The sequence below is a fragment of the Diuraphis noxia genome, unplaced genomic scaffold (genome assembly GCF_037042655.1).
Source record: "Diuraphis noxia isolate RWA-SAM2 unplaced genomic scaffold, SU_Dnox_SAM2 contig0004, whole genome shotgun sequence".
Classification (NCBI taxonomy): domain Eukaryota; kingdom Metazoa; phylum Arthropoda; class Insecta; order Hemiptera; family Aphididae; genus Diuraphis; species Diuraphis noxia.
Window position 1 is genome coordinate 28,222,110 of NW_028301714.1, and position 225,475 is coordinate 28,447,584.

The following is a 225,475-nucleotide window of genomic DNA, read 5'->3' on the forward strand; positions in this document are numbered from 1 at the left end:
TATTTTAGTTGAAAAATATAATGTCTTACTTCCATAATATATAGCTTAACGTTTCGGAAAACGTTCATGTTCTCGTGAATTACCTACGGGGCTATATGTTATAATAATATTACGTCTCCTTAGTGCTTATAAGTTATAACCTATATACAGCATTTCTTCTATACTTTTCATTTTTAAACGCACTGGTAGAAGGATATGAAAAAAATATCAAATTGTATTATTATATTATAGCTATTTAATGATAATCTGCAGTTTGATATTAATGTTAACAAAAAATACTATTAAATAATATTATAGTGCTATACAAATGATAATATTATTATTTAAAATATTTCATAAAATGTATAAACCATACACATTTTTCAATTTCTAAATTGAAGTAATAAATTGTAAACAACTGTAAATATTCCATTCTTTTTTTCTCAACCGTTCTTTTGCTGACTGCTGTAGTGCTATGTTACACACTTACAACTGTAGGTTAATAACCAAAGATGTTGAAGCCTTTATTCAAAATAATATATGTTGTTTTTATTGAATAAAGATTTTATTCAGAATTTTTGAGACTGGATGCCCGGTTTATCATTCTACCACCCCATTTTATACAGGTCGATCTTCAATAGAAAAAATTAATTTTTAAATAATCATTTTTTAAATTAAATATATTAGATAAACACAATGGAGAACAATTAACTAATTTTATTTTCAATAAAGATCACAGCTTCGAGGGATGATTGGCTTATTACTTTATAATAAATAAAAAAAATTATCCAACAAGATTATAAAATATTTATTACGAAAAATTATAAACACAAATATGATATATTACTTTACACGCTGTTAACCGATGACTAGAAAAATGATTTGTTAGTGAATTGCTAATTTTACATCATTTTAACGTGGAGGATACTGTCGGGATTTTCGTCGTTGGTATCATCGTTACAATTCTATAACCATCAAGTTTACATTAATGTAATTATATATTAATAAAATATTATATACATGTATTAATTTTTTGAACTTTAATAATATAAGTAAAACCTAGGTTCAAAAAAGTACATTAATAAACCTATAATTAATTGTCAATTAAATAAATATTCAAAAGGGTTAATATACGATGTAGTAAAAATACATTTCTAACTGAAATAAATTTAAATCATAACACGGGAACAATAATAATTATATTACATTGATGTAAAGATGTTTATAATTGATAAAGTTATTATCAAAGATATATGTGCATGTAACAAAGTTACCACTTCGCCCGCCTGTAATTCTCGAAATGTTTCTGATTATTTGATTGAATGGATAAAATATTAAACCTATACATGTACCTATATTAAATATTTTCGAGTTGAACATTTCAACCACATTTCTATTTTTTTCTCGTTGAGATTTTATAATGGCTTTATTACTTATAAATTATAATTCAATCTTAGATCAATTACTTACGTAAAAATTTACTGAATTTGAATAATATATTATATGATCATGCGCGTATAGGTACTTATCTATTGTATCAACTTATAAAATGTACAACATCAGAACACACAAAGTAGGTACCTATAAAACAAAAGTTAATAGTTTTTATTCTTATTAATCATAATACTTTAATTTTTGCAATTACCAATCCAAGCATAATTATTTTAATATATTATCATATTTTACTTATTCGTCATAAAGTTCACATACTGATATAGTGATATAATACCAATTTGGTGTTTCAGACATAACAATTTACGTTCCGAATAATCAAAACTGTCTATAACATTAGACTAAATTGATTAATAATTATCAAATTTAAATATTATCTATGTTTTGACGTCTGGTTTTTAATATGTATTTTAATTTAAAGCGTGATATACACATACGTATAATATATTATGTTTTAAATAATAAATGATACGTGTATATTACACGTTATTAGACTATATATATATATATATTATATACACGTCTCAGTTTAAAATTAAAATATACAAATACCAGACTGATATAGATTAAAACCTATCATCTTTAAATTTGACGACAAATCAATTATTAACTATAATATTATATAATATACTATTCTCGAATCTATGGTTTTAATAATAGTTCACTTTTACTGTTACGTACAAAATTATTGAGATCTACTTCTTGGTCGACATTTCATCATATTATTATAACACAAGTTTCAGTAAGTCCGCTTTTTATTCATAATTATTAGTATTGTATTTTAGAAATTAGACTAACATTTATTTTATTGTTTTCAATAATAAACCTAACCTAGAATATATTATTTTGCTACACAAAACAACTAAAAATAATTAAATATTACTAATAATCGAAGATGACCCATCATTCACCTGCACTATATATATCATTTAAAACATTTAATTACATAGGTATTAGGTATAGTGTAAATATACAGAATGACTGTTCTCATATAAACTTCAGTTACGCTATATCCTAGCGACCTAACTGCTAGAAAAAAATTATGCTATAATATATTATCTGCAGGTCGAATGGATCTAAAGCGATGATTTAGGAAGGGAATTATTCATTTGAGCGTGTACCACATAAATGACCATCGTGTACGTTTTTAAATAATGTATAAATATCAAATTTATAACTAGGTAGCGCTTATTAATAAATTATAATTTATAGGTATGGTTTATAGCTTATAGGTATATATTATAATAAAATAAATAAATAAACTATCACCATAATTATTATAAATTTATCTTATTCTTATACTGTTATATTTTATTAAAAATTGTCAAAATATTAGTATTTTATTAAATCTCAAAATATAAAAGCTGATGAATAGTAATTACATTATTTTCAAAGCATCAAGTTATTATGACGATTTCTCCATGACCATTCAATGAACTTATAACCATAATGAAGCTAGCCGAACTTCTTGTATCCTGAAACAATAGTTTCTTATTTACAACAATTCCCAACCATGTATGTCTGTATCAGTATAATATTAATGATATTATAGGCATACTGCCCTTTACATTTTTATGCATCAATTCTATCTACAAAAAATTGAATAAATATATAGATTTTATATAATTCTACCTAATTGATAAAATATATTTTGTTCTTATATAAACTAAAAACTTTTCTATACAGTTCCAATGTATTAATCAGTTATTATTATGATTCGTTGATATGTTTATGTACTTTTAGTTTGATCTACGATATATGGTCAAACCTCCTTATAAGTATTTTCATTTTCCTGAACGCCATATTATATATTTTAATATTGCTATAAATACGAAATCGATAACGCAATATTTATAATATACGTGAGTGGTCCGAGTGTGAGATAAAAAATGAGCGTACCTACCTAGGTATGTAAAATACATAATATAGGTTAGGTAAAATATATACGGTTAATGTTTATGATATGAGATTTTTCGAGTATATTACTATGTAATCATTGTAATCTATTGATGTCAGGGGTATATTGTAATATAATATCATATCTTGGTTGAAGAGCGAATTTTTTTCGTCAACGCCGCAAATCATACACAGGCTGCTCTGCAGTTCTAATGTATGCCATACATTGCGTGACGATCAACGATCAGTGGTATAGTTTTTTTGGTGTAGCTGTATTGGTACATCGTAGTTCAGTATTAAATGATATTGATAGGTGTAAAAATATATACAATTTAGGTGATGATGATAATAAACGTTTACATAAAAAAGAATGTTAACATTTATTCTCATAGACGGGAGAAAAAAAAGTAAGAAGCTTAGTATCACACTATCATCGACTGCTACCAGCAACGTGAGAGCAGGCGGAACATCAGATTAGACGGGTGTTGGGATCGTAAATTAATTAAAAGATTCTTTCAAGTCTGGTCTCGGCGAGGTAGGTTTATAATACGCATCAAGTGTAATAATAAAAAAAAAAATAGTAATAATATAATAACAAAATAAACAAACAAAAAGACAATATCATTTATATATAAACTAAGTGCAAAAAATGGCTGTCGCCACCATTGTGTGTATAGTTGTACCTTTATATGTATAAACTATATAGGTACCATACAACATATTATATACCCAACTCCATAAGTTCGTGGCTCCGGCGACTGTAATATATATATAATACATAAGAATGATGCCCTTAACCTTGGCTCGCGAATCACACGATAATAGTAATAATAATCGCTGCGTCGTCGTGCAAGTATAGGTAGGTACCTCTATAATACATCTTCTAATAATATATAACGCGCGTATCGTGTCCGTATCCTGACAGAGTGCGTGCGCCGGCGACCGAGTGGGTACGATACGACACGACGGACCGAAGACGCCCCCGCCCGCCCCCCGCCAACCAAGTGTTGGGTGTATCTGCTGCGGGCCGGGCCGGCGCTCAACCCGCTGACGACGCCGCCGCCGACGCCGCTGCGGAATACGACGACCAACTACCACGACCAGTGACTGCTACTCCGACCGCGGTCTGTCTCTCTCCGTCTAACCATAACGGCGGTCCGTGTTCACCGCGCAGCGTTCCCGTTTAACACACGGTAGTGAGTAAGTTGTTATCGCCGTTCGCCGGTCCGCCGCCGCCGCCACCGCCGCCGACGTCAGTTTCAACCCCACGTGATTTTGGCGCGCGACTATCGAACTCGGCCCGATACGCCGCGAATAAAATATAACTGCATCACTACCTATGTAACATTATTGTTTTAATTGTTGTCGTTAAGGCGCCGCAACAACAATAATAAAAAATATTTTCGTTATTAACAAGAGTTATCTTTCTCGACTCGCCCGCGTAACTTTGTCGACCCAGCGTATCGTCCGTCGCGCGTTCGCGTCGTTTCGCGCGTCCGTGTCCAACCGCGTTTGCCGTGCGCTAGACGAGTCGGTTGTTTAATGTATCCGTGGTATCCGAGAGATACGGCCGAAGTGCAGGTGTGCGCCACAGGACCGCAGTCGTCCGGCAGCCCGACGTCCGCCACGTCGCCGGCCATCAAGAGCGAAAGCGGTTCGGCGTACGGCGACTGCATGGATTATGCATTACATGCAAAGGTAAGCGACGTCCGTTTTTGTTTGGTATTTACCTATGTTTATGCACTTGTCGGGTAACCGGTGAGCAATATCATAGGTGATGTACGATCGTTTATATTCATGTACAAAACCACCACAGTATATTTATATATATATCGCCACCAAACATAAACCCATATACTTTGGGACCACACGTTTATGGGCGCAGAGATTGCCCGGAGTGTACGTCGAGTGACAAAAAAAAAAACGATATTTTTGTTTAAATTAAAGTTCTATTTAAAATGTTCGACGACATTTAGTCCAACAGAGGAATTCATATACTCTTGAAAAGCGTTTTTTTTTTTTTTTAATGTAAATTATCTCATAATCAAGTTATTTTAGAAAACGGCGATCAACACTATCGTACAAATGTGAAGAAAGAATTCTTATTAGATTGGTGAGCGAATAGTGGGAGACTCAATCCAAACAATTTAAAAATATTTGTTAGACTCAATTCAATATATCTGGGTGTAAATTTTCAATACAAATACGAGTACGACTATATTTTAGAGAGTTTACCATTGCGCTTTAAAAGACCTTTTAATAGATAAATTTTACTCTCAAGACATTTAAGGTCTATTGGTTAGCTGCAATCGGTCATGTTTGGTGATATACACCAATAATTGCCCTCAGTCGCTTTTATGGGTGATAGAAATATAGAATAATTGCAATAAATAATAACAATTGGTCATTTTAATTAAAAATATATAAAAATACAATTTATTATATTCGTTAAAATTTAGGTTACTGTTTTAATTTTTCTGAAATAAAATAAAAAACATACAATACTATAGACTTATTAAAAATATAAACTATAAATAAAATAAGAAAAAAATTGTATTGTATCATACAATATTATCTCTAACAGTATCGTCACAATGTAATGAACCGATTATACTGATAAATATATTTATAGCTGGCTATAATGAAAATTTAATTCTGTTTGTTCAGGTATACCTATTAGTTTATAATGAAGTTTCATCAAAGTCCATATACTGAAAATTTGTTAATAATATATTTTAAATATAATCACATTAACAACGTTGTTTTTTTGAAAAAAAAAACCAGCCACTCAGTAATCAATTAATCAGTAATTATCAATAAAATATAAGTTTTCAATTTTAAATTATTTTAATATACATAGTTTACACCTATATATAATTTATATGACAATTCAATATTTGATGGATTCACATCAGAAAAAAAAATTTTTTCTATATGCCTGCGAGTAAAATTAAAAAGTAAGCGCAATATTGGTTTACTGACCGTTCAATATAACTAATATAAGGAGTATGATTGGTATAATACAAACAATAATATAATATAAAAAGCGAGATTGATACACTCTTGTCCTAAAATACAAATGTTGTATTAGGTAACACTGGCCCATACCCATTATATATATGCTAGCCCCAGTGGCTCCAAATTTTTAATGACAAATTTTAAATATTATAACTTATGAACCGTTACCTTCTGCACCATACATCACTGTGGAACGAAATTTGCACGTTTGTTAAGATTATTGGTGATTTGAATACATTCTAATCAATCTCATTTCGCAAAGAGGCCAATGTTCATACCTATACTGACTTATATACCTATACCTCCTAATTTTAAAATAAATAACATAATTTTATGCCTATGCAGTATGAACCTAAGATCATCGGTTGATATAACCTGTTCTTAAAGCCAACCCCATACAACTATAATTGATGTTGCACGGGAATTCTAATTTCGAACCCTCCACATCTATTTAGGCATATATTTAATATTATAATATTAAAACAACAACCATGTATTTTAAACGGAAACCTTGTATGCAATTTTTAATGCAGAATCACATTTAGGGGATGCAATGGCTCTTGGCCTATAGCGACAATCCTTAATCACTTCATACTATATCATTCTTACATAATAAAAAAATAATAAAATAAACTTTTTATTATTAATAGAAAGTTAGATATTTATTTATTTTATTAGACAGATTTGTAAATCTATATTTTTATTTAGCATAATAAAGTAAGAATATTGGCCAAAATATAAATATGAGTTTACGTATCTGATGTCACGGCCGATATTCATCCTGACAACAATAATATCGAATATATTTCGCGTGCAGTACAATAATACAAGTAATTTCATCACCTTAATTTATAAGTACCCCGTAGGATGAGTTGTTAATTATTATGTCACACTTGTATTAAATAGTTTTACCCTACTAATGGCTGTAATATTAATTATTATTATATATTATGTAGTACTTGAACTCGATGCAAGAGGTGCGGCAGTCTCTATGTTGGATATTACACGACTATAATACTATATTATCTATTATCATATATTATTGCATACACTCCGTGGTTGTTTTTACACACTTGTTTAAATATGATATTAATGAATACACCATAATTTATAATAGGGGTCTGAATTAAATTGTTTTTTTTTATGCGGTGTATGATGCAGGTGTATTGTATAAATTATAGTATAGGTAGTATAATGTAGAATACATACTGGTGTGGTTTCCTCATATGTTACCTATTACTTATACGACAAAAGTTAAATTATCGTAGGTTATTTTATACAAAAGCCACAGAAACTTTAACGGCTAACGATGAGGGGATTAGAATACTGAATTATGAAAATATACAATGTATATAACAACACACACATAATAGGTATATATAAACAATTATTACTATTATTCAAACACATATAGATAATTATCTTCATCATACAATCTTATATTGTAGTATATTGTATATCTATATATTAAAGGTTTTTATATAACATTTTGTAAGGATTTATAATTATTAGTTCAAATAAGGTGTTTAATTTTAAGGGTAAATGTAAGTTCTTATATAGTTTAATATAGCACTTAAAAACAAGGAATATGTAATTATGTTTGTTACTTCTTTCTAAAATGATTATTTTGAAAATAATATTTGTAATAATATTATGTGAGTTCAACAATTTGTTGAAATTGAAGTTATGTTAGTATTCCTCATTGAGGTGGAAAAATTAGATACGTATTTTATATTCTATTCAGTGGTTAAAAGCTTAAATGTTGTACAGGTAGTAAAAATACATCATTCATATAGTTTTAGGACTAGCGACATAATATTATGTGTAGTTGTGATGTAGTTAAATCTTCTGTTTTTTTTTTTTTTTATCTAACAAATACGCCTCAACTACCGGAGTTATTGGCGTTTCAAAATACTTATTATAGTTTACTTAATTTTTACAAAATAATAAATAATAAATAGGTGAAAAATTGATACAATATATTTTAAGAGAAATATGTTTACATTTTGTGTGATATTCTAAATTTTGCTAATGCCTAATGCTATTATATTTTATGCAGAAGGTTGATCTCTTTGAGAAATTCTAAAAGTGATGATGTCCTCTCTTCGTTTGGTGCAAGTATTTCACACAGATTTTTGGGGAGCATCAGTTTGTGTCTGGCATCTTTTGTGAGGAGGCATTCAGTTAAAAGATGTTTTACTGTGATCGCGGTGTTACATGAGGTGCATATTCGTTGTTCTTTTCTGTTCATTAAATGCTCATTAGTGTATAATGTGTAGCCAATTCGTAGTCTGTCGATGATTATTTGATGTCTGCGTGGGAGTGACATATCGTGCATCCAAGGGAGGTTGGATGATTTAATTTCTCTTAATTTATTATTTTGTATTAATTTCCATTCTAGAAGACATAAATTTTCTGTTTGTTTTTGTAAAAAGTAATAGATTTTAATTTACAAAATTTCGTAATATAGAAATCTTTAAATTAAAAATATATTTATCTATAAATAATAAATATACTTGTATGTTTTCAAAATTTTGATACTCAAAATATAACTATAAGTAGGTAGATAATAGGTAAAAAATATACGAAAAATTTATGATTTGAAAACAATTTACAAATAATTGTTGAGGTTTATTTTTAAGGCTATAAATGTACTATTTTATAAAGTAGCTGATACCAATTTATTTTATTTTTTTTGATTTATCATCAGACATATTTTTCTCTTTTATACAATTTTGTTTTTCTTCCAATATTTGATGTAAGAAATAATTTGACGTTCTTATGTAGTTTTTAAATATTCGCAATTAACCCGTATTGTGTAGTGATTAATATATTTTACTTAGGTAAACATATAAAAACTTAAACTGTATATAAAATGTATGTATACATCTTAAATTCTTAATTTGTCTGATTTGTGTAGGAACTAAATGTCTCAATTCTAATAGTGAGCAACAAATAATGTTATTGTCTTCTGAAATGCAACACAATTTAATAATGTGTTTATAAACATCTTAAGAATCTAATCTTATAAAATTATTTATTTTCAACGTAATTCAGAATATTATCATAGTTCAATTTCAATACACAAAATATATTGATTTTAATTAACTCAAAAACGAGTGATTAAATTAATATGGCATATAATATAAAAGTAGGCATTCAAATTCAATACCATGATATTTAGTAAATATTTATAATGAGCTACATACAAATTATATACAAATAATAACTGTTGTTATTTTTTTCTCTAAAGCATAGTTTTATACTGTTGTAGTAGGTATACTTATTAATGAGATTCGATTAAATCTTAAATAACCTCCATCGAACTTAATTACGTTAGAAATAATGCACACTTATTATAATTTTTTTTTAATAAATAAAGTAATATGTTAGGTATGTTACATAATGAAAATAATTTTAAAACAATACATTATTTTAACAAAACATTAGGGTATATTGTGTAAAAATTTATCATCTATCACGTTATTTTAAAATCAGTTTTGTTTATGTACCTCGAGGTATCGATTATAATATTTTAAAAATTAATTAAGAATTTAATTGATGATAACTATAAGTTATTAAATAAAACATAATATTATGTTCTATTTATGTAATTAACCATAATATTTTAGTATAAGAAAATTGAAAATGTAACTACTAGGTATAATGGTAATTTTCAATTTTATTATTGTTTATATTGTATTCGTAATAAGAAAAAATGGAAACACTCGAACTTTTTCTCATCAGACTTTTAAAGTGCAAAAGTGTCTCACGTGAAAATTTTTTTTTAAAAGATTATTCTAATTGCCTCTCTTGTAATGAAACTCCCAACGGACGAAGACAAAACTCGGTATAGGTAAATAATTTTAGTGTGTACAATAATACAATTTTTCTCGCTACGCTCATAACATTTATATTAAACGTTTTAAAATAAATATTCTAAAATACTGAGTATCTTTATAGACCCTAAATAGACTACTGACTTTTGAAGGCTTTTTCTTAAACCTAGTATATATATATATATAGGTAATTCAGTTATATACTCGAGTAAAATTATATATATAAGTTAAAAATTTTATGTTAGACATATATTTTTGAGATTTTAATAGTTGTTATAAGATAGTATTTTTATTTTTACTAATACATTTAAGTTTAAAATAAAATGCAGTTATGATGTATAATATGGCCATTGTTCACCATTATTGTTAACTTAAATTTAGTAACCGTCAATTATATCAATTAATACAGTTAAGTAACATATGCGTATAATCACTGTTGACACTGGTGACATATTATCTCATCTAAGCACAGTAATAATAATTTATTATCATAACAAATATTATATAGAGATAACAAAAATGATTATTAGCCCGGGTTGACCTACCGGATTAACACAAATATAATAAGGTCTGTCTATAGACTGATTACAGCCGACAATAGTATTGTATATTTATCGATGTTATCGGTAAAATGTTTTTTTAGACCTTCTCTATATTATGCTGAATGTTGATCGCCACACCACTTTGTATGTTATTGAGCTTTGGGCGTTTGAAAATAAAGAACGTTTACAGGAATGGACGGTTAACAAAAACCAGTTAATTACAAAATGAGGAAAACGTATTATTATTTTTTTAATTCCAATTTGATCTCATCTAAATGCCTTTTAGGCTTATTGGTGTCGACTAAATGCTGTATTTTTTTTTTTTTATCGGTGTTGGATTGAGATTTTATAAATAAGCTTAAAAACCCATCGATTCAGCCACCCTTATTATAACATTTTAACTTGACAACTTTAAACTAAAAGTAGGACCACAAATCTGCGACACCTTATTTAGGTATAATAACGTTAAGTGGTGACAAACAAATGAAATTACCAATATACTAGAATTAAATTATAGCTTATCGATAATTTTATTGGAAATCACTATAATGAACGTAAAACTATTCAAACATGGTAACACTAAATAAAAATAACATCAACACGCCACTTATTCCAATTGGGTATTGATTTTTAAATGATTATAGATTGTATCATAAAAAGATTTATATGGACTAAAATACACCAGATTTTATTCAAACGGATTATACATGCACCATCATTAATTAATATCACTATTTGTTTGTTGCTATAAGACTATAATTATGTAATTATAAACACAATAAATTATAAAAACACAAGTATTAATGGCTGACAAAGAAGATGAATATATAAACGAATACCTATATAGTTGTATATATAAACTACACTTGTGCCATGTGTGCCTCGTGGTTGAACACGTGAATTATTATAGGTACCTACTACCTATATGCAACTTAAAATTTAAATTACGTAAATTATTATAATTTTGTATTCTAAAATGTGTGAGTGCTTAAAAATTATTAAATTAGGTAGTGTTGTTTATATATTATTAACGTATGTAAATGTATCGTTAGGTATTAATATACTTCTAAAATTGTAAACATGATGCGTACTTATAATGAATCACATTTTTTTTTTAAGTATTGTTACTTTAATCAACTAGTAACTACATAGATTATTAGGTAAAGATAACAAAAAAATAAATATTAGCTACATATAAATAAATACAATGGTGTTTTTAAATTAAGTTTTATAAATGTTATATTATACATGCCTATGGTACATTTTTGAGTGATCTATATGTAGTGTATTAATAATTACTTCATCTTTGTGATTGAATGCATGGGGTTTAGGATAGTATGTTGTTTTTTTTTGTTGATTTTTATGAGTTTGTTATTTGTTTTACGCCTCATTTCTATAAATTGGTAAAATAGGTGGTAAAAATTCTTATGGGTGTCAGTGAGTACTAAGTAGGTGCGTATTTCTATCCTATAGGGTTATTAATTATGTAATATTATTATTAATATAAATAATACAATAAATAAATGAGTTTAAATACAATTTAAAAAAAAGAAGATTTATCCTATTCATTGTGCTTTACTCAGTATATTACAATTTACAGATTTACGATTTACAAATAACACATTATAATTTAATTAATAAATCATTTAAATATTATGATTAAGTCGATTGAGATATTATACTTATTTAAGTTTTAAATGTTTCTATAATAACCAGGGTATGAGTATTTTTGCTTTCAGAAATCTGTAACTTTTTTTATTTAAGACGTTGTTGTATTATATTATTCTGGCTTAACATGTATATAAATTGTTTGGGTTTTAAATTAGTTTAAACAGTCTTAAATAGTATTTCAAACAAAATTTATTTTAGATACTGACTGGATGTTCGAATTACATTGTTTTTTTTTTACAATGATGAGTGGTTACCTATTTTGTGTATTGGAAGTCATCTTTAGGAGGATTAGTAAACAAAGTTCAATTTTTAACTGTAAAGGTGGTTTTAAGAAGTCAAAAGTAAAAAATTTCAAGTCATTAAGTTTAAAAATTTGGTATGTTGTACTTTTTTTTATAGATCAATAGTATGATAAAATATATTTATAATAATCAGTAAATAGTATATAAGCACAGATTTATAGTATTTTAATTTATAATATTATGATATAATTATTATTGTTATTTAATATTGACTTCAGTAAGACTACTAGAAAAATGTGTATGTAATATAATAAATCTCATTTTATGAAAGATAAAATCGTATTTTAATTTTTAATTTAGAAATAGGTTCGTATTTATTTTTTATTGAAAAAATGTATTGAGTATATGTTTAATTGAATTAATAATATAGATTAAGAATAGAACATACAAATTTAAAACAAATATAGTAAATAATAACTAATAAATATGCTATACTTTTCATCACATATTAAAATTGAAATTTTATATTTCAATAAACATACACATTTTAATCGTAGATAAAAAAACAATCAATTATTATTAATTTGGCTGTAATTTATATGATTTTTTTTTACATATCTATCATATATATTTGGTTTAAGTCAATTTTTTTTCAGTAAAATTATCTGTGAATTTTTTTCTAATGAATATTCATAGCTTAAGATCATTATTTCCAATATTATTAATATTATCGGTCATTGACGTATGCGTCTAACCTTAAAGACTGTGACATTTGGAAAATTAATACATAGTATCACTACATCAGTAGGTACATGGTAGTGAGTGCTCAAGTGTCTCTGCAAAGCAACATAAATTATTGTATTCCAATATACGTTGATATAGACTTTGATAACCTTTTTGTTGGCAAGTTTATATGCGCATCACGCAGAACGGCAGGTTTTAAATGAAAATCGCGATTACGTCTAAATAACCTTTTAAACCTTTATGTAGTTCGTGTAAATCATGTAATATACAGTCAATGTCGTTTATATTTTGATAACGTAGCAAGTCTTTTTTTAATCTATATTACTCTCCTACTCCTTGACAATTTTTCTGTTATTACATGCGACTGCAAAATATGAATGAAAAAATTGTCATCTGTTTTTCATTTTACTGGATAGTATAGCGTGTGCTCTCATATGTGTTTTTTTGTAATTTTGAAAATCATTCTACTTTTCTGGCATGGATACTTTTTTTGATGACTGGACTAACGTGAGTAATATATTATTATTGTATAATTTACTATAAGAAAATCATATTTGATAATTTATTATGAATGATGAATAAATGGCTGAATAGAAAAAATAATTCTACAAAATAATTGAAATAAAATAAATTACCTACTGAATAATTTTTATTAGTTTTCTCTACGCAATGTAGATGTAGGCAAATTATTTCTTAGATGTATTTTGCGAAGAAGATAATAATAATATGTTTTTCTCTAATGTTTTACGTTGTATATGCTACCAAAACTTGTATGTTTATTTATTAATTTTCTCTTGTAAGTTGTAATGAAATCTGATGTTGTTTTAAAAGAAGCAGGCATAGTTTCTCAGTTATTGAGTATAATGTTTAAGTACAGGTGGACAGGAAATCGCAATAATTCTATGCATGGTTAGAGACACAAAGAATCGAGTTTATATTAATTTATATATAATTTATTGATAATCGTAAAATTTGTATAATACACATGTAGTTTTAAATTCTTTTCAAATTTTTTTACCAAAAACAAGCTCTATTTTTTGTAAAATTATTTCAATATTTTATAAATATTATTGGTTTACAACTCCACTATAACTTCGATTAGGTTTTTACTTTTATCATGATAACATAACACGGAAATCTAAATCTAATTTACAAATACCTTATAAAATTTAAATTTAAAAACGAAAAAATACCATAATGTAGTAAATACATCCTAGTAGTATAGGTTTAACGTTTAATACTATTTAAGCACATTTTTATCGTATTTATATTTACATAAAAAACTTATTTGGAAATTAAAAATAGAAAAATTCTGTAATACTATAGGTAGGTACCTACTGCAAAGTTATAAAAACAATCTGATAAAATATGTTAATATTATTGTAAGATCATTGATTTAATAAATACTTGATAGAGAAAAATGAGTTTTATAAATTTACATAGGTAGGCGATTTAATTTATCATCAACAGTTATTATTACCGAGTAACCGTGTACTTACTGTGAAATAATAAGTAAATAATATAGTGGAATAACTAATAAGGAAGTATTACATACAAGATACAAAATACATACTAAAATGATTATTATTTATTATATTGTAACGTTATTGTATAGCCTTAATTTATTAATAAGTAATAAGTATATTATAATATACACACAGAAAATCATTTATTTATTTTCATTAGAACATTAAAAAATGTTTACGATTTATGCAATTCATAGTATATTTGATTCCTGCAGTAGGTATAAAGGTTAATATGTTTTTTTTAAATTTAAATTTGAGTGAAAAAAATTCTCAGTGTATATTTTTAATTAAAAAACCAGTTTTAATATAATATACCTACGCATGATGCGTATAGTCTTTGAGCTTTACTAGTCTGCGTGTCACACAAATGATGGAAATTCGAAAAATTGTTGCAAAAATATTTATTTGATTAAATAAAAGTATTTAATTTGTAAATCAATTTTCTAGTTTAATTATTTTAGTTAAATTCATTGAGACATATCTAACTAATTATAAACAACTTGAATACAAAAACATTGGATACAAATATATATTGTTACGTTTTATTTTTCATTTATATTTTAATTGATTTGATGCAAATGATAAACCATAATTTTTCAATACTAAGTGAATAAGTTAAAATATAAATCTCTATACCTAAATGTAAAAATAGAATTAAATATCGAGAAATATCGTGATAATTAACTTACAATGTTATTTAAATCATAATCTCTGGTTCATAGTTCGAAAATATAATATAGTAAAATCTGTCTTTAAATCTATTCCATCGATCGTCAATTACCCATACCTAACACTGTAAAGTGTTCAAATTAATTGTTTTAATATAACGTTTTATTTATTACTTGTAATGTTTGTAACATTATATATATAATAGGTACGTTAATTTACTTGTTTTTTTTCTTGTCGTGTAAATCATCGACCTTAATGTGAACACGACTTGTAGTTATATATATTATATTATATTATAACGATATCACTGCTGTCATATTGTATCATCATAGATATAGTTTACAACATTTTGTAATTATGACTGTATACTCTGCTGCTCATAATATTTTTACGGAACAAACAAAGACCATATTTCATTTTTTTTTCTTTTAGTGATGCTTGTAGTTAAAAAGTAAAAAAAAAAATTGCGGGTAAGTGGGAATCGCTCTGCTGTACATTGGGGTTGGGGTGGACCTCTGATTAGGGTAGGTTAAATTTGAATGCAATGATAGTTATCATTTTATACGAAAAACGATTCTGAACGGAGACGGTTTATCTGTCTAGGATATATTATAGATTATTAAAAATTTTCAAATCTTAGATTTAAAAAGAAATTTTTTTATGAATTTCTAGCTTAAAATAATTTGCGAATTTTCGTGATTTTTACATATGTTGTCAAAATTTAAATTTAAATGCTTGTAAAAAAAAAATGTGACTATGTATTTCTTTTATTTTTCAACTGCTATTGTAAAAATATTTTAGGAACCTTGTATTAAATTTTCAAATCTGAGATATAAAAGGAAAATGTTTCATGAATTTCTAGGATAAAATAATTTACGAATTTTCGTGATTTTTACGTTTGTTGTCAAAATAAAAATTTGAATGCATGTAAAATAAAATTGTGGCTATTTATTTCTTTTATTTTTCAACAGCTATTGTAAAAATATATTTTGAGCCTTGTATTCAATTCTCAAATCTTAGAATTAAAAAGAAAAACTTTTATGAATTTCTATCTAGGATAATTTTAACATTGCCGTAATTTTTATGTATTTAGTCAAAATTTGAACTGTAAATGCTTATAAAAAAAATTTGTGAATATATATTTCTTTTGTTTTTCAACTGCTATTGTAAAAATATGTTAGGAGCCTTGTATTAAATTTTCAAATCTTAGATATAAAAGGAAAATGTTTTATGAATTTCTATCTAAGATAATTTGAAAATTGTCGTAATTTTTACGTATTTTGTCAAAATTCAAACTTTGAATGCTTTTAAAAAAAACTTATGCATAAATATTTCTTTTATTTTTCAACTGCTATTGTAAAAATATGATAAGAACCTTGTATTAAATTTTCAAGTTTTTTTGATCGTCCGACATTTTTTTACCGGTACTTCAAAAAAAAAATTCTTAAAAAAATTGAAAATTTAAGTGGTCTATAAATAACTCAAAAAAAGTAAAAAATTTGTGAAAATTAAACTGTATTTAGATAACACTAACATTTGGTGAAAATTTCAAGTATTTACAGTGATTAGTTTTTGAATTACAACCATATAAAAACATCGATTTGGTCGAAAACTGGTTTTGCGTAAAAATTCCCGTTTTTCTATCATTTTTTTTTTTGTTTTTCTCGATTTTTTTGTAAACTATTGGAAAATGTTTACTCTTGACCTGTATAATGCTCCAAGGATATTCACTTTTACATCGGAAACCACCCCCAAAGTTTGAAATTGAAGCATTATTTCGACTAGTTATGCTGTACACAGACACAAAAAAAAAAAAAAAAAAAAAAAAACACACACACATCGTTGTAAAATCAATACATTCATCACTTCGTTCAGAATCTAATATATACAAAATATTCGTGCATATTTTATTTTCATCAATCGATTTATAATTTACTTACTATTAGGTCACATAAAAAAGAAGTTTAATTTCAGTGAACAAGCCACCAATAGAATTAAATCTATTCGTACAAATTCATAAGTTTTTAATATCAATACTATACGATAACTAATATTCCGATATCATCGGTTATTAAGCACAGAATATTTTCATTCTTTATTCGCGTAACGGTCCATGCGATGAAAATATTAATATAGGTTTTCTCAATGGGCTATACAATATTACTCCATATGGATTAAATTTTTTGATGAAAGCCATAGTTTTGTCTGATGATACTATACAATTTTAGTTGCCACTTTGTTTAGGTATTTGAATTAAATTTATTGAGATGCTCAAATCAGCCAATAATAACGTCCATCACATTTCATCCTTGAGGGAGTCAAATTCAAATTTTCCCTGCAAGGTTTGAAATACAAGACGTATTCAAATGGTAAAGTCCGTTTATATATATAAATCAAAATCTGTACTTTTCTACTTATATCAATAATATTTCTTCCGCTTATACAATAAAAATGAATGAATCACATTACTTGCGTATGTGCTGCTTGATATTTTGAAAATTTTAGCCAAATGCTCCTTCTAATGGTATTGTCAGATACAGACATTTTCGATTCTATTCTTTTTCAAAATTTAATTGGAAGCAAGTAAAATCAATCATTCTCCTAATCCGCTAATGTGTGTGGTTTTGTTCATAGTAGTAAATAAAGAGTTATTCACTACATAGACGATAATTGTGGAGGAGAAGGAGGGAGAAATTTGTCGTGGATAAAATCATGCATTTTAAGATGCGCGTATTAGCGCTCATTGTATCTATTAATATTATTAAAACTATAGGGCTTTTTAAATATATATTAACAAGTGTTAAATATTTTTCTAATAATTTGTGAATAAAATAATCTAAGATTAATATTTGAAATGTTTACGTAATAATAATAATATTTTCGTAATTATTATAGAGATTTTATGATATTATCTGTAGTAAATATTAAAAATAACGGTTGGTTCTTATGTAAAGAAATTGATATAAACATTGATGTTTAATTACAAGTGATTTTTTCGTAGAGATTGGATAGATCGTTAAATGGTGTGTATCGTGTATTTTATTTGATAAACTAAGGATGGTTAATGTAGCTATCAGCTCATTACAATTAATATGATTATGATTTAAGGTATTTGATATAATAATTTAAGATATTTTTTATTTTTTCATTAATTTTATATTTCCTGCTAAAATAATATTTTTGCATTTTTCGAGTGTATAAAGATAAATTAAGTATACTTTATTACATATTTTGGGGTTTTTAATGCACAATACGTGTATATATAAATAATATAAATGTCAACTTTAATTATAAATTATAAGTTATCTCAAACCTTAAGGTGAAAAAAATAATAATTGTCAGAAAAATCACTAGTACATCCTCGCCATTGAAGTCAAGGCAATGTGCATAAAGTAACAAAAACACTTATTTTTCTCTGTTGATTGGGTTAATGACCCCCTGACGGTGACATCACACAAATAACACCCGCGATGCCGTGTATATAGCGGCTCACCCGCGCGGCGGCGGTTCCGGATTAAATCATAAGCACGGTAGGTATACTGGGCGTGGGTGCCCGACCGCGGACGACGGATATAAAGTCAAAAAATACGGAACCCGTGTACTCGTGTATAATATATATGTATAATAAAACAGATAAATTGGAGGTACAAAAAAAGAAATCAAAGCGTGCGAGTTATGGGTGATGAATAAAACGAGTGACCGTGCAGGATAGGAACCGTTGTCTTCGTCGTCGTCGTTAAAGTCGCCCTGCATCGGTGTGTGTGTGTGTGTGTGTGTGTGTGTGATCAATGGCCCGCGGCGAGCCGGAACTCGCAACAATAACAAGAGAGAATAGAAATGGAAAAACAACGAATGAATTAAATTATGGCAAAAAACGGAAAAAATATGTATTGTAATACCTAAATGGCTAAATATATTAAATAGATATTATTGGCTGGTGGAATGTGGGTGATGAAGGACAGTCGTCCAGGCCTCCCTCCAACCAAGTCAATTTCCAGTATAGTTAATAGTATAGCACAATAATTATTGAATCAAATTTTTAATCAATTTAATTTACGAATATTTTTATCAGTTCTATCAATGTACAAGGTAGATATTGCTTGGCACGTGATTATAATGATACACCAGTAAACAGGAGTGTAAACCTACCCTCGAAGATGAAGTATCGGAGTGTTTGTTCAACACTATCCTATATACACAACTGAATTAATAATAATGTTTACGCTTCATCATCAGCACTAATGACGTTGAAATCAAACGTTACACTTCAACGAGTCTGCTACAATCGCTGCATTTAAATCGCGATATAATTTGTTAATTACTATATTATTTACTATTATCTATTGAGTTTTCAAGACAAAACATTAAAAGTTATGCGAGTATATGGTGTATTAAATTAAAATATATTATTTAATTATTTTAAACGCTGGCGGCATCGAATATTAGGTGATTAATATTATAATTTAATAGTTTTAATGCATATGTTACTATAGTATACAAATGAGAAAAAATTGTATCTAAAAAGCGTAGCAAATGAATATATTGTTTACAACGATGAGTGTGTGTATTTGCTGTCTATCATCAAAATTTGTGAGTCTATTCAGGCCATCACAATCAAATCGAGTATTCCTTACTGTTTTTGATATGACGGTTAAAAAAAATGTGAAACGTCGTTTCTAGGGGCTTACACGGGAAGTAAAGGCTGACCATACAGAAAATGTCCGCTTTTTCTCCAATAAATCCATTACTGATTAGGTAGGCACATACACGTAGGGTGTTAGTTATTCGTGTAAGATCCCACGATATTATAATATAAATGTCTAATATTTTCACGTGTTTACAACACCAATTCCAACGTTGCAATACCGTACAAAATATACTTACGATACGCATTCATTGACCATCTCACGATGTTGTTTTCGAAAATTGCGCTGCGTACGATACTCGGTCTACTGGATCGTGACGGTGGCGGTAAAACGCGTGTATAATTATTTTTTTATATGAGTACTTACGCCTCCGCCGCCACCGCCACCATCATCGTCGCGCGCGCATGGGCATCATCGATATACAATATTTATAATGGTGCTTTAGTGTAGGTAGTTATATGGTCAATGGTCATAACAATAATAATAACAACTATAATAACTGTCGGTGGGACGACGACGGTGTGTAGACGACACGATGACCAAAAACCAAACAACAATATACTATAATGCATATATAATAATAACAATATTATATATAGTGAGATAATTGACTAAAACATACAAACACGGATAGGACTTGGTCATCCGTGACTTATTGCCGGTGTCCGGTCGCCGCCGCAGGATAATCGGAAGGAAACGAAAAAAAATAATAACACTTATAGATAGGTATATCGAGTAAAATAAACAATCGGACGAATAACCATAATCGTGTTTGTCATACACGTAGGTAAATATAATGAGTAGCGCATTTATTACGCATTATATAACTCTCATCGTATAATCCTCTATCATATATAGTATATACCATACGGCGTAACCTGTCTGTAGCAACATGGTTGTTCGGTATTTTTACGCATATATTAATAATTATTCCATTTTATTTGATTAATTTATCACATAATTTATATGAATGATGATGTCATAGTATATTTTGAAATTGCATAATTTGAACCATTTTTGCAAATAAAAAATTGTTGTAAAATAATTGTTTTTTTATTTTATTTGGCCTTAAGAAAATTAAAACATAATAAGACTTGCATAGTTCAGTATAATCAATTCGGATTCAATAGATCTGCACACCATATGGGTCGAAAACATAGGCATACTTAACGCTTATATCTACTATACAATAGAACGCAATTGGAACACAGAAAAATCGTTTACCTGTGTCTAGGGTGTAATCGATAGTCTCCGAATTCATATTTTTGAATTTTTCATCTAATTACTATAACGAAAAAAAAATGATAACCTCATCATTTTGATTCGTCCTTCGATTAAGTAACAACAGACAGCCAAAATTGATTATGATATCAAATAATATAATAAGAACGGTCAACGATATGATTTGATAGTATTTGGTGAAAATTCATATTATACTATAAACATTATAAACATTCGAACACTTTTGTATATCTATATTTTGTGTTGAGAATGAGTAACACAAATAGTATATTGTTTGATATTGCCAAGAAAATCGGAAACGTCCTTGCCTATAGCAAAAGTTTTTGGCTCCGGCCAGACGACCTCGGTGTCAACCACGACGGTATAGTGTTATGACGGGCGCGAAAACATTTATTTTTTATTTAACTATATTATTTTTTGCCTCCGTGTAATATTATTTCATTATTATTATTTGACACAATTAAATCATTCTCCTTGTTCGACGTTCATGCTACACATTCGGCAAGGTTTACACAGTTGTTTCTCGAAACATTAGTCTCGGCCGCCGGCATTGCGATTGAGACGTATACGTGTTCATATTATGGTCTTAACAATCCCGTAACATAATAACATAATATTATATTATTTAAAAAAATATTATAACGAATGCAGAAAAAAAATTATAAATGTTTACTACGGAATATGTGATATGCATGAGTTGTGAAATTCACTTATTGTCGCTATATCGTCACCTATATGACCATATCACGTAACCTTGGCCCAAAATATTTGAATCGAAACTGCATCCATTTTGTTCGTCTATACATATTGTATGTTATAGAAATTTTCAGAATAATTTTTAATAGAATTTCAGTAGTTATTTTAATATTATATACCTGCTGTATAATATTATAAGATATAGCTAGTAGATAGATTGATAAAAAAACAGTATAAGGTGTACTCTGTATAGATTATTATTTATTATCATTATAAGACATAGGTATTTACATTATATACAGACTATAATATATCATATTTCTATTTTCATAAAAATCTAAAAGACATGTCATACGAGATACATATTTGTAGGTATGTAAGTCTTGAATTAAGTTAAAAAACAGCACGTCATAACATTTCACCCTTCAGCCTTCGATCATATGTATGTATTAAACTGATATAAGCTTAAGTTAGCCATTGCCCATTGGTTGCCAGTCGTGGTATAGTTTTAGTAACGCCTACTCTTTTATGCACATTTCATATAATAGAAGTCTATTGACTGCGATGTCGCGGCGAGCACTCACACATACACACTTGTACCCACGGTCACTGGTTAGCCAGCCAGGTGTGATGACAGCTTGGTCAGGACGTGACCGGCCATACCTGTGCAGTGTGCATGTATTCGCATTCATTTTTTTCCTCACTTTTTGCAATTTTCATCTGCACCTGAAAAGTGTTGTGAGGAAAAAAAATGGTTATTCGGAGAAAAACGATATCAGTAGACGATTCGACGACTACAATGTGGAGAGATTTTCAGAGAAAAAAAAGGAAGGAAAAACATAAGTGGTTTCATAATTTTATATTGCCATTTATGAGACAACTCTTATACATTTATGATGATAATATATTATTAAATATTCTTTGTGGTTTTTATTATTTTATTCTATTCTATGCCACGCATTGCATTGCATGTGTTTTAAGGAGATGTTCTATCCTTGTTTAACAAAACAGAATATAATTTCAAGAACCAGATGTTAATGATCATATATTTAAAATAAACCTTATAAAAGCACATTTGTAATAACCGTGTTTTACTCGTTTTTAATTTGCATTAAATATATTATACCTATACAAATACACGTTAGTCTTCATCAATTTATAAGCATATATTCACCAATAACACTTCACACACTTCACTACACAAGTAAAAAACATTAGTATTTTTAATATTTTTAGTTTGTATTTGATATATCTTCATATTGTATGAAATTAAAATTTTTATTTTATACGGTATTAATATGTTTTCATATTATTGTAAAATTATTTAAATAAGTAAATTAAAATTAAAATTTATTGACATCCTTTTTAAAAACAAAATTTATAATATGTTGTATTGTATGATATAATATTTAATTTGATAATAGCTTTAATATATTACATAAACTGAAATCGTTAAGAAATCATATTACATATGAGAGTGAAATGTATTTTATTTATTTTCATTTTAGTTTTTATACTAATCGTGTGTGTGTTTTTTTTTCAGGTGAGTTTATTGTTTATATATTATTTGTGCTTTAATACAAATTTCTTATGGTAAGTTTATTAAAAAAATTAATGGATATAACAATAATGCTTATAGTGTTATACTTTAGTATATGTGTAACTGTTTTTGCAATATTAAAATTATTTACGATTTACCTTTATCTTTATATTTAAGCATGTACCTAAGATGAGTTCAACTTTAATTTATAAAATCTCTTTTTTTAAATGAAAATGTATTTTTCTTTAAATTTTTCGAACTATTCTTCTTGGCACGAATTTTTCAGAGCTATAAAATGATTAAAGTAGGTGCATATTTTATTTTAAGATATTAAGTACCTACCTATAATAGATATATATCAATAAATAAGTAACAATTAAACATTTATATCTAAACCTATATGTATTACTTTTATGTACAATACATTAGTAATTTTGATGTATTTTATACTCCATCAAAATATATTATTTTATTATCATTCAGTTAATTTTATATATTTGTCGGTGTTCATCAAAGTTTCAGCCGATTAATAAGTCAGCGTGAAAATGTAGTGTGAAATTAAACATATTTTACCCTTCCACCGTGTTACGTGTGTGTCCCTCACTAACTACTAAGTGTGTAATAAATATATAGTAATCATAATAAAAATATAAGCTATATATTCGAGTAGCTACCGATACGATCTGTCAATCTACATTAGATCTGGTCATGACGTTTCTGCAAATCTGAAGACATATTATATAGAGTGTATATTAACTACTAATATTTTAGTTATTTTATTTTTGGAACAAATTGGGTATAACCTTCATTGTATGATATGAACTCAAAGATATTTATTTTTTAGTTGAAACTAAATCTACATAGTATTATAAAATTTGGATGTATATTGATGCAGACCAATTGTTCAAATATAATACGAATTATATAAGTAATAAGTATATATATTATATAGGTAGTTCTATTAATTATTTAATCTAAGAACCCTTTTAACTTTATACTTAATATGTATCATATTATTATATTAGTTTTGAAATATTCTGAAATAATGTGATTGGTTTTTGTAAAAAAAATATAGGTAGGTAGAAACAAACAAATTCATCTTGTTTATAAAATATATAATCTAACCTATAAAGCAGCATAATTAGGTTGATACTGTCATTTTCCACTGGGGTACACAATTTTAAACATATTTCAATTAAAAATATTACTTATTATAATTGTTGTAAATAGTACCTATAAATACTATAAATACTCATAGGTAATTCACAATATATTTATAATACATTTTAAATACTTACTCTTAAATTTGAAATAATACACTTAAGAAAGGATTTTCTCCCGTATTTTTAACTTCACCTAAGTCTATAGAGTATAGACTATACACCTGTATTAAATTGATGAAGTTGACTTATAATTGGGGTTGTTTTTAATTTTCTTTGGATTTAATATTTAATTATATATACGTATTTTTTCCATACACGTCATATCCATACAAAACGTATAACATGTCAATTAGAAAAATTATAATTATAGTTTATTATATATACATAATAATGCTGCGAAGACACTTTTATTATTTGATATTTTGATATAATACCTAGGTGTAGGTACCATGAATAGTATATAATTCCATAAGAAACTTGGTATAAAAAGTAAATATGTTTATATTTTTATCATGACGTTTGAAAAATATAATTTTAACTTGAATGGTTGTAGGTTAGCATAAATAGCTGATGATGTAAGTGTATAACATCTATAGGTACTATTATAATAACTGTACTGCATGGTTAATAATGATAATTGTTTCCAAATATTAATATAATAGTTTTGAATTTAATATTTTGTATTTATTATGTAGGCACGTGTAAATTTGGAATCCAGCGTATCCCCATTTTCAAAGATTTCGAAAATATTGTAGTATACCTGTTTTACGCTCACGTTGTGATTTCTAATTATTTTCTAGATCGATTGATCGCGGTACTACTGATTGTCTAAATGAATCCAAAAATTAACGAAACTTTCTATATTATATACTTACTTGAATATATATATAATATTAGGTACGCGTTTTTCCATAATATATTATAATAACTACTACCTTATACCCTATACACTAGTGCAGCACAATCGTTAAGTATATTCGAACCGTATAGCATAGACGTACGTGCTCTTATAGGTGTTAGAATATAATGTGCACACAACGGACAACATACATTGTATGACCAAGGCCACGTGCACGTGGATCCATGCGCGAATCGATTTTTACACGCCGCGGAAGACGTCCCCGACCGACCAGCCTCCATCTTCATTGCACTTCGACACGGCGTGTACACGCCATACATCGTGTACCTATTATCTATGACCATCCGTGTGGTCATAATATATCCAAGATATATATATATATATATATATATATATATGTATAATGTTATATGCATTTACGACAATGAAATATTATTATATGTAAAGTCATCGAGGTTGATGGATATAAGTGGTTTTGTACGCCACCGTTTCGGTAATCATAGTAATTTGACGGCTGATGCTGCGCGGGACCGGTCAAAGACGGGGCGGCGGCGGAAGTGGTGACCAAGACGAACGGACATTCCATTCATAAAAATCTGCGGCATGATAGTGGTGACGAAGTGTGCGTGTTATATATTATATTATATATATATATATATATATATATATATATATAGCCATATAAACGCACTATTGGGTGCTACAGTGAAATATGTAAAGTGGAAGAGGTATATCGTCGTTCACTTTACATTGTATTCTTAGCCGTCAGCTGATTCTTGTGTGACTCCCTAACAGTTTTTTCCTACAAACGATAAAACTAAAAACTAAAAAAAGATTAATTTGTACACCTTATTATTATATATGTCGTAACCACTTTGTGAAATCCATCTTTTCATGTAAAGATGACCATTTCGTGAAATGGAAACACGTTTTTTACACTTTGTGAAATTCAAAAATATTTCACGAAATGGTCACTCAAACAACATTTAACAACTTATTCTACCCTAATAAATTTAACTTAAAAAATTACGTATAGTGTATAATAATAAAGTTTATTTGTATCATATTAATTTATTAACCGTATTGTAAACATTTTTTATTTATTAGAGCAGGAAAATGAATTGCAACTACGTCTGTTACATTTTACATTTAAAACAAACACATCTTTTGGTTTGACAAGCATTTTTACACGAACAACTTAACGGAAACGTCAAGTTTGATTACATCAATATTAACCTCGTGTCCATGTCAAATAATACAATTAATACTTAAATAATATCTAAATTATTCTATACGACTATTATACTGCAATTACCAGACTATATGAAATGTGTAGATGATATTTATTGGTTTTGATAAAAGTCATAATCATAATGATTATCATAAAGAATTAACCTTGCGTAAAACTGTCCAAATTGTATCTGGAGGTCAGGGATTTTTAAGTTGTTCGTGTAAAAGTGCTAGTTAAACCAAAAGATGTGTTTATTTTAAAGATAGTCTAAAATGTAACAGTCGTTATCGCAATTCATTTTCCTGCTCTAATAAATAAAATATGTTCACAATATGGTTATTAATAAATAATATGATATAAATAAACTTTTTATTACTATACATAATTATTTAAGTTAAATCTTTAAGGGTAGAATAAGTTGTTAATTGTTGTATTTCAGGACACAAAGTGAAAGACCACTTTATGAAAAAAATTACACGATGTTAAATTTGAGTGACCATTTCATGAAAAAGTGACAATTTCGTCAAAAAGTGACAATTTCGTGAAATATTTTTAAATTTCACAAAGTGTAAAAAATGTGGTTCCAATTTATGAAAAGATCGAGTTAACGAAGTAGCTACGACATAATATATATTATAAAAATTACGTCTCTCGGGATTGATTTTAAGGGTTTTGTATAGGCAATTTTAGTGATATTTAGTTGAAAATGTTTATTAATAGATAATAACACATATTCATTACCTACCCAGTAGGTTCAGTGAAAAGTAATTCACTGCAGGTGGTCCCATATTATACCCGGTTACGCAATAAATATATCACATTGAAAATTTAATAGTTGACGCAGATTTATAATATGATAGATATATTAGGTATACATTTTTTGTATTTGACAAACTTCCCAAGTCCCAAGTTGTAATGACATGTAACATAGATGTCATAGATTTGTAAGATGACTGTCAATGAATAATTATAAATATTATACGTCATTGTTTTTTTGGATTTACTATTATAAAAGTATACAATATATTGGCTCTATAGGTACAATAGTTTTGTAATGCTTCTTATAGCTTCGTTGTTTAAATAATTAATCGAACCAGTCTAGTTAGGACACGTAAAGTAGATATTTATATAACATATATAGATATGTACTTGATCTCAAATGGTTTGTAGATTATTGGGGTTATTCTGAATATCGAATTAGGTAGTCTATATTGTAAGTAGCAAATCTGAGAAAGCATTGTTTATTAAAATTTAAATATTATTATTTTACTATTCTAAAACAATATACGATAAGTACATTAAACCGCGGTTTGAGTACAATAATTATTTAATGTTTAAAATTCAAATTACTGCATTGGAAATATAAGCATTATAATTATTGTTACATAAATAACTTTTTGAAATTCATAAAACGTTCAAAGTATAGTTTTGAAATTTATTATATTTTCGATACAAAGTGAATCAAGTGAAATGGTTTACACGCTATTTCTAAGGGAAAAACTGTATATGTGTAGGCTTACTGTAAACAGAGTATTAACTCCCTAAGGACAGGTCTCGTTTCCGAGGCAGCAATGATGATGATGATGAGACTCGCACTTGACCTCCTCCCCACGACTATATCTAACGTTCGCTCTATCTTTCCCTCCTTTTCTCTTGTATCGTCCTCGGCTCCGAATGATTAATCGTCTTGCACCACCATTGTTTCAGGGCTAATCACTCGGACTTTTAACTTTGGCAGTAGATACGATTAGCCGGTTTTTGTGCTTGTGTTTTACCCCGATGAAGATGTATGAACTTGTCAAACCATTGTCCATTCACCATCCGTCCTATATTCGTAACTTCTGCAAGTCGACACTTTAACAGTATTATATTCCACGTTTCCAATCGGCCTTGACAATTTTATATAATAGTCCGCTTTTTTTGTTAATAGCATTAGGTAGATTATTAGAAACCTACATTTTATTGCTAAATTTAGGGATAGAAAATGTTGAATATTGTGTTTAAACTTGAATTTATTTTAATAATGACAAAGCAGTACTCTTTAGGTAAGTACTTTAATGTGCATTAAAAATAATAATTCGAGTAGGTACTCTACTTACCATTTAACTGGTTATAGATATACGTATTCGGATACCTATATAGCCATTAGTCATTTTATATTGAACTGAGGAATATTGAATTTCAAGATCGAGTTTTTACTTTTTAATCATAATCAAAATAAACTTGCGAAGTTAACATATTTTTAGTAGGTACCTATTATAATTTATTAAAATATTGATATCATTATTGATACCTAACTGTTTAGTACCTAATTTTGAGCAATTACATATATTTTATTTTATTATAATTATGATGTGAAGTCTTGCAATTTATCTTATATACAAATAAATTGATATCCTAAGTTCGTTATAAAAATTAAAATCATTAGTAGGTCGTAGATACGAGTATAGTAACTTAGACAAGTACACTATAGGTACTTAGGTACATATTATATAATAAATAATAATATAATATTGAAATAATTGAAATATAAAAAATTATCACTTATTATCATCATAACGTTGAAGTAACACGAGAATATCATAATTCGTATCCATTTTTGACACTCTAATTGTCAATCCATTAAATTATAGGTATAAGATATAGATAATGTAAAAATAGTTGATGATAAATATGTTAAAACAATATTATTATCTACTACATTTTTAAAAATAACGTGAAATATGTTTATTCTTAAACATTATGTTTTATTTCCAAATGGAAAAATATACATTGTAATAAAATAAATTATTTTTGTTTTACTAAATATTATTGATGAGTATTTATTATTTTGCATTTCTCGCTGCAATATTATTAATTATTATTGTACTATAATATAATACACATATTTTGACCTCTAACGTAGAATAATCCAAATTCTAGTATATAATTCTGCCACGAGATGACGCTATGCATCCATTGAAACATCTCTGTTGGTTATTAGATATTAACTATCGGGTACTTAGAACTGTAAAAGATTATTTCATAATATTTATTTAATCTCAATATTAAAATTATTATTTTAATTCTAAGATTATTCTATAGTATTAGGCATTAAGTTAAAATAAGGATTATTAAAATAGAATAGTGATTAAAACATTGATAGTTTTCTTGTAAGTAGGTACCTACTTATATAAATATAATGTTAAATAAATAGTTATATTTTTGTAACATAAGAAATATTTTTAAGATTAGTGATCAAAAAGAATCATTGAAAACGCAACATAAAAAAAATTAAAAATTAAAAATGCTATTTAAGCATAAAACATGACTATAATATGAATTGATTAAATACAATAATATATTATCCATAATAATAATATAATAATACAATAGTTATAATAATAGTGTCGCATAGGTATTTCACATTGTTTGGCGTTTAAGGTATTTTATTTATGTTATTGCAATTGTTATCTCAAATATTTAATAATCTAAGTGTCTTTCATTTTAGTGTAATCTGTTTAATTATTAAGAGGATGCTACACAGAAATTCGTTGTCTAGGTACGTCTTACAAGTGCGTATATAACATGGCAAATTTACGGTCAAAATATCGCATTTAACTACGTTAGTTTAAAAGTTAGAGTGAATCAACTTATAATGAAACTATTAATGGTAAGAATATAATTTGTGTGTCTAAATGGATTTTTTACGATACTTCCGTTGTGAAGTGAGTTATGAGCATTTTTAAGTTACGCTATATTATACACGAAAAACTCGCTAAAATACGAGTATTTAACTAACGTAAAAAACCCAGATTCAAATACAGATAATGTTCATACCAACAAGTTTCATAATAGGTAGATTCACTTTAATTTTCAAATTAACGGGATTAAACACTGAACATGATCTAATGAACGTAAATTTGTTGTTATGTAGTAAGACGGATAAGACGGAGACAATAAATGCCGTCTAGCGTCCTCTTAAGATAATATATTATTGTAATGTAAAAAAGTTTTTATTTCAGTAGTTATATAACTATTAACTATAGACATAACTTTTTTTTTAGATTCTGTGCATAGTGATAAATTTATTGTATTTACAATTATTTACAATCACATTGTATTGTATTTGTGCGTTTTTTTCTGTCATAAACATTTGAGATTGGGATAAGTAGTTAATGTCTCCGATTTCCAATGTTTCTGTGAGAAAATTAAAATTAGTTATTATATTAGGGAGGTAAAAATTAGTTTGTATGTTAGTTTTAGTAAATAGTAAATACAATTAAGAGATTTAGCATCATTGTTGAATGTAATGCAATAATAACGACAACTTTCTACGTGGACCATCTACCACGCTTTTGTTTATCAAGAAATCAATCTAGGTTTTCCTTTTATTCATATTTGTGTATTTTTTTTATTTATAACTAAGCTTTTTGATAACACATCATATTTTCTATATAACTGCAAATAATATATACAAGCAAACGTTGTTATTCTAAAATATAAATTTGTTTTTTTGTAACATAATGTAACATAATGTAAACCTCAAAAAATTGTAAAAATTGTAATTAGTATTTAAGAGATTAACTAATGGCTCTTGCTGCTAAGTTATATATAAAGATCAATAAAAAAAAATTGTTTTTATAATATAACAATATCAAAGTTTAACATTGAAATACAATTTCTGTAAAGAAGCATAATATAGGGTTTAAACATATAAATTATTTATAACGTTTTGAAAAAATATAATTTGTTAAAAAATATTTGCAGCGATGTATAAAAAAATGTATTAAGTTCATAAAAGTTGACACATTAAACAATAATTTAATTTACTTGTAACACTTTGGGACACTTTTGACTTGTAATTTTTTCTTTAGAAAAAATACTGATGAGGTACATTTAAAAATTAAAAATTCTCTCTAAAATCTTGATAATAGTTTTAAAAGGTAATTTTTATGATTTTCTCAGCTGTTTTTTCTAACGTAAGGAAAGCTACCAACGCAGATACGTAACATTTTTAAACTTATTTCAACAAGAATTGTCTCATCGATTGCATAACTAAAAATTATTTTTCGAATCCGAGACTATTTATTTGTTTTTAAATATCACAAACTATGTTTGTATATCTTATACGGATTTTTAAACATTTATTCTGAGTTTAAATTAGTTTGTTAAACATTATTATTTTTTCTTTAAAATTGTGTAGTGCTAGTTTGAAATGTTATTCAAATTGTGAATTTCGTGTACACATTTTACAACAGTCACAAATCAAAACTAATAATAATCTAATAATAATATTATTTATTTATTTATTTAACTATTATATTAAATGCATATTAGTATTATTTTTTCCATATTATATTTGTTTCTTATTACTTATAAGTTATAAGTTAACATTACACATACTATTTCTTGTGTAAGGTTTATATATTATTCTTATTATTTTTTATTTGAATTAATTAAATTCTGTTCATTTATTTTTTTTAAATATCGTGTGAAAATACTAAAATAGGTACAAGGTATATTATAAATTAAATAAATAATAATAATACATTTTCTTAATTTCTAACCAACTTGAGTTCCATATAATTAATTTAATTAATTAATTTTTTTTCATTACATATTATGTAGGTACCATTAGGAAACTGGTTACACCAAATTGGTTGAATTATAGATATACTTAATAAGCAAATAACTTTCTACATATACTTTTCCCACGGGTTTGAATATTTAAATAGATATTATTGAACAAACATATGTAATTTATTAATTAATAATTTACTTATAATATGATTGTAAATCTATGTTTTTTAATTTAATTACATAATAAATATGTCTAATTATAATAAAATACTTAGTTGGTTAGAAGATGTTGCTGTTATAGATACCTAAACTATACCTACCATAATAATGATAATGAATGACCTCATAAAAATATAAGATGAATGCCACTCTGAGAAAGGAAAGACATCTGTATGATAGTAAATATATTTGTATATCTATAATATCTATACATATCATGCACCTTCTCTATATCCCTTCTAGTAGATTGTATAACCGTTCACTTTATAATATATATTTAAACTCGATAAGACAAATATTAATATATTAGTGCATTATTCACATTTTAAAATTTTTAGTTTTTATTTTAAAGTTTTTTTATCCTGCATATAAACAAATCAATATACCACTTGTAAGTTGTTTATACTATTATAACGTCATACTTATAATATACACCATATAGTTATATACTATTATAAGTTTTTGTATTTTTTAACTGTTTAAGTAATTTGCGTCTTGTGATTAGTATACAATTTGTTGCATATTGTTTGAGGTAATCATAAGGCCATCACATTATGATGTTGGGGATAAGTGCAATGCCATTATAATGATGGATAATATAATATATAGACGTTGTAGAATAAATATGTAATTATCAAGTATGGGCAGGTAAAAAAATCAAATCAAATTGACATTAAACTATACATACTTATTGTAATATAATATTTGATATAAATGTATATAAATACACGGTAACACTATCCTCATACTACAGATCGTGGTGCTCCATATGTTATGGTTAGTATAGTAACGACTGATGTTCAGACACCTATCGGCATCCTGTGCAGCAGTAGTACCATGAATACCTACGTAGGAAGATTCAGGACGCTGTGATGATGATACTGCTGCAGGACCGTCACCGTGCTGCATTAGTGGTGGTAATAATGCATGGTAGGGGGTAAGGTGAGGGGCAGGTTGCATTTTAACCACTGCTGCTGTCCGTGCCCCGTGGCAACCAACAGTGCCCTTGGAGAAGCGGGCAGGGGTGTTTCGAATTAACTGGTACCCACCCGGTGCACTCCCCCCATACAATCCACCGCCGTGACGATATACCCATCTATGCGCGCCGTATGTATATATATACACGCGTCCGGCCCTCCCCTAGTTCTGTCGGGCTTTCTGCCACCGCCACCATCGCTCGTCGTCCTCCCCAGTTGGATTTGGCGAAAAAAAACGCGCAGGAATTTTTTTATCGATTCCACCGGGAAGCTTATTTTTCACTTTTTTTTTACCCCCTCCTTCGGCCGCCAACGCAGTCCCACAGCATTCCACGACCCTCCGACCTGGCGCCGGACGGGTTTTCTGCTCTACCCCTAACCTCTCTTCATCCACCACATCGTGTCCAGACACCACGATTTTTTTCCACACAGGACAGTTGATCGTGGAGGGGCGGGGCCAGGGTAAAAAGCTCGCGAGTAGAGCGCGCCCCGACGGCCAGTCGGCCAATCACCTATCAAAACAAGACCGGCTTTTTTACTCGGAGTTTATTTTTATTTTGTTTTATTTTTTTTTTTTTGTATTGCCCCAAGTCAGTGAGCTTTTTTTTATTAGTATTTTGACGGCCACATTTTTCGTCTGTTTGCCGTTCGCAACGCGCTTGTAAGCGTCAAGCATTTTTTAAATATAATTTTAATTAATTTGTATATTTTACGTTTCATTAAATCATGTGGGCTACTTTTCACTGATATTCTTGTATCGTTAATAAACTATATACGTCATGATTGAAATAAAAATTTATTTTAATATTTCAAAAGTGATAACAGTCGATGGTGTTTTTTTGAATTTTGTCGAGTACGTTTTTAATATTTAAAAGAACCAGTAACAAAATTCGTAATTACGAATCATTCATTGAGAACTATTGTAATTTGTAAGTATTTATTACAAAAATGTAAAACAAATTCAACTGGTACCTATACAATTCTATGAACTTTCAAAATCTAGGTACATAAACACGTGTATGTAATATATTTATTTAACACAAAGTAAAAATTAGGCAAAGAAACTTATACAATAGGTAACTATATTATATTTGGAATATGGTGTGTTGAATAATTTTAAAATATTATGGTTGATGTTGGAATATGTTGGAGTTTAAAATATAGTTCTTATTTTTTTTTCAATTTTAAACATGTATAAAATCGTTTTATAAAAATATTATTTAACAAATAATAAAATGAAATTAATCAGCTAGTGGTTTGTATATTGTCTTGAAGTATAGGTTTAGTATGCTTATAAATATAAATCATATTTGATTTTAATTTTATTAATTTTAGTTTTTACCAATAATGTAATATATTATACGGTATACAATTTGTATGTTAATAAAATATCTAAATAGATGCTCGTTGGATAGCTTGTTTCTATATTTTACCAACAGAAACGTAAACATTTAATAAAACAGTAAAAAAGAGTCGGTATTTTTGTGATCTTGTAAAGAAGGAAGGTTAATTGAAATCCTATCTAGCCGTGATTTAATACATACCGATCAGGACTGGTTAAGCTTTTTGTTAAGCAGCCAATCAATATCGTAAAACAATAAACGAAAGTTAAGAACTTAGAAACGTGAAAAAACCTCCAATTGCTTGGAAATGAATTCTGTTCTATATTGATCATACAAAATTATTTGTCTCTATACAATTTTCACTTGAAATTCACAAGGATTTATTGTATCCATTCTTGTAAAATATAGACAGTTGCATTTAATCGTTCAGTAAATAATATATATTTAGTTATAATATTAATTGATAGTTTACTAACTAAAAAGGTTTAAAAAAAAATCCTCTCATCATTGTTTAACAACTCAACACAATTTATCATCGACCATCTCTTAAATATTATATATTTAATTTAATAATTAGTATATTAATTATGCCAGCTGTGAGATGTTTATTTATAATTTAAGGACACTAAATAGGAAACCAAGACGAAGTTGGCTGGCGATAGAATGAGTGCTCAGCCATCAATAAAATCATGATGTCTCTAACTTCAATTTATTGTTATTATATATTTAAGTGTTTAACTAGGTTGATTTTAACGTGTGTTTATTAGCGTATGAGCTAATCTGTAAATAAATATTTATTATTTAATCAATCAATAGTATTGAAATAGTTAATATAAATTTTATGTTCAAATTCAATTTAAGATCAATATTAATTTTACTTATCTTCATATACGTTATAGACTCTTTGATAAATTATTGTTTACAAGTTTACAGAAGAAAAAAAATAAATAAATAAAAAAATATATTATATTCAACAGAGTTTAAAACTGCAATACTCGCTTTATAATTCATACTATGATGTTTACTGACATGTTACCTAATTGGCAATTTATGTCTGTACATTTAAATATAGGTAGTCATCGAGAGAACTGAATTTTAAAAACAACGTAATTGTTTACATTAAATCAAATACATATTTTCAAGAACAATAATGAGTAATTATACACAATTGAAAACATTTATATAAACAAATTCAAGTCTTATAAATACCTATATATCGTTATTATTAACTATATTATCACTTAAAATTTCATTTTTATGATTTTTTTCATAAAATACAACTTACGATTTTTTACTGTAATGTTTATTACTAACAAAAAATATCCCCAATCATAACTACATGCCATATACGATTTGGTTGGTTGTTATTACGTATATTAAATAGATCTATATTACAAGTTACAAATATACACGGATAAAAAAGTATAGATTTTATACACTAGTACTCTACAGTACTTTATTCTACACTCTAGTTCTCTACACTCATTAACAGCTGGCGTACAAAGTCTTAATTTTTTTTTCTAATTATTTGATTAAAATGCAAAACATTTTATTATTTTTTTGGAGTATGTTATTTCTTTCAATTTTCATCGTTATCATTTTTCCAGTTGTCAATATTTTAAAGAAAACGTACAATTTTAATTTCATATCCCACAACAAAATGGTTTTTCCAAATATTTTGCTTCACAAAAAACGAATTTTAAACGAGGACAGAATAAGTTTTGATTTGTAATTATCAAGTAAAGTATTTATTTAATAAAGTTAGTTGAACGGAGTGGAGGAACACAGCCACACTAGGGGTTTCCTATACAATAATGTCCTATAAAATCTTCGCTTATAAAAAAACTTGATGAAAATTAGATGTTATACGTCTATAACTAATTCAGTAGCCGTCGGATTTTAAGATTTTTAAGTATTTTGGTTAAAAATATTAAATTTAAAGTGAATAATGCCATTCAAAAACGAAAAAACTTAAGAAAAAATATTTTGATTATAATCAGTATGAAATATATATATATATGTATTATTTTTTAGATGACGTTTTCTAAAGACATCAAATTAAGTTAAAATAATATTTTCTTAAAAGCCAAAACTTACCATATATATACAGGGTGATTCTTTTATCAAACAACCTCATCATATGGTGTTTGTGTCTAAAATTCTAAATACCACCTAACATACACCTATAACACCCAAACACCACACAAAACCACCCAACTTTGGGAGGCTATATCTTGTAAAAGGATTAACGAAAAATGAACATTTAAACGGGAAAATTCATTGAAAAATATGCTTTTTAGTTTATGAAATTTTAAGTATAGGTAGGTAGTCATTTGAAAATCAAAAGTTGATAATGGTTTACCTCATAAATATAAGGGTGAAAATATTAAATAAATATATAGTTATAGAACAAGATGGGTCTAAAATTTTGAAAAAGTCAATAGTTTTTGAAATAATTAGTGTTGTTTGATAAAAGAATCACACTGTATATAAATACCTACTGAGTATAGATACTTAAATGGATCGCATTTTATAATCATAAATCGAATTAATATTGTACATAACAAAATTGCTTTATGGATAAAGTTGTTTACGAATGCGTAAAAAGTTTTATAAACATATTTATTATGACTAAATGTCATAACTAAGATAGATAAACTTGAATAGCTTTTGTCTTGAAAATTTTATAATTGCAAGAATTTATTTTGAGTTAAGTTTATAAATTATAATAAGTTATAAACAAATAAAACAATTCCAACACAATTCCATTCTACAAATCTATTTTTACTTCCGACAGGTTTAATGTATTTTAGAACACATTTAAATCTAAAGAAATATTAATTTATATTATACATTATTATTAAACAACAAAATCTGAATAAAGTTATAAATAATATTATCTATGAGCCATTTTTCCTACAGATTAAAATCTTTACTGGCCACAAATCACAATCAATACTGAATAACCAATTTAATTTTTCTGTGATTAACAATTATTTTTATTTCAATATTTTAGTTTGGTTATTATTTTTAAAAGTATACATTTGCTCTGAATATACTTTTGTACACATTATTATATCATACCATGCATATGTTTAAATTTGTCCTATATAATACAATATACATTTAATATTTCATAAGAAAATTCGACCGAATCCGCTGCACAATTCGAATGATGTTATGTGTATAAAGAATAAACAGCATTGAAAAAACTCTGTATATATATACATATATACATGTCATAAATGTGTGTGTAATATACATTTATAAAAATACAGCAATTTCTTGTTCAATCCGATTTCTATGCAATAAAAGTAAACAGAGAGGAAACTGAACTGGCGCCTTTCGGGTGCATTCGAGACACCGTCGGATGTCCTCTAGAAATGCATGTGAAAAATAGGGTGGTGGTCGTTAAAACACGCCCTTGCAACCGGACGCTGCAAGTGACCCAGATCTCATTGAAACCAAGTGTATCAATATAGTAGTTTAATGGATTTGGAAAATTGAAATAACTTAATGATAATTAGTTTTTGAATGGAACTTTTTACTCGTTCATCGAAACACATTAATCCACCTATAAATAATAAGGCTATTAAACTCTATATACATACCTACTATTGATCTTAGTAGATATCATAGATATCATTTTTATTCAAATAAAATATGAACATTATTGATAATTATACTGCTAAATTGTTAAATCATATTTTATAAAACCATTAATTTTTATTTTTTTATTTAACCATTTATTTATAAATTGCAATATTTATTTGTAGCTTATTTCTAGAATAGATTATTCATAATATAAGCAGATTCAAATTAAAAATTTGTCATAGGTACACTTTAAAGTTGCACACATTTAAAAATTTACCATGATGTAAACATATAAAGTGCGCAAATATCATATACAAATTACGATAATAATATTATTTGTATACAATTTTATTTTTATTTATCAAAACAAATGTTTTCTTAGTATTATGACTAAACTAATTATCATAGTTATTAGTCAACAACTATACAGTTATTAGAACGTGTACTATTACTTATTATTCACTTGGACTGTTTTAATTGCCTGCTAAAATTTGTACAGTATAGCATCGATATGACTTTTGTATGACGAACAATCATGGAAAACCAATTTGATATAATTAGTTCTTTGAGTTAGAAATGTCCAATAAATTAACAGATTATTGGCAATATAAAATTCACACTATGTTAACAAGATTAAACTTGCTGCAACTGTGTAAATCTTCGAGAATATTTTAAAGGCGACGTAGTGGGGTCAGGACCAGAAACTTTCTTGTATACGTCCCAATTATCGTTTGAGTCCTTACTACATAGTATTAGACCAATTTTCTTCGATTTTGACCGTTTATATCATACAAATATTTTCTAGATTTCGTCTTTTATATAATATATCTATTAAACTATTGTAAAGCTAAAAAACTGTACAAGATAAAACTTAATAGACAATTTCGCCGTAAACACCTGCTGCTTTGTAACATTATTGTATTTCCTTTTTAAGTACTTTAAAACTGAATGTCAGAAGGGGTGGGTACACGTAGTTTCAATTTTTCTTCTTTCATGTCACCAACATAACACATATGCTATGTTGTTCTTAAATTTCGTATAGTTCACCATTTGTAATATGCCACCGCATGGCTTTTGTTTTGTTTTTGTGCTTGGTGCTAGGAAATACTGGTGGCATTACCGTTTGGAGTAAAATGAAAACAATTTCTACTACCACTACCGACGAGTGTTTTGTTTTCCTCGACAGCTTCCAATCGTGTTTCAAAGTATTCACAATATGACAAAATAAAATGATAAAACAATATTTTTTCGAATACAAAATAATAATATCCTGATAAAAAAAAATAAAGAAAGTAGAACGAACTTCACTTTATTCAGGAAAAAAACACCACCCACAGTGAGCAATTTGTGTACGAAAACAACATTTCCATACATGAACGAGATTTTTTTTTATTTAATAAAATATCAAGTTTACTCCTATTTAAAATTACGCAATCCATTTAAATAATTTATTTTTACTCCATTTACTCATATTAATTCTAGTAAATAGTAAAAGTAAATATAAACGGGTTTATCACATATTTATTACTGTTCAGTGTTCAGTTTTTATTTAGACAATGCTTTTGAAAAATTGAATATTACAATTACACCTGTCAATAACAATCTTATATTCTGAGTGGTATGAGGGATGTATTGGCTTATAGTGATTGTTCTTTACGGTTTATTCGTTTGTATACCTTCACGGACAATAAAACGTTCAATAAATTGCACGAAACGTCATTGGAAATTGTAGGGATCTAATTAGTTATTTTTTGAATTTCATTGTGATCAAAAGGACTACATACTTCAAATTGATTTGTAATTGTAAACATTTTTTTTTGAAAAATCTCTAGCTTTTGAATCTAGTTCAATTAAAATTTGTTTTTTTCGAATATAATGATTTATTAATACTCTTATATACATATATATAATATATAAAACAAAATCACAATATCCCACCCAACGAGAGAATCTTGAATTATATTGTGTTTGTAAATACTATTATTAAATGTTTTTGTAGACATGAAAAATGCAAAATTTAACTTATATTATTTTATTTTTAATATTACAATCTATATGTCATCGCAAAATCACAACGTATTAATGAATTAGTGATTAACTTTTAAGATGGTACAATAATTGAATGCATTTAATTGTGGTATCTGGTCAATTCATCGAAAGGCATTTCGACGAATCATATCGGTGAATTTGTGTGTCGTATTATCTGCTGAAATGCTATATGCTTATGTAAAATTATTACTAAATTGTAAAAATCAAATATTGATACTAATAAATAAAATTTAATTTTTGCTTTCAACATTTTCTTAACTATATACAGGTTAAAAGCATTCAATAAGTCATTAATAGATAATTAAAATTAAACATTAAGTAGATATACTCGTATTTTATTATTTGTTCATCTAAATAATTATAACAGTATTTTATAAAATATGTAAATATGTTATTAATCTTACATCTTAATATTTTAACAATTAACAAGTTAAATGAATACGAAACTGCTATTCTTTGTACAGGTATTACATATTTTAAGATTATGTTAATGCTTATTAAATTTATCACATAGCATTAATTGATAATGTTTACTTACTTTAAACATTAATTTTATAAACTTAATAAAATTTTACTTAAATATTTAAAATAATAAAAAAAAAAGATTCTCTTTATACAGGGATTGTTCAAAGAAAAATTACTTTCTGTTTGTATTTTTCTAATGGGACCCTACATAAAAAGTGAAATGACGTACTTATGTTTTTTTTTTTTTAACTTCCTGCTATGACCCGTTTTCATACCTTCTTTTTAAATGAATTCCACGACAGGAATCTACCGCGACACCTTTGCGTGTGATTTGGGCGGAATAAATTGGCACCTCGGGCCTCAAATTAGCATACCTCGCCTTCAATGTTTGTTTGTGTTATTGGAAACCCCCGGTATTTTTCGTACAAACAAGCCGTTTATATTTATGATTAGGCGTATGTTTTTTGTTTGTAATTTAAAATCATTTATTATTATTATGATAATCCCAAAAAGGGGTAACGAAAAAAAAAACTGTCTGTAAAAAAAAGTCTCTCGAACAGACTTAATGTGTTTAGGAAAATGAAATAAAATTGAGAGGGGATTTGTGAGCGACGGATAGAGTGGGAAAAAAACTGAAGAGTTTTTCTTACACACCCTCAGAAAAAAAAAGATGAAATAACAAGGCGGATGTGTTGGTCCCAAAGGGTGAATATTATACGAGTCAAACGATATTAAAATTTAAAGCTCTTTTTTTACCGTCACAAATCTAAAAAATACATGATCATACTTATAAATATGAGCTCTTGTTTTTTTATTATTACTTTATATATCACGGGCTCTTGTGGTAGGTTCATACCACCTACTTAAACTTGTTAACAATAGCTGTTGAATACATTTAATACATTTTCGACAATCTAAAAGCTCGTAAATCAATGAATGATGATACTTGGTCGACATTTAGAGCGTGAGTATTCTATTCAGGAATTCTCAATGGTTAATATACGAACATTTCGTTGAATATTCTACTTATTTTGATTATCTTGATTTCAACTGAAAAGCCACGTATAGTTAATTTCATCAAAAGGTTTTTTTTATTTTTTCAAAGTTAATGGATACTTACTACTTCAGAGTAATTGTTTATTTTATTTTTATCTAAACATTCGTCTACATGATTGTATAAATTAGTTATTAATTAAATACAAAAAAAAAATATATATATATATATATGTATATATACGAATAATAGGTATTATTGAAAAACATTTTAAATAATAACTACCTTTTTTTTTTTTTTTTTTTTTTTTTTCTCTGTTTTAACCGACGACGCCGCGGGAATAAAAATAATAACTACCTATGTGCAACTGAATGCATAGTCAAACATTAGTGAACTTATATTATTAATACAAATTGTAGTTTTTTACTACATAATATGACATACTTAATTCGAATTCGATATGAATTATTCTTAGAATTGACTAGATCATTTTAATTAGTAAAACTATACATACCTTAAAAGATATGTAAAATGCAGGTTGTTGGATTTTAATTGGTTTTCAGATATGATCTATTAATTATAAGCTTATACAACACATTTTCACGGCTTGGCACTTTGTCCACTATCAGGCCATCATAAAGCATTTAATGATAAATATGTTCTTTTAAAAATATTGTTAGGTACACCTGTGTTTTTTGTTTTTATATGTTTATTTCGATAATTTTATGATTTTACATAGTTTTTTAGTCATTTAAATACAGGCAATAAATAATTTAATATATAATACATGAAACATGAAACAAACATTGTCCATTAAAAATGAAAATCATATTATGTATTTATGAGAATACAATAAAAAATGTAACGATTTTATATAATGAAATTTTGCATTAGATATCAACACATTATTTGTTTACTCTCACTCTGATCCATGCGGGATATACCAAATTTGTATTCAGCAGAACCAATCTTAGGTATACCTATATGTTATTGGCTTTAATATTATTATTAGAACAATAATGAGCAGAATTTAAAGCTAATAACACTATCTGTGTTTGTTAATTGATTTTTTTTACGAAATTTCAATTTTTATGAAATTTATGAACATTTTTTAAGTATTTTTAAATATCTTACATACCTATACACATAACTTGCTTTGTAAAAAATTCAAGGTTGGATAGGATTACACTAAAATAACGAACTAAACTTAAGTTTGATAGATAAATCAATTCAGTCTAACATTATAGCTAATAATAATCAGATAGAGAAAACAAACAATGTACCGAGTGATCAACTCATTTCCATTTCTGTATCAAAATATTTATTATTATTTCTTTGGAATCAATCAGTATAAAATAATATATAAGCTTATAAACTATAGCCTCGAATTTTTAAAAACGTTAAATATTACTGCAATGTGAAAACAATAGAAAATACATAAATTATGTTTCTATTATATCTACTCTCTTTTATTTTAACAATATATGTCCTCTTACTATAAATTATTTTCGTTGGAATGTTGGGCTTGGAGTTAGTTACTTTCATAATTGTTTGTATACAGTTTAGGTACACAATATTATACAAGTTAGTAATAATCTAAAAGTGATTTTCAGCCGTTGTGGCTATATTTTCAAAGGGCGTTATAAAGTATTGTTGTATAATTATAGTGATTTAATATGCATTTAACTTTAAGTTGTTGGATTTAAAATTTCGTGATTCGAGAAGTAATAAAACAGTTTTTTTTTTAAATCTTATGACCACTTCAATTAAGAACGTGCTCGTTACCACCTCTTCCACCTCTATCACAATATCCTGCTTACCACCCGTCATCGTCAACGACTGAAGCGGCAAAACAGTTTGGCATCGGTTCATTGCGTGCTCGACTTTGTGCGCTCTTTTGAATCTACCCTGACCCTCAGTTGTGTTTCTTCTTTTCATATTTGTATATGTCGTTTAATATTCATAGTCAAATTATTATTGCATATACACACATAAAGTTCACACATACATGGTATACACACACGCACACATCCGTGCAGAGCTAGTAGGATGCACAACCCGAAAAAGAGGAAAATACACCCCTGACAAAAAAAAAAAAAAAATACAAAAAATAGGATAAAAAAATAAAAATAAAATATAAAGGAAACGAGAAAAAAGAACAGAAAGAACGCGTCCTCGGAAAAAAGGGAAAATACAATAAGTGTACAAGGGCGAAAAAAATATATATAATAAAAAGTTGTGGGGGGATGATGGGGTGTGCGTGCGAGGGTGGGTTGATGGCGGGTAGACGTTATGTACCCCTTCCACTACGTCCTAAACTCGTACGATGTTTCCATTTTCCTTTGCCTTCCCCTCTCCGCGACCCACCTTTATTCAATACTCCCTCACTCCATCACTCACACCCTCTCTCTCTCATTCCGTCTCGCTCTCTCTGTTTCCCTCTTATTCACTAACTCTGCCGTCTCGCGCTCGCTCTCATATTGCACCTCCCCGACGTCGTCGCGACGATGCCCACCCTGTTCCTTTTCTTCGTCCCGAGGTTTTTTTTCTTTTTGTCTTGCATGTATCTCATGTGTGTGTGTGTGTGTGCGCTCGCCGCGGACGATTTTTTTTCCCCTTCTCAGTTTTCCGGCATCGTTCGTTCTGTACGGTTTTCCCGAGCGCGAGACATTTTCCACACACATAAAAAACTCAACACTTACAAAAACGCTGACAATTTCACATAACATACGAACAAACGCGGTGAACGGTCATTTACCGCTCGTCCACTTGCCAATACGTCTTTAAAGCGCGTGAGCCACCGCCATCGCATCAGTACATATCATTAATATCGTTTCTGCTGTCACCACGCCACCAGCCACTGCTATGACGACACGGCAGCGAAATGAGCAGCAGCGGCCAGACGACGACGACGACGACGACGACGGAGGCGGCGACGGTGACGAAGACGATGCGGTTTCGCGGTCGCCGCCGCCACCGCCGCCACCACCACCGCTATCACCAGAACCACCACCGCCGCCGCTGCCTCCACCGTTGCTAACGCTGCCATCGCCGCCGCCGCCGCCGGCACCACGATCTCCGCCGTCACCGGCTCCACTGTCTCCGCCACCGACCGTCCGACCGCCACTTGAAGACGTGGTGGCTGGTGGATCTACCGCGTCCGCAGCCGTGGCCGCTGCGGCTGCCAAATTGCGGCCGGCCGAGTCGCTGATGCTGAGCCCTTCGCTGTACTACAAACGTCTATTGGCCGCAAACGTGGCCGCCACTTTCGGCAAAGCCGTCAAAGCGCACCACCAACAGCAGCAGCAACACCAACAGTTGCAGCAGCAACAGTTACAACTGCATCCCCATATACATCAAGGCGTCGGTGGCCATCACCACGTCACCGCGCTGCATAACGCACACAGCTTGCACTTGCAGGCAGCCGGCCACCATCACCAGCATCAAATCGTGAGCCTTCACCAGCAGCAGCAGCAGCAGCAGCCGTCCTCCGCTGCCGGTGACAGAACCGCCGGCGCCTGTACGTCCGGCGACGACGATGAAGACGAAGACGACGGTGACGACGACGACGATGACGACGACGATTGCGACGATGAAGATGACGATAGTGGTGGACACCATCACAAAATCGGCGGCGTGGAGGTGACGAGCGCGCGCGATGTGTTTCCCGACAGAACATGTGGGTGGGTGGGTGGGTGGTCGGTCGTAATTACTGCGCCGCAAGAGGAGGGCGGTGTGCGGTGGTGGCCGTTTTTGGCGCGATTCTTAAACCACCGACGACGCCACAGACAGCGCGCACGTGCTATTTAACTTTTCATTACCAACGGCGCCGCCACCGCCACCATCACCGGCGACAGTTAGGGCGAAACGCTGTACCACCGTGGCAGCCGCGCGCGCAATCATTACTCAGTAATCTTGATCATCCCCTATTATGTCTCACCACCGCACCATCTCCCGTCACTAATACGTACTTAATAAAAACAACGTTGAATTACATAACGTAATCGCCGTTCGTATAAGCCGGAAGTAAATCCCCTCGCCCTTCCTCTCTCCCACACCTTCCGCCCCTCTGCAGCTTTTTTTTTCTTGTTATTATTATATACCATAAAGTTGAGTACTGAGTGTTGTCTAATATATCGTCGAATTCCACATGTATCAGCACATTTATGGACATCGTCTGACTTACACTCAGCTACGATAACTTACAGGTGTCGTATTCTGTTAACGATATTTATAAATGTATAAGGTATCGTTTTTTCTTCTTCTAATTGTCATTATTATTGTTCAAGTCGAGAGCAAAATAAATTTAATTTCTAAACGTTGACAGAGGACGCGTGTTGCTTCTGTCGTAAAAAATACGATATCTTTTCTTGGAGTTATTTTTAAGCCACGGATTACACGTTTTTTCGACTACTCTCGATATGTCACCTTTCTAAACCGCAAAACTCACTCTCGATCGATACCTGCATCATATATTGGCATGCATACCAGTGGTTCCCAACCTTTTTAGCCGGCGGTGCCCTTTTGTTTGTACAAATTTTGTTAGGTGCCCTTCTGTGAATATCACGAGGAACTTGATAAAAATAAACACTAGATTTTCATTCATAACTGAATTATATAATTTTATTGAACATATTATTAACAAATTATGATTTTATAGTTGAAAGTAAAAGAAGATGTTCTGCTTTAATATTGAAAAACTAATAATTAATGAGATAAGAAAGTTTGGCAATATTTTTATCTGATTTTATCTATTATTGAATTATTTTTCATCAAGTCAATCATGTCATTAAACGTAAATCCTCAAACATGCTTATTGTAAAATGTATTTATAGATTGTATGTATTAAAAATAAAAGTTAAAAAAAAAAAAAAATTATTGAATTATTCGACACATATTTGAAACACTATATTTAATATGAGATATAAAAATAGTATGCTAAGTAATTTTCTACGTAAAACAATTTTTTGTTTTTCCCACTAAAATACATTTTTAAATAATAATTAAATAATTTTTTACATTCTCGGATGAGCCATGGTGCCCCTTAAATGAGCTTGTGGTGCCCTTGCGGCATCGCGGTCCACAGGTTGGGAACCGTAGATCTAAACTATTCGTACGCACTACGCAGTCTGCATGGTTAGGTTTTCGTTTATTTTCAACGCGAGTGGGATGATATTTTTTGTATAAAAATATTCTCAATATTCACTGAACATTACGTGACAATAAACCAGGAGATTCTATTAGATCGATCAAGCATAAAATAACATAATATCAAATATTATTTAAATTTGTTAGGTACCTACACTTTTGAATTTAAAATTATGGCTAATGGGTACCGCTCTGTAAACAAGTGTCGCGTGGATCACCTGTAATGAACGTGTTCAATTTGAATGATTAAAAGATTATATTATATTATATCACTGAACACGAAAAATGATTCCGATAAAACTCTACCGGTCTAAATATTATTATGCTAAATATATCAGGTATAGGTATATCATATATCTAAATTAAATTAATTCTACGTTAAATGTTTTAAGTACTACGAATATAATATTGTTGAATAATAATAATAATAAAAAAAAAAACTGAAATCGTTATTCTTTGTTAAATATCGAATTTCGTTCAAATTTTAACTTTGAATGTCTATAAAAAATCTGTATTTTTATATTTTAAAAATTGTTTGTTATCAGTATGGACTACTTATGAGAAAACGTATTTTAAATTCTCAATCCTTATAGCTAAAAAAATTTCACAAGATTTTATAATTAGTAAATTATCTTGATTTTAAGGAATTTTGGTTAAGTTAAAATTTCAAACGCTTATTAAAAACCCGTGTCTATGTAATAACTTGAAATTGCTATACTAAAAACTTAGTAGCAACCTTGTATGAAATTTTTTTCACCAACATTTGCAGAAAAGTATTGATAAATGAAAATTCTACGAATAACTAAAAAAGAGACAAAATATTTCGAAAATTATATTAATCATGGAAAATGATAAAATAAATATTAGCTGAATTTTCAAATATACATATATGTATAATTATTCGTTTTTAAATTACAACAAAAAATCAAAAATTGTTTGATGAGAAATATTTAATTTACTGGTGAATATCTAATGTCAAAAAAATCTAAGCTTCAAACTCACTTAGAAAATTATAATGAGTTCCAGATAATCCTATATGTTCTAAGCAGAATGACGATTGTATTTATTTTACAATAATGATGTGTGTTTTGTTTATTTTTTATATTTTAAGTCTTTGTACAGTGTGTATAGTATATAAGATAGGTATTTAACATAATGCTTAAATTTTCAACTTCAGTATCCCTTCCGATGAAAAAATGAATCTATTTGGTCCAAATTACAATTCCAAGTCGTCTTCAAAAACGTCGGGAAAAATTCGAGTTTTTTTAGTTTTTTTAAATTTAAAATTAGTGTCGAAATATTTTTCGGCCTGTTAAAAAAGTTGAGTGTACCTAAATTCATAATAATTTTTTATAGATATTGGAAATTCAAATTTTGACTAAAATCATCTAAATATCAAACATTTTAAAATTGTTTTGCGGTTGAAAATTTTGTAAAATATTCATTTTTTATAGCCAAGGATTGAAAATTTTTCATTTGTTTCATACTGTATCAAAAAGTCAAAAAATAAATTTAACACAATGTTTTTATATATATATATATATATAATTTAACAAATAATCATGATTTTATTATTTTGTAGTAACTTAAAAATATTATGTGTGAGTACTTGAAACTTTTAAAGTATATTATTTTGTTATGTTATTTTCTCACAGAATGTTGATTTAAAACGCAATTAACTCAACCTACAAAGTGTTACTTAAGTATAATAGATAAAATTAGTTACATTAACAGCAATAATATCATAAGATATATTTTTAATAACGTAAGCAATGTAAGCTGACAAGTCGTCTTCACTCAGAATCGTTTTTCGTATATAATGATTGAATTTAAATTTAAGACAATCTTTACAGCACCCCTCTAGATAATAGATGGCAAAGTGGTGCCCACTTGTTTTGTTGTTTATATAATTGGTAGAAAAACTTACAAGGAACCTTGTTTTACATTTTTAAGGTTTTTGATTTTGGGAAAATTTTTTTAATGACATTTAAAGAAGAAAAACTATAAAAAAAATGTTGAAAATGTATATAAATATCTCAAAAGGTGTCTTTTTTTTCTAAAATTGTATTGTGTATGGGAAATGCTAATGTAAAAGTTGGGTGAAAATTTCAGATACATACGATTATTAGTTTTTGATTAAAAAATCTAAAAAAAATATTCACACACATATTGTAACATCAAAACATTCATTGCTCCATTTAGAATCGAAAATAACTTAAATCTATTATTGTTTATGCATTTTCATATAAAAATGTAATTAACATTTTCAGTACGAGATTATGGGTGTTAATATATTTGGATTTATATGGTAACAATAAATGCAACCTTTAAACACATGAAGACAAAATAATCGTGACATTATTTATATAACTGTAGTTATCGTATAGTATTCCGAAATTATAGAAGCTTAAAAAATACATATTTGTGCCACTATGCACTAAACAAATATAATTTTGAAAATGTAATCACTAAAAATAATTAATAATAAAAACATAAAACATATTGTATTGCTATAGCTATACTATTTTTGTATTCAAGTACACAAATATTATATATTTTCCATTTAAAATCATTTAGATATTATTTTAAACTGTTAATTTATTTTTTACTGGTATAATAATAATAATTATTGAATGTAAAAAAATACAAATAAAACGAATGTTTATTTGATTTTAGTGTCATTTTTTCTTCGAATTTCATTTCATTACAAACTAAAAAAAAATTGATTCATTGGCTTTGTTTTTTAATAAAATAAAACTTAGAAATATCGGTCTCTATTGCGGTATGATAATAATTAATAATTAATGAAAATCTCCATAAAAATATATTTTGCTAATTTACTTTAACGCTGTGGTTTTTTAGAACGTTAATCAAAATATTTATTCTATTTTTATCACTTCATTCACCATCATAATCTATTAAAAACCTTTGTTAAAATTATTATCAAACAAAAATCATCGAATAAAATATTAAAATAATACATTAAATGTATTCGATTCGTTGGGTATACACTTTTAAACACCTTCAATGTCTCTTACTGTCTTACGCAATTACGAATAATAATAATATATATAATATAATTCATATAAAAAAATGTGTGAAACATTTTTAGGTATATTATTTTATTTTTATGTAGATTGTATACCGTATTACTAGGTATATTATCTAACTTAATATTTACTGTTTATCTTTTAAACTCCAATAATTTTATCATAATGTCTGAAAGATATACTACGTTTATTACTGTGGCACTACAAGCAACCTATTAAAAAGTCGGTTTTTTATTTTTTATTTTTATAAAAGCTTCCCTCTTTCTGTCCCATTTATAAATGATTAAGCTAAAATTACTGATTTAAACCTTACCGATGCATATTTATTTTTTATGATTGATACAAAAAAAAATGTATATGGTGTTAATAACGAAACATTCGAAACTTTTGTATAATCTTTGGAATGATTATATCAGGTTCTACTCGAATATTATATATACTTGTTTACTACAGATTTAATTAACACTTCTAATTAAGAAAAAACTCTTAAAAATGTTTTTAAAATACAACGATTTGACATTGCATCGCAGATCAAAAGATTCTCCACCCAAACTGGACACTAAATTCTTCTATCATAGTTAATAATCTTGAGTTTAGTTTGAATACTCGAAATTATAATATGTTAGTTGTTGATATTTTATTTTCATAAATTTTTCAATGAAACGACACGTGAGAATTATATTAATATTCTACTCCACACGTGTAAGTCAATTTTTTCAGCCCTTCCCCCCTCTAATTTGGTCAGACAATGTTTCGTTTGGCAAACCTCGTTTTTTTTTCAACGAGTTCTGTTTGTTCTCGTTCGGCAATCAATAATAATTACTAATTAGTCCGTATACGGTTTATTCGATACTACTAATAATAATAATAATAATGATCATGTGAGGTTCCGTAAGATTGAATCTAATTTTAATGCCAACAGTATGTATACAATGTGTTTCTGGTACAATATCGTTTATTGATTTCTGAAGTCGGTTAAAAAAAAATTGTTTTAAATGAAAATCTACCGTGAAACTCTGGTTGATATATGTGCTCCACGTGCAGCAGTCTGTTATACGCGTATATCAAATATTTGTGCGCACTGTGCACGACGGATAGTTTTAATTTTCAAGGCCGATAATAATATATTAGTCGTGAAAAAAAATGATAAGAAATGCACACGAGCGTCTGTACTCGTGTGGATTGCCGCTTGTTTGAGGAATCGCGTGTGGCTCTTTTTCGACGGGATCATCGTATGATATATTATAAATTTATAACATATAATTGTGTATTAAATAACACTTTTAAGACAGTCGGCTCTTTATTTACATATTTCACTCCCAGAAAGTCATCGACCCGCGTCTATACAAAACCGTATTCAAAATAATATTATGTCTTTCGTGTGTAATTTTGTCGCGTATGAAAATTCTTTCATTGTGTGACATCTATTCAGAAATAATTCATTAGACCGACATTTTTTGATTAAAATATCCCGTCAAAAATGTAATCGAATTTAGAAACATAACAAATATAATAATAATAATAATATAACAGTACATAATATTATATTATACACGCGCATTACTGTCATATATTGTGTTGATTTTAATTTACCATTATTCATTAATATAAGTTTCAAGTAACAATGATATGCATTTTAACAATCGTGGGCTATTTATAAAACAATCACAAGATAATATTATTTATTTACGTAATAGATTATATACGATTTATACGTAATGAAGAACTCGACAACTTGGCTACAGTTTCGATTGTATTTGTTTTCATTGTATTTGATATTGACAGATTGTGATAAACAAAATTAAAAAAAAGAAACATAGATAGGTATACCATTCATATAGTGTTTTATTATAATATATAGTTTTCATACTTTGACGAGTTATCATTCGGATATTAAAATATTAAATTACCTTCATAAAATCTGTAACATGTCAACATTATTTTAGGGCCTAGCCACACTATGCGTTTTGGCGGGTCCGGGTAAAACGCATCCGGTAGACCGGAACAACAAACCATATAGTTTCTAATTATAGGTGCCACATTAGAACGTTTTGTCGGGACCGGTCGATTCCTGCTGCTGACCGACCGCAACATGTTGCGGTCGGGCGGGAAACAAATCGGCAGGACGTATCATCAAAACATATTGTTTTATATCGTGTATGCCACACTGTGCGTTTTGGCCGCTGCGTTTTTTTGATTATTTTAATTTTGTATATTTTTAAAATATTTAAATAAATATTTTAAAAAAAATGGTTTTTGATACCGATAAATTCATTTCGTGCATTCAAAGTAACCCATCTATTTGGGAAATGGGTACTAAAGAATACATGGATAAGTTCATTAAACAAAAAAGTTGGCTCAGTATTGGTGAAATCATGTATCCAGATTGGACAGAAAAAACAGAACCCGAAAAAGAAAATAAAGGTAAGCAGAATATTATGTTATATATTTTTAAATTTTTACCATAGGTAATTTGCAATATAGTATTACAAGATTATTAGTAATTATTTTTAATTTCCATTGGGTATAAAACTTTTTCAACCAAATAAAAAAAAAAAAACTAAATCTATTACAATTTTAATTTATTATTACTAATTTACAAATAATAAAATAATAAGGATCTTTTTAAATAAGCAGTTTATAATACTTTATACTGAAAATCTACGGCACCAGGGCCCATAAAATAGTCAGCAAAGTAATCCCTCACTTCAATGCCTTCTGAACGAGTTCCTGTTCCACGAGCTTCTATGTCATCCAGGCTATGGGTTTCAGCATCTTCAAAATTGATTCCGTCTCTCTTACGAACAAAATTATGTAATATACAACACGCTTTGATGATAATGTCAGTGAATTCAGGTTCCACTTGTATGGGAGTATGCAACACACGCCATTTATTTGCAAGAACTCCGAAAGCACACTCAACTGTCCGCCTTGCTCTACTCAATCGATAATTAAATACACGTCGAGTATCAGTTAGGTTACGTCCTGGATATGGTCTTAATAAATTTGAATGTAGAGCGAAAGCTTCGTCCCCAATAAAAACATATGGCTGTGGATTGTTGTTTGTGTTTGGTAAAGGATTTGGTTCAGGAAGATTAAGTTTTTTAGCATATAACATTTTGCCGAATGGGCATTCCTTAAATATATTGGAGTCCCCTTCTCGACCATAAGACCCAACATCGATTGTGATGAATTGTAAATTTGCATCGGCTACAGCCATGAGTACCACAGAAAAAAACTTTTTATAATTGAAAAACAATGATCCAGAATTACTAGGATTTTTACATCGGATATGTTTGCCGTCAATAGCGCCTAAGCAATTTGGAAAGTTTGTTTTAACATTAAATACACTTGAAATCTCCAACCAGTCATTCGTGGTAGGCACAGGCATCTCTGTTGGCTGTAAAACTGTCCACAATACTTGACACGTTTCTTTAACTATTATTCCGATCGTACTCCTTCCAACTCGGAAATCAAATTTTAAAGCAGCAAAATAGGTGCCAGTTGATAAATATCTTTAATGAAAAAAAAAATTACATATCGTTTAGTTTTATAGAATAGGTAGGTGCCTACCAAAATTTAAAATAAAATACTGATATAAATAATAGATTCTGAGCGGAGCGAATAATGTATTCGATTTTCAATGATCTATATGTATTTTATTTGAGTCTGTATATACGATAAGTAGTCAAAAAATGCTTTGAGTAGGTACATTATGCAATATTTTCATCAAATGTCTAATATTAAGCATTTTATATTATACATAATAATATTTTAAAAATATTTTGACACTATTTAAGTTATTTAATACGCATAAGAGACTATCGATTTTGATTAGTTGTTCTAAAATTATTGTTGTTAAAATTTATTACATAGCCACATAGGCGTAGGTATATAACAAGATCATAAATTGTTATTGGTGTAATTAAAAATATAAGTTGAGTATAATTTTACAATAATTTTTTATAAGTGTCTAAAATTTGAATTTTGCCAAATTCGTGAACAATTGCAAATTATTTAGAAATATGTATATTACTTTTCATGTATACAGACTAACTAAAAAATAAAAGTCTTTGTAAAATCATCGTTCCGATCAAAATAAAAAAATTAATAACAAATCAACAATTTAAAATATGTTAGATAAATAATAAAACAATTGACATATACATATAGGTATTCACTATTCAACACAACTTAAAATTCTTTTATTAGGTATTTATTAAATTTAAATTATTTTATTAGTTTTCATTAAGTAATTATTTTTATTTTAATAAATTATAGTTAAAGAAATGAAAACCAAATGGCGGCATATTCGTGATCATTACTCAAAGTTCTTAAACCAGGCGAAAAGTGGCGATAGCGCTAAAAAAAGAAAATATGTGTATGCAGAATCCCTCTCATTTTTGCAGCATACAATTGAAAAAAGAAGGTAACAATATATTGTTTAAATTTGATAGGTAGTTATACTTTTTTTAAAGAATTACAATAATTGTTAAAAGTTATAATTATTAAATAATATTAGATACAATAACAATACTTAATCATGTTTTGTTTCAATATTTTCGAAAACCAAAATTCTTCAATTTTAATATTAAAATTAAAATAAATATATTCATCATTCCATTATAGTGCTTATATTTTCTTCAATAGTACCTAATCTGATTGGAAAGTGAATGTAGTTGGTACTCTGAGGGGTCAAAAGTAAAAAAATTTCAGTAGTTTTCAAAAGTACCGTGAAAAACAAATGGAAAATTAAGGGAAAACGGGAATTTTTACGCAACATTGATTTTCGACAAAATTTTGTTTCGATTTTTCAGTTTCTACACACCATACCGTTTTCAAAATATTTTGACTTATTTTAACTGTTTACGAATATTTTCAGTTTCCAATTTTAGATTCTGAACGAAGTGATGAATGTATTGATTTTACAATGATGTGTGTGTTTTTTTTTTTTTTTTTTTTTGTCTGTGTACAGCATAACTAGTCGAAATAATACAATAAAATATCGAAATAAAATTTCAAACTTTAACTTTGGGGGTGGTTTCCGATGTAAAAGTGAAGATCCTTGGTGCATTATAGAGGTAAAAAGTTAACATTTTCCAACAGTTTTCAAAAAAATCGAGAAAAACAAAAAAAAAATTACATAAAAACTGGAATTTTTAAGCAAAATCAGTTTTCGACCAAATCGATATATGGTTGTAATTCAAAAACTAATCACTGTAAATACTTGAAATTTTCACCAATTGTTTATGTTAATTATATCTATATACAGTTTAAAATTCAAAAGTTTTCAACTTTTTTTGAGTTATTTATAGACCACTAAAATTTTCAATTTTTTTGAGAATTTTTTTTTGAAGTGCCGGTAAAAAAAATTTGGACGACCAAAAATACTTGAAAATTTAATACAAAGTTCCTCATAAGTTATTCTTATAGTAATTAAAAATTTTTAAAAATACATTGGCACAATTTTTTTTTATTAGCATTTGAAATTCAAATATTGACTTAATACGTAAAAATTACGATAATGTTCAAATTATCTTAGATAGAAATTCATAAAAGTTTTTCTTTTTAATTCTAAGATTTGAGAATTCAATACAAGGCTCATAATATATTTTTACAATAGCAGTTGAAAAATAGAAGAAATGTATAGTCACATTTTTTTTACAAGCATTTAAATTTTAACTTTGACAACATACGTAAAAATCACGAAAATTCGCAAATTATTTTAAGCTAGAAATTCATACAAAATTTTCTTTTTAAATCTAAGATTTGAAAATTTTTAATAATCCATAATATATCCTAGACTGACAAATCATCTCCGTTCAGAATCGTTTTTCGTATATAATGATACCTATCATTGCATTCAAATTTAATCCCATCCATACAGTAACCTACTGTACAGCAAAGCGACATCCACGACTTACCCGCTTTTTATAGTTGTCAATTAAATTTGTTTTGTGGGCCAATAACTCTGAAATTTGTATACAAGGTTCCTGGTATATTGATAGAATAGCAGTTGAAAAATATTGAAAATACATAAGCACGATTTTTTTTTTAGAAACATTAAAGTTCAAATCTTGACAAAAATTATCAAAATCTCGAAAATTATAAATCATTGTAATAAAAAAAATTTAAAATGTTTTTATAACTAAAGATTGAACATTTTAAAGATTTTCATAAATAATTCATACTGTAACCAAAAAATCTAAAAAATATATAAACACATTTCTTTTTTATAGACATTTTAATTTCAAATTTGGACAAAATTACATATTTAAACCAAGAATCACGATTTTAGTTATTTTGTTATAATTTAAAAATATTATTTATTGTTACATTATGAAACTTTTAGAGTATATTGTTATATTTTATATACATGCAATGGCATTTTAAAATATAATGACTGACCGTCTTCGCTCAGAATCGTCTTTCTTATACAATAATATTATATCATTGGATTCAAATTTAACACAATCCATTACAGTGACTCACTTGTAACCTACTGTACAACAGAGCGACATCCACCTACCCGCTCTTTTTGTTTTTAAATTTTTTTGTAACAAAAAAAAATTTACTTTATATAGAACGACGGGTAATTTTACGGAAGATCCAGAAGAAAACGAAGAAGGGGATCTCAATGTTGAATCAGATGAATTTGAAGGGGATGAGGTGATTATGTCGACTTCAAATTACCCAAAACATAATTATTCTAAAACCTCAACGAAGTCAAAAACAAAAAACCAAATGACGCCATTTCAGAGAGCCCTTTTAAATTCGTTATCCACTTCCGCTTCTGAAGAAGACAATGTTAGTTCTGATCCAGATAAAGCTTTTTTATTCTCTTTGTTACCGGATTATAAGAAATTAAATTGTGACCAAAAAATGGATTTCCGATTGCTAACATTACAGTTTTTTAAAAATATTTCGACACAAACCAAAGAAACTCAACCTACAGTTTTCCAATGCAATCAAACTCCGTCAAATTTACATCAAAGCACTCCATCCACATCATATCCATTTCAAAATCAATCATTTTCATATTCACCATATAATCTTGGTTTCCCCGATAATCAACCTCTTGTCCCTCCAATTTCTTTATCACAGTACGAAACTAATTTCAATCCACATCCACCGCATTCCCTAATTAATAATCCGTATACATCTTCTTCTTATCCAACGACTTCTGAACAATCCGAACGCATTCAAAATAAAGAACAAATATAATATAAATAATATGATGTTTTTATATTTTTAACATTCGCATTTAAAAAAAAAAATTTTAAAAATAATAATAAAAATTTTTTTTTTTAATTTCCTATTATATATCTAAGTCAGATATTTAAAAAGATACTTCTTTAATACAATTAAATTTGTATTTTATTTATTTATTATTATTTTTTGTTTTGTTTTATATCTAAGTTAGATATTGAAAAGGACACTCCTTAAAATTATATTTGTAACATTTAATTATTTATTGTTATTTTATATCTAAGTCAGATATTTAAAAGGATACTCCTTTAATATAATTAAATTTGTATTGTTTATTATTATTTTTATTTGTTTATATAATATAAGTAATTTTTTATAACCATATATAAATAAAAATTATATTCACAACAATTATTAGTATTTTCTTTCATAATTTATGCAACTAAATTTATTATTGATGTTTAAAATTTAACTCACCTCAATGTAATTGTGAGGCGTTCTTCGGCACATATAGGATTACGAAATGTTGTGGTAGTTTTCGTTATGTGAGGCCGTACATTTTCCAATAACTCATCAAAACTCGAGACTGACATTCGATAGTATTCAAAAAATTTTTCCGGGTAACGCCTTATATTCTCAAAAAATTTTTTAAATTGTTCACTATTTTCTCGATCATTATTCATTGGATGCACCCAGTACCTCCGTTCTACAGGTTCGTCTAACAAACCGAATGCCTCAGCTACAGCAACAACTTTAACCCTTTGCCGATTCATTCTTAAATATAACTTTTAAGCTATATTACATATGATTAAATATAAATTAATGTATTTTAAAAGTGTAAAGCTTACGAAATTAAAATATAATATAATATAAATTACTTACTTGTAAAATAATATCAAATTGTTTTGATTTAAAATTAAGCAGTGTCTGAATAATATCAATATTTCTCTAAGTATTCAATAATTATAGTTAAATCTTAAATGAGATGTTAAGTATCAAATGAATCATACGTCAGTCCTATACAAGCATTTGAACTGTTGTGGTTCATGAAAAAATGAAAAAAAATGGTGGGAGAAGGCTGTTTTGGCAGGAACAAAACCGCATAGTGTGGCATAGTGAATACCGTCCGGTCAAAACGCATCCGATTTACCCGGACCCGCCAAAACGCATAGTGTGGCTAGGCCCTTAATCCTACCATAATAACAAACGTAATTTTTACATTATGGTACCATATTATAGTGCCGACACAGTCAAATTTAACGTAGGCATCACTGATATTATGACTAAATTACGCATGCATAGAATATGTATAGTTGTATCAATTATTTGGATGTTTAATCAAGAAATAGATAATAATATTAAAAAAAAAAAAAAAAAAAAAATGTATCGTGATGATTTTTCAGAAAATTTTCTTCTTTTTCTTATTACTAATGTAGGTACTTATATGAATTAAATGTATACGTACAATTGAAACTGTTTGACTATAACATGATGTCTTATGATTATAAAATGTTTGAGAGTGTATCGCAACTGAACTGCATATACGTCGATTCACGTAAAATAACTACTTACTCGTACATTAAACATATACATATTTATAAAATTATGGAAAATTATATACAATTCAAAGATATATCATATAATAAATTGTATATTATCTGTTATGTGAGCTCACTAAATTACTATCTCCGTTCAAAAGAATCGGTGCAGTGTTATTAGATGATAAGATGAAAACGTTTGTCCTACACTTAAGAAGTTTCGTGTCGACTGGTTATACGGAAACGACCGAAAGTCATAACTTCCAAACTAGGTCAAAGTCCTTAACGTTAAACCCGTTTTATTTGAAACTTTTGTACGAAATGACCATGTGTCGCTTTTTATTAAGAAAAATAACAAAGTCATAGATTTCGTCAATATGTTCGTATTAAATTTTAAAATTGTATTAGATATTTAAGTTTTTGTAATGTACCTAATAATTGAATAGCGTAATTTAATGATATAAATATGAATTATAAAAATTCTTACGATTCAAAGGAACGATCAAAACTTTTTAAGAAAATGATTGCTATACAGACTGCAGATTATAGGTTATATTATTATATATTGTTATATTACAGATTATACAAATGAATAGGCGTTTCAATACAATTTACCGGTTATTTTTTTGTTTTAATTTGTTTATCTTTAATATTCACACTGTTTAATACTATAATAAATGCGGGTCCCGTATATTTGATAACGATGTTAAATAATTTTTTATATAATCAACTTTTATAGCTTTCTTCCATTGACATTATATTGTAATAAATTGTTACAGCTTTAGAAATTAAAATTCCACAAAATGCAGTTAATTTTAAATGAGTTACAATATAACATTATCTATGTTATTATATTTAGTATTTATTATTCTATTCAAAGTCAAGACAGATAACATATTACTTAGGTATACACAAGAATATAAATTTGCTTTGAAAGTAAAATTATTTCATAAACGATGCTAACTCGACGTTTCAGCATCTACACGTGTTGAACAACACATATATAAGCTGTTTTTTTCCAAACATAAGCTTATATTATATTTTAACGAGACGTCCGCGCGTGTCCATTTGACATGAGAAATAAATATTCAATAATAATCTTGTCAAGTAATCGACGAATTCCTTAAATGAAAATGAATACAGTTTTAAGAACATTAGAGTCTAATTGTTCCGATTGTTGAAACATGAAACCATAATAAATGCATATTATATATAATATATATTATAATAAGTAAATATAAGATAAAAGCATTTATATTATGAAGTATTCAACACATACGTTTTAACCCTTCGTTAAAAAGATTCATTTTTAGATGTATAACATTAATATTGCACAGTGTTATTTAAAAAATCTCATAATACCTATAAAGTTTTTAAATAGTAAATCACTGCGATGTTGTTTGAAAAGGCGCACCCTTCGCTTTAAAAAAAAATATAATTACGAAGTTGTAAACTTGTAAAGCGTTTATTTTACTAACGTATTTATTGGCATCATTATTTTATAAATTATTATGATTAGTATCTATACACATTTAAAATTAAGCAGAACTCCGTATTTAAATACTATTAAGTCTTAAGGAACATTCGTGATGAATAAAACTGCACATTTAGAACTTCACTATTTACTTAGGTTACACAGTCATTGAATATAGTTAATTTAATTGGTTATGTTTATGAGAGCGTGACTTTATTAAAATATTTATTTTTATTTTTTATTTATTGTTTAAATTTTATTTTTAGTATCAGTTGAAATTATTAGGCGCTTATGAAATATACTATTGCATGAAAATATATTTTGTGAATTTTTTATTTTATTTTACATATATCTTCCTACCTACCACGATTGATGATAAATATAATAATTTCATTTTTACTTTGATAAAAAATTATTTTAGCGAAGAATAAAATAGAAATATAATACCTACATGATTTCGGTTCATACAAATTATGAATTAACTGGTATTCTGTAACAATAATCTACCTAACCTATTATTATTGTCATGATTAGATTTAAACTTGCACTTATTGGATTTAACTAATAATAGTATTCCGTATTTCATAACTTTCCGTGCAACTTTACTACTGCATCGACGGTGAATTTAATCGATGATACCCGTGGGTAAACTATATAATATAGGTGCTATATAGCATAATATCACCATAGATTGTTATTAACTATTATTATAAATTGTTAATTTAAAAAGGTATACAAATTATGAAAGAGGAATAAATAGGTCGAGAGCGTTACAGCACCTATTAAATCCGTTATAATACGGTTAGTGGCTCGTATGTGATAAATGGGTAGGTAAAGTTGTATTTGAAATAATATTATAAGGTCCTAGATACCTAAAACGAAAAATACGAAAAACGTTAACGTTGTAATGTGCGATTTATATTGTAGTAAAATAGGGAGGAATTGTATACGTTCCACAACAAACATATAACTCGTCTGCAGCGTTATTACACATATTTTTTTTTGTAAATTTTTCCACAACGTTTACTACAAACGATATCGTAAGAAAAATATTACCTTACGATATTAGAAATTTAATAGCAGCACGTTTGTATGCGATTTAAAGTACTTACCTGCGCACTTGCCTACAAGCACACACACGCGCACATAATATGTAAAGAATTCGCACGTGTTTCGGAAATGAAAGTTTTTCCTTCAATAGGAGGAAAATATTTTATTCGTTTTGACTTTTTTAAAATTTATATTCACTTAGTCGTGATTTCATGTTTTATACGCACGATCCCTGACAACAATCCTAAACATGTAATATTATTATTATTATTATTGCTCTTATATTATTGAATTATATCTGTTCTTGATGGATTTTTTTTTTCGTTTTCTGTTTTATTTCCGACAGAAGGCGGCTTTCCTGTGGCCGTCGCCGGAGCAACAGGCACAACAGCAGCAGCAACAGCAGCAGCAGCAGCAGCAACAGCAACAGCAACAACAGCAACAACAACACCAACAACAGCAGCAACAGCAACAACAGCAGCAGAATAACCTGGGCGCGACCGGTGGTCAGACTTTAGGCCCCGGCGCCGGTAACCTGAACAACAACAACAATAACAGTAGCAGTAACAACAACAATAACAACAACAGCCACCTAAACGGTAACAAGTGTGGCGTCGGCAGTGCCGGGTCGGCCGTCCACCCGCAACACCTACAACAGCAAGGTGGCGCGGCCACCGGGGCGGGCGGCACCGGACTGGTGCACTGGATGTCCATGATGGCCGAGCACATGAACAACGCCGCGGCTACACATCACCATCACCATCATCCGCACCATCATCATCACCCAGCCGATCCGGCCAACGCCATGCACTACATGTGGAACACGCCTGCCGTCGACGTGGTGAGTAATAACATAATATTTTTAGCATGACGATAGCATATCATTATTACCTATACGTATTATTAGGACCTAATTCTAACCTACTTATAAAAAGAACTAGATTGGCATCAAACATAGTAAATAAGTCAATTTTTCATAATTTTCAACCAAACTGGAATAATTTTGTAGGTATTAAGTAATATATCGAGTCACTTCAAGTTTTGATATCATAATATCAATATCAAAATTCTAGTTTCAATAAACTGTTCAATTGGTGATGGTATTGATTTCGGGTTGGTGAAGAGCATTTGAATGTTTAAAAGATTATTTGATTTAATAAATTGTAAGGTTATACGATCACCACGTGGTAGTTTTAAAAATATATATATATTACATTTTCGTGCTTTTGATATTTTTCTCCGTGCAAATTTATAGTTTTAGTGTTAAAAATATGTATTATAATATTTATTTTATATAAAACGTAATCGGTGTGATATTTATTATGCAAACTTGAAACTATACTTAAATCGGCAAACATTATGTTATTATTAATATTAATCGCTTTATAAAAATCCCACGTGGATTGTGTGGGGGCTGATAAGCGTATAATAATATCATGTATATTTTACCAACATTGTTACCCCCAATGGTGTATAAGTCAGCTCACCCAATCTTCTCTCAATATATGATAATGATAACAGTTATCATATACTACATTATTAATATTATTCATATTTATAGTTATTGATAGTAATAATATTATTGTTAATAGTCTTTTGGTCGCTCATTCGTAGACGGAAAAAAAAACAAACGAACATTTACGAGTTTAAATCGAAAACTTATGCTTATTCAACCACCTTCCAGCGGGGTTTTATAATGTTTAGAAATCGTATCGGCTGGCCCATAAGCCCGTACGAAAATTAAATCGTAAGCCCTTCTGACTATCAAAGCTATGCCTGTGTACAGCCAATTTATTCGTGCAGTAGTCTTGAGAACCGTGAGAACCGTATTATGACCGCCGCGACTATCTTACCAAAATTAAGAAACCACTGACGCCAATATAATAATACGAATCAAAAACTATAATATAATATTATGATACTTAAATATACACACCATCGTAATAGTGGCGACTCATTGTATTAAAATATGGTGAGTCGGTAACTATTGCGTTGTTTATACGATTCGTATACGCATTATCGTATCGTTATTTATTATTATTTTTTGTTTTCAAAGATTATTAAACCGTGAACAGAAATATAATCATACATAACTAATTTTTGACTGAAATTAATCGAATCGGTATATATATATATATATATATATATATTATATATATATATTTTTATACGCCATAGCTGTAATACGCCTATACCTATAATATACAATATTATATTGTATTATTATTTATAGGCATTTATTATAATAGTGAACTGATTTAAAACATCTGTGGTAAAACAAATTATTATCGTTATACTAATAGTAATAATTATAAACCGTTGTTATAAAATGAAATCAATACATTATTATTATTATTTTATTTACTAACTAAACATTAATTTTAATATTTTATACAAGTCAAAAAATCGATTTTAAATGCACCCGAATGCTTGAATAATGCGTTATCCGTTAAGATGTTATATTTTGTTACATGCATTTCGTATGTACCGATTCTTTGAAGTTATGTCAAAAAATTAAAATAAATACTTTTCGCAACTATAACTATACATATATTTTATAAATTATAACAAGGACTTAAACTTTGTTCTCGACGTGAAACGATGATAAGTATGTGGTTTTTTTTTAATGGTATTTCAATGACAGCAAAGACGCTTATACAGTTTTTGCATAAAAACCATTTAGTATTGCTTATTAAAATAAATTTGCCATTAAAATTAAAGCTCACTGAAGCTTAAAATAAAATAAGTTGTGAATAAGTTTTTAATAAAAATAACTTCCAAATTAATGTTCTTAATATAATATGTTTAATATATTATAATATAAAATGTTTGCTATCTGAGGATTATAAATTTTAATAAAAAATTGCATTAATAAGATAATATTGTGTAGGTACCTATATCTGGCCCACTTCGATTAAAAAATTAAGTATAATTCATTATCAACAAAGTATATTTACAAAGTTAATGAGTTACAATTATTTTTGAATTCATTAAAAGTGTTTCTATAATAATATGAAATAACTATTAATATTGGTAGTTTAATTTTAGTTTTATTGGCAGTAGTTATTGGAGTAAATATAAAAATTGATGGCAATAATATTTCAGTAAGGGCAAAACTGGAAAATGTACAATATTTTTTAAATAAATTGCTTAAACCTGGAGAAAAGATTATAAAATATATCACCTATATTTAGTAAAATTTCGATTTTTGTAAAAACAAATGTTGTTTAATTAGGTAATATAAATTACACTAATTAAATAGTGTTTAAACCAGTCAGGTTATTATTTAATATACGCACCTTCTAAACCAGTTGTTTCATTTCAGCAGTTCATTAAATTAATGAACAATTTTGAAAAATTAATGCATCAAATATGGTGTCATTGTGTATTTTTGTTGCCAGAATATAATGTATTTGGCAGTTAAATAGTTATTTTTATATTTTTTTATCTTAGTTTTTTTTTTAAGCAACTTTTAGTGTCAATAACAAATATTGATTTTAAGATAATTATCGTACTTACAATGTATGCAATAACAATTGTTGTAATTTAAATATAATATTTTATAATAAATATATTTATTTTAAACTATAATTAATCAAAACATAAATGCCTTTTTAAAAATATTCATATGGCATAGATTGTTATTGATTATAAAATATTATCTTCGATTTTATATTCATTGTAGGTATATGGCTATTTTCGTGACTAATTTAAAGTCTTTTTAATTCGTTTTCGAAATATTTTGAGTACAGTTACTTTTCATTCGACCTTCGAAATACTGGACAAACAAGTTGTATAATTCTTTATAAGTAAAATAATAAAATTACATAAAAGGCTCTAAGTTGTGATTTAAAGAATTTCAAATATAATTCTGAATTGATTGAATAAAATTGTTTATATACACCACAGTAGATGGGTTATGTGCGGACTGCGGAGTTTATCTATATAACTATATTATGTTCTCGTTTTCTGTTGTCATTTTTTTTACCAAATCCGTAGTTCGTGATCGAAATGCAAAAAAAAAAATAATCGTCCCCGATATATACCCTTTCGTTTAACCGACTTCCGGATAACGGACGACAAAAAAAAGTTTGGAGAAAAAAAAACGTTGTGCATAATAATGATAATAATAATAATAATAATATAAGAAGAATTCCACTTCATTCCACGTCCGCGTGTATAATATATATGTATAATATGTACATCATGACAATAATATTATAATCCGCGGAAATGCCGTTGGTTGCTCGACGTACACAACACGTATGTAATAAGTATTTATAATAATATAATGTACACAGCCAGTCTAAGTACTATACAAGTATAGCTATAAATATATATATATATATATATATATGTGATGTACGAGCCGCACAGCAGAAGCCGTTAAGACAAAAAACGACGAAAAAAAAACGAGCCTCGGGCACCTCCGCGGTGGTTGGTGTGTGCTCCAGTGGCACATCATCTTAATAATAATAATTCGAGTCCGTGAGATTTTAGTATAACGGACTCGTGATGAATAAAAACAAAAAAAAAAAAATACATATAAATAAATATAAAAAAAAAACTATCCGGCTCATCCCCGCTTGTGTCGTGCGCACGTAATAATTACAAACCCCCGTGGAGACGCGCGGCCGTGAAAGAGAAACGCGTATTTAATATGCAAGAGATGTGACTATAGGTATTAGCCGGTATATATGGGTACATGTAGATGATGTGCCCAATGCCGGAGGGTAAGGTGGCTTTTTTTTAAACTTTTTTTTTTATTATTTCCCATTCCGTCGTCTTATCCCCCCCCTCCCTCCGACCACGACCCCGTTCGCCTTTTTTCACCCCGCGCGGCGCACATTACAATACACGTAATAATAATATACAGTACGTAACATGCACATTGCGAACGCGCATAGAACAATAATCATCGTCGTCGTCATCGTCGTAATGCGAGTGTGGTACCACCGCACCCTCCTCAGAGGAAGATTTTTTTTTTTTTTGCCAGATAGTTATGCTAGCATATAGGATCTACTGCAGGTCGTAAAAAATGGGATTTTTCGGTCCACTCGCGCGGCGTATATACCTAACAGTATACTATACAGTCACGTACGAGCACCGCTGGTGTGTGTGTGTGTGTGTGTGTACATGTATGTATGTAGATATAGGTACGCGTATGTATAATATGCGTGTGCCCGCGTATTACCGGGTGCAAAAAATAATAATAAAAAATATATTATAATAAACACACACACACACACACCGGGCATTTGAATAATGTGTAAAAAACAATCGCAACCGGTTGGCCGCGCCCGGAGGCTTATGCAAATGCCGCCACACACAAGTGCCGAGCGATGGGAACACGCCGAGCCCGCGACTCGAGAGGGTTAACTATGCAAATTACTCTGTATATTCGGCCCCCGTCGCCTAAACAAAAGGATGCCTTTGCGTGCGTGTATGTTTTTTTTACTAATGGTCATGGGCCATGGGAGTATTTTTTTTATTTATATACATATTTTATTTTTTTTTTTGTCTTTACTTTCTATTATAATATTTGTACACACCTTGTGGCTCTTTCTTTTTTTTTAATTTTTTTATTCCGCAGACCCTTCCGAGGGGGGATGGGTATTACACAACACGTTTGTTTTTTTTTTTTTTTTTTTGTCTTAGCTAGGATGAATCCGACGCATAAATTTAAGGGAATTTTTTCAACTCGTTTTTTTCTGGACGAAAAAAATTACCAAGACCGTTAGACGTAACTGATTTTTTATTTCGGTTATTTTTTGTTTTTGATTTCATTTCAACCCCGTCATCATACATATAGTTATACCATTACACACATGTTGACTTTGAACAGCTGAACTTGAGCGTGTTTGAAAAAAAAACGGATTTTTACCGTATCTAAATTCATATTTAATTCGGTTCACCTCGGTGTACTGTCATGTCGATTTCGAATTAAAAAACACAGCCTAATCAATCTTATAATTTTTTTTTTCAAATAATTTTAACTAAAATATTATATATTATACAACATATTTGCCACTATTACTTGTTAAGTTTGTCGAATATTACACATTTTTTCAAAATTTAATAATTAATATGATTCATACAATAATATATAATACAATTATGAAGGTTTTTTTTACTAACTTTTTACTATGTTATTGAATTTGGATTTCGTTCTTTTACATTTATTTTCTCGGAATACTTAATCGGTAAATCATGCATTTTTACAAAAACTGTCAATCTGGCGAAACTTAGAACGAATGAAAAAATTTATATTTGACTACTTAGCAAAATTATCAGTTTCCTTAAATTATTATTATGCCGGTGAGCTCGTGTGTTTTGAAATCTGATCCTCTTTTAAATTTCAACCTGATCCACAGTCAGCGATTTTGTCATTTCACAGTGCTGTGTATTTAAATTTTTATTGCAATATTTGGTATAAAAATTACCCATGATCAACTGTATAGTGAATCGTTATTTTTATATAGATGAATTATGTAATGATTAATGGAGTAAAATAAAAAAATCCTACGTCATATTTTCAATTGATTGTTATTTTGAATGTATGTACTTATATCATTGTATTTTTGGCGGTGATATTTTTATTTTTATTTTATCGACTTAATACATCTTAAATGACGAATTTATTTCTCCTTGATTTACCATTCCGAGTTCTTACAGCAGTTTTTTTCCACCTTACAACATCTATTCTTTTTTTTATTTCTACTACATCGCAAGTATTCAACACGTACAAAATAAATATTTTATAGTATTTTTTTTGTCGATATTTTAAGGATTTGAAACTATACAAAAGAAGACCTCACACTTATGGGTCAATTTTATATTTCAGTAGTCGTTCCGTACACGGAACCATACAATTTGTTTTTTTATTATTTATTTATTTGTGTTGTTCAATTCACACTAACCACGAGCCCATTGAACATTATTTAATCGAAATCATGAATGAACCAATTGTATAGAGAGTCGTGAACCCTCGATCAATTTGTAGGCCAATATCGATATACGTGTATTCAGTAAATATTTTTATACACTACAGGTTTTGTGTACACCCCGTGACGACGGCGTTTACAACATGATTACAGAGGCGATTTTTATATGTATTTTTTTTTTTGCATTCAATTCGCTTTTCTTTTCTTCCAATATAAAACCCAAAAGACCACCCCAATATATAAACGTAATGTGTATTACCTCGTTAAATGCCGTCCTGTAGAGTGGTTTATCGTTTCCGATACGCAATTTTTGACCCGAAGAAACAATGCGCACAACCAACATTGAATTGAACAAAGCGAGTATGATCCCTTTTTAGGAGCCAACATTTTTTTACTCGGTCCTTTCCGGCACTGCCGTGCCCGCTGCGAACTTGTCGACGGACAGACACGGACTAGCTGTGTCGTCGAGATATTTCGGTCGGGTTTGAAAAGGGTCTCTTTAGGTGTCTAATGTGCATACATATTTGTACGTGTTTTTTTATGTATACGTTTGAGCAAAATACATACGAAACAAAAAAATTCCTAAAAGTGAAAAAAAAGCTTATTGTACAACATCTGTAACAATTTATTTTTACTTCCAAAAAAAAACACGTTTCCGATTGTCGAACCCCGTTGTTGCTGTGTGTGGTGAGCAGAGTTTTTATAGATCTGTTACAACAGAGGATGATGTAAAAAAAAAAAAAAAAAACACAAGTTAAATCAACACATTATTTTGTATAGCATGTTATGATTTACCCTACCATCAAATAAGATTAAAATTTTTTTTTATCAATATTCGCTAATTTAAAATTAATAAGCGTTTTTATTATCATTTAAACAGTCATAAAAAATATTTTCACCATAAAAAGTATGTTTCCTAGACACTAATTCGTTTTAAACTACCTCAATAATCGTTGGTAAAACGTGTACCTATAATATTTAACCTAGCTATTTTTTTGTTTTATGAAACCCCGATTATAATCAGTTAAGTCATTATAATAAATTTAATTTATTAATTTTACATTGTTTTATTCATTACATAAAAACTTCTAGTTTTTTATAACTCAATAAAAAGATATTTAATTTTATAAATAATTTTAACGAATATCCATAAAAAATAACTTAAATAAAATGAGTAGGATATTCGTGAAGTAGAACTTATTATAATTACATAAAGTAACATAAAATTAAACCTTATTTCGAAGAATATTTGTTATTCAACTACAGTTAAACAATTAATATTTAATAATCGGATAGAATTATAACCAATTCGTGCAGAAGAAAATAAGCTCGTTACGCTCTCGAAGTAACCCTAAAGTAGTGCATTATTTCTATCGAATAGAATTATTGTGGCAGTTAACTACGATATTTGTCATTTTTTAGGCTTTATGTGAACCGTATTTTTCTTGTTATTATTATCTATTATATTTTATATTATCATAATGTCATAATCGTACGTAATTATGATCTCGGCGTATTTTCGTTACTTGACAAATGTTGTCATCGATATCCGTCACATTAGCAGTGTTCGGTTACAATAAAATAAATAAAAAAAAGATATCGAAAATAATTCATATGAAAGGGTTTCTGGGGCGCTCAACCCCTTCGGGCGTGCGTTGTGCCTGTTAATCGATTGATTAGAATATCAAAACATAACCGCAGGGTGCGAAAATTTCGTATAAACACAAAGCCCGTGCATATATTTAAGCACCGGCCGCCGCGGCTTGTACTCGGCATGCAAATATTGATGGTAAATATTGAGTGCTATTAATATTGTCAAAGAGAGACTACTCGGGTTCCCACAATGTGTATGTTTGGCTATATTAGAGAGAGGAGAGACGGCACGACGAGTGTAATGCGCCGCGGATCGTTTTGCATAAAAATGGCCTAAGAAAACAACGGGCCGGATTATTAATTCCGGGTCGTATGACAATGGTGGGATGATTTAATTTCTTTTGATTCTAGTCAGTAAAGATATATTATCATGTGGGGATGCCCGGATGGGAGCAGGAATGCAAAGAGCGAGAGCAAAAGGATTCGTCAATGACCAAAAGTGCTTCCCCGCAGGGCATACATATATTATTTCTGTCGTAAGAACAATGTAAAATTAACAACTCGAGTATAGCAAACAGCCGAGTCCTTACTTGTGTAGTTCCTTTTATTTTTACACACGGGGTGTGTAGCCGTGTAGGTATTAGACCCTTTTGATTCTTTACTAATGCTGCACGGTATCAATCTGTGAAAAATCGTTAGATACAATTCATAATTATTCATGACGTATAAAAATGAAATAAGATACTTAGATGTATTATATTATTCCATTCTGTACATTTTAAACGATATATTTTGTTGAAAAGAAAATTATTTTCTAATTATGTTGTTTCTGAAACTGTGATCTTTAATATTTGTTAACATTATCATAGATAGTATTATAATATACTAAATGTAATTTTATTAATTATCTTAGTTTTGTATTTGTATGATATAGTAAAAAGTAATTTTAAAAAAAAACTCTATGTTATGAATAAAATATGACAAATAATTAAACAAATATTGTTCAATCATTTTCAAGATGTATTCTTATTTGCATTGATTTTAAACAATAATTTGTGGAATCAAATATTATAAAATAATTTTGATTGAATATTAATTTCAAGATTCAACAAACATTAACAAAAGGTTTCTTACGTATATTTATTCATTTCATATATTTTAAGTCATTCAGTTAACGACTGCATACAAAATAAAAATACTAAATTTCGTTCTTATTTGAGACTAAACTAAAAAAATCTTCAAACAATCCTATAAGTTACAACCTGTTTTCGGTTCTTACTTCCATCTCATATTCTTATTTTTCAATCACTTTTTTTAATAATTTTAAGTCTTTTTTATAAATTTGACGTCTATAAAAATATTTTATATACTATTACATTCAAATAATTATTGTGACTAGAATGGGTTATTACAAAAAAGTAGATGAGCTTTTTAGATAACAATATTTTTTCAATTTTTTTTTTTGAAAACTATACAGTTGATAAGCAAAAGTATAAGCTAAAAAGTATTATATAACTATCTATATTCGATGCCTATATATTTATATAATGCAATAATGCAATTAATATATTAATATATATATGTGTGCATACTACCTCTACATCCGTTTTAAAATATGTTTATTTCTTTTTTTACACTTATTTATTCAAAACAATTACATTCAACGATTATTATTTAAAAACAATTATTAAATTTAAAACTATATTTATCATTATTTTATAGTATGTTCTACCTACTCATAAATCAATAATATTTTAAAAGTATTTTTCGTTAAGTATAAATTCACTTGTTTTAAATAAAAATAATTATACATCTAGTTATTTTCGAATAGTCTAGAAACACGTTCAAAATTTTTAATAATTATTAAACAGTTACAGTATAATAATTAATATTACATATTTATTATTTGTTATTTAAAAGTTGACTCAACAAATTAACATAATCGAGTAAAACAGATCGAGTGGCAATTTTATCACACAAACATATAATATTTTCGAAGTTCCATATATTATTTAGTTTGTACATAATATTACAATTTACTATAATACGCTATATTATTAACTAAACTTTGATCTCTCAAATGCATAGTTTTATAATTTTTTACGACTTTTTTTATCATGTTTTTCTAACTTTCATCGTTATGCGCATTATTAGTCCCATGCAAATTTCTTTAAGTAATTTCAGTATGATGGTACCAATATAAATTGCATATTGATTAATATATTTTTTTATTTAATTCATAAAGTTTATTATTGGCTTAATATTTGTATGATGTCCCTACCTATACGTATATTATATAGGTGACTGGTAAAAATATTAATAAAACCAACCCTAATAAGATACGAGTAGTATATTTTGAAAAGAATGTTTTTTTGAAATAAATATTTTATATTGTTTTTAATATCCCACTTAGGTATCATATTTATATTTTTCAGATTCAAAATAAGAATAACTCATTAAATTAATATTTTGACAAGATAAAATATCTAATAGGAAAATAAATACTTATATAATAAGTTATACTATATATAGATATTAATACTGATATAATTTTATGATAAACTACTCTTCATTATACATAAAACATTATCACAAGCCAATACAGAATTTGTATACTTAACGATACCCATCTTAACATAATACAATTATTTTGGAACAATCATCTGATGTCCTTACTTTCATAATCAACTGGTAATTTTGGGTACCTATCAATGTTTGTACTTGACCCAATTTATAACAAAATACTCATTGACAAATAATAAAATCGATTCTTCTATTAAAATACGATTAAAATTTAAAGACATAATATTATACATTTAGACTATTCATTATAAAAACGATTGCCTTTTTTACTATGTCTCTCTTATAAGATAGCTTTTAAATATATTATTATTGGTCGAGACAAATAAGATAATAATCATTGATCTATACACACTTCAAGTGCATACGTTTATAAATTACCTATTCCGTATCAATATTTTTAAATTTAATGTGCCTCAATAATATTTTTAAAATTTTTTTTTTCAGCATAGATAGCTAGGTACCTAGTTACTTATTATATAAGTGCAGTGAAAATAATTAACGTCATTTAGTATATAATAGTATTATGAGATAAATTTTTATTTATTATTTTCCTTGCTAAACAAAATTATATATGTAAATATTCGTCATGTTTCTATTGCATAAGATAGGAGTATAAATATAGATAGTGATTAAAAGGTAGGCAACTATTTAATTTTGCGATTTAGGTTAATTATAATTCTTTATTAATAATTACACTATGTTTCTGGACCAGAATCGCTTTTGGATATCTAAAATCAAAAATGATTTCCTTGTACCTATCTAAGATATATATATATATCCCTTAAAGTATTATATACTTAAAAAAATTGACACAAACACATAATGTTGGAAATTATATGACCGACCACCATTGATTTCAGTTTCAATTAAATTTGATAATAATATTGTCTTTTATCAAACCATTATAAGCCAAAAGATAAATTTTACTTAGGATTGTGGTTTTACTGATAAATTTGTAAATATAGTTAACAGTTCTAACTCTAGAACAATGTGATTAAACAAATTAAATATATAAATTACATTGTTCGGAATATAGAAATATACTGCTGAGACATTGTTTTCGTCCTACAAATACAATACATATAGTCACATAGGACAATTGTCAAGATTAAAATCCATTCTATAATACTCGGAAAATTAATAGCATTGTTTTTATGAAACCTAAAAGCTAAATTACGAACATTAATAATGTTTTTCTACAGTGGAAGTTTATGTGTATTATAGAAACAGACACTGTTCTGGTAAAATATACGATAATATGCTATAATAGTCACAAATTATTGTTGGTATTGCATTTGAGTCGACTAGTAATTGTAGTTGTAGTTTTTTGTATTTTATTCCTAAAATTTCTATACTCAAACCATTTTATGTTAAGTTTCCGACATCGATATATCCTTTTCCCCTGATGTTTAAGAATTGTAAGTTGTGACGAATAGAACTTTGTCTGGCGAATTAATAAGTATGTCACATGCGCACCATCGTCATAGACATTTATAATGCGGTTATAGAGCTGAAGCTCCTAAATTAAATTGGTATAGCCCCCCCCCCAAAAAAAAAAAATAAAAAAAAAAAAATATAGCAAACGTATGAAAATAATTATTGCCTTAACAAGAGTATTAAAACTATTGGTTTCTACCTTAAAATTATAAGTTAATTCATCGATATACTATTTTAGTCGGCCTTTTGCATCAATTTAAGTATTCATTGTTTGTCTGAACTCCTCATCTCAAAAATGGCGGGAAAATACTTTTTTGTCTAATTGGCCAATTGCAGGCTATTGGATACAAATTAAAAAGTAATTATAATATTATTTTTTATTTTTCGCCGTTATAGAGAAATATAATTTTTTTGAATAATATTAACTGATATTATATTGTATGTATGCAGACTGTTTTGCGATAGTTAGTCAATAATAAGTTAAAATACTGTATACATACGCATTAAACTCATGGGCGTGAATTATTGGTTTGTATATAGGTTAATAGGTTTCGCCTATAATAGGTATTCTGATATTTTCGTATAAAGAGATCATAAATATTTAAAACGTTTATGTATACATTATAATATGTTAATATGGTGTATCACTGTATCATGTTATTATGTAGATGGAGGTGTGATTAAAACCTGCGAATTTGTAAAAGCTTCTCCGGCTAAAATTCTACTTGATTTTTGCTTACGATCGACGTTTGAGATTGGCAACAATATTGTTGAAAGTTTGTGGTTCGGAGAGGTAAGCACATCACGGTAACAATATTATTCATATATCTCCCAGCGCGGTGCGGGCGGCGTAGGTTCGAAGTCGCGTTCCTCGTACTTTATTTGTTTTGTTTTTTTTATTTTTTGTCACACGGTTGGAATTTATCGTATGTATAATATTATAGTATTGTGCGTTCGTATATTATATTATATTATTATTATTGTATAATATAAGTCTACGACTTAGACGACGTATACGTCCCGTATGCTCGAGCGCACCCACCGTTGTTTACTGCAGCAGCTCCATTGTCGGTAGAGAATGAAGGAATATAAAATAATACAAGCGAAAGGGTAGCGCCCGGACAATATTACCACATCTACTCGTGTAGTGTATATATGATAATATATGGGTAGGTACCTTACGCGTGTGTACATCACTGTTATATAATATCGTGTATAGGTAAGTTATTGTGTATATTATATATACGTGTGCTGCGTCGCGCATTTTTGATCGTATGCAAAAATACGAGTTGTGTTTTCGTTTGATCGGCTAATGGGTCGCATAGATTACGACGACGGAGGGTTAGCAATACATATATAGTCTACCCGCCGCGACGTTCCCCGCGTATACCCACACGTATTTATATTATATACGGTTTAAGTATTTCGTTGTTTAAAAGACTTGGAAAAAAAAATCGCCGCAGGACGTCTCCACGCACAGATACGCACACAGGATAAACGGATGCTGCATATTATAATATTATTATGAAGTAGGACGACAAGGAGGGAAAGAAAGGACATGGGTAGGTACGTGATTGGAAACGCTGAATGATCGATCGATTGATCGGCGACGATGGTGATGGTGGCGGCGGTGTTGGCCGTGTGAAAATCAAGACATCCCTTTTATGAATATCGTACGCGAATTTAAATGCTGGCAACGTAATAATAACTGTCATCGAACGCAACTGTTTTCGCACTACCGAACGACAGTAATAATGTTGTTAGCAACGCTGTTCTTATGTAATATTATCAATACATTTTTGTATTATAATTATTATTATTATTTCTTAACGTGGCCGTATATTGGTGTGACTTTTGTGTGATGCTTGAACTTTGTGCTTACAGAACAAATAATTATTAACGGATCGACGCATTTCCTTTAATCACATATTCTATACTTTTAGTGTCGTCTGGTCGAACTCGACCACTGTTGTTCACACAACGGTTGTAGATATCCGCGTGTTACCAGCTACATCAAACATCGCATCAGTATTTACATATTTATTTATTGAATGGTATTTTTTTTTTTTTAAATAAATTAGCCATCGGTTTTTAGTACTTTTAAATAATATATATAGTATATACTTAATATGTACTGGAAACTGGAAATTAGGATGGTCAATCATGTGCTCTATTCTATATGTATACTCAGATTTAAAAGTAATTTATGAATATTAAATATTAGGAAGCCAATAAAACGTATAATATGCACTTTATGCCTATAAAGCAGTATTTACCTAATAATATAAATACAAACTAATACAATTTATAACGATTTTAATTAAAATAAATGGCTGGTACCTGCATAAAAAAAACCCAACTAAACAAACCAAATAACTATTATTCGTTTACTTTTGTGATATAATTAAATTTATAAATTTATTTTATTTACACAAATTAATTGAATAAGTGTAATTCAAGTAAATATTTATTTTATTTTATTTTGAATTGTTAATGATTTAATATATATTAACGATTATATGTTCATATAATATTATATTTTTAATTCTTGATATCGTTAATATTTATTTTGTTAAAATGTTTTAATTTTACAACATGTAAATAATAAACTAATATCTAATTATGTTGGTATAAATTCTTATTGTTTACCAATTAAAAGCCTTAAACCTGAGTTTTTATTAGAATTAAATTAATGGATAATAAATATGAATAACAGACGAGCACTAATTTCATCATAAATCCATTAAAAATTTATATTCGTTCTTAACATGAAAAATCCTAAATTTTTGAAAAAATGTATGTTAAAACGAACCTTCTATACATTTCTAAGAAGCTTGAAATATATAAAACATATTCATAGATACGTGTATTATGATGGCTATGAATAGGTTTACAAATAAATTGATCATTCAAACTGTTTAGTATATTAAGATGTGTTTTATCGAAAAAATAAATTATTGTTATGAATTCTATTTAAAAAATAAATGGACTTTAAAATAAGTCTAAATTACTAATTGTATAACTGTAACCACAATACGGAAGTTATTTATATAATTACATTGACAAGTCAGGAAGGAACTGTTTTTTTAAGTAATACATTTTAGGGGTGAAAACTGCTTCATTTAGGGATACGCAATGAGTCTACGTTTTGAATGATTTTTATTTTTGTGCTGATGTTTATATTGGTCGGAGCTCCCGCGTTCTTTGGCGTAAATTGTACGTGTCTCCTTGTACTGGGTACATTGAGTGACGACCGAAGCTGAAAAGAAGAAGACGAGGAAAGAAATAAAAAACAAGATGACGTATATATAATATAATATATGTGTTTGTGTGTGTGTGTAAAATATTGGAGGAAAAAGGCGAAAATCGAACAAAGTAAGCCGAAAATTTCATACACATACGACACACTCTTCGGGGGCCCCATTGTGTTCCGCCACGACCGGAACCAAACGGATCACACGAGAGACGGCAGCTATTCCGACGTCAAGGATTTCCATGTTAATAGAATATAAATAATATATCGATGGACAAAAAGAATAAAAGAAGCCGACAAACAAGTCAACCGAGACCAGCTCTGATGCATTGTCTGTGGACCGCAATGGACCGCCACTTGGAGCGGGAAAACACTGGGAAATCTTAAAGACACGTATGGGAAAATACACGCCAGCAGCAGCGACAGTTTTCAAAAATATGGAATCACATTTTTATCGTTTTCAGAGTTCATCATCTACGTATATATTGTTCATTATATAAGTACCTATACTATATGTACCTATATATCTACGATAGGTTCATACAAAATAATTATATATCTATAGTGGTCTTCATCATCAAATTGTATGAGTTAGAACAAGATTCCATATATTCCAAAAAATTTGAAAAAATTCTGGTAATTCATTCGTTACTTGGTATGATCTATTTAAATATAGAGTGTGGTACATATAGTACAGAAAAATTGAAATAAATTAGGTGAATCTGTATTTCCATCACTATATAAATTCAGAATATACAGTAGAAAATGATCTTATTTGGCCCTTTGTGTAGTCTGCAGTGTAGAACATTTGACATATGCACATAATTTTTTTTTGTCAACTTAAAATAAAATAATACTACGTTCGTGTCGTTTCTCACTGTATTTGAATTTTAAAAATTTGCTGAACAATATCATTTGAAAATAAAGATAAAAAATAATGATTACAACTCAATAATAAAATATATTATTGTAAATTAATATTCTCATAATGTTTTCACAATAAATCTAAATTAATTTAAAATATCTACTTTTTTCGGGTAGTCTAAACAGACGTTTTGCCCTTCGAATATATGATTTTGTTTTTAAATCATTCACGGTAACTGATAATCTTCAAGGTGATATAGTGTATGACAAAATTAAGTGCTTAAGCCTTTAATAAATATTAATACTATGCCGATAAGTTCGCACGCTTAGATATTTTAGTTTATTGATATAATATTATACGGAATTCCGGTTATTTTGACAAAGTTGTCTGAACTCAATGAGGAAACTGTAAGCACTATAGCTTAAACAATTTGGTGATTACAGGATTGCCGATCCGACAATCTCGAGCATAAGCTCCTAAAACGTAAATTGTACGATGTAAATAATTACTAGGTAATATTATATTCATTGAAGTGTACAAGATCCATTTATTAGTTGCACGACACTAAGTCGAGCGATTTTTGCCAAATCTTTGCTATTATAACTTTATATTTGTTGAAAATATCTTGATCGCAATTAATTTATATTTAGGAAAAATAACCAATTAATTACAGTATAATTTAATATTTGATTATTTTTCAACAGTTTGTATTCCTTCGCTGTTCATGAATTTTTAATTAATTTAGTAAATCTAATAGGTTTAATTGAACAGTTATATAAACGGGCTGCATAGTACATAATATAGTGCAAACTTAGATGGAATACATTTACGGTAGACGTATAACAATTGTTTATGTTTTTATTATATTTCAAAAAGGTCAGATTTAATCATATGACGTGGGTTGAAACCAAGCTGAAATAATCAGATGCTGCCATGCTGGAAATGAATTACTTTGGAAATATTCATTATTTTTTAAATTTTTATAATATAATAATTATATTCCGAGGAACAACGGTGGCTGACATTGTGATACGCACTTGAATGAGTAAATGGCTGGTACTGCTCGTAAAAGCGTTGATTTAAAAAAAAAAAAAACCAATATACTGCAGCACAGGAATTCCTATTATTTTACTATGGGTCGGTAATAAATACAATTACATTGAATTTGACGGTAGGAATCTGTAAATATTCAAGGCGAACTGAATACAATTTTTATAATTTTTAAGTAGATTGACATTTTTAATTTTATTAGAAGGGCATAATTTTACACACATGCAGTAGGTATTAGTACCTAGAAATGATTTTTTTATTTCATGTCTAAACACATGATTAACCTATATTGTTATTATTCGATTCGCGAAATATATTATACATATCATAATAATGTAATGTTGGTACAATAGTGTTGCAATTAAGGCTAAAATACTGCTAAAGCCCCCCCATCCTTATAAAAATATTTAAAAAAATAAAAACAAATATTTATTTATTCAAGTAACATTTTTTTAAATAATAATATGCTGTCTGTAATCTGTTCAATGCGTATATAGTGAAGTTATACAATACAATAATGTGCCATTGTGCCGAGATAAATCGTTATCTTAAAAACAAATACAGTCATACTGCAGCTAATGATATTTACCAAATATAGGCATATAAAAAAATAATTATAAACTTTCAGTAATTAAATGTTTTGTTCCGGAAAAAAGAATAAGAACTACAGTTATTCAGAGTTTTAAAAGGTTTGTTAATGTTTAAGAAAACAATTGAATAATTAAGTGTTTTTTTGGGGGGGAGGGGGGGAGTGTTAAGTCTTTCTGCCTTCTCCCTAGTTGCGTTTATGAGGTACAATTGCTGTACAACATAAATTATCATCGTGCACATGCGATGCCGAACGATAAATTTTCCTAAGTCCAATCTCTTACACACAGCTCTGGTATATATTATGTTCTACTACGTAGTTTCGGATCGCGGGGGTCGATGCACCCCGACCACGGTGTCGACGATGAACGGGTTGATGGGGGAGGTGAGGAGGGTTTCTGTTCTCGTCCGTTTGTTCGTTGTTTGTGTCTTCATCCAAACACAGACGACAAGTAGGTTATACATATTTATGTATAGATAAACGAACGAAACGCGTAACGATACCGTAAACAGGACGTTTGTTGATGGGAACCCGTTATCCACTATCGCATCGATCAAGCGTCCTTCTCGTGGAAACTAGGCCAAAGGGCTGGCCGTATGCACTATACGTGGGAGTCAAGCACACAGAAATCACCAAAACCCGTCGCGGGGTCGTCGTCGCCGGTAGCCAGGTGCGTGAATAATTTGGGTCAGATGGTACGTGTATGTGCTGCTGTTACTGCTGCGTATATAGATATGTGTGCTGCTGTGTCCTAGATATATATGAGATTTTTTCTACCCTGCCGCGGCCGTGGGAGCTTGTACAATATATATAATATAGTTTTTTTTTTTTTTTTTTATTTGGTCAGCCATATATGTTTATATACCGAGGCCCGTCGTAATGGGTAATAATAATATATACGCATATAATAATAACGATCGCTGGAGGAAAAAAGTAAATTAATAACAAAATCAATATTTATATTAATGGAAAAAAACGTGAATAACAAACACGGTGGCATTATGTAAACCGAATAGGTTTTTTAACATCGACAAAAAATTCCAAACCTGGAACAAATACATTTTTGATGAACGAAACAAAACGAAAAAAAACGGGCATTATTACGAGGGTGGGTTTTATGATATGCATGTGTGTTTACGAAGACATCGCGATGAACACCTGAACCTGCAGCAATGTGTGGGAAATATCAATTAATTCCTCTTGATTAATTTGTGTCACCCCCACCCCTCTGTGCTCTAATCGCGATTATCGCTCGACTCATCCGCGCCACCGGGACGTTTGAACTGAATAGGATCGTCGCGGAACTGACGAACTATCGGGCGCATAATATTCTAACCTGCCTTTGTGCCGTCCTATTGAAAATTATCTGAAATCAACAAGACCGATAATCTCTCTCAGAATCGGGGGTTTTATGGCTGCAGCAACAAGAGCGCAGCGTGACTCCTCGTGGTCCGTCACACACATACACACGCACACCCGTACAGCACATAAACGTCCGATGCAAAGGGTTGCCAGGTTATTTGAAACGATCACGTCATCCGTGAGTTTTTAGATGGGTTCGTGCTATAACGCGATTACGCCTTAATAACGTGCGCTTCTTTTTCTTCTATCATTATTCATATTATAAGGAATAAAATAGAAAGAAAAATTGCCAGACAGCTGCTGTAAGAGTTTTTTAGTTTTAATATTAAAAAAAAAAAATCCCATCCCCCAATAAGCATAGATTATGTTGTCGATTATGGTACATGGAATATTATTATGCTATTTATTATACTATATAAAAAATGTATTAAGTAGGTACAGCCGAGGAACATATTATAACATGTTTGTATAAAATCGCGTAACTAGAAATATCAAATTAGCCGGAGAGCGTTGTAAATAATATAAAATAATAAAACAAACATAAAATTTAATTTTCTATAATTTTCATTAATATACAGGTATAATCTACTATGAATTTGTCAAAAATTAAAAATACAATAATTTATGTTATTATATTCAAAAAATAAAAATAAATAAATACTAATATAACAAGGAACGCTCATTTATTGCTGCAAGATAGTAATGTATTATAAAAAATTTCAAAGAAATTGTGAATTATCGTCACGCCATCTTATCGACCGATTCGTAGCCTAGATAATAAGTATTATTCTGCGCAAGTATATCTTCACGAGATTTAGTAAGTGTTAAATCTTATGTTTTGTAATACTACATCCAATATGCATATTGTGCACTAAACCACATATGTTTTTAGGGATTTTATAAAAGTATAATAATATTAGCAGTACCTATTATATCGTTATTTTTTAAATATTTTCGAGCATAAAATGTAGTTTTAGGACTGCCAGCTTATAAAGTAAAGACCAACTCATAAAAGAACCACTTAGCGACTTGGAAGTACCTATGTCCTATAGCATAGGTATCAAATATATATATATATATATATATATATATATCGGTCACACAACTTAACTGGGAAAGTTATAGCTATAATATAAACATATAATATGGTATTGTCTTCGTCGTAATTCTCGTGCACACATACACATGACATAATGACGTGTATCGGGTGTACACTGCAACGGAATAGAATAATATAATATGATAAGACTATATGAGGGCACATAATTATAATATTGAACGTTAGGTACTTGCCATATATATATATATAGGTATACGCATAATATTATATATTATTTTATATTTTTCATACTGTGTCGAGTGCGATTGAATAAACCGCCGCGCTTTACATATAGGTAAGGCATATATGGGGATCACATGTTAATGTTATAATATGAATGAATGGCTTGCTATGCATAATATTATAATACCCGCGAGGTATAGATAATGCGACATAACGTGCGCGTACGTGCGAGAAGGAAAGAAACTGTGTTAAATTAATGATTCTTTGGTGGGGTGGGGGAGGGGGCGACCGCGTCCTTTTCGGGATGTTTGCTATACCTATTTGCATGATCATGGGAATAAAAGTGTAAAAAAAAAAAATCTGTAATAGGTATAACCGCCATTGTTTCTGCCCGACTTATATTATATTATAGGTATATTATACATACTGAGAGAGAAACATTTTTTATTTTTTATTTTTTATTTTTTTTCCCGATACACTGCTTGTCCCGCGGTAATCAGTTACACTTATAATGTATTTATTATATATATTTTTTTCATCCGTTCATCATTATATTTTAGCGGACGCGCCTTTGCCGTGTACCCGTGCTGCAGTTGTGCCTATATAGGTACGTCGCGTATACATACTACGTAATATGTTATAGGTAGGGAGGTCGTGTTTGAATAAATTCGCTAATGAACGGGACGATAATAATAACAGTATTATTATTATATAGGTAGGTAGGTGTTAATTCCGTCGATTAGCCTTCGCATGCGAACAAACCCGGCCGATATACGTGCGTGACGCTATTATAAAACGACTGTTATGCGGCGGCGATATAATATTAATATATTGTATTAAATCTGCTCAATAGCAGTGTACATGTATAATTATTAAATACATCTATATAGGTATATAGTTTATTATATTATCATACGGTTGCTCTCTCCGGTGTGCCAACGATGATTATGTCATATTATTCGCGGTTGACATCGCGCAGTTGTACCTACCCCTAACAGTCTCTGCTGCGTGAATTTTCAGATTCCTCACCTTCCCTCGGACCGTTTCGTCATTTAGATAGGGGAAAAGATAAGTAAACAACGAATTCATTTCGCTTTTTTTTATTTTGGATCAATCGACTCATTTGGTATATAACTACGTAGACATGTCTATTTCGTGATATCGTACAATCTGATTATTTCAAAATCAAAGGATGGTATACAATATACATATTATTATTTATGTTATTATTATTGTGGTAGGTACGCGCTAAGTCAAAATAATAATAATTTTAGAACTCCAGTATTTCCAATATCTATATTACATATTACGAAATGTATATAGGTTATGAAACACTAGTGTTATTTAATTAAATATAATATTATTAATATTATCCGGTATGATAATTTATTATATTATATTACTTTTACGGGCTATAAAAAAACAATTTGTAGATTAAAAGATTTTTTATATCTTCCAAATCTTAAATTATAAATTCAAAATAATAATTTTATAGCATATATCAATTAGTATCCATAAATTGTATGTATTTATTATTATATATGTCCCGAAATCAATGATGTACCTACCTAAAAATAGTAATTTTTGGGTGATTAAAATATATTGATGAAAGTCGTAAAAATGTATACCTATCTGTATTATATAATTTATCATTTATTTCTTGCACGTTGAAGTTTTTTTTCAAACGATAATTTTATCTTTATATGGATTACATAATACATTTAAAATAACAGGATTAAAACTCCAAATTATGCCATAAAATCAATTAACATATTATGCTACGATTAAACTTTAATTTATACTTCAGTCTGCAATCCTATACGAATTTAAGCATTTTCACTTTTTAAGATTGCAGTTGTTTTGTGAATATTTTTATTCACTTTCTAACGCCACTTAATGTGTTAACAGTATCGACATCTTTAATCAGAGATTCTACGTTGAAATAGCTATATTTTTATTATGAGTTTCGAGACGTGATAGTATTGCATATTATATCATATTTTTGCATACCTAGAGTGTTGTAAAGAATATCATCAGCTAAACCTCGGGTTGATGGTTTTATGTCGACTTATAAATCTTAAACAATCCTGTAACGTTTTAACTCGAGAAATCAGTGACATTTAAGATCATTCCACTGCTAGTCGTAAAGAAATTCTATAAAAATAAAATAATAAATAACAATTGTAAAAATATCATTATAGCACGTTGCCCCATTTCACCATCACTTCGACCACGACAGATTTTTAAAAACTAACGAATAATATATAATGTTATGTTTATAATAATTGTTGGTTTCAAGTGCAAAAATACAGCAACTACTATGAATAATAATTCATGGATATAGTAGAAAATTTTCGATGTTAAAAATCATAATCAAAACGTAACGACGAATAATTTATTATTTACAGCCTACACAGAAGTAAAATTATAAAAGTAATATAGGTAACGAATAATAATACACAACTGATAGATACCACCCACGTTCTGAACTTCTTAATTATTTGTAAAGAAAATATTGTTCATCCGGCAAAACGATGACGACGACTGTGGTGCGTTTAAACGGCGGAAAGATGACATTTTTTTTTTGTTCAATGACGGTTATCAGACCAAAACGATCGTAATCGAAAAATTGGATTGAAATGTATGGTGTGTGCACAACTGCCATAATATTATTAATTACTGTCTTGGCTCGTTCGTTTTGCTGGAAATGTTTGTGCACAACGATTGAGATGTATTCAAACTATAAGTATTTACATCAACATAATATGCAGAATGTTTAATAATCGAGTACACGCCGATAGTGTGATACAAAAATAATTATTGAATTTTGAACGATTGAACATTTTTTTTATCTAATCAACATCCACTGCAATAACAATTTCACGTGGTTATTAATTTATGTGTAAATAGATATAATTTGTATTAAATAAAAATGTATATGTATACAGTCCGATTCGTTTGACATTTTTTCTAATCCATTTTTAAGTTTGTTTTTTCATATAATTTGAAGTATCTATCCAAAATAATAAAATAACATTTTTATTTTTATTTTATTTTTGTTAAGCATTATAATATATTTTGTTCATATCTCCCATTTTGTTATACGATGCATATTATAATATTAAATCATAATTAACAAAAATAGTATACCTTGAAATTTTCTCTTTAAATATCAAAAATGTATATTATTAAATCCTGCCTCTTATTTCTATTTGGATAGTTCATTAATGAAGTTTACCTACTTATATCTATATGTATTAGTATTACATTATATTAATAATATTTTTATATTGTTTTTAAAGTTATAAATAACTAACTGTAATTAATTTATTATGTATTTATGATTTTATGAGTAAAATAATTTTTTTTTAATTATACATAAAAAATAGTTGATTACATATACATTATACATATATAATAATACAAGTATTTATATAAATTAAAATAATAATTAGGAGTTGAACACATATATATAATAAAAAAATTTTAGAACGAGTTAACGAGCGTGTAGTATTTTACAAGAATCACTCCATATACGCCGTAGTAAATATAGATAAGACTAACAGACAGACAGACTGCAGATAATATGTAGATCGGCAACTTGTTTATATTATATTAAAATTATATATTATTGTATTTAACGCATCTTTCTAATAAATTTAATTAACTAAATAAATAGTTAAAAAATACTCGTTGTGTTATACATATATTATTATAATAAACAAGGTCCAATTAGACTGAAAAAAATTCGTTAGATGTTTAATGTGATTTAAAAATGTCACGCTGCAAATTGTCACCAAATAAGTAGGTATAACATTTTATTTTAATAAAGTAAAAACTTTTGAATATTATCCATGTCTATATATGTATATAATTTGGGTAGAAGATATTCACTTCACAAACTTTGATAAATTAAATACAGATTAAAAGTAATTTGGTGCATAAAAAAATAACACTCAATATTGTATACTTACATTGCTAATCGCCATTAATTAAATTTCCTCCAAACCATCTGTGTTATAGTTTAAAATATGCCGGAACACTGATTATTATTGATGAATAATAATTATTAAAAATTATTAAAAATTATTTCATAGGTATATCCTATACCACAGGTATACTCGGACTTCGCGGTGTATACTGCAGGCCCAAAGTCAATTGAAATCGAATTTAATTTATTCACATGAGCGGCAAGAACGCGTATCTTGTTCGTTTGAATTTTAATTTTTCCATTACTTCCTGCTGCGGAACATATTAAATTTATATAAATCACAGTTCGACTTCAGACACGACCGTGTCGTTATATAATATTATAATATAGCGTTTTGATTAGGCTTAGAATCCGGTGAAATAGGTAATTTAATATAGTCATATAATAAGTGTACGCGTATTATAAAGATAATACTAAAACTAATAGTGCACAACCCAAAACGATATGCCAACACAATTAGAATACATCGTACTATGATAATATATAATATTATTATCATTATGACAATATATTATTTAGTATTATATTTTACTTATTACTTTTTACTATAAATTATGTCACGGCTATACGCGCGAACATGACCGCAGCCGTGATTATAAACCGTTTAAGAAACTATATCATAGGGGGTTTTTTTTTTTTTATCGTTCCTCGTAGATTTTCGTTTGCCCTCCGAAAAGGGTAATTTGACTATTTATTATCATCGTCGTCGTCGTCGTCGTGTGTCCGTTTGTCTGTGTTTATGGTGCGCGATAGAATTATTATCACATTATATTATATAATCCATTCAAGCCTCCTGGAGGGGGGATATCTGTGCTCTGCAGTTTGATGGCAGCTATATAATATATTATCATAATATGTGTGCGTCGCGGTTTCGATGAGTCGTAAATCGCACAGACAATGAAACCGCCTTCCCGCGGTGAAAATATTTGAAAAAAAAAAAATTAAATTAAAAAAAAAAAAAAACTGCCCAGGAGTTCGAATAATACGCGAATATATTAATAATAATTTCTACACGCAGAGCCGTAGTGTGTGTGTGTGTTGATGCGCGTGTATATGATTTGTAAAACAAGACCGCGGCTCGCACGCGAGTACCGTATATAATACATAATGATATTATTGTATTATATTTATGTAGATTCGTGTGTCCAGCTAGTGCGGATCGCCGGGTACGCCTATTATGTACGAACGGCCAACTGAAAACAATACATCGGAAGCCGATTAGAATTTTCCACCCGACACCTTTCTTCCCTCGATTTTCCGACCAGTGTACTAGTTCGAGTGTGTTCGATGCGTTTTGTATATTACTGGGTAGTAACTTTAACAACGGATCCTCAAGCGTGGTTTCCACATATTGCACAGTAGATATTTTGATAATAATAATACTATGCATATAAGTTGTATATTATAAGTTAACCTATATTATGTACACTATATACGTGAAGGTTTACACACGAGTAAAACTAGTCACGGGGCATAACCCCCTCTTCCAAAAAAAAGCGAACTATGAAATTGTGTTTTATATTTTTGCTACCTATACACAAATACTATCTCATATTACCGCGGTAAATAGGTACATTTATATTAGTAATTAATGTTAAAAATAAAAAAAACCGGTAAGAAATTATATGAGTGGTGGATGTATGTACCATTATAATTTCGAGTAGACTTTGGCTTACGAAATTATAAGTCTTATATGCGTGAAAAAAACCACTCTAAGAACTATAAATTCATCGCTTTGGTCAAAATCTAAAATGTCTAATAGTATTAGTGGGGTATTCACTAAATAATAATTGTTTTTTTTTTCGTTTTTATTTTTAAGGGTGTAATTACACAGATTATAAGCCTATAAACACAACAATATTACTGTTGTAAATTAAAATTATACCAATTCATTGTTGATCGACGTAATATCATTTAATGTATTGATAGGCGAACCGAGCAATATGCATACTGGCACTGTAACCACATATAGATATAAATAGGTATATACATAATACACGTTTACCTACATATTATTTTGTTTAACTCTAACGATTTGTTTCAATGAGTGTATCCTATGTATAAAAATATATATGTATAATTTTTTTTTTATTTATCTAAACAAGACATCGGCGACAACGGCCATTAGTCGTAGTCATTACGTTAATTACAATTTTTTTTTATGTATATCTAAAATATATTATTTTAAATTAAACTATTTTGCTATAATTATTTTATAATAGGTAAAAAGCAAATTAAAAAAAAAATTAATTAATTAAACTAAACAGTTCAGATTTTCTTAAAAAGTCAAAATTTGGTAGGTGGTGGCTGCGTCTAAGGTGTTGGAGATGTTGAACTGATCGAGCCCCATCTGTGTATTGATGGCATTCTGTGAGGACATGGTTGACGGTAAGTTCGGCACCACAGGTTGTGCACATACATAGGTTTTTCGTCCTTTGCCATTTGCCATCAGGTATCCATGGGTTAATCGAGTATGCCCGATGTGAAGTCTGTTTATTATTACTCTTTCTTTTCTATTCGCGAGGGAGTTAGGCCAACTGAACATGGAGTTTTTAATTTTTCTCAACTTGGTGTTTTGTTTGAGCCAGTGTGTTACCTATTTGATTTTAATCAGTTCTTTAATTTGGTTTTTTATGTCTGCGAAAGTAGTAATATCTAATGTGGGGATATCTGTACTCTCCACTGCTTTCTTAGCTTCTTGGTCTACCTTTTCGTTTCCCTCAATGTCACACATGTATAATTTATTATTATACTTGTCCTACATAAATTGTCCGTATAGATTACGATTAAAATAACGTAATAGTATGCATTTTCAGAATGCGATGATCGGTAAATCCGTGAAAAATGATTATCTTAACAACTTGTTGAAATAAGGTTGTTTAGTTTAAATATACATATATGATGTTATAAATGTTGACCTAAAATGTTGTGTCATTGCCCTGCCGTGAGAGAAAACTGACCGAAAGGTCAAATGTCATAACCCGGCGCAGTTTGACACACGATACGACATTTGAAATTTTGAATTTTCTTACAACGAAAATCAACGAAAAATACACAATAATAACATTTTATATTATAGTACATCTATAGGTACCGAATAAAAACGTCTTGGTCTTAACAATCATTTGGTAAATTTTAATATAGTTGTCATAAATACACGTATTCTTTGATATTATAATGCACCATAATATTACATTATTATCTATAGAAAATAATATATATATTTAAAACTGATAATAGCTTAATTTTGAAATATTAAAATAAAAGTTTGGACGGATTTTGATCTATGGTAGATTACTTAAGAAATAATTCTTTGTATGCGCGATGATGATGATGATTATAATGAATGATGGACGATATCGATTTAAATATAATATTATTATTATAATAATGAAATTAATATAACGATAGACGAGTTTAGTATTATAGTACCTAACTGTTTATTATTTTGATTTTTTCTAGTCAAAAACCTGAGGTTTTACTTTTTATTCTTATTAGTATTTTACATAATGGCAAAACACAATTCAAAACTTTTATTTAACTTTACACGCTTCAATAATAATGCATGTTACTCACTTTAAGCACAATATTTTTAAACGTCTTACAAAATTAAAATTTATATCTATACCACAATTCATTTGTGAAAAAATAATAATATTTATCTGTTTGATTTTTTTTTTTTAATTTATTTATATTATTACCCCGTTAAAACATTTTATTTTTTATTTCAGTTAAATATCCCTATTTACGCCTGATTGAAATTCTAACTGTTTTAACAAACGATGATCATTAAATTGCAGCATATGTCTTATTAGTGCGGATAAAAAATAGGTACGTTTAGATAGAAGAAAACGTATTGTGTAGCTATATGGCTGTTAGCCACGTCGATATAAATGAATGGCTTTGAAAAAAAAAATAGTAACAAAAGTCCCTACATGTGACAGTTTGAAAATAATTTCGGAACACGATCGCATTTTGATAAAACTTCACTTCCAATACTAACATTTGTTTAGTGGTGTAGATTTTCGATAAAAAAAAAAAATTAATTAGTTAGTTATAAGAGCTGTAGATCAGGTAGGACATAAAAAAACCCAAATATACTTACGATTTAGATGCCACTATCCTAGTTCATGAAACATAAAAACATTAAACACCACATTACGTTTATTATAATATTATGTAAGGCCATATTCTCTCGACAATTAACAGTTAACACTCATTATCAGTATACCTAGTGGACTAATATTTAGCGGAATACACACTTATTTCATTCCACTGTCACTCGTCTAAAGTTATTATAGTTATAAGCTAACTGACTATAGGTAGGAGATAAGTTGTTTAAATTCGATTTCTATATAAATGGAAATCCTGTGAAAAATATTCTGCTTATGATTACAAAAATTTAAAATGTACAATGTACATATTATCGCATTCAAAGAATAAAATCTCAAATAAGATAAGAACGATTCATAAATAGTATAAAACAAAGTAATTAACTTAATATATATATTTTAATTATGTTTTGGTTGTAATCTTTAATAAATTATGCAAGAACATTTTTTTTTTCAAACTTGTTAGGTAATAATTTTTGAGATAATAATAAGTGTTTAACGTCCAAAGCATCACCCTATATATTAAATAAAAAATAAAAATAATTATAATAATAATCACATTCATGAACACAGTATAGGTAATATCGTTAAGTAATAGCAGTAATCGATCATATGTATATCAATAAAATTAGTCTTAGTGGCGGTAGCCGTTCGAGTTTCACCTGGGACGTATTTTGAAACGCGCGTAATCTCGAGGGATAATTGATCCCAAATTCTATAGTTATATTTATTATATATATATATATATATATATATAGAGAGAGAGATATTATAATTCATTACATAGCCTTTAGTCGGATTATTCAACATAAATAAACTTCCGCTGTCGATTACGATGCATTCTTATCAGTATTAAGTGAGTAAAAACGACCGTCCTACAATGTGCATGTACACCTAAATATTAAAATATAAATCATTAATTAATTTTTTTATATGATATGTTACAAAAATTTGATTTATACATTACATATATTATTTATAATAATTCATATGATTACCTTTACCTACCAATAACTATTTAATATCAAGGAGTAAAGATAAAATTCACAAACGAAAACTTTCTATACTCTATGATATTTTATACTTTTATCAAAGCTATTGCAGGTTACAATTTAATTTATACGTCATTAAACTCTAAGATTGCTTTTAGATTATTGAATTTACTTTATTTTAGTAATTAACACCTGTAGTAAGTACCTAACCTTTTCACTGAAATCACAAATAAATTAAACTATATTGTTTGATATTTAATTTAAAAAGTAAATTAATTATTAAGAATTTAAAACATTAAAATAATTTTTTATTTAAAAAATTTAAATTAAATTAACTGATATTGATAGGATTTTATTTAATTTGGCGTATACTATTATAAATAGTATGTACTATAGTACATAAAAGTACATACTATTATAGTATTATATACGCAATAAGTACAGTAGACAAATAAATAAAATTTGACTAAGTGACTTATAATAAGACATATATTTTATATCATATTATAAAATTTAAATAATATGTTATTCTCATTAGGTATGTGAATATATTTTCACATGATTTTAGGATATATTTTACAAATGATTAAAATTAGGATATTACGAGTATATTCTTTCGGTTTAGTTCTAGACTAAATAAATTGCAAGTCAATATAATATAATTTAGCGTCAAGTATATTTTTAATAATATTCTGTCGGTTATTTAATCATATAGGTAAGTGTATAAAGATGGGCTGTGATCATTACAAAACTTAACCCAAATTATTATTATTATTATTATTATTTTAACTTCAATTATGAGAATGTTCGTACAAATATGAGGAATATTGTGCTTCATGTTCTAAAAATCATGTTGTCAGATTATAAATCCATCGATTGTTTAGTGCGTAAATAAATGGTATTGTTTTCATCATACATTTAAATATTATGATGTTTTTTACGATTGGGTAATGATGACAAATTTCTATCTCAATTCATATTGACATTAATTATAGACATCAGCTCTTTCTAGAAATTCTGTTTTTCATATTTTATAACTATACAAATATCTCTTTTGAAACACGCGCGTTGAACCTTTACTTCGCGAAGTGAAGCGTCTTCTTGATGCGTTAAAAAGTTTGACCTTTAGTAGTCGCTCTTAAGCTCGTATACTTTACGTGATATTTTTCACACACACACACACATACACTCGATTAAGTGTTGCTTTTTTCTCTACATTTTCACATCACGAAACTTTTTTAACAAGGGTTATACAGGCGGTGGGTGAAAAAAAAGTTCACCAGCTTTTTACCCTCCGTTTGCGTTGATGAGCATGCGCTTTCCACCTCCACCACCAACCCCCCCGTCCATCATCCCCGGGGAAAAAAACCCTGGTTTTTTTTACAGCACTTATTGATTTTTTTATAACGTTTTACGCCCACTACTTCCCCTCTCCAGTATGTATATATATAGATATAGATATATATATATTTATGTGTGTGTGTATACACGCGACCCCTTTTTTTCTGGTCCGGGACTTTTTTCAACCCTCCCCACCTCTGCTCTCCGCCGGTTGTCTTCCGCCCGCCAAGTCTCGGCGCTATCCCCGCCACCCGCGACTAACCCCTCTGAGCTTCATTAGCGCACAATGCGTCCTAAAGTCTTCTTTAATTCGCCCACGACGGCAGAATTGTGTCCTCTAAATTCCGTCACATGTCGGTGCTTTTTTCTTTTTTTTTCTACTCTACTCGACAGTACATACAACAACAACAATGGTTTAATAGTGTTTTAGGTTATCATCCTCTTTTTGCGCCATCGAAATCCTTCTATCTATCGTAGCACTGATCACCGATTAATACCGTTTATTAGTCTTAAAATTTATTGAACACAAATATATTTCTATACAGTTATTGGTTTATTACAAATAAATACACGTTCGATATAAACATAGACATGTAATAATATATTATGCCTATTGCAGCATGTCATATGCTTATTGTGTAGTTTTTCTTTTCAAACTATTTCCCCAATTGAATTATGCGAACCACTGAGCACTGTAAAAACCTCTAACCAAATTATCAGTACACACTATTCAGTTTAAAATGAACAAAAAATTAAAATGATGATGAATTCTAGAGCTACATAAATATAGCATCATATAAACGAATCTTAAATTTATGAAAAGCATACAACAATGTTATGTTGTATAAATTGTAGACATTTGTAATTTATATTGTTATACGTACATTTATGCAATATGAACTTTATTACAAAATCATTTCGTATTAATCATCAAACAAAAAAATGTATAACACCATCTTGAAAGTTAAAATTCAATCCAGTAAATTATCGATTATCATATTTTAATAGTATACCTATATCTACAGTCAAATAGCAGCTGATCAAATATGTCAATCTTTTTGTGTGCATACTAATATAACGTACCTAAACGTCATGAATTGTCTAAACCTACAACACATCTGTCTAGAATGGGGTAACATTTTTTAGTATAATTTATACAGGTTCTTGCTATTAACAAAAAGTTTTTTTATACTCATTTTATGAGACTAGATAGTTCTTACTATATACTTTCTTCATGTATAATAACATAGTCGGCATCTAGGGGTAACATGAGGGTGCAGTTGCACCCACGACAATTTTGCTGGGGGGGGGGGGGGGCAAAAGTATAATTTTGCACCCACACACAGACAATCACAGCAGTAAAAAATATTTTAATTATTTTATTGTTAACAATTATACTGATATAATGTAATTTTGATAATAAAAAATCACTATGGATCATTTCAATATTTTATATCTGATTACTCAATTAATTGTACGGACTAAAATCTTAGTCCGTGATTAAATGTTAAAATAATAATAACAATAATATAATAATATATTTACAAAATAAAAAGTTGTTTTTTAATAAAATATATTTTTACATATTCATGTACATATTTGAAATACAGAGACCCAATTAATAGTTGTTAATAAAGAAATTTTTTTAACTACATTTGTTGTAGCAATAGTTATATATTAGGGAGTACTGGGGGGCAACTTCCCTATGGATTTGCGAATGTTATTCCATAAACGTTTGCACCCACATAAGTTTCTACCAAGTGCCGCCTATGTATAATAATGTCACAGTAATTTATTTAATTATTTAACGTATAAACATGTATTACAGCTTACTAAAAAAATTCTCTGTTATTATAACTCTTTTAACACCGGTAACGCAATAAAATTATAACAAAATTGTCTTTTACACCAATAAAATCTTTAAAAGAAAATTGTCAATCGAGTTTATTGCTGAAGTTAATAATAATAATAAATTGACTATTAACGTTTATTTTTTGGGTGATTTGTATGCATATATACAATGTTCATCGGTACAAATTTACATAGCAAGATGTAATAATATATTTAAGTACAATTTACGTATTTCCACTATAGTTCAACAAAGAATACTGTGGTTTAGGTCGAATTTTTTATTCAAATATTTAAATATAGGTGGCATACTTGAAAAACAATAATTTGTTTTACTAAGTGGTGTGATAAGTATATGATAATGTTTTATCAGTTAAATTGTCCTAATGGCGTTTAGCGTTAAGTGTGGTTGGTAAAACGTCATATAACATTATAATATTATAATGTCTGTGCTGCAGTGTGTACGTACCTCTGTACCTAATGCATCGCATTAGCTGCTTACGCGCGTCTCACCCTTTTCACTATAGATCTGGTTTTGATTTTTGTTCCCAAGACCTATTTAACATTCTGACGCGATCCGGAACAACGCGGATTTGTCAAGGTATACGCTTTATACAGGTACCTATTTCTGTATATATATTCGAGATTGAACACCTTGTGGCTCCTATCATTTATCATATTTTCCATTTTACGACTGACGAAAAACATTAATCTTCGCCGTGATTCGTACACGCCTCGGTGGGATTTTTATTCAAATCACGTAGTTACGGTTCATTACGCGTTTTATTTTATTAATACAACAATTTTCGGCAGCGGCAAGCAAGGGGTAAGCCGAGAACAGCCCCCGAAAGTAAACAGGCTGTTTACCTATATGTACTAGAACTATATTTAGTATATAAATATATCAGAAAATGAAGCCTTACGAAACGTTTTTATACCACGTTTGCCGTCTACCCTAGGCCTATTTTACCGCACGTCGACGATAACAATGTCGAACTTCCGAGCACAAGTCGCGAGTGGACGTTTTCTCGCTATCAGCGACAGCGTAACAATAATATCTAAACGTTGTTAGTTTTGAGTGACATTACAAAATGTCTCCGGTAGTAAGAGGTGTAGGCACAAGATTAAAATTCAAGGTACTTATAGGCAATATATGATTACTTAAGCTATCTAAATATACGTATAACTCAATCATGCAATGACTGCAGTTTGTTAGTGCAATTTGAGCTACAAAATATTGATATTTAATAGGGTAAACCAGAGGTCGTGATATGCGAACCAATTACAATAGTGCATGCATGATGGAGATTTTTTTAGGTAAGATTTTTTTTATAGAAAAATAGTAGTGTACTTTTTTTATCAAAACTTACGGCAAACTCATTATGAAGAAGTGCAAAAGCGAAAACACAATTAGTTTTAAACTAAACGGCATCTTTAGACTATTATTTGTATAGTATAATAATAGCTTTAAATATTTTATTTTTGAATAAATCATATTTTTATACTATAATATGATATTATTGTTACTAACTATTTAAGTAGTTTATAAAGTGTTACTGTACATGTAATGTTTTTCAAATGTTTATGTTTTCAAATTGAATTGATAAATAAATTGTATTATCTACTAACTGGCGTGGTAACTGTTACAAAATGTTTGATATTATGAAAATATGCGACTGACGTGATACGCAATTAAATGGTCGCTAGAAACTTATGAAGTTATCACCTGTAAGCTTTTACGTCAACACGTCGTTTGTGTATTAGGAACTCTGCAGGGTTATACAGTCACGCGATCGGGTTATCGGTCTCCCAAACGTCGACAAATTGAAAATACATTCCTCGCTCCGCTCAAAATCTAAGTAAAAGTCTACGTTACTGAGCTGCAGCAGAGCATAAAATATTATTCACTTGGACCTATACAATTACAGTCGACGGGCGTTGAGTGTAATCATACGATAGGCACAATAGATGTACCTAAAGAGTTTATATATTGTATATATATACATATATAGTCACCTAATTGCGTACAAAAAAAAAACCCCAAACTCGGAGTCTCTTTTTTGATAATTTGTGACGATATCATATCTTAACATTCATCTAACGGGGTAGGTAGACAGGTCTTATAACCATAGATATGTAGGTACTAAGGTACACCTGCAAAGAGACGAACAATTTACGTAAACAATTTAAAATAATATGCGTACACATAATAAAATTAAAGGGTATCCACGTACCTGTAATACTTTGTGGATTCTATATACGTTTAGGTTTCACGGGCCGGTGTATAGCGACAAGATCAGTTTTATTTGACGTGTAAAATGCACAAAGCATTGTACTTGAGCCTCTATAGTCTCTGCGTTAGTAGTTTCAGAGCACTCAATGGCCATAAATGTGCATATATAGATAATGAAATATCGATGACGTTTTGAAGTTATTTGATGTAACATAATATACGATTGAAATGTTGTCTGAAATAAAGGTAAATTCAAGGAACACCAAAAAATACGATAATTATTTATATTATGGTAAAGGTATAATTCACTCTAATTCGGTACCTATGTAAACTGTAGTTTATCTGCACCGCAAAAATATATCTGGCGAAGTACAACACATAATCATCATTTTTAGTTTTGAAATCAACAAAAAACGCAGTGACTATAAACGAGTAAAAATTACGATACCCTCCGTGTGTAGTACTACCTATATACGTATATGTCATTGATTATTCTCAAAATTTCACCACAATGCTATGCATTCGCGAGGCGGTTTATTCGAATTCGATTGTTTCTCAAACCGTCTGGGTAGATGACCGTTATATCGAGTTGTATATTATATACCTACTCGGTGTATAATAATAATAGTGGTTTCAAACGAGGACCGGATAATAAATCGACTGAGAATTCGGGTACCCGAGACAGTCGTCCGCCGCTGTGTCGGTGGCCTACAGGGCGGGATCGGAGGGGTGGAGAATTGCGTCTGTAAAGTTTTGCCAAACAATAAAAACGCCGAAAAGGAAAACATAATAAAACATGTTTACATCCAGATGAATTGAAGATTGTGAAACAAATAATAACGGTGCTTTTTTAAAGTTAATCGAACGTATTATTATTATCATCGTCGTCGTATAAATTGTTTATTTTATAAGACATTTAAAAAAATGGACAACGATAACCCAATTTCTTCCGTTATACGATAAGTACAGATGTAAACGAAAAACGCATAAATATCTACCTTCGTGTAGTTATAATAAATAGGCTATATTAAGTACGTATTATATGCGCTATTTAGATGAATATATATCAATAAAAACGTCATCCATATACCGCTTATGTCATCAGGAAAACGCATAAAGCTATAAGAACTAATGCCATTGCTGTACGATAGCCAATCGTTCCTACATAGGTAGAAGGGCCTAATAAACGATCGTTCTATAATTAAACGGATTTCAAGTAAACTGTAAGAATAGTAAAATATATGATAAGTCCATAAAATATGCAGCTGACGAAACAGATCTAAAAACAATACGTTTTGGACCTATTCATCGAATTCTATTTTAAAATGTACACATTTCAATTATTATTATTGTGATATTCAGTAGATTATGTAGGTGTATGATCCAGTACTCGTCAGACTTATTAATAATACAGAAATGGTCCAACGCATATGTATAGGAGTTCCCCTGCTATCGCCGTAGTCGCATCGATCGAATTCACATTAAATATTTATCATCATTAAAAAGGAAAAAGATAAACTAATGAAAACTAATTTATCAATAATCGTATGATAAATTTGTAGTTGCAGAGATCATAGTATAATATTTAAGTACCCACTTACCTATATTGCAGCGTATGTATAAATGCAATCGTACTTTATTCATCGCACTTAAGATTCAGTATAAATAATGTTTATTAATTTATATTATCAATAGTATAATGTAAATTTATCTTAATAAAAATAATAATAATATAATAATATTATAATAATATATTATAATTAATTATAATTGAGTTTATTATTATGCACTTTCGACTTACATAAGCTGTGCACTCCGGCAGGTCCGGATTTACACATATTATTTTGTATTATTCTGATTGGTCGGTTTTGTTTGTGTGTTTACAGCAATGCGGAGGACATGGAAAAGAAGTGGACTATAGTTGGACTAGACAGACAGCCATGAAACAAGGCTATGAGGTAAAATTCTAAAAAAAATTTTCCAAACGTGGTTGCCAATATAACTCACTGCAACCACTATACTACTACCACTACTGTATTTCTATACTACTACCACTTACCACGCTGTTAGCATTACCACTACCACTTTTATTACCTATAGTATAGTACTACCAAATATTAGTACTACTATTACTATAGGTCCTTATGATTTCTACACGTATTTACTTTAGATAGCTATTATAAACACTATATTATGTTGCTTATATCAGTATGTATAATATGGATATAATATATTAATATATTATAGGTATATCCAGTTTTAGGCGTCCGTATTAAACTGGTTTATTATGTCTAAGTCTTATATCTTATTGATGACTCGATTCTTTTTGGGCGCCGGAGCAGAGTATCAAAATATTATTGTATAGATACTATATTAACAACCTATGTATAGTAATGATGATTTGGACATGGTATCTTGAATTTATAATATACCTACGAACGATACACATGAAATAATAACGAAAAGGGTACATTTTTAAGACCATTTTAAATCTGATATAGATGGTTATAATTATAAGACTTCTATGCATTGTTTACCTCTGCAGTGTTTTCTATAATGGTTCTTTGTATTTTATATAAATAAAAATGTGTACCTATATTAGTTATATGGTTACCAAATGCGTGTTTATTTTCCCAAAACTACTTAAGTTCATTACTCACAAGTCTTTTATGTATTTATTATAGTCTAATGACAAAAATCAAAAAGCAACCTTTGAATATATTATACATTTATACAAAATACAAACTAATATATTTATATATATTTTTTTTATGTTTTAGGTGAAAATGAATAACAACGATCATATTCAACAACTTTCAAAAGGTAAGAATCACAATATGTATTCATTGGAAAATAGTTGCAATCACTGATTTTATATTCAATATATAGTTTATATTACCACGTATCGGCAATTAGGAAGAATATATTTGCACAATATTTGATAATATATTATACCTACGTTATATATTATAATATATGCATTTACGTAGACCAGGTATGATTATAGTAGTGATGCTGTAGTGCTCGTTGATAAATGTACAATGTTATTGAATGGCATTCGCGTAATGTAATGCTTTTATCAAAACCTCCCCTGCGATGACATAGGTATACTCTTATTTAACAAATGTGGCAAACTGACCGTCAAGCAGAACCATTATCGAACGGAATGATTTGTTTGTTCCTTCGTGAGTCCTGCAGATAGCTTTTGGGCATAGAATACGCAGCAATTTATTCCAATACGCATAATAATTAACGTTTTTCCCCTCTCCAAAGATATCGATATTTGTTGCCATGGATACGACACGCAGGGTCGTAATCATAGTTGACAGTCCATAACGATGGTCGCAGAGTACGTGTCCGAGTTGACAAGGCGAGGCTGTCTATAATATACGTCATGTGCATATTACATACATATATACATACATACATACTATATATAGGTACTGATGCTCACCTTGAATACCTTTCCAAGTAGTCTGACATAGCTAGTACATAGCTACACGATTCATTACACCCTCCACTGCAGTGACCATTCCTCAGATAAGTACCCGGAACGTCGTCTGTCAAGTCTTCGGACCAGCTGCTGTCTCTGTTACAGTTATAATACATACAATTATAATATACTCTACCGATATCATAATGTGTCCCTACACATATATGTTAAATATGAAGTTAACGTGAATCCGCTCGAGACCCGGGTAGGAAAGTTAGAGATTAGTGAGTCAGGGTCGTTTTCCGCGTTTCTGCAACCTATAAAGTGGAGTGGCTGTTGGTTAAAGACTTACGCTACCAAAATATGTAATTACTTTTTTATAATAATAAATAATTGTAGGTACCTGAAACGTATGATGGGTCACATACGTGTGTAAGCCAAGAGTATCATTGCCTTTATGGGTTTGGTCGAATTGCACTTAGGTACTTTTGTAGAATTGCTTTGGGGACAGAAAAAAGTAATATTCGAATTACACTCGTTCTAATCAGTATACATAAGACATGACATAATAACCTAATGAATATCAACTGATGGTCGGAGAATAATAAGTACATTTTTATTTAGTTATAACTTAAAAATAATAATGATATTAAAATATTTATTTACGTTTAGATATTTTTATATAAGTTATGTTGTGTTATAATAATATATTGTAATAGATACATGCATACTAAATAGATTGGCACATATAGGCACATATAATATTTTAAGCTAAAATTAATTTGTACAAGTTCTATGAAATGATCTAATCGTGTTAAATTCGAACTACAATTACTGCTTGTTTTTAACCCGAGTACAAGCCAAAAATGTTGGTCCATATACGTATAGAGTGCAGTTTGACACGTCATCGTAAATTCGTTATGCGCGTTTCTAATAAGTAGAAAACACAATATATTTGATCATGCTTTTAAATTGCTTCCGTTATATTTAATTTTTAAAATATAAAAATGTTAATTTCTTAACAATCATTTTGCAATAATTGCAGATGATATTAAAATTTACATGAGATGAGATTTAAAAAAAAAATTAAATTAAATTCGGTAGTTTAAATCAAATTTTCTGGTTTTAATGATTTAGGGGAGAGAGGGGTTGATTTGGGGTGTTGAGGTTGGATGAAGGATCCGAAATATAAATAATATGAAAATCTTTACACACAATATGCAGGTGTTTACATAATAAAGAAGGTACTTACGCATATATGTATATAATATGTATAACTGTATATTTTTTCACGAAAGGACATCGAGGTGTGAAAGTTTACGTACCCCAACATCTTATGGCCAATATATGCTAACAAACTCTTGAGATACTTTCATATATATATATTCATAATATACTATAGCAAACTCGATCGGATTTACATGGGGAAAAAACGTGTTTATCGAGACCTTTTGCAATATTATTTATTTAGTTTAACGAAACCAGTTTAAAAACACTTAATTTGATTGTCTATTTCATATATTATTATACCTATATTATTAGGTATATTATTATTATTATTTTGCGAATATTAATTAAATATATGCATATCATATTCCTTCAATTCAATAACTTTAAAATAGTAGCGATTGCAAAATACTTTTAAATTATTTTCGACCAAAAAAATGCGATGTTGTTTTAAGGATACAGCTCTTGAGAATGTAATACATGTGTTTAATTTTCTGTATAATCAAAAAGAGTTTACTTTGAGAATACAATAATATTATTAAGTAGCTATTATGTAACGATAACATTAATATACCAAAATTAATATTGTTTTATGGTTACGACAAATTCAGAACAGGTTTTAAATCGATACCAACGTATTATATTATACTTGTTTTCCAAGAATAATGACACCGCTAAAGCCCTTTGAGACGCCGAATTTTCCTTACATTTTGACCCATAGGGATGATACATTGATACCTACACATAAAATCTGTTATAATTTATCAAAATTATACAGAAAAATGTTAATTTTAGTTGAAAATATAAAAATTCTTTACATAACTTACGATTTTTTTTCACAAAACAATTCGTTTACCATAAATTATTCAATAAATTGTATAAGCTCATGCAACTGATATGTAATATTTATTATTCCATACCTAATATATACCATAATATATTTCTATTGTTCAAAATACTTGAGTAGGTAGGTATCATCTAGATTTGTATACGAATGTATTCAACTATTTGAAGTCTTTAAATACCTACCAACAATACTACACGCAGTAATACAAACGACGTAGAATTTCCTTTCGGTGTTTCACTAATTCAAAATATATAAATCAAAAAATTTGATCAAAACCTGTTTTGAATTGAAATAATCATTTATTTTCATAAAAAAAAGAGTTGATTAGTGTGTTTGCAACCCATTTGATTTTCATGATATACCTATTTAGTAATTAAATGAATTACTTTTAATTTTGCGAATATTCCCATATAAACTTGGATAATTTTAAATATTTTTTTATCTATCTTCATTATGATGTATTAAAAATTCGTAAAGATTAGTTTGAACTATGTTCAAAAATATCTACCAGGCTAATTGCCCTACCAATCGAATAAGGTCAAGCAAAGTATACCAATGCCGATTTGACTGCCAACACCAAAACCGATATAATACACTTTTTTTCTCATGTTTAATCGACAGCAGAAAAGGCTCTGAACAATACTACTCTTCTTCTGCAACCATTAATTTATGAATAAAATTTTTATATCATACATCTGTAAAGTTTCGTACTTAGTACCTACTTTATATTTGTTTCCGGATAAAATCAGGTTTTAGAGCTTTTGTGGCTATAGCTAGGCACTAGCAAAATGGCTCTTGCCAAACGCACAATATTACCAAAGATGCAATTTTGGGAACATTTAAAAGTAGTATAAGATCTTAGGAATAAAATAAAATAAATATTTTCAAGAATATATATATATAAAAGTACCTACCTACCTGAATGAGTATACAAAATTTAAAAAAGTCGCACAATATATAACTATCATATTTATGTATTTAAAATAATAAATCAATAACTTAATGTCCTATCTATAAACGATAACTCAGTTTGGTTAAATTATATTTGCGGTTTGAAAATATGTTAGAAATCACATAAAATGTTTGTTTTTTATCAGAGAAATCTATAAAATGTTTGCTATCGTATGGCTTAAAACGCTGAGTCAGTGTATTGGACTCAATTATTAGCTCAAATATGGTATAGCGACAAAGACAGAGTAGAATTATTTTTGTCAATTTAAAAAAAAAATTGAATTTCAAGCTTGATCATTCTTTTGTCTGCAACACAAATAGACGGAGGAAATACAACATTCTAGGGAATTAATTTTAATTGCCAAGGATACTATTAGTTTTCACCACGACCGTGACAGTTTTATAATATTATAATATTATATTTATATCATTATTACATGCATATCATGTCATAATATTATAATGTTGAAATAGTTTGGCAATAAATATGTTTGAAATTCACGATGGTCATCGAAATTCGATTTGCAGGTGGTATGGAAGATGGTTCCGGTATGTACCAGCAGCACGGGGGTGGTACGCCGAGGTCGCATAGTACGGCAAGTACGGCTAGCAGCATTTCACCCACTGGTAACTCAGCAACGCCCATGTTAATCGTACCACATCCGATAAATGCAGCTAAAATCACGGATGCACATCACGTGGTCACACATCAAAATGGTGGCGGCCGAAAATATACTTGCAAAATGTGCCCATCGGTAAGTTATTGTTGTGTATACTATCTATTAATAGTACAGCGCTCGAGAACGAATATATAATACCTATAAGGATTGTTTTAGCCTAGATAGTATCGTTTATAATATTTATGCAAAATAATCGAAATTTATGGTTTTAATAATTTCATCGGAACTTTAGAATTGATGAATACCTTAGTGATGTGAAATTATATTAAAATGTGCAGTTATTAATCAATAATGTATATCATCTAATGATTGATTGCGTTTGAATATTACCTACTATTTAACCGCATGGGCTCAAAAACTATTCAATCATAGTTCATTTATTCATTAATACATATATTATGTATAGATGCTCTTATTCGGTAGTTTTATCATTTTCAGTACTGTTCAATTATTCCCCTGTAGATATTTAATTATGCATATAGTATAATTGCGTATACTTACATACTTACATATAACAAAGATTAACAGACTTAAAATGTTAATTCCTACAAAAAGTTTAGAATATTGCAATTATGATAAACTAGATAAAATTAGCTAATCGTACTACTAATTTAATTCCAAATTTACATTTTTAATATAATTTGAAATGGCATTTATGTGTTTTTGTGAATGCAGTTAAAACTTAAAACAAATATAACCCGTTTTGATCATATAAGTAACTAATTATTATTTTTGTCCTGTATTGGCGTTGACCTTACTCGTATTTATACAAAGTCATATATTTATGTAAAAACTGATCAGTAAGATATGAAAATATTGGTCACTGTATAGTGTATACTAAAATAGAATTAAGTGTTGCTAATTAGTTTAAAAACTTCTAAACGAAATATACCGTAAAAATGTAATCAGAACATTTAATTTATTTCATAATTTTAATTGACTTGAACTGTATTAGGACATAATAAATAGTTACGTCCTACATTTGGAATAGCGATGAACTGTCTCCCAAATCTATAAGTATCTAGGTGACCATTTTATTAATTTAATTTCTCTCATATCATATACCAAATACATTGATGTATTTATTTTATCATATTATCATTTATTTTACTTTATTGACTTTCGTATTTTTTGTAATAGGTAAGGACGTAAGAAAATTGTAACTTTTTTTTTATTTTCTTAGCCCAGCATAATCAATTACATTTGAACATTCGTTGCGTTATCAACAATAATAATGTTGTACAATTATAAAATAAATATTACTATCAAAAGAAAGGAAATAATTTTGACTTGGAACGAGTTTAAGTTTGGTTTTCAAAATAGTATAACAAAAATGATTAACAATTTAATTAATTGAAATATATTTAAGTAACAATTTTTCTACGCTTATGAAATTATTGCTTGTGAATTAATATTCTAGCTACAAATTTATTATATTTATCTGAGGCAACTTGTGTACTTAAAGGTCAACTACTTAATGTGGGAAGCATTTTGAGTAAATTATAGTTTTGATATTATGTAGTCACATTTTGAAGACCAAAAATCGCAGAAGGCAATTCAAGGATCAGAACGGAGGTAATTGCCTTCGATTATGTCCTATATGTTACCAGTTTTCAAAAAAGTAGGTATAATATTATGTTAATCATTCATTACTCCGTTGTTGAATAATCACATAATAGTCAAAAATCATTTAAAAAACAACTTACAAATAATACAAACATTGTAAAAAAGTAAACCCGTTTACATTAGTTCATAATAGCTTTTTATAAATCATGTGTGATACTTATTTTCAAAATTTGTATTTACATTTAAAAAAATATTTTCAATTACGATATTAAGAATAACGAATTACTTTCACATTGAATACCTAATATAGATGCGACTGACACACATCGTTATCAGAAGGTAGGTACCTAACCCTTTTTTATGTTATAATAAATAGTAAAGTCATCCCCTGTGAACTGATTTGAAACCTTTTGCTACCATCCAATTTCGCGGTTCAATCACTCAAATTTGAAATATTTACATGAATTACCTATGAAAGCAAATTATTTTGATTATGTAACAATATTATGTATGATCATTTATTTACTTCCCGATTTGTAAATACCCATATTTATAAATATATTTTCATAAACAAATTACAATCTTCGGAAAAATCTATAATAACACGCAAAAACTAACTAATTATTATATTTGTGTACAGAAATTAAAATAAGTACCTAGATCAAGTTAGGCATAATGATATGCTTGATGTATTAATATCAATGTAACTGAGAAAATTCACTGTGAACGATATGTTGTATTGCGTTAAAATACATTATCGATATTTTTTCCGGCTAAAAATGTTATTTATTTCGCAGTTTTTTCAATTCTCAACTTTGAAATATTTAAATATATTGCGCAACAATTTATTTAGATTGTAACGGAAGATGTATTATTATATATTTACTTCTTGATTTTCAAAATTAGTGAATAAGAACCTAAATATATTATTATCATCGCGTTATTTGGAGAAAAATCAATAATATTGAACTAATTACAATATTTGTGCACAGAAAAGAAAATAGGTACCTATGAATAACTACTTTAGTAGGTATCTATAATTATGTGCTTAGTGTATAAAATAAATATCAATGTAACTGAGAAGAAGTGAGAACTGCATACCGTTGTATACTGCGTTGAGTACGTTATTGATGTTTTTCCTGTCTGAAAAAATGTTTGTATTTTATTATCGTTAACTGAACACCGACGTCATAGCTAGTATGCCTTGGTACAATTTAAAAAAAAAAAAACATATTTTCCCGCACTTGGGCGTCTCCCACGACCTGTTGTTATCATTTGGATTAGCGTGATCAACCTGACTGTACTCAGCTCGGCTATAATATAAAATATAATATAATAATGTATATTACCCACTAATATACGTTCAGGCTCATTTGACGGCATAAGCTTATATGTTTTCATTTACTATACTTAGTTTTTATTTTTTTTTTTTATTTTTTTTTTTTACGGCCTCTCAATGATCTCGAATTAAATGAGACGAAACCGCAATGCAAGGGGAGAAATAACACTTTGATTGATTTTTGATTTTCGTTCGTCCTGTCCCGCAAGTTTTTCTCTGGGAAGGACAAACTGGGAATGGGGAGGAATATCCGACCCCAAGTTTTTTTTCCCGGCACATTTCGTGTTTATATTTTACACCGTGCGTTGGAAGTATAGATAGCACGGAATTCAAAAAAAGAGCGCATGCAAAAAAAAATATTACTTCAATTATTCCATCCCCATTAGACATTTATGTTTAGTATTTTCTTTCTCGGAATGTTAGCTTTTAAAAAATCGTTATAACAACCCTATATTAATATTATACGGTTCGAGAACGTTATTTTAAACTGTAGGCTTCAGTGTGCTTAAAAGTTTTAAGTACTTTACATTAACTGATACATTATATTATTTATTTATTTGTGAACGGGCTTGCGATCTACAAATAAAACTTACCAAAAAATTTCTAAATTTTTAAACTCTTCTAACAATTAGTAGATATAATATTAGGTACCTACATTACATAATGCAAAATGTCAAAAACTTGTAAAAAATATAAAATATTTCTGCTATTCTAAATAAACACATTTTAGACTTTTCAATTAATAAATTACACTAAATTTCCTGTAAATAATATAAAAACGCAGTTTTGATTTTTTTTTTTTTATAAAAACTTAACAAAAAGTAGGTTGTTGTTAACCATGATTGGCTTCCCAATAATCCATCTCTATATTGTACTCAGACTTATAATATTGCGACGTTTTTCTACTCGGAGGAAGGCTGTCCGTATTATTATAGGTATATGTTAGTTCTTACTTCATATACGCAGTATACAAGTAGCTACAGGTATATACATTTATGCGCGCTGGAATACGAGGGTCCTGCACCAGTCTAGACCAAGAACAACCTCTCCTTGCCGTGATAGTAACGGATATTCGTGTAATTTGCGGCCCGGCCGGGTAGTATGCGTAGAGATATAATCACATATATTATTTATATTCGTATAGGGTATACCTATATGTCTTACCTATAGATATAGCTACAGTGGGCGACTCGATTGGTTCGCAAGAGTGGGGTGGAAGGGTGTAGTTGCAGGTGGTCTGCGGCGGACGATGGAGTTGTCTGTATGCAGTGTGTGTACCTGGAATGCAGGTGGGCCAAGTTGGGCGACGATCGTCCTAATAAACCACCGACAATCAACCAAAGCATTGGTCTTGTAAAATGCACCCATCGCTGTAATAACAACGACGATGTTATAACAGATATTGTTATTTGTTATCATTATTTTCTTTAAATTTGACGTGAACAATAATGTGTATTCTATAATTCTATATGACAATGATCGTTATTAGGTGGGACAAGTCGTATTATACGTATGTTCACCAGCCGTTGATCAGAAATAAGTTCATTTTTTATTCGGGGTAGGCGTTTATGTATATATTATGTTATTTGGATGAATTCAATAACAAGTATTTTTTTTAATTTCAAAAAACAACATTTTATCTGAAACAGACTTGTCTTCAAGAACGGTTCCATACACAATATATTATAATAATATGTTCAGTATATTGTATGCTATACTATATTATTTACATGTTTATTGTGTATACTATGTTACATTCTAATGAACCATTTGTTATCATAGCTATAAGACTTAAAATACAATATTTGTATATAAACTTATTATAGTGTTACTGTAACAATTTATATCGTTTAAACATTCCTACTATCATTATAAAATGATCTTTTTACGTGTTCCTATTATATTGTACTGCAGACTACAATAATTTATAAAAACTATAGTTGAAAAGATTTTTAAACATAGACAGTTAGCATTCTGATCGTTAATGAGTTAGCTGAAGTAGATGATCGATTATCATCGTCGTTTCGGTAGTTGATGCACAGTCTTGTAAACAAAACCAAGTTTACGTACGTTTTCCGCTCTATGATTGACTTTCATGTGTATAATGTGTTTCGGTAAGCACAACTGCTTCAATACTTCGATGTTTAATGGCAGTTTAGACTAAATTTTGACACCTACGTGAGTGGCCTGTACTGTGGTTTGCGTCGATAGCGTTAATATAGGAGCAAAACGGAGAGAAAAAAAATTGGTTAACACATTATAGTTACATAATATGGCAAAAACAGGACGAAGGACGAAATAAAACAATTCTATTGATTTTTTTTTTAAACCCGAAGGGACGGTGGCGTTTGCACACCTACCAGTTAGTATCAACAACGTTGGTTTATTTTTATTTTTTTATTGTTCGTCAGACGACGGACTATATGGATAAGAGGAAAAAACAATACATAGGTATAGTCTTGATATCTGTATACACTCAACGCTCGAACACAACTACAGCTATTGTGAACATCATTAAAAAAAATCGTATTTCCTTATCCTCAATATCATTATTGATTTGCATATTATAATGCATTTTTGTTAATTTCATTTAATATTCTATGATACAATCTGTTTTTTTTTTCGTTAACTTAAAACTACATTATGACGTAATGTACATTAATATTTTAAGTTTGTGATAAGGTCTGATAACATTATACTTAAACGATATAATATAAAAATAATAATACTATAATAACAATTGTTAATTATTGTTTATCATCAACCGGTAGTTTAAACTTGAAGGTAATTTTTACTAATCGAATATGCGTTTCTCTGAATATATTTTACTAACGACTAGCTACATATGTATATCAATAAACAATTTCACTCTATTAATAAATTCTGATGGTGACGAACTAACTTTACATTCATTCAGCGCTTTCTTTCATCTGCGTATAACTTTCAAAAACTTTTCGATTTGTATATCGATATACAACTAGTAAGCCGAGATGAAGTTTCAAAATATATTCTTTAGGTAGAAATATAAATAAGCGGTAACACTGTTATTAAATGTTATTGATAAAAAGAAAGCTTAAATAAACTTATCTATTTAATAACCTGCAAATTAATTCATACAGGTAGTTTATTATCATTGATCATTTTTTCGCCTCAGCACATTATGTCTGGTTTTTTGCAATGTCGCATATCGTGTAGGTACATAACACATTGTACATACTACACACTTTTTATGCAAGTGTCACACAAAATTCATTCTTCTGTGACACGTGTTAGTCGAGTACATTCGTGTGAATTTTTATGATAAACATTCAGTGAATTGTTCATCCATAATAATTATTGATAACTGTTATTATTATTTTAAGATTCATTATCTTGAAATAATTGTATTACAGTTGATTATAATTTATTGTAATCCACGTGTGTTTTATGATGCCAAAATGTTAACTTGTAACCAATATAAATACCAATAGTCGAGTGCGTACATATTAATAGAGAAATAACTACGGGCTAATATATGTATAGTATAGTAAAACAGGTTAAAAATAATAATAATTTATTAACGCTCGAGTAAATAACGAATTAAATATTTATACCTATTTTAATACCGCAAAGATTCTTGATGATCTTAAATGTACCTAATATTGAACCGAATAATTTTTTTTTAATTGAATTATATCATGTTTTTATTGTACGATAATAATAATAACACGTTATATGCGCAGTATTTAGAAAACCATATTTTACTCTTTTAAAAATATGCTTACTTGAATGTTTGTAAACTTTTATTTATACTTATACTTTGACGATAGATGGGTCAGCTCAATCACCGAATGTTGAATGTCAGTGTTTATCTAAGGCTATTTTGAATCTATATTCGTTTTGCACGACCACAGTATAAACAACTAAAATAACAGAATTCATTATTCGTCAGTATTCGACAGTAAGAATCGTTTCATTGTAATTCCATTAAATCATATATACATTATGTGTATGTTGCAGGACAACTATAATTATTTTTATTACCAATCGAATAGTCTATAAAATAAATTTGAAAATAAACATTTATCTTGGTTATGATGTACATCAAAATATTATTGATGTTTAAAATATAAATCCTTAACGCGGGTCATCGTTCCCAAACTTTATCAGAATCGCGTAAGACCACAATTTTATTATTACATTACCATCCAAATACCTACGTTACGCGATTATGATTTACAACTGTTATTGCAAACATATAATGTTGTAATGTGTTTATAAATCACGAGTACCTACTTAGTACGCACTGAAACTCTACTGAAGAAAACATAATAAACATATTATGCTTCGGTGTTGAGAAAACGCATACGGACGGCTTCAGTCGATTGCGATGATTTCAATAATGCTCGTGCGTCCGACCAAAGTGTTAGGTTTACGATTTCGAAATTCCAGAGATCTGCACATCTAGGTGGAAAAAAAAACGAAACTATTTAAGGGATAGGCCAGTGCACCCACTGTATGCACATACAAAGGAGAGAGACTCGGCGGCAGCATATTGTGTGTTATGTGTACATAGATATAATATAATAGGGATAAGAGTGTAGGTATTATAGACGTACATATTATTATGTGCCGACAAAGGGACACGTCGTTTTGTAGAGGCCATTCGTGACAAATTCGGTGTAATAGAAACGACGTCGTGTGTGTATAACAAAAAGGGACAAAAAAAAAAAATAAACATTTTAAAATTTACGATCAACCCTTTCTCTAGTCTATACATACACATACGCATATTATTGTATATTTACGCATGTTATTTTGACTGCGATTCGGAAACACGAGAAACCCTCTCGCAGTGTCGGCGGCGGCGGCGGCGGCAGAACCCTTTCTTCCCAGCCCGCAAAAGAGTGAAAAGAAAAAATAACAACACGCGGCGGCGGCACACTCGTGACATGCCGCCGACAAGACCCAATAACATCATCCCCTGAGTATTGGAACCCCCCCAACCCCCCGTGCGCGCGTGATCGCTCGAGTTTATTACCCGTAGAGAGATCTGCCGTGTGTATACATAATATAATTTATATATATGCGACCCGGAATCGATACAAACGGAAAAGGATATATTATACGCGGGAGAAGAATGAGGCGAAAAAAAAACGAAAGGGAACGACAAAAAATGTATACCTATAAAGAATAACATGTACACACACATACTGTGTTTAATGCGACCGATACTCATGTTCGCGCGCGTGTGTGTGTGTATGTCTGTCGCCTCTTTTACATAATATTATAATACACAATAAATGGGGACGACTATACGATGGTTTGCCGATACGTATCGGACGTCGCAGTCGATCCCCGATAAAGGGTTGGTCCTTTCACCGATAAGTAAACACGCCGAATTGACTCTCCCCACGACGGCTTATATAATAAATAATAATAATGTAATAATTGTCATTTCGCAATGAAAACACTGAAGGAATAGCCTAGGGTTATGTATACATATACCTATACTTATATGCGTATACCTGAATGGTTTTACATGCTGTGGCAGCATCAGCCTTTTTAAATGAACCTTTTCCTATTCACTCGTTGAACGCATAAGTATATTATCATGAATATATACGTACAATAAATTCTTATGCCGTTTCTTTTTAATATTTTATAAACTAACGAATGTGTTTTTAATATTTCAACCGATCTTGGCTGATCGCCTGAATGGGGTCTTTTGCTTATGAAACTCCGTACACTTTTGTCTCATACGATTCAGATTGACGAAATGCAATGTTCGTAACTATTTATTTACAATGATTCAATATATCAATTTATAACCATATGTCCGGATTGGGGAGAGCGTGCGTATCGCTAGCACGAAGAGCCGTCTTTCTTAAAATCTATCTTATCATTAATTTATAGTGGCGTAGCGGGAAGGGGGAAAGCCTGTTAAAATATTTAAACACAATTGTCTAAAATGTCCCACTCTGGGTCCTGAATATAACACTATAGTTTATAGGCATAGCAATGTTTAAACCTTAAATTAAAAAAAAAAAACTATTTAATATTAGGTATATAATTATTATACGTTCTATATTTTAATTACATCTGCAACACCTATACTATATATATATATATATATATATGACTGTGAGTTTATGTATAGTAGTAATTATAATTATTTATATACATAATAACATAATAAAACATCATTAGTAAATTTTTTTGATAGCATATAACCATTATTTTTAATAGCCAGTGGTCGGCTACAATTATACAATAAAGTTCAAAGTATTGTAGGCACAATTACTATGGTAAAATTATAGTGACTGCGTTAATGCAATTTCAATACATTATTGTATAATATAACCTTTTACGTCTGAGGATATCTAGAACTATTGTTTATTTCGTTTGATTTCAAATAAAAACTATGACCCGCAATTAAATTGTGCAATAACGACGGTTAATTATTTATTGAGCACAACCGTTTATGTGTCGAGAGTATTGTCGGAAATGAACAGTGATTTATGTATTTCTTAAATACGTATTATAAATCTCATATAGTTCATGTTGTCCGTTAAGTAACGAGTTAAAACATTTTTGTGTTATTATAGTCATAAGATGTAATGAATAATCAAAAAAACTGTCACATGGAATAAAAATTACAAAATATCGTTAATGTATCAATTTTTAATTAAACACTGCCTACACATAGGTAAAATACTATAATATCATTACACAGATTTTAATACATTTTACATACCATAGATTTTCACCTATATATTATAATGATGCATGATAATATTATTAAACTGTTAGAAACATTATCGTAAATAATAAATTAAATTAGAATAGAATCAATAATTATTTAAATCTATTATATATATTATTATGTTATGCATTTTCGTCGGTTCATTTTATTTTATACTCCTCTAAAGCGCATTTGAAAATAATTTCGATTAAGTTACCATATGGACATTTAAGTATTAACTGTGAAAATTATAGTGAACAGTGAATTACTTGAGTTATCCATTCTCGCTCTTTAAAAATAAATTGTACTTGAACAATGATCATCGGATTGTTAAATTAAAGCGTCAAATATTATATTATGGCCGTGCGATAATTGGTAAATAATAATATGTATACATAATATATTATTGTTTATATCAATTATAAACATTTTAATACACCTTTAGGAATTTAGATTTTTCAATGTACACGCATGATAGAATAAAACAGCTACAAAATGTTTTTTTGTGTTTCGTCCAGTGACGTCAACGTTAAAGGTATTACACCTGCACGTGTAATATTATATACATCACGGAAACTGTTTGAAAAATTATTATTGTAAATTTCATTATAATTTTTTTTTATTGTTAAATATTTTATAAAACTTTTTTTTAACTGTTGGCACGTCACACGTGTAAGTATTCAGATTTTAAAATACTTTTGCAACTGCAAAAATACGCATAGGTACATATAAGTATGCACACATCGTTATAATGGAACAATATTAACGATTGATTTACAACGTTTTCGCACATCGATGTGTTGAACTATACGCAGCATTGAACTGTTTTGCACAAGCTTTTTGTCATCAACTTGTTTACTGTGCAACTTAATTTCGTCTTTCGAAATAAACATTTTTTTATTTTATTTTGTTACCATAGCTATTCGATTACACTAATTGTTTTTCGATAGAAAAAAAATGTTGAATGTTTAAATTCTGATATCATGCTATCAAAATAAATTCGAAAACTATTATTTAAACTATGTTTAAGGGCTTGGCTTAGCCTAAACCTAATTTCCCAACACGGTCACACATTTTAAATATTATTATTTACTCTCAATTTTTTTTCCATTGATTTATGTACATGCAGGTTTAGTATGGATTGTCATTGCTTTGTGGCTATATACATGTCATACATATCATATATGGCTCTTTAAAGCTTAAATTTTTTGCTCTCGTAGAATTGAACTAAATTATATTCGACATTTCAGAAATAAGTGGCAAAAAATGGTAAAGATACTTTGGAAAACGAAAGGGACCGTGAAATTGTCTTGTCCGTCTTTTTTTTTCTCACTCTAACCATCAAAAAAAAATTACTCGCGTGTACGCATACACAATGCTCAATAAAACTTAAAGGGTTTTAAAAAGGGTTGTAAACACTCTATTGATAAGTCATAAATTACGGTCAAAAGATTCGAGGGGGTGGTTTATTGAGAGCAAAAAAAAGTGAATATTTCCTGGTTCGACGCACTCGGGACATTTACATACACGTATAAGCGGTCGGCCACGCCGCACCAGCCCTTTTTTTTCTTTTCACGTGTCCCCGTTGTTTGTTTGTTTTTTTCTCCTTCTTATGGTCAATTGTGTAAACACACATTGAATTCGAAACGCTATTTTTTTTCTCTTTCCTTATTACGCCCAACAACACGTACCTATATATTATTATATGCACGCTGTTTAAAGGACATAATATCTCTATCGTTTTTCTTCTTATATTTATGGCTCCCTCCTTAGGAAAACAACACTACGTCTTGTATACTCATGAAGTATAGTCTTCCTGGTTCTCACACACCCGCCGAGCTTATTCCTGGGGTCACTGCAATGTATAGGTATTTTTATATAGGATAGGGCTATAAATTTGATTTTGAAAACACCCATGCAAGAATATTATATAGAATCATTTCCAATGTTACTCGTCTTCACTCTGTATTATTATATAATAATATGGTTTATAACAATTGTTGTTGCAACTGACGTTATGTCAACGAAGGAACAATGATATGATGTGCCTACATCTATTCCAGATGATTATATATAGTTCGAAATGATACGTTTACACTTTATAGTTATAGGTTTAAACTTTTTTTTGATTATAAAATAGAATAAACTATATTATAAAATATTTTAAAAAATTCTTCTATCATAATATTATCTATAACGCGTTTTATTTTCACTCTATAGATCATCCATCAATAATTATATATATTATAGAACATTTTTTATCGTGGTGATTGCGAAGTGTTTTACGTTTTCGTTTGATTGCTTATATATCTACACATATATATATAGGCATATAGCTGAAGTAATTTCACATTTGTTATTTACATTCAAAACGATCGGTGAGTGGCAAGTTTAGAACTCTTTAAGTCCGGAAACGAACATTAGGTCATATCTATCTCCCCTGTCCAAATACATAAAAATAACACAATATCAGTCACACAGTTGCCAAGTACATTATATAATATACGAGCGCTGTTCGCGTTAACCGTTCATCGACCCAAAATCTACGGTGACGGTCCGTCAACTCAGCTGTCGAAGGGACCTGCAGTATTATAATAATGGCATTGTGCGTTTATATGTCAGCATATAGTATTGTAAACACTGTCAACGGGTTTAATTACTAGTATTCGTATACATATTGACAGCAATAGGGTGTTGAAATCGACTATAGGATGGTTCTGTGGAGGCCATTTTACATTTAAATACTATAATAAAACGGAAACATGATATGTATATGTGTAATGTATTAATGTATTGTATATTAATTACTATGCTTAAAAATAGTTTAATGTCTTAACATTATTCGTGGCCTAAATTTTATCGGTATACGACGCGTTGTGGTCCTTGACATTAACTTTATTCCACGGGCGTATTTGTTTTTCGTTTAAAATTAAAATATTTCCACAACCCTAGACGCGCAGAACTTGTTGAACGGATGAGCAAACATTAGAAAAAGGGTGTCGATTTGTTTTCTCTAGAATAACACTTGAAATTATAATTTTCCACGCAGTTTATTCTTTGATAACTTCCTCTTGAAACACACTTGGATCAACAATGCCATTATTCGTGGAAAGCTTATAGTAAGCTCTTATAAATTATTATTATTTTAACAATGCAGCTAGTAGTCGGATACTTTTCATGTTGATAACATGCCAGATTTTAAATAATATCATTTTGTATTTATCTAAACCACACGCACGTCTAAAATCAACATTATTATACGGTGTTGTACAATGTACTTAAGTATGATAGTTTTTGAGTGGAACCACCCACACCGACGAAGTTCTTTTTAATTATATTTTTGGTAAATTCGTTCAAAATTTAAATTCAAGACATTTAAACGACCTATTACCGAGAATCTTGTTCCCACGGTCGTTTAATTAGCGAAACACGATTAAGAGACTGGTCCGTCGAATGGAGATCAGCAGCTATAGTCGATTATTATCAATTCTGGTTAACACGACTTCCTTGGACCAGTAATTAAAATAAATAAATATATGATAAAATAAACAAATAAAACAAGTCACAATCTCACGACCAAAACTCGTTTAATACCTGCATGGCTGCATGAAGATACTATATACTATACGTTTGACAGAAAGTTTTTTTTTCAAACAGTTTTTAATATCATTTGAAAGTAGTGAAAAGCGTATGAAACAAGTACCTATAACAATTTACGGTAATGTTTAGTAAAAAAACTATTTACAGTGTTTAAAAGTTGTTTTTCATTTACAAACTATATAGAGGTACTTAATATTCTTTATTAAAACAAAAAATTAAACCGTTAGAAATGACATAATAATTATACACCTGTTGTTGGAATTCAAATAAATGTTATTAATCAACGTAAATCTTTGAATATATATTTTTCTCAAATTTACTTAGGTATTTAAACCTCGCATTGATTTTTCCACCCGCAAAAACCAGTACAAAAAATATCCAAAATACGTTATTTTTCAATTTTATATGAGTAAAATATACATAATCTTAACGAAAAACGTTTGGGCACAAGTTACTTTATCCTATACGCGTTGTTGTATACGAAATATCGTGTACGAATCGGTATACTGCGTGGACGTAATAGTTTTCACCAAAAAAAAAATTCGTTCGGGTCATTCTAGTGTTTTTAATTTTTATGCTCTGCGCCACGCAGTCGGATAATGCTTATATTGGTGGATGGACGACAGCGGTGTAATTGGACCATTGCTGCCGAAAGAGGAAGGAACGAAAATAAACCATTATTGACTCGTGTTTGGGTAAGCACGTCGGGAAAACTGACGTACCGTTTCCGATTCGAAACCCATAAAAAAAAAATTAGACAAATAAATAGTGTATGGCGTGTAAAACTACCGAGGAAACGATCGCTCGCGTAGGTATTACCTGTAAGTATTTATATAAGTGATGTATACATAGACTATATATAGATACCAACCTTACCTAATACTGCATATGTATACTGACAACAGGACTCTGGCGATTTGACATTATCATATCATTATAATTATAAACTTTTGTCTCGGTCATTTTAATATTCCAACGAAAACTACCGGTTTGAGCTGCTCCGCGGTCTCGAACATTCTGTACACATAAAATATTGTATATATTTCGTGTCCGTCTCTTCTCCGCGCCGGTAACGTCTAGCAACGTCCACGTAGCCCGTAAGTATCCAACCGACACCTTGCCATTATATATAATATTATAGGACCAATATTATTATCACTATAATCGCGTATTTTAACATTATTATGTGGCCGTCGCCTAGCCGCGATTTGCAGTCGTGGCGAATTATAACTGCATGCCCTGCAGGTGTATTGTTCCGCGCGTGTTTTGGAAAACCTGCTGGTCGGATTAATATATTATAATATGACCGCAAATCAAAACGCGCGATTCCATCTAAGTGTACCTACCGAATCCGACGCGAATCGATGTCGACTCTAAATCGACGTATTATATTATACCATAAATTATAGTAATTTATTTTAAGCGTACGGACGGGCTGCTAAAACATTATGTTATAGGTACCTGTGATGTAGAAGTTGCGCTCGTCTGCAGTTCATCTATATTTGGTCACACTCCGGCTGCTTAAGGATTTGACTCTAAATTATATAGAGCACTCAGGGAGTTTATACATTTGTATTTAGGTAGGTGCTATTAGCATTGTTATTTGGCTCGGATTTTACCACCCACGCCGCACTGGACGGCTTTTACGTCTTGTGCAGATGCAAATTGCCATTATTATACTCACTTAACTTATACCTATCTAAAGTGAACGCGAGCATTGTGCGAATATTTATCAGATAATTAAATATGTTCAAATGTGACTAACCAGAATTTTGGACTTTTCAGACATTCAGCTGAGTCGGAGTACTATACACACTGTATCATTATACGTAATTTTAAACACATTTCGTACCGATGCTAAATAATATCATTTAATTATTGTGTATTAATAATTATGCCTGGATGAATCTGCAATATGGATTTATACGCATAAATTGAATAAAATAAATTCGGTAGGGTATCATGTTATGACAAAAATCACACAATTTTATCAAAATTTTAATAAAATTTCACAGTAATATGTGGGTTGACGAGGCCATATAAATCTGCAATAGGTTTGACTAATGTTACTTCGTTTTCGAATTCTTTACAATCGAGCAAAGATAAAATATGAATGCAATATAAAAAATAAAGTTATCGTACTTATATGACTTATATGAATCAAAAGTTATACTGATGATTTTTGACAGTCCAGTTTTAAAATCGCGTTGCTTCGATATTAAATTATTTTTCAATGAGCTTTAAAAATGCGAAACACAAAATGAAAACTCAATAAGTGAATTTAAGTATTCGGAAGAGGTGCAGATAGTAAAAATTCGTGGCGTAAGTTAGGTGCAGTATAGGTTTTGAATACCTAATAACTATAGGTAAACAAAAATAAAATAAACATTTTGTTTGGAGCTTAAAATTAATAAGCTATATAATATCTATATTATATAACTTTCAAGTGAATTTAACTCAGGTTAACTATAGGTAGTTCCGATTGTATCGATATTATTACGTGTATACTTCCTGAGCGGGGAACTGCAGGATCAATAATGTGCTTTTTCTCATGAAAACATATTTCAGTTGCAATCAATATATGTCTTGGGTGTTTCGCATGAAGTATAAATATTACTTTATCAATGAACCTTTAATTTCAATTTAAAACCAAATGTCACAAATACTTGATTTGATTACGTAAAATTTGAAATTATAATAACTCGAATTTTACAACCAAATGTAACTTACATTTTGTAACCCAATGGCCTATATCGCCGAGGGTATATTTCGTGTTAATAATAATAAAATAATAATAATAACTTGAATGCATTTCTCGGGACATTTTCTAAATACTATGAAGAAAGTACTTAGGTATACTTGAGAAAAATACTTAACAGAGTTCAACATGAAATCGTTTTTTTTTTTTCCAATTATTAAATTGTTTAAATTTGCAGACACAATATTAATGTGCTATACTTTAAAGTGCAGAATATACAATGACGTGTGGGGGAAGCAAGCGGGAATCGCTGACCCGTGGACCACTTTTATATATAATTACTTTGACGCCCATACAGAAAGCTGCAAGAGTAGCAGAAAACGCTTTTAACAAGTCTTTCTTCAAAGGTGCCTACCTAATTCGTAATTTGTTTTAAATAAACCCCCAAATGATCATTAAAACGTTGAATTGAAATAAAAAAATAAACCCCGTTTATAAGATCGTTAAATGTTTATGCATTACAAGCATATATACCAACCATAAATATAATAACTTTTACGAAATATTCGTTCGTAGCATTAGGTTTAAACAATTTATTTTAAAATTTCCTCGTAGCAAACTCCCCCCCCCCATCCAAGTAAATTAATATAGCTGATATATTATTATAACGTACAGACGGTACAATCAATACCTGCTATATTGTATTTTGTATAAGTACGTGTATAACGAAACATATACCATATAGAAGGTGGGTACTACTGTAGGTACACGTACTTACGACAATTATAAATACAAACGAAATATGTTGTCCGTCTCATCGGGACTGTGGGGTAGGTACTTAGATTCCAAATATATATATATATTTATTTAGATATTGTTATTATATACATTATGTAATATTATTATAATACCGTCGCGTTCCACCGGAATCCATAGTGCACTTCGGATCCTCTGCAGCAGCGTAGTACTGTGATTTTCCACCTCATTACCGATCGGGGAGGGGGAGGATATCAAATAAATAGAGATTTTTTTTTTTTTAACAGGTGACCCGTCCGCCCCCGTATAGGTACACGAAATATTTAATTATTTTTTCCGGAATAATAGCCTGGGCGGCGGCGGCAGCGGCTGTGGGGTGGTGTATATGTGGTGGTGGTGGTGGAGGTGGTGTATAGGAATACGCAATAATATGACTGTACACATGACCCTAAGTTCCCACGGACATCGCGGCGGTTTCTTCTCTCCCCCGCGCACGTTGTTATTATTATTATTATTATATATTGTGCGCGTTTTTCAACCACACGGACCGTCTGGCCACTACTCGTCTACTGTCTGCCTCACCGCCGTCGCAGCCGATCGAAACAGGTGGTTCCTTCAGACACACGATTGCGGGGAATAAGAGACGACGGTCTTTCTTTATTTTATATTATTATTTTATTTTTTTTTTATTCTCATTTTATCCCGCAACAGGGGAGAGATTGCGCAAAAATATATATTATGCCAGACAAGTGTATACACCTAGTGCATATATGTATATACATTATACCTATACTGTACGTATTTATATAATGCTATATACCTGCCTATACATATACGATGACGGGCGTGTGTATGGCTACGTCGTCGTCGTCGTCATCGGGCGGCACTCGGACAAAACAGATGCCCCCCGACCTATCGCGCGTGGTGTGTGTGTGTGTGTGTGTGTGTAATAAGACCTGTGAGAACAGAGCGGCGTGGTATACTCCGATAACTAGACTGCTTTTTTATGCTCCCGTGCGATTATTATTTAAAAAAATATATTGGCTGTCGAGATAAAATCCGCGAGAATCAAAATCGAAACACATTTTCGTTTTCAGCTACGAAATCGTGTACAAAAGAGTCTCCGAGCAGTTTTAGTAGCGGGCCATCTATATTATTAGTTTGAAAATCAAACGACTTACATGCAATGTGTACGTTATATTGATAACATGAAATCACAAAAGTTGAAAGAAAATACATTGGTACCTAACCTAATTAAGCCATTATTATTATTTTAATTTATTTATTTGAATATTTACAATCGGTGCTTCGTGTGACAATAATTAAAATTAACATATTATTATATAGTAGATACCAGTACAATTTGAATTTTTAGTTTATTTAAATGGTGATGGAGATCATCCTGCACTCTGTAGTGATAGATCCAACAATTAAAGGCCATATAGAATTTATAAAATTCATTCAAAACATTTATAGAATAAAAAGTAGATTAGGTAAAGAACACCTAAAAAGCCTCTTTTCAAATAAATTTACATTTAGGTACTTATTTCCCTTTTATGAATCCATATGTCTTTATATTTTTGTACAATGATAAGATATTAATATTAATATCATTTATGATTTATCCTGCATAATATAAATATTAAATACTGCATCCTAATGCGAAAGAGCGAATAAAAATACATATTATTATGTGAATCATTTCTGAATTCTGATACAATGTTATTTGGGAACCTTTTTTTATCATATGTAATTCTGTAAACAAAAAAACTGTTACTTTAATTAACATTATTCAACTGCACAAGCGTCCACAAGTATAAATTAGATATAAATAATATAGGTAGGTAGGTACCTACAAATTTTAAATGTCTCTTGTGAATTATATATTTTGAAAAGTGAAAACAAACATTTTGTTCGTCATTAAACACATATAAATTTTAATATGCGTTTAAAACAATCTAATATTGATTTATATAAGCTGGTAAGTTGTTATTAAAAGCAATTATGAATATTGATTATGAAGTTTTCTGTACAATTCTTGAACAATTTTTAAGCAAACAAAAATTTGCATTAATAAAGTAGCCATATTCATTTAACTAAATAAACGCTGCTGCTCTTATATGCATTGCTTTTTTTAAACGAAAAAACTTTAAAATAAAACTTTGTACTTCCGGAGCATTTTAATTTTTTTTTTTTTTTGAGCATAATAATGAATAAATTATACTGAAAGACGAAAATAATACAAATGATGCTTTATTATTAATTATTAGCTATAAAAAAAATATTGTCAGTATAATATAAACTGTCTAACTCATTAATTATTTGAAATTTCCGTGAAAGATGATTTTTTTTGTTATTCAACAGACCTAAAAGATATAATTATTTTATTATTCTAATTTTTCATTTAAACAAATATTCAACATAAATTGTAAAAAATTACGAATTGCATTAGTATACATAACTTCATGAGTATCTAATAACACAAATTTATTGCATTGAAAAAATTTAAATGTTGATTTGATTAACAAATAGATAATCATTTCGATAAAAAATATTGATTATAGCTTTAAGTAATATAAATTCTATAATAGTTGATATTATACTGTAGACACACGCATATGATAAATCTACCAAGCGAATTTCCATAAAATTGTACTATCCCGGGCTTTGTGTTTTGACTTTCATATTTTTCTTAAAATTTTTATATGAAACAATAATACATTTTTTTTAATTGTACAAATACGAATATAAGGAATAATAATCAAAATAATCAAATATAATACTGTAAAAGAAAATCAAGCATATATTTAAGATTTAAAACTTAATGAACTGAATAATATTTTGAACTTTAGGACCCACGTTTACCACAGAGTATTTTGCAGTTAGAGCCATGGTACTATATATGTAGATACCTGTGCATTATATATTGTCTCTTTCGCAACTATTTCGCATATCGCTTGAGTGTAATCTACTATAATAGGAGCAGCTGCGCAGTTTGGTGGTAAAAGAAAAATCGGTATTCATATTGTTTACAATAACAACTATTACAAAGTTTGGACGTGAGTGAATTTTGCAGTTGCGCGTTACCGTTATAAAGGCACGTGTTTTTCTACACACAAATAACACGATACAATAATATTATGTAAGTAAATAAATATCTATACTATAATTTATTATGGAAGATATTTAATAAAATGATATAGGTACGTATAAGTAAATGATGTAAAAACGCAAATTTTCTTTCAACTACATTTTGGCAGGTATGTCTACGAAACGAAGAATATCTCAATATTTTACAATACATGGACTATAATCGAGATATAGTTTTGTGCTGAAACGAAGGGACTTGCAAGTGCGTGGCTAAAACCGAATGCGTAAATAGCTAGTGTTGAATAACAATAATAACATTGGTTAACTATATAGTTTGTACCTATCGGACGCGCTGCAGCATAATGCGTATAGGTTATATTATAATAAGTTTATATTACGGTTTTACGGTTTTTCTCATATTATTATTATTATTATTATGCACGCGGTGCATAAAATTGTATGGTGTTTTTTTTTTCCTTTCCATCAATATCATTTGCCAAAAATACGCATCATTCTTGCCGGTCATACATTTTTCATTGGCCGGAAGACCGCTGCCGCGCGGCTTACTACACAGCTAGATTGTACAGGCGGCGTCGGTCATCTGGCAATTGGACACGGCTGGACGGACGTGTACACAGCGCGATCGTGTTAAACCGTGGCCGAGCGATTTAGTGTCCAAGGTCCATCGCTTGATAGGTGGAAGAAGACGACGGCGACGGACAACGTGGACGAAGAAAAAAAATAAAATATAATTTCCAGATTCCTCTCGTACAGCGGTTGAGCGGTATACGTGTCCGGCCGTTTGTCTATTATTATATTTATATCACCATTATTATACACGTGTGTACCGGTCGCCGGTCCTGGTTGTATACCTATAAAAGAATATTAAAAATAAAAAATAAAATCGATAACCGGAAGCGTAACCGCCCCCCGTCGAGAGCCGATCGGAAGTGACAATACAGCGAATTTCGACCCTACTCTACTGTGTGCACGCCGTATATCGTACCCATATACCAGTATAGTGTACACGGTCAAAAATGCGACTGCGTCATAAACGATTTATAATGTACCTACCTGTGAATTTTTTTTTTTGTTCTTCAATCGACGTCCCGTCGACCGACTACCGTCCGCTCACTCCGATAAAAATATAATATTGTATGTAGGTTAGGTTTAACCTAACATGGTTGAGCGCGTGACATCGAACGAAAATAACAAATAAAATATTATAATCTCGTTGAATCCGGTGTAAGTACCAACCTATCAGTTGGAAGAATTATTTTTATGTCGCGCGTTGTCGTGTAACCGACCGAATTCAAAATTTCAAATGTGTAGTTTTTTCTTAGAAATATTATCGCGGACTACTAAGGTACACAACTGTATGAACGCAATCATAATACATTATACCTCACTGATGTCTCAGTGCTCTTTCGAACAAGTCGATATGGTTATATTATGATAACGTCACCAATCACCATCTCACGTATTATTATTATTGATATTATGTGAAATAATATCTAATAAAACATAATATAAACCTATTATATATTTATGCAGTTTATATACACTATGATGTTAATAATTATTATTGCAGTTATATATACCTACTGTGTTCAGACCGTGGCCATGCCGGTTATTGTAATGACGTATATGTATACCTTACACGGCTATATATATATATGAATAATAAATATACACTAAGAAACCCGATACTTGTCTTGAATGAGCGTATCGCGTTTTTAAAAAAATGTTCAGTAGGCCACACATACGTGAAATTCAATAGCTTTGCGTTTTTCGGGTTCTCTCGTATATCTGCTTATAGAAGACTGCACAAACTGCGGCGGCGGGTCTCTCGTCGTCTCTACACGCGTCACGTCATAACACATTCTTCCACAGTTCCACCCGTTCCCTGAAAACCCGTCACGTGGGACTCTGTTATTATATTATTATTATTATTATTATGTATATAAGTAGTATGTGCAGTGCATACACGCGCCAGCGCAAAAACCCCATTAAAACCCGTACAGATTTCTTAGGGGTAATGACTGCGACGGCCGACGAGGTAGTCTTCATCGCCACCACAACATCTGTTGTTGATCAACCGACGGATAACTCTCGTCTGTCAATGACTGGCAGTAGGGAAACCGTATTTTTCTCTTAACGAACCGACGAAACTTTTTTAACACCCGCGCGATGCTCTTCCGCCGTCCGGGGATAATACCTATATATAGGTACGACGAAATCATTGTTTACCCGATAGTTATTGTGCGTGGGTCCGATGACCCTATATCCACGATGGAGTAAAAATAACAATGTGTAAACGGTTTTGACCGGTTATATATTATGTTTTCATGCATCAAGTCAAACGGCTACAGTGCTACACGCACGTCAGTAGTAAAAATCAAAATGGTTTTGAGGCTTATGTAATCGATTTCAAAAGCTTACAAAGATGGTGCCTAATAGTGATACGAAATATTGCATTCGTCGGTATAATATAGTAATGTGTAGTACCTCTGTATCAAACTCAAAGCATCCGCCTTACAACTATTAAGAGATACCGACAACTCGTAGGTAGTATAGTCTATAATAATATTATACTCGTTTCGTGAATGCATTCGAAAAATAATTATATTACGGTCTGCTCAATGTTCAACACGAATCAATGTACAAACTTCTTGACAGTGTACGTTATACAGGCGACATGCGTACTTTTTATAAAATATGTAACATTATAACACACATATTATATTATTTATTATAATAAAACATAATAGGTACAACGCATTTGCATTGTGTTCGCACAGCGTAATCCCCTTATTCGCTACAGCGTGCAGCTATGATGGAGACACGATCAAACCGGACCGACAAGGCTTGCTGCAATCGAAGACACGATGACACGCGTTTATTCAAATTCAAATTTCCGATTTTTGTAATCGTCACGCAGTCTGGTTATATTATTATTTTTCCCGTTCGAGAAACTGCGATTATAAATATTGTATTGCCAATTTCAATATAATATGTAATAATTCTATACTGTATTGATGTAGAATCATATTTTGACTAAAGTGGTTACCTTTTTGATGAAGTGCTTTCTTCGAGTTCGATGTGTTATCAATTTATCATATTTTATCAAATGCGCACCACTAATGTTCAATTATTATACTTATTTTATTATTACTCAAAATATATCAATAACTATAATAATACATAAGTGTCGATTGTCGAGATGAGCCAAATTTTATACTTTTATAGTTTTAAGTTTCACAAATCTTTCGATGCGCTTATTGTTGAAATATTGCCCAACATTCATTTTTACGGATGAAAAAATATGTTTTATGAACATGATACCTACTTCTAATTCAATGAACTATTTATTTAAATTCTGACGTTATAAATCAATAGTATTAACAATTCTTTATAATAATAATAAAAAATCGTTTAATTTCGGTTGTAAAAAACTCATTAAGTTCTGCTACTATTTTAAAGAATGCACAGATTATTTAATATCTTTATAAAAAAAATAAAAATGCGTCTGCTACTTAACTTTCTACGACCATATTATCAAATAATACCATATATTATGATACAATAGCTTAATAATAAATGAATATATACACGACAAAATGTATGACAAATGATACAATAACGATTTTATAAACACTCCAGCGGAGTTATCGACCATCGCTAAAATCGAACGCGATAATTTATAGGACCAATAGCTATTTATTTTTATTTTCCAGGGTGGTAAGAAATTTTTAAATATGATAATGTGTACATAAAAATGTATGATGTCTTTAGTCGGATATATAGAATATTTAGTTACATACTGTATGGTACATTATATACTTATATACCTATATACAGATCTGAATTCCGAATCGTTTATGTTTGGTCGATAAACACGCACACACGCGCAATAATTTTATAATAATATATTATCGAAATTAAAACTCGTTTCATATATACATATAATAATATAATATATGTTATAATAGTCCGACGTGTTTCTTTTTCTCCTCTCGGCTGCAGCGCGCGTCGTCGTCGTTAATAACTATCATAATGCCGTGTACATAATAATATTATATATATATATATATATATATATACGGTATGCCTATGTATATATAACCAATACGTGTAATATAATATATTACATAGTTAACCGATTCTGGTATAATAGTAATAATAATAGAATAACATATATCGACGCACGGTGTTTGCAAGTAGGTACAATTTTTTCTCTCCTCAACGTATATACGCATAATATAATCGGCTGTGAATGTATTATTATGATAATATATATATATATACTGCGTGTATATAGGTAGGTAACCTACACGAAGCACACGCGGATGAAGACACAAATCAAACCGTGAAACACGTTCGCATCCGCCCCGGCCCTCGGGCGACAAAACGGTCATATTTTAACGCGACGACGGCGACGTCACGATCGACGGCCCACCGCCAATATCTAACGAAGCTCTACCACTTGCTCTGCGACAAATAAATCAATTTTGCGCACGCACATGTGCGTGTGTGTGTGTGTGTGTGTGTGTAGTAATAATAATGGCGTAGTTTTATAATGTACTTTTATCTGCTTTAATTGGCAAATAATAGTCGCTGTCGTCGGAACGGCGGTGATATGATGTTGTTGGTCGTCAGTGCAGTTTTAGTTTTATGAAGTCGACCCGCGTGAGATTTTATACTAACCTCCGCATTTTTTTTTCCCATTGGATGAATATATTTTTGAACACCGCAACCCGAGAGATCCACAGTTAGTTTCCTGGATTTTAAATGGTGTAGCTAAATTAATGTTGTTTTCTAGATTATTTCCGTCTTTACAATGGGTACCATTTTAATATATATATATATTATATATATCATATCAATATTACATTAAAAAAATTGTGTATATTATTATATTAGTTGCATGTGGCATGGATTAAATTGGTCCAATTTACTCGCTGTTTGTCGGTAAGGCGCGAGTGAGCGTGTAGCAACAAGTTCACAATTTCCACTAAAAAGACTAAGTAAAGATTTTACTACGTTTTTCTAAGGTTTTAATCAATTCTTAGTATTCCGCAGGTCACCAATTAGATGTAATACGTTGATAATATATAAACTGCAAGTTATATTTATGTCTAAAGTGTTTTGTAAGCCATAAAGTACCTATATATTTAGGAGGAAGGTATGGGAGTTAAGCCGGCCCTGCGGATTACTTTTGGTTGTCATAAATCTACACCTCCTCCACAAATTGACGCAAATTGCGACCATGCCAATATGGCTGCATGCCTAAGTGTATGATTATTATAATAAACTATAAAGTGGTATTTAGTTAGTTATAAGTAAGTACCAACATATGTATCATATTAAACATAAAATATAATATAGGATTATAGGCGAAATAATATAATACAGAGTGCTCAAATATTTCATAGACTGTGATATAATAGTATTCGTATAACACTACTGCAGCTACTCAACAAATATAGACTATACGAATTGGTTATCATCAGCAAGGAAAACATTATTGAGCTATCGAATAGGGTGGATAAATATCGAGGGTATAAACACAGGGTTTTAAACATTAAATTTAAACAGCTGGCAATATAAGGTGTGATAAAATGATCGCGAGTAGTATCGAATTCAAATTACAGATCGATCCAATTTATGCAAACAATACGATATATATATATATATATATATATATATATCGATAATATTAATATTCTTCTTGGTATATTTTGCCTGACGTCAGAGATCACACTGATCAATTGTCAATTTTGAAAACTATTAAGTATTGAAGCAAAAAACGTTATATACATGATATGTACCTACAAATAAATTTAAAAAATAGACTGCAGGAGTGCCGCAATTAAGCACTAAGATCTTTCGTCACTGTTTTCGAGTAAGCTGCAGGTGGTAGCCCCGTAGGCCGCAGTGCATAAATATATACGATTAAATTTTTAGCTGGTTAATTTCAATATTATAATCTTCTTCGACTCTTCTTGAGCCAATATCTTGCAACAACATTGCCCATAGGTACTAAAAATAAACGCATTTAAAGTAAATAATGATAATTATGTCTGAAATTTCGAGGGGGCCAGAGGCTCGTCGAACTGTCTAAGTATACATTTTTTTTTTTTTAAAGCACGGTTCTAGATCACTCTTTGTATTATGTTATAGAATATATTATTATTTATCATATATTATGGCTCGGCTAGGTACCCAAAAAAAATTATAATATGATGTCTCTAAGTGTAACCACGGAATACTCAAACGTAATTTTTTTATTTTGAACAATATTTATCATTACCAACCAATATTACAATAATCGGTTCAAATTTATTGCATTTTGAAAATCGTATGTCAATTATTTAGTAAACATATGGTTACAAAAATCAAAATACATATTTACATACAAAATTTTCCTACTGATCTCAATATTTTAAATATAAATTTACCTTAAAATAGCGTATAGATTTTATGTGCTGCAAAGAGGATTACACTTGTGATACAATTGTATGAAATCGGGTTTAATAGAATAAGTTGGGTTGGTTTATATGATAACTCAACTCTATGTAAATATAATATCATGTAGATCGAGAACGCATAGGAGTATACACGTTACCTATAATATATAATGGGCCTAATGTTCTAGTACTATTATGGTGCAACACATGTGATTTCTATAAATGTTTTAGTATTTGTATATTGTATGAATAAACGATGCGGTTACGCGTTTCGATAGTCATTTTTGGGTTTTCATAGTTTTTTAAGCACGCAAGAAAAAATTAATACATAGTATAGGAATATCACAATAATATAACTTATAAGTGTCAACTATCTGTTGCAAGTGTCCAAGTGTCTAACACATTAATGCATTGTAAATTACACGACAATAACTTTTTATTTTCAATTATGATTCCATTTTAAAATAATAATATCTAATGATTGATATAATAATATTATATATTAGTATATATATATATATATATATATATATATATATATATATATATAATATTAGTATGGTAGGTACTAAAAATATTATATTATTATATGGTTTGGTGATAATAATAAGAACAATGAACAAAAAATGTTTCCACATAATATGAATATCAATAAATATCAAACAGAGTATTACGATTTCAATATATGACACTATAAGATGTGCGTCATTATCGGTATACAGTTCGAATCTAATATACCTACTATATAAAATTATTATAGAAGTATATATTCCAAACGTGTGTTCGACACGAAAATATGTGTTGTATCACAAATTTTGCTGAGCGTCGGTTTTTTATACTTTTTATATTATAATAATGCTGACTAATATAATTTATAACACCAGCCGAGTATACGGTGGTTTACAACAATATTATGGCCTATTTACAAAAACCACCGTTGGATTTTCGCTAATAAACCGTAGAAAATAAAGATCATTTTTTTTTTGCCTACATCATTTAAAATAATATATATTCGCGTTTAATTGACCTGCACGTCTCGAATAAAATTGTCGTGGCTAAAACCAACACCGGCACTATTGATTATGTGTAAAACTTAAAACTATATGATGTATCTATATAGGCAATATTCTAATACGACGTTTCGACAGTTTCGATCGTCGTCGTTGTTCGTTCGTTCCCAATACATCATAATATTTTAATATATTTCGTGGTTTCTACATAGTAAAATAGCATGTATAGTATATACGTATTATTCAGCGTACTTATAGCCAGACGCGCCACAGTGATATATGTATATTGTATAGTATTATACATTTCACGAAGTAGCACAATGGAAAAAAAATTTAAATAAATAACGTACGAACATATTATATTATATATATTGAAATAAATGCTTAACGCATTAAAAAAAAATAAAAACGAAAATACGCATAATAGAATAATGCTCGGCAAAAAGAATGAATCGGACAAAAACAATGTAAGCGCATGTGAAACAGAATCATTTATTGTTTGATCGTGATTTTTGATAATATAATATAAAATATATACCCATAATGTGTATAAAAAATGTAACTAAAATCATTGAACGTTCCGATCTTCTTTCTTTTTGACTGAATATTCTATATTGAACAATTTTCTTCGTATACGCGTGCACGCTGCATAATATATTAATAATAAGAATAATAATTTTCAGTCTAAAAACCTTCACATCGACATATAACTATCCGACCAGGTTGTCAAAAAAAACCCCCCGAGGACTTCAACGGTCCTCGGTTAATCCACAATAAGCCTCGAGGCGAGGAATCCGATGGAAATATAGAATAAGCTTTTTAAATATGATAAGCCTGTTAGCACAGAAAACGAGTGCAAAATTGCGTCCGATTTTACACTCGATTTAGTAACTAGCAAGTCGACAGAGAGACTCATTCCTTTCCTCTGTTTGATTTTTATTCGTCACATTACTATACATATTATATTATGTTATATTATATAGTACTATTATTGCTCCGATGCCCTTAAGGCGATTTTCGGTCTTAAAAACTGAACACAATGGTCGCATAATGCACACGACTAAACGATATACGATCGGATGTGGATAGCCGGGCATTATTCGCGGCTAACGAGCGGGAAATAATAAATAAATCGCGAGCAAACAACATGATAATAACATATTATACAATTTTATATCGTTTGCCGCTGCAGCGAACCAAATATATAATAATACACTGCGCGACACATTATTATATTGTACACTGACCACCGGTATGTATTATATAGGTATAATAGTTGATAGTCATACACACTGCACGTGCAGTACATAATTCGTTACCTACATAAATAAATATACAAAGTGAAATAAAGTATAATAATATTATCCACCTACCTGGTGTCGATTTTACGTGCGCTGTCATTCGACCATTGTCGCCGTTCCGAATGTGTAAATGGTATTGCGGACGTACATAACAAAACAAAACGCAAAAAAAGTCTTTGAAACACCCTATGGACACGACCAAATGGTACAAGGCAGTATAATATATATACTTATCCCTATTCACGCTATCACCACACCACCTTAAAATATAAATATTAGTCGTCCATATGTAGGTAACCGACACGAGAAAGATTCGGTTTAATATTGTTCAAAACTTACATAATATAATAATCAGTGGCGTGGCGAACTCGAATATTTTCAGATGAGGCAAGTATATTTTGCGATAACCACCCACCCATCAACCATAATTTTGTCTCTCAATTGGAAATAGAGTTTGGAGGGGGGGGGGGGGGGGTGATTGCTTTTCACAGACAATTGTACTTATTAGGTAGGTATTATTACCAACTAGTGGTTAGTAACCACTGCCTACTGGATACTATAGCTTTCGTTTATATCTATATTAGACAATATTAAAATATAATTTTATGTGTTATTTTCCTAAATTCGTTATTATGAATTTAAATTATTTCCCATCCACCCAGTGTCACCCATCACCCACCAAAAAAAAACTGAGAGGCAGCCGCCTCTCGATTACCCCCATCGCCACGCCACTGATAATAATAATAACAATAATGTGACGATGATAATGCTACATTCGGTAAACTATTAAAATATTATTTTCTGCTATTATAAAGTTATGTGCTGCAGTGTAAAGTCGCAGCGTACAGCGGTGGCAGTGGTTGAACGTTTGACCTTTAAGTGCGGCTAAACTGTGGCCAAATGTTTCTGAAGAATAAGTATCTTCCTTAAATTCTTATAACTTAAGCCACCGTCTATAACATATCATTTGCAATATTGTACAATTATTACAAGATGCTAATGGACATAATTGCTGAATGCTGATGTTTAAGATCAATAAATAAATAAATAATTACAAATCTCATTAATCGCCTAATTAAAAATTTTTTTTTTTTATATTGAACATTATAACATAATTGATTTGATATTAAATTATTTTACAACACTTATTTCATATAGCTGCTAAAATATCAGAGGTGATTAATATTATCTCCCACCCTTAGAAACGCAATCGATTCGCTTCCTATGTAGATATATTATATAGGTACCTGTGCAATAGCTTTCGCTGCTAGTTCCCAAAGAATGCTAATCGGCAAATAAAATTTACAAACAATATTTGTATGTATAATACAAGTAATTACATGGATACATAGGCACTTCTATATAACGATTGGTATATAGGTACATTATAATCTCGATACGAATTAAAACTATATACATATCATTATACTTTAATGCGGATTACATATTTATAATTCTGCCGACAACGAGTCAACTTTTATACCGTATTTGAATTTTAAACATATAGGGGTTTTTGTTCTTTTAAACATGTATGCACACTGCACAGTTTTTATATAATATTCATTTTTTATATTAATTCATTTTAGTATTCCGAAAAAAGGGTTTACAGCAGATTTGGATGCAAATAATATAAAAATATAATGTCCTACAACGTTTAATCATGAGATAGAATTGTATTTTTATTTGATTCACTTCCATGCGTTAAATATATCTCAATATTTACATAATATAAATCATGTTGAAATTCAATATAATTCCCAATACTCACTTTGATTTGCTTTAAGAGTAATTTTTACAATGGTCGTATTATTTTCTTGTAAATTGAGTATGAAAAGGAAACATCGATTTTTTATTCAGATACCGTCGAACATCCCGTCAAACAAAATGTTTAATTTTTTATTTAATTAATATTCGTCAAAAACAAGAGGGATATATTTTTCTTATCAAAGTCAGAATTTTTTTCTGAATTCAACCAATGTAAGTTTCAAAGAAACCCACGGCAAAACAAAATTAACTTGCCAGACCTATTTTTTTTTTTTTTTATTCTAACCCCCGTACATAAAGGTTCGTAAAAAAAGGCACGAGCCTCATCCGAGCACGAGTCAAAAATAATAAACGTAACAAAAAAAAAATTGTATGTAATCTAGCGAATAGGGGCTGCTGCTGAATTGCAACACGCGTCAATTTTATTCGTTTTTTCACTATTAAAAAAAAAAAACGGTTTTCTCTTCTTTCCCAAAAAATATTTTTTTTCCCTTCTTTTTACACAATATGAATCGAACAATATCCATTATAATGGATTTTTTCCACGCGCACTACTGCTGTAACCGGTTTCGCACACGCATATCGCATCCCATGGGAACGTGTTTTTTCCCCAATTTTTATCCATCCTACCCCCGTCACCCCGCAAAAAGCGTCCCCTCAAACCGGACACGTTTCCGTTGATTTTATACGTACCTATACACCTATACAATATATATATTATATATATTGTGTGTGTTATGTGTATTCAAATTTTTACGCACCCGATTTGCATTGTGTACATGTGTGTGTTTTTTTTCTATTCGTCGCAACAGGTATTGGACGTGGCAGGCAAACAACGGACGTAATTTCTATAAAAAGACGACACCCTAATATGCGAGCGAGAAAAAACACGGAACGTCGTCGTATGCTTTTTGGGGACAAAAACCGTTTTTTTTCTTTTACCCCAAAAAGCATAAAAATCCCCCAAGACAAATCTTCGTTTCCGGGTTGACTCTTAACGGTTTTTTTCCTAGTCATCGGATAACGGTTCCTCATCGTGACACATTTTGTCTATATAGGTAAACACTGTTTTTTCTTTTCTTTTTTAGTGCTATTTCTTACGAATATTTTCAGTATTTTTTTTTTTCACATATTATACCGTTTTTTAGGTGCCTATATGTTAAATAATAATCCTTTAATTGGGATTGACATTTACTATATGTAACGATGTAGTAGCGTTACACAATAAAGTGTTGGTATAAATTTTTCTGCTATTCACGATGTCTACTTTTTATTCATACCAATAAATCTGTTGAGCTGGGTCCACGATCCAATATAATAGACATTTCAATGCGTTTCTTTCGTGCGAAATTCAATTGAATCAACAGGTTTCTTCCGTTCAATAATAATTAAAACATTTAAATAAGATACACGTGCTTCCATATATTTTAGAGGAATATTAATAATGCATATTCAAACAAAAATGTAAACAAGTAAATGTGTATATTAATTATGTAAATTTTAATTTAATTTAAGTACGTGGCCTTATACCGTGACTTCCGTCAGAGGAAATCTAAGGTGAGCTGTATTTTATAATATAATGTTTGTATAAATTCTCTGACTGCATTGATTATACTGTAGTTTGTTATTTATTTTTTCTGTACATAGGTACAGTGGTCTATAATGACACGCGTTTATGGTACATAAAACTAAAAACAAAATAACTATTCATGTTTGAATAATAATACATCGTTTCTATCAAGTGTATCGTATCTGAACGCGAGTTTCCAGAGTCTAATTTACTCGAGGGTGTTCGTTATTTTTATTTTTTTTTTATGAACATTAATTTTCACGCGGTAGCCATTTGTTTCCCGAGTGTTTCGTGCACTGCGGGGCCATTGCCGGAGTCTTATTTTTAGCGAAAAAAAGAGAAAGAAATGGGGGAATGCAAATGAACGGCTTGTGTATATATATATTATATATATTTCTTTTTTCTCAACCCCCGCAACTTCTTTTTTACCATCTCCGTGTAGTAGTTCTCGTCTTCGAGAGGGTGCAGCCTCCGCCGGTCTTTTGCCTCGCGACCAACCATCTGGTTTCCACCCTTCGTTGTCGTCGTTCGCGAGGGCTAAAAATTCGTCAGTAAGTATATATACAAAAATGCAAGCGACTCGTTCTTTTTTTACGCCAAAATACAGACGGAAAAAACTACCTCGTCGTTTTACGAGTATATAAATATATAAATGTGTGAAACACGTTCCGGTCGCCGCGTCGCTACGCGTATTGCCACTGCAGCCGCTGAGGTGTTTTTAAAAAAAAAAAGAAGAGTATAATAATAATATAATACCTACACCAATATAATGAACTATAATACCTACCCTTCGTATAAACACATATATGTACGTATATTATATATTATGTTCGTGAACATAAATACCTGTAGCAGTTACTATTATGCTCGGCGGGGCTATTCTTAAGAATTCGATGGTCAAAGCACGCAATACCTATACATCTTATATACCCACTGTACCCCCGAGGTTTTCATGACAGTCATTGTTAATATTGGACACACTCGTCGGTTTAATAGAAATATAATATTTGTATCTTTTCATTTGTTCTATATATAACAAAAAATGACGTCAAAAATTGTCTTCAAAACTGTTTGTATAGGTGCTAACTCGTGGGTACCTACTACCTATATAATATAAGGTGTGTATATTATGTAGGTATGCGGAATACTTTTTCAATGAATATTTTTATACTGTACAATATTTATCCCAAGAGGGCTTCTTACTCGCATGTGTTGTATCCGTCTTACTAACGCGCATAACTTACCAACATTGTCTTTCAACTGTTCCAATTTTGTGTGGTTATAGCTTGAAATTATTAAAGCGATTTAATGACTAGTTATTTTCAAACTTAAAATTAAGAACATATTATCGATGTTTTCTACGATATTTAAGTACATTTGTATACATAACGTTAATAATATAAAGTATATAATATACCAATATTTAAAAGTGCTCATTCGTCAACTCACCTTAGAGAACAGAGACGATTTTCTTACATATAATTTTGCAATTAACGAATACTTTTTCTTTCTAATATTAAATACTAACCACACAAAATGTGAACTGCTGAACGTACATTTTTACAAATTCAATATGTGTTGGCAAGACGGAGACAACACATCATATTAATATCAGACGTTGTTGATATGCAAATCACCTAATTTTTAAAAACGGCAACATTTTAAGCACCCATGCATTAGGAATATAACATCAGGCATATAATATATCTGTGAAAAATTAAATCCGCATCCAATCATAGTTTTCTTATCACTGTGAATACATATTGTATATGTACATTTTAGATTTCTACCGTGAACGATACTCATTGATAGATTTTTATTCTCTTGACACTTTGACATTCCCCTGCAATATAGGTACTTTACGTTTAACTAAAATGCAAAAAAAAAAAATGAATCTATAAAGGTATAGGTACAATGTATATAAATATCCCACCTTGAATAGTAATAATTGTCGGTTCGGCAGCCATTGTAAACGATTTCATTCAATACTGAAATAAATAAAAAAATCACGACAACAATAATCGACGAGTGTGTACGTGTATAATGTATATATATATATATATATATATATACAAACAATCATTAAAAAATATAGATCATCGATCCGGCCACGCGACCCCTTTAGCCATTGATTCCGATAGAATAATAATGTATAATATATACTAAACCACTGCGTACATATATATAGTAATAACAATAACGTAATATATCAATCGGTAAATGTATTGCCCTACTCGCGAGCACGCGAATTAAACTCAATGGGTATACGATATAATTTTTTTTTTACCAACAACGACGGTGGCGTCGAAGGTGGGGCAGAGAAGACAACATCACGACGAATGAACGGGTAACAAAAAAAAGGAAAGACAAAAAATAATAAAAGGAATAAAAACAACACTGGTCGCTGTATACGCGCGCGCCACAACAACACGAGCGACGGAAAAAATGTGTCATTCATTAAATTACCCCTCGAACGGTGTGTGCAGGAGTAACAGAGGTACTTTGGGAACATTTTTTTTTCGTCGTTGGTGAAAAAAATATGTATTTTTTCCTTCTGTGTTTTATATATATATATATATATATTTACGGAGGAACAAACTATTAAATCGTTTACTCGACTTTTTTATTTCATTTTTTTTTTTTATATAACAGACACGCGACTTACACCCCACTTTGCGGACGCTCGCGATTTGACGCCCACTAAACAATATACACATCATATTTAAGCTGTAGGTAAAAAATTTGTAAAAAAAATCGGCTTTTTTTCTACATTGTATACACAAATACACATTACATTATAACATCATAATATTATACTGGTTTGTGATATTCCATATTAACGTAATTACACTGACCGACCGTTCGACCGCGTGCGCCCATTGCAGCGCAACGCGATTTACGACCTATACAAACAAATAATATTATTACATTAATCGTTTTCGTGTGTGTGTGTGTTGAGGTTTTTTCATGTACGCACTTGCAGTGTGCACGTAGGTACATCAATTGAAATGATATAGAAATTAATTTTTAATACATTTTTTTTTTGCTTTTAAACGTAAAATGTATATACTGTTTGTATGAATATATGATATAATGTGTATGAATATGTCATTACATTATTACTTTTATACTAATATATCGTCAACATAATTAATACAATAAAATATTATAATACTTCAGTGTATATTATGATATTTATATATAATAACTTTATCATACTATTATAATATAAAATATCATATTACAACACTAAAACATTTCGCTTTGCAGTTTTCAGGGTAAACGGTTTGTTTTTTATTTAGGCATAAATACATAAAATATTATTACCTATAGGTATGTATCATTTTGTCTACAATCTACAGTATTTATTATTCGATATATTATAAAAAGGTATAATATTATATAATATAATGGATCTGTAACTCTAACCTAACCCAATATATTGTACGCTATTATGTAAAAGCAAAAACTGGTACTTGAATTATAATAATAACGTGAAAAAATATATTTTTGTAAATAATTTTTTTTTTTTTTTAACATGGTTCTATATGAAAGATAAACTAAATAATAATATTATATACATAATTTTGTTTTAATGTGTCTCGTCTGTACTTGCGTTGTCAATATTTGAAACTCGTGTAATGATAAATAGGTATTGGATATTATTATATTATGTTATTATAGCCTTAGAAGTCTTCATTTGAGTTTTTACTGGGAAATATAGGTACTAATAGAAATGTACCTTGACCGTTCATTCGTTTGCTAGGTAATTCAATAGAAAGTAACGGTAAGATGATTATCGGAAACTGTCGATTATAATATTTTAGGGATGATATTACCTTCTCAGAACGCTTGACGAAAGATGTTTTGATTATTCTGTATTATTCGCAAGTATATAACAAATACATATTGTAATGTTCTCGTGATCCATCACAATATATATATATATATATAGTATATTATATGATGCACGTAAAATTCGAATATGAAAATACAAGAAAACAGCAATATAAAAATGAAATCGATATTCTATAGTCGAATTATTTTTTTTTTGAAAATTTACAACAACCGTTTGCAGAGTTACCTACTATAAGGTATAATAATAAAATCGTCTTCTAAAACTCGAGAAAATATATCTGACACGTATATTCCGTCACGAGTTGAGTTTTGTCATTAATATTCTGTCTTTTTTTAAGTTTGTTAATTATATATACCTACTGTTGACTGAGTGCAAGTCTTTACGATCGTTTTTTTTCCGAAGTTGTTACGTATACACATTTCTCCGCTGCAGTTTATATTTGTTTTCTGACGAAAAGACGTTTGCAACTGCTCACCTACATATACAATTATATATACATACAGAATTGAGTGAAAAAACGAAAAAAACAACATCGTAATGCTCCATCTCGGCGGCGGCTGTGGTGACGTCGATAAATTATAATGATGTTAAAAAAAGACCAACGGTGGCGTTGCAGTCCGCTGCCTAAGCCGTGTACCGGTCGTGTCACTCGCGAATTTCGAATTCGATCAACATTCAACTATCAATACAAATCCAATACTAATAATAATATATTTTATTCATAACACAATCGCGGTTACTGCAACCGTGGTAATATTATATTATTCGGGTTTGGTTTTTTTTCAGGAGAAACTATACAAGTCCATTGAGCACTGCTTCTGTTATGTGTGTGTGTGTGTGATGTAACCATACATTGCACGTGTATATATGTACCTACGACTAAACATGCAAAATCGCTTACAGTGCTTTGCAAAAAAACGCGATTTGAGCGTAAATTATTTTTACTGTAAGGCACTCGTAGGTGGGCAGTAATGTTTTTTAATTTGTAGTGTTATTATTTATTTATTTTTTAATGCTTGCTGAGCGTTCCAGATTTAATTTGGCACTACTGTGTTAGCCGCTCTGTTGTGCGCATATTATGCAAATCATTCGATTCTTTTGCTCCCCACGGCGACAGAAAAAAACGCTTTTCACAAGAGGGGTGACCGGGCAAGCATGCGGGCAATTATAATATACAGACATACTGCTGCAGTTATATGTAGGTATAGTTATAATAAAAGTCCGAGCTGACAGCAATATGACGACAACGACTGTTGTTCGTTATAACTCGCGAGGTATTGATCTTTTACTATATTAAAATAATATAATGTAATGATCTGCAGAAGTATATTAATCATATATTATTATAACACGTTCATGAAAAGAATATTTCTTCTCGTGGTTAGGTATAAATTGAGATTAAAATTATTTGTTTATTATTATTATTATTTCTTTAAATAATATTGATAAGTAATTTTTTTTTTTGATTTTTTTGTTTCCGTGAGTTTGTGTCATAAAACAATCGAACCCTATATATTTTTGTGTATATATAAATATATCACCCTTAAAATCTTATGGAGGTGATATAGAAATAATAGCCAACTTCACATAATAATGTTTATATTTATATACGCGATATACCTATATAACGACCCTCGTATTTTTTATTAAACGATCAACAAAGTGTGTTTACTTGTCGTAATTCGCTTACCATTTTTTTTCCGAATCGCTCCCTTATTATTATACACTTCTCCTTGTATGTTACAATTTGAACTGTATTTTTTTCCCTCACACATTTAATATAATCAAATAATGAACCCCCGCTGGCTTAACGTTTTCGTTTTCCTAGACTAAGCGACTAATAATCCAAAACATCCCTTAAATTTTAATTTAAAAAAAAAAAATAATAATTCGTTTTATACTTTAGAATGTTACATAATCGTTAATTTATAATAAATAATATAAAAACATGTAGTGTAGTATGAACCCACACACGCCGCGTATATAAAAGAATAAAGACCATGACCAATACGCGATCTATAGAGAAATATCTAGTGATTTTTTTTCGGTTTTGTTACCATTATAGAGTTCATACATAATAGACATAATATACATTATTTATTATATTATTGTATATTTTATGGAATCCTGAAGCGGAAATGTCCTTGAGCATATCAAGGCTAATAATATATACACAATATATAAATATTATACATAACTTAGTTCTGGTGTTTCAGATTTCAGGGCGACTCCTAACGCTTTCTTATTTGACATATAAGTTTTCTGCCCAAATGTAAAAAAATAAGTGCGGTAATGATAAACCATTGATAATCGTCCTGTAGAGTTTATACCAGTTACATTTTATTTTGCAGTAGGTTGTAGACTTTAAGGGAACACCCGTTGATCTTGGAAAATCGAAAAAAATGTTATTAAACAGTTAGTCGTCAGATCTATCACATATAATAATAATAATAATAATAATAATAAATAAAATACAGCAGAACTTATACATAGTAAATTTCTAACAGTAATCAAGTAGAGAAAAGGTCAAGGATTCAATGATTCCATTTGAATATATAGGTGGATACCTAACCTAACCTATTTGAAATCACTGTAATGCAGTTGAATAAATAATAATAATAATATATTTAATAAGTGGGTATTCGAGATTGTTTACTTAAACACGTTTTTTGTTCATTATAGCGTATCGTAAACGAGTATAATGACTATATATGTTATTATAATTATTTAAAAGTGTTTGATTAATTATACATAAACGGTGCAGTGTTTCAGTGTATAATATTACATCGCAGTGCAGCTTATATACTGCACTTATATAGCCACATAATAAAAGACACGGTGCAAAGAATATTCATAAAATATACTAGTATATTTATTATTAATGATAGAAAATTTGCATTAATAATGTATTACCTAATACAATACATATCTTGGCAAGAAAGCTATACGCGCATGTGGTGTATGATTCTAATATTTTAATTCGAATATAAACTTACCGGTCATAACTTCAACTTACGTATAATATACACATCGATATTGAATATTAACTTTTATGATGCCAAAATGGTATAAGCAGCAGTTTAGGAACCGCATGACGGCGATGCATGTTTACATTATCGTCATATTATGTTTTATGTAAATTAAATGAACCTCTTTTGATTTACTTATCAATTATCATCGAACCATAATACCTACCTGTCCTAAAATAATTCACGATTTCCATCCTGTGCTCATTTATATATATGAGATACCTACCTACTTAATTTAATATGTAGTATGATGGCATTCAATTGACATTTCGATTGCGTACGAATTAATTCATTTAACTATAACTGTTTTATTATGTACGTTTATTATAATTATTATATACTCGTTTTAGATTAGGTATTTTATTTTATTTTTTGTGATTGGATTGAAGTGGTCTACATATTTATTTAAATTTTATGAATACGGCGATCGAGTGCCTCTTCGTAATTCTATATCGATTTAATCATCGAATCGAAATTATATAGCTACTATAGGTAGTCTACAGGTATAGCGTTACTTAGAGCAACGACAAAGTCTAACGGAGTGATAATTTTAATTAAATTTATTGGAGAAGATGTTAAGTTTCCATTATAAATAAGAAACTATACACATGCACATAATAGTATGCCATTGAAGAGTTATATACTATTGACTAAAGGTACTAATATTAAAGTTAAGTATTATAGGTGCATACTATAATTACTTTTTAATTAACAAATCCCACTTATCCACCAAGACCAAACCTTTCAATAGGTTTAAATAGATAATTAGCTACTTAATATTTTTAATTATAAACAAACACACATTACAGTTCATATATGCCGATTTCCTCCACGACTGTCCTCGTACCAATGGAAATTATTATGTCGTACTGTGGTACGTCGTTGCTGCGGTTATAGTTGTCCGGCGCGAAAGAGCTGGTATAGTAAAAACAATATTAAAATTGTCGATTAATTCAAATTTAATCAGAATTGGCTAACGGCGACAATACGAACGTAAAATATAATTATTTTAATATATTTGGCGCGCAGATATTGTATTGTACGTTTCGTAGAACTCATCCATTGCGCGTTCTTCGTTCATTTCCGTATGTAAGTCTTATAAATAAATTAAAATATTATAAAATACTTATATATGAGAAACAAGTGTATTGTTCTAGGTCTCGTGCAGCGCCATGACCACGTTATCGACACACGTCCGTTATGTGGACGATATTTTCGAAAACTTCTCTCGAGTATACAAAGCGGCACGTTATTTATTCCAAATAGATAGAAATTATTCAAATAATAATGCTCGAAAGTTTTTCCACGATAAATAACCGACCACGGCGCGATAACAACAATATTATATCCGTGCTGTTTCGACAGTATTTTTATGACATTATAGCAATATAAATATACTATAATTTTTTATTTCCAGTAAACGAATTATTGCAGTGTTGTATTATAACATAATTTTATTATTATTTATACACGTAAAAATGGCTTCAAGTCGAAGACGACGATGACGAATTTACGAGTTTATCGTTTACCTAACCTCCCGCGGATGACCGAAAACTCGGAGCATTCCGCTTTTGATGCGATTGCTCGGTGCACAACATAAAACATTATTTTATGATATATTAAACATAATAATATTATTATGCATTTCAAAAACGCCGTACAATAATAATAACGTTGTGCGTAAACGAAAAACAACGATAACGTATTATTGGAGAGTTATACGACGACGATAAATTGTGTCGCGTCCGCGGTCGGGTGTCATCGCGCGTACGACCTGTTCACGGTAGATTGTTATAATAACAATAACAATAATATTACGTCGGAAGAAACGCCGCGGACAAGTAGGCGGGGGGAAAAAAGCCAACAGCGAAAAAAAAAGACTTGGCGATCGCGCGTATACACACGACGATCTAAGCGAGTCGTAGTGTAATATAATAGTAATGTATCTGTAAAAAAAAAAAAGTTATGAATGAATTTATGTTGGCAAATAAACACGCGCACACACACGCATACTTACATGGGCGCGCGCGTATAATAATAATAATAATATAATGTGAGTGTGAGTTGTGGTGTGCGTGTATATTTTTTTCCTTCTTTTACCGATCGTTTCAGCTGCCGCCGCCGCCTGAGTTGCCGGTGCACACACACGCACACGTACGTACACGGCTGGCTGGCCGGCCGGCCGGCAGTTCTATTTTTTAACAACGCGCGCGGACGAAAAAATAAAAAGCCCACCGGCCCTCCTCCGCCCGTTCCACCACCTCATTCTCCACCTCCACCACCACCATCGTCACCACGAGGCCCTCCGCCGCCGACACCGCCACCACCACTCGCCGCTCGCCGATCGTCGTTACCCCCACCACCTCTTGTATGGGATTTTTTTAATGGATCCCAAACTACGGGCGGCGGCGTCGCGTCGGACGACGAGGTGGCGGCGGCGGGGGGTCCGGCTCGCTGCTCATTGTGACACCCTACCATCATCGCCGCCGGTTTTTTTATTCTTTTTTTTTTCATATATATTTTTTACCCGAGCTCGTGTAGACACGGCGGGACGGTCGGGCGGGCGGCGGGGGGACCCTCCGCCGCGTGCGCCGTTCGACTGTCGCGGCGGCGTGGTGGCGGGGCGAGTTTGGTCGTCGGCGGCGGTGGGGGACCGACGAAGAGTTCTCGTCGTCGTCGGCCGCCCAAACCGCACACTCGCCGAAACGAACCGCTCACGTACGGACCGGTGTCAGCGTGCGCGCTCCACACATAATATATACAAACACACACACACACACCGCAGAGTAATAATTGTCGTGTCGTCGTCTCCGCGAACCGTGTGTGTTAATATAAATATTATAATTTGTTTATTGGTTTTTTTTTTTCATATATATAATAATAATTATTACTTAAATTTTTTTATTCACTCTGACCGTGGTTGTATAGTTATTGCCTCCGTACGGAACCCGTGTTGTGTGCGTGTGCATCCGTCCCGCGTTAATTTTTTTATACTCTCCGCCGGCTTAAATATTTTCGACATTAAATTGATACAGAATTCATTACAACCCGTCACTCGGGGTCCGGTAATTACATGCGTTTGGGCTGTGCGTTTTTTCGTCGAAAAATTATTGTAAATCTAAAAACCGCACCCGCATACGACCACGATCATCCCTCGCGCGCCGCTGGTCATTTGAAATTTATGTGAACACGACCGTGTGCGCGTTACGACGGCGTCGCCGAGCATAGCAATCTGTGCCGTAATCCGTACGCCGTCGGCATGAAGTACGATTTCGCAATGGAGAACTGTTTAGGGACCGACTATCCGAACCTGCACGAACTCAACAAGAACTGTTATGGGTTCTCGCCGGCCAGCGTGCAGAACGGACCACAGGCCGCTGCGGCCGCGGCCGCCGCCGATGATCAAACAATGTACAAGGTAACGATCACATGATGATGAATAACTAATTATAATATTTGAAAAATATCGCCGGATGGTACGAAACCCACGAAAGTCGGTTATCCGCAACTGTATCGGGTGGTTAGGATAGCCAGCAAACCAATTTAACTTGCATCAGACACTACCCCCTCGACTGTTTTTCCGATTTTTTTAAAACAATTTTCCCACCGTTTTCATCGTTCGTCAATTAACCACCAAGTATATGCAATTGTGACTTAGATTTTAAGCGATTATAATATTATCGCCACGGCTCCCTGATCGCCGCCACTTTCTATTACTTTCGTCCGCGGCTGAATAGCCTATTGAGTTTTGTACATTAAAAAAAACTAACCAATATGCATATGTATATGCGTACGGCGTACCTGAATAATCCGAAGATCACGGCACGGTAACTAATGCGTACAGAACATGTCAGATAATCAATTATACTTGCTTTTTTCTATCTTATTTTTATTATTATTATTTTTTTTTTGTACATTTCGTTGGTCGAATCGTCCTCTTGTTGTCTGCCGGTTTACGAAAAATCCTATACACATCACGACGACAGCGACCGTTATCATTGTGTAAAGAGTATTATTATGTCGTGTGCGGGTGTTTATATGAAAGCCCTATTATTTTTATTTTCTATAAAATATTTAAGATCTTCTGCAGGTAGTTGTCCCGTTCCCCGGAATTGGTCATCCGATGACCATAACTCTCAACTTCACGACACCTTTCATTGGAGAAACTCACAAATATAATACAATCCCTAATAATGACTGCATGGTGATGCACCTTTGACTCTTTCTAGTATGCTCTAGTGTGTTCAACGATTTTGAGCCCGAAATTCTGGCAATCGGTTAACCATTAGGACAATGGTGCACAGAGCACACTCCATTTGTGTTATATTGCAGGGCTATTAAAAGAAAGCCATCTTCCACACGAGTAGACTGCAGTCTGAATGGCCACGACGAATATTATAAACTATAGCATTTATTTTGTGCGACGACTGCAAAAAACTTTTTTCTTTTTTGTAACTTCCAAACGACCTACATTGCACTTGACTATAACACTCGCGCGCATATGAAATTTCATTGCATACCTATTGGGTAAAACTTAATTCAGTAGAAGCCACTTATCACTGCTGCACACCGAAGCTGTTTTCACTATTATGTTCAAAAAATACGATAAACCGCACGTTCGAATACCCTTCCACTAACTATGTATGCATGATAATATGTGCCAACTAAATAACGCCGTACTCATCCTTCTTTTGTATACTAGGTAACGTTTTAACAACTGTCACACGCGCTCACGAAAAAAAAAAATCAATATTGACGTTTTACGAAACGTGTTTGATATGCGGTAAAAAAAAATATAAAGCACCCGCAGGATAATGTGTTCGTTTCTGTGTGTGTGTGTGTGGTGTGTCGGAACACTGAGTGTAAGTAAGTATATAAATCGCGGCGGCGGCAACGTTGCCAAGTCGAATCGTCGTCGTCGGCGTGTTGCGGGGTGTCCGCCACGGACAGATAATAATAACGTCATCGCAGCCGTCGTTATCACCAGCGGCCGGACCGGTGAAATAATAACACTATAAGTAGTATAGTAATAATTAATATTATATTAATGTATTACAATAATTAGTATCGATCAGTTATAATTATTGTAACATTTACGCGCGGTATTATAATAATGCTGTACTCTGAGCGCGCGCAGTGTACCTCCAAACGCGTAACGCCTCAAAATCATCTTGTAAAATATATTATAATCTCTTCTATATTATAGGTATACGTGCACTTGAGATAGTACCCACAATATATTATGACAAAATATTATCTCAATTTAAAAAAAAAAAAATCCGTTTCATGCTTTACATATCGTCGCCCTCGAGTGTGTGTGTTTCCTCACGAACAAAAACGACAGCAGCGCGTATAATATTATAATGTGTAACTATAGCGTGTATGCACACGCGCGACAATACACACACACACACACACACTAATGAAGAGTTCATTAGCCTTGAAACGTGTGCTGCCTAAGTGTGTGTAGGATCGGAATCGTCAGAAACACGAAATGGCACTACAAAATTTTGGGATTAACGATACGACAAGTGTCACGCTGAAATTCGAGCTCTGTGCGGTACACACTTTCGTTTGTCCGCTGCATAAAAAACGCGAGACCGTTCGTTGTAGTAGACATCGTTATCATCGGCGACGTGCGGAAAGAGATAAAATTCGTATGAAATCCACCGTCGGCTGCGGTCTTATCACGCGCTATGCTCGCGCGCACAGTTATTAATTTTCTATCATAATAATATTATAGCATTATAATTTGTTCCTTAAGTCTAGAAGTCACCGCCGGCTTTCATGCCAGCCTTAGCGATATCATATTATAAAAAATGAATTTTTACGACAATGTCTGTTGTTGTTATTACTATTACCATTGTTAAAATATATATTATTATCGTTATGAAAATATAGCAATTAAAAATATTATATTATAATCTATTCCATACCTCGTCCGTCCGTGGTGGTTACGACTCGGACTACTTTTGCAAACGATATTACAATAAAGACAGTGTGATTGTGTATGCGCAATAGGATATAGGAGGAGAAGGAGGAGAAGGCAAGATAAATATTTCATCTCTTAGTCGATTCTTTTTTTCGTCGTCGTCGTTGTAGTCTCGTTAGCCGATTTCGAATTTAATAGGTTTCAGGAAATGGAGTATTGTCATTCGTCGTAACCTTGTAAAGCGACCACGTGCGGCCGTGCGGGTGTTAAACTATTGCATTCCCGCCGCCACATCTTAATCTTCGCTTTTTACGTCACAGCGTCCTTAAAAATAATAAATCTTCGGAAAATTTTCATTTTTACTTATTATAATAATTTTATTATCCTCATTTCTAAAACCGTGGTTTAGGCACTATATACAAACCCACTGTATAACATTGCCGGTACCTGTGGCTCGGCGTTGTGTAGACACGACGCTGTAGTAATCATATCCAGTAGTCTAGAAAAGAGTAAAAAATATACTTAAACATTATTACGGTCCTTGTTTTATCATTTGGCGCCACTGCCGCTGCTGCCGGTGTGCGGTAATAAATTCACGACGACCGAAGACAAAAAGGATGGTCGAAACGAGTGGCGGCGGCGATATTGGGAGAGGGAAAACGATAATTATACGTGTTCGTAATATACGACCATAAAAAACAGACTCCTCTCACGCACAAAATATAAAAAAAAATATATATAATATACCAACCATATGGGCTAACAATGACAGTGCACACGGTCTCGTGGCCGCGCATAAATGTTTTGAAACATGTTAAAACTGTTGCACGCAATACAAGAGGCCCGCTACGTTATATGTATATATGTAAAATGTATAATATATAATATGTATGTGTGTGTGTGCGGGTGTGTGCTTATTTGTGTTTATGTGTGTGTTAGTAGTAGTAGTAAGTATATGTATGTATACGTATATGCAAATTAGGCTATAGTCGCCCACCTAAAAGTTATTAGAGACTAACGCACGCACGCTCGCGCCAAATGAATGGTAACTGGGAAGTATATATTATTATATACATCTGCCGGGCGACACCTCAATATATACCTCGTAGGATAATATACATAAAGCGACGACAGTCGGTCGTCCATATAATATTATTATTATAACAGCCGCCGCCTTTGTCGGCAGAAACTTTTTAGTAATGCCTAGCGTAATAATAACAAATTATTATAATATACCTTGTTAAAAGGTGAGTGGTAATACACGTACGTGCAGTGAGCAAAATGATATAATAGCTGAATTTTGTTGTAAGACGTTCATCAAAACTTTATGCGAATATTTTAGTTACCTAGTGCAGATATATCTAATATCGTAAAACCTATTCGAGGACTATATAGTTCATAATTATTTGACTGTATATCACACTATATATTATATAGGTACTCATCATACAATATATTGGTTAGCTACTTACCTAATTACGATTTAATATAATTATGGAATATTTTTCATCAAAGTTTGGACCTCTCATTACCAAACTGTCCAATGAGTTAAAATAATTATTAAAACAACGAATCATCCACTGATATAGTACCTATTTATATTATATCATATGTAGGTAGGACTCTTCATTAAGCACAGTGTCACACGTGTATACTTATCGGCTTATCGACGAGTTATTATTTTATTATTATTGTCTGTCTATAAAACCGGTGCATATCTGCCATAATAACTGTTGGTAGAAATTAACAGAATATATAATATAAATATATATATATACGTATATAGGTATAGTGTATAAAAAACTCGTTTATATAGGTCTTCAATATCAATATGCACACACACTCGTTATGTGTTCGATTATGCGTATAATATTGTATTCGTGTATACTTACTTATTTTTCGGAAGGCTTGCGCGAACCGGTTTTCTTTTTACGTCAAATGGACGCGCGTTCACTTCGCTCGCACGGGGCGACGATGATCGATGCGTATCCGATCGTGGGCGGCGTGGACTTCCCTCAAAGCGGCACGGCGTATTTACCATATTAAAAAAAAAACCACTCAGACCTCAAAAGGTGGATGAATATTGTAACAATGTACATTGGAATATTTCATTATTGTTATACGGCTTAAGCTCCGACCGATGCGTCTTATATATGTATCCGCCGACGCGGCTTCCACGTGAGAAAGAGAACGCCTTAGCGAGGGGGCGAAATCGTCGGATGTCGAGTATATTACCCCCATCAACCAGCGCTCATAAACCCGGGATTTATTACGCCGCGTGGCTGCAGCAGGATCTATATCGTTTGTCGCCGTCGTACGATGAGAGTCGGAAATTCGCCGTCATCCCGCGCTTACACGGGAAACACGGTAGCAAATTTTCAAAATTAGTTCCGTCGACTGATCGCGGGGGAAATGCGAGCACACACACACAAACAGACAGACCATATGTGACTTCTGCTGCGGTGTATACCTATTTATTAATATTATAATATTATGTGTCATATGTAATATAACCGACGGGGTTCAACGGGTCACACCGTAAATCCTGCACAGTGAAATGCTCCTATACTGCCGCCGCCGATTTAGCATGTAAAATGTGCATTCTTCGAGTTTGTTAAATTGTACACGCACGTCGTCGCTGCCAAGACGAATCAGTCACGGCTGCCTCCTCCTCGTCGTCCTCACATCACTATATGAGCTTCGTCAGTTTCTCCGCTCGGTATAATAAAAATATTATAATTATCAAACACATGATGCGCACATAATATTATATTATAATATATACGTGTGACGTGACATCCTCCTCCGACGTGTTTCCCCCTAAAACAAATAGTCTACAAAATACGTCGATAATTTTCCTGTCCGTTACCTATACCTGAATAATATACGCATGATATGCCTACCTATATGCCTGCACGTGCATGTGCGCGACCACCTGACAAGTGTCGCTGTCGTCCACGCGCTCGCGTTTTTAATACATTGTTTGTCCACTGTAAATATTTGTTTTATCGTCATCGTAAGGGGGTCCCACGTTCATCAACGATCGCCGTCGCGTCGCCATCATGTCTCTGTAACATAATAAACACCTATAATATACTGGCTGAATTTAAGCGCACCGTATTGCTATTTTCACGTAGACACTCGTCAAAAGTGTATGCTATAGGTGTGAGAAACCAATCTTATCTCTTCGGTCGAATTCTATCGAAAGTATATAATACCAATAATATAATAATTTAACGACTTGAATAAATATTATACTTATATAGTTGCATACGATTCTCTTTTTTTTTTATTTCTTCGCAGCGGTCGAAATGTACCTATATAACCGAGAATCAACTAATTATATAATAAGCGCTCTGTTGCATAATTTGTGGTTATTTTCCCCCTCGAATTACGTATATATATTATAGTAATGTCAAGGGAATTTTTGACATTGGCGATTTCATCTTGGCTCGTCAATGGTTCGTCTTTTTGCTGCGTGATTGCAATCTATGATCGTTAACAAACGACAAAATGTGTACAAAAAGAGCTATTGTATATTATTAAAAATAACCTAAAAATTCGTTGTTTATAGGCTTACAAATAGCTGCAGTAGTTTTCCATTTACCCCCTCGCTCGTTAAACACGTTGCAATATGACGATGAGGAGTGACCAAACACCTCGGTCGTCTCGCGGTCGACGTCCTCTTCTCGGGGATCCCTCTCTCCAGGGGCGATTTTTCTAACGGACAAAAAAGGGTGACGGCCACAACAGTATATAGTCCTCCGGGCTATTTTTTCCACCCTTTTTTTTCGGTGGCGAGCGTCTCGCGCGCGCGCTTTGGCTCGATCGCCAGAGAGGGCGGCGGCGGGTTAATGAAACACAAAAAACCCGATTGTATGTGTGAGCTGTGTATACCCCCTTTGGTTAGGTTCCATTTTTACTTGCATTATATTGTGTGTGTGTATGTTGCACGCAACCGCCGCCGATTGTGCAATAATCCGAAAAGAGGGTCTCGCGCCTCGATGGGAGTAATGAACGTGCAGGGAATACACACATACACACGCACTTACACACTGCAACATACGCAGATACCTACCTATAAACTCGCTTATATATCGACAAATTGGTGGGACTTAATTGAACGGTGGATATTGGGGAGAGGTTGGTCATTAAAAAATAAACGACGTATTTTTGTTGTTGTATAGGTTTATAATATATTTATATTTTTGGGGATACGTGCACAGCCACGTTGCGGAGCGTTGCGGATGCCAAAATATTAGCATCCGTCGGCCAAAAAAAACCGTATAAATAGACGAAGAATTAATATTCCCTAAAACGTCGTCGTCGTATTCGTCGGTGTTGTCGTGTATATACGTTATACTTATATTATATTATATATTCTGCTCGATCGTTTTATAAAGAAAAAAAACAAAATATGAACACCAAGTGCGCGTGAATTCGATTACTTCTCGAGCACGCGTGTGTAGGTCAAGTTTTTTTTGTTTGTGTAGGCACTGTATATTATTAAAAAAAGGGGTGACTCGTATTTTGATTCTTTCTTCTCGGGGGTTTTTTCATCCTAAGAAATAAAAACAAGTGTTTCCGCTCGACCGGTGTAGGTTGGTGTTGTGGTGGTGGAGGCAAAACAACAGTTATCGGTAATAAAATTCAATCACGAGACGCGATGCTTATGAATTATATATAAGCGGACGGAAAGAAAAATCATACACAATTTGTTTTGCTAATGTTTGCCATGTATGGAAATCGATATACTAAAGCGGGGCGTTTCAAACAAGTATATATTTATTTATAAATATTTGTATAATAACCAATTAGGTTACTATAGTTTACACACTGACGGCAACTTGGATCTTCCAGAAATGCATGTTAGTTGGGAAATTGTTTTTCAATAACTTGGGCTCTTCGTTGTCAGATCTCGGATATCGTGATTTTTATTACCTACTTGCGCTAATTGGTTTCTGTTTTATATATATAGATACACTGGGTGACTGATTAGAAATTCGTGTTACAAAACTGTTGTGGAATTTATAAGAGTTGGGTTTTACCCCTTCCATTTTTGTAACACCAACTACTGATCACTCCGTGTATATATATATATAGATGAATGTTATGCTCATGGCACGTATTGTTGTTACAGGGTCGCGGTAGGAAGCGGGGCGTGAACAAAGGTAGAGACGGTCTCGGATGGTCGAGTGTGGACCACGGAAACCCAGAGGTAAGTTTCGATTGTTTATTAGTAATACTTGAATATGGCCTATTAAGGCGTCATATATAATAATATATGAATTATCGTTGTTGTTTCGTCTTCCGATTTAAAAGTCATAATCTGAAAATTATATCGTAGTGCAGTGTGTTTCTTTAAATAATATCGATCGTATCCGCCCCCGACGCCAATTTTAAGAATCGCCGGAAAAAATAACCATAGTGTATACGATTGTGAATATAATTTACTACCATAGTATCATGTAGACTACATGATGCAGTAGGTATACCAAACCATTATACGTATAATATATAAACGAGTTTTGTTTGGGTGCACTGAAACGTTTCAGTATAATATATATTATAATATAGCTTATACATTATATTTATTATTATAATACATGGGTACATAACATTATTGTATACGATAATATACATCTCTCGTAATTAGTAATTACTTCCTAACGTGTATTATGTGGCGATAAAACACGATTAGACCGGTTTTACTATAATATTATATTATGTATTTCAGTTCACGAATGGTTACGAAAATTCTACCTACTATAATATTATAATATTAGATGCTTCCACGTTATTGAACGTCCAAAGTCGCTGATCGGTTCAGAGCCGAAAATAGTTTTAGTTGGATTATATTATTACGATATTCGCTTACTGTTGATTTTTTCCTTTTAAACGGCTGTAATTTTTTAAGTATATAGTTTTTAATAAACACACGAGTGGTGATAACCCCCATCGCGTTAAAAACAAAATCTGAGAAATAAGTCTATTAAGAATCTCAACAAATTATACACCTGCGACTGTGTGATAACACTTATAATAATTATTATTATCGTCGGAAAATAATATATATAACTCTTGCAAGTCATTAGTGCGGCGCGCAAATGCTAACTGGCGTGTGTGCATATCATTGTAGAATTACACCTATTAAAATATATACCCATGTGCGTGTATTAATATATATATATATATCATATAATATTTTATGCTGCACGCGTACGACTCCGTTGTTGCGTTTTATCGGTAAATTAAATTAATTACTAATAGATAGTGCGTGTGAGAGTGCAACTGGCATAGGAATATGTTTTCTTTTAACAGGCAGACGAATTATATTACAAATAGTACGTGAACCTGCAATTGTTTTTTTTCTTACATTTCGAATAAAAATCAATTTCCCCTAGCGTCTACATACCGAGCAATACTATACCTATACTTACATCTTACATTGTACACTGTGCCTTATAGTAGTTGTAATATCCGTCGACGAAATTCGTATAATGATAATTTAAATTTACAATTACTATTTTTACACAGTCGTTGCGTGAAAATGAGTTTCACGTTGTTTCGGATATTTTCGTTTCATCCGCAGTGTAAGTATATGTGTGAAATAAAATGCACATTTAATTTTGAAAATAAGAGCATACAAATTAAATAAGCGACGGACGTTCGAGATAATCGTCAAAACGAGAAATCCGTTTTTACGCGATTCGCTGCCGAAAAGTGTCTTTTTACCTGTCACCAGACACCTATATCGTTTGCAACACGTTTCAATTAGCCGACGCTGGTTATTTTCGAAAAATGCACCCGGGAGAAAAAGAGATAAGAGTACGAGAATTAATGTTTTAATTTCAATCGAAAAAAAAAATGTGAACGTCTCGTGTTCGCCACGCCTCACCTATATTTAAAATATGTGTCCATTTATATTATATCAAGCCTAAACGGATTTATATACATTATTATAATATAGTCACGTCATTATATGGAGTGATGTTTTGCAACGGTGCACTCGCTGATAGAAATAATACATATTATATTGATGTCGAGAATAAAAATAATGATAATAATAAAACAATATAATATACAAAATAATAATCGGATATTGCGGTCGGCACCTACGACGTGTCTTGTAAATATGTAGTTCTATCCGGTTTAGTTCGGTTTTTTTTTTAATTTTTAACGATGGGCAACCAAAATATATATAAACTATGAATCGTGGTTTCGTGTTACATAATTGGTGATGGTCGCTAATGGTATGGGGACGAAAAATTATTATTATATTATTATTTTTTTAGCGCAGCCGGACAAACCGGTGTGTGTGTGTGTGTGTGTGTGTGTGTGTGTGTGTGTGTGTGTGTGTGTGTGTGAGAGTATGTGAATTGGTTTGCCCGCGCACGATTGTCATCGTGCATTATTTACGAACCGTTGATTTTTTTTCGCTTTTTGTAACCCCTCAAAACGAGAACGGGTCGAATTTAATTGAATTAGAAATATTAAAAAAAAACCTGAAGCCTTTTCGTTTTGCCGCGCATGTATATACCTAACCGTATATTTATGTTTATTATATATATACTAAATACACATATATTGTATTTACCACGCGTATACATATTTAGGTATATAGAAGTATAGAACCCCCTTTTTTTTATCTACCTGCTTCCTATGCTACCCCATGCACGTGTACACACGTGACTGCCAAATTGGAGGAATTATCGGTCTGTCGTATTTTTTTTCATAATTTAATTATAAAAGAATGGTCAGTGGGATATACGCACGTGCATTTCAATATTCCAATGCTATAATTTGCATAATATTATATTTAAAATTCAATACGTCGGTTACCTATCATCCATTGACTATCGAAAGTCCCCGAAATAAAAAAATATTCAATAATCCCGTTTCTTGGGCGGGCGACGTAAAGTTAAATTGTTTCATGTTGGAACACGGCGACATTAATAATTATTATTGGCATGGCCGTGCGAGGGTTATTATTTTTATTTTTTAATGTATCACCTATGAGTTCGTTTCGGCACGAGGAATTTTGCGGTCGAATAGGTCGCCGCACCCGGTCATTATAGCAGTCATCAAAGCACCTATTCCTATGTTCTATTGGCTAATAACATCAACTTTCGTGTGTATAATATGATAATAATATATAATATAATATATATATATGGGTAACGCACATAATAAATTACATGATAGGCGTTCGGCGGCATTGTTATTGTTACGACGTGTAATAAAAATAATTCTTATATATAGTAGTATCTCGTTCATATCGGTATTGCACACAATATACATATTACATAAACAATAACTATATAAGTACCTATATAAATATAATCGTATAATAATATAATCGCCGAATACAATATATATATATATATATATGTAGCATAATTGACTAAATCAACAGTAAATAGCAAATCCGATATTCCGGCTGAAGCGCAAAATTCAACGTATGCCTACCAAGAAGATATTAAAATAACAATAATAATAAAAAAAATGTAAACAAAATCGTTATCTGACATAAGCCGTCGTTGCTCGAGGTTTAGACCACCACGACTGGTGCAGCGGTAGCCAGCAGGCCGGACACCGAGCCAGCGTTTTTTTTGTTTTGTTTTTTAAACAACGATTTCAAACACGCGCACACGCAGGTAGCATGTCGCCGCTTAAAACCGTGTGTGAGTGAGTGAGTTTGTGTTGTGTGTGTGTGTGTGTGCCCGCGGCAATCAACTCGCGTCTGCTGCGTACACATAATATACAGTGTGTTCGTAGCCGCTCGAATGTCGGAATTCGTTTCGTACAGCCGTCCCCTACCTCCCGTGTTCTCGTCGTCGCAGTCGAACCTGCAGAGTGGAGGGCTTATGCGTTTATGTTTTTTTAAACGTACTGCGTCCGTACAGCGCGATTGCCATACGATTTGTTTTCCTTTTATCTGGCAGTAAAGTTTGGCACGTTTTGACCACGGGACTTTCGCGTGTTTTGTATAGAGTCCGTACAACGATTTACCATTTCGTCAACTGTTCAAATGTCGCACAGCAGCTGCAGACTTCGGGCGTCACTATCTACGTTGTCCGATATTTTCGTAGGTTTTATTGGAAAAAATAATTGTTTACTCAACAGTTCCGGATCATTTGATTTTATATCGTTTGTAATCGACCATCGTACGGTTTGTTAAACCACGATTGGAGTAGACCACTATATATCATAAATTACTATACAGGTATAGTTGTATAACTACACATGAACACGAAATGAGCTTGTTGTAGCTTTGGCAATGTCTTATAACTACGATGTTATAATAACGTTAGATCGTGCGTGTACCAATATTAATTATAATATTATTACTTATTAGTTATTATACTCATTAAGTTCATTACCATGTCATATTATACTATTCCACGGCGGCGGTTAGGCGTTCGGTGACGACGACGAGCGTGTCGGCGGCGTATCTATTTTATACGGCGCGCGACCGACCTTGGACATGACATCACTGCGCGCGCCGCCGTCGCCGCCTAATAAACGTATTTGTATTGAAAACGTGGTACAGACGCGCTAGACAGTCGTCGTACGCTCGCCACAGTCCGCGCTACTTCAACCCCTCTGTATACTTCCGACGGGGATGACTATAATATTACACAACTAGAGTGAACGGACGTGCGACTCTTTATGAATTTCCGTGGAAATTCGCTATACTAAACTGGTGTGAAAAACCGCACCGGGATGTTTTTTAGACCACACCATATACATGTGCGGGATAATTATGGTATAATCTTAAATCGGTTTAGCCTGGCGAATTTCTAGCCCGTCTTAACGGATTCGCGAGACTGAGCAGATAATCCGACGGCGGCGGTGAACTATTATTATTTATACGCGTGTGTAAAATACAATAATAATTACTACCTATCATAATAATATTTTGTATGTCGTTTTTCCGCACCGCAGACGATCGTCATTTCAATATTAATTCATTGAATCCTTTTTCCCGTCGAATCGCGCTCGATTTGTGTATTATAATACGTATGCGCCGATTATATCAATATTCTGCGATGGAATATTAAGCGCCCCGTCGTCTGATCGGCCGCAGCGTAATCAAGTCGTACAATATTTTTTATATTGTACATTAAGCGCCGCGTCTGGCCGTTCACTTGTGTTCTCGACGGTTTCCATTGCAACACGACGGCCACGACGACCGCGTGACTCGTAATAGAGTCGGCGAATACTGTGTTCGAAAACGGTTTTTTGCGAAAACGGCTATTTTTGTTTTAAATGTATAAAGTATGTTATGATATTACGTTTGCTAGCAGCGTTCACGATATTTTGTACACAATCAACATATATGTATATAACCGTAGACATTATTGGTGTTATAGGTGTTTATAAATTTAAAATATGCGATTTTGATCTAGAATTTTGAAAAAATTACATAATTTTGTTTGAAATGCGATTTTTTTTTCTTTGTTCCTCGAATGGCAAAATGCGCAAATATCATAAACACATTACGTTACGAATAAACGATATGTATAACATTATGCGAAAAGCGGTCTGCAAGTATACGAGTAGGGTATATATATAAATAATGGAGACGACGGCAATGGCGACCTCTTTGTCGGATGGCTTAAAATATTTTTTTTCTTAAACGAGTTTTCCCTTTCGAATTCACACAAAATTCAAGTGACCAAACTAATATTATAATATTATAATATCATTCATCACGTCGCAGGGCAATAGCTGTAGCAATGTGTGGGACGTTGATTGGCGACTTCATGGCGGTACATTTGATTCGTTTCGATAGAAAGTCACGATGATTCGTCTCTTATATTTCCTGCGGCGACTGATTTACGAAAAAAAGCAAACACCGAACCCGTTACAAAATTCAACGACACTTTTTTATTTTTTATTACGATTTCGTTTTTTAATTCTTTCGTATTGAATAACAACTGGTTAGCTATACACTGTGTTGTAGCCATCACTGTATCACACAATGCGTTTTACATAATTTTAAATACTTTAATACAAAAATGTTTGTATGCACATATGATTTGTGCGCTGGTTTTCCAAATTTGCTTGAAACTATTGTGGTTGGTTACTATATTGTTTAACCGTACTTATATTTTAGACTGATATTTCCTAACCATTCGAACTTGCATGCAGGCTTAAGACTGAAAATAATTTAAGTTACAAAATATTTTTGTCAAAAATAAAAGTTTTTGTTGTTCGTTTCAAAGCATTCCTTAAACTTAACGATGATTTATTGACTATGCGTACAAAAATACTAATAATATGTATGTTATTCATGAGATTAATCGATTAATGGTTTTTGTAGTGTTATAATTATTACCTACATAGGAACTGAAAACAAAAATCTAAATTGTATCTATCGAGAATCGTTAAATCGACAACTAGTACCGACGTTTTCAAACCTGTTTTTAATCCAAGTGCTTTCGTCTATTTATCGTATATGTAATAATAATAATTGCAATATTCGACTATCCCTGCGCTGTGCCATGCATATTATTATCATAATATAAAGGTCATTTTATCAAAATGGTATAATGTGTATTTATCGTATAAATGCATAATGTAGCGTATAGTTCTAGGGTATAATAATCACCAAATAATATATTTGAAAGAAACTAGTGCAACACGATCATGAGTTATTTCTGCAGAAGTCTGATCGTCTTAAATGAAAACGTTTTCTTGTATAAGATCCCACTGATTTCAGAACCAAAGTTGTCGAGGCCCCATGCCAGTATGTCATGTATTATGTAATAGGTACGATCGCCACGGTCACCGTCTTGTTTTTGCCCGTGTAAATTAATTGCTAATTAACGGACGCGTGCGCCGGAGAACGCGCACGTGGACTTAATGAGAGTGATTCCGGAACGGAACAATATTATAATATTATTAATTTTTCGTCGACCGCAACGGACGTGTGCTGTGACTTTAGTTCGAGTTATGTTTGAAAAGTACAAACACGCTGTATGGGTATATCGTAACATAATAATGTAGCTAGGCCGAACAATATATATTACTTTTATCGCACTGCGATGGATAATAATATTAAAAATAATAATATACTGTTTATAATGTTATCTATCTCAGTGTAATATTGTCATTATCATAAAAGACGATCGGTTTTTCGAAAAATAAACTCTTTTTACCTACGTATTATTATAATGTACACTGCACTTGGCCATCGATGTTTATCGCGTCCACCAAGATCGATGGCTGCAACAGCAGCGGCAGTAACAGCAGCTGAAAACCCGGTTTTTTAGTCGCACGCACCAGTCTCTCTTTTAACCCTAACGCGTCGTCGGGCGCACGTTTTTTTTTTAAAAAAATGCACGTGTGTGTGCATTGTCGCTCTCGCACTCACAGACGCATAGCCACACAGACACACTCACACACTAATCGGCCGAGCAGGACCCTCTTCCATATAGTTATACGATATTACGTATAGAGGTATATATAATATAATATTATTATGGTGTACGCGTCTCGCGTGTGTACTGCGCCGAAACCGGTCCACACTCGACCCGTCGACGATTGTGTTTATGGTGTGTGTGTGTGCGCCTCTCTCGGACCCCCCGAAAAAAAAAAACGAAAAAAAGAAAACGGACAGACAAGCGAATAAATCCGACGGACGGCCGCGGCGGCGGGTGCGGAGATAATCATCGGCGGTGGCGGCTGAGCTACCCGCGTGTGTGTGTTTTACACCGCCATGTTAGACACGGTCGTCGGCGATCCGTTTCTTTGTTGAGATTTCGATTTTTTCTCGTCATTATAATTATATTCAAAACGTATAATATGGGTACTATACTCGCGCATACATACAAACGTTTTACGTTACCTATTTTGAAAGATTTTTCACTATTTCACATGCACACAGATTCGGACGACCTTGAATTGTACGTTCCGGCCAAGGTCGTGCCGGTTCCCGTGATAACGCGTTTCACTGTCGCCGTCGTCGTCGTCGGATGATAACAGCAGTACATACGCGGTCTTATGTATTATTATTATATTTTCATCGACGTCGAGCGATCGGCCTTGGTCTCGAACGACGTAGGTGCTCATATGTTACACACCAGTGGGTCACGATATGACCCGGAATCGTTTTCGTTTTGTCGGTATTAATATCAATACGTATTAATGTAATTTATCACGCTCCTACTGATACATAAAGGTAATGGGAATAATATAAATAAAACAGCAATAACTTCGCGTAGAACACCACGGTTATAGGTATATATCGGTATCCTCGGCAGTAGTGAGTAATAATCATTGTCATAGACGTCGTAAATTATAATGTAGTAAAATAGTTGGATTTTATTTTAATATCACACGATATATATTTTTATTAAATCAATAACGCCGCCAGTGGTTTTACATTATGATTATTACGTGACTGTCCTCGAGCCAACATGACATATAATATGCAAATTATTATTTAAAAAATAGGTACCTATTTTATCGGTTCGAGATGGCGTTATTTAGTCAAAACTGGAAATCAGTTATAAAGTTTGATAAGCAAAAACATATCGTTTTTTTAGTAAAATGGTGCATGACAATTTTTAAACTTTGTAGGTGACACGCGCGGATAGAAAAAGGTTGAACACCGGCTGGTATATTGTGTGATGGGATTTCATAGATTTTGATAGTCCTTTTTTGATGTTATCCGAATACGATAGTAATGATTTATAGCTTAAACCTTACGACCGTTGTTTTCGTCAGATGTCTATTGACAAGAAAATATACTGGACGTCGTTTCGAAGCTATAATAGTAGGTAACATGCGGATGCGATTATTTATGACCTATGTAGTGTATGTGTGTGTGTGTGTAAACACTTGTATCATACAACCCCCTGTTAGGAACGTCTCTACGGGACCTAGTCCTAACACAACGAATAATATAAACGGGTTGTGATTGTTGTGGAATTTTTATCGCCCTACGTGTAGTGTACGTGTGACATTTTTGGACGCGATGACGTATGTGCTAGTCCCTTTTACGCGCTTTGGACCCAATCCAATAGACCTCTAACCGAAAATCTTTCGAGGCCCGTGTAGTCTATATTCGGACGCCTTGACCTTAGTTGTGTATATTCTATCCCATTGAATACACGTATATATAAATTTATTTATTTTCGATGCGAGCACCGCGACGACGACGGCTTTTTTTTGGACACTTGCCCGACATAACCCGTCGCGTATTGTGTCTGGTCCGGAGAGGGGTGGAAACACAAACCAGTATAATAATATAATATTAGGTAGGTATACGAATAAACGCCCACGGCTACAGGTAGTATTAAAAAGTTGTGTTGGTGTGGTGGCTAACCTGTGCATTTGCGGTAACCGGTATAACGCACTGACACTGGTAATTTATATAATAATTTTAATTTTATACATAATATTTATAATAATTAGGATCGGAATACGAAACAATATCATACTATATATCATAAGGTGTATCATAACGCACACGCTGGGCTAATGAATAAAGAAGAGTAAACAAGACAACAAACTGTCTTCGGATTTAAATACAAATATCTCCAACATTATTTCTGAATTTACTAAAAAAATAATATTTGTTTTTACTATTATGTAATAATATTATGTTGTACAACTATTCGATTTTAATTCATTTTTGTTATTCTTTATCGACTAAATAATTTCTATATTTAATCATGTATACAATTATAAGTATACAACAAGACCACTATTTAAATAAATGGGTAATTATAATTTTAAAAGAGAAGGAATGGGTTCTGTAAATTTAAATGTTAATTATGTACTTGATTGGCCTCAATCAGTTTAACATTGCTACTATAGTTACAACTTGTCCCGGACTTGATAATATTATAATATAAATACTAAAGACCTATTATATTATTACAGAATAACATATACTTATATATATATATTTTAATTTTTCTCATTGAAAAGTACTTATCATAAAATTTAAACAAATTACAATAAACATGATTTACCGCCTTTAGGCTATACTTGTGTTGGTGGTAACAAAATAATACATTCATCACTGTTATTAATGGACATTTTTTTCTTTTATTTCTTCAGCAGATATTTGCGTCCAAGTCGGAATTGCAATTGCACTCCCAGCTACACGTCAAAGACGTGAAACCGTACAAATGTCATCAGTGCAACAAAACATTCGCCAACAGTTCGTACCTGAGTCAGCACACGCGCATCCATCTGGGCATCAAACCGTACCGATGTGACATCTGCCAGCGGAGGTTCACGCAGCTCAGCCACCTGCAGCAGCACATACGCACACATACCGGCGACAAGCCGTACAAGTGCAGGCACCCGGGATGCACCAAGGCATTTTCGCAGCTCAGCAACCTGCAGTCGCACTCCCGGTGCCACCAGACGGACAAGCCGTTCAAGTGTAACTCGTGCTATAAGTGCTTCCAGGACGAGCAGTCACTGCTCGAGCACATACCCAAGCACAAGGAGTCCAAACACCTCAAAACGCACATATGCCAGTACTGTGGCAAGTCGTACACGCAAGAAACGTACCTGTCCAAGCACATGCAGAAGCACGCCGAGCGGATGGACAAGCGGCCGCCGATCATCGGCATACCGCGAGTGGCCCTGGAGAACGGCGCGTACTGGGGAAAGATGTCGCCAGATACGGCCAACAACTTGGTGGAAGCCATCAACCAGCAACAGCAGCAGCAAGAATGCATGCAAGGAGGAGGCGGTAGCGGTGGTTCCAACGGCGGCGGCGGTGTCGCAACCGCCGGCGACTTGAACGCCGGTGGACCGTCTAGCACCGCAGCGTCTGTGTCCGCCGACGATCAGCCGTCCAACAGGCACGGCGCCCACCTACCCCCCGCTCCGCCAGAGTACCTGTCGGACACTTCGTCCGTGCCCAAGACGAGTACGTCCGCGTTCACGCCCATCCAGTCGTTCGGACTGCCGACGCACCCACCGCCGCCACCATCGCACCATCCGCACCACCCGCACCATCAGCAGCACCACCAGCAGACCATGTACATGCCGTACAACCACTTGTCGTTCTCGGGCGCCAAGCAGCTGGGCGCGCACGGCCACCAACTGTCGCCGATGGCCGGGCCCATGGACATGAAGCCGCCGTCCGTCGGGTCCGTGCCCAACGGGTTCCCCAACCAGCTGATCTCGCTGCACCACATACGCAACTACTCACACCAGCCGAGTCCGTCGTCCATCATGTCCGAACATCTGTTGCATGGCATGAAGGATAAGGTGCAGTAGTAGTGGGTGATAAGCGGCTGGCATCGTCGTACCCACTACGTTTATATTATCATAATAATTGTACCCACATTGGCACGTTGCCGCGATTCCCGGGGACGTACCATATGTCGTAATATCTGTATTTTTGTATAGTTCAATATTATGCATAATGTCATAATAATACTATTATTATATGTGTATCGGTACGCGGAAAACCGTATTGATAATAATATTTATGAAACGCCCGCACGGTATTCCTTGTAATATTATATATTAATATCATCGTCGTTGTCGCCTGTGTCGAATGTGATTAGATTAAATATATATTGAAATACGCATACATTTATATCAGGTTAGGACGTTAGGTGTACTGGCTGTAGATATTATGTATGTATATATTAAATTATGTATAATATCTACCTTGCGACACGAGCCAACTGTGATGACGCACGCAACAGCGAACTGTCGACGACCGCCACAATTTTCTCGCCGATATACGCCGTTTATTATTATTATTATTATTATTTGTATTATTATAATTATTATTATCAATATTATTATTATTATTATTATCATTATTATTATTATAATTATTATTATTATTATTATTATTATTATTATAAATGTGTTTTTATACGTTTTTTTGTCCAATGTCAACGTGTATGTGTCTCAATCGTCGTCTCGATCCAATCCTTTGATTAGTTTTTTTTTTAAATTTGTACCTCCCTTATATTTTATTTAATTAAGTTTTGGTGTTAAGTTATGGACCGAGTGTATACGTGCGATTTTATTGCCCATATCCGTGTAACGCGTGTAAATATTTTTGAGTGAGTAACGGAGATAAGGAGAACAGCTATTGTTAATTTATATTCTATTTTTTTTTTTCATCATCTTTTCGTCAAAGTGAATTGTCTGTACCCAAGACTGATGTGTACATAATTAATAATAATTATCGTAAAATACATAAACAACTAACGGATATTGGGCAGTAAAATAATATCGAAAAAATATTAAATAATAATGCAGTTATAAATGTTAGAGGTATTTAATATTTTGTCTCTTTATTTTCATTATCATTATTATTTATGTTTATATTTCATGGAGAGAGTTAGGGACACAGAGGTCAGCCGTATGGATCTCAGTAAATTGTAGACAACGTATATTGTTTTTTGAAAACCTTACTGAAGCATTGTTTTACATTTCTTTTGTGATTGTTACCATTTGTAATAGTATAGTCAACGAGTCACGAAGGTAATTAACAAATTCCTAACCTAAAACTTAATTTTATAGGATACGTAAATTTTATTTTAAATAAGTTTGTAATTTTTTTTTTGTAACTAATTAATTTTAAAACGTTAATTTTTTTAATTATTATTATATAATTTTTATTTCGTTTAATGCTCAATTTGTATTAAATTTCGTTGTTCCGCTTTTAAACAAATTATGTAATTTTTTTTATCGTTGTGATGGTTCGGTACTTAAGGCTAACAAATATTTTTTTTGTTTTTGTTGAACTATTTTAATTTACGAACTGTATAAAAACAAACATGGAAAAAATTTAAAAATAAATAAAAATAAGCCTTTAAATTATTAGTTAAAATGTTATAATATAATATAATAAATGTATATATTATAACGTGACTATTAAGTTTGTTGTACAACACATTTTCCGACGGTCTTATATATTATGTGTATAAAAATTTATATACATAAATTGTAAAATAATTTTTTTTTGAGGTTGACAAAAATATTCCAATAAAAAAATGTATTAAAAATATGGCTACTTTATTATTATTTTCCTTATCTCTAAAAAAAACTATTTTATATTGACAGTAAAGTATTTGTTCATAAGAATCTAAAAGTTAAGTTAAAACAAAATTAAAAGGTAAGCTTTATTAATAATGTGTTTTGATATAAATAATAAAAGTATAATATTTGTTTTAAACTTTGCAATAATAACGTATTTTTAAAATGAATTTTTAATTTAAAATAATGTTTTGTTAGTATGCTGTAATCCCTTTGTTTCTGGAAGTAAAAAAAGCTCAACAATTTTTACACACCCCTTTATAATATCAAGAAAAATTGTTTATATTTAAATTAGATTATGTTACTACTTTTTGAATACACATCGGTAGGCGATTTTAACGAAAAAGTATAAACTACGTAGGTAGTTATGTTATTGATGAAAAAATGTCCAAGCAAATATTGTATTGCCCAAACCATTATTATTAGTCGAGATACAGACACATTTTTAAATTAAGCATGGTATAATATGCCATTATGGTGATTTATTGATCTTAAATACTAAAAACAATTCAAAGGTTTATCACTATATTATGTTTATAATAATAATAAAAAAAAAAACAATAGATTGAAGAAACAAAATATATAAAATATGTTAGAATTAGTTTTTAAACGACGGGCACAAAGATAACACTGATTTTATTCCATGAAGATAAATTACGATAATCAATCATTTAACGCTTCAGCGTTGAATCAGTATTTTCCAGGTGAGATGTGATTTTTTGAAATGTACGATCATATTTCGGAGTGTGGTATCTCAGGTATCTGAGACGCAGGGCTGGACTGGAAGGGTTTCGGCCCACTTTTCTAAATTTAACGGCCCAACTTAAACTAACAAAATATTACATTTTGTTCGAAAATATTTTTAAATTCACCCAAATGTTATAAAGATAGAATTTATGATTTTTTTCTATGTTGATTACAAAGAAAATATAAAATATATTAATACATATAGGTATAAACCAGTAACACTAAATAGCAGTATGAGTGTATGACAAATCAAATTTTATAATTGATACTAAAAAAATATTAAAAATCAGGAACTCGATGAAAATAAAATGTTGAAACGTCAGTAGGTATTTCAGAAAAACGAACTCTATAAAATCGCTACCTTCATTTTTATTTTCTTGGGCATCATTGAATAAAAAAATATGTTTTTAACTTTTTTTACCAAAACACCAAAATACATTAAAAATGAAATAATTGTTGTACCTACTTGTATCTGTGATTTATAAATTTTTTTTACATAACCATAGTTTGCGGCCCACTGTGCTGTAGAATAGTAACACAGTAGCCCAGTCCGGCCCTTAGAGACATACCAAGACAAGTGTGAGTTTTTTTAAGGAGAAAAGTGCCCTTGACCCAAAAATATTTTTTCAAATGTCGCAGTTTTCACAATGACGATGACAGTAGCTAACGAAGATGACAAGGACCTTGAGTTCGACCAACACGGAAACCGCAGGTAACCGTCGTCGCCGTGAACCGTCGTAATCGTGGGTATAGGCCGTATACATATAGGACCCGATTGGATCAATTAAAAATAAATATTCAATAGAAGTGTTGATCAATTTTGAGAATAGGTTTCCAGGAATCACTTCTATTCAGCGGCATTGAGTGCATTCATAACACTGAACACGTGAGCTCAAAATTATAATATTTTAAACTACCCGTGAGTACCTACAGCATCTCATTGCTTAAGCATAAACACAATTATATTATTTTGTAATTTTTACTAAAAACCATAAGCTGTGAAACTCATAGTCATAATATTATGATCCCAAGTATTTAATAGGATTTTGGATTTAATATGAGTATATGATAATTAATAATTTATTATAAATGTAATATAAAATATGTATGTATTTGCTGTGCACCTATTTATGAGTGTCACAGACACTCGCCAACAATAATCTATAACGCATCGTTTGATGTTCGTCAGAACACCGACAATGTTCGATCGGTTGATCTTCATACCAAATGGTACAGTAATAACAGACACACTTGCGCAGTAGTATTAAACCAAAGTGGAGTTTATGTTGCCGGCTTATAAACGAACCGAAGATAATAATGCACGATGTCTAATATTTTGTATATTATTTTATACCATTCTATAGGCGTTAAACATTTGATTGTAAAACTATTACAGTTTTACTAAAAACCGTCGTACAACGCGTTGTTATACATAATTAATTTATCAAAGATTTCTTGGAATTCTCAAACTTTATCATATATAGTTTATATGTGTATATATTATATCGAATTATTACGGATCGTTAGATATTTTAACACAATTATCACATATTTATAAATAAAATTTTTTGAAATGTATTATAGATAAATAAATAATGTTATATAGTTAACATTGATGAGTATCTTACCTTGATGGTTGGCCAGAGTGGCTAGTATTGAGATGTCTGAACATTACACAGGGTTATAATCACAGTGGCATACTGCTAGATAACACGATTTTGGTGATTTTTAAGTACTGAACCGTGTTACTGAATTATAGCACCTAATGAATGTGTTATGCTAATCATAATTTTAACACATCTGGAGTGTAATATTCGAGAAACGTTGAAGCCCGAATTTGTTGTTAAGTACGTGCTTCGACGGGCTGGAAGAGATTTTTGCCCGTTTGGTTCTGAACGCATTCATGGACACGAAAAACGAAAATAAAAAACGCTTGAAAATAGTGCGCGGCCTCAAATCTGACAGCGGTGAGGCGGACAAAGAGAACATGATATGTCGACCGTTTTATAATAGGCTACAGAAAATAGAAAATCATCGCAACTACCAGCTCGTCTGGAGCACGAGTATACCGTAAACAATAATATGGTAGATTGTCTGCACCTAGGTTGCGGTATTTATACCATGGTCGAATCGCATTGGTAACCTATCACTGATAAACGGTTCTTTGAAGATCCTTTCCACGAATGCGTTCGTGTCCAGGAACTAGATACTACGGCCCATATCAGATTGTTTTGGCATACTCGTGGTGATTGGATAACAGTGAGATTTCCCATTGGCCATAAGTGGCCATCGACCATTCTTATTCCTTACGACAACTGTCGTTGTCAACAGTATTTCGAATCAACGTTATTATACCTGCAGCAACACTTTTCTCGTCTCCGTATTCAACTCCGATAAAAGATTTAGAATCCGTATACTTACTATGAAGTATTATGGAACCCGACAAAGTTCTAACGAAATTGTACTATTGTAGTCTCTGGGCCAACAAAACGCATTGCCCGAAACTGATTCCCGAAGATTATCAAGGCAGGAATGTAAGTGGCACATTAATAATAGACACATCAATATTACTTATTGTTTCACGTTTACCTGTAGAAATATAAATAATTTTAAAAAAAAACTACTACAGCGTGTGGGTATAATTCGATTTAATTGTGTTTATAATATAGATTTATACTATCTATATAAGTATTATAATATACAGTGTGTGCACCCATGTGGTAGGTATAATAATAGGTATACTAGGTATATAATGTATTATATTTTGAAGAATCAAACTAACCCAAGTATAACTTTGTAAAAATAGTTGCGTGACATATACCTAATATCAATATTCAAGTATTATAAATTATTGTGCTTGTACAGTACCTTTGATTTGTCTTATAACAGAATAATATTATATATACCTAATAACTTTAATTTATATATTTTAGTCGATACCCAATAGTATGCGTATACGATAATATGCAGTGTTATTATATTATTGTGGCCGATAGCGATGTAATTATGGTGTGATTTTGACGTGATGAAGGACCAAAACACCATGCATATAGGACGTTTTAATTTTTAGATAGCGGTGCATCGGTACATGATGTATACCACCTAATAAGTACAAATGTGTAATGCCATAGGTAATATTTAATACTAGTATAATATTATTACACTTTAACGGAGAAACATCATTCAAACAAAAAAGGCAATAATAGAGCATAACACTACTTATTTATTAATCGTAATAAAACAATGGGTAAAATAATTCTGTGTTCTATCACACTTACTACTGCGTAACATACTATCTGTAAAAAAAAAAATTACATAAAAAAAAATAACTCTTATAAGAGTTATTAATTCGTAATAACTTATAACGAATGATTAAAGATTATATAAATTTACAATTTCATACAAACAATCATTCCTGTATTAATGGTCCATTGGATTACAATTTTTCGATACGATTATTTTTAACTGGTTTAAACATGGCTTTGCATCGTAAACACTAAATATCCCTTGGCGGTTGCAATTATATAGCATGTCTAGTCTATTGATAGGTTCTTAATTTAATTTTTATTCATATATATAATATATTCAGTTGTGTTGTTTATAGACTGATTGGAAGGTAGCGGCAGCGTATCAAACAACGGTATTGTATTATATTACAATTTACAAGGTTCTAAATATTAAAAAAAAAAAATAACATCTAAACCGTTGTGATTACGCGACAATAATCGTATAAAACTATACACGCGATAGTCACGTCCTATAATTTTTACGATCATCACCACCACACCGCACACATGACATAATAATGATACAGGTCAGGTATATACCTGTATACCACGCGATAAATCTAGCATATCAACACGTAAAAACATTTTCTTAATAACTGGCTTCGGATTTCGGTTTCAAACAAAAATCAAACTGGAAAAATGCTCACTTTATACCTATTGTATACATTATACATACTATTTAAATGCAACCGGCTGTTTGAGGTGTGTTCTTGCGGATTTCGCTATGCCTATTATATGGATATATATAATATAATTTACGACCGTTGACCACTGTGAACAACGAAGGCCACGAGAAAATTTGTTTCTTCCAGCAGAACATAGCTAATTTTACGATGTTGGCATCAGATATTTTGATCACTATAAGTCTATAAATTCGGGATGCCAATCGCTGCCGATATTTAGGTTCTAAGGCACGTTAAATCATGTTTTCACTTTTGGAATATTATTATTATTATTAAGTTGATAATTCATTGTAATGTATTGAAATCAAACAAAATATTATCAGGATTATTCTATTTATCTAATTTAATTTAATTTTCTTATAAATAAATGATAAAACTCAGTGAGAAAAACCCGGTGTTATGATTATTTAAATAATTAATTTTAATTTCTATATACTAATTTACTTCGTAATTTCATATTACAGTTTCAATAGTTTTATAAGGATTTAAAGTATATCATATCATGTAGGATTATTAAAAATAGTTGCTTCCCCCAATCAAGACCAATGTATTTGAAAATTATATAATTAATATGCAAAATTGGTTTTCAGAGTTCTCAAATTATTTTTCTATTTAAAATAAAAAAATCAATATTTTATGATAAGTGGAGCTTGTTCAGAGTACGTACAATGATCTTATTTTTCTTATATTGAACTAGAAAGTGATTTACAAATATGCACTGAAAATCAATTTGCAGACTGTTGGTACAATTTTAAAGTTGGCACCCTTACCACTATAATAATCATATACATATATATGTAAAGGTACAACAGAAAGTTCTGAAAAAAAAATTATGCTATAATTAAACTTATGAGAAAATATGATATATCTATATGACATATGATAAATAAATAATTTAAGAAATATACTCATGTCAGTAAATTCTCAAAAATCGTATTTTTTAAAAAGACGTTACGTTCCAAATTAATTTAACCAAAAAAATATTAAATTTTAAAATAATTCTAAAAATAAACTACTTGACTTAGATAAATCTTTTTACCATCAAAATTGTTCTTATAATTAGGTTCACAAATAGGCTATTTTTTACTTATCCAAAACATTTTTAATTAAATTTAAATTATTTATTTTTAGAACTAAAATATAAACATTAAAAAAATAACTATACTTATTGCGCTAGGTTCTCTTAAATATTAATTTAAACAAAAGTTATTCCAAAAGTCAGTTCTATGTCTGTTACACCTTATATATAATATATATAAATGTTATCAGATTTGGAAATGATTTTAAAATTTTGAAAACCAATTTTTAAATATTTTAAAATTAGTTTGTAATAAATGTTTAAATAACAATTAATATAATTTCAAAACAAGTTGTTGTGGTATTGGGCCAACTTCACGCTGCACGAGCATATATACTATATAGTATAGGCATACCTATATAATAGTGACATGTTATAGGTTTGACTTGCACGTTGAATTGATAATTCAAGTAAACTGATATCAATTATACTGTTGTATTCGATGATTCTATAATATATAATATTATGTTTGGTTCATTGAAAATGTGACGAGAACACAATATATAGGATCGCTCTTATTATTTAACTTTCCATTATTGTGGATTATGAACAACGGTTGGTGATTTTTCGAGATTAGATGACGGTGTGAATGGTGTGATTCTTTTATCATAAACCAAGCAATTTTTATTTTTAGAACATTTTTAGGATTATTGTGACGGAAAGGTGTAATAGGTGTAGGTTAGGAAAATCATCTACTGTTACTAATTTATTAGAATATTGTAGGTACCCATAGTAAAGGTATAGACAATAGAGATAAATATATGATAATACTATACCTATGAGATATGGTCTATATCATATGGATTAAGATAAGTTATAATTTTTATTGTGAATTATTTTCGTTTTAATAAACTGTAGGTACCTACTTAAATGAAAAATATATAAGTTAAAAGTCAAGACATATTAATTTTTTTCTTGATTTTGATTAATGTGGTGAGTGGAGGAGTGGGAAAGCATTTATTTTATTGTTTAATGCTTTATACATATATTATGTATAATGTATATATATGGTATACCAATAATTGTCTATACGGTGTAGTTTTTAACGCGCGTTCAAAGTTCATGTATTCACTGCGAAAGGGTATATAAAGCGCGTCCGACCGTATGCAACGATCTCAAACGCCAAAGCACACGTTCGGCATCCAAGAAAACAACTTGAAAGTCGACTTTGTGTTGAGTATGTTCTGTGTAATACTGCTGAGAATACTACGACGTCATTATTAATGAGTGTACCTATGTCCTATATAGAGAGACGCCTTTGTGTTGGAAAACAAAAATAACGTTTAACCCGTTTTATCTATAATATGCACACGAGTATTGCGTATAATACTAGATATAATACATACTTAATGTACTTTCATTGATTATAAAATACTAGTATATTAATAATAAAAAGTAGGTACAATATACATAATTGATAATAAAACGTATATAATATAATATATTGTTGGATGTTTGTAGTATATTTAATATTATATAAATAGAACATATGCAATGTATTCACGGTGAGTAGGTTCGAATTGACTGCACATTAAATGATAAATTATTTCGATAATATGGTATAGCGGGTGCGGGATAGCGTTTGGAAAATAAAAATAACTACATATTTTCCAAGTCGTGATAGGACCGTAACCAAAATTGCTAGCAACGTACCACGATAGTTAGTAGATTTGATGTTAGGATGAGAATATCCTTACTCCTTAGTATAATATCATTTAACGATTAATATGATCCTATAATACACTACAGTCTACAGTTATATTAGAAACGATGTAAGAGACACGTTTAGAGGGAATTTTACAGCACGCAAACTAACACATAGGAGATATAGTAGATCCTATATATATATATACTAGAGTAGTAGACTATGTATTAATTCTCTAAGATTTAGAGTCCAAGTTATTTGAAGTATAACATACTTTTACTGTACAAATAAAACAGACAAATTAATCAAATAAGAAGTAAAAATGTACCTATTCACTATAATTTTTAGAAAAATGTGCTGGGAATGATCTAGGGCTTTGTTGGAAAATGTAAGTATCGGAAATTATACTTTTATGAGGCACATTTATTCAATTGTTTATAATATGGTCCCATAATGAATTATTATTATAAATATACTGTACTTATTAGTTATTGACCTACTGACAATATCATAAAATAGTTATTGAAAAACAGACATCTTAAAGAAAATAATTTAAAAACAGTTTTTTTGTTATCTTTTTATCTTGCTCATTATTATATACATATGCATATATTACCTAATACATTATAATTTATTTATAAATATATTATGAAAAAATGCTACTATAGCTGTTGTAGATTAATAGTTAGATTTATAATATATTATAGTACCTACACTTCCGAAAGAGACGTAGTTAGATTTTTGTAGCTTATAAGTTGCCAGTTGCTACATTTTTACAATATGTAGTTTAATTTTAATTGATAAGATTATTAATGAAATATATAAAGACTAATGTACGATATAAAATGTTCGATGCAAAATATGTTTTGATGTAGGTAGTACCTACTACCTATATATTATGTGTTATACAAATATGAGTAATTTTTCAGTTGTTACTTTATGCTATTGATTTCAAACCACATTTATATTAGTAAATTAAAATAAAATATTTTAATAAACTTGCAATCATTTTGAAAATATAACATTAAATATGAATTATTTTTATTTGGTAAAAAGCTTCAACTACAGAGGTTTATAACTTATATACTTATATATAAATTCATATGTAAGCGTCTATTTTCTTTATTACCATTCACCAATATATTTGTATGAAATATTTTTTTTATGACAAAGAAAAAATTAATTTTATTACAAGTGTTGTATAATTTAATTATTGTCATATATTTAAATTATTTTATATTTTATATTATTGTGAACACTTGTCATAGTTTTTAAAAATGCATTTTACACTATTTTAGTAGGTACTAGAAATTATATACCTATTTTCTGTCCCTACCATATAGGTATATACATATTACTTGATGTAACTTTATTTAAATGTTAATTATTTTCTATGTTTTAAAGGCAGAAGTCTATTGCTATGCATTAGCATTTTACTTGTACCTACTTTAAAAAATACATGTTGTACAATTTAAAGAAAAATATAATTTTGTTTCTGTAGGAAATGGTCAGTTACATCCAAACATTCATTATTACCACGCATATTATAATATGGGTGGACGACTTCAGCCGATATAACGTGATAAATGTAATATTGCAATGACACCATGTCGATTATCAGTGTTTTTTCACATATTTGTAGTTTTTAATCTATGTGACAATATCACGTTATTTAAATTTTCAATAGAACATGATAATATATATCTACAAGTTGTAATGTCCATCTTTAGCCTCAATTCTCAATGCCAATAAGTCTATAGGTAATTATAGTATATAGGTAGTCATTTTATATAGTCTCTATACTCATGCCTGTAGATATATTTTGCCATTTTTAAGATAGTTCACGTAAAAATCTAATTATGCAAACACACATATTGTACGTCATATTTTCTTTAATATGATTTTATTTTTGTAATGCATGAATGCGGTAATTTTTAATCTCAAACATTGTTAGTGGGTAAAATAGTAATGTTTAGAGGGGCATTTCAGATTTAACATAATCTGCATTACATTTAGTTACATTGATAATAACTTAGTGATGAAGTACTTTGATACCTGCCACTATAGAACAGAACTTAACCTAATTTCTCCTTTTTTCTGTTTTGATTTAACAGCAGACAGCAACTCATCTTCTAAAAATAATTGTAAATTAAAATAAAGCGTTTAACATAATTCTAAAGTTATTTTGTTTATGAATTGACACTTTTACTCAACTTTTGATCTTACAATTTAATTTAATTAAATAAAATCTGTTTTATATTTTACTATACTATATAAGTCATTGTTTGCTCGTATAAAATATATAGATAAATATTAGTTATATTTAAAATTACACAGGACTTAAATGTTTTTATAATTATACAAGTTACATTACAAATTTTAAGAATGGATGGAGGGAATATTGCATAATATTATTATTATCTATGTGTATGACGAAGAAATATTATATTTTGTAATAAGAAACACCATATAATATATAATAATTGTATACAACTTCAATGATATTGTTCTTTTATCAGTATTCAGTATTATCAAAATATACATTTGCACCAGAAAATAGCGGTAAACAAATGGTTCTTCAGTTTTTTAAACTGAATTCAAATATTGTAAATTAGTTAATTTTAGAATTTGGAAACTCACGTCTATTGGATCATTTTTTTCTCGATCACCTAGATACTGCATAAAACATAATAACATTATTTTGTATACATTTTCTGTGATTTGAAAATTGTACGTTAAATAAATCATTTTGTAAGTACAATGTATATATTATTATAGGTTCAACAATTTGAATTTGAATTTTTACATAATAGTTGTCTAAATTGCTTAGGTATTTCTAAAGTCAAAACTATACTGTAGTTGTTCATAGTTGACAGTTATTGACGATGCCATTGTTATTATATTATTAATTTTGGATTAGTTGAAGTTGTTGAAGATGACTATTGATAATAAATTGAAGTATTATACTATTACAGACTACAGTCAGAATAAAATCGAATTCAGTAAAATTTGTAAAAGTAAATCTAAAATTAGATTTAATTTGCAATAATTATATGTTCAGATATATTATATATTTGTGATAAAATTAAACGAGAATAAAATATAGTTCTCGATACACGTTCGTGATTTCTTATATAATACGAGAGCCGTCAGTCGAGTGATCGTGTCGAACCAATAAACTTCGCGTGACCATACGGTATTCGGTATTGGAATTTATGTACGTTTGGCCTGTGTATGGTGCAGTTACTTACTACCTATAGCCTTGCATTATTATAATTTGAGAATTCAACTAATAATATAATATACTAGCAGATCTACTTATTTGATAACATTTAAAAATACGAGTTTTTAAAAGTAAAAACAATTTTAACGTTGGGCTGTGCATAGTTATTATGGTTATAATAGACTGGCAGTTCTATAGTCAAAAATACTTATACAATTTCACTTATTTCAAATCTAAATTAACTTTAATAAACATTTTATTAATAAAATAACTTTGTATTATTTATGAAGGAACGCCATTGTGATTTTACAATGGAAACATACATTTATGTTTTTATTGTACAATGTACAATATTAATGTCACAAAAAGTTAAAAAGTTTGGGTATAGCAGTCTTTAAATACTACGTCTAAATACTCAAGACGTAGAAACACAAATTAACCTATTTTGTACCTAATATTTAATTAATGTCTACCAAAAAAAAAATAAAATAAATTTATAGGTTAGCGATAGAGTTTAAAACCAGTATCAGTCGTAACATTTTTTATTGTTTAATAGTTTCCTAGCAAGTCAAAGCACATGTTCCTTATTTTTAGGCGATCCCTGTGGAAACTAAGTAAGGAATGGGTATCAGTGGATTTTGCTGTGATTTTAGAAACGTGCAGCTTTTTCTCTAACAGTTTTCATTGACAAGTCATCATGTAAAGTGTAATTTCATACATAGGGTGGGATGTTCGTTATCTTCCTCAGAGTGATTTCTGGAATCGCTGGATTAGTATTAGAAATTATCTAACCTCATAGTTGATGATCATAGATCCAGAGCAGTTTAAGTAATGATTTATACATATAAAGCTTTAACTTCTAATCTGGTGTATTTATTATTTAAAAGTAATGTTGTAACCTAGCTGCGTGGAGATGTACATTTAAGGTAAGTCTTTTGATACGAATATGGCTATTCCAAGCGAGACGTCTATTTAAGTTAAGTCCTAGGTAAATACCTAACTTTGTTAGATATTTAGAATATTAGAATAGATTTAAATAGAGTCGTAACATTAATATAAAGTACTATATAATTATTGATTATATTTATACCTACTTACGAGTACCTATTTGTACCACTTTACTGTAGATGTATTGTTAATACTGTTTATGTATTCCTGGGCCTCACACAAGTTTTATTAGTGCCAACACAACCCCCCCCCCCCCAAAAAAAAAAAAAAATAATAATAATAATAATAATAATTAATTAATCAAGGTTATTCACTAATTATGTTTACCCTTAAAATAATTTAATAATAAATTAATGTACAATAAACCTCGATAAGACGGAATCGCTTAGGAGTTAGGACCGTCCAATTTTTCCGTTTTAAGAGGATATAGGTACTACATCACAACCATATGTTGTTTCCGTCTTACAAGTGCGTAACATAGTGCATAACATAACGAATTTACGCTCAGCGGATCACGTTTAACTCTGTTAGTTTAAACATTAGAATGAATCGATTTATTATGAAACTTAATGTAGGGTTTTTTACGATAGTTCAATTTTGTAGCATTATAAAATACGCGTATACTTATAAAAAAGCGTAAATTAAAAATGCTCATAACTCATTTAAAAACCAAGTTATCGTAAAAATTATTAGACAAAAATTCATTGGCCAAGTTAGAAATCAATATGTGTGGTTAGCTGTTTTGGTGTGTAAATTGTTTTAATAGTTTTTAGCTGTTTTGTCTTTATGTAGTGAGAGGTTTGAGACGTACCGTGGCGCAGAGGTTATTAGGCGAAGGGAAATAGATTGAAAGGCTTGAATAGTCCGTATATTTGGGAAGGTTTGGCACATCCCCATATTTGTACGCCGTAGGCCCAGATAGGTTTTAACATTGATTTGTATATTAGTAATTTATTATCAATAGAGAGTTTGGACTTGAGGATAGGCCGTAATAAGAGATGAAGTCTGGTGTTAAGAGTCTTTCTTTTAGTTTTGAGGTGTGGGCTCCTGGTTAGACTTTTGTCTAAGATAATTAGACCTAAATATTTGGTTTGAGTTGTGATTGGATTAGATTGTTTTGAAAATAGATTGAAAGAAGGGTTTCCATCTTACTGAAGTTTTACTGTATTAATAAATTTAGTCTAAAGACTAATAAGTATAATATTAACCCTAAAATTCGGGATTTTAATATTTTTATTATTATATGAAAAATAGGTGTAGTGTAACTATGCTTTTATCAATCACTCTGTATGTTACATATTAATATATATATATTAATTGATCAGTCTTGTGCTAAGAAGTTAGATTTTCTTCTTGATATATTAACGATAGTGTAAAGGTACACTCAGTACGCCCAGGTTGGTTATAAAGCATGCTTATGCAGGTGTCACAGGGGAGTTTATAAATGTATAGCATAAAATAAAGTCTATTATAATTTATTTCCTTGAATTACTGTGATTAATAAGTGAAAATATTTTTGTAAATAAAAAATTGGGTGAGTGGGTTTTTTAACTGTGTGTGCTCTTAAAATACCTCTGTGCACCACTGGGTACAGGCTATTTGTATTTGAAAAATGTTTGTAATAGTGGTAAAAAAAATATTAATGGCATAACATAGGAATATCTAAGTTGATTGGTCTAGATTTTAAAATATTGCCATTGAAAACTAAAGTACGAAAACTAAAAGTGTTTATGTTTTTTTTCGGGCACGAGCATTATTATATATATGCTAATATGTTTACATTATATATATATATTACATATATATATACAGCCACACAGGTATATCGTACGTGCAGCGTGGAATGTTTCAAAACGCATTTGATGTAATATATAATATATATATATATACTATTATATGCTATAGTATATAATAGCCTGAAACAACTGTGCCACCTGGTTAGCATCAGTTCACGTCAACCTATTGAATATGATTTTAGATTTTAGATTAAAAATAATGTTTTAGCTCGAAATAACGCGTTTGTATGATACTAACAAGCTGTAACCAAAACAATTCTTATACTACTGAACACACACGAACGCATATAAAATACCTACTCAAAAATCTGTATACTGGATTGTTAGGAACTTAATTATTCTACGAACCGTACCAATATTCCGACAATCCAATTGTTGGTGTCAAGTAGATCATTTTAATGGATGCGTTAAATTAAAATTCAATAGTATTTAAATATATCATATTGTATATGAACATAATATTAATGTTTTTTTTTTATTACTTAATTTTTATTTCCACAATCTATTACATAAATTTTGAACAATAAGTGAAATTGATGAATTTAATAATTATTATGGCGTGAAGGACGGATTAAAGATACCTTCCAGTGAAGAAATAGTAATGCAAATTAATAATAGCTTAGTTATGATTCCATTTAACTTACCTACGATTATTCAATTTTCAGTTACAACATAAAACAAAATCATTTCCACCCCCTCTCCCACCAATTATTAAGAATTGTTTTTATTTCAACCTCTTAAAAGTACCAACTATAGTTTCTATTTTTCTACCAGAAACCACCCTCGAAATTGAAGTATTTTTTCTATTTTTTACAGGTGAATGAAAAAACACACATCATTGTAAAACTAATACATTTATCGCTTCGCTCGAGATCTAAAAAAGCAATATGCATATGATTAAAATTTGTACGTCCATACATTACATTATTATGCAGCTCTTTATAGCTTTATAGGTATTATATACAATATTACATAATGCATTTTTCGGGTCATTGTCGTGCACGCGTGGCGTGCCGAGGATATAATATTATTACAATTAATAGCAATAAATAATAATAATAATATCATAATGTTTGTATTAATTGTTATTTATTAAGTACCTAGACCTATTATATAGCATTGATGTGTGTGTAACTGGCGACGAATATTAAATTAAAAATAGATGCTTGATAGGATTTTTACGATTTTATTACCTTGTCCTATCAGGTAGATAATAGATATATAGTAATGAGGTATACCTACTCCTTTTGGATTAATTAGCACTTACAAGCTCGCTGCTTTTTTGCATAAGTGATTGATGGCACGATAGCTCACGGTTGTGCGCTTAACCTAATTTTGTCACTACTACCGAGCAAGATGTGCCTTACCTATTACTATTGTGATGTTATAATAACGTTTTGAAAAAAATAATATTATCGTCGTCCCCACCGGCTGTGAAGTGAAGTGCTTTGACGTTTCGTGTAGCTAAAAACAATTGTTAACAAAAAAAAAGCGCACAACAAACATTCATGAAAACTTAGATGTATAAATATATTTATATTACGATGATGTACTATTATAGTAGACTTCGGGGAGACACGTTTACCAGACCTTGGAAGTTGATTAAAAATATGATCGATTTGGTATACCAATTAAAATCTTGTTTCTTGGTACAGTTTATTTTCTGATAGGTATACTGCATACACAGAGGATAAGTATTATTGTATTTTGGTAGACAATGTGGTAAGATAATTATATGATCGTAATATGAAACCTATAATAGCATGTAATATTTTACCCCATATACCTCTTAAGTGTGTTAAATAGCTACTCAGTTTGCTTAATATATATTTATATATAATTTTATTTGGATATTATGTTGATAAGTTATCAAAATGTATATTTTATTGTAAAAATTGATAAATATCGTTTTGATACAAAAATTATTAAAATTATTATATTATATTATTTATATTTATTATTAAAATTAAAATTATTTCACTAAATAAAATTATATATTAAAAAATACTACTTTTAGTGAAATTTATCTTTTGTCGAATTTCTTGTTTTCATGACAACGAAAAAAAGATTATGAACTTTGATAAACGAGAAGCTAATGGAAACTGTATGTGTAACTTTCAACAAGAAAAATGCAAATATATGTGAAAAAAGTGCAAACATGAATAAAATGCACCAAAAATACTAAAAAAAATAAAGTAAATCATAAAATTCTATAAAAATTCAAAAAAATAAAAATATTATTTTTAGTAATGTATACCCACCCCCCTCGAGAGCTCATGCAGTTTCGATTGTTTCGGATACTTATTTACTTGTCTAGGGACCATTGATTTTTGAGCTTTGGTGTTTTCCTGTCAGTTGTGAAATATTTTGCCTTAAATTTATCACTAATCTGATTAATCGTCAGTCGCATTACAATTAAAATAATATATACGTTATATGCCATATCCACATGATAATTGATTTGCCCGATTACCACAACATAAGAGTTGTAGACAATATTACTATACACTTTGTAGTCACATTAAGTATATTCAAATTAAGTATTTGTGACTTGTGTAAACACAACTTGTGAATGCGTTGTGATGGATTAAGTACACTTCGAAAATCAAGTGACAGTAATTTCAAATACTAAACAAATTACAAAATATTACAAAATTATTATGTACTTACAATATGCAATGTCTTATGAAGAATGCGACTATACAACTTAAGTATTATAATCCGATATTTTAATATTTTATTATTATTGCGTATTTAATATTATTATTATTTATAATCGAAAACAGGTCATTTGTCATTATTAAAGACTATAAGAACAACCAGCAACACACTTACAGTCATATTCGGTGTATATTTTATATAAGTATACAATTTAAATAATAATATTGATGTTATTATTATTACTTATTTATATTGTGTGTTGGAATTGTTTAATATTTCAATTATTACGATGGTCATGCGTATTTTTTTTTACTGATTCCGTGTAAAAGAATTAATAAATAGTATGTATTTATACTATTCGGTTATACCACGTTTTACTTTTTTTCATAATTTATTATTATTTTTGTATCATAAATAATCATTCGAAGACAAACAGTAATTCAATACTCGTTCAGTCGATGTTTGAATAGATTTATAATTACTCTGTTATACAGAAATACATAACAAAATGCGAACATTAAAAAAAAAAATCCTAAACCGAACAAATGAGATAATCTTGTTTTGTTTTTACGTCTAGTAAATCTATGCATGTACGTATAAATTAAATAATATATCACTGTGGCTATGTATAAGAAAACTACTTCATGCATTATGCGTACCACAACGAAAAAAACATTGAAACATTGAATGTGCAATATATATTTTATATTGGACATTAAAAAAAAAAATCTATGGAAACCAAAAAATAAAATAAAACTATTAATTAGATCGTTTACTGTGCCTTGTAGTTGAAGATCCTCTAAATGTGCTGCAGTTTCTACAGCCGGTACACCTTGTGCGCATTTACTATTTATTATTTTCGTCAAAGACAATGGTGGTCTCCCGCGTTGAAAATTGTATTATTATTATTATTGTTGTTGTTGTTGTATAGAGTATAGACATACGTGTACACACTGTATTCAACAATGACGGTAAAATTAATTCTGTTTTTATCTCGTCTTATCAAACAGAGCATATATTATATTACATTATATTATAATAATATACGATCCGGTTTAAAGACGAAACAGCAAACACTAAAATGATGACACCAGCCGTCATAATAACTTAATTATAGGTAACTGCCATTGTATCTTGGTGAGTTGCTCGATTTTTTTGTTTCGAGAAATAGGTTCTTACTTTTTAATATGTAATATTACTATTATTTAAAAATGTAATATTTTACGTGATTTTTATAAAATTACCATACTACTATATGATTTATTTATAAATACCGTATGATATCAGCAAAACAGTGTACCCGAAAAAAGTTGTTGCATATATATGCGTAAAATACAAGAGTTACTGCACAATTGAAAGTTATTCTATTATCTAACAGATTAGTTTCATGTCCACAAAAATCAAAAATATGCATAAGCTAATGGGTAAGGGCGGGATACATTTCGATAAAAAAAACCTTCTTTTTTTAGGCCAGTTCACTCTTCCGCCAGTTCACTTATCGGTCATTCTGGAACGTCCGTTTTCGACTAATACGGCAATACACAATTTTGGTTACCAATTAAAAATATTCTTCTCGTTTTTTTTCTGTTGCACACATATCCTCTATATATTAAGAGTCAATAACAGCTAAGAGGTCCAAAGGACGAGGATTCCCAAAAGCTACGAACTGCTACATATTACAGTATAGATACATTAATGTAAAACTATTATTGAAACGAGTGACGAGTCACAAACGTACAAGATTGATCTCTACATTATTACTACTACATCCCTGTAGTATTATGTTTTAAAAATGTATAATTATTATAAATGGACAAAAAATATATAAAACCACCAATTTTTTATCCGCTTATAAATATTTGTTTTTGATATAAAAAAAACTTCTTTGAGTAGATCAATATTGTACTTATCATTATTATAGATATATATATATATATTATTATGGTTTGATTGTTTTTATTTTCAGTTAGGTAAATTCAAATTCGATTATCTTTTATTTTATTGCTATAATGTAAAAAAAATTGACTCAACACTGAAATAGGAAACTATAAGAACCAATAATAAACAATACGTAAGTACTTACTTTGCGTACAAATGAAAAATAAATCGTAGGGATTTGATGAATATAAATTACATTTATAATACATATCTTTAACATGTAAATTTAGTTGTTGAATTTAAATTCATAAAATATATTAAGTACCTACTACAATAATTTGATATTTCAGGTCAAGTTATTTTTAATTTATTCTAAAATATGTTAGTGTGTCCAACAATTGTGTATTAAATTTAAAAAAAAAACACTTTCTATACATGATAGTATACAGATGGTCTATATGACTATTATTTTTTTTTAGTTTATTAATATAATTGTTTCAATACACAAAGTATTTTTACAATGCTTTTACAATGTTTTTAAAATGTTATAAAGTTAATTAATTGAGGTTTACAAATAAGTTTAAGGATACATTTTAGCTTGATTATGGGTCTGGATAGTCTTCCTATTGAGCTTCAACTGCTTCCAGTAAAACATCTTGTGGTAGGCGTTATTGCTTTAATCTGCAGTTTTTGATACTTTTCTCAATTTTTAAGTAAAGGGCACCTTCGATTATTTTTAATTTTGAAAGAAATTTTTTAAATTGTTCATTGATCCATGTGGTTAAGTACCTATGGTATTCCAGTTTCGTTGTGGAGTTGTGTGTTTCGCATATACCATAGGAGTTTAAGAGATATTCTTGTAATTTTGTAATTTTTGTTTGAGATGCGGCTGCCCATATTGGGCATGCATATGTAATTAAGTCTTATTATTGATGTGTATATTAGAATTTAGAAGTGAGCATTTAATCTAAAGTGCTGATCTGTATTTAACTAGGGAGTATAAGATTTTCAAACGTATATGCATTTCCCATGTTAATTAATTCCCATGTTGATATTTAATTAATTGATCTTTATTATTCCATAATATAGGCTGATTTTTGATTTTTAATTGAGTTGGGTTTGTATATCTTTTTTGGGTAAATATTTTCACTTCGCTCTTAATTAGGTTAAGAGCGAGTTTCCATTTTGTAAACCAGTCTGAAATTTGGTCTAAAGAAATTTGTTGATATGTTATTAAGTTTTCAAGATTCTTATGTTGTGTTATAATATGATAAATGAATAATAAATAAAATTCGTGGAAATTTCACTTTTTTTGTAACTTGCGAAAAGTAATAATAAGTAGAATCTAAATTCGTGAAATAATTGCACATCACTGACGTCTGCCATAGATCGTTGCAATGAGAATCCAAACGGTCCTTTTTTGTTAGCTAGATCAGTTTAAAAATAATATATTGAATTGTCCATTTAATGTTTCACAATATTGTACGTCTGTCCTAAAATTTTAGATCGCTTAGACGGTCGCGTTTTTTTTTCAAACGAGTTAAACTGGTTTTGCATCGGGTTTTGGGTGACACACTGACATTTCTGCGTAAATGAAATTATAATATCGGTAACACACACTAATAAATTATTATAGCTAGTTTAATATTTTAGTATATGGTTATTTTGTCCACAATATAGGTAGAATGTAGTAAATCCACGAAGACGATTGAACGTTTTAATACATATTTTATAATGCACATAACAAAGCATGAGCAATGAGCATGTAATAAGCTTCCAAGTTTCATTTTGTTATTTATGAATCTAAAATTAAATTTAACCCCGAAAAATAGAATTGGGGAACTCGCATTGGCATATATAAGTAGGTGTTAAGTATATCTTATCATTGAGTAATGAGTAGGTCACTCAGTCACATGTATTGGACATGTTAAATACATACACAAAACGATCCTGAGCGTTAAATTCTTCAAGAGTTTAAATGTATATGGATATTTTATTAGAAATTTACATTGCTATCAGTTGTTCATCTATTCAGATGATATAATAGGTTAAACTAATTTTAGGTAAAAAAAAAATTGCATATTAAAATTATAATTACAATTTATTTCGTTTAATATTGCAAGCTGTTACTAACTATAATAAGTCGATTTATTAGTAGGTATCTATGCCGTAGAAAAGCGTGAACAGGTTTACAGCATACCTAAATAGCTTAAAATAAATCTAATTACTTTGAAATTTCGCAGTACCTATATTATATGAAATTATATTTTCAGTATTATTAGAGTGATTTAACTTTCAAGTAGGTATCTATAAATAATATTCAGCATATAATAACAAAATAATAAAAACGAGGTAGAATAAATCGTTATTATACGTTTGAATATCCAATATCGTCCATATTTTAACTTCACTTTCTTATACAATGTTTTTATAGTTTATGTTCATTAAAAATTAGAGGAACCTTATTGTACCTATTATATTAACAAATCTCAGGGGTTGAAATATAAAAGATTTATGAATTATTAGAACAAATGTTTTATAATTTGGACATTTTCATGATAATGATTAATTTTGTAACAATTTTTACTTTAAACACTTACAAATACAAACTGTGAATATGTATTTTTAAATTTCTTTAAGAGAAATTTATGAGGAACTTTACGTTACATTTTTAAACATTTTAACTAATGAACAAAATTTCTTCCATAAATCGAAAATAAACTTTAAAAGTTGACTATTTTAAACGTTTATAATTCTATAAATAGCACAACAAAACAAAACTCTGTTCATGTATATCAAATGCTTAAAATATTTAGCGACTATCTGTACAAGTCTTTAATGTTATACCTATTCATTTTGAATGAAAACAATTAATAAACAATTACGATTTAATCAAAAGCTGGTTCATTATAAAAATGTCCATCTTCCCTAATTTGGTATTTTTTTTTTTTTGTTCTTATCGATTATTTTGAAAAGAAATGAGAATTTTCACTTTTAAACTCCAAGAAGTAGGTATCAACTAGATCCAAGCGTATAAATCATAGCATGCGACTATAATATTGCGATAAACTAACAATTGGTATTTGGTATGCGATCATCGTAAAAACACTAATAATAGTAGTTTATAAAGTTGTTCGTACTTTAAAAGATTATAGCATGTTATATAATATGTAGTTGCTCATAAAATATAGATAGTGATGAATGAAATAATAATATATTTGTTTTGTGTATGTAAATTAATATTATTTTGTCCTCAGTTCTCACTAAATACCCGTATATGGTATTATAATGGCATTGCCATATAAATATTATAATATACACAACAAAATACTTGTTTGTTATACATTTTTTTTTTCAACAGAAAAGTGAAAGAGGTATTATAAGTTTTTAAACGATATATTATTATCATTGTGTAACATTGACTTTTAAGAAAGAATCAAAATTAGATAGGTATTATTATAATATATAGTAGAAAAAATACATAAGAAACAAATTTAAGCAAACTTTTAATTAGATTAAATATATTGTGCATTTTATTATTTGTTTCGTATAACTTTTTCTTTTAAAATAAAACATTTATTTCATATTACTATTATAATTAGGTAAATAAGACATTTTAAAAATATATGTTACTTCTACTCTAAGTGTGAAGCATTACTTTATTATAGTAAATAATATAACACATACTACGTGTATATATAATATGTATTTTTCCTCAGGTCGATTGGAATCGTGATAGATTTAAATTTATATATGCATACAAAATGTAAGAGAAAATAAATTTAGAAATATATGTATATAGGTACTTATTACATCATATTATTGTAACTGTACTAAGTAGCTGTTTGCGTGTTTTGCACACATCGGTCGTGCTGAATTGCTACCGCTCAAATTCACAAATCTAAAACATTAGGACTTAGTAGACGATTCGATTTATACTGTGAAACGCCACGTGTTTAGACTATAAAATATATAATAGGCATATTATAAGTAAGTATATACATTCACTGTAGATTTGATAATACGGTGTGTCGGTGTTATCAATATCATTGTTGTTATATTTTGATCAATGACATGTAACATAGGGTCCAAATGTTTCTCAAGCAACATCTAAAATATGGATGGGTGGGTATTGATGAAAGAAAACTAGGACATTTTAAAAAGACGGTATAACAGTGTATTGAGGGAGGTGGATCGCCTAAAATAATTTAAGTAACACCAATTGTTTTAATGATACACGTCGCTGTATTTAATCAATTTATATTATTATCATTCATAGATGGGTTTGATGGGTATGGATTTGGAGATGTGGGCCGTATAAGACTGTAATATAGGAGTCCAGTGGCGGGCTGGCCAGGTGGAAGGTCGGTGAGACGATGATCGCTGACTGGACCCGCCAGAGGGGCCTTTTTTTATTCAGTCGACCAAGTAATCTGTTCCCAGGATGGCACTGTAGGAGTCCTCATAATTTTCTACTAACCATCTCACATAATATTTTATTACTTTATATATCAGATTAATAAATACGCGTTTATTCAGTAGGTATATAAAATATCATTATTATTATTATTATTATTATTATAACCATAATCGTTAATCACCCTTAAATAGTATGTATATTATGTTTAAAATTATTTTTAAGCTAATATAATAATATGTACTTAGTACATACTCTATATAGGTACTCAAAGTAATAAAGTAACTTTAATCAAAATATTATAACATTATAAACATTCGTTCAATATTCTAAACATTTCGAGAGTAAAAAATAGCCAATAAACCGACGATGAAGTATTGTTGCATTATTATTAAAATGTGCATCATTATTATTTACCTCAATTGCAGCTCTAGCAATATTGTGAATAAGCCCATACAGATCTAGGAATTTTAATCATCTGACGAAACACGCCCTATAATAGTCGCATTGGGAAACGATTGATTTCCATATCCGGTTTTAAGTATTCATTTATAGTTGTTATATATTTTAAAAACTCTTGTGTTTCCATTTTTTATGTATGTTCGTTTTGACTCTTTTATAGTTTTATACCACGTAGATATTATGTTTTTTCCTTTTGACCCTTCAATCAAATCAGATTTTTTCTGATTAATGGGTGCGCACTACGTATCATTCGTAGGTAATGTTGCATTTGCTGATGCTAATTTTATTAGCAAATTCTAAAAATTATGTTGTGAATACGAACTGGTTCTAACGAAACTCGTGCGTGACAAAAACTGACACGCTGTAGAATCATATAATGGTGAAATACATATATTACAGATGCCAGCCCGCAAATAATATTATTATTATATATTTAAATGTGTACTGCACCAGTTAGAAATCGAAATAAATACGAGTTAACATAATGATAATATTGATAACAGTTATTATGTTGTTAATGATCACACAATTTAATATTATAATTTATAAGCTTCAAACATAATAGATAAAAATTATAGGTGCTTATTATATACCTACGTAATAATTATCATTTTTAGTGTGTGGACTGCGGTTATATACTTATATCCTACAACAATAATTTAAATTTTTGAAATTGTACATACAACTATTAAAGCTGCAAGGAATGGTGATAATATTGAAATATTTGTTATTATAGTGTAAATCTGGATGTCAAATCGTGCAATACAGTAACCAACCACGTACCTACTTTTCAGTCTAATACTAAAAATTTGGTTATATTATTTATGATTTACAAAACAAAAAGGATGTGCAGTGTACACTGCGCATTTACACAATTTCCTTAGCGTTATAACACACAAAATTGTATATAAAATTATATTTACATTATATACATATACATTACATTTACACTGGGAACTGTTTAGCACAATACTGCCACTCGACCCAATATTATTATATTTATACAAATACATAAATCTCGTTCAGTTGTCATCATAATAATATTATGTAGCCATGTAGGATAAAAAGAGAAACTAAATACATGCATACGTGTATATGTTATTGTCTGCCACCGTTGATGCCGGCAAAGATTTATACAAATTACAAAAACTGAAATCAACTGCAACAAATTACACAACACAAGCATCGAACTATCACTGTTTGTGGTATGTGAATAATATTTGTGGGTGCCATCCTGAGTTAAGCTTAAGATATGCGGAATTGTATACAGACAGTTTAAAAATCGCAATTGATCAAATAATACATTCAATTTTTTTTTCCAAAATGTTTTTTGTTATAAAGGCCGGTGGTCGATTTATATTGAAAACTAAAAAATATTTTGGCATGAAGTTTTTCCAAACCTAGTCAATTCAAGTCGAAAACGTCTCAATTATTGTGTTATCATGTTCACATTTTTAATAATATTATATTATACATTTTTACCTAATATAACTTTTATCGACATAATATTATATCAACTGCACGTTGATATGTTGCAATGTGATTTTTGAAAATTTTGGAAAATGTTACATACCTATAATAGATTACCTTGAACGGCATATTTTTCTACTACACTATTTTTTCGTAATATATGTATGTAATGCTAGCATGTAGCATGTAACACTAGTTTTAACAGATATTGGATTTTAGTGTTGACGTAGTATTATATATGAATATGATGATCATATTATTTATTATTACTTATACCTAATCGTGTTATCTTCAAATTAAGTTAAATATTTCTAATTTCTATACACATATGCATGTAAAATCATTTGAGTTATTTTAATTTAAAAATCTGTAAGTACCTAGATATGCTGACTTTTCTTAAACATTTGTATCCAATTATTTTGACGAGTTGTTGTGTGATTTATTTTATTTCTGGATCAATTATGTTCATCGATCAAAAATCAAAATGTTTCAATACATTGTTGTTATATAAATTTGTATTTTTCGATCAATTGACTGGATACCATAAAATTATGAATAAGTAATAAATTTACCTTTTATTTGAATTAATAAATAATATAAGTATCATCATTAAATTTAAGTCATTCGATTGGTTATTTGTGTCTAATTTAATTAAAAATTAAATTCGTTAAAATATTGATAAAACTGTTATCATCACAAAATTAGATATTCACTTTAGCCCTCTATTAATATTTAGATGCTAATTGTAATGATAGGTTTAGAAGAGCTATAATTGGTTAAATTAATTTTTTTATAGTGGTTAGATTATAATTTGTAACCTATAACACCTATAAAAAAAAAAAAAATGTTTGAAGTAATTTTTTTAGTATACTAAAACAATAATAAACCTAAGTATAATATATAATTTATTTTAAAATTACGTTGAATTAAATTTAAAAAAAAAATGTGGAAGTTGTTCTGCCGTATATAGCAGATGCCATTTGAAATATATTATTCTATTAGGAATACAATTGGTTAAACTTATTTTTGTCAAAAACAAATCGCATAGACATTATTATACCAATGCCATAGTTATTATTATACCAATGCCATAGTTATTATAATATTACAAGTTGTTATTAACTATTATTAGACGATATTTCAACGTATTTAGATATACCTATCATATATGTTAAATACAAATTAGTAATTTTAAGTTCTTAAACTTTGGGTTTGAAAACAAGGCATTTGGGTACTCGGTAAAGTATTTTGCATTCATCACTAAAAAGTTTTCCTACTTAATACGAATATTTATTTCCTCTATCAATTTATTTATCCCTATGACCCTATAAATACTAATTAATCATAGTAACTTATTAAACTATTTCTATACTAATAAAACATTTAAATTAAATTTAAATTATTGAGTTTATTGACACAGTTTAAAAGTTTTTGTAAGTTAGACATTTGTCTTCTATTTTGTTCCTTCGATCGTGTGATCACATTGTTTGACAAAATAATAGTTACTGTTGATAATCGTCAGACAAAAGATAATTGAGTTGTAGAACATTTTTGCATGATTTTTATTTCTTTTTAACATTTATTATCGGTTAACAATCTTGTGTTTAAAGCGTTAAATGTTTTGTGTTTGTTTTAAACATACTTATCTGCGTGTTTAAATCGTCTGACGCATGTGAATGAAACGATCCTTTAAATTTTTTTTTTTTTTTGTAAATAATACCTAAACTATTTAAATATTAAAAATATTATTTTTAATGTTTTAGAATAAGAGACTTGAGTAGGAAAAATACGGTGATATTTTGTCAATAACATCCAATAAACATTCATGTATTAGTAAACGTTATGGTGTTTTATGTATTTTCCGTTAAAATTTCTTTAGAAGAACCTATCACTAATACAATATAAACTGTTTAACTTCTGAATAGCTCTAAAAATTGTAGTTTTATTTTCGAGTGATGACATGATATTAGTTTTAATACCATAATTGTTATAACTAATACCAAATATCAATACATATATACATTAAGTGATACTTTTACGTATAACAGATAATGCACTACTAAGTAGCAATACCTAAACCTATATACATTATACATATATTAATATTAATTTAACTGTATTTTGATTTTGCATTATTTTAACAGAAATATTTTTATTTTTTTTCGTTAATTTTAGTGAATTGTGAATATTAAAATAATAGGTATGATTATTCAGTTTAAAAATGTTGAATATCACAGACGTCTAAAGTATTACGTGACACATTTTTTCAGGGTTATTGGTTTGTCACTATATTTTATATACATGTTAGATATATCATTAATTTTTAATATTTAATATTTAATGAACATGGTTATATTGTTACAACTGTTACGACTTACGATGTGTATGTGTATTGTATTAACAATTAATTATCTGATTTTAATACATATTATGTTTATATTCGATCTGGACAGTCATACTTGCTGATGAATGGATAATTATTTATCCAGTATATTAAATCTAATATTGGTCAGAAGGTTCAAGGTATTAAATATTTTTGTTTATGTTAATTAGAATATTAAAAATACTATGTTATTTGTTTTCAAATTATTTTTGTATTCTATGAAATCTGTCGTGCAATTAGTAATTATTACAATACCGTGTATTAGGGTATAATGACGAGTTATTCATTTGATATGACATATGAGCATATAATATATTATAGCAGGTAATATATTACTTGATAACCATAAACATCTCATCAACAGTAATAATAAAAATAAATTATAAGTAATAATATAATAAAAACTGTTCAAGAGTTGAGGCTTATTATTCAAAATATATAAATAAATAAAAGTAAATAATGGTACATAAAACCAGTTTTTTTAATATAATTATCATGAAATTATAGTTTTTTTATTTAATAAAATACAGTTCCAAAAACATGAATAGATTCGTAATCATTTATTAAATCAATAAAACTATTTATAAAATATTAACATACATGCTATATTTATATTACTATACAGGGTGTCCCACAGAGATCTGAAATTCTGAAAAATGAAATAACTTTTGTTCTAATCAATATTTTAAAAAAATTTCTTTTAAATATAATTCATATACACTTGCGCTATATTTTTAGAATACATTTTTTTATTTTTTATTTTTTAATACTGGAAATAAAAAACTTAAAAATTGATAACATTTTTTTCTCGAAATATTTCAATATAGCCATTTGTAAATCTGATTTTTAGAAAAATTTATATGGTAAAAACACTTATTTAAGCCAAATGGCTGATTTTTTACAATTTTTTTGATTATCAATATTTTCGTTAAGTAAATTACGATCTATAATTTATGTTAGAAACCTTGTAATTTCAAATAATAATAAAGTTTTTTAAAAATATTTTATTTTAAATAAGTGCATGTTAAAATCGAATTATTATTTTTATTGTATTTATTTTAATAATATGCGATGTGTAAACTATAAATTACTATAATTTACCTAGGTAACGAAAATATTGATATTTAAAAAAATTGTAAAAATCTGCCTTTTGACTTAAATAAGTGTTTTTACCATATACATTTTTCTGAAAATCAAATTAACAAATTGGTTATAGTTATTGAATATTTCGAAAAAAAAATTTATCAATTTTTAAGTTTTTTATTTTCAGTATTAAAAAATAAAAAATAAAAAATGTATTCTAAAAATGTAGCGCAAGTGTCTATGGAATATGGATTATATTTATAAGAAATTTTTAAAAATATTGATTAGAACAAAAGTTATTTCATTTGTCAGAATGTCAGATCTCTGTGGGACACCCTGTATATTGTATAATATTCACGTATGAGTGAAATAAATAATATTTTTTTAACGATTTACATACAGGGAATATTTACTATTGGGAATTAAATAAATATTACAATTTTCATATCTTATTTATGAAAATAAAACATTACATTTTGACAAACTTAATAATAAATGTCAAGTACAATAACTATTAATATATAACTATATATAAATGTGCAAATTGAACACTATAACTTTACTTATGTAATTACCTGATGATTTTTATTAATAGTTGAGGCTCAAATTGTTTGAATATACAATCGAATTTGTTAGAAATTATAAGCATATTATATTATTTCTAATTGTGAAGTAATTTAATCTTCAGTGTAATAACCAATAATTAAATAATGTTTTAATTATGTTATTTAATGTTATACTTCATGTTGACTGTTTTTACGCAAATAATAAATTAACAAGTTATGTAAGATGCGGTGTCTTAACACAAACAGGTTTCAGGTGTACTAAATTATGGCGATGTACCAAATTTCAAGGGTTCAGAATTTTTAATTTTTGATTAAAAGAACTGAAAGAATTATATTATTTAACTATTTGAATCCACGTATATCCCAACAATATTGACCATTAAATAGTAAATAATTATAGCTTACAAATTACGACAAACTATGAATAGTCTGAATGTCAATGTCTGATATAGACAATTCCTATAACCGGACAGTATAATATAACACATAGATTAGTGTACATAGGTTTCGGGCGTTTCGGCTCAGAAAAGTGTGTACTGTAGGTGTGTATAATTATTTTAGATTTAAACCAATACGATATTTAATGATTGCATTCGAGAAAAAATGATTTTATGTGAGCTTGATTCCGTATATTTTTTATCAATTTTAATAGTTTAATGATCTTTTCGATGTTTAAATCGTAAAAATTATAGTCAGCTTGTCAAATAAATCATAATCTGAATACAGTGTACCTATATGATTAGCGTATGATTAAGCAAACAAATATTCTGTTCCGTTGTGTTCTTACAGATTTACAAAGGAATAGAATTTCCACAATAAACTATAATTTATTTATTTACACGATTACACGAAATTCCAAAGGACACTATTAAAGTAGTTGTTGGATTATTCAAACCAAATTATTAAAATATAGAAGCAAAAATCCATGTTATGTGTTTCACGTACATTTACGAAATATGATATTCGCATTTAGACCGTATTCAATTTGTTGTAGGAATTAGACATTTACGTCAAATGAAAAAAAATGCATATGGGATTATTAAAAAAAGGATTAATTCAAAAGAGATTTTATCAAACAATTAATGGAATTTTATTGACAATAGAATACAACATTTGTGCATATCAATTTCAATGAATTTGATTTTTAATTCAATGGAGTGGTGGTTTGTAGACGTATGAACCAGTCATTTTTTTTTTTTTTTTTTTTGACATGGAACATGTCCTTTACAAAGAACCATAGTAGGTACGTATGTAGATGTCTCCGTTTGAAAATCGACACGTTACTAACATTTTCGACCTCATATCTATTATATAAATATGAAAATGAAAACCTTTGAGGCCTACTCGTGTGTTCTCGGAAACTACTGAACCGATCGTTATGCTTTATTTTTAAATTGAAGAGTTCATTGCGGTAAAGTTTTTTTTAATTTTTCAAAGTTCATCTATAATTTTAATACATTAATCCACAAATTTTAAAATATGTTTATTGATACTGGCCGATAAACGACATAAAATATCAAAAGGGGAAGTAATACTTCAGAACATTGGATGTCTATGGTTTGTTTAAGTGTATAACTTGCGAATTTTAAAACTAGCTATTTTAATTTTTAATAATGTAAGTATAATTATACTAATATATTTGGAATGATCATTGTGCTTTTACTTTAAAAAGTAAATATCTAAAAGTAGATATAGTTCACCTCAATAATTGCTGTTATAATAAATTACTATATAATGTGTAATTTACTTAATTTTCATACATTTACTTTACAAATCGTACCTATAAATTAACTTTATGTTAAATCTAAACTTTCAAATATAAGTAGATATATAGTAAAATAAAATAAATTTCTTATATTTTCTCAACTAATAAATTGAGTAAAAAAAAATGCAGTTTAAGATTTCCATTTGAAAATAAATTCATTAGCATTTTTTTTAGCATACAGGTCTTCTTAATGCATTTATTTAGTTTTTTATCTAGCCCATAATAATTTTTTTGATAAACGTTGATTTAATGTCTCGGGACTTCTGAAATTTTCATCATTCTTTTTTCCTCGTCGTTATTCTTTGAAATGTATTTATAACGATTGTATATTATTTCTTGTCCGATTTTATTTTATAGTATGTCTTAACTATTCTGTTACGAAATTATTTTAAACGAAAATTTATAAGCAGACTAGAAAACAATAACAGTAAAAAAAGTGTTTCATATTATTCGCTAATACTTGTTAGACCAAAATGTCTGGCATATATCCAGCACCCCTTTGTACGAAATAGGAATAACTATCGTCGTTTAGTTGAGTAGTGAGTACAAATGAAAATTTTTTCACACATATAAGCACTTACGATTTATCTGAAGCTTAAACTCGAAAAATGAACTAGAGAAGCTACCTAATTTGTTAAACAACAAAACGTATGAGTTTTTTACAATTGTGAAAATAAAACACAAAATGCAATTTATTTATTATGTGGTAGCTATACTCGCACCATATTTTATGAATAATGTCACGGTGAAAAGATTACTTTATGATATTTTTAAATTTTTTCCATATACAGGATCATCGAAAAAAAAAAGGTATTGCAATGAAGGTTGTAAACTATAATAATATTATATTTTTACGTATGCATATGTAGAATTTTTTCTCGACAAATGATACAATTATATTATGTTATCTACCGAGCCGACTATAGGTTTGATAAAAATCAAGGTATACAGGTGCACATCACTCGCCGTTATAAAAATTTTTTAAAACCGTCTAATAACAGAATTAGAGCACGTAATTTAAAGCTGCTAGTAACACGGCGAGCTTAAGTCTTTTTAGAGTTTAGAACACTGTAAGTCACTGCGATGCTGCACGTCACTTAATAGTATGTACTTGCAGGTAAAGGAACCTATTAAGAATTTACGTTTTCTGATTTCGATTGGGATAAAGAACGCGAGTAAATAATATTGTTATAGGTTTACTTGCAATATTTTCAGGCATGTAAATTTATTATTATTATCATGGTCGTCGGAATATTATATTATTGTTGCACGTGGTGTTCGAACAAATCGATATTGGAAAGATACGATCGGTAATGGTCGGAAAAGTGTGAGTGTATATAATGAAACATATTATGCAGTAATGTGTACCTAAAGAGACAATGAATCGCTAGCGAAAAATTCCACGTGCCTATACTTGATATCGCGGACGAGTCGAAGGCTTCTAGTTCGTAATCAGCCATAATCATAATATGTCACCTTCGTGCGATCGGATCTTTTCAGCGAGTCGCGCACTGTGCGACCAATAACACGCAGCGGGCGTCCGCCGGGAGGACGGCACGGCGGCGCACACGAAATCTCGCGCATTGGCTTCAAGGTCGCTATTAAAATCACGTCCAACCGAGAAGTGAAAAATCAAACGAATTCGCCCACTAACCTACAAAAAATACATCGGCGATGAACATCGACAATATCTGTAATATAATATCATCGAGGTATATTATTATTGTATATAAGTGTGTTGATAATAATAATAAGTTATTATTAATAGTATTTATTATTAATAACTAGATAATAGAAAAACAGAATTTTTAGGCTAAAAATTACCTGTCGGTAAGTAGTGTACATAAATGCAGCAGTCACATTTTAAGGCCTTTTAAAAATATATTGTAATTAATACACACTTTAATATTTCAAATAAACGTTTGACTTATTTACGAGTACCTATTTAGTATAGATAAAAAAAAACAAATATCATCCTTATATAGGTAACAAGTAACAACCAATAAGGTATATACTAAATAATATAATACTAAACTTTATAATATTTATTACATAATTTTTTATATTTGTAGTTTAGTTTTACTTTCTATTACAATTACAAGTATTTATTTTATATCTTGTGTTTAAATTTTTGGCACAACGATGGTAATATATTATGTTATACCGTGAAAATTTAATTAATATAACTATAGTAGTGAAGTAAATGTAATATGGATAATATAGTGAAAACAAATATAATTTTTTCTAACCTTTTGGGAAAATGAATTAGCTTATAAAATAAATAAAAAATGTTTCATTATGTAACATGATGATATTATTAAGATAAGATTTCTCTCTTTTTTTTTTAATTCCTCATAATAAACATTAATTTTTTTAAAAATGCTTGTTAAATTTTCTGTAGGTCGATATTGTTGAGTGTTGAGTATTTAATGTTTTTTACAGTCAATGATGAGTAAAAAATTATAATTTATTTATAGAACTAAAAGACAAAGCATAGGTATAATGTTGCAGCCGATTGATTATTACTGTGCAGCGCCATATGAATGACAAAATATTACGGGAAAATATTGTTCTCAAAAATGAAATTTGGTCAATATTTCTTAAATAGGTCTAATAATATGCTGTTAAATTACAATATGACTATAATTTATTTTACATATATTTAAAATATTATTAAGAATAAAATTACGTGTCTGACTTAATTGTACGACAATTCGCAGCAAAAACGAAATTTACGGTTTAATATTTACATATAGCACGTTCCAGTCTCTTTGTAATCACCGAATAAGGGTCGTTTATAGGATTTCTTTTCCGGGTAGGTAACGATTTTTTTTCAACAAGTCTTTCTGGTGCCACCATCTAATTTGTTCTCAAAGCTATACAGTTTTTTTGCATTATGTTGTACTCGTATATAATATTAAAGTGAAACGTCGTCGTGTCTCGTGTACGATTTGAACAGAATATTCGAATAATAATGATTATAATTTACATACCTACGTGTACAACATGATTTGTTAAATTTCTTCAGAAATATACTCTAAAAATGAGATCGTACAGTTATCATAATATAACCAGTCAACTCGTATTATGTACGATGACCACAGTATTTTCGTATAATATATAATGGCTGTTCACTGCAAATATCATACACCATTTGGCAACTTATTAAATGCGCATATCGTTGCATCGGTTAGTCATTGTGTCGATTAGTGTTTCAAAATCCTACATCTTTGGAAGGTTTATGTGAATACAAATTAAACTGATAAAATTCAAAACTGTAAAAAAACCTAACCTAACCTAACCTACAAATCATAGAAAAGAGGGAACTAACGAATTCAAATCATCAGTATCCAAAGTTAAATTTGGACTATACCTACCAGAAATATGTTTATCTTTCACCAGCTTATATAGGTCTAAATGCATGAAAAATCAAATCGTTTAGAGCCGCCTTAATCAAAATACAGAAATAATAAGGGTTTATCTAAACTAACATCATACGTATTAGGTATAAGTGACAATTTTTTAATATACTAATTAATCATGGTTTTTAAGCGTAGTTGAAAATTGATTTATTCGAGTAAATCGATAATTAAAAAATGTCGTATTTTTTTCATATCTGCAGAATAATTAAGGCGTTGCAGCGAGCACAGCGACTTGCGACAATATTTAATGAAAAATACCCTCATTACAATATCACTGCAGGATATAGGCGAATGTAGATAGAGCCGTAATGTAATAATATGTTCTCACGCTAGAACATAAATATCGAGTGAAACAGTTTTCTGTGACATCAAAGCGCAGTAGAATATATAGTCAGAAATTGATTTACATAGAAAAAAACTTATTTCCGTTGCAAGAATCGTAGCTTTTGCATAACGATTTTCTGAGTCACCTACACACAGTATTCAACTGACAGAAAATATTTTTTTCATTTGTATGTACTTTTATTGTATGGGTATATCACAGGTATATATTTTATCATCGGCAAACACAGAATAACGAAGTCATAATAATATATCTGCAATAAAACTTAATTGCGTAACGTCTTTCATGATGAGAATAAAAAACATCATAATTTTTCCAGTGAAAAATACATTTTTTCGTTTTAGAAGTCGTTATAAAAACAACATATTATTCTTTATTGTACTTAACATGATTATTACCAATGATTTGAAGGTAATTTCAAAAGCTATAACCTACTGCCGCAGTATTTATATATATATATATATATAATGTACACTTACTTGTTGCGGCCAGTCATGGATTGAATACTTTTAAAATTTAAGAGTACCTATCTGGAATAAATACTCGTAAAAGTACTCATAAAAAAATATTTCGAAAGCTCTGTGAAAATAATATTCGAAATATATTATGTCGATATCAATCCCACCCTTTTGAATACTTTTAGATATATTTACTGTTTCTGTATATTCTTGCATAAAATTTAACTATTTTATGTTATAAATTATTTTTTTTACTTTAGTTATTAAAGCTATTATTTTAGTTTCAAATATTTATACATTTATACTAATTGTACACTAAAATACCAAAAATACAACTATTTATATAGCTACCTATTGAATAATTAAATGAATTTGGAGGTTTAAATTACACTATTCACTTAATAATTATTATAGTTGTATATACTATATGTAAATAATTATCAATAACTATTACCTATGCAATAAAAAAAACACTTTAAATCAGAGATTTCCAAAATATGGGTCACAAAATTTTCATGCTTGTATGCCTAAGTTTTTTTTAGATTTCTGAATGTTCCAACATTTTTTTGTGAAACATTCGACAACTTAAAGTTGTGTTGTTGAATACATGGTTACCCGAAAGTAAGAAAAGTTATCCTGATGAAAATAAAATCCAAAAAGTTACCAACAAATTTGTTAAATTGATGTTTAATGATGTTTAATATGTATTTGTTATGGCTGTTTTGCCAACTATATGAGAGTTTAATAATGAACAATAGTAACATGTTATGCACTAAATGTAACTGTAACATGTACCTATAATATACATCTAAAACGCTATAAATATATTGTATCGTTTGTGTAAGTAATAAGCTTCGCAAATGAATAAAATTAGAAATTAATTACATTTATGACAAATTAACACGAATAGCAAGATATATATTTTTTAACGTAATAATATTTTACGGTCAAAACTCTTGGATACTACTAAGTGCCAGAGAAAAAGAATTAATATTTTACATTAATAGCATATAGATAATATGTACTATAGCCTATAGGCTATAGGTACCTAAGCATTTAATGTGTTAAGAGGACGCTACACCCGCGTGTGTTGTCTCCGTCTTACAAGTGCGTAACATTGCAAAAACTGTTTCGCGCGGGAAAGATCCGAGAAAGCTACAGTTATAACTAAGAAACGAAATTTCCACCACATAAAAAGGAGAATTTTGTCTGTGCAATATCATTTTTATTTTTTCGATATCAGAACTACAAAAACATTTTTTCATGCTTAAAAAACACAAAATTAATATATTATAAAACAATACGAATTATTTTTGTATAAGTGATATCGAAAAAATAAAAACGATATTGCACAGACAAAATTCTCCTTTTTATGTGGTGAAAATTTTGTTTCTTAGTTATAACTGTATCTTTCTCTGTTCTTTCCCGCGCGAAACAGGTTTTGCAATGTTATACGCAGTTGTAAGACGGAGACAACACATGCGGGTGTAGCGTCCTCTCTTAATTTAAATAATAAGCATAATCAAAAAAATATAAGTTTAAATATAGGTAGTAATTATACTATTGTGTTCATGGACAGTGCAACTAGATCTAAAATCTTAAGAGGTTGCCATAATCATATGTGTTGTCTCCGTCTAACAAGTGCGTAACATAGCAAATGCCAAATTTACAACTGCAAATCACGTTTAGCACCGTAGTTGAGTTTTTACGATAGTTCAGATTTTAAGTATGCCATGAGAATTTTTAATTTACGCTATGTTATATACGTAAAACTTGCTAAAAAATTGAAGTATCGTAAAAACCCAACATACGAGCACAGATAATGTTCTTACCTATACATTTTATAATAAGTCAATTCCTTTAATTTTTAAACTAACGGAGCTAAACGTGATCTGCTGAGCGTAAATATGGTATATGTTACACACTTATAAAACGGAGACAACCCATGCAGGTATGGCTTCCTCTTAATACCCAGAACCCAAACGGATCTCGAAATGATTTAAATCCACAACATAGGGAAAAATAATTTAATAATATATGTATTACAATTTACTATTACATATGAATTAAAGTGCAAAATACTTCTAGCTCTTTAAATCTGAATTTGCAACACTTTATATTTTACATTACAAAAATTATAAATCAACAAAATAAGCAGAAAGTTTTTTATTTCATTAACATAATTTATAAATCTAAGTATAAGAATAAGACATTACAAGTAATTTATTTATATGGGGTTTAAAAAAAATTTAAGTGAAGTAATGTATATGGTAATATAAAATAGTAGTGGGACGGCATCTCCCCGCAGCCCTAAAGTATACTGCAAACGCTGATTACATAAAATCAATGACACCCATTAACCAGTTAAACGTTAAACGATTAACAACTTACCATCCATATATACCATACAATAATAAATATATGTGAATAGGGAATAGTGTGAGTATACAAATCGGTTTATCTGAATTGGTAATATTTTACTTCTAACTGTTTAGCTTTTTATTTATGACCCATTTAATTATTTTTTTTTAACGATTTAACATGGAAAAACTAAAACATTTTCTTTGGTTACATGAAATAAATTAAATTAGTTTTATAAGTTAAATTATTTGAGTAATGGAAAAATAATATTTTCCAATATGTTACATATACAGGAACAAATTGAAGGCGGCAATGGCTGCAGATCTATTATTACTCTTGGGGGTACACTTTTTAAAACCACCTACGTAAATTTGTACTGTATCATAAGCTACAATTACCTAATTTTTAAGTATGTCTATTATAATAAATCATTGGAATGAGCCAAAATATTTTTTTTTTTTATTAATTAAAGGCTTCAAATTCAAAGGTTTATTAGCCTACAATGGTTTACATGTTTAATTTAGCCAAAATATTTGTTTTGTACTAACATCATAATATATTTTATTTGCACCAATACCGTGTATATATGACAATCAATAATCGTTTGTAATATTATACACATTCAGCAATAATATTCTTTTAACATTTATTTTTTTTGTCTATTTTTATTGAATATGACTAATTTAATTATTTTAAAGTTAAATAAAGTTAATTTTATAGTTATATGTTAGTAGAGACTACAAAGTTGGAATTAAATGTCAGTGGAAACATTGAGTCTGGAGTTACAGACATACAGTCGTCAGTCAAATCTTTCGGGACGGAAACGAACGCGAAGCTGTATAATATATAGGGACCGTAGGATGTAATTAAGACATACATAATTATACATTCGTATAATATGTGTATCGAAGTCGAAATTATGAAGGACTGATATTTATTATTTTGTAAAACGTCGACCAAAATCAACTATTACTTATTGTCAATAAAAACTGGCGGCATATTTGGGAAGTACGATACGCATAATATAATACGCATAATACGTTTATACAATACGAGCAAGTAAATAATTCAAAATATTTTATTAATCCCATAGGCGTAGGTATTTACAATGAAAACTCTAGTAGTACCTATTTATCTATAAACACAACAATACACGTATCATTTAAAATACAAGTTGTTTATCGGAATTGTATTTTAGTTTACAAATTTAAAATAAAAAAAAAACTGTTCCATACAGGCATTTTATACGTAGGTACAGTTGTACTTTTGTTTTACGATTATAATTCAAAATACAACTTTTTTTAAATATTCTATATTTTTTTTTAACAATACACATTACAGAAGTGCAACGGACATTTTCCATGTAATGCATACACTATATTATAATATAGGTATCATAATATTATATTATTCAGAATTATACCAGAATTATATTAAAATACAGAATACCTCGAATAAAGGTAATTACATTATTGCTAAATGCTAATTACATTTTATACAGGAATATTTTTAAAAACTGTTTATGTGCACAAGTAGATGATACTGTCTCAACTAACGGTTCGATATTATTACACATATAATATATACACGCTACTTGCAAACAAATATGATTATTCAAGTTCAGAATTAACTCTTATTCTTATCATATGTTAATTTATAGTTTTGGAACCTATGTGATTTTTTTTTAAAAATATTGTACTATAGTTTCAATTTATTTTCAGTTAGTCATACCAACAAATAAGAAAATTTTGTTTAAGACAAAATTACTCCAAACAAGACAAAATTAATGTATAAAATATAAATGCTTATATTTTATTATATTCTAATAGCTACCTATACTATGCATATTTTAAATTATTTTGCTGTAATATATTATATCAGCAGTTCACTGGACTCTGATTATGAATAAAATGGTAAACATTTTAATTTGTTAAAATAGTTGTTGAAATTGTTTGTAATATATATATATTTATATATATATATAATAAAATATATTGTTACAATATGCTCAGTGGACAAAATTCAGTGACTTAGAGTGTCCGGTATTTAGAGGTTTCACTTCAATGCGGACCATTTATATGTACATATTATAGGATTTTAGTATTGTATAATACGCTTATCCATTTGTAGATATTAATAGTTTAATTTGCATATAAAGCTTACTTTATTTACTTAATTATATCTGTGAATATAAATGATAACCAGCTACATCAAAGATGATTATATTATTTTAGATTTCCAGTGAAGCAAAAAAGTTATTGTTTTTATTAAACATATTTTCCTTTTCTCATATTTTTATTATTGTCTGATAAATGAAAACTTTTAATTGTAATATTTTAAACCCTCACGTGCGTACAGAAAAATCTTCACCAACTTTAGATAAACAAAAATTTATTTTTATTTTTTTGTATGCATACAGGTAGGATCCAGGTTCAGAGACGTATTCAGAAATTTGGCATTTATTAACATAAATAATATGCATATATGATTGATTAATGTCTGTATAATTATAAATATGTCACATTCAATTTGTATCGAATCGATCAATGTTCATTATGCTATTGTGTATTCGAGACTATTTGATATAAAATAGTAATAATAACTCTCAAAGATCTTATAGTTAATGTACTACAATAATTCCTAATAATCTGTATCACGAATTATTTCCAATTTTTTCTTAAAAACTTTTACCTAAACTCTATTTTCTTTACTTATTATAAATACCTACCTAGTACGTCTACCATTAAATTATTTGGGAAAAAAACTTTTGAATTAATTTTTTTTTTAAACTGATAAATTAAAATTGTATATAGAATATTTTTTACAGAGATGCCCATGTTTAGCTTTACTTTAAGCTAGAGAAATGATGAGAGTTTTATTTATCTATTTTTAGATTCTACCACTTTTTGGACTTTTGATCTAAATTTAAAAAAATAACTTTAATTTATTTATAAATAACCTTTAATTATAATTGTAAATACAAGCAGATAGACTTATACGTATAGAAATAATTTAAAATAATATTCTCCTTTTGATTTAAAAATTAAAATATACGCTGAAAAATGAAATTTGATACTATAGATTTGAAGGTATTTTAACGAGTAAATTATATATGTATAATATACCTAATATATAAAAATCTTTCCTTCAAAACGGCTGGACCGATTTTCATGAAATTTGTTGTGAAATTAAGTAGGTCTCAGAGAGTGATGTAAACTATTTTTCACACCCCTATTTTTATTTTAAAGTGGGCTCATACAGGGATTTTTTTTTTAACCTACGACAATTATTTTTTTTTATAGATGTAATATTAAATGTAATATATCTATATTTAATAAAATTTTAACCAATTCATATATTATATTACACAATTTAATTTTTCCAGATTGTTTTTATTTTATTTTGTTTTATTGCTCTTTTAAATGGTAAAGGCCATTATATAGTTACATTTTTTTTTTTTTAATGATTTATTAGGTATACATAGTTAGAAAATTAAAAAAATAAATATTATTTTCAGTTCTACAGTAAGTAGTTGTTTTACGATTACTTATCTATTATTTGAATGTAGTTGAGCAGGTTAGTTTTTTTTAAGTTGCAGATCATATTGTCGGATTCTTCTGGGTTCGAACCTAAAGCTACGTCTAAGTTGGCTGGGGTGTTGAGTTTTTTGCATGTTATATTCGTGACATTCAGTTATAATATACTTATAGCTGTTAATTTAACACCGCAGATTGAGCACATCCTCATGTGACTTATTCAGATACGATTAAATAATATTTTTTATCTTTTGTTGAGATAGGGATCTGGCTGTTCAAATATTGTATCTTTTTATTTTGTTGAGCTGGAGTAACGGAATTTGGTTTCATCATCTCAGCCAGTGGTCTTACCATTTAATTTGGATAGGTTATTGGATTTAGTTTTTTAAATTTGCGTATGTTATTATGTTTAGTTTTGGGGTATCTGTGGATTTTGCTGCTTTATTGGCTTCTTCGTCTCCTTTTTTGTTCCCTTCAATATTGCTATGTCCAGGAATCTAAATTAAAGATATGTATTTTCATCTGCTTATCAATTTTCCTATATGTTATATTATTACCTTTGCTATAATGCTATGCCAGTTGTATTCCTTGTATTTTTCTGACTCTGGAATGTGTATTCCATTACTGTTTTTGTGAAAGTTTCCATGGTCGAGTAAGAGTTCCACTGATTTAAGAGTTGATTTTTCTTTATTATTATGTATACTAATAATATACATGATATAAGTTGGTATGACTTATCACGAGACTTTTCATAAATTATGTTACGCAACGTTACGCGTCGTGATCGTTTCTTTTATGACTTTTATACTTTCTACAACTCATCTTCAGTACATCATAAATTTATAATTTACAATCAAGGCTTGCTTTAAAGTTTAATAATTATTGCTTTCATTATATATATGCCCTCATTTACATCGTATCTATAATTTGTTGAAAATGTACATCTGTATGATTTACACAATTATACATTTTGTTGTTTATACTTATACTATAATATACGCTAAATATCAGCGGCGTACACACACTATGGTGAGGGAAGGGGTGGGAATCGGGTGTTAGAATTTCAAATACTAGCCTCTTTTAGGTTAGTCAAAAAATAATAAAATAAATTAAAACGGTAACGTAAACGCAAAAATTAAAAAAATTTACACGACTGATATATTATCTACTATTGGACCATTACGTTCTGTACTATTTGTATAGTATCTAGCCATTCAAGGAAAACATACAAACGTTAACATCTAATTATTGACCTTCAACTTCAAAAGTTTATGCAATAATACTATTATTTAGCCGATCAACAAATTGATTCATAATGTATAATAAAGCTATCGCATATTGTATATGTATGTACCGTTTGTCCGTTTGCACACACCTACCGCTATAATTATAGTATTACAGTACCTAACAAAATATAGAATCGGCATAAAAAAATTGTTTCAAATACCGTAAAAACATGGCATGCTGAATTTTTCTATTAAAACTCATCGGAATTCTCCAGAGGAGCCAACTTTGCAATACAACAGTTCAATTTAAAAAAAAAAATTATCAAAAAGTGATTATAATTGTATAGTTAAAAATTGGTCAGGAATAAATAAAACTAAAAACAATTAGACATTTTAGTACTTTTTTGTAATAGTTTTTATGCTCATAAATCATAATATTAAATGATTTGAGTACTAGCTATTGAAGAGATAAAATATACTATATACCTACTTACGATTTTTTTATGGTTTCAGAGAGCAGGAATTTATACAGAGCGAGCAAAACAGATTTCTCACTATATTTTATATCTAAACCATCACCACTGAGCTCTTAAGAGCAATCAACGATATAATATGTAGGGGTACAATTTACATTTAAGTATAAATAACTGAATTATAAATCTATTAGATTTAATATGCTTAAAAATATCATTGTTTTGATTACGTCTATAAATAAGTGTAATAACTATGTTTTATTAGGAAATACTTTTTTTCCGTTACTTCGAATTATACTATATTATGATATAAAAAAACATTAAATATTTGTACCTAATTGTAATTTTAAATAATTGTACCATCTTAAGATAAATTTATAAAAATGAGTCGATTTTCAATCAGAATATATTTTATAATTGGTGTTCTTTGTCTTCTGAAATAAAAAAAGAACAGCTGATGTTGTTCTTTTGAAGCTCATACAACGCGACACTGAATTTTTGATTGGCAAAAAAACTTAAATAAAATTTTTTGTTCAAATTAAAATGGATATAAAAAAAATTGCAACTAGCCAAATACAATTAAAATATCTGTTAATATATTTTTAATGATCTTTTATGTCTAGGGTCAAAATAATTCTTAAAAAAAATTTGAAAAATTAAAAAATTAAGTAAAAATTCATGTTTAAAAATAAATCCTTTATATATTCTTTTTATTCTCTCTTCGAAATAATAAAAAATTAATAGTTATTGAACATAACATTATATTTCAATATGAAATATAAATAAACTTTTTAATAAAAAGATACAAAGCAAAATGGCGAGGTGACTAATAGTGTTATCATTAGATACGTGTATCAAAATAATTGGATGCACTGCAATATTAATATAGACAACTAAAAAAATGTTTCAAGAAAAATTACAATTCATAAAATATATGATAGTTATTCTTAAATAATTCAATAAATATTTGCTAGGTGTCTAAATATTATAAAATAAATCTGTATTATTTTCTTACAACAATATAATTTACAAAATATTAAAAAATATGTTATAGAAACCAAGTATTGCAAGAATGTGTAACGAGACAGAACCATAGAGTAATTACTCTATGGACAGAACACACAGAATATAATGTCTCTGTCAATAGTCCGTGTATATACGACCACTGCGCTGGCAGTAGTACAGAAGGAAAACACCTAGCCACCGACGCGCCACTCGTGGATAAGCACTACACTACCAACGCACGACAACCGGCACAACAAGTTACATTGGCGTCACAGATAGCGCGCGCCGCGTCATGGATTTGTACCACACGCAATACTATGACCGGAACGGTACAAATGGACGGTATCTCGTGTCGGGGAAGATACCAATCAACACGCATATAGGCACTAACAGAATTACAGCCTTATACAGCACAGAAATACCACATAGTACCAAGAAAAACGGGACATGACAAAGCCAACACCTGGATATCGGAGACAACAGAAGTTGGTAAATTACCCCACGAACGCTCTGATATACTCACCAAATACCATCCCTATCTTTATAGGCGACACGGATGGTCAATTCATGATACCCAGGACGTTTTTAAGAAAGTCTCACTGGAATAGTATTAGCTCACTCCATTGTCGTCAGTAATTTTATTTTGAGTTCCGGAGATTGATATTGTTAGACGGGAGGTTGTTAAGAACCTCTTACCACATTTAATCTTCTGAACGATCAACAATTAATACTTATATTATCCCGGTCACCCTATAACGGATTGGGAGATTGTCTCCAAAAACGCTTTACCGCCCGCCAGTTATAGATACGCGGATGATATAATTCATCCGCCCACTGTGCCTATCCGGAGTCAAGAAGCCGAGACCACCACTAAGCGACGCGTAGGACGTGAACTACCGTGCACTGAGAAGGACGTCAACTGCCATGCACTAGTAAGAAGCCGTATCCAATACCGAGCTGACCAAAGGACGGTGATCTCCTAACACTGTCCCCATCCGGAGGTGAAGAAGCAGTAGTTACCGCCGCGCCGAGCTGTCCGAAGTACGGGTTACTATCACACACATCCAGACCTTTTCGGTTTGTATCACCGTATACAAGTATACCGTAAGTTATTCAACATAATATGTATAATATATAAATATCCCATATCCTTGTTATATGTATTTTTAAGTGTCAAAGTCACTTTAGTTGATTTAAAATATCCAAGAGAAAAAATTGTTCATATTTTAAGTACAAAATATTTGTACATTAAATAAAGATAACTGTTACGTGAATCTAAAATCAAGGAGTTCGTCATTTCAAGTTACAAATGCTGTTTGCAATAAATACTTTTCTCATGATTTCTATAATAATACGTCTAATTAATCTGCTTCAGACACTCGATGAAGAATATGTACGAACATCAAAATTCGTAATCTAGTTATAGCATATTAATAATACAACTTAACAATCTTCTGTAAATAAGCCAAGTTATGTGTAAATTGTAAATATGTGCAGTAAGCTTTTAAAATATGCACAAATTCTTTTTGTATCGCTTCCTCAGAAGTTATAAAATTTAACAGTTATTTTACAGATTATAGGTACCTGCTATAAATGTTTAAATGTGTAGGTAATAAGGTGTATTTTTCTTTTTATCGAAACAAAATGACTTCAAGCCTTACGAATCTTAAGCATCATCAATGACTTTATTAGCTAATACGTAATAATTATATTATTTACATTTATTTATGATTATATCAAATTAGCTGACGACTTCAATTTAATTATTTATGCATTCGATTAGTATAATGAGAATTTCTGCATGATACGTCATTATAATATTCATAATATTGTTTTAATTAATTTTCAAAATGTTTGGTTTTATTAACAGAATTATTGTAATCACAAATTTTAAGTAATAATCAAATAAATAAGTAAATATTATTTTCTACAGTTGACCATTACCTATAATAGTGCAATACCAACTATTGTAACTTATAAAACACAGAAATATATCTTAATTATTTAATCAAACTATCGTTATGTCTAATTGTAACTCGAACAGTTAGATACCATAATATTATAATATAGTTAACATGCTCGGATAAATATAGCAATGCTTAGTAGGTATATTATGTCTGTATTACAGCTGATAGCTACCGTAGATGTTTGTCTGACAAATGTTTTTAACGAATAACGAGAAAGTGATGTAACATGCGAAAACCCTTAATATATTTTTGTGTGGGATTTTGCACTTGGTTTTTTTTTTAGAACTTGCTGCATATTTTTTAGTATACCTTTATATATTATAATACAGCGTGTTTAGCAGCGTGACAAAAATAATCATCGTTATACTCGCTCTGATTGATAACAGCAATACAATTTATTATTACTAGTTGTGACGGTGTCCCGTCAATAGACAGCTGATAATTGATAGCGTGACAATAGATAGCGGCAATTTATAGCGCGTAAATAGATCGCGAGCGACTTTTGATAGTATGATAATTTGTAGCGTCCTATAGAATTCAATAATCAAACAATTATAAACCGAAAGAACCGAAAAAAACAAATAAAACCGATAAAGTATATCGTAATCGGAAACTTAATATTACTATCTAAAATAATATGGGATAATGAGACTATTCAATGCCTACACTAGTACCTATACTAAAACTATACAGTATACGCTATATCAGTTGTCAGTCGATACAACACTACAACACCATACAACAGTACTACTTCTAACAATTATAAATAGTAATTTTAAAATGTCTTTAAAGTATATAAAAAGTGAAATAGGTTCAAATATATTAGTTGATGAAGGCTTTATGTACCATTTCGAAAAAAAATGGAGTTGGTACAAAAGAAAATATGGAAAATTGGAGATACATACGTTTTAAAAATAAATGACGAGGCCGCGTTCATATTATTTGTATATCGATAATGAGAAAATTAAAATTTCAAAAAAAATTGACCATAATCATGTCTCTGAAATTACTCAAATAGAAGTTAAAACTACAATAAATGATATGAAAATAAATGCAAAATGTACACCTAATTCCACGCATTCAGTCATTGGGACACTTGCTTTTCAGGTACATACAATATTATTATTTATTTCTATAAAGTATAAATGTTATTAATATTAATATTATTTTTATTATTAAGGTATCTGCTTCAGTTGCTGAACAATTATCAAATGTGTGCCAACTCTAAAAAAAACCGTTCAGCAAGTTCGTCAATCTCATGTAGAAGCACCAATTAATCCTCAAAATTTTAATTTTGAAATGCCAGACCGATACAAATCTGAGACAAATCGACTTCTATTATTCTGTACAAAACGAAACCTCGAATTAATGGTTAACTGTGACAATCGGTTTTGTGACTGAACATTCTCATGTGCCCCTCAAATATTTCAACAACTTTATACTATTCGCGCTGTTTATTACTCGAACGTTATTCCTTCTGTGTATATTTTACTACCCGATAAAAAGGAAAATACATATAAATTAATGTTTCAAGCTTTAAAGTCATTAATATCTAATCTAAACCCACTTAATATAATGATGGTCTTTGAAAAGGGGGCAATGCATACTGTCCAATTTGAGTTTCCAAATGTATCTATAAATGGATGTGTTTTTCATTTATCACAATGTGTATGGCATCACGTTTAAGAAACTGGATTACAAAAATATAGTGATCGTAGTGCTAAAATCAAAAAAAAAATTGTTTCGATTATGAAAATTATCAAGACTATCTAAAAGACATAGCACATAACTTCCAGCTACAGGTATAATATTTTTTAGGCAACTAAATTTTAATTATGACAGACATGTAAAATGACTTATAATTATAACATATTATGCATAATAATTTTAATACAAATGTTATAGTATATAAACTAATATAATATATACTTAATAATTTATTTTATTTTTATTCTAACATAAATGTTGTATTATAATATCCATTAATATCGTCAAATTTTTATATTATACTTTATTTAGGTAGCTTAATTTTAATTATTTTAATTTTTATATATAATTTTAATTATGGCTTGCAATATTTATTATTATAGCTTATTTTTTTTATTTTTTTTTTGATAATTGTTAAGTTATTTAATTCTTTAGGGCGCTACAAATTGTCATACTATCAAAAGCCGCTCGTGATCAATTTACGGGCTATAAATTGACCACTATCAATTGTCGTGCTATCAATTATCCGTTATCTATTGACGCATTAACATTGTGACATAATCATGGCAACAACCCCAACACAGAGAATTTATTATAGACCATTCCCAGATAAAAATTATCCCTAACTGTTAAGACGTACATAATATTTAAAAAATGTTAGTTACTTCTTATCCCTGTATGGGTATTTGATAAAATGTACAACCAGCCTATATAACTGGTGACTGCTTACATGCATCGATATTATCGTCTATCGATATTAATTTATAAGTACTATGCGGTATATTTGATAAAAATTAGTTCAACCTACTAAAATAAAGATTATAGTACTAATAATAATACGAAATATTAATAGCTGTCATTAAAAATAGATGATGACACTTCTCCTTTTCTCAGTAAACCGTTGACCTACCCAATAACGATATAATACGATATAAGTTTTAAAACGAATAGATCACTATTTAATTTATTCGAGTACTTATACAATAAATTATTGTAGTAGGATGGTGTGTACCTATAATACTTTGGCCTATTTAAGTATTTATTATTATTAAATATATTATAATATCGCGTATAATAAGTAGCTGTAGACGCTTGTATAGTCAAGGGCGTAACCTGCAGGAGGGAATTGCTCGCTCAGTCTATAGATAACAAATACACAAATGTTTAACGAAATTTTAAATTGGGGTTAACATTTAAAAATACACTTTGTTGCCCTTCCCCCGCCCTTATGAAAAATTCTGGATATGCCCTTGCTTGTTAAGTTAAACACTTAACAAGAACCTAACTATTGTACATACGTATTCTAACAACATATACGATATTATAAAGAGTTTACCTGTGGCGACGACGACCGACAACTACAACAGAGCCACCAGGTTCTCGTATAAGATAAGAATAGTGTTATCATAGTAATGTAATAATAAAAGCCACAAGGACCCCATACAGTGTCTCCACCACGCACGACATGAGCCCGGTGCCACTGAGCACACGAGGTCACCAAACTCCTAGACAGTCGTGATTCGCGGAGATGTACGCTGTAAATATTTCATGCGTCCGTGTGTAGTAATTTTCATAATACAATTATCACACTATTTGAAATGCAGTGGTGTCTTCCAGTATGTGTACCTGTATAATGGCATAATATACTGGGGCAAGGAAAAATAATGACTAGCCCGATAATCAAACAATAAATATTTATCTATATTGAAATCCGTTTGTTTTCTCTCTCCGATTATCCGCTCATGTTGTTCACGATACATAAAAAATAAGATTTAACTAATGCAATGCAATAGAATTTATTTTTACACACATTGTGTTAATAAAATAATATATAAATATAATATATAATATTTTCATACTTGAATTGAAAAAAAAATGTTTGACAAAACAAACATTTTGAATGCGAAAAGGATTATTACAGTGAATTATATAGACTAATCGTGAATTTTGATAATATTAGGGTATACGCAGTTATCCAATATCCAATATAGGTACATTATATTATAATAGTGGCTATATAAAGTACCAATATAATCAAATACTCAAGATAATATTATTGAAAAATATACTTTGAACTAAATACTATACGATTATAAGTTAGGTACCTATATATAATACGAGTATTATATGTACAACCGTGATTGGGTCATTTTTATTTTCTCATTAGATGTACTTGTCATGTTATATACATACACAATACACACACACACACACATATATATTTTTTTTTTTTTTTAATGTAATAATAATTTCACTCATAAAATTATGATGACACGGCGTTATGGATAGGTGATTTAGGTACACCACTGTCACTGTTGTCGGTTCATTTTTCCGGCAAAAATGTCTTGTTACATAAAAAAAAATATCAAATAAATAATAATAAATTAGATGAAATTAGAATATGTTAAATCTTCAAAGATTGAATGGGAATTTAGATAATTGAGAATGAAGCATAAAGAAAGTAGTTTTTTTTTCTTGGTAACCCGTAATTTAATTTAAAATACTATATAAAATTATTATTATTATTTATAGAACTGTTATATGAAAATTAGCGTTTTATATATTGGTATTTATATTATTGTTAAATATAAATATATAAAATATATTTAAAATATTTGAAGTATTATACTATTAGATAGATTCATAATAATTACTACGAAATAAACAATATACCAATTGGTCATAAACTAAAAATATTTTTAAGAAGATACTATCTTTAAATAAAAATTTTAGGCATTACAAATAGGTATTACAATATTTAGAATTAATATAAGATCTAAATTTTGTTTTAAAATCTAAAACAACTGAAAGAGCTTTTATACTAGCTTACTAGCTTAGAAGTAAAGTTTATTCGTATTTTGAGATTTCTAATGTGTTATGAAAAAAATTTGGCGTTTTTTCTTTGGATTTTTTTACTGAAATAATGTACTTACCTATTATTATCACTTAATTATCGTCATTATTATTCGATACGATACACACTAAAGATATAAAAAACCGATAAGATATCTTCATACATTGCCTCATTCTTCAAAACACACTCGATAAATTTGTTAGGTACCTGGTGTGATACTTTTAATTTTTAGCTTAATACAGTGAAACTTATAGTATATAGTGGACAGCCACGGAGAATTGAAAAATGTTCACTATAGGGAGATACTATAAAGAATTGGTTATACATTTACATATATACAATATACATACATTGAATTTGGTACATATTAATTTATTATTTATTATATACAAAATATGCATGTATTTAAAAATGGATATAAAAATAAAAATGTTTAATGTTTATGAACAAATAAAATTACCTGTCATATTTTTTTATGTAAATATTTTCTGCTTTTTAAATGATATTTACACATATTGTGTCCATTTATGAGAAGTAATTCTTAATTTTAGTACCAGTTTTTAGTGTCTACATCCTCTATTAATAGGGCTCACTATTTATAAGAGGTTATTACTCCTATGATGTACATACATTTTGCCGGAGAATTTTGAAGTGTCCACTATTGAGATAATATTATGTTCATTAATAGGGGTTTCACTGTATATTACCAAATGTAATTTAATGACTTTTCATCATTCTAGAATCTAGGTCAGTAATACCATTTGATTTCAAACTATAAGTGAACTATTTATTCAACGGGTTAACCAAGTCCAGGATTTGGGCGTTGTGTTATTACTTACGTATAATAATACGTTATAAAGGTACCTGATATTAAAATATGGTATTTTATTTTTTTCTCATTTATACTATTTTATACCTTGTATGATACGTGTATTATTGTATTAACATATTTAGTATTTTACCATATTATAATATGTATCTATTATACACAATTTATGCAGTATAAAATCCAAAATCCTTTATTTAAAGATACACAAATTTGAAATTACATACAAAACTTAGATAAATCATTACTCAACCATGTCAGGATTGAAAAATGAATCTTATTAATGAAAATTTGATAAATTAAAAAAAAAAAAAAATGTTATAACCAATGGGAAACGTGTACCTAATGAAAGAAATAAATAACAATATTTTTCAAATATTTTATACAATACACACATTTTACACTGTTATATAAAATAATAGGGTGACGAGGTGGCCGAGCGGTCTAACGCGTCGGCTGTGGCTCAGCCGGACCGGGTTCGATCCTCGACCATCGGGCGACATTTTTCTCCGGGTAAGTCACGGTGTCCGGAGAACAAGTGCCGTCATCCCCCACTCCGGGGCATGGCAGAAACCTACGGGTGACCCAATAAAACTTCTGCCAAAACTCGCCCACGTGTAACACACCTACCGTTCCATAAACCTACAGTTTAACCCCCTAACCCCCTTCCCAATGGCCTAAGTTGCCGCGGGATAATTAATAAAAAAATAAAAAATAAAATAATATTTCTATGCACCGTATATAACACGATATTATACGTATATTTTGTATTATATACAAATTTACATCACGGCTTTCAATGGTCATACTACGATCAAACGATATTATAGGTACCTAGGTTTATAACATAATATAATGTTATATTATTATACATAATTATAATTATTGTTGTATATTATATGTATTTAAACAGCCAACCAGTACGAAATTTTCAAACGTGACAGCACACTGAATAAACCTATATCTATATAGGTAATGGTACGTCGTTTATAATAATTATTATTATTATTGAATATTGATGTGTATTATAAACGCCCGTTTGTATTGACCTTGGACTGCCAACGACTACCAACGTGCGTGTACCTATATAATCTTTATATAGCTGAAATGCTATATACGTGTACAATATTTTATATAGGTACTTTAATAATATATGTAGGATATTAAATAAAGGTATACGCATTGGTATATATAACTATACTTTTATAATACACTGCAATTTCACTGTTTTAAAGTATATTAAATATTATAATAAAAACGTTAGTTTAGTAATGATATACGAAGTGTCTCGAATCGATGTTTATTGAAATATTAATACCTGCCTAGTCTATATAAATACCTATAATGTTATACACGATAGTATATAGTAGATATAGGCATCAATACAATATATTATTATTTAATGTGGCGCTGTCCCCAAACGGTTATACATATTCATATATTATTATAAATATCATATTATACACAAGTTGTTATTAAATAATAAGAACGAGAACGTATGATGGATGGTGAGATCGGTTTTAAAAAAATGAATAAATACTGCGTCGGACGCGATAATTCGTATCGATATACGCGTTATATAATTACTGTTGTGCACGATGTGCACCTATGCATCGCATACCATGATAATTAATACCTAAGTAGTGAATAGTATAGAATAAGTAATAATATTTTAATACTATAATATGATAACCGAAGTCGTTGCGGCACATTAAACGAAGGATCGTTAAAACACGCTACCATATTATTATTATAACAAGTTTTACAGCCCAGCGCCCGCCCAGACTTGTAAAATATATTTTCAATTTTATATTTTTATCTATACCGTCGCAACGTTTTAGACAAATTTAATATACATAAAACATAGGTATGTACGATTTATAATACATTATTATAACATTTTATACCTATATACAGGACGACAAATATAGGTAAAGAAAAATCAAGTCTGGATTAAGGACCCTCTGGGCATTGGGGTAAACATTCTCCTCTCAACTCCCATCGGAGAACAAAAAATATTTTAAAAAAACTCCAAGTAGCGCACGGGATTAAAAAACAAATAGGCCTCTGAGCTGGAATCTGCACCCCTCCCCTCGATTATCTGACTCGAGGGACGAAAAAGATGATATAGAAAAGTGGCACTTATATCCATTTGAACGATTATCTAAGTTTCATTTGTCACTTTTAACTTGTTATAATCTACAGTTAATTTTAAAGTATAGCTTTTAAAATATACTACTATATACCTATATTATTACAAATTTTTCCATACAATTATTATTAATAAAAGATATATTATGCAATTAAAGTTATATTTAAATATTAAATAGGTAATAATATATAAATGATAGTTGAATGATCTCATTGTCATTTATTCAGACGTATAGTCATTGTTTGTAGAGTGAATATTAATATATTAACATGTGTACTTATGTGTGATTTCTTGGAAATAGTAGGGTGTACCTATTTTAGACGAGATTTTGACATGTTAAATAATTTTAACTCCCCCGCACCCACCGTAAGTGTAATTGTTATTTGTTTGAATTTTATTTAAAAAGACATTTTAAAACATTTGTAGATTAAAAGAAATGGGGTGGAGTGGTACACAATTTGAAAACTCTAAGCAGTTCTTGAATAATTGTATTCTAGTGCTGAAATTGTTGATATAATAATATGAATGAGGATAAAAACGTACTTGAAGAAGTATTTATTATTGAAGTGGTGGTATACGTCTATCCACTTATTGAGAGGAGGATCAAATTTAATATATAATATTTATTGCATACATATTACCTATATGGGTGAAAAACAGAGAGATGACCCTGCATTTCGGGGACATACATGAATTTCTTTTCTATAAAAGTGTAAAAAAAAAAATATGTAAATGTCTATACGTATAAAGGCATTCAAAAAATTTATCCTGCTGCCAATAATTCATTTTTGAGCAATCTAAGGTTAGGTGCCTATTGCAGACATAAAATTGTATATTCGAGTATTTGACCTGAGGAAAATATTATAGGTACAGTATATACATATGTATAAATTATGGATGTAGAGTATATGTGTATATATTATAAATTATATATAGTCTATAATAATATGTGGTCCACACACTACACATAGATCTTTATCGATATACCAACTATAAAAAAATAAATAAATAAAATAAACGTTAATAAAACGTTCTCTAAAGTATATTAAATAAAAAAACATAATTTTTTTTTAGTAAATGTCCATCGGTATGGAAATTTAACACCACGGAATGAGGTATTTAACCTATAACCTAACAACTTAGTAAAGCGTTTATCTATTTAAATACTATTTTGTGAATGTTATAAAAATATTCGAGAAGAATTAAAAGTAGTACTAATACACGGTAGGTACTGTCGATACTATAATATAGACGTTTATCATAGTTACCACTTAGTACTTACCTATGTGTTTAGTAAAGGCCAAAAACATATATATATATACAGTAAATAATTAATCATTATTGTAGATTCAATTTGCGAAACTGCAATTGGTGGGTTGTCAAAAGTATTAAGTAGGTACGTAAATGATGTTTAACGGTATCCTTTTAAACGTATTAACATTTATTTTTATTTTCAAATTGCCAAGACGTCACCAAAGCGCGGTAGAATAAATACTAAGTAACTGAAAATGCTTGTTACTGAATCGTTAAAGAATTTTGTAAAATTAATTGGTAAAGATGGTTATTTAGAAAAATAAAACAACAATTTGTACCATACAAAAACTGTATTCAGTTTGCTATTGATTTTCAAAAAACTCATTTAAATCCTGAAACTGTTGTAGTGAATATTTTAGATTCACAAAGAATGAAAGTCATAAAAGAAATTTGAGAACGTCTTAAATCTATATTAAAAACAGTTGTATTTTTAGGAAGGCAAAATATTACGTTTTGAAGACTGCATATATAGAGATGATGACAATCCTTACGAAAGAGTCCATTTGAATGAAGAATATTTTAAATATATCATGCATGTAAAATTCTGCAATTAAAAATCAAGATATTTCATGTGCTTTTGAAATTGTAAAAGATATTATATCAGTTTTAAAAGAAAAACGCTACAGATACCTGACCTATCCTACAGATAACCTAACCTAACCCAACAGATGTCTCTCATAATATATATGAAGAAAGTATATGTATAATGAACCAACTAGAAGTTGAAATTAAAGTTTATACTGTTTATAGAATTATTGAAAAACAAAAAAACCAACCTAATTTTTAGTTTGATTTTAATTTTTTTACGATATTTAATATTCAGTAGTTTTTAATTATTAAATTTGATTATTTATACATGTAGGTTTTAGCTAGGTATGATAGAATGATACACAGTCTCCGTTCAGAATCATTTTTCGTATCCAATAAATAATCATTGAATTCAAATATAACACATATTATTATATTATAACACTCTAATTACAATGACATAATCGACAACATAGCGGTATATCCACTAACCCACTTTTCCACCTTATTTTTAATAATTATTATCTGTATAATAATTGACGATTGCAGTTCAGTACAGAAACACTAATAATTAATGTGTACTAAATATTTGAGAGAGGCCTGTTAAAAATGTTTAATTGATTAAAATTATACACATTTTTTTCAAATACAGTCGTATTGTATACTTGTATATAGTTCAGTATTAAACCGTCAGTTAGCTGACGTCCCCTTGGGACCACCGACCACCGCCCCTGTCGTGGCAGGACGTTATAATAAAGTTTATTATATCCAATATTTAACGCTGTATAAGCACTTGGTATATTCTGCGTAAATTATGTCGTGTAAAAATAATCTAAATTAACTCTATGCACGAAACCTAATATTATTCTGTAGGTTATTTTTAATACATTTGTGAGATACATAAGTACCTGCCTACGAGGCTACGACCTACCTATAGTAGGTACCTACGCAACACAGATAGGTATTATACTTACTTATATTGTATTTTAGACTACGAACACGACTCCATTGACCGTTTTAAATTAATTAATTAATTAATTATTCAGAATGTTATCAGGATGTTAAAAGCCTTGATATAATATATTGTTTAAATAATTCATAACACCCTGAATAAAATGAAACTTTTATTTTACACATCTATACATATTTTTATGTGAATACTAACATATTTTTAAATATTTCTCATTTTCATACTTATACATTTATACAGGTTAGGTATACTGCGGGTATTTGTATAAAAATTATTATAGGTGTTATATTTTAGAAATGTTGTTCTATAAATTTCTAATAGTATACAGCATTATGATAAATAAGAGAAACTGATAAAGTTCTAAACCGCGAGATTACAATTTGTAATTACATATGGTGTATAATTTCTAGTAATAGGTACCTCTAATACAGTATACACTACTTTATGTATACATAATATACTTATTGTATACAATTGATTTCGTTCGTTCGTATACGATTAAGTGAATTTGTGTCCATTACATTTTTATTTTTAAATATGATGCCAAAACCCCATAAACCAAAAAGCAAGAGTTGTTCAGTCCTTTCGTAATTTTCTAATAAAACTTTCAAAATATAACCATGTGTTACATAGTGTGGGTTGTTGAAAATCTTTATCTTGTTTGCAACATTCGTTAAGAACTCAGCATATAAATACAAGACATAAAGAAAATAAAGATAGTAAAATTAAACTCGCTCAGAATTGTATTAACTATGAGTCAGTGTCTTCGAAAACATGTCAATTTTTAATGCGGATTTATGCTACACATTAATTAAAGATGATATTACATTTACTAAATTAAGAAATAAAACTTTAAAAAGGCTTTTGGAAAAATACATTGGGCAAGCAATTCCAAGCAAAAGTTTTGTTCAAAAAATTACGTTGAAGTTATTTATAATGAAACTCTTTTAAAAAATCAAGGTATCATTGGAAGTGATGGGTGGTCTCATTTGGGTTTTAATTTATGAAACTATAATATACTTTAATGGTCGCTATGTATTGCCGATACTATAATGGGAAAATTTATTAGTTCCAAACCTTCTATAAACCATTTATTATAAGCTGTGGGGAACTAAACAAGTGCAATCATTAAACAATAATTACAAAATTGTTCAATGATACGATGACTTTGTTATGATCACAACTCATAAGGCGTTAAATACAATAATTTTATTTTGTTCTGAACGGATGCTGCTCCGTATTGCTTAAAACTGGAAAAATTTTTGTTTCTTGGTTAAAGCAATACAAAAAAAGCGGGTTAGTCGCGGATGTAGTTATCATAATTCATAATACCTTATATTATCATAGATATACAATATACATATACCTGGTTTGAGGATAAATCGTTATCATTACGCGATTTCATAAAAATTTAAAACTCAAACGCTCAAAACATTTTTCCAATAATGACACTTCAAATTTTCCCTATAGCTATTTGAAGCAAAACTTATGGAAAACTTAGTGTTGAATTTCATAGCCTTAGATAAAAATACAAACAATATTATGAATTTTGAACTACAAAATAATTCGTAAATATTCATGGTTTTGACGAATTTTTGTCAATATTTGAAATTCAAATGCTAATAAAAATTTAATTTGCATTTCCGGGGGACATGTTTTTTGTGATAAAGATTGAAAAACTTGTAAGGAATCTTATTTTAAATTTTTAAATCTTAGTTTAAAAAAAAAAAAATTTTATTAATTTCTAGCTTAAAATAATTTGTGAATTTTTGTGATTTTTACGTATTTTGTCAAAATTCAAACTTTGAATGCTTATAAAAAAAAATTGTAACTATGAATTTATTTTATTTTTCAACTGCTATTGTAATAATATGTTAAATAGCCTTGTATTAATTCACGCAGACAACGTGATTGTAGCGCCGCCCGTAGAAGAAAATATTAAGCGAAATGACGAAGCGTTGGACGTCACGCCAACCAAGGGAAAGGATGTCACTCTCCCTTTTTGGGACTCGTTCGTCAGCCTGGACCCGGGAGTCACTCCGGCAATACCCGAACCTCCACGAGCGGGCATCTTGATGCGAATCATCAACGCCATGTGGAGAGGCATGAAAAGTGCCGCACGCGTATTTTGCTGTTTTTTTTTTTTGAGTTTTCTCCCGAAGTGAAACCGTACGAGAGTTCCCCTCTTGGTTGAGGGCAGCAGACAAAGGCGAGGCAATGTGGGGACAAGGGAGGTACGCGACAGAGCACATTTAGGTGGGTGTTCGGCGGTAAGTCACTTATACACGTTATCCGGTCACCGGCGGTGGCGCGACGGGATTGCGGACGTCAGGCGCTCAGGATCGCCGACACGCGAGACCCTCTGGCGGCGCGGCGGACGCCCAGCCACTTCGGTTGCGATCGACGAGGACGATACGACGACGATCAGGCTAGCTGTATCGACGCGGGCAACGACGCCGCCCCGACGATACCACTGACGACATGCAATGCACGAATACGACTCGTTGCGGCTTCGGCGGCGACGGATACCACGGAGCTCATAATGGATGACTATAATTTATGTACAGGGTAGATAGGAACACGGATGTCAGTATAGCACTGGACTCGAAGAAACGAAACGTTTCAGAGTTCCAGTGGTGCGCGACTCCACGGCGGGACCATCGGCCGCGGCAGACTGCACGGTGCCGACGGGTGTGGCCAGGGCGAAAATCATGGAGAGTCTCACACCACAGATTCTCTCCCCTTTTCGTCCAGTGGTGTCTGACACTGTCGGCCGAGTCACGACGCCTCGGCTATAGGTCATCTCCGATTCCGCAGTACCCATCATATATTTTATAGTTTTCGTCGCTCGCTCCGAGAGCTCTGCAGGTTTTAGGTAACCGGTGTCGTCGGCACAACGGCCATCGTATTCAGCACCTGCAGCAGTATCGTCAAGCGCACAACATCGCGCACTAATCGCTCGTCGTTCGTCTCGCAACCGTCGTGGTCGGGCTCCGTCCGCTGCCATGGTCGTCTTCTCGACTCGGGCAAACGCGCCCGCGATTCTCGAACGCCCCGCAGGACCGACTGAACAACGTTGTAGAAATGACCAGTAATAGCCATGTACTTACTAGCAACATATTCAATTATCACCCAATTGCCATTACGTACCACCCACATTGCCTCGTCTTCTCTGATGCCTTTTTTTTGTTATAATTATTATTTATTGTTTTTTTTTTCAACTTGCATTGTATTATATTGTATGTCATATT

At 30.0% G+C, this 225,475-nt stretch overlaps 2 protein-coding genes across 7 annotated transcripts; both read left to right on the forward strand.

Moving 5' to 3' along the window:
* Positions 1 to 4,465: 4,465 nt before the first annotated feature.
* Positions 4,466 to 166,069, forward strand: LOC107173152 (zinc finger protein rotund-like). 6 transcript variants are annotated; one of them, XM_015523562.2, is made up of 7 exons: positions 4,466 to 5,025; positions 61,974 to 62,468; positions 98,989 to 99,060; positions 99,883 to 99,925; positions 104,089 to 104,315; positions 154,089 to 154,166; positions 164,027 to 166,069. In XM_015523562.2, the coding sequence occupies exons 1-7, from the start codon at positions 4,870 to 4,872 to the stop codon at positions 165,203 to 165,205; spliced, it is 2,250 nt and encodes a 749-aa protein (XP_015379048.2). In that variant the 5' UTR covers positions 4,466 to 4,869; the 3' UTR covers positions 165,206 to 166,069. The 6 variants fall into 6 exon arrangements, with proteins under 6 accessions (XP_015379048.2, XP_089084086.1, XP_089084082.1 ...); XM_089227956.1 differs by lacking the exon at positions 4,466 to 5,025 and adding an exon at positions 44,779 to 45,800; XM_089227958.1 differs by lacking the exon at positions 4,466 to 5,025 and adding an exon at positions 44,779 to 45,800 and having other exon boundaries at positions 164,030 to 166,069.
* On the forward strand, positions 50,434 to 57,843 carry LOC149055919 (uncharacterized). The gene is made up of 3 exons (XM_089227961.1): positions 50,434 to 52,780; positions 54,638 to 54,785; positions 56,941 to 57,843. Exons 1-3 carry the CDS (start codon positions 52,606 to 52,608, stop codon positions 57,578 to 57,580), a joined length of 963 nt encoding a protein of 320 aa, XP_089084087.1. The 5' UTR covers positions 50,434 to 52,605; the 3' UTR covers positions 57,581 to 57,843.
* Positions 166,070 to 225,475: the final 59,406 nt, after the last annotated feature.

What these genes read in the sequence shown, in the direction of transcription:
- LOC107173152 (XM_089227956.1), top strand. Translation starts at nt 45,024, where the DNA reads ATGACGACACGGCAGCGAAATGAGCAGCAGCGGCCAGACGACGACGAC. An exon ending in ACACGCCTGCCGTCGACGTG is followed by an intron (nt 62,469 to 98,988) that starts GTGAGTAATAAC and finishes GTGTGTTTACAG; the next exon opens with CAATGCGGAGGACATGGAAA. An exon ending in CCATGAAACAAGGCTATGAG is followed by an intron (nt 99,061 to 99,882) that starts GTAAAATTCTAA and finishes TTTATGTTTTAG; the next exon opens with GTGAAAATGAATAACAACGA.
- LOC149055919 (XM_089227961.1), top strand. Translation starts at nt 52,606, where the DNA reads ATGGTTTTTGATACCGATAAATTCATTTCGTGCATTCAAAGTAACCCA. An exon ending in ACCCGAAAAAGAAAATAAAG is followed by an intron (nt 52,781 to 54,637) that starts GTAAGCAGAATA and finishes AATAAATTATAG; the next exon opens with TTAAAGAAATGAAAACCAAA. An exon ending in CATACAATTGAAAAAAGAAG is followed by an intron (nt 54,786 to 56,940) that starts GTAACAATATAT and finishes TACTTTATATAG; the next exon opens with AACGACGGGTAATTTTACGG.